This window comes from Rattus norvegicus, chromosome 7 (assembly GCF_021556685.1).
Source record: "Rattus norvegicus strain SHRSP/BbbUtx chromosome 7, alternate assembly SHRSP_T2T, whole genome shotgun sequence".
Taxonomy (NCBI): domain Eukaryota; kingdom Metazoa; phylum Chordata; class Mammalia; order Rodentia; family Muridae; genus Rattus; species Rattus norvegicus.
In genome coordinates this window covers 105,109,084-105,352,876 of record NC_141540.1, presented here as the reverse complement: position 1 = coordinate 105,352,876, position 243,793 = coordinate 105,109,084, and the positions used below count along the sequence as shown (strand labels likewise).

The following is a 243,793-nucleotide window of genomic DNA, read 5'->3' as shown; positions in this document are numbered from 1 at the left end:
TAAGCTGCAGAACAAAGATGCAAAGGGCGTATTGTCTGAGAGTGCAAGCTTAGCTCCTGCTCAGCGGGAACCACTTAAGCCTCAACTGGGACAGTGACATAGGCCTGGCAGCCCAGCCATCAGGGAGGCTCAGACAGGAAGATCTTGAGTTCAAGGCTAGCCTGTGTGTGCGGACACACACACACACACACACACACACACACAAATACTTCAGCCACAAGGACTCTACCTTCAGTTATCAGTCAACTGCTCCTCTGAAACTCTCTTCATGGCTATGCCAGCCTAAGGAAAGACCAGTGGATGTGCCGGGGCTAGCTCTTCCCAATCTGTCCCTGTGGCCTCAACTTTGCCTCTCTACCCAAGCCTAGAAAGCCCACCCTTGTCTGCACCACAGTAGAAGATGCCACTATCTGTAGGATGTGTTCAGTAATGAGAATGAACAGACTAGAATGGGGTCCCTCTGAGTAAACCACCTGTCACAGCAGCCTGACCACACAGGATCCATGTGAAAGCTGGACGCAGAGAGGCATGTCTGCAATTCCAGCGTGTCCCTACAGGAAGGCAGGAGTGAAAACCTGGGGAACCAGAAGCTCATGGGCCAGCTAGACTGCTGCAGAAAGCTATAAACAAGAGGTCCTGTGTCAAGATGGGAAGTTTGGATTGATAGTGAAAGATCCCACGCAGAGAGACCCTTACTCAAGTCTTGGGAAATCGCGGACCCGAGACACAGAGAGACCATTTTGGATGTAATAAGCAAAGGCGAGGTTTATTACGGAGACCTATTACAGAGATCTCCGGGCCGACACGTATCCCACTCGGGAGACAGAGGTGTCCCAAGAGGCTGGGAGAAAGAGCATTTAAAGGCAGAGGCTGTGAGCCCAGGGGATGGGGGATGTCAAAGGTGAAGTCACCACAAGTTACAGGATTGTTTTATGGCTCCAGGAGATAAGGGGACGGGAAGCCAGAAGGTTTTATGGCCCCCTGGTTCCTGGAACAGAGCTACTAAATCAGGAGAAGGGTAGGGTCTTCAGGTCCTCATTATTTTTAAAAGTTTGTCAAAATTGATGAAGCATCTGTATTTGAAACACCTCTGGTTAGGCTTGGGCCACCGGTTTCTTGGAGTGCTCTCTGTAGGACGCAATGGCTGGAAAGCCCAAGTAGGGGCTTAAATAAACATCACAGGGGCAGAACAAAGAACAGTTACTCACACCGGGTGATAAGCAAAGTAGTTCTCTTGTATTTCTTTTCTTTATCTTTATGGCCTGCTGCTCCTGAGTTTGTGGCTTTTGGGGCTTACTCTTTTAATTTTATATTTTTAAACCTTAAATTCGTATAATTTCCTTTCAATAGGTCCTTTGGCCTCCATATGTGCACTGTGCCACACACGCATGGCCACACTCACACACACACACAAACATGCACATGTACACACAAAAGAAAAGAGTGAACAGTCGGTCTACAACCATGTGTTAACCATATGCCAAATCTCACAAATGGCACCATGTCCAAGAAGCCAGATCAAAAGAAATAGATTTTAAGGTGTTTAATGTATCCAAATGACGATCTGTGAATTACATGGTTATGTGGGAGAATAGAGTAACTACCACAAGGGTCAAGGCTCGGGGTACAGACACTGATCTATTTGTGTAGGTGCCAGTCATGGAGGCTTGTTCTGTTTGAAAAATCAAGCTTCTGAAGGGTTGTGCAACCCCATAGGAAGAACAACAATATCAACCAACCAAACTCCCCAGAGCTCCCAGGGACTAAGCCACCATCCAAAGAGTACACACGGAAGAACCCATGGCTCCAGCCACATATGTAGCAGAGGATGGCCTTGTCAAGAATCGTTGCGAGGAGAGGACCTTGGTCCTGTCAAATCTTGTTGCCCCAGTGTAAGGGAATGTCAGGGTGTTGAGGTGGGGATGGGTGGGGGTGAAGGGGAGCAGGGGGAGGGGAGATGGGAGAGGAGAGAACCAGGAAAGAGGATAGATAACATTTGAAATGCAAATGCATAAACTACCCACTAAAAATATTAAAAAAGAAAGAAAATCAAGCTTCTTGCCCTTTCTTGTCTGGCCTATGCTATTCTCTAGGATATGCTGGTAACTGTCTGACTATCTCTTGCAGGTTACATTCGTATATTTATTCATTTATATATACAATTTATTTTATGTAAACATACATGAATAAATAATAAGAATTAAAAGATGCTGGGACTCTGAGGGGAAGCAGGGGAACGTGGAAGAGGGAAGGAGCAAAGGGAAGAGAAAATGATGCAAATACAGCATGTATCTATGAAGTTCTACAAAATAAACTTCATTTCAAGGCAGTTTTTGTTGTTTTTTTTTTTTTTTTTTTTTTTTGTTCTTTTTTTTCGGAGCTGGGGACCGAACCCAGGGCCTTGTGCTTCCTAGGCAAGCGCTCTACCACTGAGCTAAATCCCCAACCCTCAAGGCAGTTTTTAAGCCAGGTTTGGTGGCACCCAGGTGATCCTGGAACTTGGGAGACTAAGGCAAAAGGATCCCAAGTTCAAGGGCAAGAACAGCTATATAATAAGACTCTATCTAAAAAGGCAAAATGATGTTTAAAAGATACCCTTATTTGTAGCAATGCCCGTTCCTGTGACAGCTCCATTACTACCATAGATGTGACAAGTTACTAGGGCATGCCTCTGAACGCTAGGCTAAGAAGAGAGGAGATTTGAAGACCAGAAAGAGAACTGGAGGTATGGTAGGGAAAGAGGGGAAAAGAAAAGACTGTTGGAAGTATGCATATATGTAAACATCATCACGAAACTATTATTTTTTGTACAATTAACATATAGGAATATTGGTAAATAGCTAATAGAACATAAAAATAATGTCCTTTGTCAAAAGTTGCCTTGTGCCAGCTTCCATAAGCTAGACCTCAATATCTTACCTGTCTGCGGCTAGCAAATGACTCCATGTCAAGAGCACTTGCTGCTCTTGGAAGAGGGTCTGCGTTCAATTCCTCACAACCGTATATAATTCCAGTTCCAGGGGCTCCAATGGCTTCTTCTGATCCCCAACGGTGCCTACCAGGCATGTACATGTTACATAGACATACATGCAAGCAAAATAAACACATATTAAATAAAAATGAATGAATGAATGAATGAATGAATGAATGAATGAATGAATGAATGAAGAATGAATAGACAAATAATAAATCTGAATCATAAGACCACTGAGATGAGCTTGGTCTTTCTCTCTCTCTCTCTCTCTCTCTCTCTCTCTCTCTCTCTCTCTCTCTCTCTCTCTCTCTCTCTCTGCCTCTCTCTGCCTCTCTCTGCCTCTCTCTGCCTCCCCCCCTCCCCCCGATTTTGTTGTTGTTGTTTTGAGTCAGGGTTTCTGTGTTTTAGTTCTGGCTGTCTTGAAACTCACTGTGTAGACCAAACTTGGCCTTGAAGTTACTCAAACTGACCTCAAATCTGCCTCTGCCTGCCTCTCCCTCCCACGTGCTGGAATTAAAGGTGTGTGCCACCACCACTTAGTGAGTTGAGTCTGTTCTTGCCCAGTTCCTGGCTACCAAGCGTATGCCTAAAACGTACACAATTGTTCATTTTAGACTACCGTGTTTGGCTCAGGCTGGCCCCAAACTGCCTATGGAGCCAAGCATGACCTTGGGCTTCGGACTCTGGGATTACAAATGTTGACCATACATGTTTTATGCAGTGCTGAGATTCAAATCCAAAGCTTTGTTGCTGGAACTGAGCGTCTCCCTGCTCTGTCCAAGCCTATACATTTTAATAATTTATAGCAGCTTCTCTGCAATATAATTAATAGACGGTTTATTCAGTGTGCCTTTAAGTGGGTTTAGTATTTTCACAGAGTTGGGCAGCCATCACCACCATTGAATGAAGAACGTTTTTATCATCCAAGAAAGATACCTTAGGCCCATAAGCAGCCAGTCATTCCTGTTTCCTCCAGTCACAGACACATAGCTGATCTCTTCAGGGAATGTCATATCTTACAGTACATACACTTCTGTGACTGGCTCCCTTGGTATACACCATCCCTTAGGTTGATCCATGGCATTCCAATTATTTTTTCTTTTTTAAACAGAGTCTTGTTATACATTTCAGGCTAACTTTAAACTCAACTATCCTCTTGCTCCTTCCTCCCAGCTCTGGGATTACCGAAGCACACAGTCATATTCAGCTTTCTCTTTTCTTTGCCAAATAATCTTCCACCATGTCTGTGGCTACGCTCTGTCGGGCTTTTTTTGCTGGTGGTGGTTTGCTTGTTTCTTTGTCTGTTTTTCTGAGCCCTGTTTTGGGGTCTGATGAACTATGCTGCTTAGAATACGTGTATGATGTTTTGCATGGACTCTCTCTCTTTATTATGTGTGTTTATCTATGGTGCCTTGAAATAGAGTTCGGGGTGTGGGGTAGTTGTATGTGTGGCCTTCTGAGGACCTGTCAGGATGTTTTCCAAAGCAGCCACCCTGATTTCCACTCCAGCAGCAATGCAGGAGGCTTCCCATTTCTCGGTGTCCTCACCCACACTGGGTTTCTATTTTTATAGCACCATCCTAAAAAGGGTACAGTGATCTCTCACGGTGGTTTTGATTTGCATTTCCCAGAAGACTTATGATGCTGGGCACATTTGCAGATCTTTGAAGGAAGAGGTTTTCAGATCCTTTACCCATGTTAAAATTTTTCAGCTGAATTATTAATTGACTTGTTGCTTTTCTTCTGGCTTGGTGGTGTGGGGTTCTTGTTTGATTTGGGGTGTTGGTTGATTGGTTGGTTGGTTGGTTTTTTGGCTTTTTGAGATGGGACTGTATAACGTAGCCTGGCCTCAAAATCATGGAGCTTCTCCTGCCTTAGCCTTCAAAGTGCTGTGACTACAATCACGGCCAGCTTTTTTCTCTTTTTCTATTCTAGACATTAAGTCCTAATCAGTTTGAAGACTGACAAATTATTTTTCTGCCATTTTTTGTAGACTGCATTTCTCTTGTTCTCTTCAGACCACTGATTCCCTCTCCAGAAAGATGAACTTTCTGAGCCATAAACTCCACAGCCTTGAGAGGCTGGGCAGGCCATCTAGGACCTGTGCAGGGGTCCTTGGTTCCACTCCTGGAATGAGTACTGTGTTGGAGTAGCTTAAGATGTGGGCTTTGGATTCCCATGAACTTCGCAATGGTTCTTTTTCTGTAGCTGTCACAGAATGCCTGAAGTCAGGCAATTTATAAAGAAAAGGCATTTGTCTGTTCTTAGAAGTCCAATTACATGACGCCAGATCTGCTTAGCATGAGATGGGGCTGCTTCCTGCCTTATAACAGCATGGAGGGGCCACATGTTGAGCTACCCTGAAGTGCTAGAGAGAGTAATTAGAAAGCTACTTTCCCAGTAACTCGTTGATGTTTTCTTGTCAAAGAAATGTAGTAGCCACAAACCAACAGAAGATTGGGAGGCAGAGGCAGGTGCATCTCTGAGTTCCAGGTCAGCCTGGTCTACGGAGTGAGTTCTGAGTCAAGTGAGGGCTGTGACACAGAGAAACCCTGTCTAGAAAACAAACGAATGGGGGTTGGGGATTTAGCTCAGTGGTAGAGCGCTTGCCTAGCAAGCGCAAGGTCCTGGGTTCGGTCCCCAGCTCCGAAAAAAAGAAAAAGAAAAGAAAAGAAAACAAACGAATGAACATGGTAGCTACCACTGACCTCCTAGGATGGACATGGAACTTAAAGTGTTCCGTGGGAAGGATAACCTCTCTAAACTGGGTGGTAGGAGGCAGGAGGATTGTCAAAAGTCAAGACTAGTCTGGTTTACATAGTAAGTTCCAGGCCAGCTATAGCTACATAGCAAGACCTTGGTGGTGGTGGGGGGAACGAAAGAAAAAAGTGGGAGCATTTTAGCTATGTACACATTTCATCAACATGTGTGTGCACATGTGCATGTCTACCTATGTGCATGTGTGTGTTTGAGGGTGGGAGAACAAGGGTTAACAAGTATCTCTATTGCTCTCTACTGAGCTTTTCTCTCTTCTCCCCCCCCCCCGTGTGTGTGTGTGTGTGTGTGTGTGTTTGTATGTGTCTGTGTGTGTTCCTTCCTTCCTTCTTTCCTTCCTCCCTCTCTTTCTTTCTTTCTTCCTTCCTTTCTTTCTTTCTTTCTTTCTTTCTTTCTTTCTTTCTTTCTTTCTTCCTTTCTTTCTTAAACAAGGTCTCACTATGCAGCTGAAGCTGGCCTCTAACTCACTGTGTGGGCTGAGTCGGCCTCAAATTCATGGAGATCAACTTGCTTCTGCCTTCTGAGTGCTGGGATTAAAGGCATGCACCATGCCCACTTTCCAGCTCAGCCAGTGTCCCTGAACCTGACATTCACTGATTAACTAGATGAACTGCTCAGCAAGCTCTAAGAACTCACCTGCCATCACCTGTAAGTACTAGGGTTATAGCTACCTGTGACCATGCCTAGCTTTTTCCCTGGGTGTTGGGGACCTGGGCTCAGTTACTACCTAAACCATCTCCTTAGCCCCTTTACCAACACTTTTTAAAATTATTTTTATTTTTTTACAATCCAGTTGTTGCCTCCTCCTTGTGCACCCTCCCACATTTCCTCATCCCATTCCTCCTCCCCCTGTCTCCAAGAGGATGTCTCCCACCCCTGCCAGGTCTCCCTACTCCCTGCGGCCTCAAAGGTTAGGCGCATCTTCTCCCACTGAGGCCTGACCAGGCTGTCCACTACTGTATATGCGTCAGGAGCCTTGGACCAGCTCGTGTATGCTGCCTGGTTCTTTACCAACACTTTCAAAATAAAATATAGCCATCTAATCTGGAGTGAAGTTGAGGCCCAGTAAGAATCTGCTCTCTCTTGCCCGGGTACCTATGTCAAGCAGCCTGTCACAGCCGCCTCAGTCCTACACCCTATCCCTGCAGGACATGCTTGGTTTCTCCCAGCCTTTAGGGAATAAACTTGAACCTGATCTCCCAAAACTATGAGGAGGGAAAATGGGGAGATACCGTACTTTCTCGTGTATTATTAAGTTACAGACAGTGTTTTCCACCTGTGTGGAATGCCTATGAGATTTCCTGTCCACTGAAACCAAAGGTAAGTCACGAATTTGCCTTTCATAGTCAGGGGAAATGACCTTTTGACCCCAGGAAGGGTTTCTTAGTCTCCGGTGAAGTCTCAGCCACCACACTTTTTTTTTTTTTTTTGGTTCTTTTTTTTTTTTCGGAGCTGGGGACCGAACCCAGGGCCTTGCGCTTCCTAGGCAAGCGCTCTACCACTGAGCTAAATCCCCAGCCCTCAGCCACCACACTTTTAAGGTGACAGATAGACTGGCTATCCTATGCCTCCGGTGCCCTCCGGGGCTGGTAATGCATGATGTGCTGTTCCCTACGTCAGGCCTCAGAGCGATCTGGGTAGAGGAGACATGGGGGTAGGACTCCAGACCTAGAGAAAAGAAAGGGTCTGGAGGTTCAGGACCTGACTTCCCGTAATAAGTTGGTTTGTCCGCCACAGGCAGGCTCTTGTAAGAATGAGTGAGCTGTGGGTTTAAGAGTAAAAATGAAACTGTTCAAGTTCCTCTTCTTTGGTCCTCAGGTCCTGGTGGTAAACCCCCTCCCCACTCTGAGTCAGTTTCAGAGTCATGGTCTTGAGGCAGAAGTACTGGTGTCTGGGCAGCTCATCGTCTCTGCTCAGAGAAAGCTCAGGGCAGGCAGGATGCCCCTGCTCACACACCTCCAGCAGGGTAGAGCCCCAGCGATGCCACAGAGGAGCCAGGCTCAGAGCCAAGAGGCCATTCTTGCCCCGCTAAACAGTAAACTCAAGTGTTCACTTGATGGTGTTGGTCCCAGTACCTAACCCAGCATGGCCATCCAGGAGATGCAAACCCTATACAGGTAAACAGAACTTCTGCATCTGCAGGTGTAGAGGACGCCTGCTGAGTCAGTGAGGGCTCCTACTTCCTACACCAACTCCCAGGGGCTGAGTAGATACTCACAATTGTTCTTTGTAAGGTGACATTCACACTTTTTCTTTTTTTTTTTTTTAACTTACCGGAAACAGCATGAGCATGTGAATGAGAAGAGAGAAGAAGTTGAGACGGAAGTGGCTGGTGCCTAAGCACTGACCTCTCCAGATTCTCCTGGCTGTGGCAGGTCGCTCACAGCCCTCCGCAGCCTCTTTCCCACCATGTGGTGTCTGTAAGCCCTGCCTCTGCCTTTCCCGCTTAGTGCTCTGTCAATGCTGCCTCACCTCAGTCAGCAAGCTCCTAATGGGTGTCAAGTACGCTGGCCTGACCCAGCACAGGGTGAGACCTCAAGAGATATCTTCAGGTAGGCGGGGCCACTGAACCCTGTCCTCCTCCTACCCTAACCAAATAGAAAAGCCCAGGAGAAGCAGATTCTTCCTGGTGGCCCTGGTATAAATAAACTGTAAGCCTAGCAGTGAGGAGGCAGAGGCAGGAGGATTTCCTAGAGTTTGGTAGTGAGTTTGAAGCTGGCCTAGGTTAGAGTATAAGTCTCCATCTCAACAAAACAACATAAATTGAAAAAAAACTTAATTCTATTTGTTGCAGTCTGGTAGGGAGGAAAGAACATTGGGAAGGAGCTTCTGAAGCAGTCACAGAAAAGGGGCCCAGGTGTGGGGATCACCAACCCAGAGTAGTGGGATGACAGAGAGTGGAGCCCAGCTCTACCCCTTCCTGAGGACCAGCCTGGACCTTGAACAAGCCTTTCCATCTCCCAGCCAACTTCCTTCACTGGACACAGGGATTGCATGCTCTGTCCGGGCCTTGGTACCGCAGGGAGCGAGCACCTCTGTGAGCCCAAGGATAAGCTGTTGTTCTTCCAACACTGAAGAGCCCACCTTCCACCCTGCCTTGCAGAAGGAGCGGGAGAAGGGGCTCTCTATTTTTGCCTGGATGCTCATTTGAACTTAATCAAAGCAGCAAAGTTGGGAGCTAGGACTCCTTCCTCTGAAGAACAGCTCACCACCACCACCACCACCCCCACCACCCCTCCACCACCCACCCCACCCACCCCGCCTCCAGTCAGCTCCCTGCCCTTCCTTGTGCCCTAGGGAAGCAAAGTTGTAGGCTGTTGTCTATGCCAGTCTGACCTGGAAACTCTAAGGTATGACTGAGGGAGAGAGAAAGACCCAGGGGGCCAGGAAGACCCTGGCACGTGAACCCCCTGAAAAGAGTTGGACCCTAGGTGCGGCCCTGCCTGTGCCTGCAAGTGTCTGGGTTCAGGGAGGCTGAGGGACGTGGTAGGTGCATTCTGTGTGCAAGGCGGTGTTCTAACCTTCCTGAGAGCACCCCAGCAGCTGCACAGTGAAGGTTGGGTTACAGATCAGACCCATGGCTCGGGGGTGGTTTCCTACGGCCCCTGGAACAAAGTAAGCAGATGCGGTTTAAATCAACACATTTCTTATGACTGTGGAGGTTAGAAGCCTAAAATCAAGGTGCGGGGGAGGGGGGCAGCTCTTGGAGGTTTTCAAGAATTCATCTAGCTCGTTCTTCTATCTTCTCGAAGCTGTTCCCATTCCTTGGCTTGGGACCAATTTTTCTAACTTGGAGACATGACACTAACTTCTAGTATCATGGTCAGCTCTGTTCTTGATGTCACCATGCCCCTTTATCACTGTTTGATAAGCTCTCCTCTGATTACAATGTGGCCATGCCAAGACTCTTTTCTTTCCCTAGGTCACACAGCTGGAGAATAGACATTCTTGGTCAGGGGTGGCTTGGGTGCCTGGCCTCCTCCAGGGTTGGGGATTGTAGTCTTCCTGTCCCAATATCAGCAGTTGTCACTGGTGGCTTTGCCCATAGCAGTCTCTCTCTCTCTCTCTCTCTCTCTCTCTCTCTCTCTCTCTCTCTCTCTAACACACACGCGCACACACACACACACACACACACACACACACACACACACACACACTCCCCAACCAGGGCAAGGGCCAGCCCAGCAGCTGCCTGCCTGTAGTCAGGACTGACAGAAGAGCAGGCTCTCAGGTAGCTTCTGGTGACAAGTAGGAACTATAATATTGCTTTCCACCCCTCTGTGGCTCTTACCAGTTCTCAGTCTCAGACCACTCTTCCTAGTGCCCCGAGGCTCCTAGACTGGTGCCTTCTTTCTTTCTTTTTTTTTTTATTAACTTGAGTGTTTCTTATTTACATTTCGAGTGTTATTCCCTTTCCCGGTTTCCGGGCAAACATCCCCCTAATCCCTCCCCCTCCCCTTCTTTATGGGTGTTCCCCTCCCAACCCTCCCCCCATTGCCGCCCTCCCCCCAACAATCTAGTTCACTGGGGGTTCGGTCTTAGCAGGACCCAGGGCTTCCCCTTCCACTGGTGCTCTTACTAGGATATTCATTGCTACCTATGAGGTCAGAGTCCAGGGTCAGTCCATGTATAGTCTTTAGGTAGTGGCTTAGTCCCTGGAAGCTCTGGTTGCTTGGCATTGTTGTTCATAAGGGGTCTCGAGCTCCTTCAAGCTCTTCCAGTTCTTTCTCTGATTCCTTCAACGGGGGTCCTATTCTCAGTTCAGTGGTTTGCTGCTGGCATTCGCCTCTGTATTTGCTGTATTCTGGCTGTGTCTCTCAGGAGCGATCTACATCCGGCTCCTGTCGGCCTGCACTTCTTTGCTTCATCCATCTTGTCTAATTGGGTGGCTGTATATGCCTTCTTTGTTTTGATGCGCATTTGCTGTGTAGCTACTATATCCCAGGTTCCAGGGATATGGGACAGAACCACACAGACCTTCCCTGTGACTCTGAGAGCCCATTCAGCAAAACACATGCCTACACCAGATTGACAGCATGTCCCAGGAAGGGACCGTGCACAGTACTCAGTCCTCTCATACACGTAGGAGGTTCCAGGAATACCAACACTGACGAGCATGCCAAGTCTTGGAAATGCGCAGTCCATCAGGACAATACAACGTTGTGCTCAGCTAAATTCTTTCTTCAGATATGGTCTAACTAAGTAATCCTGGCTGGCCTGGAACTCAATATGCAGACCAGGTTGGCCTCAAATGACACCGAGATCTACCCGCTTCTGCCTCCTGTATACTGTCTAAAGGTGTGGGCCACTATGCACAGCAGACTAAACTGAACTAAATAATAAGTAACAGGTAAAAACATGTTAGCTCTTTGTAATGTCACATACATATAGTCCTAGCTGTTCAAGAGGCTGAGGCAGGAAGACTACAAGTTTTGAGCTAACCTGGGGTTACACTGTACACGTGGGAACCCTTTTAAAGGGATGTGTAGTTCGAAGGTGAGAGTTTACTCACTCTAGATCTAACCCTTCCTGAAAGTGGGTCATAGTTAACAAGTTTGAAGCTGCTCACCTCTGTGCCTTAGCCAGCTGTCCCACACTTGGTCGGCAGACATTCTGGCCTCCATGCTGACAGGGAAGATAAGGAGGACACCCTGCAGAGGCACTGTTGATGGGCCAAGTAGCCCACAATAAAGCTGTCCACCGGAAGACTGAGGAAGGCAGCTGGGTTGAATTGGCTGGGGAGGATTCTTACTAGAAAAGATACTATTTATGGATACCAGGGAGTGACTGAATCCCCAACTTAGGGACATGAGCATCTTGGAGGAGGAAGGGACAACAGAGTATCAGACGAGGCTGTAGGGCTTCTCCTACCCACTGAAGTGGGGTGGATGGAAAGGGGGTAGGGGAGAAAGTTGGCTGCAAATGTAGCAGAAGGTACAATAAGCAGGGAAAGGAAGTTGGAGCTGGCCAGAGGGGAAAGAATCTTGCAGGACACCAACTTTCTGTCACCCATCTTTCTGTCAGCATGCCGACACTCTCAGAGCTTAGTAAATGAGAGACTCAGCCGGTTGTGTTTCCCAGGCCTAAGCTAAAGGCAGGAAGTTCTTCTTGCTGTTCCCTTCCATGTCATCCCCACCCAGCCTCTTGGGTTCTGTGCTCAGCTTGGCCTCTCCTGCCCTCTTTCTTATGGACACTTTAGCTGGGTGGGTAAGATCTGTGGTCTGGGCTACTCCCTCAGGTAGAGCCATCATCCTGGAGTAGCCCAGACTTCACGGGGCCTGTGATGGGGCCAAGCCCTATTCTGGGAGTTGAAGATTCCACAGAGGCTATGCACCTGTGATAGCAAGGTTGATTCTCAGGTGACAGAATCTAGACCCACCATGGACAAGCCAGAAGCTGTACCTGTGATTGATGATCTTGACTGACGACATCAGGTGATGTGGGGAGAGGCTGACTCTGGAAGACGCACCACTCTCTGGGGCCCTGGGTTGCATTAAAAGGAGAGAGTGAGGAGAGCACTGGTTCTCATCTCTCTCTGCTTCTTGACTGTGGATGTCATGTGACCAGCTGGGTTAAGTGCCTGCTACCATGCCGTCCACTGCATTATGACCAAAATAAACTCTTCCCTCCATAAGTTCCCTCTGTCAGGGTATTTTATTGTGGCAAGGGGAGAAGTAGCCGTACACCGCCTGTTTCCTCGGAGCTTACAGTCCATGGGGGGTGGGTGGGGAACAGAAAGTACCTCAGTACTGCAATTTCTGGTATGATGGTGGCTTCTGTTACTTGATGTCACCAGAAGAGTAACTTAGAAGGGTTCACTTCTTTTTTTTCCCTCTTGGAACATTAAACTTAACTTTACTAAATAAAACATAATAATGTTTTTAAAATATTTGTTTTGCCATTATTGATTTTCCTTCCTTCCTTCCTTCCTTCCTTCCTTCCTTCCTTCCTTCCTTCCTTCGTTGCATAAACAGGGTTTCTCTGTGTAGCCCTGGCTATCCTAGAACTTGTTCTATAGACCAGGCTGGTCTTGAACTCAGAGATCCACCTACCTGCTTCTGACTCCCCAGTGTTGGAATTAAAGGTGTGCACCACCATGCCTAGCTCAAATGCTTTTCTTGAAAGCAGAGGTGAGGAAGGAGTGGCCTTGAAAATTTCCCAGTGGAAAGACTCCCTTTGCCCCTCTTGTCACTCAGGAGTACTTTTGATGCTGCAGGGTTATATCTTTCCAGACTTAATGAGGACAGTGGTGATGTCTGTCCTCTTCCTGCACCTGCTATGATACTTTGTGATGCCCATTGCAAGGAGTCACCAACCCTTCCTCTCCCCAGGCAGAGAGCCTTGTCCAAAATGTCACCCATTCTGACTGCTCAGGGTCAAGAGCCTTGGTGGTTATAGGACATTCTCTTCCAAAGGGACTTCCTTTAATTATAAACAAATGGAAAGTGTCACTGGATCTTCCTTCCTGGGATGTCGCAGAAGCTGCTCTGCAGACCAGTGCTGCACAGAGTTGTGCAAAGGTGGGTGTGACTTCCTGACTGTCCAGGTCCCAGAGGAGCAGACACGGCTGAGGATAATCAGAGCCACCACTGTGCTTGACCTAAGGACATCAGGCAGAGCACGGAAAGGATCACCTCCCACAAGAAGTTGGGGACACAGGCTGGAGCTCGTCACTAAAGCATAGAAGTTGCTTTATAAATAAATCAAATGCAGTTGACGCTGGGTAACCTCTGTACTCACAGTTCACCTTCTGAAAGGATATTTTCACACACACACACACACACACACACACACACACACCTGCTCATATATATGTTTGTATGTTTGGCTGGGGGTTGTGTTTGTTATTTGTTGGTTTGGGTTTTTAGAGACAGTCTCATTGTATGACAACTCACTGAGTAAATAAGGTTAGCCTTAAACCTGGCACTGATCCTCCTGCCTATGTCTAGAGTTAGGATTTACAAGTTGTACCTCCCTGACGCCTGGTTCATGAGAGTTTTTCCCCAGTTGCTTAGGGCTAAAGGATAAATCTACTTGTTGCTTAGCCTATCTTGGACAGAAATGACACCCGAATCTGCTTCTGTTGACTCACTACTGTTGTGATCCTGGTTAGTAAGTAATGTGGTTTGATCATGACGCCCCCAAGAATCAGGTTGAAAGTGTAAGTCCCCCAATGGAACTGTGTTGGTTGGGTCAGGTCAGGGGACTCTTCCATTGTTACAGTATGATTAGCTTTAAAGTAACTGTCATGTATACCCAAGTGTGAGGAACATGGGCAAGCCCTGGCTTCCTTCTGGCCAGCAGCTCCCACATAGCTGGGTGAGGTTACTTACCAAAGCTGTCAACTCTGAGGTAGGCACATCACTGTGTAAACCACAGGGCAGAGCATATATGCTGACCTTAGCAGTGAATATAAGTTACTCTGCCAGACACATTAACTTGCAGATTCCTGGTAGGCACGGTAGTATGCCTACAATCCCAGCACTCAGAAGGAAGAGGCAAGAAGATTGGCCGTTCAGTGCTAACCTAGACTACACAGCAATGCACTGTCTCCAAATAGCCAGGGGGATATAACTCAGTGATAGCATTTGTGCCTGGCATGTCAAGACTGAGAGCTTAATACCCTGGACTGTGGAGACAAAGATTCCGGCGCCCACTTAGATCCAGAGGTCGAGAGTATGGATGGACAGACCCTGAGGACCTGTGTCTTTAGCAAGCTCTCCAGCGTTTTGATGTAAGCAGCTCTGAAATCATGTCATAGTCAAACTTAGTTTCCTTATCTTCATAGTGGAGATAATAATGAGACCCCTGGGTGGTGGATAGGCATCTGAAGAGCCAAAATGTATTTCTCCCTCATTCAGTGCCTCTAAATCGTTCTCTGATTCCTTTTGCTTATTATAGGCAAGCGCTAGTGACATGCCCTGCTGTGTCTCCACCTTGGCCTGCTGAGTGGGGTCACTAGAGACACTGGCTATGAAACCTACGGATGCCTAAAAGTGCTTACCTTGTGAGATACGATCCTGTGGAAAATGAGTGTAGAGTAGGCAAGGAAAGTGAGCGTAGACAGCCAGGTGTGGGGAGCAGACACTCTGGGATTTATGTTGACACCATGAGGGAAGCATCCTTGAGACGTCAGAGTGGAAACTATGAGCATCACAAGTGGGGATGGTGAAGACAGGCCTGAATGAGGGACAGCCTTCCACAGGCTGCAGATGTCAGGCAGAGGAGACTGGAGCAGAGAAAATCCACAGCCCTTAAGTGCAGTGAGCAGAAGTCATTGAGCTGGGATGTAGGTCAATGGGCACAGGACCTATCTAACATGCACAAAGTCCTGGTCACCATCCTCAGTGCCACATAAACAGGATGGAAGCAGGAGGATGGGAAGCTCAAGGTCACCCTCAGTTACACGCTGAGTTTAAGGCCAGCCTAGGTTACATGATTCTCTGTTTCAAAGAGAAAGGCAGCCAGGCAGGCAGGCAGACACAGCACCATAGATATCTCAGAAGTGTCACTGAAGTGAGCAACCCCAGGGTTGCAGTTGGAGATCTTGGAAAACTTCTGAAGCAGGGCTCTACCCACAGCCACTGACTCAGGCCCTTGGACTGTGACAGCATCCCAGATACACTTGCACCAGGACACAATAGTTTGTGTGTGTGTGTGTGTGTGTACATGTATATACCTCACAGAGATGTGTGCTCCCGCCTCCAAGTGCTGGGATATATATATATATACATATATATATATACATATATATATGTGTGTGTGTGTGTGTGTGTGTGTGTATGTGTGTGTATACATGTACACACACATATGTAACTGTACATATAATTGTAGTTGTCTCTTGGTGTTGGCTCTAGGACCCTTGTGGGTACCCAAATTCAAGAATTCTTATTAAGTCTACACAGTGGTATAGTACACAATACTAACTATGGACAGCTTCTGTATAAGTGGAATCACGTTGAGATCACTCACATTATCTAGGTAATACAAGGACAAAGATGAAGAAAATCTTAGACTTGGTATCATCAGATGTGCTGCATTTCTGACTCCAGGGAACTGAGGTGTATCTCAGTGGCATAGGGTTTATGCTCTTCATATGAGGCTCCGAAATTATCTGCATACACGCACACACACACACCATACATATCACACACATACATATACACACATCACACACACACACACACACACACACACACACACACACACACACTCAGAGGGAAGGGTTACCAGTGGAAGAAACCTGTTCCTTATCACATAGAACCATTTAATATCTCGCAAGATCCCTCACATCACCTGAGGCAAGACTGAGCTCCATCCTCAAAAGTGAGTTTTTCTGAACAGCAGAAATTCTCCATTTGGGCAAATCTTCCATACCTAACAAAAAATCACAGCAAACTCCTTGAGAACAATCGTGCTTCTCACTTTCCTTAGGGAGTGAGGTCTTAGGGACACCTATGGGACATGCTCAGGACTTCTACTTCGTTTGTTTGAAACAAAGTCTCACTAGGTAGATCAGGCTAACCTTGACCTCACAGAGATGTGTGCTCCTGCCTCCAAGTGCTGGGATTAGAGGCATGTGCCACCACACCAGGCTCAGTTTCTTCATTGCCCTTTTTGATAGTTGGCATTTTCTGAAGTGCCAGCAACATACCCTGAAAAATGTTCTTTTTCCCACCTCATGTCTTCAGAGTTTAGTGAGGAGAGAGAGGGAGAGGAGATGGTCATGTCTACTCCAACATCACAGCTCTTGACACGGACACTTCTAAGATCTCCTTTGCAATCGATGGAATCTTGACGTGGCCCTCCAAACCCATACATTAAAGTCCTAACTGCAAATGCCATGCAACACAAGGAGGTGGGATCTTTGGGAGGTTATTTGGGCACAAGGTAGAGCCCTCATGTAAAGGCATTTGTACCCTTAGGAGAAAGGCCTAGGCAGTGCCCTTTGCCCTTTGAAGACACATGAAGTCAGGAGTCTGCAACCTGGAATAAAGCTCTCTCCTGAACCTGATGTCCATCCCGACCTCAGACTCCGGTTGAGAACAAGAGAGAAAGAAACCTCAGGTGTTTAGATTTGTCACTGTTTCTCATCGCTGTGGGCAAATACAGGGCAGAGTCAACATGGTGGAAGGAAGAGTTTTGGCCATGGTTTTATAGATTTCAAGTCATGGGCCTGAAGTAAGGTATCGTAGTGCCAGTCAGAGAGAGGATAAGATCCACCCAAAGACACTGCCAGCCACCCTCCCACTGCCTGAAACTGGCCTCTTAGCACTTTCAGCTGTGGGCCGGTCCGTCAATGGAGTCACTGACCACAACTTTAGTGGCCTCTCTCTCTCTCTCTAGTTTCAGTTTCTGGAGCCAAACCTGCTCTGCAGTGCCTTTGGGGAACTACTGCATGTCCACCATAGCGTGACACAGGCTTCTGTCTGTCACCCTTGTCACAGCAGCCCAGGTCACCAATGTACTCTACAAACTTCTTCCGTTTGTTCCCCTTATGGACCCACACTTTGAAAGACTTCATCTACCTTACAGTGACAACAGCCACACTACCATCATGAGGCATCTTCCAAGTGAAATTTTACCTTCCTCACCCCACAGTCCCCCACAATACCTTGCTGTAGGTCTCAGCTTCAGCCCATTTCACACGAAGACACCTTAGGTAGAGCATGACTAAATACTTCCCTTGCAGCTAGGAGGATCAGAAGTTCGATGCTATCCTTGGCTAGCTGATGAATTTAAGGACAGACTGGGCTACAAAAGCACTTGTTTCAAAACAAATTGATAGTCAATATTTGGCTTAAAATCTCTCTTAAGTATCTGAATGGTATTTCATACTTACTTTCCTAAAAACACAAACTCCGTTACATAATAATGCCATACATTCTGAGTTCATAAGTTTTGTTTTAGTTTCCACTGCTATGGAGCTATTTGTAAAAGGCAGTGACTCCTCCCAAGGACTCACCACACCTAACTTGCCTGGATTCCCACACTCGTCCATTTCTGTAGTCTGGTTGCAGATAAACGGGATATTGTAATATAACAAAGTTCATGTAACATCTACAGAGCCCAGATTTGAAAGCCATTCAGAGACAATTTGTGTGACCTTTGTGTCTATCCATCACTGGGATTTGATTAAAGAATTATTTTATCACCTCAAAGGAAACCTTCTACACGTTACACAATCACGTTCCCACTTTCCAACCCCTAGTCTAGCAGCCCCCAGCAGCTCTTACAGGGACACATTTTGTTTGGTTATTTCGTTGGGTTTTTCTTGAGACAGGGTCTCACCGTGTGGCTCTGGCTGACCTGGAACTCACTATGTAGAACAGGTTGTCAAACTAACAGAGACTAAAGGCATGTGCCACCACATCCCACAGATTTTGTGGTTTTGAGGCAAGACCTCACTCCGCGGCCCCGTTGGCCTCACATCTCGGATTCCTGAGCTTTGAAAGGCTCCGGTTCCTCGTGTTTTCCATGAGAACCACTGTTTCAGCTTTAGCTTCATGCTACAGCAGAGCTTTCTACTTCACTGAGGAGGACGTCCGGCCTGAGGGGCTGATGAGCCATCTGCAGGCATCTTCCATGTACAGTGTCCCCCGGACTCCCAGCATCTGTCCAGCGTCCATCTAGTTTAGCAGCTTCTATGTTGTCTCTGGGATCTGAATGGCCAGAAGGGTGGGAAGCCAGGCAAACAGGTAAGAGGCTTTCCCTGAGTTTGCTTTGGGATACAGAATGTCTTTAACTGCAAACCACTAACCCAGAAAGACAAATGCTGATTTTTTTTCTTTTTTTCTTTTTTCTTTTTTTTTTTCGGAGCTGGGGACCGAACCCAGGGCCTTGCGCTTGCTAGGCTCTACCACTGAGCTAAATCCCCAACCCCTACAAATGCTGATTTTTACACAGGGCAGCATCCGCTCCTGCAAATGCTTACACAAAGGAAATACAAGTTTTTGCTCGAAAGATGCCATGAGATCCAGATTTTAATATTAAGATAAAAAGATGGCACTGCAGTTGGCAAATCGTGTAAAATTCATTATCCCAGGGAGTCAGTCTGTCCTTTACCGGAAGGTGACATTATCATACCGTTTACAGATGGAGGAATTACAGTCAGGGGCTGCAGGACTCGCCTGTGCCCACATCGCTGGGAACAGCAGGCAGTGTTCCTTACAAGATGTTGGAGTTCACTATTTATTGTCAGGGTTGATATCTCAGGCCACCACAGACTTGCCAAAAGCCCCCAAAACACTATTTCCAGCTCTCCATTTGCTTGAACCTGAATATCAGGGTCGGGTTGAACAAGCAAGACTCAGTCTCCCTGAGGCCAGAGACTTCTGAGACACACCGGTTGAACTCCATCCTGGCAAGCTTTGAACTCAGTGGAACACCGGCTAGGCATGGTCCCCTGACCATGCTCTTCTCTTCCCCTCTTCTTCCCTGTCAACTGTCCACACCCAGGCTTGCACTCCAACTGCCCTAAGCTGTTTGAAGACACCTCACCCCCTGGCTTCCTAGAAAACTTTAGTCCTTGAGTCTTTAACCCTTATTCCAATAGTAGTAGCTGAAATGGTGACAGCCCTTCTAGGTTCTGTACAGGGACTCATTACTGTCTGTTCCATTTCATATGGCTCAGATTGGGCAAGTCCTTGGGTTTCAGTGACACAACCTGGGTTCTTGCCTGGCTCCTCTGGTATGTGGTAGGTATGACCTCAGGCTGATGCCATCTGTCCCTGCTTCAGCCTCTTCGTGCATAACTCTGGGCAGGCTACTTGGTGGATTGTGGCGAGAGCTAAGTGAGGTGGGCCTCCCCTCGGGCACCTGGTTCATTCTGCACATCCAGACTGAAGCCCACCCGTTTCACATGCTCTCTGCTGTGCCGGGTTTGAACCTTCTTCCTCTGTCTCCTCAGGTTTATAACTGACCATTGATTCAATATTCAGATCACCTCTCACCCTGTTAAGATGGCATCCGCTCCCTCCTTCAGAGCCAAGGGCACGGAAAACTCTGGCAGGCTTTGATGTTGGCCCAGGGCCATGAAGTACAGTGGTAAGGGAGGACTTGAACTCAGGCCCTTGGCCTCCCAGGCAATTCTCCCGAAACTTCTAGAAAGGACTTCTGCCCTCCCTTCCATCTGCTGTGCCAATTGGGCGGTACATCCTTTCTTGCTTGTTCCAGGGCAAGCAAGCCATCATCAGAAGAGTAGCCTTTACAGGGCACCACGAGGTTCCCTCACAACCAAAAAAATTGGATTCGGCCTCAGCACCCCAAGCTCCCAGAACTGGCCCAGGTTAAGGAAAAATCTGGACACACACCTTTGTTAAAGATGAAATAGACCAAGGTAAATGAGTCCCCAATATTGTACCTCCAAACCCCAAGCACAGCTGGAGGGGTGATAAGAATGAGAGGAAGGAGGGATGAAAGCTGCGGGCGGAACCCTTTTGGTACCATGTTAGAGGTCAGGGAAACGATATTTCACGGAACACTAAATATTCCTGAAAAATCTGATCGAAAAGCAAGATAACGATGACCTGAACTTGACAGCAGAAGAGTAAAGGAGGTGTGTGTGGGGTGCCCCTTAATTATGTCCTAGCCAACGGGAAGGACAGAGGTTCCCGCACCAACCAAAATGGAAATCACAAGGAGGTGGCAATTGGGGAGTTTTCTCCTCACTAAATTAGAAGTCCTGGGACGACCATGTGGGTAGCCCAAATCCCCATCTTGCACCGCCTCTGCTCTATTGGTCCCCGTGGGCTTGCACCACTGGACCCTGTGGGTGTTTTTGCCTGGCTCCCGCGGTCCAGGAGCAGCCAGGCAGGTGGCGCCCGAGCCGAGCGCATCTCGACCCCTCATCCCAGGTGAGGGAGGGTCCGCGGGGCCCCGGCGCCCTGGGGGTCGGGCCTAAGCGCCCGGGACTCGCCCAAGGTCACCGGGCGGGCTGGGGCGGGGGCGGCGCGGGGCGGTCCCGGGCGCAGTGACGCGGGGCCCGTGCTGCGGCGGGGCCCGGGCGCGGGGGGCGGCGCGTCGCCGCGTCCTCCTTTTGTGCGGCGCCGGGCTGGGCTGTGAAGGTAAACAGCGCTTCCTCTTCCTCCTCGCCGCCTCTTCCTTTTATAGCGATTTCTGGTCGCGCCGGGGCCGGGCCGCTGCTGCCGCCGTTTGCTGCTGCTGCTTGCCGCTGCGGCGGGGCCGCTCGCGAACCTGCGGCGGGGACGCGCGAGCCGCCGACCCGGAAGCGGCGTGTGTGCACCGCAGGCTCCCGCCGCCAGCTCGCCCGCTCGCCCGCCCGTCGGACAGCCAGGTACGTGCAGGGCGGACCGGGAGCCCGCTGCGGCGCCGCCTTGGTCCACTCGACTGCAGGGAGGGAGGAGGGAGCGCCTGAGGCGCCGAGCACTCCGAGGCTGGGGTGCGGGGTCCGAGTGGCCGTCCCCGGGCACACCCCTCTTGCAGGCTAGGTGAGCGTTGCAGGGCCTGACCCGGGCGCGGAGCTGCCCTCCGCTAACTTCATTTGAGGGGTGGGGGTGTTCCAGGCCAGGCGACTGAATTGAGGAACCAAAAGGGCGAATAGACTTGCACCAGCCTGACTTCCTCCTGCTCCGACCCCCGCCGGCGTTTAAACAGCACTTCCTCTTTGCCCGTTATGTTTTCATCATCATCGTCATCATCATTATCATTTTTATTTTTTTGTAATGGAAGTTTAGTGTTCAGAGATGGAGGCATTTGCAGCCTGCAGGGCTTTCCGGGGGGTCGTGCACACACAGTAGGTCTGGAAGGAACCCGTGTGTCCTCTGAATGTGGGTCTTGTGTCTGGGGTGGGAGGAAAGAGGAACCCGGACTTCCTTTGCAGGCAAGAGCCCTAGGGGGTTGTCTCTGATCCCCACCCTGCCGCTAGAAATGGAGGGGTGGGGGAGGGCTTGAGTGTGAAGGTGGCGCAGCAGGGAGAGTCACGTGGATGTGCACCTCTGTCTAATTCCAGGTCCTGCTACTCACTAGCTTTGTGACCTTGGGCAAGTTGTCTACCTTCTCTGGGTCTTCGGCTCCTTGTGTCTGTAAAATGGGCTGCTTTGAGTTCCAACCTGCAGTAAATGGGACTAGGTTTCCTGGCCTTGAGGTACATGATGGGAATGTCACCTCCCCTTTTATGCCTTCATCCCCTAAGACACGTGCAGGGAGTGCAGGGAGGCTTCCTATAGATAGTTGTGAAATGAATTGGTGGCTGGTAAATTTTGAGAAGTGAGCCCATAGGCTTCCTCATTTTTGCCTTCTTTGCCCTTAACTTCCATCCCATAATCACCAGAGCCATATTTTGTTACCTCAACCTCCAGAAATCCACGGATCCCTGGAGGAAATAGTAACTCCCTCTGAAGAAGCTTCCACTCTGATTTTGATTGAGGCTCTCCCTATTCTTGGAGGGTTGTATTCAGTGTGGATAAAAAGGAAGCTTTTTTTTTTTTTTTTTTTTTTTTTTTGGCTATGGCCAGATGACAGTGGAGGTGGCTGGCAGGGTCGCCAGCTGGAATGATTTCCCAGGCTCCATGTAACTGTGAAGGAGGCTGGGGAGAGGTGGCTTTTCTCCTGTGGTGGAGCCTGCAGAGCAGGTCAACTAGCTAGGCTTTCTTCCTGGGAGGCACTTTGTAATAAGTACACTGTAGATTATGAGTGTGTATGTGTGTGTGTGTGTGTGTGTGTGTGTGTGTGTGTGTGTGTGTGTGTGTGTGTGAGAGAGAGAGAGAGAGAGAGAGAGAGAGAGAGAGAGAGAGAGAGAGAGAGATGTTTGTGCACTTTGGGAAAATTTGAGGAAATGTTGTTTTGTCTGACAGCCATTCCTCCCTCTCCCTTTTCACATCCAAAGCCTTGTGTGCTTGTCTCTGAAGACCTTGGAGGAGGCGATGATATCCCACCTCAGGCCAGCCATAAGCCTGAGAGCAACTGCTACTTGTTTTGTTTATTTCTTGACGTTTTGAGACGGACTCGTACGTGTATCACAGGCTGGCCCAGAACTTGTGGCCAATGTTCCAGGTTCTACTACCTGAGTTCTGAGACCACAGGTGTGTGTCACCGTGTTCAGCTCACTTCCATTCCTATAGAGAGGCAAGCTCCTCCACACAGAGACACCGTTACACATCTCTTGTTAATGCACATGGTGGCTGCAGTCACCTGTGTGGCAAGAGAGAATCTTTCCATTTCCGCCAGACTTGGAGGGATGCCAGGACTCTCAGCCAGGGGAGTGGGTGCAGGATCATGGGCTAAGCCTTGGGGCTGCAAAACTAGCCTGGGCTTCTGGTGGTCCTCTGCATTCTGAATGCCTTTGTGTCTCCTTGACATCTGTGCCTGGTGTATACTGGGAAAGATGTACCTGTTTTTCTGACAGAATGAATAAGAAAGTGATGGCTCCCCCTCTGTGCTCTGTCCTCTGTGCTCTGCCTACATCTCAAGGTCAACATCTGGCCTCAAAGTGACCTTGATGTTCTCTGGTTCTCCCTGAAGTAAAAAGTCAAGGCTCCTAGTCCCTGGCAGGCCTTGCATAATAATCTCTCTTTTTTTTTGCATAATAATCTCTTGCGCAGAAAGGGCTGCCAAGAGACACTGATGACAGGAGATTGTGGCCACATGGTCATCATCTCTGCCATCTCTTTGATTGGAGAGACCACCATTCTTGTGGCTTTGGTGGTATGGGCACTTGGCTATCTTTAACAAATCCACCAGAGGCTGTGCTGTGTAGATTTAAAATGGTTGCATGAACTGGGTGTGGTGGTGCCTACCTATATTGTAACACTGGGGATGTTGAGGCAAGAAGATCACTGGTTCAGGACCAGCCTGCGCTATGTGGTGAGCCGCTGTCTGACACAGCAAACACCTGTAACATCAGTTCATCTGTGTGGTCAGCAGGTAGGCTTACGTCCGTATCACCCTGAAGCCCCCTTTTCCTGCCTGCAAACTGGTGAGCTATTTCCAGCTCATGCCCATAGCTCTGGGTACCCAAAAGCGTAGGATCCGCATTTAAGCCCATTTTTCTCTTGCTCGCACATGCACATCGAAGGTTCTGTGCAGTGTTCTTATCTGTACAATGGGCAGATGAGTTGTGCTCTTGAGTCTGCCTCAGTTATGTGACGGAAGCCCCGAGAACAGGACAATAATGACGATAGCAGTGGCAGACTTACCTAGAGAAACGATTACCGGAGCCCCTCTCTGTTTTAACTGCAGTGAAACTTCCAGAGACAAAGCGGGAGGAGACCAGGGAGGGAGGACTACTAACTTCCCTAACAGGGGGATGTTTTTCATAGGTTGCCAAAGACAGTGTGTGAGCTCTGTGTATCCATAGCCCCGGATACAAGAGGCTCCCCAGTGCATGTTACTCCCACCTCTCTCTCTGGTTCTCTCTCAACCCATCCATCCTCTATGTGCTTGTGACACCCCTCCACCCCTCCCTTATCTTCTAGAACCCGAGTATCTTCTTCCTGTTTTTAGCCAAGACTTGACTTCCCCTGTGTCTCAAGTGGACTCAGTTTAAATTGTTGTTAGTAGAACTTTAGAATTTAGACTTCAGATAGACCAGAAGGCTAGATGGCCTCTGGTTAAAAGATGACTTTTACCTATACCTGACCACCCTATCCCCTACCATCTTTTTCTAAAACCAGAGGCACTGAGGGTGTGGGTTTGGGGGCCAGATTGCCCACATGTACTGCCTATAGGCTGTGTTATCTTGGACAAGGTCCTCTCTCTCTCTGAGGACCCCCTTCATCTGTAGCGTAGAGAGTTATGTGGGCCATCTGGAGGTGGCATTGGGATCAACACAGAGGTTGATGTAACAGTACTGCACACAGTAGGTGCTCAGTAAATGTTTTTGCTTCCTCTCTGTGAGGCTCTTTCTGTCCTCACCTGATGTCACCATCCTGCCTCCCTCTAGTTCTGCTTGGGAAGCAGCTCTGGACTGGCAGGCTATTCCTAGAAAGATCTGGAGTCTGCAAGCACTTGGAAGTCCAAGAGTGTTATTTTAATCCAATTGTTGACCGGCTGGTGTGCGGGCTTCCACTGAATGGGAGATGGTTTTATCAGAGCTTGTCGGGAAGACTAAACGGACGAGTCATCCAGCTTGCATTCTGTCCCATTCATTTCCCCCTCCACTTGTCGAAGGCTTACTAACTGCCATCTGCTCCGTGAATATTGTTCGTAAATATATAAATAATCGAACTCCATGAAGTCTGCTGGAAGAAATGTGGCCGAGAGTGGGTTTTATACTATTTAAGATAATCTGAAACTATTAAAGGAGTTGCAGGGCTAATTTTAAAATAACTGGAAGTGTGTTCAGAAAGGCTCTGTTTGGTGGCAAGAGCTATGTGTTTTTGGAATGTGGGTGAAGAACCTGTGAGTATCACCCTGTTTGTGGGGTGACAGGGTGAGGACAGCTCCATCCGAGGGACAAGGACCAGTGCCGGGATTTAAAGCTAGTGTGTGAGCACTGACTGGGCATCCTTGAGACTCAGAAGGGCTGTGAAGGAACCCAGGCCTTGATACCCTTTAGAGTATATGCATTTGAGGTCCCAGTTTGTCTTCCATGGAAGGTTCCAGAAGGTTACTAGACCAATCTCTTTTTTAAAAAAATTATGGGGGCTGGGGATTTAGCTCAGTGGTAGAGCGCTTACCTAGGAAGCGCAAGGCCCTGGGTTCGGTCCCCAGCTCCGAAAAAAAGAACCAAAAAAAAAAATTATGTATTAATTACACATGGTAATGGGTTTCATTATGAAATTTCCATATGTGTGTCTGTATATGTGTACGTACACACACACACACACACACACACACACACACACACACACACACACACAGATACACACTTAAAGGTCTTTTTGTTCATTTTAGTGACCCGGTCAGTTTAATTAGGATTGTATACTGGAGAACCAGCACGCCTCCCTCCTCCCACAATCTTAAACTGCCTGTAGTTTCGGCCCATTCAGTGAGAGGTGGGGCTGTGTGAGCTTCTCCCCTTTCATGGCAGGATGTTGATGGCCCACTCTTATCCAGGTCTAGGCCACATCATGTCCAGAAGTCAGTGTTCCCCAGCACTCTACCCGATCCACTTGCTCTTCCGTACCTTCTGCCCTCTTTCCTATGCTATTCCCTAAGGCTAGACTCTTTAGGGAATGGCTGTAGTGAGTCCTATTAATGCCTGCAGTTTGAGAGAACTCATCTGAGAGGAGTGGTTTCCAGGCTTGAGTGTGGCCAAGTCACTTGGGGCTTAGCCTACAACCCTTGAGAAAACTGGGCTGCCTGAGAGGTTATGATGCCTCTGGTCTGTGAGCCACACAGACTTGGCATCCCTCCCACCTCACTGTCCAGGCCACAGGGATGCAAACCTGAATCGTGACCCTGTAGGTTCCCAAGGCAGCTAGTAGCAGAGGCAGGCGTGTTGAAAACACATCGTTAAATGCTGAGACCCAGGATAGACCTCGGTCTAGTACAGTACACTAGAGTGGGAGCGACTGATGGAGAAGGAAGATTACCTGTCAGCGAGGGTCTTCTCAGCTCAGGAGAAACCAGAAGGTCTAGCAATGATTGATACAGGGAGTGGGGTGGAGAGAGTGTAAACAGATTGTAGATCTCATAGAGTCTGAGTAGGACCTCTTTGAATTTCTAGAGTTACAACTCAACCCTGTCCTCTCATTTAAACTGACAAGGCAGTGAGGACCTAGAGGCAGAAGACATTCTCAAGAGGCACAGTCAGGGCCATGAGTCAAGGCCTTCTGGCTGCAAAGCTCAGCTTCTCCTCTGGCCCACTGTCCTAGCTGTCCCCTGCCCCTGATGTTCCCAAGATGGAAAGAGCAATAGCTTTGAAATCATCCTGTGGTATATGATTAGGGTAAGGGGGACACAGTGGAGGGAGGGCTCCATATTTACTCATTTGCTAGGAGTCTTATGCCATTGACCTTGTATGACCACTTTGAATTTCTAGGATTTAAACTGGACCCTGGCTCTGCCACTGTACTGTGTGGGCAGGTCACATCATGGCACTGAACACAATGGTGCCTGAGAAAGCTGCGCTGATGTCCCTGATTCCTTGGGATACCTATACCTAGTAAAGCATCTGCTCTAGCAATGCCCCCTTCTGGGGGACAGACAGAAAGCCAGGTTCTTGTAGATCAGAGATGGCTGTGAATTAATGTTCTTATCTGATGGGTGACTTTACGGACCACCAGATGCTCGGCAGAAGAGGTTAGCATCTTCGAGGGGGGCCGGTGGTGGAGTGAGAAACGAGTCAGTGCAGCCGGGATGCCTGGGTTAGACCTGACTCTGACTGAATGCTATCTTCTTGCAAGTTGTGTGACCTTGCTTGGCACCTCAGTCCCCATTTCTCAGCCTGTTGTAGCTCTTTGAAAAACGTTTCCATGAGCTAGGCTGGGGGTTGCTCATCCAGGTGCTGCTATCATTTGAGTCCCTGGTTCGTACAGTGCCCCCAGGGCTAGGATTCAGAGCCTGGGAACCTGGGAGGAGGAAGGTCTGCACTGCTGACATCTTCCCCAGCCCCAGCTGTGTTCAAAACCAGAGTGAAGTAGGACGTAGAAGACAGCGTGGAAGTGAAACTTGGGTGGTCCCATCCCGCAGTGTCCGCCCTGCTTTCCTGAACCAGGCTCCTCTGTACTGTTCTGTAACTTTGGGCACCAAAGCCCAGCAGGAATACAGGCAGATCTAAGAGGCTTTCGAAGGGAGTGACTCATCGGACGGCGATCCTGTGTGCTCTGAAATGTGTTTTCCAGCCGTTCCTGAACACGTGTCCACAGCTCACCTGTTTATGACGGAGGCCTGAGATCTCTCCTGCCATTCAACAAACTAATAAAGCCAGTAGCTGCTGTGCCTGCTCCATGCCCGCGATGCTCTCCCGTGGGGGAACAGACAGTGTCTGGTGGCCACTCACACAAGTCCCTATGGGGCTTGAGGAGGGAGTTTGGGTTTGTTTCTTCTGGCTGACCCAAGCCCAGCCTAGTTATCTTCATTCAGGTGCCAGGGACCAGGAAGGCGGCTCTGGTGAAAGCTCTCGGATAGCAGATAGCGTGTAGCGCATGTGTATTATGCCTTTTGAGTTTGGGTAGCCTGTCTCCTAGTCACTTGGTGAGGCAGATTGGATTTAAAAATCGAGACAGCATAGAGCCTAATAAGGAGGGCAGGAGCTCAGACATTCCACGTCATCGTTGGTGCCCACTTCTTTCTCACCTCCTTCCAGAGACCTGTAAATGTAATTCAGGAAGTATGGATACCCCACCAGGAGCAGCGGCTTTCCTGGGAGGGTTTCTCCCCAGCCTCCTGGAGAATAGTTAGTCAGAGAGTACCCCACTCCTAGGTTGGCTATGACTGTGAGTGGCTCACCAATCCTGGGTTCCTTATGGCTGGGCTAATTGATGTGCAGAAGGTTTTGGTAAAGGTGGGGAACTGACCATGGGAATAAGACTGCTGGAGTAGTGGCAGTGCTTGCGCGTGCGTGAGTGCGTGTGAGTGCGTGTGTGTGTGTGTGTGTGTGTGTGTGTGCCTGTGCCTGTGCCTGTGCCTGTGCCTGTGCCTGTGCCTGTACAGGTATGAATCACAGGAGGTGTAATTTCACAATTATCCCTAATTTGGCTAGGCTGGCTGGCCACTGAGCCTCAAAGATCTGCCTGTCTCTGCCTCCTGGCATTTTTCCCCATATTCTAACTCTTTATTGATTATTGTTTTACTTACATGTCAAATTTGTCCCTTTCCTAGTTTCCCCTCTGTAAACTCCCCATCCCGTCCCCCTCTCCTTTGCCTTTAAGAGGGTACTCCCCCACCCACCCACACACACACACATGCCTCACTTCTCATCCTCTTCTTTGTGGCATCAAGCCTCCACAGGACCAAGTGCCTCCCCTCCCAATGATGCCAGCTAAGGCAGGTCTCTGCTACATATGTAGTGGGAGCCATGGACTGGCTCTTTGGTTGGTGGTTTAGTCCCTGGGAGCTCTGGGTGGTCCAGTTACTTGATACAGTTGTTCTTCCTATGGGGTTTCAGTTCCTTCAGTTCCCTCAGCCTTTCCCCTAACTCTTCCATTGGGGTCTCCAGGCTCAGTCCAGTGGTTGGCTGTGTGTGCATCTGTCTTAGTCAGACGCTGGTGGAGCCTCTCAGAGGACAGCCATACTAGGCTCCTGTACGCAAGCGATTCCTGGCACCAGCAACAGTGCCGACACTTGGTGTCTGCTATGTTTTAAATGTGGGTTCCAGGGATCAAACAAAGGTTCTTTACCTGCTGAGCTAACTCGATAGCCTCTAGGATTCCTCTTGACACTTTGTTGATTTGGTGGGATTTGTAACTGCAGTGTGGTCACATACTGGTGTCTCTGCAGCCTGTGACAATCACCCCTCACAGGTGAGAAGGGCAGAGAAAGAAGGGCTCACGGTTCTGGTGGGAGTGTGTGAATCTGAGTGGTGGATAGTGGGGTTTGTACACAGGTCCATGTGTGTCTGCGCTCAGAAGGCAGGTCTGGGATTCATACACACTCCTTTATACTCCACCTACTAGTGCTCCACCTACTCGCCACTAGAACTTGCCGGAATTGTCTGTGTATGTGTTCTTTCGGCAGCATTTCATCCCTTTGCTCACGTCCGGGGTGTGTCAAACCTGCCTGGAGGGAGGCCAGGATATTTCAAAAGATGATTTTTAAATGAACTTATTTTGGGATATATATCTATATCTATACATACACACACATATATACATGTACATATATATGTATATATGTGTGTGTATGTGATGTATATATGTGTTTGTGTGGTATATGTGCATGTGTTTGTGTGTGTGTGTGTGTGTGTGTGTAAACCTGTGGTTGACATCAGGTGTTTTTCTTGTCCCCCCCCCCCCTTATGTTTTAGACTGTCTCTCAGTGGACCTGGAGCTCACTAAATGGCTAGACTTGCTGGCCAGTGAGCTGAGGCTCTGTCTGTGCCTGCTCACCAGTGTTGAGGTTACAGAAGTAGCACTGGTGGGGTTCTGGAAGTCCATGCATGCATACGTGTCAGGGAGTTTACTGTTTGAGCCATCTTCCCACACCCACTTAAAATATTGTTTTAAAGATAGCCTCATGTATCTCAGGATGACTGCAAATTCTGTAGTTGAGATAACTTTAATCCCCTGATCCTCCTGTCTCCACCCCCACCCCCAACTATAGGGATGTCAGACATGTGCTGCTCAGCTCACTCTGTAGGTTTTACTTTATGGGGTGCTAGAGATCGGAACCCAGGGCGTTGTGCATGCTAGACAAGCACTCTGCCAACTGATCTACACCCCCCAAACCCAGAAGCCCAACTTAATTTTTTTGTTTTGTTTTGTGTTTGTTTTTTGTTTTTGAGACAGTGTCTCAGTGTGTAGCCCTGTCTGTCCTGGAACTGACTATGTAGAAAAGGCTGGCCTCAAACTGCTTCCCAAGTGCTTGGATTAGAAGCACAGGCCACTAATTCAGGGATAGTATCCTTATTTTTAAAGGTCACTCTCAAGAGGTGCTGAAGCCTGGTCCTTGATGCCCAACAGTGGTTTGACAGTTTGGACTGATCCATTACCCTTTACAGACGTCTCAGAGTCTGCATTGCTGGGATTGGTCCATCGGCCTGAGATAGGAAAAACCCTAAAGGTCACCAGGTATCTTCCCCAGCCTTTATCAGGCCATTGCCCACACAGGAAATAGGATGACTAAGTCCTGAGCCTTGGGCCAGACAGTGAAAGAGGAAGTGCTTCCCCTTGGGAGGGGACTGACCCTGGGGGCTACTGTCCCAGTGTTGAGAGGAGAGTGTCCCCACACAGTGTGACCCCATCCCTCTTGGTGGGCCTCACTCTGATTCTCTTCCAGAGTGGTACCTGTTCAGACATGTGACCATGGTCCAGGGAGGTGATGCAAGTTTCCCAGTATCATACAGGAGTTTGAAAATCATAAATGAGTTCCCAGGCTAAGCCCTGTGGAGGGTCATGCGGCCAGTGCATGGCTACAGGAAAAGCCAGTTCCCTTGACTAGACTGTCCTGGGGAAGTGGCGTATGAAGCTAGCAGTCTTATGTGTGACCATCGGCCTGGAGTACTATTGTCTGCTGTTATTTGAGACAGGCTGGTTTTCTAATAGCCTCCAACGGACAGCCCTCGCTTAAGACCCAGCACACTAAAGAAGAGGAGTCCTGACTAACGAGAGTCACGTCCTCACCGTGGAAGAGTGGAAGTCGGCCCAGCAGGCAAAACTTGACAGAGACAATGATTTCTTACCTAGTCCTCCCCACACATGGTTTGCACACAGCGCTGAGACCAGAGACTGCGGAGTGAGCTCCACACTTGAATGTATGGATTGAGCTGCAGGAGACAGGACACACTTGGGGACAGCACCTGGGAACCAAGGAAATGGGTCAGTGAGGAAGAAAGGGTGCTGCTGAGTTTGAATCCCAGCACCTGTGTGAAAAACCGGGTGTGTCCTGGTACACACCGTGGGCAGCACGAGGGGTCACTGGGGCCTGCTGGCAGCTAGCTGAGTTCAAAGTTCACTGAGGGACTCTGATTTAGAAATAAGGCAGAAAGAGGACAGTAGAATCCTTGGTATCCTCTGTGCACATAGACACATACACAGAGATAGATACATACATAAACACACGCAGACAGATACGTGAACACACACCAGCAGCAGCACCAAGTATGAAAAAAAAAGCAAGTACAGATGAATACATGTCACATATGAACAAGAATACATGTATGTGCTGTTTGCAGTTTCCATTGTATTTGTTCATATTTCTTTATTTTGAGGTGCTAGGCATAGAATCTGGGGCTGTAGGATGTTATTATGTCAATTACCTATCACTGTTCCAAATTTACTCTTCCTCCCTCCCTCCCTCCCTCCCTCCCTCCCTCCCTCCCTCCCTCCCTTCCTTCCTTCCTTCCTTCCTTCCTTCCTTCCTTCCTTCCTTCCTTCCTTCCTGATGTTGGGGATTGAACTCAGGTAAGAATTGCTCTACCACTGAGCTAAGTCAATAGCACCCCCCCTTTTTTTCTCTGTTGCAGGGTCTCATGTAGCCCGGGCTGGTCTGCAGCTCACACTGTGTAGTGAGGATGGCCTTGAAGAGCTGATCCCTCTGCCTGCACCCCTGAGTACTAGAATTATAACCCATGTTCAACCATACTCAGTTTCTTGGGTGGTAGAACTCAGGGCTTCAGGTGTTTTAGGTCTGTAGTCGACCAGCTGAGTCACAGCACAATCCCCACCCACTAAGGTTTCTTAATGAATAGAAAGAATTAAACAAACAAACAAACAAACAACTAGTCCGAGTGCATTTGAACTGGCTTAAGCGAGCAAGGTTTGCCCGTTGCGACACACTGAGGACATGTGCCGTGTGTGCTGAGTTCTGCGGGAACCCAGGGTGGGTTGTGTTGGTTTGTTCTGCCTGTCCTTTGTTACCCCAGGGCTGGAGTCTGATGGTCTTTCAGGAAGGTTTTAGGGGTTCTGGCTATCTGGTGCGGGACATAGGGGACAAGAGGAGTGACCTCTCTGGACTAGGCAAGACTTGACTTCATGTTTTTGAATGAAGAAGTCTGTGTCACACAGTGAGTATGTGGTTATTCTCTCCCCGTCTTGGAGTTGATCTGAAAGCAGTGGCATAGGGGGCACTTGCGCTTGGTCCCCAAGGTCCCGGTCCAGTAGGACTACGCTTTGTTCCAGCAACTTCTTAGAGACGCAGTTTGGAGTTTCAGAAGTGGGGAGACCATGTGTATGCTCCTGGCTTGCCTTCTGACCTCCCCTCCGAAGGGCTGAATGAATGTTCCCTGGCCTCTCTTCACCATGGGGAGTGTGGCCTGAACGCTTCTCTCTCCCAGTGTAAGCTCCTCTTTAGCTTAACACTTTCCACAAAACAAGGAGCCTGGTCTTTTGTATCCCCCTTTCCCACCTTACGTGGCTTTGAGGAAGGGCATCTTCTTAAGTCCATCTTCTGGAGTTGTCACCAATGTCTTGTGGGTCTCCAGGCAGGAAGGAGAGCTGGGGAGCACCAAGGATCACCTGAGTTGGTTGGTAGAGAAAGACCTGGTGCTGTGAATAGTGTCGGTGTATGGAGGCTCTCTTGCTGGTCTCTGGCAGTGTCTTGGAATGACACTTCTGCATACTGCAGGGACTGATATCAGGAGCTAACCATTGTTAGAACCTTTGGTCTGCTGACTCACTTTTGGGAATGTCTCCTAAGGACATAGTAGCAAATACAGGAAGAATGTTGTCTGGAAACCTTGGGCTCAGCTGTTACCTGTACATCTTGAATAGTGATGACAGTGTCTGACAGGGCCAGAGTCTTGTCACCTGTGGCCACAAGGTTGGAATGGACATGGGGCTTCTGGGAGTCAGGACCACAGAGGATATGGAAAAGTTGTCAGTGTTTGGTAGGAAAAGGCCTGAGGGAAATACACACAAATGGTGTCAGAAGGTCTGACGGGGCTGAGAATCCAAATGAATTTCTGGTTTTTGCATATTCTCAGTCATGTGATTGCATCCTGTTCTCTTTTTCCCTTCCCCTTTTCTTCCATCCCCTGGCCTCTCCTCTCCTTTTCCATGAATCCCAGCACTTTACCATTTCCAGGGTAAAAACCCGTCAGTCAAAAATTACTGCATTTATTTATTTTTACTTATTTTATGTGATTGTGTGTCAACGTGTGTGTGTGTGTGTGTCCTGGATTGTCAGACTTGGTGGCAAGCACCGTTTCTCTCTGGCCCAGCATTCCAATTAATATGAAACTTAGTCTCGTTGAGGTCTGGTGACACTATGAGCAGACAGCTGGTCTGTTTTGAATGATTGCCACCCTGGGTCAGCCTCCCCTAGGTCTACGCAGACGTTTCCATTTCATGGGGGACTTTTCTAGAATCACTTTGCTTCTTCCCAGTGAGCAGCTGGTAGGATTGATGGAATCTAGAGGTACCCGGTTCAGTAACGGTCTTAAAATCATGTAGAAACTGTTTTTTGACAAAAAGGAGTGACAGCCACTGACAAAACAGTAGCAGAGGGTTTTCTGTCTGTAAGAGCCAAGGTGAAAGGAAGTTGGCTGGGTGGCAGGCAAGATCGGTGACCTCGGCCTTCAGGTGTCTCTCCAGCACCAGGACTCTGCGCTCTGGGATGTTTGGGGATGTGTATGTATGCCTTTCCGAGCAGACCAGAAGGAGGAGACAGCTGAAGGTGCCCCCACAGGGGCCATTCCGTGCTGTGTGGAATTGCAAATTCCCAGACATTCCATGGTATTTTAAATGGCATCTTCTCAGACTTCTGTGTCTGTCATGCGGCCCACTTGTCATCTCTGCCTGTGTCTCAGAGGGAATAATCGGATTTAAAAATGCCTCAGACATTTTAAATTTCCGTTTTCCAGTATTGAAGGTTGTCTTCGGGGCCTTGTGTTTGTTGGGTGGGACCTTTTTATTTAAAGGAATGGAACAGAGCAGCCGAGGTTCTGGGTGCCTACTTTATGTCTGGTGAACAAGTGTACACACATGGTGAACAAGTGTACACATTCCATTTCTGCTTTGGTTGGACAGTTCAAATTAGTGCCTTTTAAATATCTATCTCAGCCTCCTCTGAGATTGTCCCTCCTTCCTCCTTTTATTTCCTCTTTCTTTCTATTCATTTTGAGTTTCACTATGTCTTCCAGGCTGGTCTGGAATTCACTGTGCAGCTGACCTTGGATTCCATCCTGAGTCTCCTCAGTGCTGGGGTCACAGAGTAGGACACCACACACACGTTGTTGTCATTGTCGTTTTCCCTGTAGGATAGATAGGGCCGTGCTCATGGTAGACGTGCTCTACACCGAGCTACGTCTCTGCCATAGACTTACTGTTTTCACGTGTATGTGTTTTTGTGGTAGAGCTCCTGTGTTAGGACCCTGAGGAGGTATTGAGTTATCCCATATCCAGAAAAACCCCTGTTTTGCCCTTGGGTGGTTAGTATTGTCAACTTGATTACACTTGAAATGGCCTAGGAAACAGGTCTCTGGGCATGTCCTTGAAGTCACCTCCACAGAAGAGGGAAGACCTCTTCCGAATGTGGATGGCACTGTGCTATAGGCTGAGATAGCACCAGCATTGACATCCATTCATGACTCTGGGAGCTGCCTGCTGTGAGGCAGAACACCCCCGCCCCTCCCCCACCCCCTCCTACCCCTCCCCCACCCCTCCCCCACCTCCACCCTCACCCCCACTGCCTTCCTTAAATTGCTTTTCCCAGGTGTTTTGTCACATCAAGAAGGAAAGTAGTAGTTATACTCACTGTTTGCTGGTCTCTCCTGGCCTTGTGCTCTGTCCTCAGCACCTTTGAGAGGAAGTGAGATGACCCTGGCTGTGCTGAAACGAATGGTGAAATGCTTGCCATGCCTGAGCTGAGTCGGGCAAGCTCCCCTCTCTTCAAGGAAGAAGATGGAAGGTGGAAAGAAAACTCAGACGGTGGAGAGTAGAGCAGCACTCAGCAGCTCACTGCATCCCTACCCAAACTGCAGAATTCCATGAGCTCAGCAAACCCCTGCTGGCTGCCCATCTGCTGGGAAGCATTTGCAACGTGGCTTGGTCATGGGGAGCCTCGGAAGCCAAGGCAGGACCAAGATGGGCTTAATGACTGAGTCTGTCCATCTCTGAGGGTGCTGGGCACATCCGAGCCTCAGCTCTGCCTGTGCCACACGCACTATCGCACTATCGTTAGCTGGGTTATTGGTTCTGAATGTTGTTTCTTGACGGGGATGAGGTGGAGTGTGTGTTCCTCACAGGAGGCCCTTAATTACTGTCCCCGCCCGCCTCCAACTATATGCAAGGGTGCTGTTATGTTGCCCACCATAGGGTGTGGCTGCTGTGTCTGTCACAGGGGAGTCTTTCTGTTCTTTCTTCCAGTGTCCTCAGTGCCACATGGGTCTCACACATGGGATGAGTCCTCTGTAGTGTGAATAATTGAGAGTTCGCTCTAGGAACAGGCATCTATGAATAGACGTGCCTGAAGAATGCGGTGTGCCAGGTTTGAGTTGAGCCGAGTGTTGTCAGCACTGAATTGAAAATGAGCTTCTTGGCCTGTGTTCTCGGTGGTGACCAAGCACTAAGTCCCCAATCTTAAGAACAGAAAGAAGGAAGCCAAGAGTCCAAAAGGGGCTTAGAAGCAAGCATCACAGAGCAGCTCATATCCACAGTGTGTGCTTGTGTTTTGGCGCCACTCTAGTAAACACCACTGAGGTCAGGCTTACAGGGGGCCACGGTTCACGAGTACTTGAGGAAGCATTTTAGAAAATTGAAAGTTGAAAGATTTGTTGGAAGCCGCATGGCTGGTCTGTGCCAGAGTGGGGACGTATTTCCTTAGGCCTGGCTCTTGTCGAGGTCCCCATGTGAATTACAGGCAGGGATGGGGGGAGATTTGAAGAGTAATGGCAAAGCCACAGTTTAGTGGGAAGAACATTTTAAGGAGATAGGAATATTTTCCTCTTTACTCTGAAGTCCTGTGGACTGCCTGGTACTCAAAATTAGCCTGTCCACAAGGTGGCTGTCGACCCTCTCCTAACTCCTCCCTGTCCCTTGCCTATTTGAGCATTTTCTCCTTTGTGTGACACTAGGTTTCCTCCTAAGATCCTAGAAGCCACATGGAGCTGAGCTGTGTTGTTCAGGGAACTGAAAGTCAAGGTGGGATGGGGCAGAAGTAGACGTGTCTCCTTGCTGAATGAGGACTCTTCTGCCTTCTGATGGCTGGTCCTCCTCCCCATCCATAACCCCCATGCAGAAGGAACTCTGCTAAGTTCTCTAAGTGCTGGTCCTTGAGGTAGATTCTGAGTGGTGTTGTTCTTGGGACCTAGAAATTCTCAGGCTTCTAGGATAGTGTGAGATATTCAGAAGGAAGTAGATATTATGGTGGAAGTCCCCATGTTCCCTTCTCCTTTCTTAGATCTTAGGAGTGATATATGGCCTGGGGTCATGGGTGGAGCAAACCCATGCTGTGGAGACGAGTCTGCACTCCATGTTCTGTTTTTTCCATGTTTATAATCAAGTATGAAGATATGCCCAAGCTTGGGTTAGCAGCAAGGATAACAGTTATTAAGCAGAGGAGACAGATGCTAACTTCAGATGGTCCCAGACTCAGGGACATATTGCTGTGGACACATATAAACTGCTAAAATGGTGAGTAATTTATAACAAAGCAATGACCTTTGCAGTCTTTGTCGTCATTGTCATCCTCCTCAGATCCTATGTAGTCCAGGTTGGCTTTATAAATTCACTATGTAACTAAGGGTAGCCTCGAACTTCTGACTCTCTGAGACAACAGATGTGCTACTATACCTGCTGTAATGTTTGAGTTGACTATAAACTCGACAGAAATTGACATCACCTAGGAAACAAGCCTTGTCTAAGAGATTATCTTGGTTAGGTTAATTGAAGTGGGAAGCCCTACCCTGAATGTAGGCGGCATCATCCTCTAGGCTTGGGTCCTGGACAGCACAGAAAAGAGCGAGCCAGCTATTGTGAGCCATTCATCATAGGACCATACTCATCCTTGAATAAGTAACTAGCATTCATGTTTTGTAGGGTGTTAAGGATTGGACCTGGGGATTTGTGCAAGCACTCTGCCAACAGAGCTTCATCCCAATCGTGTGCACAACTAAAACATCAAGAAGTGCAGGGACATGGTAGATGGAGGGTATGTGGTGGAGGGTAGAGAAGAGAGAGGTGGGTGGGGAGAGAGAGAGGGCTATGACTTGGCTACCTGGGAACTATCCTTTGTTGTTTTGGTTTTTTTTTTTTTTTAACTTAAGTTGGCGGTGGATGTAAGAGATGATATTTTTACACATGGTTTTTGTATGTCTTAGATATTTTACAGTAAAAAAAAATTAAAATAGAGCTGTGAACAGGAACTCATCTGGAAACTGCTCATGAAGGGTATATATGTAGCCAGACACAGATGAACCTCCCTGTGTACTTCTGGCCATGCTCAGGGCTTGCCAAAGTCACTCAGGAACGGTGGAACCAAACTACCTGGAGGATTGGGGAGGAGATCATAAAGAAAGGAACTGACTTTGAAGGTCCGTGCTGGGAACTGCAGTTCATAGAGAACAGCTGGTGTGACCACAGATGGCATTTGATGAGTTACAGGTGGATCTTGTCAGAGACATAGTAGCAGTCCTTCCGTAGTTCCTTGACTGGAAGCCAGAGAGGCTTTGATGAACAGGGAGCTACTTCACTATAGAATTAAATCCCAGACAATTGCCAGAAAGTCCCTTGAAGTGTTTGGGGGCCCCAGCAGAGCTGGGCTGGTGGTGGGCAGGCTGAGAAAAATGGGCTTGTATAGAAACGAGGCAACATGGCTCGCTGAGCATCTTGGGGTGGCTATTGTCTGGCGTGAGAGGCCATCTGGGACACTGCTGCCTGGCCTGGGGCTGGGAGGCATCAGCAGAGCCAAACCCTGTGTTCAGTGGCTTGGGGAGTAATGTATATTCAAGATGGTTTGCTCTGAATACATCACAGAGCCAAGGAAAGCCCTCGGGAGCGGGATGAAAGCAGTGATGGGGAATTTCATCAGTGCTTAATCAAAGGCATTGATTGTTTTCTGGGCCTTGTGCTTGCCCTCTCATTGTTGTCTTTATTTGTGGAAACTTGTTCATTATGGTTTCATTAAGGCCGGCCCTGGGCGCCACCCCTCTGAAGCTCCCTTTGATGTCTGGGAAGCCATCCCTGTCCTTGGGGAATCCTTCAGCCTCCTGGCTCCTGGACTTCTTGGCCATTCATTGCAATCTAGGCCACAGCCACATGTTTCAGAAGAGTAGTGCTCCATGCTGCCCCAGAGTGGAATGAAGAAGAACCAATGTTGTGGGAGGCAGTCTCTGTGAAGGACCCTCGCTGTTACCTAGGACAGGGTCCTGTCAGGAGCCTGAGGTCCCTAGATATAAGGTGGCCTCAGCTTTTGGACTCTTTCGTGGCTTCATCTTTGGGGGTCCTAACATGAGTTCTTCCTCCGTAGGCAGTTCTATAGGAGTTTGAAATGCTGTCTTGGCATGCCAGGGGACCACCTGGTGGCAGGCCGGCGAAGGAAGCCACATTGGCTGCATCCTCCTCCTGGCCCAGAACAGAGAAACTTTGTACACATCTCCTGCCAGGGAGCAATTAATTTGCAGGAAGTGATGGTTTGCATTTACCCTGGCAACATAGCACCGAGTTCACTCCTGGGCCTCAGCCTCTTGCAAGTTATGCTGTCAGGATTGAAAATTCACAGCATCTCCTGATTTTATTAGCTAGTTCTGCCCTACATTTCATCTGCTTTCTCTTAAACACTTTTTTTTTTTGTGGGTCTGTGTTTATCGACCCTGAATAAACACACATCCCAAACTTTAATTAGGAAGCTGCAGCAGCCAAAAGGGAAGTTGGCACTGTTTCTCTTCTTGGGTGACTCTTGACAGCAGGGGAGACGAGAGCCCCGCCCCGCTGTGGGAATTCTGGCGGACCGAAGGATGTGCCCTCTGCCTTCTCCACAGGCTGTGTGCCTGTGTCAGCTGAAGCCACATCTTGAGTAATTAATTCACTTGGCAGGTTCCGGGCTCTGTCCATTTGTTCAGTATTCATTTTTAAAAGTTTATTTATTATTTTTTTTTAAAAACAGGGTTTCTCTGAGTAGCCCTGGATGTCCTGGAACTCATTCTGTAGACCAGACTGGCCTCCTCTCAGAGATCTGCCTGCCTCTGCTTCTTGAGTGCTGGGATCAAAGGTGTGTGCCACCACTTTCCAGCAAGCTTAGTTTTTTTTTTCTTTTACTATAGTATATGTATGTGTGTGTATATATGTATATATATGGCACATGGGGGGCACACATGCCATGTAATGTACATGAAAGACAGAACAATTCTTTTGGAGTCAGTTCTTTCCTTCTACCTTCCAGCACCTTGGTTCTGGGATGGAACTTGAGTGCCAGGATTGTACAAGTGCCTTTACCTGCTGGGCATCTCAGGGGCCCAATTTACCATACAGACATATACTGCCTGTCAATCACTCTGACCCCTTCCCCTTCATCTCCCCTACACAGGTAATAAATCTTAAAACATTTCATGGCATGTATGAGTGTGTCGTGTGTGCATGCTCATGCCTGTGGAGGTGGGAGAACAGCCCATGGGAGTTGGCTCTCTCTATCATGTGGGTTCCAGGGTCAAACTCATGATCCTTCTGCCTCAGCTTCCCAATGCTAGGATACACACATGCCACTGATCCCAGCACCATTTTTTTTTAATTTGCAGAACATCATTAAAAAGTACTCAGGGGAGGGTTACGGATGCGTTTTGTCCCCAACAGTAAATTGATCACAGGAGGTGGATGGCTTTGATCCCTGGGGGAAGGGACCCTCAGTGCTGGCTGGAAGGAGAGTTGGTCTGGAGTCTGATATTAGCACCTCAGCCATTTTGCTAACAAAACCATCTTGGGCAAGTCTTCTAAGCTGAGACACATTTCCTGTTCTGTAAACTCAGGGAGGGAGGGAACAAGCATACAAGGGCTATACCTTCAGAGTCTTCCTGTTCTTTCCTGCTGGTTTCTGTTTCTCATGATCTCCCATGTTACTGCATGAGGGCCTGGGATTACAGCAGTGTCTGGTCCAGGTGAGTGAGTGATCCCCTCAAATCAGGATGCTTCAGTGGAAAACTGGAGGGCAGTGGTAGGGGTCTTCCAGCCTTGGGAGGACTGGAGGGCACTAGGTCTAGGGTAAAGGGGAAGACCTATTAAGGAGGACTTCAAACAAATGGTGTCAGTGGCATCAGGGCTGTGTCATGTATTCCCAGCTTTACACAGTCTTAGCAAAGTACATCAGAAATGGAGGCAAAAGTGTTTTATAAACAGGAAGATGTGGTGCCTTAGCAGTGTGGCTATGAGAGCTGTGGAAGCACCTAACAAATGCTGTCCCAGAGCCTCCAGTACACTGGGCTTTGGGACACCCTCTACCTCAGGACCCCCTAACCCCAATCTTTGGCACACAGACTGCCCAGGACTTGCCATTTATAGCCTACCCAGTCATCAACCTTTCCTATGAGGGTCTTCTGTATAGCCACGTAGCCTTGTCCTCGGGACCATGGTTCTAGGGCTGCTGACTGAGTAGGTGGTAACTCACTGGGATGTGAAGGCAGAGAAGTGGGGTAACCCTCCATTGCAATCAGCATCCCTGCAAAGGAAACCTCCTTTTAGTCCTTCTGCCACCACTAAGAGGCTGGAGGTTGGGCATGGCGCCCAGTTCTGTGAAACCCTAGTCTCCAGCATGGCAGCCCAATACTCCTGCATCATTTTCAGAATGAAAGAAAGGAAGAATGGCTACGTGAACTGTGTGTAGGTAACAGCAGTTAAGTTCTCCAGAAAGTAGCTGCCCTGGAGGTCAGAGGAGAGGCTCTTTCTGGAAGTGATCTTTTCATACCACTGGAGGTGTTTTGAAATAGCCAGAACTTCAAATTCTGCTTCATGCTTGGTCTCTGTGGTGAGTGATGGAGAAATACTTCCTCTGTCAACACTGGGCTCTGGGTGGTGTAGACACACAGAGGCTTTGCTCTTACTCCCTTCCCTGTCAGCAGTGACTTGGGGCTCATGGGTCTGTGTCTATCAACTTTAAGTTTGGAGGATTGGGGTGTCTCTTGGATGTGTTCTATATTTAGGGGCATAGAGTGTCTATGTGTGAATCTTGCTGCTTCCCAGCAGGCAACTGAGGTAGACCAGAACACATTTTCCCCAGCAGACTCTAGGCTATGAGGCCCTAAAGCAGGACCACCTGAGGGTGATCTTGGCAAGAGCCCACAGAGGTGGTTCTGTTCTAGGTGGATACATGGTGGCCTGGGCTGAAGCCAAGCTCTCCTCTGCTCTCTCTTGCTCAGTTTTCAAGTGTGTTTCTCCAGCTGGCCTCTGGGTTTGGGGGATTTCTCATTGTCTACACAGCAAACTCACATCCAGGGCTGTCCATACAGCGGTCCTGGTTGGTTTCTGCTGTCTGCCATTGTGTTATTGTTAGGGCAGGCAAGCATGTGGGGCCACAGTGGATCGTATTTGGGGTGATAGGGTTGCTCTCAGGACTGCTGGCCTAGACAGGGTCTGTCTCCTGAGCCGGTGGTGGGCAGGCGGATGAATAACAAGAAGGTTCTTCATGCAGGAAGCTTGTGAACCAGAGAGGGAGCGGCAGAGTCAGAAAGGGAAGGCAGAAGCTGCGTCAGGGGCTGTAGACTCTTCTCTCAGTAAAGACGGACTCTGTTTGGGGGCTGTGCTGGACACTGGTCTCTGTGGTGCTGACACTGCCCGTGTGGTGCCCTAGTGTCCGTAGTCAGTGTGCACTGGAGTGGTTGTGGCTCCTTCTCAGATGCTGGCTCTGACTTGGTCTGTGAGCTTTGGCTGACCCTCGCTCACCCTCACACCCTTGCCGAGTGGCTTTTATTCCTTTGACAGTATGTGCGTCTGCTAGAACTCAGGCTAGGCACGGAACATACTCCATACGTACGTGGCTAGCGTACGAGAGGCTTCAGTTGGTTTGATGTGAGTCTGGTCTACTTCTCTGATGTTTTCTCAGCAATCACCTCTTGTGTGAGCTTCATCTTCAGGCTGCCTACCTCAGAGTCATAAAATGGCCACAGCAGTTCCGGGCCTCAGATCTGTTTCTTTTCCTCATTCTCCTTGGACTGGCTTAGGTCAATTGTACACCTGAGCCTGGTGAGTGAGAATACTTCATGCTGACTGACTTTGGCCTGGGTTCTCTCTTCCTTAAACTACTCGTCAGCAGATCAGGACCAGATAGCTTGTCAGGGGCAGAGGCTAAGGGAGATAACTCCAGTCTCTCGTGATCCTGCATGTGGCACCTGCCGGCGGGAGGAGGTGGGACAAGATGGCTCCAGAGAGCACGGAACAGTGATGTAGTCAGGTTCACAAATTCTAGAAAAATACTACCTCTGCAGTGATGTGAACGCTGGGTTAGAGGGAGGCACCCACGCCCTGTGGCCTGTAGTAAGACAGCAAAGTTCATTCACTTGAACTACAGTGGGGGCCTGCAGTCAGCGGAGCTGTGGCCCTTTACTGGTGTGAAGAAGGGACGCCCACGACTCAACACTGATGTCTTTGTGCTGCCCAGTACTGGAGTCAGGTGCAGGCACCTGGGCAAGAAAGAGACTGTGTTCTCAGTGTGTGGAGTGACCGAGGGGCCTATCTGTCCGTATGCGTGAGCACTGCGGCCATGCCCGCCCAGAGCAGATTCAGCTCCATCCTTCATGACCGCCAGGGGATGCCCAGGTCATGGAGGAGAACTTGCTCTTTCTTCTCACCCCTCATCTCTTTTCACTTTGGCTTTCAGGAAGCTCAGGGCCTCGTTGGGACTCGGTCACAGCAGCGGTTGGCAGCTCTCAGGTTTCATCTGCTTTCTTCCCCTTTGCCTCGCCGACGCCCCCTTCTTCACTTTATACTGCTCAGGAGTGCCTTCCTATAAACTGCCTTGAATTTGTTTGGAGAGAAGATATAAACAGTGTGAAAGAGAGGTGGATGTGGGACTGGCTAGGGGGCCACTCGGGGCTCCAGGGCGCTGCCTCCTTTGCAGGGGATGCTGGGACTCCATACTTTTTGTCTGGGCTGAGCTGGCCGGGGACATGGGGATTTCCTGCTTTAGAAGGCCAGGCCTGGTGTCTCTGTTGCTTGCATTTCTCACACTATGGGTGAGAAATTGCATATTGCTCTCATGACGTAGCTTTGACAGATGAGTGAATGACACCCAGTCTTGGTGGCTTTCTGCTTCTACACACAAGGGGATGGGAAGGTGGGTCTAATTCAGACACCCGAGGGACATTTCCTACAGTTAGCTTGTTCTTCAGATCCCATCAGATCTTTTGTTTGTTATTGGTTCTGTTTATTTTGGACACAGGATTTCACACTGTAATCCTTACTGTCCTGGACTTACTATTTAGGTGAGATTAGCCTTGACCTCAGAAATCTGCCTGCCTCTGCCTCCCAGGTAGGATTAAAGGCATGCGCCTTCATACCCCATGCCCTTTTCTTCCTGTGTATGTTCTGCCTGCATATATTCACTATGTAGGAATGCACCATATGCATTCCTGGTGCTGTCAGAGGCCAGAAGAGGACGTCAGATCCCCTGGAACTGGAGCTATACATGGTTGTGAGCCTCCATATAGGTTCTGGGAATTGAACCCAGAGCACTGTGAAGAGCAGCCAGTCCTCTAACCACTGAGCTGTCTCTCCTGTCTCTCATCAGATCTTTTCAAAGGACCAGTCAGCTCTTGCTTTCCCTGGACCTAAAACTCTCTGTAGCTCCCTGTTATCACTAAAACACCAGGCAGACTCCAGGATCCTGCAGCCCAGCCTGCCTTCCACGGTGCCCATTGCTTCTCTCTTCCTCACAGTCTGTAGCCACCCCATTCCCCACTCCTTTCCTTCTGGGTCAGCCCATCAGCCTCTGCCTGGCATTGTGTGCACCTCGTTCTGCTTCTGTCTCCATTTCCTTCTTCTACTTCTCATAGGCCTCCTTGCAGGTCAGATCTTTTAATTTACTTTTGTAAGACAGGTTCTCGTGTATGCCTGGCTGGCTTTGAACTCCCTATGTTGCTGAGAGAGATCTCCTGAGTGACAGCTGTTTATGGAGGTGGACACTGGGCTAAGCTTAGGCACTTCCCTAGCTTGTTGTTATAGGACCTCTCTACATAGTCCTGGCTGTCCAGACTTACCGTGTAGACCAGGTTGGCCCCGAGCTCACAGAGCTCCACCCGCCTCTTCCCCCAGAATGCTGAGAATGAAGGCATGTACCACCGTATCCCAGCACTATATCTGCTCATGTATGTATGCATGTCTCTATGTACTACATGTAGTGTATGTATATAGGTAGGCATGGTGCCCATACACCTTTAATTCCAGCACCGGAGAGGCAGAGGCAGGCAGAGACTCTATGCATAGAAAGTCACCCTGGTCTATATCGTGAGTTCAGGCCAGCTAGGACCACAGTGAGACCCTGTCTTTTTGTTTGTTTGTTTACTGACATTATTTTATTATTTTATCTTCATCAGTGTTTTGCTTGTGTGTATGTCTGCGAAGGTGTCAGAAGCCCTGGGACTGGAGTTACAGACAGGTATGAGCTGCCAAGTGGGTGCTGGGAACTGAACCTGGGTCCTCTGGAAGAGCAGCCAGTGCTCTTAACCACAGAGTGATCTCTCTAGCCCAGGAGACCTAATCTTTAAAACAAAAAAACAAAAAGAACCCCATTTATCTTTTTGAAATGTTCATGACCAATCTTTGAACATACGTACAGTCTTGGGACAAGCATTGGTGGGTCTCCTCCTTGGCACTTGCTTTGTGTTGGGCATTCGTAGGGTATAGCGTACAGAACCAAGTGCTTGGAGAGGCAGCAGCCCCCAGAAGGTGCCACAAAGACAGGGAGTAAGTTGTGCTTTTGTTTTGTGTTTTCCCTCCTGCCTTGATGAAGCAGCTGGTCCAGGACCTGCTGTCTTCTGAAAGTCCTTGCTGAGAAAGCATGGAGTGGTAGGGTGTTTGCAAAAATTCTATGTCTCTGGATTCCCTTCGTGTGGGTTCTTTAAAGTAACAGATGAAATGGGATTTCAAATCACTGAGAGATTTAGATCTGTGTAAGCCTAAAACTTCTCTTGGTTTTTAGACCTGACTGTATGTGAATGTGCGTGTGAGAGGGGATTTAAATCAGTATGGACTCCAACCCCTTCCTCTCCCCGCATCTTCTGAGCTGACCACACAGCAGCAGTTCCTCAGGTCCTCCTGGCCAGAGTCATCCCCCTCTCCCCAATCTTCCCTAGACTTAGAAGGTCATCCTTGGGTCATTCATATCCCACCCGCACCCCTACCCCGGGCAGCCCCGCTCCACCGTAGGCATCCTTGGTGGTGGGATCAACTCAGGTGTGCTGTACCCGAACTCTGTCTGTGGCTTTGCTTTTGGTATTATGACAGCTTTATTGTGGTGAATGTTAGACAGAATAGTGGCCTAACGATTGCCCTTGTCTTCATCCTCAAAACCAGAGAGTTTGGTTATTTACATGGCCACTGGGGCTTCACAGATGTGACTTGAGTGAGGGGCATTTGGGTAGGAAGCTGGTCTTATTATCCTCTGGACCTCGGAAATCATGAGAGTCCTAAGAAGACATCCAGGAGTCAGGGTCAGAGAACGTGTGCAGATGTAGCCAAAGGCCAGGGAGGATGTCTCCGGGAGTTGTTCTGTCAGAAGCTAGAAAAGGCAAGGGGGTGGTTACTCCCAGTACTCAGCCTCTAGAGACTGTGGTCTGTTGACACTTAGAGTTCAGCTCTGTGAAACAATAATCTGCAATAATTGCCTACAGCGGCTTTAGGGAGACGCATAGTAGAGCCTGCCCACTCTAAGACATTTTGTCACCTTACGATTGATGCGACAGACCCATTATACCATTTCACAGCATCCTCCTCAATCCATTGCCATTTATGCCCATTTGTGCTTAGTTCCTCTCCCATCTTCTCCCTCACCCTGAGGTAACCAGGCAACCAGCACTGGAGCTGTCAACCCAGAGTTCACATGCATTAAATGATAGTGGGTGGTCTTTGTTGACATAGAGCCTCGGGCAGCCTAGGCTGGTCTTCTAATTTGCTATTAGCTAAGGATGGTTCAGATCCTAATCTTCCTGCCTTTGTCTCCCAAATACTGGGATTACAAGTGGGAGCCACCATGCCCAGCTATTAGGCTTCCTTTTAATTGAGCGTGTGTTAAGGGTCTCCCCACATTTTTGTCTGTATCCTGTCGGTGAGACATGTCTGTTGTGTGGAAGTCACTACCCTGTGGTGCACAGGGTTGTCCTCAGTCTTTTCACGCCTGCTGTGAGTGTGTAGTGAGTAAAGGAACAGGGGATATTCAGACTCCTTGCTGTGTCTAGAGCCTCCACGACCTTGCTCTTTGGTTGACTGGTGAGATACTAAGAAGACATAGTGACCCAGAGTGTGGCAACTTGCAGGGTCTGGGAAATGCTAGACAGTTTTCCAAAACACCCCCACAGCTGCCCACGATGGGCCGTTTGCCCATAAGGCAGAGAGTGTGAAACCACATGAGGCCCAAGACAAGAAGGGTTACCGTCATCTCCAGTAAACAGACGCCATGTTTCAGAGCCCCATGAGATGCCATCCAGAGAGGAGACACATAGCAGACTTCTGTGTGCCTTACAGTTCTAAATGGGTGTTTGTTATTTGAGTTTAAATACATAGAAATGAAGATACGGTCATTTCTAGGTGTTAGAAGGAAAGACAGACTGGGGCCTCTGTCTGTGGAGGTGACGTCACTGCTTGGCATTTCAGCCTTGACATCTGTAAATGGGAAAGTTTGAGGCTGAGCATGTGGAAGGCTCGGTACAATGCTTGCCTAGCGTGCATAAAGCCCTGGGTCCTGTCTCACTGACCTGGGTAAACTCGGTGTGTACCTGGCAACACCGCACTTAGAGATGGAGGCAGGGGTGGGGTGGGGTCAGAAGTACAAGGGTGTCCTTAGCAATGACAGAATTTGAAGCCGGACTTGGATACATGAAGCCCAGGGATAGTTGCGCCACGTTACCAAGGGTCTTTGGATTAACTGCTCAGGGTCAAGAGTTTTAGTCGTTGGCTCTTTTTTTTTTTGAACTTTTTTATTGACTCTATCAATTTCACATCATGTACCCAATCCCATTCATGTCTTGTCCCTTACAACCCTCCCCTCAAAATAAAATAAGATAAGATAAAATAAAAAAGTCTTGTCCTGGAAGCTGCAGTGTGTCATATGTGTCACACATCTGTCTGTTCTTGCAAACACACATTGCACCGAGTCACTGGTCTGGTCCTGGGTCTCCGCTCCATATCTATATGGGTCCTCGCATGCACTCCTCTCAGATATCCTGTTGTCCTGTATCATGGAGATCGCAGCTTTGTATCTGCAGGATAGGCATGTGGTAGATGCCTGTAGATGGGGTAGATATTGGGGTGGACCACCTCAAAGCCCTGGGTCTGGGCCTGGGAGGTAGCTGAGTTGGTTGGTCAGCCTAAGCTCTCCTATGTCTGCATCACCAGGGCAGGTTCTCCAGGACCACTCCAGCCAATCACCAAATTCAGCTGCCGCCAAGGGGCATGGTCTGCTCTCCAACACGCACATACTACCCCCCTTTCACCTCAGGGCTGCTCTATTGTGCTAAGTGGGTGCAGGGCCCACTTTCCCAAGCACTGTATCATAGGCTCTTTCTTAAGGGCTCCAACTGTAACAGTGCACAGTTTTTTTTTTCCAGTTACAATAGTAAAAACCATTGTTGCTGTTTGCTTTGATTTACATAACAAAGATTATTGAACTCAGGACCTTTGGGTGAGCTAGGTGTTGGAAAGCTCTGGTGGCCCTGAGGCACTTGGAGGGAGAGAGTGGGTGTAGAAGGTCCTTATAAAGTGGAGAGCCCTGGGAGAACCTAGTGCTTTAACCGGAGAAAAGAGAGGTAGATCCTGAGTGGGTCACCTTTGTCCTCAAAGGATTTGCTCCATAAATGAAAATCTTGAAAACCGGTTCCTTCCAGGTGTCATGCCTGGAGGTAGAAGGACCTCCCAGCGCTAGGAAAATGTTTGGTTTGTGGGCCTGAGCTGTGGGGCTGAGCGAGAGGAGTACTCCATGATGGTTTTTCAGGCTGCATTCCAGGGCCTTGAGCATGTCCAGGTGTAAGCGGCACCAGCCACTTCAGGATTTACATCATGAGACAGGTGACAGAAGAGACACCGAGGAAAAGATAAAAGTCAGGTCCTTAATGAAAGACGGATGTTTAGGGCCCCACCTTCCGGGCAAGCCACGTGTCAGACCTGACTCGGGGCCAGGACAGGAAGTGGGGAATGTGTGGCAGCGGCAGCCCGTCACCCACTGAACACTGAACCATCCTTTCTTTTTCCTTTCTCTCTCTTATCACTGTTCCTCAGACCTCTGCAGTCTCTTCTTCCCTCTTCCTGCCAGTTCCCCAATTTGTGCCCTGGAGTGCCGACCAGGAAGGCTGACAAGTTCTCTTGTCTACACATCCATGCTGCGTGCACTACCTGCTGCATGGCAGCTGAGAGAGGGAGGGAGGGGGAGAAGGAGGGAGGGGGAGGGGAGGCAGAGGAGGAGGAGGAAAGAGAAGAGAAGAAACGAGATAGGGAGAAACCAAAGTGCTGCCCCAGCCTGTGGCTTTTCCTTGCTGGATGCTGGGAAGTGTGAGGGCATGTGGGTAAGTGGGGAGGGCTCCGCAGGCAGTGTTCCCTCCCCAGCTGGTCTGGAAGCAGGCCAGTGTGGGTGAGCAGCTGAGGGCAGTGCTTCCTGCTAGTTGGAAAGCACCACGTGGCTGGGAAGAAAATGTTTTTCCCTTCGCTATACCTCACAATGAACCCTCAAGGACTTCTGAGGGCCCTCTGCAGAATGGACCTTCTGTAGGTCTGGTGGGTTGGGGAGATCCTTGAGGATGTCAGGAGCTGATTGCTCTGGTAATGGGCTGCTTCCTCAAGCCCTAAGTGGGTATTTGCCTTGTTCAGGATCTCCTGTCCTCCCCTCCCAGATGACACCAGGGCCACCTTGGCCAGCCATGCTTTTTTTTTGTTTCTTTTTTTTGGAGCTGGGGACCGAACCCAGGGCCTTGCGCTTCCTAGGTAAGCGCTCTACCACTGAGCTAAATCCCCAGCCCCGGCCAGCCATGCTTTATTCGCATCCATTTATTTTGTGGGTTCCCCCACCCTTTGCCCTGCCCAGTTCAGTTTTATGGGCTTTGGACAATGAACAAATATTTGACATTCATTATGAAAGTCTTGAATGGAGAATGAAAATGGTTTCTCCTCATTAGTTCTGGGCACTGGGGGGAATATGAGGTGCCTCTGGCCATATGGTTGGTCATCAGTGCCAGTGGAGGGACTAGGCACCCGAGAGAAAAGCTGGGAGAGTGGCAAGGGTCAACTTGCCTGGAGTATGGGGCTAGGGGCAACGAGAAGGATAAGGCAAGGGAGAAAATAGGCCTTCGTGTGGCCAGACTCCAGATCAGAAAACAGGCAAGGAGTACAGTTTCACATAGCCACAGATGAGAGCCACCCCTCAGTTACTGTGTCTGAAGATAGCAACAGAGCACTGGAGGAGCGAACAGTTTGTGAGTTTTAAGTGACAAGGTGTTCTGAGGAGTGTGATGGACGTGTTCAGCTCCCCTGTGCCCTACCCAGGATGCACATCATCCCTGCATCCTCTTCACATGACTTCTAGTAGTTTATCATTCCCAGCTCTTAGCTGTGCCTGATTTCTACATTAGACTTTGTCATGGGCGGGTTTTAGTTGTCTTTTGGGGTTGAGGAGAATGGGCCTTGTCGTATTTACCAGCAGTTAGTACTTGCTCCCACTGGCTGCAGTCTAAGCCCCGTCCCTTTGAATGACATCAGTTAATCGTCTTTATCGAATCTTTATTTGCATCACCATTTCATGGCAGGGGAAACTGAGCCCAGAGAGGTTAAGAATCTTTTCCTGTGTAACCCAGTTACTAAATGGTACCCCTGGGTTGTGGGGTTCTGCATCTATGTCAAAACCTCTACATGTGGTGCATTTTGAACATGAGTGGATCGTAATAAATTAGACTCCTGGAATGTGTAATGAGGTTTCTATACTGACTTGTTGTAAAAGGGAGATAAACAGGTATTGAGAGAGAGGTGAGTGGGCAGCAGTGGCTTTGTGTGGAGCGGAGCAGGCTTCCTTCTCACAGAAGCAAGGGTAGCATCACAATACTGACTTACTGCGATTTCCCAAGTGGCAGGACATGGGCCTACTTTGGATGCTTAGGGCTTGGTGGGAAAGAAGCACTTTCCCTACTAGCTCAGCACAAGCTTCTGAGGCCTGGGGAGGTGGGAGGGAGGGAAGCAGATTGCCCCAAGGCAGCCATCTGACTGTTGTCCCTGAAGTCACTGGGAAAGAGAGGTAATGCTTCTCTTCATTGGAGGTCTTCCCCAGCTTGGTTGCTGAGCTGAATGGCTGCTGTGGCATTGGCATTCAGAGGGAGAGGCTCTGGCTGTGTGGCACCATCCCCCAGGAATCCCTGATCCCCAGGTCTGCAGTATAGTGTTTCATAAATGGTCCCTGGGTGATTCAGGCCAGCTGCTGTTTTCTCCTGAGCCCCACCAGCCATTTCTGCCAAGGCACCATATTCAGTGCTGGCCCAAGAGAGATTCCCAGCATGCAGCTGCTCCTGAGGGCCACTACCCTGCCGGGCACAGAGTGGGGTCAGGGTAGCACCCTCTGCAGGCCGATGGACCTGTTCAGCAAGCACTGTCCCCTGCCAGCCCCAGGCCTCATGGCCCACTGAGGAGCACACTTCTGGATAACCCTGCCCCTGTCCCATCTGGAGTCCTGCTCAGTTTTATTCAGTAGGGTATGTTTATGGTTTCATTACGGTGTGTATATGCCTGGTGTGCACAGATTGCCCATATTTAACTTCCCCATCTTGGTGAGTCATGTTTATTATATACATGATGACGATGACTAGGTGTCTTCTGACGAAACTCAGTGGCAGTAAGATGAAGGCCGGGGATTAAAAAAAAACAAAACAAAACAAAACAAAAAAAAAAAAAAAAAAAAAAAAAACAAGGTGTGGTGAGCTCCAGAAGTCAGCCCTGGCCGTGGAGACTCATTTAAAATGGACAGGGATTTGGAATTTTGATCCAACTGATGCTCGAATGATAGCTTTTTGTAGTATGACTTTTTTTTTTCATGAATTTTGTTCAGCTACATGTCAAGAAGTCCTATTTTTAGAAGTTCCTCTATGGACCAGCTGGTTTCTGAATATTGTTCAGTGCACTTAAAAGAATGGCAGGCGAAGGAACAAGTTTGTTTGAGACAGCGCGTGCTGCCAGGATCTACACGATCCCAGGCTGGACCCAGGTGTGCCTGACTCCAGAGCTCCTCGCCCTGTACCCTGATTGGATGTTCATGTGCACACACCGTGAGTGTCATGGGATGGAATTTAAGTTTCTGTTCTTTGACTGGGCGGTGTTCCAGTGTCTGTAACCACACAGGCAGGTCAGCTGAAGGCAGTCTTCATCATAGGGTCAAGTGCTGCTGGGTACCGCTGACCCCGGGAGCTGTGTGTCAGGCCAGACTCAGGTCTGTGTGTGGGAGTGTGTTTAGAGATGCTGAAAGGCCTGAGCAGGCTGGGGGATCCAGTTGCCATCCATTGTACAAGGGACCTGCCAGCCAGATTGGACTTGCTTTGCCAAAGCCGGGAGAGTCTGTAATAGCTTGGTCTCTTGCTCCACGACACACAGTGTGCGTGTGGAGGCCACTGCTTACTGTCTGTCCTCAGAGCTCCAGGCACAAGAAGGACTGTGCTCACCGCCTGCTCTAGGCCCAGTGCAGTGCATGACCGAACCCTGGGTGTTCACCCATCTGGGGGCATCGAGACCCCAAACCCGGGAGATTCACCAGGTGGAAGGGCTTGGAAGTGAGAGCTGCTGAGCCAGGAAACACGTCAGCTGGACCTAACCCTCAGAGCCCCTCATCTATAAACCAGGTCCCCAAAGGCACATTCTCTATCTCCCAGGTTAGCAGTGATTTACCTTTAAAGGCATCCGGTCTGTATACTGAGAAGACGTCTGATAGGTGGCTCTCCACTAATTCAGAAACACTGTCGCTCTTTGTTCATTGGCTAGGTATTTGCCCTTGTCCCCACCATAGTTCATCTCACAGGATTTGGGTTGGACTGGGATGGTTCTGGGATTCTCCGTGTCTATTCAGTGTGTACTAATACACTGCCATCTTTAACTGCCTCCTCCGCACCCTAGAGTGTTCATTAAACCAAGGAAGGTTGAATTGGTTTGGTTTTTTTTTTTTTTTAAAATAAGACCTTGTATAAGATCTGAGGGATGTTGGTAGAACACTTGGATAGCATGCATGGTCCCTGGAGTCAATTCCCAGTACCACAAACAAAACCTCATTGAAGTACAGTTACTATTGACATTATTAGGTTAAACAGATTGTTGAGTTAAGGCTCCCAAATGCATATTTTTAACATTTGCCAATGTGTTAAGTATCTGCAGTTTAGTTGCTGTCCTCTTCTTAGGACCACTGGTCTTTCAGGGTTAAAGGCAGATTGGTTACTGTGCTGAAGCCTCGTTAGAAACACTTGTATATGCCTGTGATCTTGAAATTATGGGAAATGTATTTATTTTATTTTGTTTTGAAACAGGGTCTCACTGTGTAGTCCTAGCTGGCCTGGATCTTGCTTATGTAGATCAAGTTGGCCTCAAACTCACAGAGCTCTTCCTGCCTTAACTTCTACCTCCTACATGAGAGGAGGCCATGTACCACCATGCCTGACTCAGGGAAAAGTATGAATGCAAGACTGCACTCTCTAAGTGCTTGGAAGAAAGGGGAAAAGATCATTTAGGAATCCTGTTGCTGTGTTTTGTGTTTGAACAAGGTCTTTCTAGTGTCCTCCACCATCTGAGAGATGTATGCTGGGGCCTTTTTTTTTTTTCTTTAGCCTTACAAATGAGGCTCTTGTCTAAATGTCCTCAAATTACAGAGTCAGAGGATATCAAATGCGAGGAGACCTCAGATTGTGTGTGTGTGTGTGTGTGTGTGTGTGTGTGTTCATTTGTGGGCATGTGTGCGCAAGAATAGAAAGTCATATGAAGTGTCTTCTTCAATAGCTCTCTACCTTATCTTTTGAGACAGCGTCTTTCATTGAACTTGGAGCCAGTCTGGCCAGCATTCCTCTGAGGTCCACCTCTCTCCCATCCACCCCAGCTGGAGGTACACATTTCTATGCTCAGCTTTTAATGTGAGTGTGGAGATTGAACTCAAATCCTCATGCTCCCATGGCAAGCCCTTTTCTGGCTGAGCCATCTCCCTAGCCTTCGATTGCAGCTTTTCTGTCCAAAACTTCAAAGCAGCCAAGACAAATTTGAATCCCTTGTGTGAGCTTCTCCTCAGGCAGGCCATACTAGCAATTTAGTGCTTAGCTGGTCAGAATAGAAAATGAAATGTGAGTTAGAACATGTCTAGCTATATAACATACTGATATTATCAAAATTAAGATTAGTACTTCCGTGACTACCCGAACAAGATGTCTGCCCTGAGGGCACTTTTGATCTAATTAAAAGTGTCAGGATGGGTACTAGGGGCTAATAGAAAATGGCAATAAGATTAGGGGTGAAGTGTTTGACAGGAGCTGAGACAACCTTTAAAAGCTACCACTGTCTACAGCTGTTCTCTTCACTGGCTTTGAGGACGAGTGTTCAGGCTGCCACTGTCATCCTATCTGTGGGTGTTCTCATTTGAGCCTATTCACTGTGTGGTACTGTAACCAATGTGTAAACTTCCCTGGGCACCAGACCCCTGTAGCCATCCATGACCTCACCTCATCCTCAGAAGTCACTGTTGGCCACTCCCTTCTTCCAGAGAGATTGTGACATCATTTTATACGACCCCTAATGTTTGGGTGGGGTTTTTGAGTCTTGTTAATTTAAGACATGGAGTGACGATTTTGTGGGAGAGGAGGCACAGGGAAGGGAAGTGATGCCTAGCTCAGACGACTTGTAGGAAGGTCCCCTCTGCTTGGCACATAGGGCGGGAGTAATTCAACCCAGCAGGGCAGCCAGACATGGAGATGTTCTGTTTATAGTGAAACCTCCTTCAGACTCAGAAATCGCTTCTGTTTTTTGTTTGTTGTTTTGTTTTTATTCAGGACAGACTTTTCTAGACTTCTCAAACCCAAAGGCTAGAAGCCATTCAGACTCCCAGAGGCTACAAGGAGAAGAATGAAAGGCAGTAGTTAATTGTGATGTTGCTTCCAGGTAACTCAGCAACTCTGTGTTAAGTGCACACCCCTCGAATGGATGGACGCCTGTACATCCATGGCTTTGAGATTTTCTTCCTGGGTTAGGGATTTAGCTCAGTGGTAGAGCGCTTGTTCGGTAGAGGCCCTGGGTTCGGTCCCCAGCTCTGAAAAAAAAAAAAGAAAAAAAGAAAAAAGTGATTTTCTTCCCCCAAAATTTCGAACACAGCTAACTTTCATGAGTGTCTTTTAGGCTTTTAAAAGGCTCTTTTATTGTGCGTTCTTGCTACTTTATTACTTCATCCTCTTAATCCTGTGGAGCGCGTTTCAGCCTCATTTAGAAAAATGATGGTGAATTCCAAGTGAAAATAAATCTGAAGGCTTCGTTCTAAGTCGTGAATGTTTATCGCACAGTTACTATTTATTAGCCCTGATCCTGGGGAAAGTTTTACAGCTGAAAGAAGTGAGCCAGGGTTGCCGGGTTTGCCAGGACTCCTTGACAGGGTTCTTGGAATGGAGCAGGACTATGGGTGTTAGTTTATAATTTTATTATCAGGAATAGAATGAATCATGGTCACCAGAAAAAAAAATCTCAAGTGATAAACAAGCCAATAAAGTTGCAGGATGAATTCTCGGAGGGGGGGGAAAGGAGTAATTATTTGAATTATATTTGCCTGTTTAATTAACATTTATTGTCTTTTGGGTAACAGGCACTGCTGGGTACTTTTACATCTGCTATTTTATTTAATTACAAAGAGTTCTTCACTTGCAGATAAGATTTCCCAGGGGCTTCCCTGGGCTAATGAGTTAGCCTGCCTGGTGTTTCTCAGGCCCAGCTGCTCATGGGGATCACCTAGGGAGCTGCAGGGCCATCTGGTTGCTGGGGCTTCCTCCTCTGGGATCCTATTTACCTGCGTAGGGTTGGCACCCAGCAGCAGCATATCAAAACTCTGGACAAGCCAGCTAAGTTACTTCACTCGCAGAAGAGAGTTCCACCCGAAACTTCTCAGCAGTAAGCAACTGTTGTGAAGTTCGGCAGCTGAGTTTGTGGTGCCATGTGGAATACACCCAACACCTGTTTTCTTTCTTTCTTTTTTTTTCTTCCCTTTGTCTGTTTCCCATTGAGTGGGGTGTGGGGAGTGTCGGGATAATTATGGAACGAGAAACAGCCTGGCAAAACGTTTCCTGAAATGTCTCAGCTCCAGAATTTGCCGGGTTAATTTATAGTCTGACTTTCCTCTGCTGTGTTGATCAGAGACATCCTGTAGGTGACTCACCTGCTAAGAGGCTGTCTGTGTCTGTGTGTGGTGGGGTGGCACGTGTGTAGGGGTCAGAGAATAATTTGTAGACGTCAGTTCTCTCCCTCCACCGTGGGTGGACCTCAGGTTGTCAGGCTGGGTGGCAAGCATCTTAACCCACTGAACCCTCTCATTGGCTCTCTTTCTTATGAGCAAAACAGAGAGACAGAGACAGACAGACATGCAGACAGACAGAACCAACAAGCACCTTGGTGCAAGAATGGAAATCATAGGATAACTCTGTTGAGTCAGGTCTCCTACCTTATGTGTGTTCTTTAGGTTTGTGTAGCAAATGCCTTTGTGCCCACACTTTGATTTTTAAAAATATTCATTTATGCTCTGATATGTGTGTGGAGACACGTATGTGGCGGTCAGAGGACAGTCTGTGGGAGTTAGTTCTCTCTCTCCTACCATGTGAGTCCTGGAGATCAAACTGAAATCATATTTGGCAGCACGCATCGTGTTCAGCCATCTTGACACCACCACCCCCTTGTGTTTTGAGACAAGGTCTTTCACTGTCTCAGGCCTCAGCTTACCAAGTAAGCCAGACTGGATGACTAGTGAGATCCAGGGCTGGCCGTTCCTGATGTGGGCTAGGTGGGCTTCACTGGTAAGTGACCCCCTAATGTCCAGTCTCTGCCCTCTGATTGACTCCCTCTTGCAAATGGCCTAGCAACAAGTCTAACTAGAGTCAACAATAAGGGCTGTTGGCTCTGCTTAGATACTCTCCTGCCTCTGGACAGCTGGGGCTTGCTTGTAGCTGTCATTGTGGATAGAATCCCCTTGGGGAAGCTCTGCTCAGGTCCTCAACACTTATCAGGCTGAGTTAATGGAATACCCTTGCCTGCCCACGTCTGTCCTTGTACCTACCCTCTGGCCATTTTAACTGGACTTGCTCTTGATATGAGAGCCCTGGGTGGCTGTAAGTTTCAGTGTGTGGCCTCTGAAGCCACAGTTCTGGCACCGTGAGTGCTTAGGGACCTTCTGTATCTTCACTGTAGCAAAGTCTGTTAGATCTCAAAGAGGGCAGGGGACTTGGCCCAAGTTAGGTGACTCTGGAAACTGTGGTGAGTCTGTGGTATACCCCAGTTTCTGTTTGCAGGAAACTTGGGAGTGAGAGATTGTCAGTCACCTGTCTTCAGATACCACCCTCCTTCTGCCATGGCATTGTGTCCGGGGTTTGCTCCTAAGATATACGGTGGTCAGCTTCCTTACTGTTTTTAGAAACAAAGCAAGCCAAGACGCAGTGAGAGTTCCCATGTCTTTTCTCATTTCTAGGATTTTGTGCAAGGCTTTAAAAAGTTTCCCAAGTAAAGAGCTTCTCCCTGTATTCTGTTCTAAAAATTCTTGTCCAAGAATCAGAACAAGAGGGATAGGAGAAGTGACAGTTATGTGTCTATGTGTGTAGTATGTATCTACATGTGTAATTTGCATATGGTATATATGTATGTATATTATGTATGTACCTATGACATGGGTGAGTATATGTGGGGTATATGTATGCATGTGTGGCATATTTGTAGTGTGTATTTTCTGTCTTATATACATATATGGGGTATATAAGTTGTATATGTGATGCATGTATGTAGTATGATGCATGTATGTGGTATGTGTATGTATGGTATACATGTGTATGCATGTATACTTTCATATTGTGATAGGTTATGTTTAAGTGAACTATGTATGATGTATATTCATTGTATGTGTGGTGTGTTCCATATATGTATATATGTGGTTTATAGTTGTGTGGTGTATGTTTCATTTGTACATGTATGTGGTATGTTTTGTGTACATGAATGTGTACATGTGTATGGCATGTAATGTGTTATGTGGATATTGTGCTTGTATGTGTGCAGCGTGCATGTAGTGTGGTATACAGGTATGCTTGTAGAATGTGAGGTGTATAGGGTGTGTGTATATGGTGTCCATCTGTGTGTGATATGGTTTATGTACATGTGTGCATACACATTGGAAGATATGTCTGTGAGCATGGCTTAGACAGCCTTTCAGATGAGTCTTCTCTTTCTTTAAGCCATTTGTGATGAGTTTAAAAGAGAATGTTAAAGCATACAACCAGAACAGGGGGAAAGCACTTGCCCCTGTGAACAGAAGCAGAGCTGGCTAAGCACACAGGGTGACAGCAGCAGACAGTAGTCTCCAGAGACAATGAGGCCTGGCCCCACACCTTTTGTGAGTAAAATGAAGCGGGTTAAGTGGCTTCCGCTATTTTCAGAACTCAATGGAAAGCTAAGTGAAAACTCCCAGGCAGCTGAAGATTTGATCCTAGAAAAGGGCACTCATTCTGCTCACCTCCATCTGGCAGTGAGTGTGTCTAGACACCTCTGCCTCCATTTCAAGCTGAATGCTGGTCACGTGTTAAGAGGGATGTTGTTGAACCCTGGTTTTCTGAAAACTCTCTTTGATTTATAAGCTTCTGATCTAAGAGATTCATTTCCGAGAGTGAGAAGTCTGAGGGCACTGTGCATGTTTTCGTCTTCTCTGTGCAGAACAGAAACCCCAAACAGGAAATGGTTCAGGGACAGAATGACTGAGATCAGTTCTGAGTCAAGTTGAACTGAACATTTTTTTTTTTTTCTGGAACCAGGGCTTCTGTAGCCACTCAGAATTCTAGGACCTTCTCTCCTAGAACTTGGAATCTCAGAGGACAGCATGGCCCCACCCCACACTCTTCTGAGTCTATGGAGTCCAGCCTAAATGGTCCTTAGTTACAGATGTTTTCAGCTTTGCCCTTTCTATGCAACTGTCTGCAAATTACTTCTCAGAGTCAGCTCCTCCTTCCGCATCTCCATTTCTCCTATCCCTCCCTTTCCTTCCCCATCTCTTCTCTCCTGTCCCCCTCTTTCCCTCCCCATCTCCCTTCTCCCCACCACCTCCTCCTCCTGTTGATGACTAGATTATTTTCAGCACTAAGTGAGAGAAGTATTTGAGAAACACCACAGCTATGTGTGTCTAACCTTGACCCATGGGCTACATACTGCAAAGGGTAGTTTTGAATGTAGCCCAATACAAAATTGTAAACTTAACTTAAAATGTGACATTTAAGGAGTCTTATTTCATTTGCTTTTCTTTCTGAGACAGGGTCTCACTCTAATTCTTGATGGTCTGGGACTCACTGTGTAGACCTGGGTGTCCTTGAACTCACAGAGATCCACTTGCTTCTGCCTTTTGAGCACTGAGATTAAAGGAGTATGCCTTCATGAGTTTCTGTGTATCAGATATGTGCAGGTACCTGTTGAGACCAAAAGGGTGTCAGGTCCCCTAGAACTGGGGTAATAGTTGCTTGTAAATTGCCTGATGTGGGTGATGGGAACTGAACCTGGGTCCTCTGCAAGAGCAGTAAGCACTCTTAACCACTGAATGATCTCTCCAGTCCAAACATGACGTATCTGTGTGATGTTCATTTTTGTAACTTGATTGCAGAAGTTTGTTTTATTTTCCTTGTTTAGTTTTTTTGAGGCAGGGCCCAAAATCAGATGAACAAAAACAAAACCCCAAAATTATGGCTTTCCTGGAACTCACTGTGGAGACCAGATTGGCTCTGAACTCACAAGAAATCCTCCTGCCTCTGTCTCCCAAGTAGTGGGATCCAGGGCACCATGCCCAGCACTTGCATAGTTCTTGGGCATTGTCTTTGTAGATGACAGTCCTCTGATGGTACCATGCCAAGAGACGGGATGCTTCGGTATGATATGTCCACTTACAAGTCGTCTTCTCAGACCATGTTACTAGTAGTGAAAGGGAAGCATTAACAGTCAAGGCCAGGATTTACTAGTGGCTTTCATCGTGATGCTGGAGCTCCTTTAATCACTGCTGTCACTCTTCCTACAGGAGAAGGCACCGAGGCCCGGAATCTGGGTAATCCTTTCAAGGCTGCCGCATTGGTAAGTAACAGAGCTGGTATGGGAGCCTAGCCACTTGGCTCTAGACCCTGTGCTGCTCACTCTCACTTGGAAGAAACAACAGAGGGGACTTTCACTTCAGTAGAAGTGTCCCTGCCCCATGGAAGTGACAGCACATAATGCATCGTCTCCTTCGGCCTATGAACACTGAGAATCTGAAGGCTGTTGAGTCAGATTAGTAATTTAAATAACTAATTTTGGAGGCGAGGTGATACTTCTACACTTCCTGTCATAGGTAACAATAGCAGCTAAGATTTCTGGGACATAGACTGTGTGTAGACATTACCCAGGTCAGCTCTCACAGCAGCTCTACAAAGCTCAAGCTCATGGGAAGGAAGGACCTTGCCCGGTCACTCTGTCATTGAAGGCAGAGTCAGTATTCACACCTGACTTGCAAGCTAGTGCTGTCAACCAGTGTAATTTGTGTCGCCACCCTCTGAGGGCGCTTGTGGGAAAACCATTCTCCTGGAGCTCAAGTGCCCCCTGGCTGGCAGGGTACCTGTGTATTTTCTGACTTCTCCCCTCCACCCCCCTTAGTTTCCTCAGCAAATTCCACATGGCTGGCCAGCTTTGTGTTGTATGGAGCCCTCAGCACAGTGGCCCATGGCAGTCTCTACTCAGGCATCCTTTAATGTTTTTTTCATGGAGCTATGCGAGCCACTATACAGAAATCTTACTCTTTACAGCCGAATACATGTTTAAGGTAATACCTACGTTAGCTGCCCCACATCAGGAGACAGTATTTCTATCATGCTAGGAAACTCCCTAGAATTGCCTGATTGATCAGCACCGTGCTGATCTTTATCATGTCCGTGTTTTTAACTTAGACAGATGCAAGTATATTTTTCAATAAAACAAACTGAAGGCAAAAACACCTTAAGTAGCATAGGTGGCCATGCTGGCTGGCCTCTGAGTGTAGTGGGATGGATAGGAGGCCTGAGTCTGCTATTCTTTCTCTTAGTCTTGCTTCTCGGTGCCTTTTAAGATTTGAGCATCTTGGGCCATCAAGTGTCTCCTGTATTTAAAGATTGTAATTACCACACAGCATGCCCCCTAAATTCAAACCACCTCTTCCATATGGTGCTTCGCTTAAGACATTCAGTCCAGTGCTAAAAGAAAGACATATGTTGTATGTCATAAAAGATAGTCAGCTAGTCTTCAAGTGTGAGGCCATATGGGATTTTCGAACCACTTCGAAGTTTTCAGCTTGTCTATTACACTCTGATGTTAGCTGCTAAACCTAAATCTTACATTTATTGTTCAGTGGGGAGGGGACATTATCATGTGAACAACTTTTGGAGCCTGTTCTCTCCATTCTCTTCAATGTGGGTTCTAGGGATTGAACTCAAGTAACAAGGCTGGTGTGGAAAGTGCTAACACTTACTAAGCTCTATGAACAGCCTGTAAACCAGAATTTCAGTGCCAATCGGACTGACACATGAATGAGTGGGTTTAGTGACCTGGACGTTTGTGCTGAGATGATCCACCAGGCTGATTTATTTGCACAAATACTTCCCAGTACAAATGTAGAGTTGATGGAAATAAAAGCATTGGGTCTTGGGGAGTCTATTAACAAAACATTCTAAAATCAACCGGAAATTCAGAGGAACATGTATGCCAGTGGTTATGTGTGAGCAAAAGCTGTGACACATATGGGACTTCTGTAGTCAAAGATTCCAGTGACTGGGGTTTTAGTTCTACAGTGAGTCTAGAAGTAAGGCCTGATAGAAGGTGGAATTGAGCATCCTGGAGCCTTAAAGGAAATGTTTATTTCTTTATGAAAATGGGGCTAGAAAACTTCACTACCTGGAAGTTTACCATGAGTTGAAAGAATGTTACCTACAAATAAAAACTAAAGCAAGGGGGAAACAGTAAAATGAGCAAACCAGTCAAAATGAAATGAAATGAAGAGAGTCATTCTATTTAAAATCTAACAGAAGGGTTTAAGGAATGACTAGCTATAGGGAGGAAGTGAACTATCATACAATATTAACCACTACTAAGTGTGCCAGACACCGTTCTGAGTTCTTGGCTCAACTCACTCAATCCTCAGAACAAATTGTGAGGGGGCATTATCATGGCCATCTGTATTTTTATTTGTTTATTTTACATTTCTAATTAAAATATAATGACATCATTTCCTCCTTTCATCCCTTCTAATACCCTCTCCAGTCCCAACTTAATAGCCTCTTTTTGTTTATTATTGTTACAAACATATAGACAAATACATAGAACCCGCTGGGTCTGTTTTTATTCATCCTATGTATATGGTCAGGGCTGACCACTTGTATTGGATAACAAGTCAGGGGCTCAAACCTGGGAGGGCTAATTCTCCCTCTCAGCAGACATTAGAGCCCTGTAGTTCTCTGTCTAGGGGTTGGGTCGTCACGAGGTTTTCCCCCTTCCATGTTAACATGTCTTTTGGTATTGTTGTTGTTCGGGTCTTATTCAGCAGTCCTTTCTAAGAGTCACACAGCAGACTTTCTGGTACTCTGACTTTCAAGCATGACACCTCCTTGCCTCTCCTCTGCAGTGTCACCTGAGCCAATGACGTAGATGTGTCTATTGGAGCTGGGCTTCCCACAGCCCATTGGCCTTTCCATTGTGTCCAGTTGTCACCTCTATTTTATAGATGACAAGGAGTGTAGTGAAATCCTGTTATTCATGGTTGTACACTTGCACCGGTAAGGATGGAGCTGGGATTTGGCCCCAGCAAGAATTAAGAATAATCACCAAGTGGGAAAGGGATCTAGATATGGAAGAATAGTGAAGAGACATAGAGGGCAGTACTTTTCACCACATAGTGGGACTTAAGGAAAAACCACTCTAGGAAACATAAGAATTAAATGTCTTTTGAGATTTCCTGTAATCTTTGAGATCTAAGAATTTGGGAGCAGGTGAGCATCATGGGTAAAACATGCAGGGAAGGGTGGCAGAGAGAGCCTCGGTTTGCACCATAGTATATATTGATGTGTTCACCAATGTTTACAGCAGTCTCCCTAAGAAAAGGGGAAAAGACTGATTTGTAGCATTTGATGATTTCTTTTTTAAAGATTTGTCTTTACTTTTAAATTTTACTTTTTATGTGTATGGATGTTTTGCCTGTATGTCTGTCTGCATACCATGTAACACCCACAGAGGCCAGAGAGTGTGTCAAATCCTCTGGAATTTACAGACAGTTGTTAGCCAACCATGTGGGTGCTGGCAAGTCAAACCCGGATCCTCTGAAGGAATAGCCAGAAAGCCACTGACTAGTCCTGTATTTGCTGCTTTCTATAGTGTAAATATTCCCACGGTGACCAGTTCCAGGCTAGCAATGTAATGTCTCTACACTTGGAGTTGAGAAGCTGTGGCCATGGTTGGGTCTCTTGAAACAGCGTGAGCTGGCTTCAGCATGTCATTGGCTCACATGTCCATGCTATTTTAAGTTCTGATTCTGAGTTGTGCACCTAGGAGTGGAATTTCCAGGAAGTAGTAATGTCACGGGTGATTCATAGGGGCAAGAAGAGACAATGGGACGGGAGCAGAGCTCTGCCCTTCTTTCTTCCCCTGCACTTAAAAACATAACAGGAAAACAGCCTTTTGTGAATGTGGGCAGAGGTATGGCATAGTCCTCACAGTGTGACACCATATGCATTTAGCTAAACACTAGGTTGAAGTCCTCATCCTCCCAGGGTTTACGGCCTCCCTAGCCATGGGTTTTTGATGGGATTGGCAGTATCAGCTATGAGCTCCATCTTGTGCAGTGGGTCTCAAATCTAGTCATGGAACAGTTGGGTGCCCCATGACACTTGTGCCACCATTGCATATCTTGCCTGACAGGTTAATGTAATTGGTAGGGTTCACAGCAGAACAGGGCCAATGGTTCCCTTTCTTTTCCAGTGGCCTGTACAGCACCCTCCATCATCATAAAGCTAGAGAGTAGGAAGGGAGCTTGCTCTTAGTTCCAGCTTGATTTCTCTGTCTTGCAACCAAGGGGTGGGGTGTGTGTGTGTGTGTGTGTGTGTGTGTGTGTGTGTGTGTGTGTGTGTGGTGTCTTCGGGAATAAGGTCTTAGATCTAGTTCCAGTAAGCATGCAAGAGTCTATATTCTTTGGGGCTTTGCTAACCAACAACTTATAAGGTAGTCAGGATTTAATTTTGAGTTGTAAGAAAAGCAATATTCAGAAAAGTAGGCATTCATATCTATGGAAAAGAGAGGAGCACGAATATATTTCCATAGCTGTCGCCATACACAACATGGATACTTTCTTGGCTCTGCTTAGAGTACAACTGGAAATCTGCTGTAGGTAGGTGACACCTGACGCCATGTCCTTTTATATGCATTTGAAGTTTTTTAAATTACTGTTATTTATAGACAGTTTTATACCTCAGGCTAATTTATAACTTGTTGTGTATCCGAGAACAATCCAGAACCAGTGATCCTCCTGCATCAGACAAGTCATGATACCACCATGTCTGGTCACATATTGCTGTTTGATGAAGAATCAATTGTACCTAAAAGTGTACTTGGGACTAAGCATGGAGGTACATGCTGATAATCCAAACCCTTGGAGAGGTAGGCAGATTGAAAGTGAAAGAACAGGCTGGGCTCCACAGAGGACAAGACAGAACTGCTTAGGGAGCCTTGCACACGAGAGCCCTTCCCAATTTTAGAGGGAGTCAGCAAGTCTCCAGTGGGAATCCAGCACTAAGTGCTAGGCACTTTTCTGTGCCATCAGTCTAGCCAGTACATATGCCACTGTAGTTCTCCTCAGTGTCTGACTCTGCCTGGATTTCCAAGGGATCTGTAAGTAGGTGATAAGTATCTGTGAATCCCATTTTCAAAATGACTGTGTGTGTGTGTGTGTGTGTGTGTGTGTGTGTGTGTGTGTGTGTGTGTGTGTGAGTGTAAGAGAGAGAGAGAGAGAGAGAGAGAGAGAGAGAGAAAGAGAAAGAGAAAGAGAGAGATAGACTGACTTGTGTCAAGTCCTGGCATGCAGTAGATGAAGTTTGGTGGCATTATTTAGTGGGGTTTTATGAACAGGCACTGCTTAGCCATCCAAGGGGTTCAGAAGGTATCTCGTTTCCATGCCACCTGCCGCTAATCCCTGGCGCCCTCCACCCCCTGGGTTACTCGGAGGTATTTTGTCATTAATTGTCTCAACTTGTAGTCTATTTGCTCTGGAAAGCCAAAACTCTTGTTTCTGGAACAAATGAATCCCCAATGTATTTAGCAAGCAAGAGGGGTGAGAATTTGTCCCACTGTGTCATCCTTTTTTAGACTTATTTGATCCACCCACCGCCTGTCCAGGATGTATCATCAAAGGCCCCAAAGACACTGACTTCTGCTCACTGACAAAGAACATTCATGACCTTTCTTAGCAAAATAAATGTTCCCAGAGGGGCTTTCATTGCTGTCGCTGTTGCTGCGGTTGGCCACATGTCGAACTCATGAGCTGTTTTATAGAACCAGAGGTTTCTCTTCTTGGTGCTCCCTGGTTACGGTTTGGAAAGAAGTTCCCCAAGTGGGTTATACATCTTTATGACGCTGTCTGTGATCTGGTGAACAGTAACCCAAATAGGTGAGGAGACAGGGATGGCGGCCGGCTTATAGAGTCGGGAGATGGGGGTGGCAACGTCAGCTGACGGTGGAGATGCAGCTAAGAGTGTCACATCCCCTGCCTGCAGGTTCCCAGTGGTGGTTCACTTGGCTATGTGGTTTCCAGTTCTTGGTTCCATTAAGCTCTTGGTGGATCATTGCCTACGCGGCAGGCTGGGAGGCAGGGTATTAGTTTACTGGAAGATGGGTGTGAATCAGCAGTGATATCTGACTCCCTCAGACAGTCATGCTGTCCTCATTGCCTCAGTGGAGACAGGGAGTGGGCTTAAGTAGCGTTGCCCTGGGAGATCCTTCCCTGACGCCCCCTCCAGGCTCCAGTTGCCCTGTGGAGAATAACTTGACTGTATTCTTACTGGCTTTGCCCAGCTGTAGGAAAGAAAGGGTGGCCACCTCCTTGTTAGACTGTGAGCCAAGAAAGGTGCTGGGGGTCCACCTGCTTCCTGTGCTCACGGGAACTCAGACCTCCCTTCTTGAGATTCTTTCCATCTCCAGACAACTCCAGCTTGAGCTGGCTTCTGGGGAAAGGAGGCTTGATTGTCTCTCTACTTGAAAAGTTTAAAGACAGAATTTGAGGCATAAAAAATCTGCAGCCTAAAGTCTTGCCAAGTCTGGACATAGTTTTTCATCTCTGGACGAAACTCATTTCCTTTCCAGATCACTTAGTGCTTAGCGGTTCAAACAGGTTTAGAAAGGTCACCTTCCTTATAATCCAGCTGGAAGTCACAGAATTGAGTTTACTGTCCCTCTGGCTAACATGCACGTGCCCCAAACAGTCCCTGTTGCTAAGTGTACTCTGTAATCTGATTCGCCATTCTAGGACAAACACTCGGCCACTGGAGAAGGTAGGCTGGTCTCTGAATGTCTCCTGGGGCACGGGGACAGAGAATAAGTCCAGGGGCTCATTCCCCGAGGCAGTCTGTGGACTGTTTTTTGAATGATGGGTAGGCAGGAGCAAAGGAAGTCCAAGGAGACAGGTTTTAATTAGTGTTTACTGGATGAGTGAATGGACAGAGGAATGAGCAGAGGAGAGCTGGAGTGAGGGCTGGTTGTTCGGTCCGTGCTGTGGGCTTAACAGATGGAGCTTTGTAAAGAAGAGGGAGACTGCTTTGAAATCTAGCCATTAAATTAACTGAAATATTTACCAGGAGACGTGAGGAAGACAGACATGCGATAGCTGTTTCTGGGTGTATATAGGGCATTGACAGGGCAGGAGTGACAGTTGGGTCCCTACTCTGTGTCCTGAGTGCTGGAGAGACACTTTGTTCTCACCTCACTTTAATTTTTATTAGAAAAATCATGTTTTTTTTTGCTGGTCAGTTGGGTGGCTTAGTGGTTAAAGGAACTTGGTGCCAAGCCTGATTGACCTGAGTTCAGTCCCTGGGACACACATGTAGAAGGAGAAAACCAAGTTCTGCAAGTTGTTCTCTGACCTCCACATGTATGTGCGCACGTGCACGCACACGTGTGCACGCACACGTGTGCACGCACACACATGCACACGTATGCACAGATGCGTGCACTGAAAGTCTTTTTAGCTTTCTATCTAGGACTAATTGTAATTAATATCTTGATATGCCTTTATGCCTTTCAGTCTTTTTCCCAAGTTACATGGCCTTTGGAAATTTAGGTGTTTATATGCTTGTTTATTTTGAGATTGGCTGTGTGGCCTTTGCACTCTCTGAAGTCCTCCTGCCTTATCCCCTTGAGTGCTGGGATTCCAGGTGTACACCACTGTACCCAGGTCTTATTTCATCCTGATAATTTGTTTTTGTCAGAGAAAGAGGCTATGTCTAGAGGTGTGGGTACCCTGGGGGTCAGGGTTCTTCTGTCTTCTGCCAGGCTTACAAACTCCCTTTGATTTCTAGGTCTTTGGCTTGGCTGCTGTCTGCCTGGCAGGCTGCACCATATCTGTCAGGGTTTCTTCAGGATCTAATCCTAGAATCTTGATCTCCTTGCCTTCTGTATTGTCCACTCATTTAGCTACTTGGTCAAATACTCAGGAAAGATTTCCTTGGTGCTTTGGCGGGGGGTGGGAGGGAGTGAATGAGGGAAACCCTCATTTCCCTGGAGTTTCAGTTTACCTGAGTTCCACATCCTTTCTGGTTGTTAGTCAACCCTCTAGCAATGTGGGGCTGTGATGGTGACAGCCACACTAACCAGCCCAGGACTCCTGGTCAGACAGTACATCTGGAAAGCTGGGAGATCTTGTTTAATGTATGCACATAATCTTGTGGGTTGCTGCTCCTAACAGGAATGGGTGTGTATGGTGGAATGGGGAGCTTGAAGCACACTTTCCCTCTTCCCAGTTTCCTGGAGCTGTGAAGCCCACCATTGTACACATATGATGACCCTGGTTTCTGAGTCTCAGAGCAGAGACATGGTCAGGAACAAGGTCAGCTGCAGAAAGGGAGGGTAATACACTCTGTGGGTCTGGCCTCTCCTGTTCCATGACATGGCTCCTTCAACCCCAGGGAGACCAGAATAGTTACCCCACTGTGCAGAATAGGGAGCTGGGGCCTTGGCTGGACTTACAGCTTGGTCCCGGGTCTCTATGGTTCTCTACACCTGGGACTTCTTTTAAAAGATCCCAGGCCAGGGCCTGAGGCCTTAAATGCTTCTGAAACTCCAGGTGGTTTGATTCTTTCTCCCATTCATTTACTGGAAAAAAAATTACTTGTTTGAAGGCCTCTGTACAGAAAAGCTGTTAAGCCCAAGTTCCAGGGTGACCAAGACCTGTTGGTGTCCTCCTCTGAGAGAACCTGAATTTCAGTTAAATCAACAGAAGTACGCTTACATGTCTGCCCATCCTTTTAGTGAGTCAGTCAGGATGGATCATCAGGTGTGGTGTGCTGAGCTGCAACTGACTGAAGTCCCAGTTCAAACAGGGTAATCACAGTGAAGTGATTGACAGGAGCGGGAAATGGCATGGGCTCCAGGCACGTTTTGATCAGGCTTGCTTCCTTGGCGATGCTTAGGGCTCTGCACATCTGACTCCTAGCTTCATTCTCAGCCTCCTGTCCTTTACAGCAGCTCGGGTTGAAAGAGGTACCATTGCTCTGCAGAGTTCTTGAGCAGGATTTCCACTCTTCTCTCAGGCTGGGTCCTCTCAGGACTTGTGTCCGCTTCTCAGACTAATCAGAGGGGACAGCATTGTCTTAGATGGTTCAGCACCCACCTTTGGAATTGAAGACAAGACTGTGTGGAAGAGATGTGACCAAGAGGCAGTGACAGTCTCCAAGCGGTTTCCGTGCAAGAATGGAAACAGAAACTGTGCCAGGGAGGTCCCCTGTTTCTCAGGGCAGATTCTGCTAACAAGTGCACATTGGTGCTTTGTTTTGTTTGTTTTGAAAGCTCAGTGTTTTGCACTTTCACAGTGACTCGAAGCACACCTCTTTCCATTGGTCAGTTATTTCCACCTCACAGATGAGGAAACCAGCGTAGGGAATCTTAGGGTACAGCTGGCCTTCAGGCACTAGGAAGCCAGCAGGATGTGTCTGGACTGTGGATTCCACTCTATTTCCCTTTTGGGATAGTTTGCAGAGAAAATAGAATCTTAATAGAGGCCCTAAAAAGGGGTTTCTAATGACTCTTCACAATAAGCAGGGCCTTGGGTGCAGTTAAGGCTTTGCATCTCCAGCTTTTATTAGGAGAATCCTGCCTTTTTTTTTTTTTTTTTGGTTAGGCAACTGTGGATGGAAGGAAACCTCATTTCCCAGGTTCCGGGAAGTAACAGATAATTGGGTGAGCCCCCAAGAAAAGCAGAGCCATTTGAACTCACAGTGATTCAGAAGATATAGCCTCAGATGCTTTTACCCAAATGGGTTTTTCTCTTTTTTTTTTTTAAACTTCTCTGCCGGAGGCTGCCATTTGTTTTCTTAAGCAATAGAGTAACCATTATGTAATCTATACAATGCCTCCTTCCCCCGGGCCCAAGTAAACTGTGCCTCCAACAATGCAGACTGCCTTTTCATGTTGGCAAAGAGTTTACATAAAGCTAGTGGGAGTCCTGAATTAAACTGCCAAAGCAAAGGCAAACAGCAGGGTTTTCTGCTTTTCTCCAGATACTGCAGAGACAACATCCCACAGCGCAGGAAGCTGACTTGTTGAAATCACTTTGTGCTGGTGCAGGATACAAGCGTGCTGTGTGCTCTGTGCTGTGTGCTCTGTGTGGAGCGTGCCTGCCCTGAACATAGTGGACAGGTGAAAGGGCACCTGCTTGTTCAGAGGCCCCTTACTTACCTCTCTGTACCCCAGGAAACACACTTATCTCAAGAGAAATGAAAGAAAAGTGGAGACCCAAATGGTTGGTGGTGACTACCTGAGGAATGAGGTTTTGTAAATGTCCCAGTTTTCTTTCTCTTGTGATGAGCAGAAAGCAAGCTGGGGGAGGAAAGGGTTTGTTTGGCTGGCTTACTGGTTGCCATCTCTAAGCAAGGAAAGCCAAGGCAGGGACAGGTAGGAGCTGAAGAAGCGACCATGGAAGAATCCTGCTTACTGGCTTGCTCAGGTACCTTTCTTAATGCAGCCCAGGTCCTCCTGCCCATGGATGGTATAGCTCTTTGTGGCCTGGGCCTTCCTACACTAACCATTAAGGGAATACTTCATAGACATACCCATAGGCCAGTGGTTCTCAACCTTCCTAATGCTGCAACCCTTCAATCCAGTTCCTCAGGTTGTGATGGACCCCCCAACCATAAAACTGTTTTTGTTGCTACTTCATAACTGTGATTTTGCTGCTGATATGAATTGTAAGGTGAATATCTGATAAATATGTGACCCCTGTGAAAAGCTCATTAGACCCCCCCAGAAGGGTCACGATGCATAGGTTGAGAACCTCTGGCATAGGCCCGTCTGAATGAGGCAATTTCTTAGTTGAGATTCCTTCTTGTCAGGCATGTTGGAGTTGGTGCTAAGTTGACAAAGATTCCAACAGTAACTTAGGTGCTGTCTCCTATTTTTTTTTTTTTTGAGTTCTTGTGTCCGTTTTCCCTCTTCAAGATTTTTACTGAATGGTGCTTTACCTACCTGTGTTTCCCTTACGTTCTTTGCTTACTGTTCTGGGTCATGGACAAAGAGGAGTTCAAAGCTCAGCAACCCCTGTTCCTAATAAACAGCCATTGGTGGGCCTCCTCTCCCTGGGTTCCCTTCCCTCCGTTCTCATCCTTGTAATTTTGGAATTCCGATGACCTTGAACACGGTGGAATGGTTCAGCGGGACCTAGAAAAGGTGTCAAGTAACACAGGGTGTGAGAAATGCCTGTGGGTGGGCTTAGGGTTAAATGTCAGGTAGACATTTTATCTTTCAAAAAGGTTGTTGAAACTTGTTGACCCTAGCTAGAGACTGACTGTAATGGCTGTCATTAGGTGTGGGATTCATATTGACCCAGGACAGCAGAACCTGTCTTTACTTTGTTGTAACCACAGCTCCTAGAGACCGGGGGTTGATGTCCCCCACCTACCCACCTACCCGCCTGAGACGTCAATTTGTATGTGTGTGTATGTATGTGAAGAGAAGTCTTGCTGCTTCTGTAACCTTGGTTTCCAGACTTGTCTGCAGGCTAGAATCAACCACAGAGCTTTTTAAATTCAAAGATGGAGACAACATATTAGCAGGCTTAATTTATAGACTTTGGGAATAAGCATTCTCTCTCTCTCTCTCTCTCTCTCTCTCTCTCTCTCTCTCTCTCTCCTCTCTCTCTCTCTCTCCCTCTCTCTCTCTCTCTCTCTCTCTCTCTCTCTCTCTCTCTCTCTCTGTGTGTGTGTGTGTGTGTGTGTGTGTGTGTGTATGTGTGTGTGGTGTGTATACCTGTGGAGATCATCCTTGGGCGTTATCCTTCTTTAGATACTGTGCTCCTTGGTTTTTAAGGCAGAGTCTCTTACCTGACTCAGAACTTGCCAATTAAGCCAGGCTGGCAGGTTGAGCCATAGGGATCTACCTGTCTCTGTCTCTTTGTTGCTGAGATTACAAGCACATACACCACACCAGCTAGCTCTTTAATGTTGGTGCTGAGGATCGAACTCTGGTCCTCCCGCTTGTAGGCCAAGCACTTTACTGAGTGAGCCATCTCACCAGCCAAAGTCATTAGTTTTTAGGCTCTTCAGCTCATTCCAGTTGCAGACAGAGTCTGCAACAGTGCTGTGTGATGACTATACCATGATTATGGTCTGGGGATTATTCTCTATGGAATGGGGATCATGACAGTGACAATGGTAATGGCTGACGTCTCTAGGCCAGGCCATCTGCTGAGTTTTTATAGATGTTCCCACTAGTCCTAGTTCTCTGTGGGAGGCTGGAGAAGAAAGGAGGGCCAATGTACCTTCAGTCTGATGTCTGAGGAGCTGACTGATTGGCAGGTAAAGGGCACTTGTCTTTATTCCCTGCCCCCGAGAGACCACTGCGGTCATCTTGAGTCCGAGATTAAGGTTTCCGTTGTTACCACAGAATAATCTGTTCACATCCTGGTGGATACAGCCATCCTTTTAATAACCACAGTGGATGGAGGCGTCAATGTTCAAGACCATATTCTGCAAAGTTGTGCACTGAGGGCGAGTTTATTTTGACTTGTGGCTTGGGAGGAGGAAAGAGCACAGTAAACCAGGCTATTAATCTTAGTCCGGTTGATTTTTCTGTGAAAACCACTGTGCACGTCTTAAGAAACCAGGTTAAATCAATTAGTAAAACACTGCCTCGTGTTTTTGCAGCACTTTTCTCAGTGCATGTCTTGGTGCTCTGTGAAGCTCATATAGTCGCTACCAGAAGGATGGGGAGGCATAGATAGGTCCGTGGGTTACTGTCGAGTGTAAAAAAGAGCCGTGGTTATCCAAGGTGTGTAGAGTTCTGACTGGAGCTTTGATGTAAGAGTTCTGTGGGGTGGTGGGAGAGCCCTAGGGAAGGTGCTCCTGGGAGAGCAGGAGAGCTGGGCAAAAGCACAGCAGCAGGAAATGGTATAGACAGGTGCGCTGTAGCTCGCTCAGAGTTACCTCAGGGACAGCATTATTTCCTACCTCCGTGGAGACTGGGAAAGTCCATCAAATGGGCATTTCCCCTTGTGTGTTTTATCAAGCAACAGACACATCTCCTAACTTTTTTTTTTTTCAGTGAAAGACATTCGTGTGACGAAGGGCTAGATAAAGATGATTTCATGGACCCCCCCACATCCCAAATTTGTCCCCAAAAATAATACCAGATACCAAACCAAGAGTTGCACATTGCTTATTAGTAATTATTTTAAAAAAGAGAGAGAGAAAGAACAAAACAGGACTCTTGTTCATGCCTCAGGGAGTTTTGATCATAAACTCTGTTGTTCTCTGGCAGTGTAGACATGAGCATCTGTGAGCTACATGGCCTAGATCCCAGGTCTAGTGGGATGGGTGGTTTGGATTGTGCTCCTCATAACCAGCAGACAAGTTTCTTGACACCTTGGGCCCTCAGTTTTTTTAAAATGTAAAACATTAAAGATGACTTTCCTTGCCTTCAAAAATTAGGGAGTTCAATGGAAACCCAGTAGGCTACGGTGGTTAGTTTTGTCAGCTTGAAAAAGTCACCTGGTAAAAGAGTCTCAGTGAAGAGTTGTTGTCTGGATTGTTTAGGTCAAGTTGGCTTGTGGGCACATATGAAGATGGTTATCTAAGGAGGGAAAACCCACCCACTGTGGGTGGCACCATTCCCTAGGCATGGGTCCTGAAGTTTGTTACAGTGGAAAAGCAAGCTTAGCACAGGCATGCATGCACAAGTGCATGCTCTGCTCTTGCCTGCGGATGTAAGGTGACCATTCCTCTCAAGTTCCTGCCGTCTCGGCTTCCCTACTTGATGGAGGGTGACCTGGAGCTGTGAGCTGAAATAAACCCTTTAACCCCTAAGTTTGTTTTGTCAGCACATATTTTCACAGCAACAGGAAAGGAAACTAAGATATTGGCACACACAAAACAAGTGACCTGTTACACAAAAATCTTAAGCATAGAAATGGATAGAATTTTCTCTGAATTCATGGGTCAAGGCAGGCCTAGGGCTTAGGCTAAAGGTTTTGTTCTTCTCCTTTGCAGCTGAGGAAGGGATGCAGTCTTTTGGTGTCTGTGCTCTAACATGAAACCTGTACCAGGGTTTTAGAGAGGGAGCTAGCTAAACAAGTTGAGCTTCTTTGTGACATAGACCATATTGATATCCTCCCCTCCTTATGCAGTATCTCTAACTTGAAAAAGTAACTGTGAGAAGCTAAGTTCGCCTATATTTTTAGCTTGTCTATGAGTTATCCTGATATGCTGTTCAAAGTTATGAATTTCACATACCAGTGTCTAGAGCTGATGACTAATCCTTTAGGTTACTTGTGAGTGCTATTCAACTCATTTCTCTGTGGTGCTTAAATGAGCTCTTGGTTTTAGGACTGGAGTGACATTAGCTCCCAGACTGGAGTAAGTCAGCACTGCTGACCACATATGCCCCTGACTATGGCTGCAGCTTTGTGCCGGGAACATGCTTTGTGTCGGGGTTTATACCAGAGTCAGTGCTGATTCAGGAGTACTGGGTTAGCAAGATGGAATGGCCTTTGCATACAGGAAGCTCCTAGTGTTCAAGAAACATCACACCATCACAGTAGTAGAAGGCTGTCAACAAGCACCGAGGCTTTTGAGAGCATGCACAGTAAGGGATCTGACCTGGTTTTCTCAACATAATTGCTGGACTTGGCAAAGGGTTCAGGCAGGTGGGGGCTGGAGGTGTCGAAGGCAGCAAGCATGTCGTCCCAAGTGTAAGGGGGCACTAGAGAAGCATCAAGATCCAGCTGACAAACAGCATGACTGTGTCTTAAGGAAACGTAGGATGAGGCCTTTGTGGGTCTTCTCCTTCCTCCCGACTTCTTGAAGCTGGGGGAACAGTTCCCACTTTTTAAGTTTACAGGGTGTTTTATCTTTAGTATTTGTGGTTGCAAAGCACTGCACTGGAGTGAATAGTGTATCTTTCATCCCTGGAAGGGAAGGCTACTTCTCGTAATTCTGGGTGACCCCCAGCAGTGTGTGACACAGGCTGGAATGTGCTGGCTACATGTTTAAAGAAATAGCTGCAGCTCATCAGTGAGCTTCTGTCTGTGAGACGCCAATCAATGGCAACTGCGGCAGTAGGTCACAAAGCACGTAGGGACTCAGAACAGTTACCATGTGACAGCCCCAAGTGCATGTTTGTGCATAGAGTCACTGAAGCGTCCATTGACCAAGGCAATTAATGGGGAGAAATGGTGTGCACCTGGGAATGGTTTAATAGATATTAACTTGTAATTAAAACCTTCAGGTAAATTGGCTTTTCTTCACTGGTGTCATATTACCTACTTTTCTCTCTTCCCCTGTGATCCTGTTTCCATTAATAGATTACCAGCCAGGAGTCTTCTCTGGGCTGCTGGCTCTCTGCACTGCCGTGTGCTTCCTTCCAGCTCTTTCCGTATCCCTTGGCCATGTCTGTGTTTGTCCTGCCTACAGCCTTCCCATTTCAGTTGCCATCCTTTGAACAACAACAGACCTTTCAAGAAATTAAAGGATTCATCCCTACTCCCACCCTGTTATCACAGGATTTTAACTTCTCTGGTCCTTCCCCACAGATCGGGACAGAGATCGTGTATAGAAATAGCATCCTGTGGTCTAGACAATTTTGCCCTTTATTCTTTTCACTTCATAGTCATACATTTTTTTGTTTTGAGTTAAGGTGTCAGATAGTTCAGGTTGGCCTTGATCTCAGTTTATTATAGCAAGGCATGGCCTTGAACTTCTTATACTCCCGTCTACCTCCTGAGTGCTAGGATTAGATTAGCATTCATCACCATGCCCAGTTTATGTGGTATTAGGGTTGGAAACCAAGGCTTCATTAATGCTAGGCAAGCACTTTTGTAAGGAAGCTACTTTCCCACCTCCCAATAACCATAAAACTTTTTTAAAAATTGAAAATTTTATGTGTGTGAAATGTTTTGCCTGCATGTATTTATATGTACTGCATATGTGCTGTAGAGGTCAGGAGGTGGTGGTGGATCCCTGGGAACTGAAACTCTGGACAGTTGAAATCCTCTATGTGGGTGATGCGAACTTAACTGGGGTCTTCTGCAAGAGCAGCGGGATGTCCTTAACCACTGAGCTGTCTCTCCAGCCCCAATACTCAGAAATTTTAAATCAGCAAATGAACTCCTACTATGTGTCAGGCATTGTTTTAGGGGACAAACCAGACCACAGCAGGTGTTACACATGTAGGTCGAGTTCATGGAGAGAGACAGTAGATACTCGGTGTGCTTTCTCAGGAGGTATCAACATGTGGAGAAAACAGTATGTCTATGAAGAATTACAAAGTATCTTCTGTTCCTGTGTACTTAGTAACCATATATGATCCTTGCTGTCAGCGCGCTATAGTGTATTTGGAATGTCAGGACTATATGCACAGAGAATGTGTGAGTCACCGAGGACAAACCCTTTACTCAGAGATGAACAAACAGATTCAAGGAAAAGAAATGCCTTGCTCGAGACCTGGTAGTTAAGATAGTTTTCATTCGTTCTAAAGCTCTGCTTAGAGTGCTACAGTGCCATTTCCTGCAGCTTATTCTTATTTCTGTGAATAGTGCTGCAAAGAGCACTTTACACCAGCACACCTGAGTGAAATTAGTAAGCCCACAGTTAATGAGACAAGAAGGAGAGGCCACCATTGACTGAGTTCTTCCGTGTGCCAGGGACTGTGCTGTGTCTCTGGCAGCAAGTGTCTGCACGTCCCTCTCTTTTCAGGTGAGCAAAACATTCAGGCCTGGCTGAGCCCAGACTGACTCGCAGCCTGTGTCGACAGCCTTCCAAGTCTGAACACGAACCTGGGAATGTCAGAAACCGTCATTTTTAGTTACTTTTTGCCTTTGACAAAATATCTAGCTGAGAAGGAAGGCTCACAGGCTGAAGACACGGTCCACTGTGGTGAGGATCTCACAGTAGCCAGAGCCTGAGACGGCCAGTTTCATCCACAGTCGGGGAGCGGAGGTGATCGCTGCTGCCCAACTTGCAGCTTCTCCTTTGTATTCAGTATGAGACCCCAACCCATGAGCTGGTACCACCCGCCTGAGTGTGGATCGTTCCTCTTCTATTGAGTTTTTACTGTGTTTAACTGCTGTTCTCTTCCCTAAGGCCGAAGACAGTTTGAATATTGACACTCCCGTTTGGTCCCAATCATCAGAATGGCAGAGTGGCTATTGGTAGGGTGAAGGTTAGGTTACAAATGGAGCCTGGACACTGAGGGATTTGGTTAAATTCGAGCCGAAAGAAAAGGAGAAAGTGAGCACAGTGAAGCTTCCTGCAGATAGATGAACTCTTTGTTCCTGAGTTTCTTGGTGGAGCCCAAGTCGAATCCTCATGATGGTGCTGGAAGGCTGGAATGTGAAATGGGTGTCAGTTGTTGTTTGTACAGCAGCAGGATTGGGTGGCAGTAGTCCTGTCACCATGTGTCAAACCACATGATTCTCCCTTATTTATTTATTTATTTATTTATTTATTTATGTGTAAGCATTGATATTTCTTTTTTTTTTTTTTTTTTCGGAGCTGGGGACTGAACCCAGGGCCTTGCGCTTGCTAGGTAAGCGCTCTATTACTGAGCTAAATCCCCAACTCCAGCATTGATATTTCTTAAAATGCATTTAAAATGTTTTAAAATGTCATTGATAAATAGGTGGCCCTGGCTACAGTTAGGGATTTCCTTCGTTTATAGGAAAAGCTATGTCTTGTTTTTATAGTGTGTGTGTGTGTGTGTGTGTGTGTGTGTGTGTGTGTGTGTGTGTAACGTAAGTGCGGCATAGTATGCGTGGAGGTCAGAAGACAACCTGGGAGGAGTCAGTACTTTGCACTCTGTCAGTACCTGGAATTGAACTCAGGTTGCCAAGCGTGTTGCTCTTTTCCACTGAGCCGTCTCCACAGCTCAGAGTTCTTGCTTATGGCTACAAAGGTGGATGGATATATATCAGAGCAGAGATTAGGGTTTGGGATGACAGCGGAGTGAGGCTTGGAACTGAACGGCCCACCCAGACGCCTTTCTTTTCTGTTACTTTGCTGCTGTCCCAGATCTCATGTCATCACATCCCTTCCTAAAGGTGACCGCCCCAAGCCTATGTCCTTGCTGGTGGAGGGCCTGTGATTGTCAGGGTTGAAAGGCCCAGTGAGCAGTCCTTTGTGCTGCTGAATCGCACCCTGGGTGGAAAGGCGTGTTTGTGGCAAAGGGAGGCACATTCTGAGCGTGCCTCTTGAATTTTCCGACAGCCACTTAGTCTGTAGGTAGAGCAGTGGGCTTGGGACTTCACTGTGCCCTATCAGCAGCTCCCATGCCAGCCCACCCCTCACAGGAAAAGCTTTGCCTTGGCTTAGAAGATTTAGAAGGGGAAAGGACAGTGTGTACAGAGATCTTTCCATCTTTTTCCAATTAAAATCTTGGCACAAAAAATGTGCTTACCATTGCTGTCGCCTGTCCCAGCAGCAGATTCCCATGCTGAACTCTGAGCCATCGTCCCCTCGAATTTCAGCTTTCCCAGTTCCAGTCTGCTCCTTGGGGTGCTAATAGCTCCAGGTGGTGAATGGGCGGTAGGGAGCACAGCTGTGTGGAAATACAGCGCTGAAGCAATACAAACAAGGGGAGAAGGTGGGAAGCCTGTCAGGAGATAGGTGCGGTGATGCTTTCCTTTCTGTGACACTGAAGAAAGCCCTTGTTTACCTTACCTCAGACTCAGCTGGTTACATATTCCATTGCCGTGTCTATATGGTGAGCTATTATATAGCCCCTAACAGTGGTGTAACTGTAGTACAGTCATTGAGGAGGGGTAGCTAAGATATGCTGTGAGGTAGAACACAGCAGATCAGTATTCAGATATGAGACATTCTTACAAAAATACACTTTCATTATATAGATATGTAATAGCATTTGGAAGGGTATCCATATGTTGTGGGTGGTTGGATCGTGAATATTTATATATTTTTCTTTTTGCTCATATGTATTTTCAAATTTTTCTTTCCATCAACATATTACTCATTGGAGTGGGAAAAAACGGTAAAGAGGTCCACAGCATCTCAGTTACTGCCCGGCCCTCTGGTGAATCATGCCTTATATTTGTGGGGAGTCTTCTAGCAGTTGGGCATTGTAGCAGGGACTGCAGTGCTCCTGGTAGTACCAGTGTGGCAGAGCCTGCTTCCTCTTCCTGTTCCTCCTCCTCCTCTTCTTCCTCCTCCTCCTACTCCTCCTCTTCTTCCTCCTCTCCTTTTTAAGCTGAGAAACATTAAAAATGACAGTTTATGAAAGTTAAGTGCTCTGAGGGTGAATGAGGGAAAGTAGGGGTTCATCTTTAGGAAGGGGTCTGGCAAGAATCTTTGCAGCCAAGAACTGAGACACAGCCATGGGGAGAGAAAGCGGATGTGCGGTTCTGAGATGTCAGGGCTGATGCAGGCTGATGGGGTCCTTTTTCCTTGATGTAGTTCACTAAGAGGGCTGGAAAAAGAGCCTTCGACACCTCCTCTGTGAGAATGTGTTCCATTTGGAAATGTGACCGGGACTCATACTTTTAACTTAAGGGGAGCTTGGCCATGAGGACTTCAGGGGCTTCAGGGGACTGGCTAATGTTTTGCTAAATAGCGAAAAGGTCTTGAGTTTGATTGGGTGGCTTCGTCTTCGGTTCTTTTGAAATGGCAGTTGCGATATCTTCCTCCAGTGTGAAATGAGCTTCCAGCTGTATCCCGGGCCTCACTGTTCTCATCAAATATTGATTGGCTCCTCATCCACTAGAGGATCATGGAGTCTCTGCTTGGAAGCCCTGGCTGTGGAGGAGATGGTTGGAAGGACCTCTGACCTTGAAAGTTCCCTGTTTGCTTATCCTGGGAAGAGGAAGGGAGAGATTATAGAGCACGGTTTGAATCTCACCTGGCTGCAACCGGAATTGTGAGGTGGCTTTGGCTCTGCTGTGAGCCAGTGCTGCACAAGAGTGCCTTGTGGGATAATGAGCCCAGTCCCTGAATGTCAGAGAATGGGAAGCTGAGCAAAGCTGGTCTCAGAATGTGGGTTTACACATTCTGAGTGTGCATGCCTTGTGGGTTGTAAGGAAACTGGGTGATGTAGCTTAAAGACAATAAGTGTGTTTAGACTCTGACCCAGCATTTATAATCCAGGGAATTATGTGGTCACAATTCATCCTCAAAAAAAAAGAAGCCGAGATGGCTGCCTTAGCAGCCATAAGGACAAACTCTTTGGGGTCAGAAAGTGTCTCCCTGTACAGTATTTCTGAGAGCTCATGCCATTCCTGGAAAGTAGCTAAGTTCCTATCCCCAGGCCAGGTAGGAAGTGAGAGGTTGGAGATATGAACGAATGGCCCTTGTTCACTGGTACTCGGGCTCTGAACTTTGATATGTGCCTCCTCCCCGCCATGGGCTTGCCTGGAAATGCTGGGTGCAGTGGCAAGAATCAGGAAGTTGTCAGGAAGGAAGGGAGACTGTTTGACATTGTTGGAGAAACTGACACTGGAAGAGGTTGAATTTGTGTAAGTCCTGGAGCAGGTATTGAACCTGACGCACATCTAGAGCTGCACAATCCAGAGTTCTGAAGTGGCTTTGGCTCTGTTATTACCCTGTGCTTCCCAAGAATGCACATGGGGGGAATGAATGAATGAAAGGAAAGAATAACTCGATGGGATGAGGACATTTTACAACGGCTTCTGTGGGGAACTATCTGTCAGTATGTCCCCTGCACCCCCAGAGTTGTTCAACGTCTGCTGGCCCTGAGGCCACACTTTCCCAAAACCCTTTACCTAAAGACTCTTTCTCTTGGCTTTATACTGCCCTTGCAAAAATCCCCATTGTGAGCGGGTCTAGGGTCAGCTGGCTGTTGGATGCGGACACAGCAATGGAAGGGAACTGGGCTATTGCAGTGTGATGAAATGCTCTATAGCTGGTAAGTGCTAAGTGCATCTGTGGGGAAGGGAGAAGGGCTTGGGAAATAGTTATGTTCATCTCAAGATAACAGTTAAAGCAGTGTGTGTCTGCATGGATAAAGGTTGGAGAAGAGGCATGAAAACTGGGTAAAGGTAATTGGGACCTGATGGTGACACCATCCACTGATGTCCTCAGCTAAGAACCCTTTGCTCAGTGTCCCTACAGTTCCTGTTTCCTATGACCCCAGTTTCAGTCAGTCATATAAACTCAGGGAAATACATGACTGCATATCTTAATTTTAGCATTTTTTCTTTCCTTGGTTGAGAACGATATCTACAGGACCTTGAACATGCCAGCCAAGTGTTCTACGACTAAGCCCCTCCAGAGTCTCTCAGCTGGCCTCCTGGCCTCTATTGTCTCCCATAGTGAGCCCATTTGGACATCGTGTTCCAAGTGGTCTTGATAGGAAATATATCAGATTCTGTTTCTCCCTTGGTTACAAGTATCTCTTTTCCTGTCACTGTGTTAAGATTTGCCATGACTTTGGCTTCTTATTGTCCTTCTCTCCTACCCCATTTGTCTCCCAGACTGCTCTTGCTCCCTTGCTGCACCCTTTTCTTGTCCTTTCCTCAATTCTTTTATTTATTTTTAAGATTTTATTTCTTCTTTCCTCAATTCTTAAGGACCAACTCCAAAGGCCCCAGCTTTGGCAAGACCTTCAGAGCTGTTCCAAGTAGAGTTGGCTTGTTCTTACGACATACCTTGCAACATTCTCTGTTACCATTGCGAAGCTCTTGCTCTCTCATAGAAACCTCCAGAGACCTCAAAGAGGGACAATGTATTCTCTACCTCAGACCCTCCCTCAGACCCTCCCGTGATTCCAGGGATATGAGAGAGGGGATAGGTCAAAATGTTGATGGAACAGAATAGTTTATCTTAACAGTACAAAGATTTATTCCTTTTCATGTGTGTGCGTGCATGTGTACATATACATATGCATGTGTAACCCTGTGTGTATACATGTGCTTGTGAAGGCCTAAGAGCATCAGATTCCCTAGAAGTGTAAAATGACAGACAGTTGTGAGTGGCCTGATGTGGGTAATAGAAAGTGATACATGCACTTGCACACATACACATGCACACACGCACGCGTGCGCGCACACACACACATCCTCTGTAAGAATAGTTAAGTGTTCTTAACTGCTGAGCATCTCTCTAGCTCTATCATCATCATGCTTTAAAATGGATCTAATCATAAAAATGTAAAAGAAAACAGCATTTAAAGCAAGCAGTGGGATCTTCTGAAATTTGAGAACGTAGACGGAGTGTAGTATATGTGGCGAAGCAGACAGATCTCGGAGCTGACAGATTGCGTTCGAATCCTGGAACTGTCACATACTGAACCCCACATTCCTCATTTACAAAGCGGACATGAAAACAGTACCAGATGGGATGTCTATGAAAAGCAAAGGAGGAAATGCAAGTCAAAGGCTGAGTACAATGCTTGGCGCTGTGTAAGTAGTGTTAGGATTCCAGAGATCTGAGGTAGCTGCCATGACTGCAACGTCTCTAACTGGCCATCCCTCTTTCGCAAACATCTTCTTGGTGTCCTTCTGCTTGCTTTTGTAACCTAAAACTTCTAAACCTTTGGCCTCAGCTGAATGAAATGTGATCGTGGTTAGGCAGAAGGACAGAGAAAGAGCTGTGGAAGAATAAATTTAGCCTTTCTTGTAGGGGGAGGGGGCTTGTTTCCTGAGCCAGTTTTCTGCACATGGGCTATGGTGGAGCCTGCTTATGTTCTCACTATGTCCAGAAATGGGTCCTGGGCCGATGAAGGGGAAGCTGCTCTGAAAGGAGCATTCCGTGCTCTCAGCAGGACTTGACCTATTGTTCTTAGTAATTAGCCAACTCTTCTCGGAGTATAAGCACCTCAGGTCAATGTCCACTTTTGATTCCCACAGATAGCATTAAGGCCAGTGGATGAAGATAGCAGTGTGAAGTCTGAGGTTCCTCAGACAAGAAGCTGACAACTGCTGTGATGCGCTCCTTTTGGTTGGAGATGTTCTAGCTAAACTGGATGTTCATGGGAGAGATTTCTGCAGTTGCTGTGTGGTTGCCCTGAACTGATGTCTGAGGGATCAGTCAGATACATGGTGTTATATGGGCTAATGAATGCCAGTGTGTGTCAGATAAATGGGCCAAGCCTTATTGGATGGTGAGGATAGTTCTATCATTCAGTTTAATAAAAAGTTAAAAAACCCCCAATATATTGTCTAATCCAAAGCCTCCTTAAGTATAAGATCGGAGATGTAGGATTCTTGCCCTTAATGTATGCTACCCCACCCCCCAGGCTCTCCTGACTCTATTGCATACTATATTGTCTTCATGAAATTGAAGAGGCAGACGGACTGACCAAGACAAAGGCTTACTACAGTAGAAGACACCAGATTAACTGGCTACATTTATTAAGGCCGGTGGTTCTCAAATGATCTCTGTTCCGGAGTAAAGGGTTTATGATTAGGGTTTCCAACTGTCCCTAAGTTCATGAGTCGGAAATCATCGTATAAAGATTTGTGTTTTCATATGCATCCTCCTAGGGAGAAAAAAAGAGAGTCCATACTTCCATGGGATTTTCAGTTGGGGTCTTAACCCCAAAATGCCCAAAACTCTTCTCTTTAGTTCTATCTTAGTGCTGTGCTCAGCAAACTAAATATAGTCATGGGAGAGGTAACTATGTTAATCATTTATATTTCAGTGCTAATGCTGATGAGACCTTTTTGTGTGTGTGTACAGAAGGGGAAGGAGCATTTATTTTTCCAAGAGTGACAGTGGGATTAGAGAAGTAATTAAGTGTCGTAGCCCTACATCACATCAGAATCGGAGCCCACTCGACGTTTCTGTCGAATCGACCCCAGAACAAGGGTCTGAGTTATTTCAAAGATTGTGCGTGGAAAGCCACGTTATCAAGTGGAGTCTCATTTCTGTTCCCAGACTGATCATTTAACACCTCCCAAGGGCGTCTCTGCGATAGCATCTCAGGCGATAACGGTGTTTCTCCCTAGGCCCTGGGGATCCTGCCTAGTGCCAGAGCTGCCTCTGGAAGCGCGAGAGGCGCTCAGTACCAGGCCCGAGGGGAAAGGCTTGCTGCCAGGAGCCAGGCCTCTTCAGGTGCGGGATGCTGGAATGCGGCGTCTCCCTGGGTTTAGCTCAGAGCCTTGGTCTCTTTCTGAGCCTGTTGACCTGTAAATTGTTCACCGCCACAGTTAAGACCCTCGCAACCGCCGACATTCCCTCCCGCGAAGGTGCTGCCCCTTTAAGGGAGGGCGTGGTCTTGTGCGGCCTGGCCGCGCCCCCCAGCTTTCCTTGGGGCGCGCCGGACCACCTGTCTCCGGCCGCGTCCCGCCCCTTTCTCGAGGGGTGGGAGAAGAGGGCGGAGAGGACGGTCGAGGCTTTACCTTGCGCAGCGGTCGCGCGGCGCATGCGCATGGCCGGACAGGTCCGCGGCGCCCTCACTTCCTGGCACTCCCCCCTCCCCCTTCGCCGTTACCCTGTACATCCGGGTCTCTTGCCCTCCCCACTCCAAGCCGCCGTCGCCGCCGTCGCTTAGCTCTTCGCCGCTCCGCCAGAGGGGCAGGTGCGGAGGGGCTCCCGGTCCGGCCGCCGCCGCCCGCTCCGGGCCCGGGGCTCCCTCTAGCGCCGTGAGGAGCCTCCGGCGGCTGAAAGAAGCGCGGCCGAGTGCTTGAGTTCGCGGCGGGTGAGTGACCGGCCGGTCGTCTCCTCACGCCCCTTGCGCCGCGGCGGGCCGCGCGGCCGCCTTGCGCGCTCCCGGCCCTCCCTGGGCCCGGCCTCCGCCCATTCATTCTCGGGGTCCTCTCTTCCGCCCGGGTCGCGGCGCGTGCGGGAGCCAGCGGCCCGGTGCCGGGCGCTTTTCGGCTCCCCTGCTTCTTTGCCTTCCTTTCTGCCCCGGTGCTCCGCTATGGCCCGGCTCCCAGGCTCCTCCGTACCCCGGCGCCCCTTCTCTCTGGGCCAGCTCTCCCGGGGCCCTCACCGGGTCCTCGGACCACGCTACGCTTTGCCCGGACACCCTGCGCCAGTGGAGGGTTTGCGTGTCTTTGCTACCATCGCTGCATCTTTCACCTATGAGACCAGACCTTTTAACTTTTAATTCCCGGCGTTTAAAGTCCAGATACTCAATCCTAGGGTGTGGTCTTAGTGTGTTTCCAACACACACACTTACCCAAATCTATGTCTGTCAGAGTCTCGTGAGATTGGCCATCGGGGTGTGTGTGTAACCTCGTGGCTTCTTTGGGCCACACCGCCTCCCTCGTATTTGGTACATTAATTTTTCTCTTGAGCATAAAATGAGTCAAAAAGTGTTCTTTTCTGTGATTCCATGCCTGCTTTGCAGCATTACCTGTTTGTACTGTTAGTGGGACTTTTTCTTGTCTCTGACAACACTTACTTACACTCCTGTATCTTCTCTTCCAAATACTGCTGGAATGCCTGAACCCTTGAACCACAGAATGCCATTCTGGATAAAGCCAAGTGTTCTGACTCGTTGACACTTTCTCCCTTTTCCTGAAGTGTACTGACTTTGACACCTTTGAGCCCTGCTGCAGAAAAATGTGCCAATCAATCTTGAGTTCTTTGAGTCTTGCAGTTTGATATACTGATGTTCTATAAGAGTGCTTTCCCATAACCAAAGCAACTTTTGTCACTTGTGTTTGGCACCTTATTGCACATAGTTTTAGATTAGTATATCCCAAGAAAAAAACACACAGATCCTTTTAATTCTTTAGTTGTGTTTAATAATGGAAACAGAAGCTTAGTGATGAGAATGACTGTAGTTGGAGCGTATTTGATAGTCTGTTGTAAAGTTTAACTGAAACTGCCAAGTCGGCATCTATAAAATGAACTAACAGCACTTTTTGCACTGTGACTTTCATAGTCCATTATGGTGAACTCCAGTTCATTTCCGAGCACACATGCCACATATAACTGCAGCCATGCCACCCTGTAATGGCAACAGCAGCATTTTCTAATACTTTGCCCTTTCTTAGCAACTAGGGTTTTTGTTTGTTTTGTTTTTGGTTTTTGGTTTGTTTGTTTTTGTTGTTGTTGTTGTTGTTGTTCTTGGGCTTGGAGGTCCCCCCCCCCCACTTTAGGCTGTGAATAGCCACTTTACAGATTTCTCTTAAAAAAAAAAAAAGGAAAGAATTGATGTGTTTGTGTGTGAAAGTGCAGGAGTTTGACTGTGATTCTGTGGAGTTGATTTTCTTTTTTCCTTAGCCATGGGATTCAGGGATTGAACTAAAGTAGCCGGGCTTGAGCGATCTCATTTGTCCCAGCAATCAGATTTCTAACTCTTTTTTTTTTTTCAGAGTGGTTTTACTAGATGATTTAGAAAATCCCTTATAGCATCAGTAGTGATGGTGGCTGCCTGGGAGGAAAGCCTTGCTTTGTAAAATGCTGATGGTTCTGTAGTGTTACACATAATTGAGCTGAGTATACTTTTTTCTTTACTAAGAAAGAGACCATTTGATCAAGGACAGCTAGGTTAATAAGTTGCTTTTGGTTGTCCCAGCAAAGAGTGAAGGCAGTTGATTTCTAATATAGTATAAGTGATATTTAATGGAGTTTAAAAATTAATTTCTCTGAGCTCTCTGAAAATAGGTTAAACATAATGTGTGTGGAATGGTACCATGTTCAAGATTGTTTGACTCGCAGTTGAAATAACCATTTATCTCTACTTAGTAAACAGTAATTGATGGAGAAGTGCAGAGTGATGTTTTTTCACATTACTCCTAGTCTCCTTAGGGAAATGCCGGGATTATCAGTCTTACTAAGTATGGATGCTTCAGTTGTTAGAGCCTATAATTTTCTCTTTCCCTGTTAAAGGAGAGCAAAGGACTGTATTATTTGAAAACACTTGTGTTGGTGTTTATATTTTGTCTATTATTTTTGGTTATCCTTTTCTTTTATAGCACATCTTAGCAGTTTCTGCTGGGTATATAGTGTACGAATTGTTAATATTTTGGGCATCCTATACTGTAACAGCACTTTGAAACTATTGTAACTATTTGACAAAGTTTTAGAGAAAGATGTTGATTGCTCTGAGTTGCAGATTCTCAAGGGTACTGAATATTTTGAATTTGCAATATTGGGTTATTTTGAGATCTTTAGGGGACAAAGAAGAGTGTTATTTGTGTTCTAATTTATAGACTGGATTTGTTTATTTCAAATGGGTATTTGAGGGGTTGGGGATTTAGCTCAGTGGTAGAGCGCTTGCCTAGGAAGCGCAAGGCCCTGGGTTCGGTCCCCAGCTCCGAAAAAAAAAAAAAAAAAAAAAAGAATCAAATGGGTATTTGATACATATATCTTGCTAGCATTCATGAACAGTAGTCAAAGGTTTTTTTTCACATAGCAAAGATGGCATAATCCAACAGTGCAGTGGTAACTCAGTTTTGGAGTAGTCGTGCCGATATGTTACCAGTAGCTAACACTTTGTTTTAGGCTTCTTTAGGCCAAGGCAGTACTCTAAGACATGGTTTAATTATAAAACAGTCTTGTTAGATAAATACTGATATGGTTGGCTGACAGATGAGGAGTCAGGTGCTAGGCTGCTATGTTGAGCAGCTGCCTTATACCCACTAAGTTAGCTTGGTGACAACCCTGGAAGACAAGGGTTAACTTGTAATTCATTCTTGATCAACATCAGGAAACTAAGGCTCAAAGAGCTTTGACTATTTGTTCAGATGGCTTCTAGGTAGAATACCGTTTTGACTCAGTCTTTAAATACATTTTTTTTTTTTTTTGTTCTTTTTTTCGGAGCTGGGGACCGAACCCAGGGCCTTTCGCTTCCTAGGCAAGCGCTCTACCACTGAGCTAAATCCCCAACCCCTAAATACATTTTTAAGGTATTAGTTTGAAGTCGTATTTACATTAAATATTTAGAGAGTATTCTTCAGACAAGAAATCTCAACTTTTCAGCCAGATGGATAATGTTTGCTTGTTCTATCTTCTCCTTGGAGTGTATACATTCTTGTTTACCAGTAACAACTTCCTCCCCTTTCCACTCAAGCAAATAAATAGAATGCAAATCAGTGCCATTTGTAAAAACTTCGAACAAGGAAACCATTCTTAAAGTTTTCATACTCTATAAATACACATACAAACATACAGAATAGATGTACCTACACTTTTTATGTCTTCACATATGAATAATACAGTCATGGGTGAGAATGGCCGGTTTGTAAAAATACACTCTTGGGGTCTTTTCTTTAGCTAGAAAACATGATGCAAAACCATTTTTGTAGCTGTTTTGATCAGGTACATATTCCTCAGGGGAAAGATTCAGTAGTATGTATTGTGTAGAATACTGAAGCTCTGAACATTGGCATTCTTTCTCCCCTGCAGTAATTTCTACTTAGTGTACTTTACCTAGTGCACCGTGTGGCATATGTTAAATCTTGGAATGATAACTGTCTGGAACACTTCTTCTAGTCATCAGTTGGCATGCTTTCTGGTGATTCAAATGATACCTAATTGTAGGTTAGAATAAGCATTTTTGGATATCATTTGCTAAGAAAAAGAATTATGACATACTACATGTTACTAGTTGGGATTACTTGTGCCACCTCTGTCTTCTTAGTAAGGGTAATAGAGAATTGAATGCACTCATATAAATGAATCTGAGATTTAACTAGGTCTTGAGTGATCATATGCCACTCTTTTTCCTTTCTCTGATTGAGATTAAAACCAGTGCCTTACACAAGTTTCTGCCTATGCTCTACTACTGACCTTTGTGCTTTAGTCCCTTGAAGTACACATCTGTAGTTTTTTTTTTTTAACTTAGAGATTCTTTCCATTGTAAAATTGTACAATGGATTTACAAAACAGTGTATGTGGACATAAACCATGACATTTAAGTTTTAGTTTGAAATAGGAAGATCCTGAGATTATAAAAATGGGAGTACCAAATCACCCATAATCCTAGCATTTGAGAGGTGGAGGTAGGATTACAAGTTCAAGGCCAGCTTTGGTTACATGACACTATCTCTGAACAAACTTCTAAAACAGTAAAATGGAAATGCCTGTCTTCCTTATAACCCTGTGACATTATTGTTGTAGGTTACTCTCTTTGTCTCTCGACACCCCCCATCCCCCCACCCCACCCCCGCTTTAAAGTCAGGGTCTAATTGTGTAGTTTAGGTTGGTCTTCAATTTGAAATCTTGTCTCAGCCCCCCTAGTGTTGGTATTATAGGTTGGCAACATGGTTGTTGGTGTGTTTTATATATCTTCGCACAACAGAGGAAGCTGAATATTAATTCTTTTCTTTGACATATGGCATAATTCTTGGTATATAAATGGCCATTAATTTACCCAAATAGTACAAATCAATATAACAGTTAAAAAAAAATCAATTGTGGTCCCTTCTTATAGAAAATAGAAAAAGTAGAAAATATGAGTGTTCTGGTTTTCTTTCTATTCCCCTGATAAAATACTGACCAAAACTAGCTTGGAGTATAAACAAATTTATATGGCTTACAAGTTATTGTCCTTCCATGGAAGCCAAAGCAGGGACTTAGAATTAGAGAACAGCTCTGCTATGAGTTGCTTACTATATCTTGTTTAGTTTTTCTTTTTATATAACTCAGGACCACCTTCTCCTGGATAGCACTACTCACAGTGGGCTTGCTACAAATTGACCCATAGACATGCCCATGGGCCAGTTTTGTCTAATGGAAGCAATTCCTCTGTTGAGGTCCCTTTTCACACCTGTCTCTAGTTTTTGTCAACTTCAGCACAGTGACTTATGTGCTAATACATTATGTGGGTTTCCAGTCTTAGAATCAAGGTGAACCGTCCTGTGTGTATCGCTTTCCAAGGTAGGACCTGGGAAATGGGCCAGGCAGATAAATGGCCAGTGCATGGGAATATGATATGACAAGAGATCATATTAGAATCTTAATATTTGTTCTGTGTGGCAGTAATGTGCAAGGTTAAAGACTGTTCACTGAAGGATTCCCTCTTCCTTATCCTTACTTTAGCTTAGGAGGTCCATTGGCCCTACAAAACCCAGCTCTGACCTGACCCATTTTTATTATGTATCATTTCATTGTTTGTATTATTTCATTATGTATCCTTTCCATCAGTGAAGATGGGAGAAAGTTGCCAAGTTACAATTTGTATCACATTTCTAGTTCACTTCTTTTTATATGGTTACAAAACATTGATTCAGCTAACAGGTAGGACAGTGGTATGGGTAGGCGGATAGAGAAGTGTTTAATCATCTCCCTACCAACTACTAGGGTCACTCTTGGATTTTGGGATGCTGTTTTATTCCCCAGAACTTTTATTCTTTCTCTTAGAAAGTCCTGGCTCTTGGCAGCATTGTAATCTCAATGCCAAAATTTAATATTAAAAGTCATTAGTCTGAGATTAAACCTTATTTCAAGTTTCTAAATTTCCATTCACATTTTTATGAATGCTGGTGGAAGCTGCAAAAGTCTTGCGTCCTTCTCTAGCATATCCTCTGTAGTAAGCAGTAGTAGTAACTAGATTATCAGTAGTGATGATAATTTATGAGCTTTATTGTGCAGAGTAAAAAGTGCTAGGTAATACTTGAAAACGTTGGGTTAATACTTTAGTTAAGTTTTGCCTTTAGGAAACCTAGATCTTTCATAGGGGGCTTGTTTTGTTCTGGAGGGATACGTTATCAAATATACAAAGGACTGAAAGCAGTCCTGTCCTATAGAAGGGGACAGGATTTTTATTTTCATAGCTGTTGACTGTATAGAAATCTTAGAAAGATGGTATAGTAAAGGACAGCTGGTACCTCCTCAAAATATGCAAAAGTTAGCTACATAGTGTAATTTTCTTACATATATATGTAAATTGTCTTGGTAAATCTGCTTTTTAAAAAAGGTTCCTGCATATAAGAACAGTACACATTGTCATTGGAGTTCATTTTCTTTTGAGGCTTATTTATTTTTACTTTAATGTGTGTTTTGCCTCATCTATATTTTGCCTTTATTTGTATGTGTACCACATTCTTGCCTCATATATGTGGAAGCCAGAAGAGGGCACCAGATCTCCTGGAACCAAACCTGGGTCTTCTGAAGGAGTAGCAAATGCGTTTAGCAACTGAGCCATCTGTTCAGCCCTGATTATTCATTTTCTTGATATATATCAACCTGTAAGTATGACCTTGATACAGGTTTAATTAATTTTCTGTAGCCCAGGTTGGCTTGAAACTCAGTGTGTAGCTTAGGCTGTTCTCAGACTTTACAGTCGTCCTCTTCTTTTCAGCTTCCCAAAGTATTGGGATTGCACATGTGAACTAGCTACCATTCCTGGTTCTAAACAAGTTAACTTTAGTCAATGAAGATTTTTAATTACCTTCAAAGTTTGTGTTGTCTTACATAGTTAATGTCTTACAACACATCATACATTATTTCCAAAAGTAAAATACTTAACTTCATTTACTTCATTTAAATCAAAGTGTTCATGAATTTAGATACTTGAAATTGTCAGTCTAGTTATGTCAGAGATGGCTGTAAGTTGCTAGTGGGAAATGTAGGTACGTCAAAATCAAGGATTAAAGTATTTTGGTAATCATGTCTTTGATAATTAGGATTTCCATGTTAAAATGTGGATATAGTTAATTTTTTCCCTTTGTATCTATAGAGTAGTATGTAGAAACAAGTACAAATAACCTGGGTTGGCATCCTTTGAAGTAAATGTGCCTATTCCATTATGGTATATAAGTGGTGTTGGCAACTGGCCACTGTTGTCTTTGGTATGTAGTATGAACTCGTAGGGGTCTGTTTGCATTGATAGATATGTATTTATTAAGAATTGTAGTGGGTGACCAGCCTCTGTCTTTGAAAAAGAATAAAAAAGCTTTAAAATTGTTTTATTTACCCAACCTCAGCAATGATCTTAAAGAATATATTTCACTAAATTACTCTTTAAAAAGCAGTTTCATTGAAATATACTTTGTACATGAACTATTTGTATTTCAGTTGAATTTTAATGGTCCTTACATTATGGACCCAAGTCTTTTATCAGTTACATTATTTCTTAAGTATTTTCTCTCAGTTTGTGGCTTTTAAAATTTTTTTAGTGGTCTCTTTTGAGTTATTTGGTAGTTAGAATGAGAATGGCATCTGTGGGCTCATAGGTTTGAATTCATGGTTTCCAGTTGGTGAAACCATTTTAGAAGGATTAGCAGATGTGACTTTGTTGGAGGAGGTGTGTGTGTCACTAGGGATGAGCTTTGAGGTTTCAAAAGATTCTTTCTAGTGTGTCCCTGCCTCTTAGTTGTGGATTCAGATATGAGCTCTCAGCTGTTCATGCTACCATTACTCCCCCCCCCCCTTTTTTTTTAAACCATTGTGGCCTCTTAACAGCGAAGCTATGAGCCAAATTAAATGCTTTCTTTTAAAAGTTGCCTTGGTCTTGGTGTTTTGTCAGAGCAACAGAAATGGTGATGTTTATACAGTTAATAGTTAGTGGAGAAGGAGAGACATTTTGCTTAGTGTAGCACCTGATAAGGTGCCATTAGATCACCAAAATAAAAAGATAAATAAAAGCAGGGTGACCATTTAGGAAGAAGAAGGGACCAGAGAGTATATAGGGAGGACGACAAAAGGGTAGCAGGGGTGAACATGATTGAAATATATGTGTACTTGTAGGGAAATGTTCTGAAAAAACCCCATTTATTATGTAATTAACATGTGCTAGTAAAACATTTTCACAAGAATTGTTTTCGTTGATCTCTATCTTTGTTAGTACCATATGACTGCTACTATTGTTTATATATATATATATTTTTTTTCATCTCTATGTTTAAGCTAGAGGTTGCAGAGGTTGCAGCTCAATATCTTCTATCACTCTCTACCTTACCTTTGAGAATCTTTCATTGTCCTGGAACTTGTCAGACTGGCTGACCATCAAATTTTAGGGATCTGTCTCTCTAGGATTGGTATTATGGGCACATATTACAAAGGTTAATTTTATATGTGGGTGTTGGGGCTCTAAACTCAGGTCCTCAGACTTAAATAGCAAGCACTTCAGTAACTGAGCCATCTGGATGCCCTTTTCCTGATAATGATAATTTTTCCTACCATATTTTAATAGTCAGTAACAATAGTCTCCTCTTGTCTACCTTTTTTTAGGACTGAAGATTGAATCTAGGAACCCACACTGCTACCAACCAGTCCACCACTAAGCTGTGTTCCTAGCTCCCTTTTGTTTTTTTGTTTTTGTTTTTTGTTTTTTCTTTTTTTACTTTTTATTTTGAAAGAGATGCCTAGATAGTACTTGAACTCATGATCTTCCTGCTATAGGCTCACAAGTAGCTGGGAATATAAACTTGACACCATGCCAGGCAATAACTTTCTTCTTGTCAAACCGTGTGATCATGTTTATTAAAACAATATAGAAAACTAAAACCACCATGTTGATAGTCACCGGGTGAACATCTTCCCAATCATCTGTACAGACATACTCAAGACATGTGAATACACACATTCTTCACATTCCACACAGGGCACATTTGCCCACACTTGATCTTCTGGGGTTTTGACTTTTTCTTTTTTGTGAATACACTTACTGACCGCTTTAAAAGAGATCTGGTTGTTTTTCTTAGACACCCTTGTAATTCTTTGAGATATTGACTTATGAGATTAATTACTGGGTGTATCTTTTGTTGGTAGTGAAAGTAGGTTTTCTTATTTTACTTTTGGGAAGATGACTTTAAAACAAATGTTCAAATGTGTATTGTATGAATAAAATGAATAACATCCTGTGTGAAGCTTGAACAAAACAAATCCCCAAGTCCAGTTTCAAACATAGGTTTTTAAACATCTGCTCTGAGTTTAGTACTGTATCATCTTTTTTAATGCATTTGGTGACAAGAAGTATCGATAGGGCCAAAGGGTCTATAAATGTTTGTTATCATGAGAACAACTTCAATTTGCTCAGTTTAACATGTGAATAAAGGAAAAAAAGCCTTCGCTGTTTGGCCTTTTATGAGTTAATCCCATAGCCCTGATATAGCTTAAGATAAGGTCAGAAACAGGGACTTTGGATAGTCAGGGGAGGTCAAATCCTGCTATCAGAAACTCTCCTGCTGTTTGAATTTTTCTTACATAGTATTTCGTATGATGAATATGTAACTTAAAAATCATATTCAGTGCTGTAAACATTATTAAAAGGATGTAGAAACAGTACTTACTATCATAAAAGGTAATTTACTCTCGTAAATGGAAGCTTTTAGAAGTTTTGGGACCTGAAGAATGACAAGACTGGGTAGGTTAAAAACTACAATAACATTGACTTGCTAGAAATTTGAATTTTGAAAAGATATATTTAAATTAATTAGGAAACTTGTATAATAAAATTATGTAAGTGAAATATTTTTGTACTTAATTAATTTTTGTTGCAGCTCAAACCCACCCAAAGCCTTATCCACAATGGACAAGAGTTATATACCCAGCTTTGTATGTTGTTTTAAAGTTGAAACTAAGTTTTTCCATGACAAACTTGTACAAAGCAAAGTCTTAACAGTAGCTACTTTTGTGGGATTACTTTCCTTTTTTTTGGTGGCAGGGTCTGTGTGGCCTGAAACGCACTGTTTAGACCAGGCTGCTTCACATGCAGAAAGATCCACTGCTCTCTTGTGTGAGTGCTGGGGTCAAAAGTGTGGGCTCCACATCTAGTTCCAGATTACACATGAAACGTGTTGCATAAGAAGATATGAAAGTGAAATTCTTGTTTTGGATTTAGCCAACAGATGACCCTTACTCAGGTGAATTGTAAAACACCTTGCAAGCCTTGGCTTAGTTGGTTTAGTGGCAGCAATGTGAAGAATGAGGCCTGAGTTTAACACACATGTCAACACCTTGATGTCGAGCATCTCTAACTCTAGTGCTGGTGAGGCAAAGACAGGCCAGTCTCAGGAGCTGATTGGCCAGCCAACCTACCTGATTTAATGAACTGCGGATTCACTGAGAAATTCTATCTCAAGAAATAAAGTGTAGACATGTTAAGATGGCTCAGAGGCTAAAGGCTCTTGGCCTCCAAATTTTGACCATCTGAATTTAATCTCCAGAACCCAGTTCCAGATAATGAAAAGAGAGAACTGACTCCCCCCCCCCCCCCAAGATGTCCTCCACCTCCACACATACTCTGTGGAGTGGGTACACACGTACCATAAATATAATATATAATAACATTAAAAAAAAAGACTTAAAAATGTGGTGAGGTGTTAAGGGAGCTAATATATATATGCATGCATCCATCCATATAATTTTTAAAGAGAACCAGAAATGGATTTTAGGACTTATGATACTTGTCCTACTTGTTGATAGGAAATATATCCTGAATGTTGGAGATTAGGAATACTTTTGAAGAATAAAAATAATTTCATTAATGCATATGAGAAAGCATATAAATTAAATTAGGGGATTAAAGAAATGAACCGAGATGGAAAGTCTTTCATTATTGTCTTCTGGGTAAGTTGGAATTGTGGAATAAAAGGAACAATTTTATTATAGAGAGAGCACTTTGTAAAAAAAAAAATAATAATAATAACAACAACAACCACCACCACCACCAACAACAACAACACTGGCAGGCTGATCTTTGAGATCCAGGCCAGATTGGTCTATATAGCAAGTTCCAGGGCCAGCCAGGGCAACATAGTGAAACCCTGTCTCAAAAGAAGAAAACAAACAGGAAAAACTTACCAGCTGTTCTTAGGTTCTGACTTTGTTAAAATATGTGTCTGTTTTCTCTGTACCTGGAAAGTTTTAAACTTTTTTTTTTTTTGATATTTTAAAAATGTTGTGTTGGGGGGCTGGGGATTTAGCTCAGTGGTAGAGCGCCTACCTAGGAAGCGCAAGGCCCTGGGTTCGGTCCCCAGCTCCGGAAAAAAAAGAACCAAAAAAAAAAAAAAAATGTTGTGTTGGGGGCATGTGTTCCTCCAGTGTTGTGGTTATTTAATTTTCAAATAGTTGCAGGTCATGAGGAGCGGGCTTGTTTGTTACAGCTCTTACTTAAAAATGTATCTTCTTCAGTCTGTCTCTCCTCAAAAGTCTTTCTCTCTGATAATACTTTCAGAGCCTGTGAATATTTGTTTACTAAAAACTTGGACCCAGATGCTTAGCCATAGGAGAGGGCAGGTGGCACTCTAAAAATGACTGTTAATGTTTATCTGAATAGAAGCTATTGATTATCATTAAATTATGTAACTCACATTTTAACACTAGTTTCAGGTTTTAGTACAAAAAAAAATAAGTAAATAATCCATTAGTCAACATTGGCAATTATTTCCTAATTAGCATTGACTGTATATAGTTGACTGTGGGCTTGAAAATACTTTGTCTGAAAAAAGATTAGGAAGTGGTTGGTTAACTTAATAATAAATGGATAATTTATAATACTGTATAGATATTGATGGATTAAGGGTAAGAGAGACGCTTAGCACTTAATGAGCACAGGCTGCTCATCTAGAGGACCCAAGCTTTGTTCCCAGCACCCACATAGTACACAACTGTTACTAACTTTGGTTCCAGAGGACCCAATGTCTTCTACAAGCTTCTCTCTGTACCAGGCACACACTTGGTGCACAAATGTATGTGTAGGAAAAACACTTCTACATATACAATAAAATAATTTTTAAAAAATTTAAAAATGATGGAATGTTAATAATTGATCTTTACTTTGTCCACTTAGCATAATCACCACTTTCCTCCATATTTCCCTTCTTACTATATGAATTTTTGAGATACAGTTTCATCGTGAATGCTTGGCTTTGAACTGAATCATCCTGCCTCAGCCTCCTTCCAGTTAGTATTACAGGCTATACTCCTGGCCTGATATAGTGCATAGCTATATTTGAATGTGTCTCCTGCCTTGATTTACAATTTCAGCTTAGTCAAAATATGAAATCAGGATGCTTACTTCTTAGCAAGTAAAAACAAAAGAGGGCAAATAGAAGACTCAGGCACAGAAAATGAGATGATAGAGTTGGAGAAGTTGGAGGAATTAGTGTGGTTTTGTGTTTTTCAGTGATATTGAGAAACCTCCGTTGTTTTTTGAATTCTTTGTTGCCCTAGATTAGCATACCTGTTTCTTTACGAATTAAGTTTCATTTCATCAAGTACCCCTTTGTTATAATCAAATGAATGGTGTTTAAAATGCCTGTTTTAGCAGGGAATATTTTTCTTTTTCTTTTTTTATTGTTCTTTTCCAATACAAAACTTTTTTTAAAAAGTTATTTTACTAAATTTGAAGCATATGAAAATGTCTAGAAGTTGTTAGTGCCTATGTTTTGTTTTTTTTTTTTTTAACACAAGGCAAACTCAGAAATCTTTGCTTCTTAGCTTTCTCTGACACTCTTTAGACACGATTAAATTACTTCTCATCTCTCTCCCCATACAGTTTAAACCACAGAGCTCTATCGTGGCATTTTATTTAATTACAGTGTTTTGTAGCAATCTTTTTACATGTCATTTCATAGACCATGAACATCTTGAGGGCAGGCTTTCTTTAACTCAGCAATTTTTGACTCTGCCTTGCATCTGGTGTATTGGAGAACCCATATTGACTTTGTTGAATTTTGAGCACTTTGTGTTTTAGATTATGTGACAAGGCATTTTATTTTGTTGCTATTTATATATATATATATACCTGAGTCCATTTTGTCTGTTCTTATCCTAGATTACCTGTAGACTAATTTTAAATCATCTGTAAAATATCTGTTGAGACATGACATTTTAAACATTAAAAAAAAAACCATTACTTCGATTGCTATCAAGACCTGCAGTAATAAATTATGTATTTCTGCAAAGTGATTGTGGCAATTGAGTTATTTTGGCAGTTTGGGAAAACCAGCACCTATACAGCCATTGTGGACACTTGGACTATTTCAATTTAAGGTTTTTTTTATTACATTAATTTATAATAGAAATTGCATGTTTGTCCAAATTTTGTCAGTTATCTTTTACGTATATGTTATCTCATTTTTCTACACAAATCTTTTTAGCAGAACGATCAGTCTTTGTGGCCTTAAGCATAGATAAGCCACACTTCTTCATCTTTTCTATCATGTTTGCTTAGTCACTCATTCAGCATATATGTATACATACTGGAGTCTGCAGAGTATCAGACATTGTGCTTTAGGAAATGCAGTAACAATAAATGGATTCTGATTTCAACATCATCAGAAAGAACAGAACATTTTCATGAGTGATGTAACAAACTCAGTCTATATTTGGAATATGTTCTTGACTTTAATACTGTCTTGTTTTCTAACTTTGTTATAACTGTAGTCTGTTCCATTAGTCTAGTTGTCTTAGTCATAAATTCTATTCCTGTGAAGAGACACCATGACCACAGCAATTCTTAAAAAGGAAAACATTTAATTGGGGCTTGATTGCAGTTTAGAGGTGTTTAGTTCATTGTCATCATGGTGGGAAGCACAACCTAATGCAGGCATACATGGTGATGGAGTTGAAAGTTCTATATTTGGATCTGCAGTCAGTAGGAAGAGATAGAGATGGGAAGGAAAAATATATTTAAAAAACAAAAACAAAAACAAAAATTGGGCCTGACTTGAGCACTTGAAGCCCCAAAGTCTATCCCTGGTGACACACTTTCTCTAGCACATCTATTCCAACAAGGCCATACTCTCTAATCCCTATCAAGTAATGCCACTTTCTAATGACCAAGCATTCAAATCTGAACCTATGGGGGCCGTTCCTATCCAAACTACCGAACAAGTGTTGGTAGATTATTATGAACATATACATACATACATGTGTGTGTGTGTGTGTGTGTGTGTGTGTGTGTGTGTGTGTGTGTGTGTATTTCAACAGTAACTCTTTTGGGGTAAAAATTTTTTTTGGAGGGAGCATTTTTGACCTGTGTATTTCTGGAACTTCCAGCATCTGCAAAAAAGTAAATGTTTAATCAGTATTGTTATTCATAGCACTAATTCATTTAATTCTTGCATAGTGCTACAAGAAAGCTATTAATTCCATTTTCCATATTAGAAAACCTATGTTTCAGAACTGTGTGGTCCTGTGTTGCAGGTAGCAGTTGTCAGAACTAAAATTTAGATTGCATTAGGGCTGGGGTTCATGGGTGTAGGGCTTGCCTGGCATTTTTGAGTCCTAGAGTTTTAACCCCAGTACTATAAAGAATTCAGACTGGGATCTAGGTGATTTCAAAGTTTAGGTCAAACATTTTTCACCTTTATATCAATGCTGTTACCCTTTGTTATAAGTATATATTGAATAGAGTACAAAAATATTGAAGATAAAAAGGCTCTTCTGTCATTTGAGGCCTATGAATTCCTGCTGGCAACAGGACTTCTGAAGGCAACTATGTCTAGAAGGTTGTAGTATAAAGCCAGTATTGCTTAAATAAGGGGTGTCTGAAGCGGTACACACAGCTTTTTCCAACGAAACAAGAATAATCCTGGGACCTGTAGCTCATGGAGACAGGGGCATAAATGGTGCCCAGTTCTCAAGCATCCTTTCTCTTTCCATGGGACACAATCCATGTGATGCTGTACCCTGCAAGAATTTAAATTAATAGAGAGTAAACCAATTAAAGTAGATTTGTGCTCTTTTGAAAAACAAATTTAGATAATTTTCATGAATTTGTCTTTCTTCAATAATGTGACTGTTGTGCTTTGAATGTAAAATGCCTTCCACAGACTGAACACTGATCCCAGGCTAGTGGTGTTCTTTGAAGAGGTTATGGAATTTCCAGGAGGTGGGGCCAGATTGGTGGAGGTGGGTCACTGCGGGGTTGAGAATTGAGGGTCATCAACTCAGGCTTGTCATCCGAGTTCTGGCTACCGTGAACTCCAATGCCGAAGACAAGCCACGTCTGCCACCATGCACTTCCTGCCATTCAGTGTTTCACCATTTAAAACTGAGGGACAATAAAAAAATTCCTATGTTTAGTTGCTTCTGTCAGGTATTGTGTCATGATGAAGAGTCAGTGTGTTTTCACTTAGTACTTGGGGTTTGCCTACTCAAGTAAAGAGCACTGACAAGAAAAATAGATGCAAGAATAACCATACAGCTGGGTGAGGCTGCTTGGGAATTGCAGAGATTTCAGTTCTCTGGTGGTTGGAGTTCAAGGGCAAGGCCTACTGAAAATGGAAGTAGCTTTAGGTTGAACTTTTAAGGACAAAAAAGGAAGGTGCTGCTTTCCATGAGGAGGAGATGAATTTTCAGACTTGCAGTAGCTTCAACTATTAGAGATAGATGGTCATATCAGTCTCTAGAATGAGGTCTTCTAGAACCAGAGGTTCTTAGCCTCCCTAATACTGGAACCCTTTAATATAGTTCCTCATGTTGTAGTGGCCCCCACCATAAAATTACTTTTGTTGCTATTCATAACTATAATTTTGCTACTCTAATGAATTGTAACATAAATATTGGTGTTTTCCAATGAACTTAGGCAACCTCTGTGGAAGGGTGACAGACTATAAGCACTAGTATACATTATAATCACTTTAGCTTGAAAAGTGGGAATTCTTAGAAACAACTCAGAATTTAATTGTTTGTGGCAAGACTAAGAATTGTTATTTTATGCAGATTTAGATGTATTTAGTTCCTGAATCACTTGTTTAATTAACGAACATTAGGCAGCATATGAAACACAGAATTTACTGAGCTCTTCTATCAGTAACCACTCCATGATACTGTCACTGCAGTCAAACTAATGGGGCAGATCTATTACCCATTAAAAATTGATCCTGCCTCTTCAAAATCCATCTGCCCTGTCAAGGCTCTACAACCACTCTATTTAACTTTTGTTGCTGTGATAAAATAATACAACCAAAACCAACTTGTAGAAGAAAGAGTCCATAATAGTCGCAGCAGATGACCGGAGCAGGAAGCTGGTGACCACATTTTGTCTGCATACCAGGAAAACAGGGAGTTTAACTACAAATGGGGTGAGGCTATAAACACTCGAAGCTGAGCATAAAATTGTCAAAAGATGTGCAGTGTTTTTAGTTAATACAATGACACAGTTTATATGATTGATGACAGTTTACAATCACAGTTGGATGCTATTTGATATTGTCATGTGTGTCTGTATTATGCTACATGAGTGCAGGAGCCTAAAGAGGATAGAGGAGAATGTTGAGTTTTCTGGAACTGCTCTTACAGGCAGCCTGATGTGGGTGCTTGGAACTAAACTCCTATGGAAGAGCAATTAAGTTCTCTTAACCATGGAACTGTCTAATGTCAGATTTCTTTATTCATTTTAACGGTTGTAAATATGTCAAAAACCAAAGATACTGTTTCTATTTGTATTATGCATATCTAGAACTTTTTAAAAACTGGTTCATTTTGAAAATCAACTTTATTCTACCAAAATTTAGCAGGGATTTTCATATACTAGATAGTAATCCTTCCGTGGGTATGTGTGTTGTATTTTATAGCTCAGTGATTTACTATTTGGTTTCTTTAAAATGTTAAACAGTTCTTGTTTGTTTGTTTTGAGACAGTCTCACTTTGTATTCCAGACTGTTTTAAACTCAATCTTTTTGCTGTGGGCTCTAGCTGTGGGCCACTACATTAGTTCTTGATAATTAGTTTGATCAAATTTGTTAGTGTTTTCACTGATAGGGTGAGCACTTTGCTTGTATCTACTTTGGGACCATAAAGAAGTATTCTGAATTTCATTCCAAAAGTTGAGATTTCCCCGTGGGATTAAATCTCATGGAAATTTATTTTTATTTATGATATAGTATAGGCACTTTTTTTCTTACGTGAATAACCAAAAAAAAAAAAAATCTGTTCAGCAGTCTCCTTTCTTCAGGGATCTACATGTGTGAGCACCATGCTTCCAGCCTATTTTATGTGTGAGTGTGTGCTTGTTCCTAGGGTGTATATTCTGTTTTTCAATATTGTATTTTCTTTGTGTTGCTAGTTTGTCTTCATACCAGTACCATGATGTCTACTATAGATTATTTTGTATCCTGAAACTATTTGGTCAAGCTGACATACTTGATTTGTTGGATGTTTTGATTGCTCTTGAATTTTTTGATATAAATTTCAGAATTTAAGTTCAAAAAAATCATTTTGCAATTTTGGTTAAAAATGTCTTTAGGCTGGGCAGTGGTGGCACAAACCTAATTCCATCCAGCACTCAGGAGGCAGAAGCAGAGGCAGGCATGGATCTATGAGTTCAAGGCCAGCCTAGTCTACAGAGTTCCAGCACAGCCAGGGCTGCCCAACCCTGTCTCAAAAAACAAAATCAACCAAACAAAAGTCTTTAGTATTTATGTGAATTTGGGAGACTCTATTAATATATGTCATTTGCTATCATGATTGCCTCTTTAGGTTATAGACATGGCCTCATTGTCTATGACCTTTTCCATGATGTTTTATCTCTGTGCAGATAACTGCTCTCAGCTTTTGTTACATCGATTTCTTGTTCCAATTTTAATACAAATTTGTGGGATTTGGTTCTCTATCACTTGGGTCCCAGAGATTAAATCCAAGTAGTCTCTTAAGGTACCATTTTTATCTTTCCCCTTTCCATTCCACATAGAGAAAATGTGTTCTTTGTCTGAGTCTAGCTTATTTTGCTTAACATTCCAAATTGATTTTCATGCAAATATCATACTTTTATTTTTCTCTATTCCATTCTAGTACTAAATGCATGTTCCTTTCTCCCTTCATCCTTACCTGGGATGTTGTGTTTGTTGTCTTTTTATTTTTTAATTAACCAGTCTATGGGGAATGGGTGGGGTAGTTTAAATTTAAATTTGCATTTCCCTGATGGCCAAGGATATTCAACACTTTAAAAACTTCAACACTTCCTAATTCTCAAAATAGTTTTAGTTTGCATTTTCTGACAGCTAAGAGCATTGAACATTTTTTCCAAACATATATTAGTCATTTGTGTTTCTTTTTAGAGCTATACTAGTTCATTAGCCATTTATTGATGGAATTGTTCCTCCCTCCCCCTTTTTGAGACAAGATCTCCTGTAACCCAGGCCCCCCTCAAACGCTATATGAAGTCTAGAGTTTGTGGTTATCCTGCCTCCACCTTCTGAGAGTGCCGAGATTACAGATTTGCACCACTACACTGGGTTTATTCAGTAGTGGGGATTCAACTCATGGCCTTGCATATGTGCCAGGTGTGCTGGCTAGTTTATGTCAACTCAACAGCTAGGGTCATTGGAGAAGAGAGAACCTTAATTGAGAAAAAGCCTGTAGTCAAGCCCGAGGGGCATTTTCTTAATCTGTGATTGATGGGGGAGGGTCCAGCCTTTTTAGTAGCCCTGGGTTCTGTAAGGAAGCGTGCTGAACACGCCTGAGGAGCAAGCCAATGAGCAACAACTCTCCATGGCCTCTCTATCAGCTTCTTTCTCTAAGTGTCTGACTTGTTTGAGTTTCTAACCTGACTTCCTCCACCGATGAACTACAATGTAGAAATCAAGCCAAATAAACCCTTTCTTTCCCCAACTTGAAATTGATCATGGTGTTTCACTGCAGTAATAGAAAACCCTAAGACACCAGACAAGCACTCATGGAACTTAGATTAGCTACATGCCCAGCTTTCCATGAGATTATTCTAATACTGCTTATGAAAGAAATCTTTCATTGTATTATAAATCACAATACCTTCCTCCTCTAGAATATTCTTGAACTTCTATTTCCTTTTCCAACTTTTCTAATACCTATCAGTTCTTCAAAGTTCACCTTAGACAAGGCATCAGAAAGTCTCTCTACAACCTCCTAATTCCCATGCCTTACCTCTAGCTATAAATCTACACTCTTATCTTAATTTTGCCAGAGCACTGTTTAGAGCAATTTCTCAGAATACATTTTTACCTTATATTTTAACTTTCATAGTAAATTATGTTCTGATTCTAGGGAGCACAATCTTCATCACTGTGTTTCTTGTCTCTGTTTTGGTTTAAGCACATTATAAACTTTGATTGTTTTTAGTGGCTATATATTAAAATATATAGAATCTTTTCTACTTTCCCCCTTTCTCCAACATTACAACCTATAGGAGTCCTCATCTATTTTGTATAAAAATTTTTTATAGGTTAGTATCTTAGTTACTTTTCTATTGCTGTGTTGAAACACCATGACTAAGGCAACTTATAAAGGAAGACATTTAATTTGGGGCTCAAAGTTCTAGAAGGTAGTACAGTCCAGGACTTTCATGGTGGGGAGTAAGGTGGCAGGCAGACTTAGCTTTGTAGCCATATCTAAGAGTTTACATCTGATCCACAAGCATGAGTGAAGGAGAGCAGGAAGGAAAGAGGACCACACTGAGAATGGTGTGAGCTTTTGAAACCTCAAAACCCACCCTCAGTGACACACCTTCAACAAGGCCACACCTCCTATTCCAAGTAGTTTTACCAACTAGGGTTGTTCTCATTCAAACCACTCCAGTTAATTTGACTCTTCTCTCTGTAGAAGTATAGAATATTTTATAGTATTTATTGTCAGACTTTTTGAACCTCGTCAGTAGCCCATTAATCAATCTTGAATGCTCCTTTCTGATTGTAAGATGATTTTGAAAGTTATTTCCCTATATGCCAAGGGAACCATGAACAAACTCAGTTCAGTTAGGTATTATCTTGTACCTAGGTTATGTAGCTATTTATTGAATACTAACTGCATAGCTCTAATACAGTGACCAAATGCTCTCAAGTCACAACTCTATATCTTAACTTTTGCTGGAGGCAACAGAAATGATTTTTAATACTTGGTTTGTAGATACTAAGTGGTACTTGGATTGCTCAAGTATTGCCTAGCATTATTTATGACTTGATGTTTTGTTCCAAAAGTAAATATAATTGCTGGTGGTTTATCGGGTATTGGTTTATTAAGAGCTTGACAGTATGACTTTAAATTTCCTCATGGTTTTATGCATGTGGTTCTGGTTTGTCTCTGTGGTTTATTAAAGTGGCTAGCCAAGAAGCCACTTATTTCTGGGTAGCTGCAATAGTTGTTAGGGAAAGTAGCATGTTTTTGCAAGAAAAATTAAAAAGCTGTTCATTCCATTAGTATTAATAACATTGATCCAAGAAGCTTTCTTGTGGATAACCACAGTGATGTTAGACTTTGATCACCAATGGCTCACATATGCAGCTGGTAGTGAGTGATTTAGAATTAATACTGTAATACATTTTAGATAGTGGGAAGTTCTAAGACAGGTTTCAAATCAATGGATTAATAGCTAAAGATAGTTTGCAGAGTATTTTGTTTGTCTTACTATTGGATAAAACATAAAAATGTGTGCTTGCCCTAGTTAGCACTTCTACTTAAAGTAGTCACAGCTCTGTATTTGCTGACTTTTGTGACTTATGTAGAATCTCAGAAGTTTGTAGATTTAATACAACTAATGGGATAAGGCTTTTAGAGTAGGACATGGAGTGCAGAGAAAGAAGTGGAAAGGAACCCATGACTTTAGTTGTCACTTGAGATAGAGGTTGCTTCAAATAGATCAAATGTGAGTAGTAAAAATAGAGAGTTCAGTTTGGGACATGTAAAGTGTGACTGTCCCTTGGAGCCCCTTCTCTTTCCCACCCCAGCCCTTTAAAACAAAAAACAAAAAACTGATCTGGAAGACTTGGATGAATGGACTTTCTTTGCTATTTTTGCTTCCATCTGTTGACTCATTTTTAAAAAAATCAGACATATCAGCATGTAGGGGACAATGTTAAGCATAATATCATTTGCCATCTGGGAATACAATGCCACATGTCTTCAAGATGCTACTATCCAGCAATACTACATGGAAATTGTGTTTCTTAAATCCAGGGCTCCCAAGTTATAAAACAAACTATCAGGGAAAGAATTTTTCACACAAAAGTCAGCAGCTATATTAGTCAGATAATTTTATACATGAACTAAGCAGTTACAATGATTATCTAACAGGTGTTCTTAGTTGCAAAAGTATAATACAGTCATTTTGAAGTGGTAAAACCTACTTGAAAGCACCTTATGGCTTACTTTGGTTTTGCCAAATCTGCCAGTAGCAAATGATGGGCTGTTAGCTTGGAATGTGTGTTTTAACACCTCAAATAAGACTGGCATTGAAGACTTTCTCACCCAGGTGAGCTTCAACTATGGTAAGAAGTACAAATAGGTCCCTTTGGCCCCTGTGATAAAGATACAGAGAAATTTCCAATGGTCTCTCTCTTGTTAACCTTTTTCATACTCTGATGAGAATTGAGTTATGTTCTTGGAATACTGAATGTCTTGAATGCTAAACCCTTACTGTTGGATTGTTTATTTATGTTCATATAGTCGGCCCTTCATATACAGTGGTTGGATTCATCTAAGGAAATAGACGTGTTGCAACATTTCATGAATGTATGGTGTGGCGTGTATATGTAATATATGTACTTTTTTTTGTGTAGGTGGTTGTGTGTGTGCGTGTGTAGAGGCTAGAAATCAAAGTTAGGTATTTTTCGCAATCACTCTTCACCAGAGGTGGGGGGTGGTGCTAGGGAGAGAGAGGAAGGGAGGGAGGGAGGGAGACAGAGAGAGAGAGAGAGAGAGAGAGAGAGAGAGAGAGAGAGAGAGAGAGAATATGAATGAGAATGGTGTGTGTGTGTGTGTGTGTGTGTGTGTGTGTGTGTGTGTGATGTGTGATGTGTGATGTGTGATGTGTGTCTGTCTTTAACTGTTAACTGAACCTGAAGCAGTTTGGGTAGGCTGGCAGGCCAGTGAGGTAGGAGGAATCTTGTTCCTTTCTCCTGATTCGGGGATGATAAGTCATAAACCACTATGCTGGGCTCTATATGTGGTACCGAGGAACTTGGGTACTTACAGTTGTAATGACTTATTGAAAGTATAATGATGTTTTAGACTCTTCTTCCCTTTCTTTTCTTTAAACAGATAGAAGGACAAGGACAGAATCACCAGCACTGGCTGAAGGTAAATATGTCTTTGGGGGTAATGATTGTTGAGACACAAGTGAAATATAAACCTACATTATTATTAAGAAAATGTCATTTAGGGAAAAGATCTTTTTATATACTGAAGTCAATAGAAAACTTACTAAAAGTATATTTAGATAATGTATAATTTCTATCTTAGAACTTTTACGGACAGCTCTTCAAATAGGAGAGGTATATGTCTTCTTTTGGATTCCTTTCTCTGTTTTTTCTCTATAACCAGTAGAATTGATCAATAAAACTTCAAGATATAAGTTTAGTAGTATAAAAAGTGAGAGGGTGACAATTGGTTATCCATCCATTGGGAATAAGATAGATATTTTTATACATTATCTTAAAGAAGAATTCTATCTTGTTACTAGTTTTAGTCCTTTAAGGAAAATATCTGAAGGTTTCAGTGAGCTGGCACAGGAGGTGAAAGCACTTGCCCTGAGTCTGAAGCTGAGTCGGAGTTCCAGAACCTAAATGGGAGAAGCAGGGGACTAGTTTTGACAAGGTGTCCTCTGACCTCCAGGTACACACTCAAACATGCATATGTGCAGGTACCTATACATATTAAATAGCAAACCTTAGAAGTAATGAATACTAAGCAAACATTTGGCATTAAAGGGTCTTGAGTACATAAATATTTGTAGTCCTTTGATTATTTTGCCAATATTTTATTTTCAAAAATTTATAGATATTTTAAAAATTCTAGTTTTATAGATGTACTTTGTGGTTTTCAAGTTAAAAATCTGTTGTAAAAAATCTTATTTTTATCTTAAGAATTTAAGGTATTTTAAAATCTCTAATATTTAAATGTTTAATATTTACAATATTTAAGATAAATATTTTATCTTAAAATTTTGTCCTCTTCTAAGTTAGAAAGGAAAACATTTATAGAGTGGATATGACAGTCCTCATGATGACCCCTCAGAATTGTCATTATTTTCCCCATCTCTGTCACCAGGTTGGCATATTAAAGGCATCTTTGGTAATCTCTACAAGCCTCTGACCTCTGTCCAACAGGACTGGTTCTTAACCATGATCGTGTTAGGAACCCAGCTAAATTGAAATACTGTCACAAATATGTAGATTGATGGTAGGCTAATCTGTCTGTCCTTTCTCCAGAGTATAAGCTTTAGAACAGCAGTTTTCAACCTACGGGTTGCGTGTGACCCCTTTCACAGGGTTGCCTAAATCCATTGAAAAACACGTATTTACAGTTGGATACGTAACAGCATAATTACAGTTATGAAGTAACAATGAAAATAATTTTATGATTGGGGTCACTACAATAGGAGGAAGTAAATTCAAGGGTTACAGCATTAGGAAGGTTGAGAACCACTGCTTTAGAATAACTGCTAACTATTGTTAACTATTGAATGCATATAATTGTAATGAAAATATTTGTAATTTTAATTAGTAACAAGTTCATGGAAACTACTTTTGCTATAACTTGTGGACTATAATCTTCATTAAAAGACTTGTTTATTTTTCATGTAGAACTTGGTAAAATGTTTCCTGTTCAGTTTCATAGATATTGCACTCTCTGGATTCCAGAACAATGAGAAACCACATCCTCCTTCCTTTCTCATCCTCCTTCAGTGAGTGTAGTTTTCCTGGTCCTATATAACTGATCTTAAAAAAGAAGAGATGCCTGGTATGGTTGTAAAGACTGTAAACCCAGCATTCTGGAGGCTGAGACAAAAGAGGAGCATTGCAAGTTTATGGCTAGCCTAAGTTACAGATAGAGAGACCTTGTCTTCCTAAAGAGATGGGGTATATGGCCATTCCTTTGACATATCCTATTAGTATAGATTAGAAGTGTGTGAAAAGGCTTTGAAGGCAATTCTATTTGCAGGTTAATAACAACAGAAACAATATGTTTTAGAAAAGAGCACTTGATAGGCATTTGCAGGTTCAGGGAATGGAGATCTAATGGCGGTTTGGTTGATTGCAAAAGCACCACCAACATTGATTTTGAAGGGGCTGCTTGTATGATGGTGATGAGTTCTTTCTGTAAGTGTGACCTGGCCTCAGTACTCCATTTAGAGATGTTCTTACAAACTGCAGTTCCAGGTTTCTTAAAGGAAACACTACTGTTCCACCAGTTGCTGGTTTGGCCTAAATCACTGAATTTCTCTAGTTCTCAGGTTCCTTTCACAAGATTGAGGAGTTGAGTTTTCCCCAGCATTTCACCCTTTATTTGGTATGCATGCTTCTCTCCTCTTTTATTTATGTATTTTTGTCTTTTATCCCTCCCAGCAACTTTGGACATATGGTAGGAATATTAAAGCAATAAATGAGTTAGACTTTGTCTTTATAAGTATGTCTAACTTACATGCTATATAAGATGTATTAAGATATATGTGTGTTATTACAACTTTAAAAGCTGTAATACTCAATGACATCGTTAAATTCATATGCTATATGCATAATACATTTGGTCTTACAGTGGTTTTAAACGATTTAAAATTCTATGTCATTAAGAAAATACTTTTTAAATGTTTGTCTATAAATTTGCCTTTAAAAAAAATAAAAACACCAAAATTTACATCGTTACTTTAAATGCCTTGGAATTTGAGGCTTACTTGGGCTACATAGTGAATCCTATCTCAAATAAAATGAAATTTACCCAGGGAGTTTGTTTGTACTCTTCAAATGAAGTAAGGCAGTATTGTTTAAACTGGTATAATGAAAAAAACAATGAATTTATTTGTAGTTACCACCTACTTGACAACATAACCTTGTAATGATGGCCATTGCCAGAGTCCAGTTAGCATTGTAAGAGAAATGATTCATAAGTATAGAGGAAGATTATTTAAGTACCCTCTTAGTTAGGGTTTCCATTACTGTGAAGAGACACCATAACCAAGGACACTATTACAAAGGACAACATTTAATCGGGGCTGGCTTACAGGCTGAGTCCATTATCATCAAGGTAGGAAGCATGGCAGAATCCAAGCAGGCATGGTGCTAGAGGAGCCAAGAGTTCTACGTCTTGTTTTGAAGGCAAACAGGAGAAGACTACTGACTTTCAGGCAGCTGTGAGGAGGGTCACAAAGCCCGCCCCTACAGTGACATTCCTTCAACAAGGCCACACCTACTCCAACAAGGCCACACCTCCTAATAGTTCCACTCCCTTGGCCAAGCATATTCAAACCAACATAAGTACAAATTTTAAAAATTACCAAGCAGAGAAAAATATGTGGAGTTTTTGATTTTGTATTTTGTTCGATTATGAGCCTGGAAGAGATATATTTAGGAGAATGGTTTTTAAGCTTTAAGCATAAGAATATGGAAACCAATTTTCCTGTGCTAACTTGCTTCATTATGCCAGACCCAGGAAAGACCACTAAGTACTATTTAAAAACTTTTTAAGCACCTGTATCCTCTAATAATTATTTTTGCAAAATATCTTCATGCCAAATTTTACAAATTTACAAATTTTAGTACTAGTAATTTCAGAAATGTGAGATTTTTCTCAATTTTACCCATTACACCATTGTTTAGTAGTATGACACTGGATAAGACAATTAATAACTAAAACCCCATGGAAAGGTCCACTTCCATTGTTCCTTTAGTCTTCAGTGCTAAAGAAACTCCTTATGTTAAGTATCTCCTAAACATACAAGCTTTGCTCGTTAGAAGCCAACCCTCATAATTACTAGTTAGGATAAATACATTTTACCTCTGTGAGTATAGTGTAATAATCTAATGGGGGTAACAATCTTTCAGCTTCCTTTTCACGTAATTGAAGATATCTCAAGTTCTATTAAATAGTTAGAAGGCTGTTTTTAAAGATTTGGTTATTGATGGCCACTTAGAATTAGAACAAATGAAGAAAAATTAGCACAGGAGTGATTTCAGCCTAGTATACAGATTTCATATTTGTGAGGCCCGAATTTCTGTCATATTGTATATTCAGTGACTAGTTAATTTCTTTTTCCCCCCACTAAAAATTGGCTGAAATCTAAAATTTAGGTCTACAAAGAACATTTAAACAGTGGCTGGATACCTACTTGGATGTTATAGGGGAAATTCAAACTACGGTAAAAATGGCTGTAATTGAGACTCCCATTCTCTGGTGTAAGATTTTCATGATTATTGGTAACCAAATGTAAAAACCATTTGATGTGTCTTAGTCCTTACAGGGATATGAACTTAAGGTTTTAGCCCTGGATCCAAATAGAAAATAAGGGACACATGACTTAGTAGAATACTCTCTTAATAGAAATTATGAGTAGAAGAAGAACGTGTAAACAATTTAAAGATCACTGTTTCACTGGACTTTTATTCCTACTTGGGAAATGCTGGCAGATTTCTGAGCTCCTCCCTCTTTTATTCCTAAGAAGTCTAAGAGAGTGGCAGGGAATGTTAGTGTGGAGTGGACAGTAATGTTTCTATAGCCCCTATTCTCCATGCAAAAACTAAAAAGAATGTTATTATTCATAATGTTGGTGTTACTTATTTTGGGCCTTTGCTGTAATGTTTACAAACATGCGAACCACTATTTTTTTTTTTTTTTTTTGGTTCTTTTTTTCGGAGCCGGGGACCGAACTCAGGGCCTTGCGCTTCCTAGGTAAGCGCTCTACCACTGAGCTAAATCCCCAGCCCCGCGAACCACTATTGAAGATGATGAGTTTGGGTGATAGGAAAGAGCTTTATGGAAAAGTCTTTCAGTCTCTGCCAGTTTAGTATCTTAGCAATAAACACATGCTATCCAGCCTTGCTCTTGGTTGCCGTACGTAATCTTTGTGGAGCTTGTATTTGAGTTATAATTTCATAGGTAACACAGGTAAATTTATACTGCTTAATGGGGTAATCCTCATTTATGTATTTGCATTTTTGGTAAATAAGTTTTTTGATCAAAAAGTTCATGAATTCAATAAAGATTTGTTGAATTAGTTGAGAGTATGTCTGCTATAGAATAGTTTGAAACATGAAAAAGATGAATACTTCCTACAGTTTTGGCTAACTTCGTTGTCATTGAGGAACTAACACGTTTTGTAGTTTATAAACCACTCTAAAGGATACAAAGAGCTTATGTATAAAATAGCCCTGGTAAAAATGCCATTCAAGTGTAGAGAGAAATTACAGACCAATCTTACTTATAATCTAAAGGAGAATGCTAGGAAGCCAAATTGAGAGCCATGCATGATAATGTAGGAGTCTAAGGGAAGAGGATCCTGAGTTAGAGGCCAGGTTAGGCGATCTAGTGAGACCCTGTCTCAGTAAACAGATTAGAACAAAGAACCAAAAATATGAACTGAATCTAAAAGTATATAAAGATCCAGAGATCTAAGAGAATCTAACCATAGACACTTCAGAAATGGTTTGATCCTAGAGAATTAAAAAATGGTTTAGCAATAGAAAAGGAACTCAAATAATTTACTGTATTCTTAGATTAGTGACAGTGTAGGTGATACTGTAAAGTAACATAGTTCTGCCCAAATAAAGTATATAGTAAATGTAAATAAACATCTCTTTAGGATTCTGTAGGAGTGGGAATCAAAGGGGTGCGTGTTAATCAGTATGTGCTGGTACATGTTCATATGAGTACACAAAGGCCAGAGTTCAACCACAGATGGTGCTCTTCAGATGTCATCCACTCCGAATCTTAGAATAGGCACACATTTGCCTGGAGCTTGGTAGGTAGGGTGTACTATGTTAGTCCCACAGATCTACCTGTTTTGTGCCCAGCTTTTGTATGTGGGTTCTGGGACCTGACTTGGCCAATGTCCTGTTACTGTAAAGAGATACCAGACCAAAGCAACTCTTAAAAAAGAAAATCATTTAATTGGGGCTTGCTTACATTTAGAAGTTTCCATTGTTTGTCATTGTTGAAGCATGAAAGCATGCAGCCAAATATGATGCTGGATAATGTAGTTGAGAGTTCTGCATCTGGATCAACAGGCAGCAGGAAGAGAGACACTGCACCTGGGTTGAGCATTTTGAAATCTCAAAACCACCTCTTGTGATACACTTTCTCTAGCAAGGCCACACCTGCTAATGCTACTCTGTAATCATTCAAATATATGAGTCTATAGGAGCCATTCTTATTCAGAGAACTACAGGTTCAAACTGAGGCCCTCATGCTTGTTTGGCAACCACTTTAGTGACTGATATCTCCCCAACCCACCTGATGATTTTTGTAGAATTTGATAACCACACAGAATTAAAGACTAATTCTGAAGAGTTACTACTTAGCACTGAGCACAAAGAAAAGGTGACAAATTGAGCTGTTACTATAAACAACACATGAGCAAAGTTGAGAAATGTTAGGGACTAAATGAGGAAGCAGTTGCCTATTATATAGGCATCAAAACTATTATTACAGAACTTCTTATTTAGAAAGACTCAGGAAGGGGTTGGGGATTTAGCTCAGTGGTAGAGCGCCTGCCTAGCAAGCGCAAGGCCCTGGGTTCGGTCCTCAGCTCCGGGGGGGGGGGGGGGTGGTGGGGAGGCACTTTAGAAAAACTCAGGAAGAAAAATAGTGGTAGACCAGTTAGCATTGAGTTAAGAAAACATCAGCCTGGGAATTTTTTTAGAACAGAATATGATACAGAGAACTATATAATTATATAATAATTATTGTATACAATAATATAATCATTGAATATTATACATTATAATTATTATACATTATATTGTATTCAAAGATATTAGAAAGACTGGAACAACCAAAGACAGACAAGATGAAATAGAGCAGTGAAAAGGAAAGAAAGCCAAGATAGCCCTATAATTTCAGCTACTATTCAGGAAGCTGAGGCAGGAGAATCACAAATTCAAGACTAGCCTGGATAAATTAGTGAGACCCTTTCTCAGAAAATAACAAGAGCACTGAGGTTATGATAAGTCAGTGGTAGGGTTTTTGTCTAGCACACCCAAAGCTGTAGGGTCAGTCTTCATTATTGACTCCATCTACAGAAAAAGGGAAATTAAAGACAGGATGCTGCCATCACCCTGTTCCCACTATTTAGCAACTGCTAACCTGTCCTGTCTGGCTACTTCTGTTTTCCTTCTGCCTTCTCATTACTTTCCAGAGCCTTCCATTGGCATAACTAGCAGAAACTACTGGGCTGTGTAGAAGTGTCTTATATAGGTTGTGTAAACACAGAAAGAAGGCATATATTTTGTGTGTGTGTATTTTCAGTTATTTCTCAGCTTAAAGAATTAAGACTCAGTTCTCTTGGGTAGTCTCAACCAACCGTACTGAGACTGGATTAGATACTCCTCTTTGTTCATGGTTTCCTTTGCTCATTTCACACTGTCAGTCTGGTATCTCCATTTGTCTCTGAATCCCTCAATTTTAGATTTTCATTAACTATCAGCAGTACCAGATAATATATAATACATATAGAACCATTTGAGCCTTTATGTATTGCTAAATCAAATAAGTCATCTATGATTTGTAGCATATGTATTAGGAGTAGGGAGGGTTAGGCATATTTGATTGAAACTCAGGTGCTCTGTAGTGACGGACCATATTTTTAAATGCTTTTACTTATTAGTAAATACAAAAGAAACATATACCTTATTTGCGTAATCTAAAAATAAGAGAATTCCTTGAGTATACCAATAATTGAACTAGAACATTAATGGAACCTTTGAGTTACCCAGTGTTTTGGTTATTCCCCTCCAAATAGGTACTATATGTAATATGTCTTTTAATGTCATCACATGGAGTTTCCTGGCTTAATTCCCATACTCTGTGTTGTTTCTCATTTAAGGAGTTTGTAGCTAGCGTTAGTTTATGTGTCCTGGATTGTAATTGTTTGGATGCACATAGCACATGTACTTTGTACTGAGCACCAAACTCTCTCCAAGTGGCCAGACGCCTTTATACTTCGTCAGCAGCACTCCTGTTGTTCCTTCCCTTATGTCAGAACAGCACAACTTTGGAATACATACTAGAATAAAGTCATTGTAAAAGGCTGCGTTTCGGATGAATCCTCAAAACTATTAGCATATATTTATTTTGGAACATAACATACAAAGAAAGCCATAATTCTAAGCAAAATGCTACTTCAAATACATTAAGGATGATATTTTGGTATTAAAATAAGACTGCTATTAACATTGAATATTCATGACATGAATAGTAATAATTGGCCATGCTTTAAGTTCTTGAAATGAAGTATAATTATGTAATTATTTCATTTATGATTTTAAAAAGTGTTAAGTTTAAGAAAGTGAATTTTGGGGTGGAAAGATGGCTCAGAGATTGAGAACTCTTCCAGAGGTCCTGAATTCAGTTCCCAGCAACCACATGGTGGGCCCTGTTCTAGCATGCAGGCATAAATGCAGATAGAACACTGTGTACATGATAGATAGATAGATAGATAGATAGATAGATAGATAGATAGATAGATAGATAGATAGATAGATAGATATGGAAAGAAAGTGAATTTGGAAAACTATAGTTTAATGATATTTTTAAAGAACAATATGAGCATTTCCCTCACAGCAATCTGAATACTCTTATATTGCTTGTCTGCATTCTCTCTGTTAGCTGTGATGACTGAGGGCCATTCTAGTTAAGCTCAGATGCTATGAAAGTCTGATATAGTACCATGGTTGTGGTTCACTTCTACTTCCATATACTAATCTCTTGATTTCTTTTCTTTTCTTTTCTTTTCCTTTCTTTTCTTTTCTTTTCTTTTCTTTTCCTTTCTCTCTCTCTCTCTCTCTCTCTCTCTCTTCTCTCTCTTTCTTTCTTTCTCTTTCTCTCTCTTTCTCTTTCTTTCTTTCTTTCTTTCTTTCTTTCTTTCTTTCTTTCTTTCTTTCTTTCTTTCTTTCTTTCTTTCTTTCTTCTTTCTTTCTTTCTTTCTTTCTTTCTTTCTTTCTTTCTTTCTTTCTTTCTTTCTTTCTTTCTTTCTTTCTTTCTTTCTTTCTTTCTTTCTTTCTTTCTTCGGAGCTGGGGACCGAACCCAGGGCCTTGCTCTTGCTGGGCAAGCGCTCTACCACTGAGCTAAATCCCCAACCCCTCTTTCTTATTTTTTAAGCTGCACTGTAGCTGTCCTCAGACACACCAGAAGAGGGCATCAGATCTCGTTACAGATGGTTGTGAGTCACGATGTGGTTGCTGGGATTTGAACTCAGGGCCTCTGGAAGAGCAGTCAGTGCTCTTAACCACTGATCCATCTCTCTAGTCCAATTTCTCATATCTCTTATACACGGTTTCATAGCTTTATAAGTAAATTTTATAGTTGAATTAAGGTTCTTCATTTTAAAGTTGAGTTAAAATAAAAATCAAAAGTGTACCCACTAGATATCACCATAGGAAAGATGTCACTCATGTATCTGAAGCAGTTCAAGGGTGCAGTTTTACAAATAAACTCATTTTACATGAGCCACACATTATGAGATACATGAAACAAAAAGTCAGCTTTCTCAATTTTAATTATTTTTACCATACTGAAATTAAAATATTTTGATCTTGGCTTGTACCTTTAATAAATCATGGTGAGTATTATCTACTATAGCGAACACTTAGTACTTTGTTGTGAGCTGTGGTTTGTCTTATAATAAGAGATTGTCAGGGACAAAAAGGGTAGAAACAGGGTGACCACGTAGGGTCATTGAAATAATCTTAGCAAGAAGCAGTGCTGTCAAGGGCCAGGATGGTGGAGCAGTAAGCAGTAAGCTGTACATCTGTTAAGCTAGTGACAAAAAGTGTATTGATAATGTCAGTATATTAGCTGCTTCTGACGGTGATAAGTAAGGTGGGACTTGAAAACTGGGAGCATAGCGGTTATTTGGTGACTTTGTCACAACAGTTTAGTAATGTGGAGTTGGCACAGAGTTTGGTGGATTAGGTTTAACAGAATGGAAATTGGTGAGGAAGCAAAGCTGATGAGCACAGAAAACTGCTTTTAAGGAATTTTCCTGCAAAGGAGAAACAAGGAAGTAATGTGAAAGGAAAGAGAATAATAATAAATTTTGTTTTTTTTTTAAGATAGGCTAAATAAATAAGTGTATCCGAATGGTACATGTATCTTAATGGGAGAATACACAGAAAGAAAAACCATAAAATAGCAAGGAAGCTTGGGGGAATGTATAATATGAAAGCACGGGGCTGGAGCAATGGCTCGGAGGTTAAAAGCACTGGCTGCTCTTTTCCAGAGATCCTGAGTTCAATTCCCATCAACCACATGGTGGCTCACAACCATCTGTAATGGGATCTGGTGCCCGCCCTCTTCTGGCACATGGGGTGTACATGCAGATTGAGCACTCATACATTCAATAAATAAATCTTAAAAAAAAAACATGAGTATAAACTTAGTCAAATACTTTGGAGGTTGAAATATGAGAATTGCCTTTTAAATTTTCTCAAGAATCGAGTTTCAGTGGCCTTGATGGGGAAAGCTTCACTGTAATGATAGATGTTAAGAGGCAGATAGGAATGGATTAGAAGATTGGGAGTTGAAAAAATGGGGAAGACTGATGGCAGACAGTATTATTTATACTTAGCAGCTGAGTTGTAAAGAAGATAGGAAACATGGTGCTTTGTTGTAGTGGAGCAGACAGGAGGTTCTGAGCTATGCAGAGCCAATGTTTGGAAGGAGACTTGGCTTAGGAATAGGTGCAAAGAGAGGACCCTGAGGTTACTAGTAAAGCAAGTGGACATGGACTTCTTTGCCCCATTTTAGAAGTTCTCACCTTAAAGCATAGCCGTACATGGAAAGAAGGGCTAGAAAATTGAGCTAAGGACACTCAATCCAATATTAAGATTTGCGACATCACAAAGTGTATATATTTGGGTATTGGTGCTAGGTATGAATACTTATGTACACGGGGAGTCAGGGAGATAGTGAGTATCTTCCATTATCCCTCTCCTTAGTTTTGACAGTCTCTCACACGAATCATGTAAGCCCTGTTAGGTCAGCAAGCTCCTGGGGTCCACTGGCTCCATCCCTTCAATAATAGGTTATAGACTGGAAACATCTGCATTTTGCATGTGAATGATGGAATAAGGTAATTTCTTGCATGGGAGAATGGTGGGAGGTCTGAGGAGAATTTTTTTTTCATTTATGGAGTCACCCTTTGGGATAGCTATTCAGAGCATGTTTTGGTATTTATGGTCATGTATTTGAAAGCTGCAGCTGTCAACCAGGAGTACTTGTGCCTCCTGAGAAACACTTGTCACTCTTTGGAGACACCCTTAGCTGTCATTGAATATAGACATTGGGCAACAGTTGTCATTTTCTCCCAGAGATAATTTTGCCCTAAGGGGACATTTGTGGGACATTTTTTGATTACCACATTGTGGTTTTATGGGCATGCACAGTTTTACTGATTTCTAATGGGTTGAGGCCCAGAATGCTGTTAGATATGCCACTGTGTGAGGTAGCCCTCAGTAACAAAAGAATTACCTAGCCAGTAGTGCCAAGATTGAGCTATACCAGATAAGCAGTCATTTTCAAAGTAAGCATTTTGGGGGGGGGGGGTAAAAGACAAGAAATCCTACATTATCACAGTGTGGAATGAGGAAGTCAAGACCAGGTATATTGCAGTGTTGAGGAGTGTAGGCCCACATTAAGGTGTGATCGCTGGAAACCAGCAGATTTGTAGAAGGAGACATGGGAAAACAAACTTAGCTAGCTCCAACATTTTCCCTGAAGGTGGCATGGTGTACATATTGCTCCCTTCTTTCTCCCTCCTGATGATGGTGGTGTGACAGGAAGACTGCTCTGAAAATGCCGTCAGGTAACGTTCTTGACACAAATGGGCTAGAAATGGGCCTTATTCTACTTAGAGCTTTGAAATCTATTGATAAGTTGGAGGCCTTTGTATTAGTTACCTCCCTGATGCTGTGATAAAACATTAAGGCCAAGGCAGCTTATGAGGGGTTCATTTGGGCTTTTGGTTCTAGAGGGTTAAGAGTTCATCATGGCAGGGGAAGCATGTTAGCACAAACTGGAGCAAGATGCTGACGGTTCACATCTTGGACTGAAAGTAAAAGGCAGAGAAAGCAAACTGGGAATGTTATGTGGCTTTCAGACCTCACAGCCTACCCTCAGTGACATACTTTCTCTTGTAAGAGGATACCTCTTAAGCCTATCCAAACAGCACTGCCAACTGCAGAACATGTATTCAAATATCTAAACCTGCTGGGGACATTCTCATTCAAACTACCACTACTATTTTGTGTCAAAAAGGAATAGAGCCACTTTACTCCCCTTTGCTCTTCCTCCTGACCAGTTTGAGGTAATTTGGATTTGATGATTGAAGGAAAATGATTAACTTTTCTTTGGGTGTGAAATCTTGGTATAAGGCTATCTCAGTCTACATAGTTAATTCCTGGTAGCCAAGGCTATAGTGAACCTCATCTAATAATAGTTCACTGTAATTATCTTATACATTGTAAAAAGTGTAATTACAGTGAACTATTAGATGTTTTCTTCTAACTCACTGAATCCACTTTCATGAAACATTGTACAAAACAGAATGTTGAGCATTTTATTGAACATGATGTTCAGTGTGATAAAAATAGTATAGGTTAAAAGGTAAAGCTGAGGATATAGTTCTGTTGGTAAAATGCTTGCCTTTAAGGGTGAGTTTGACTCCCTACATTCACATAAAAGCTTGTTATAAAAGTATGCACCTGTTATTTGTGCACTGAGGAAGAAGAGAGATGTAGGTCCCTGGAGTTCAGTGACCAGCCAGCCTTGCTGAATCATAAGCTCTGGTTTCAGTGGGTTCCCTGTCTCAAACAAACAAACAACAAAAACCAGTTTGGAAAACTGTTAAGAGAAAATGCTTGACACTAATCTTCAGCCTCCACAAATACACACATATGTACATATGTATACACTACTGAAGAAAAGGAGGGGGTGATTTGGAAGGAATATTATTTGAAAGAAATAGAACCAATTTAGTACTTAGTATAGTTCAACATTTTATACAAAATATTTTTGTCTTACTGACTTTGGCCTTTAATAAAAATCTGCAATAAACACTGTATACTTGTATCCTCCATGGGAAGCTGACAGGGACACAAGCCAGTGTTGAGAATAGGCAGGAGTCAGGATAGGCACTAAAGTTCTAGTTCTGTTCAGGGTTTTAGAATGGGAGTAAGCAATAAGGTATCTTCCATGGTGGAAATACTAGTTTCAATTTTTGTGTCATGTAAATATTGTCTGTGCAGTTTAGCAGAGGAAAAGGAATATTATAGTTGGAGGGGAAGGGGGTTTTGACCGGTTCTGACAGTATCTTTGTTTGAGGTCTCTGTTTATTCTAGCTTCTAGGTTTGATCCTGGTTTCAACACCACCTTTTTCCTTCACAGAGCCATGGCAAATCCTTGGGCAAGATGTAGGCTAGTGTTTTTTCATTGTTTTTTGTTTGTGAATTTACTAAGTTGGACAAGTAGCTGGTTTTGTATGTGGTGTTTGCTGGGCTAACTTTTCAGTCACATGACATGCATACAGCTGAACACTCTATTAAGAGATGACAGTGACTCTTAGAGGAGAAAAATATTGTGATTTGTATAGTAATTTTCTTAAGTGGTCAATTTATTGATAACCTTCAGTCTAATAGTTAAAAGTGGTTTAAATATTGTCTTCTTTGTGTATCTAATAGGATTTGATTCAACTTGAAGGACAAAACCTTCATTAATTTAAAAATAATGGTCTGGATATTTACATATTTAAAAAACACTGCTATTAATTTAAGTTTAGAATATGTACCTCAGAAGTCTTTAAAAAGAACATTAGCTTAGCTTTTAATCAAGTGTAATTATTGGAACTTATATGTAAAATATCTTTTCCCCATTTGCTTATATAACTTTTAATATGTAAAACCAGGGGGACAGGAGCTATAAACTCACTGAGTGAACCTTTGTGTCCCAAGTTACCAATGTGAGAGCCATGAGAACCTGCACCTGTTGGCATCTCTGAGCAAACCAGCCTTGCTGAACCCCAGGCCTCTTCCTCAGCCCTTTACTGGAACTAAATGATGTTGCCATTTTTATTTTTAGGTTTGCTGGCATGGGTAATCTCATTAAGGTGCTAACCAGGGACATAGACCACAATGCAGCACATTTTTTCTTGGACTTTGAAAGTAAGTCTCCTTAGCCCTTCACAGCTGGTGCATAATGGTAAAGGTGGAAGATTAATTATACTCACACCACAGTGAAGGCCAGCCAGAATATTTGTTAATTAAACATGGAGAATCAAGCAAAGGTTGCATGATTTTTTTCCCTTAATTGTAGGCAAACATCACCATCATATGTATAATTCTTTAGTTTCTCATTTGCTAAAATCATGTTGAGTCTGTAGCCAGTGGTGTCCTTTCATTAGTCCATGAAGCAAGTAGCCTTATGATGAATATTCTAATAGTATGCTTTAGTGACTATGCCAAAGTCTGTTCACTCATCATCCTATAGTAATTTGCTTTAAGAAATGAAATCTGTGCTGCATATCTAAAATGAATTCTTTAAATAGCCTCCACAAATTTCACAAATCAGATTTGCTGAGAAATACCTGCTTTATTCATTGGCATAAAAGGAAGTAATTTTTACATTTTAAAATGAGATGTGAAGGTGAGCTTTGGCCAAACCTTAATATTTGGCTCTTAAATAAATTACTGTTTCAATGCTATACTTAGAAAGTTTCATGTGAATAATTCTTGATCAAAGTTTTTTTTTTTTCAGAATACTAGCACTATTGGAATACTTAAAGAATTTTTCATTATAAGGCCATTAATGAAACTTGTCTTGGGAGAATTTTGAGAAGAATTAGAGCAACAGTTGTACCATTATGTACAGGAAAAACCATATTTCACCTCTAGGTCCTACACATCAACACCTTGAGAACCCGTTTGCTGTCTGCCAGAGCACAGTCTGGGTAACCTGAAGGATGAATTCATGGCCTAATGAACATTTTCCCTGTTACGATTTTTTCTTTAAGTCAATTTCAGATGTTCTTTTTATAAAGGGATATTTTCTCTTTCTCATTCTTGTCTTGACAGGTACCTTAACATGGGGAATCTTCTTAAAGTTTTGACATGCACAGACCTTGAGCAGGGGCCAAATTTTTTCCTTGATTTTGAAAGTGAGAAGATGATTTTATATCTATTTCTCCTTGCCTGCAGTAGACTGCGTTTGTCTTGCACTAATGAATGTTTCCACTTTGCCACCTTTTTAACTGCTTTGCATGACTGAGCTATGAATTGTTTGATTTAAAACTTCTGGTGCCTTCTAGAACTGAATCATCTTATAAAAAATTATAGTAATAAGGTATCTCTTTCAATTTCCAGTAGATTGTGTCTCTTAATTGGTAATTATTTTATTATTTAAGCCCTATAATAATGAAAACACTTATGAAAAAAATTAAGGAAAAAACCTACTACTTCTATATCTGCTAGTAAAAGCAGTATTTGAGGGAAAATTGTATTACAGTTGAGGGGAAAAAATGGAGCAGGTTTCATTTTCCTTATGTGATATAAAGTATTTTTAACTTGGGTCAGTTCATGAAGGCTATTCAGAGCTCAGTAATTTGGGCATACTATTAAAAGGTAAGTGTGAACCTAAATTATGTAATTTTTACAGATAATTTAAGAAATTAAAATGATTTTGTACATTTCAGAAATTCATTTTATTCTGACTCTGAATAAAAAGAAAAATAATAGGTTCACAGACCTTTAAGTAATTTGCCTTGTATCTGTTCTGTGTTGCATGACTTATTGTACTGTGCTCTGCGAGTGGCAGGTAAGTGCCATTGAGCTCTGTGCATGCTCTGCTTTGGCTTTGGCTGTCAAGATTGCTTCAGCTTGTCTGATTGTTAAATTGAGAAAAATGATTTTAAATTGATGTTATAGTGTGAATGTTGCTATTTTAATGGATAATTAGAAAATTGTTAGGAAAGGGTGAAGAGATGTTTGTAAGTTGTGTGTTTTGTTATATATGAACAGATTTAAAAGTACTTAAAATTTCAGACTTTCTGATTTTGAAAAGCAAATATCTTGAAAAGAGAGTTGTTTGTTTTTCACGTTCAATTTAGTTTTTATATAGTTCATTCTATTTTATGACCCACCCATTTCCACAGTTTATCCTTTAAGCCAGGGTAATAATTAATGCATACGTATGTACATACATACATACATACATACATACATACACATATATGTACATACATGCATATTTTCATTTTGTAGAATACTTTGTAGTCTCTGATATATTCCTACTTCTATTACATTTGTACAAAAATCTGTTACAGTTTGGGTACTGTGCGTAGGCTAATAAAGACGGAAGGCCAAAATCAAGACCATTAAAATTGTTGGGATTTTAGGGAAAGTGAATCAGATGGACATTAGTTTTCTTGACCCTTCTCAACAATTGGACGGTGCTGTTCTAAGTGCATGTTCAGCATGGATTTTAATCAGCTTGAGGATGTTAAGCAGACTGCTGACTTAAAGAATGTTCTTCCAGATGAGGCAACTTACATTAAAGCTGTATTAGTTTATTTGCTCTGTTTGAAACTTGGTCCTCTATATTTTTCTGCTCTTCTGTCTTTTCTTTGTCCCAAATGTCTTACATTTGCAGAATCTTGGCTTTTATATAGTCAAGATCTTGTTCAAGACTTGGCACTTGATCTTTTTATAAAGCTAACATTCTGTTTTGTTAAAGTATGAACCATAATTTAAATGTAGAACTTGAAAAGATTACTAGATCTTGGGTCGCAGGGCTGGGGTGGGACATTTGTATCATTATCTTCACATTTTTAATACTTATTATAGTGGTAGGAAAGGTTCAAATCACAACAACAAAAACAATAGTGTAAAACTGTGTATAAACCTTTAAAAGTAAACTTTGAAGGAGCGCTAATATTTAAAAAGAAGTGTGTTTTTTGCCTTCCTCTGTGCACACGTGTGTGGTGCTGGTATATACTGAAGTATCAGCTCCTCCTGGAACTGAAGTTTACAGATAGCACTGAGCTGCCATGTGGATGCTGGGAACTGAATTGGGTCCTCTAGAAGAGCAGTTAGTGCTCTTAACCACCGAGTCAACTCTCCAGCACAAGTCATTTTAAATGATATTTGTTGCTTTTATCATCCAATATAGAACTTTGGCTTTGCTACTTGCTAATACCGTAAAAGAGGCCTTAGTGTACCAGGCTAGAGTTTGTTCCTCTATTAGAATTTAGATGCTGAGGTACATTTTCTTTGGCTTCTGATATTTGTAGAATCTTAATTTTATCTTATACATTTTTAAACATATTTTTTCTCTTTTTAAAGAAATACCCAATTTTGAATTTGGGAACTTTATCATCAAGCTACTATAAAGACCATTAGATAACTCCTCTTTAACTGGTAACTACTATGTACCAGATCTGCCAAGCCTTTTTTGCTGTTTTAATACAACCACATTATATGATTCAAGTAGTTAGAGCTATCCTATTTTTCTAGGTGTGGAATAATATTCAGGTCACCAAAATAATTTAGATCTATTATTCCAGTCATCCTTATTGGTTGGACCCAGCTTCTCAAACTTTCAGAGTTGGACTACACAAACATAATTTTGTATATAATCTCTGAGGACACTGGAAAGAAACATGCACAGTGGTGTTAAGACAGATGCCATTCTGTGTTTAGCTTTTGGGCATCAGAATATATCAAATTATATAATCCCATGCATTTTTAAACATAATTTTGTGGTACTTAATAATTTATTATATAAATGAAAACTGTGTCAAAGTCATTATTTCCTTAACCCATACGCCCTTTACAGGTTTACACTTGAGTCCATGTACACTTAGAGCTCGCTTCTTGTATACCAAACAGTAGGCTAGATATGAAAGGCTATTGTTTCACTGCTGCCATGGGAACCTTAGTCTGTCTAGTAGAATAGAGAGAAGTGAAGAATCAGAATCTCAATTACATATTCACATTTAGGGCGTAGATCAGAAGGTAAGAGTTGAGTAAGATGAAGTTGAAATTGGGTATTGGAGGAGGTTGCAAATAATTACAGCTCAGTGAGGAAGGTTACTGTGGAAGGAAGCAACAGCTTGCACAGTGGTTTTAAGTTAGATACCATTCTGTGCTCAGCAAAACATATTCATTAAATACAGGAATTCCTCTTACGGTCTATTAAGATAATAAGTTCAGAATTGTTCCTTACTATTTGGCAGCAGATATGCTAATGACAGCATATTTTTAAAATAACATATCAAAATGTCAGCACTGTATAGCTTCTAATCCTTAGAGTTACCTGATGTTAAGATTGTTAACTAATAGCTTATTCTAGGAAGTCTGTAGCAACTTTTATGTCACACAACACACAATACAATGCTGGTTCATAGAACAGAAGGACTTGGTTTTGTGCCCCTTCTCAGCTTAGAAGATTAGTATTTGTTAAGCTACTATATTTATGTATATTGTAACAAGTCAAAATAGAGATTTTTTTTTATAAGCAGGAAATAGAATCTCCTTTTGCTGCTTGTCTAGAGTGCCTTTCCATTAAGTCATACATTTCTTCTTCTCAAATCTTTTGTGTTACCTGTTCTTCCCTCTTTAAAAAATAAAATTAGTACGCACTTTTAAGGCTAGTGTTATTTTTTTCCAGTTAATCTCTTGCATATTTTCAATATCTTTTGCCTTATTCTATGAAAAGTCTGCTAGGTACTGAGCTTATTTTAAGTACTGGGCCAGTGAGGTACAGTATGCATTTTGGTTCCTTACTTGAGGAACTTAGGTAGATAGGCTTTAAGTACTTAATGAGTAAATGATCATAAGGTTGGAGCTGAAAGCTCATATTATCATAATTGTAATTTTTATGTTGATCCCTTTTATTTCTCCTTTCATATTAAAAAAAAATCCCTATCTCCTATTTTAGTGATTACTTTCAGTGATTCTTTGCTAGAATTTTCTAGGGAATTCTTTTACCTGGTAGGAAATTGGTATGATATGACTAAAATATTTAATTTTGCCTTCAAATAATAAGAGCAATTGGAACATGTCTTAGTTTCTATTTAATAAAACATACATTTAAGCCTGATGAGCAATGACTATGTCTTCCCTCAGTCGATACATTGTTTACATTCAAGTGATGTATCATTTTGTTAACAGGCTATGTAGTGTGTTTTCCTTGGAAAAGTAAAGCTATGAAAAATCAAAGTGACAAGTCTTGGTTGCATTATATAGAAAATGCCTTTAAAAAAAAAGAAATGCTTTATTTTATAGTCTTTTCTTCCTCCCTAGTATTTTACCCTTTGCATGACTTGCTTTCAGTAAGCAGTGCTTACTTGTCTGCTCTGTCTGTCTGTCTGTCTTCATTTCTACAGCAGTCTTCAGCAGCTTTCAAAATTATGAGTGTGACTTCCCTGTGACAGTCTCAAAGGTGTTTGATCAGTGTGGCGCTGGGTGTTTTCCCTCTTGGGGAAACTTGACTCTTCTCCTTTATTTTAAATTTCTTGGTACTCATTAAACCATTACTACTTATTAACTACTTACAAGGTCTATTTAAATCTCCTGGATAATGTTTCGTTTGTATGTAAACTCAGTGTCACATTTTTATGTCACTAGCCTAGTGACCACACCAAAAATATATATTTTAGCCTTCAATTGATACAGATGCCTTCGATGTGTGATAGATAAAATACTGTCCTTTGTCATGAAATCCCATCTCATAACTTCAAACTGTGTGTCTATTGATGTTGTGTCTGTAGTTCCACAATCCATATGAGAAAGAACTGAATTTTCATTTTTGCATGTACAAAGTATTTCTCTATGCTGCATCTGGTGTAAGTATAAAAGTGATGGGTGTGCTTTTTTTTTTTAAGTGGTGTGCCTAATTATTGCTTTGAAAGTATGGTCTGGCTATATATGGAAACAGTACTGCTTAAATGACATCCTGATATTTATAAACCTACACATTTATCTATAATTCAGTATTTGCTCTTAATAGAATGTTTGTAACTTTGAACACCATCTTTTAATATATCTATTGGCTCCTCTTTTAATTGTTATATTTTTATTTTTAAAGAGTAATTAAGGGAACACATATCTAAATACATTTTTAAGTTGGCTTTCCACACTGTTTTCTTACTGTTTCTGTAGTGCTGTCATATGTATGTTAAATTTAAACTTGGGTACTGTAATTGTTCATTTTAATCGTGTTGTGTATTATTGACTAGTTGGCAGATAATAGGGGGAACTGAATCATTATTTACTCCAAACATAAAATAAAGATAGAATTTAAGGTGTTTTTACATTTATTCTCATGTATGAAATAAAACTTTCTTTTTAAATTTTCTAAGTAAGGGGACCAATAGACATAAAGCCTAGCAGGCAGTTTTATATTAATTGATAAACAGCGAGTCTGCTGAGAAATACCTGAATTCATCTTTTAAATTTGGACTAGCTCTCTTTCTCCAAAAAATAACATGTTAGCATGGAGGGAATCCTGCCAGCATAGTCCTTCTTAAGGCATTATTTTACATACTCAATATCTCACTTGTAGTATTGAGTATGCTCTAGTTAGACTTATGAAAGAAAACCTCTTTGCTTGAGCAGTCCACTCTTTTTGTCTCAAAATAGAAAGGAGTATATTAAAAAGAATTACCCTTAGAGGAAACATGTTATTAAAAATGAGATTTCTGTTACCTTTTGTCTGGTAGAGAGAAACCCAGATTTTGTCATCTTTTAACATATGTTTTCTAGTTAACATCACTAGTGGTAAAGATGCTTGTATGTTTGAACCCCTGATTATAATATCTATAATTGTGATTACTCCTTTGTTTTCTTGCTTCTCCATCCTAGATATGTAGAAAGTCAGTTTTTGCTTTATCATTTCAGAATTTCAGCAGTGCTCATGTAGCTTAAAGTTCCCCCACGTCAACAACCCACCCCTTCAGCTGCCCAGGAGTTCTCTAGTAGTTTTGTAGTTTGAACTCCTGCACAGGAACCTTGGCCCTCATACACACCAATAGAGAAGCTCAGCAATACTGCCATAGGCTTGATCTTAATCATATTATCCTCTCGCATAACCTCATATGATCCCAGTTGATCAGACATTTTAAAGTGACCCCTAGCAAACCTCAGTTGTTAACACTGAAATGAACAGTATAGATGACAAAGATGCTTTAATAGTTAGACTTCATTTCTATTGCATTAAAATAAAATATCAACGCTTCATTTGTTTCTTTAGTGACGTGAGGCATGCAGTACAAGAATGTGATTATTAAGCATATCAAACACAGTGGGCTTTTTTGTAATCCCATCATTCAGACTGAGGCAGAAGATTTACAGGTTTAAGGGCAGCCTGGGGTACATAATATGTTATAGGCCAGTCTGTGCTGTGTAGTCAGACTATCTAAAAAACCAAAACTATAAGTAGTACCAGTCTAAATTTTAATTAGAATTCTCAAGTTGGTTCAATATAACACCATAATTTTTAAATTAAACATTTTAAAAATGTAGACAGTATAAAAAAAATAACATTTACTTTTCTCTTGCTTCTTTAATAGTTTGTATCAATTTGAAATTAGTTTAAATGTGTCTTCTAAAAAGTATAAAATTTATATTGAATAAAGTCTAACTCATCCCTTGGAAATCGGGTTGTTAATTGCTTTTTTAGTTAATACATGTATTAAAATATTTATGCCACTGTAAATTTTCTTGTGCTTTCATGCTATTTAGATGCCCAGCCTACAGAGTCTGAGAAGGAAATATATAATCAGGTGAATGTAGTGTTAAAAGATGCAGAAGGCATCTTGGAGGACTTGCAGTCATACAGAGGAGCTGGCCACGAAATACGAGAGGTAAAGTTTGTAATTTATATAGGCACTTGTCAGTGAAGACCAATCGGCTACTTGTTACCTTTGCTTAATTTCTACTGTTTTCTCGACTTGTCCTGGGAAGTGTTATATTTCAAAGACCACTTGGCATTATTTCAAAAGTGGTTACAGTGCTACAAAGGGGAAGTGCTACCTACTCGTATGTGATTTAATAACATTTCTGTTTGTTATAGTCACACATGAAAATTGGGTTCTTTGGGAACTATTTATTTATGATTTCCTCTTGTGGAGAAAGAATATTACTTTTTGGCTTCCCTCTCCAGCACCCTTCCACCTCCCACTCTATTCTTCCAATTCCTAAGTTTCTAAGGGAGAATATAAAACCACCCAAGATGGTTCACCTCCAACACCCTCCCCAACTGCCTCTTCTTTAATAGTCTTATGCTACAAGGAAGGTGTTAACTGAGGTGTCTCTCTACCCTCTGTTCTCTTCTCTGAATTGGTCTCCCTTTTGTATTTCTATTTTTCAGAAACTGAAACTCCCCTGCTTCTTTCCAGGACCAACTCTCCCTTTATTCTCAAGTTCCAGCCTAGAACTTTAACTTTTTAACGATTCTCTTAATTACACCTTTATTTGCTTTTCTCCCCTCTGGATGTATTTACTCTACTCCATACAGTGTTCAAACTCTCTTGCCTCTAGACTTGAATTTCTCATCACATAGGACAATGCTTATGTCTTGTTCCTGCCCTTGCTTCTGTATTCTCAGTATCAAGTAGTACAGAGGTCATCAAAGACCAGTCTTTTGGACTCCCAATTGATTGTCCTCTGACATCTGGAGTAGTAGCACCTCAGAGTAAAATGTGGTTACTTGCTGGCTCTTTAGTGTTTAGGGAGGAGGGACACTGAAATGACTCACAGTCTTTTCCTGTTTGTGACCAACCTGTCTTGCAGCACGATCTCACCTTTGGTGTGGAGTGCCCTTCCTTTTTCCTTTACACGTCAGTAACCTATTTCCCGTTCTCTTTGTTCCTAGTACTTTACACATTTGCCTTTTATGGTGCTCAGGAACCTCAAAACATAATGACTTGGTGTTTATGTCTATACCACTCACCTGTCAGCTCTAGTGTCAAATCCCAGGTACTTATATATTCGGTGCCTAGCAAGGTGTAAGCTTTTGAGGAAATAAATACTGGAGCTGTGGACGAAACATACTGCTATCCTTCTAAATCTTAACATTTTTGTGAATGAAAGACTGACTATTACTATGAAATCAGATGCTGAAAACATTTAAATATAATTTGAAAACTCAGACATAGAAGGAAAACAAAATAGCTTCACTAACTACTCTGTAAATTGTTCTTTTCTTATAAGTCACAAGGATTCACATATTATTTTAAAATGAGTTTGATATTATCTTAATGTTGATTAAATATAGATAAAATCTTATCATGTCATAGTTACCCCCCCCCCCAGTTACTTCTTACAGTAAATGAAGTAAAAATAAATCTCATTCACTACAAAGACACTTGTTTTGTATTTTTCTCCCTATAGGGAGAACTCTGAAGATTGAAAAAAGTTTAGTAATTTTCCATCAGAAGGGATGCTCTGTTTGTGTGGGAAAGGCTTGTTCCCTAGTCTCATGTACACTTCATTGACTTCTTGCTTAGATGGAGTTAATTTCTGAAAGAGAGGATGATATAGTAGGGAAGTTTATGTAGGTCATTTCAGAAAGGCTGCATGAGGCTATGATGCCAGAAACTCTAAATACCATGGCCAAAGATGGGAGTTCTCCACAACATGTCCTAGGTAGGCAGCAGAGATGATTTCCCAGGACTATAGCTACATATAATTCACATTATCCCGTAATTTTTGGTGTGGAAAAGTAAACAAATGCTTTAGTGTGTGTGTGTGTGTGTGTGTGTGTGTGTGTGTGTGTGTGTGTGTATTTAAAGACTTGTGTAGGGAAGCAAAAACATAACCATATAACAGTTAAGAACATAAAAGTATGAGGGGGAAGATATAAAGCCATGTAAGAGACTGACCTTTTCAGGCTTTGAGACTTAATGTAACTTATTGTGCCATCACTATCTATGTGGTGAAGGACTTAAGGACAAAGAAGTTATGTGTGGTAGCTCATACCTAAAATCTGAGCACTTGTGAGGCTAAGGCAGGAGAGCGCCCTCAGCTTTCAGGCCAGCCTGGGCTACTGAGTAAGACCTTATCTTCGATTAAAGCAAATAACAAAAGGAAATTAAATACAGGAGTATATAAGTAAAATAGTAATAAAATATGTGATCTGGAAAACTAGGAGCATATTACCTGTAGGTTGGACAGCTGTAGGCAGTGTTGGGGCAGTTGAAGTTTTAAGAAATGTGTGTATGCATAGGTGTAATTAGGTTTCTGAATAGTAGGAAAGCAGTTCACATGAAAGGACAGTGCTGAGTACATGCTAGGTTGCAAAGAACTGATAACTATTTGAACTGTAATTGGTGGCCTATGAAAAACAGACAACAGAAAATTTTTGTTTTGTGACAAGAACAGCCTATTAAGTCAGTGGAAATTGACACTGTAAAATGCTTATCAAGAGGTCTTTTCATAATAGAGGTTACTGTATCAAAAACAAAACCTAAAATTATTTGTACTTTTAAATGAGGTACTTGTATCTGTATGTTTCAAAAAAGAAAAAAATGTAAATAATGGCTCCTTAACTCACCATAATAAAATGGAAACAACTAGCAACATCTCTGTGGTAATAAAATTATAAAACTCCATGTAAACAGTGTAGCATTGTACTGACAAACTGCTTCCTGGTAGCTTGTTAAGGATATGGACTTGAATATGCATTAAATAACATTTATAAAATGTGACTTTAAAATGGAATAAATATGATGAGAGATAGCTCAGCAATTAGGAGGCCTGGGTTGTGGGTTGATTCCCAGCACACACATGGTGGTTCATATCCATTTGTAACTCTAGTTCTACGAGGTCCAACACCTCCTTCTGGCCTCTAGGCACCAGCCATGCATGTGGTTCACAGACATACATGCAGACAAAACATACATATAAGTAAATCAGTACGTTAAACATACAACCTTAAAAGGAGTAATGTGAATAAAGACATGTTCTCTAGTATAAACCTCTTGTGAGAGAATAAGGACCTCCACTAGTGTTGAATTCTGCCCTAAGTTTTAACAGATTTGTGAATGAGTTGTAGTACTTACTTTAAGATAGTGTTGCCATTGACATTACTGAGTGTCAGCTTGTATGTTGAGCTGTTATAAATACTGGCCCAAAACCTTACAAACAGCAGTGCATATGAAATGCCAGGTGAAAGAAGCAGACACTTAGGTTCATAGGATGTTAGCCATGAAGAAACATGTATTCTTCAGTTCCATACGGCAAAATGGATCCTAGGAAACAGTCCACTCAATGGAGACAGTGGACAGCATCTACAGGCACATTTGTGTATTGTGGGCATGCATTAGTACCTAGACCTTCATAAAAGAAGTTGGGATGCTTAAGAGGAAATCAGTGAAAGTGTAGTTTTATCTGTTTGTTTCCTGAATAAAAAACAAATTTACATTACTTGTTATAAGATGAACTGAGTCTGGGCTTCCCCCTAGATATATTAGCATATTATCAAAGATTGTTGGAAATTTTATGTTTATATGAAATTAGGATTATTTATTACATGTTGCAATAAATGATATTTCAATAGATGGTAGAAATACCATAGATGGCATACCAACAGAAATACCAATAGATGGTATTTCTAACACGAATAATATTGGCTTTAGGCTCCTTCTGTATCTAAGAGTTATTCAGAAAATTGTAAAAACACTCAAATTTTGAAAATATCAGCTAGATGTTATAGCACATACCTATTATTTCAGAACTTGGGAGGCTGAGGCAGGGGGATAATGAGTTTAAGGACAGACTGGGCTACATAGTAGGACCATGATTTTGAAAATGTTTAAGTACATATAGTAAATTATTCACACAGCCCATTTATTTACTTATTTGCACCTACATTATTCATAAAAATTTTAAATCTGAGTTTAATTTCATTTTGCCTTCTCGAGTTTTGTTTTTGTATAGATAGATTCAGTACTAGTGCCCTGTGGGGACCTAAACATGTCGTGCCTGGTGATTCTTACAAGTGGCTTCTGACATAGCTACAGAGTTTGTCTCTCAGATATAGTAACTTTGGGTTATTTAAAATGTTAGAGAAAGCAGAGCAAGTTGTTAGAGGAAAAACTAGTTTAAGAAAGCATCTGTAGGCAAAAGGAAGGTAAAAGTAAGAGAATTTTCACCTAGGAGTAACTCCATACCCAGAAGAGATGGCATAATGGCTTCTAGTACTGACAGAGGTCTGTGTATAGTCATGAGCCCCAGCTTTGTCTTGCTTTCTTCCCTTCAGATCTGAAGCTGGTTTGTTTTGTTTTTGTTTTTGTTTTTTTTCCCATTTATTTATTTTTTTTCCTATTATCTTACTCAGGAAAGCCTGAAAAAGATTTGGAATCCAGAAAAGCATTTAATTCTAAACAATGAGTATCTGCAATATTTCTAAATTGCATTTTTCAGGTTTATTTAGGTTCCTGTTGGCCAGATCTCTTAGAGCTAGTATGGACCATGCAAGTTGAATTACAGCTTGGCCCTTTCTCAGAGTTGGTATTTTTATTACTTTGTTTCTTCCTGAAGATGTACCAAGAGTGTCTCTACAATAGAAGAAACAGTATAGAACATTTTCCTGTTGTGGCTCTAAATGATACCAAGTTGTAATATAGCTAATAAACAATGTTGATTTTATTGTCTGTTGTCTATTGGGAGGAAAAAAAATTGTAAATTTAAGAGAGTCCAAACTTGGAATTTCTGTGTCAGTCGTTCTATATCTCCTCACTAGCTAAAACTTTTGCCTTAATGAAAAAAAAAAAAAAGACTTGTAACTTTATAAATCTTAACTTTTTGTTTCTTGGATTTTTAAGGCAATCCAGCATCCAGCCGATGAGAAGTTGCAAGAGAAGGCATGGGGTGCAGTCGTGCCACTAGTAGGCAAATTAAAGAAATTTTACGAATTTTCTCAGAGATTAGGTAAGCTTAAAACTTTGTCATTTTTACTTTCCTGGTAAGAAAACATGCTTATTAACATCTAGAATTATTTAGATGATTTTGTTTATAGTACTGAAGTTGGCTGTGTATCAATTGTGCTGGTACAACAGACTATATGAGCACATGATACTGTACTCATAATTTTTGATTGTTTAGACTATTTTCCTCAGCAAGTTGTGATTTAGAGATCTGACTTCTTTTCATGCTTAAGGAGCTCAGTATAAGAAACTACATTAGCCTGATGACAGGCTGTTTTGAGTCCCCATGGGCTAGAATCCGGGACCTTGTGTTTGGTAGGCAAGTAAGTGCTTGTCACTGAGTGGCATCCTAACCCTTAGGACTAGATATTATCAGACATTTCAAATCTGAGTTTATGACAGAATTAGCTCTTTTAAAGTTTTTCATTAAACTAAATATTACTGCGGTAGTAGTTTGTGTGTGTGTGTAGCATTGATAGTGGTAAAGTGTAGATTTGTCTTGGTTACGGAGGGAGAGTATATGAATGTGGGTTGATATGAAGTTCCTGACAACTTTTTCATCTTCTTTTCATTAGAAGCAGCATTAAGAGGCCTTCTGGGAGCCTTGACAAGCACACCATACTCCCCCACCCAGCATCTAGAGCGAGAGCAGGCTCTGGCTAAACAGTTTGCAGAGATTCTTCACTTCACACTCCGGTTTGATGAACTCAAGGTAGAGTTTGCTGATAAACTTTTTATGAAATTCTTGTTTTTTCACTAAATAGTATGAGGAGGAACCTTTTAAAACCTATATTTAAATGATTTCTGCCCAACTGGATAGCTCGTTTGGAAATGGCAGCTCTTTTGAAGGGGCAGCTAGGAGTTGGTGTTCACTGTAGTCCAGTGAATTTGTAAGCAGAAAGTAAATCCTGAGCTGCCTTTCTGGTTTTTTTTTAAATTTCTGTTTGTCTAATTATTTCAACTTTTTATACAAAACATTTTTTCTCTCCCTTCCCCACCACTTACTTTTATTTTCCCCATTCATCTCATCATCTAGTCTTTTATTATATTTAGACCTATACATCCCATGTTGCAATATGGGACAAGTCAAAATAAACCCATTTTTTTCTTTCAAGACAAGGTTTCTCTGTCCTGAAACAGCCTTGGCTGTTCTAGAACTTGCTCTGTAGACCAGGTTGGCCTTGAACTCATAGAGATCCACCTTCCTCTGCCTTCTGAGTGGTAGAATTAAAGGTGTGCACTTCCGCCACCTGGCATGCACTGTTTTGTGTTGTTTTGTTTTGTTTTTAATCAAAGTCCTGAGTTCAAATTATGAGACTTGATTTTTCAAGATCTTGAGTGCCTCTTCTAGAAAATGGAAGAGTTATGTTTCTAACTGTGTTACTTCATAAGTATTATAAACAAGTGTTTATTAATACTTTTGGGCACAAAAGTAAAAAATATAAAGAACATGCATATTTGTATATAAATACATTGTGGGCCGTATATGCATTCTTTTATTCAAAACAAGTACCCTTACATTTATTTTTTGTTTGGTTTTATAATATCAGTGTTTTGATAAGCAAGCTCTCAAGGTATTACCTAAAGTTATTGAAAAGGAGGAATTCATAATGCCCACAATTGGAAAACAGTCTATGGTTTTATGGTTATGTGAATGCAGCCAGAAGGCAGAGGCCCAACAGTCTCTGAATTCAAGGTCAGTGTGGAAGATATAGTGAGACCTTGTCTCCAAGGTAAAAAGTGCACTGAAAAGTACTAATGGCTTATATGAGTATATATGAGTTGCTAAAGTGACACGAGAACGTTAGGTCACCAGTTCAAACTAAACTAGACTGTTACCTCGCTTACATTAGCATTTGATAACATAGCAGTCATCTGTCATACATTACAGCGTTCTTTCCTACATGTCCTCCCTCTTTAGATGACAAATCCTGCCATACAAAATGATTTCAGCTACTATAGAAGAACATTGAGTCGTATGAGAATTAATAACGTCCCGGTAAGATTTTGCTATGAATTAGGTTTAGTGGTGGTAAGAATAACTTGATATTATTCTTCCCTTTGTTCATTCATTTACACTCCCACTCATTAGATGAGTTGTATGTGTTTGTTTGTTTTGTTTGTTGAGACAAGAGCTCTACATAGCAGTGACTGTCCTAGAACTTACTATGTAGACCAGGCTAGCCTGGAATTCCCTGAAATCCATCAGCCTCTGCCTCCATCTTATTCAGAAGTTAAAGCTTGTAATTATCAGTAACCATATATGAAAGGAAAGCTCAAACTATTGCAAACCATACAGAATATATTATTTTTTTCTACTGCCTTTAATTTCTACAACCAATTCAATAAAATTGCATATTTGCCTTTATATCAGTGATACTTTAAATCTCTTTGTATATTATTATTTTAATTGAACAGAAAATTTTGCATGAATAGTTTTTGTTACAGTGGTGAATCCTGAAGAAAATTGACCCAGAATGAGAAAATTAACTGCCTCATACTGATGAGAAAGTCATTTCTGGGCTTGTGCCTTGGTATCATAGCTTCTTTCCTAGTTCCTTAGGGCTGCTAATCTCTTCTATCCTCCCAAAGTGTTTAGTATGCTTTTTCTACTTTCTTGGAATTACAGATGAAGATACTTGTGTTTAGGGGGCCCATCATATGGTAATTGGTGTCAAATTAGGAAAAATCACAGCACAACTCTATGCTCATATTGTTAGTTTCATATAAATGTACTAGAGCTGTGTAAAGAGTGATAAAGGGTCAGTGAGAACTTTTTAAGTTTCAAAGGCAGTATTTAATTATGTATTTATTGATACTGAAAAATCTCTGAAATTGTTTTAAAATGGGCCAGGTTGGAGGTAAAGGATTTCTCTGTTCTTTACAACAGTTTGGGTTTATACAGACCACCTTGTATAAAACTGATTATAATGTCTGTTTTGTTTGTGTTTTTAATTCCCACTTGATAAATAAGAATAATACTCAGTCTTTTGCCTTCTTTGCCATCTGCCTCTACACAAGAGGCCAGGGACTTTAAAGAGTTCTCAAACTGTCTTACTCTCTTGATAGCTATATACAAAGTCAGAAGTTCTCAGTGAGATCGCTTAGATTCACATTCCTGCCTGCCTTGCCTTGTGTCTCATCTTTTTTTCTGTTCACCTCAGAGCCTGTTTTCCTCTCTCTTTCAGTTAATTTGTAGCAAACATCTTCTTTTCTGACCTTTTGTAACTGTCTGCCTACTATTATGTCTTGGTTTTCTTTTCTTTTTTTTTTTTAAACATATACTTGATACTCCATTTAATACCCTAAATGGATCACTATATGTAAGGAAAATGCTAAACTTAAAAGTAGCATTTAAGACTCTCTACAGTCTCACTTCTATGTTTATTTTCACTTCTTGCTGTACTTATTACACTGAATGGGTCAAAATGTGCTCTGTTAAGTCATTTTAAAAATGTATTTTCCTTCTGCCAATAGAAATATCTTGTTCATTTATATTTACATCATCACTTGTAAAAGGCCAAGTCTTCATCAATCCTCCTCATTTTCTAGTCTGAGATCCCCTTCTGCTGTTTCCTGTATTTTATCACGGTACTGGGTAGATCCTTTTGTTCGTACTGGAAGACAGGAGTATAACTTCGTAATCATCCTCACGTCTTCCAGAGCCTTCTAAACAGTCTTGTGTAGTAAGATGTCCCTTCAATGTATTACAATTCCATAATAGTATTTAATATGTTTGACTAGATAGTTTTTCTTTTTAAACAATTGCTTAATATTATTTTCAGTCTCTTTATTTATTTATTTATTTATTTATTTATTTATTTATTTATTTATTTATTTTTTGGTTCTTTTTTTTTCGGAGCTGGGGACCGAACCCAGGGCCTTGCGCTTCCTAGGTAAGCGCTCTACCACTGAGCTAAATCCCCAGCCCCTTCAGTCTCTTTATTTTTAAAGAGTAGCTGAGTGGTATTTGTATACAAAGGTCTGAACTTAATTTTAAAGGTATTTACTAAGTTGGTTTAATAATGCGTGAATTAATGTCAAGTGATTTCTACACAGGCAGAAGGAGAAAATGAAGTAAATAATGAATTGGCAAATCGGATGTCTTTGTTTTATGCTGAGGCCACCCCAATGCTGAAAACCTTAAGTGACGCAACAACAAAATTTGTATCAGAGGTGAGTTGCTGGGGCTCCTTCTCCGCATGGATGCTGTCTCACTCACTGCGGAGGGGATGACTTCAGCAGTCCTGTGTTCCAAGTGCTACCCTTAGCCTGCACCCCTAAATGGGACCTGCACAGGTCTACAGCTGCCCATTTGCTTGGCAGTCACTCCGGAGGTACTTTGAGGACTGCTGTGATCACGTAGCCTAAGTGTGCTCTGATTGCCTTTTATAACCCCCCTTCTTGTTTTCTTCACTAATAATGAGCAGAAATCTCAGAGATGATCACTTTAATCTCAGAGATGATAACTTTAAGTTCCTTTCTGCATTGCTTTCGTCTGATCCACAGATCATTCTGCTGGATCCTCTAGAGTATATGATGATAAGGAAGACCTACGCCCTGCTCTTGCTACATCCAAATCAGACGGCTGCCCTCTTACCGATTTTTATTTCTACTCTTATTTCACTAAATGTTTTCCATGGCTTGCCATTAAGCCTGATAATTTCAGTCTGATTTCTAGGACTCATAAAGTAGGAAAGAACAGACTACCACAAGTTCTCCACTGTACACAAGAGATACCCATATACCATAAGTAAGAGGTAATGAAATAAAATAAAATTTCCCTTCAGGTTAATCTTTACCTCTGAGCCCCTCATCTCTTGTATTTGAAAGGTTATGCTTATTCTTACCCACCCAACAGAAATCTCTTCTAAAGTCAACAAGGTCTTGGCTGTTTTGTACATGGCTCTATCACCGATCATCAAACAGTGATTAGAATCATGGTCATTGTTTAGGAAGTTAGAAATAGGAGCCAGATCATTTGCTGGTTTCTGGGATTCTATAAAGTTTTAAATTATTTTTAAGTGTCACATTTTTCTCCTTTTACTTGCTCTTTTTGTTCTCTTTGTACACTTACAGAATAAAAATTTGCCAATAGAAAATACCACAGACTGCTTAAGCACCATGGCAAGTGTATGCAGAGTCATGCTGGAGACGCCGTGAGTATGAGCTGTGTTTCACCTCAGCAGCACTGCTGCAGTGACTGATATTCTAAAGCATATCCAAACCCAAATATGTCTCTATGCAAAAAGAAGTGAAGCTTATCCTGACCATCAAATGTTGAGTGTATAAACAAAGCCAAAATAATTTGGCAGCTTATTGTCTTTATTTTTGAAACATAGAGTTGGACTATGGGCACTTCAATTGCTTTCCCATCGGAACAGGAGTTTCATGATTTTGAGGGTCCAGGGAAGATTCCTTTCAGAAGGCTTTAATATTTCATTCGCCACATTCTCTCACACTTTAGTTTTGTCCTTGTTTTTGCACAGACCTGATTTATCTGAAGGCATTTGTGGTACATGTGATTGCTTTTGCTGTCAGCACCAGATAGTTTTTATTAAGACCTTTTGTTTTTGCATCACTCATTTCCCAAAGTGCTCTCCTGTGCACTATGTTTGTCACTGATGAACTCAAGGGGCGGGAGGACAAGCACCTCCTCCCACTCTTTCCTCTTATGTAAGAAAATGGGATGCAGAGACGTAAAGGGATACATATTGCTAGCCCACCGCCTGCTGGATCAGTGTTCTCATTTTGAGTCTGCTCTGCTGCTTTGCTACATTGTAGTCTGTGTAGATCAGAGTCCCATTTTCTTTTTTCTAAGTGAAACAATGTGATCGAATCCTGTAATATAATAGAGATACATAAATAGCAAACCTGCCTGCTCCATTGAGCAAGTAGCTTTTCTCATGGTGCTAAGTATCCATTCCCAAACTCTTATTTCAGGATGATTTTTGCTTTCTCTGAAATTGTAGAAGAGGTAATATAATACCATGGTGGGTACAAATGTGAAGACCACAATATGTGGGTCATAAGACTTCACCATGTCCATTTCCTCTCCCTAAGGGCCTTGTACAGAAGAGATAATGTTGACATTCTTTTCAGAGATCCAAGTAGTATCAAGTGTGGGTGTAGTCAGTTCATCATAGAGTTTGCGATGTGCCTCACCCACCCAAATCTTTTGCCCTCCAGGGAATATAGAAGCAGATTTACCAATGAAGAAACAGTATCATTCTGCTTGAGGGTAATGGTGGGTGTCATAATACTCTATGACCACGTCCATCCAGTGGGAGCATTTGCCAAAACTTCTAAAATTGATGTAAGTTACCTGTTGCTTTATGTGATTGCAAATTGTTCTCATGCATGGAAATCAATAGGTTTTATTTAAAGAATAACAGGCTGGACTCAAGGGTTGGTGATATGGTTGGAATTCCTTTTTCTCCACTGTCCTGTGTTTCTGGTTGCTGGCTAGTATGTGGGTATGTTAGATGATTGAATGATGTTACTGATAGTGAATGGTAATGGTGAGTATTTCTTTGTAGTATCTCTAATGATTACATAAAATTTCATATCCTTTGCCTAATAAGCAAAGATAAGATTTTTTCCATATATTAAAAGTCAACATTGGTGCTTATTTAAGAAAGTGTTTTTTGTTTTGTTGTTAATATTGCTTCCTTTTCCTATTCATAATAGTTTACTTTCTACTTTCATTATCTGCTGAGAATGGAAGTTCCTATTAGAATAGAAGTGATTTTTCTCATTTCTCTGCTTATTCTTGAACATTCTACCTAGTACTTGGTGGGTAATTATTACTTCAGGCTCTTAGCATTTTAGATCTCAATTATGGATTGGTAACTTTCATATGTCTCTGTTTTATATAAAGAAAAATGAGTTAGCATTAGCTTATTTGTGTGGTAAGCATGTCCCAGAATTTTTACCTTGTTCCCATGTGCCTGTAAACATGGTCCTAGAGTTTTCTGTTCACTACAGCAGCTTCACTTTAGGAGATTAAGTAATATAGTTGCTAGGAAGTGGTAGAGTATGAGGCTAAACCCACACCTCTTTCAAATTTATGGTGTGTTTTTTCAACAACCAGGCTGATCTTGAAATAAGCTCTTCATTGAGTTTTTCTCCCCCTGGGTACCCTGTAGAAGTGCCTGTTGCCTCCCCGTCAGTCAGTTTTACCTCCTTCATCTGGACTTCAGGATTCTTTAACTCCCTCTCAGCTCTACAGGATTCCCATCTGTCCTCTGCTTGTCACAGGCTACCTGGGAAACTCCTCTTTCCTGCAGCAGAGCCATTCTATCCTTGCAACTGGTGTATAGTATCTTTTCCTCTTAGTTCATTAGTGGAAGTGGGATTTCATTTTGACTGGTTGCATTTCCAGAAAGTTTTGCCTCACTGAGAGACTGAAAATACTAACATTTGCCAGCTCCACCCCAAAGAATGAGTAAGTTAGCATTTCTAGTATATGGTCTCTTCAGTTCTATAGTTAAGGTTCCAATTTTAGTTTTGCCTCTTTTAAATGAATGTTATTTTTAAAAAGTGATACTTTTTCTCTTTTCTCCTCAGATGAAAGGTTGTATCAAAGTTCTTAAGGATCAACCTCCTAATAGTGTAGAAGGTCTTCTCAATGCTCTCAGGTATGTATATGAACCTAAGCATGGCAGAACAATATTTGTTCAGTGTTTGAATAACACCTAAGAGATACTTCAGTAGTATTCAAGCTGGAGATTGTGCTTATTGGTAATGTTGCTTCAAAGCAGTGATCTATATAGTATTGTATATTGAAGACTATGTGTAGACAGATGACAATACCAGCTTTGTTTCTTGGCTCAACATTTTGCTCTACTGTTTGTCTCTTTGAAGCAGGATTGCTTCTTTTAACTTTAATGCATGTTGATTCACAAACATTGGAAATTTTAAAGAAAAACCATGTGGTCTGACCATGTCTAGCTTCCTAGTGGGTTTTTCCTTACACATGTAGAGAGTCATAGCTCAATCTAATTGCTGGTCTGATGATAGAACAATACAGCGTTCTATAGTAGTTCCTTTTCTCTTGAGTAACCTGGTGACATTTCTGTATTCATGATCCCATGTCTGCATTATCTGTGTTTTGAGGAATCTTTGTTGATTTAGTTACTGAAGCTTCTGTGCTTCATGACATCTTTTAAGTGAATACCTTCTTGCTTTATAACATACTGGCACAGAATCAACTTAAAAGGACTTCACAACCTAGAAGCTAATTTTCTATACTTTATTATTTGAGGTTTAAGCAAGAAATAATATGAACATAGAAATATTTATGTCGTGATATTTATATCATAAAGCAAAATGTCAATTAATTTCAGCTTCACACAACTCTTATGCTGCGTAGGCGGTCTCAGCCTGAATAAAGAAGAGCTACTTTAAATGAACATTAGAATGACAAAAACTTAGTTTAATTAAATCCATGTACTATCAAGGTATTGCAGCCACACACCCAGTGTTTAGAAATTTTTTTCTTTTGCATTGCAAACTACATTTTAAATTTAGCTTTGTAGGGCATGGGCCTCTTTATATCCTTTCTGGATATCATTTGTGTCTGTGTGCCTGTTTTTGTTTTTGTAATATTCTAACCTTTTTATTTTTGTTTCCTGAAGGGTCAATCTCTGCAGTCAGTGGGTATCAGAAAATCTATTATGAAATGTATTGTTAAAAGTTAGGCATAAATAGCCTGGTATGGTGGAATATACCTCCCCCCCCCCCCCCCCCCCCCACCGAGCTGGGGACCAAACCCAGGGCCTTGCGCTTGCTAGGCAAGCGCTCTACCACTGAGCTAAATCCCCAACCCTGGAATATACCTTTTAAACCCAAGAGGGCAACCTAGTTTCCTTAGTGAGAGAGAGCCTATCTCAGCAATCCAAAACAGCTTAGAGGTAAAGGAGGCTCTGCAGGCTTTTAGTATTTCTTACATTACCTTCAAGGAAGCACGCTAAAGAGCAGTGAACCCCCCGAAGTACAGTGCTGCTTTTAGAACTGATGTGTGGGGTTAGTTCAGTCTCAACACTCTTTTAGTGTTGAGTACAGGACTGATGTGAAGTGTTTCTACAGGAGGCAGTGCTGGAGAAAGCAAAAGTATCCTGTTAATTTTAAGGAAAATTTTTGAACTTGTTTGTTCATAGTAAGCATATTCTGCATCTGGCTCTCACTTTTTCTCTGGGGCTTTATAATGCTAGTGGTCATGCTTATGGAAGTCATGAGTACCATTTCTTATCACCGTGGATTTCCAGTATAGTCTTGAATGTGAGACCTCTGTTTACCTGAGTTGTGGATGGTACGGGTAGTTGTGGGCACTGTTTGCATCTCCATTCTTATCACATGAACCCAGAAGTAGTGCAGATTCTGAGGAACCAGAGTTGATGTAGGGTTTCATTCCTGAAATTGATATCCTTTTGATATCCCAGTCTGATTTATTGCGTATTGATCTTGGGTGTGTTTCAGAATAGGTTGTAAACATGTAGAGTTCCAGGCCATTACCTCTATAGTCTGTTTTCTTATATCTGAGTTGCGACTCAGGCTCTCTCATTTTAAATAAATACCCTGACTAGTACTTTGTAAAACACTGCTGAAACTAAAACATCACAGCCATACGCTTTCTCATAACAACCAAAGCCAAACAGACTTCTTACAAAATTAAAAATTAAAAGATTTTTGAATGGAATTATATCTGTATATGTGTTTTGAATTATTTATGCACTACCCTCTACTTTTAGTATGCTAAAAGGGGGAAGCAATGAGTCATGAATTTTTTTTTTTATAGAGATCTGGGATGAACTCTTTATTAATGAGAGGGAGAAGGAGTTGTGAACTCAGGTGTAGTGCTCCAGTACTTGCTTCTTTGCTGAACTTCAGAGAAAGGCAGCAATTGTTTTCCAGTAGAGAAGTCAGCCGCATGCACTTGAATGGGGACTTGGGTTTTGTACTCAAAGGATAGTAGTAAACCCTGTGTGCTTCACTCATTCAAAGTCAGTGCTGTTGCCTTTGCTAAGTGGTGATGCAGTAACTCTGGCATGGTCTTGCATGGTAGGAATGCCAAAACTACCAGGAGCACAGCACACACAGATAGTCCCAGGGAGTGTAAGTATTGCTGACTGTTCTGAGGTAGAGACCTAAATATTCATCTTCCTTAGTTATTTTCAGTAAAGGAAAGGGGAAAGAAGCCATAGAAATAGGTGACATCTATTTCCTGATATCAAGTAGGGCCAATATGTGGCCATATATGCTTTGTGAATCTACATAAAACAGAACAGTTGCCCCATCACTACCATTTCATTAAATATTCCTCTTTAGCAGTGGTTCTCAACCTGTGAGTTGGAATCTCTTCGGCAAACCTCTCATTCACAAAAATACTTACATTATGATTCCTAACAGTAGCAAAATTACAGTTATGAAGTATCAGTGAAAATAATGTTATGGTTGGGGGTTACCAACACAAGGAACTGTATGAAAGGGTCGCAGCTTTAGGAAGGAACCACTGACTTTTCCTCTCCAGTGTCACACCTAACTTCCCTCTATTTATTGAACACTCATTATGTACCAGACACTACAGGATCTCTTCAATGAGAACAGTTTGGAAGTGACTGCTGAGAAACACATAGTTTATGCTAGGTGTGTGATAAACATATCTGTCTCTTCACCATTACAAAGACTGCAGATAGGATTTTTACTTTTAAACTTTATTTGGAATAAACTGAGCAGCTGTTTAAATTTCTTTAATATATATTCTTAAAATGATTTAGTCTTTGAAAATTATGTATGAAATGTTTATAAGCCAAATCAACCTATTTGAATTATCTTCTGAATACATTCCACATCCAAGCCTTGCAAACCTCTCTGTCTGTTGCTGCTGATCAGATCCAGTTTTAGGCATCTCATTTACTCCTCAGCTGAAAGTCCTGTAGCTTCCCCCAGCTCTTACTCAGCATCCTGTCACTCCTTTTTCATTGTTTTTGCCTTCCAGAGCCCAACCCTGGGCTAGTTAGTTAGCCTCTTTCTTACACTTTGCTCCTCCTAGGCCTTCTGTAAAGATAGCACCCAGTTTTCCTTCTCCTTTTGGGTAGTAACTCCTGGAAGACATTGGAGACTAGCTTGCTGCTGTAGTATTATTTAAAGTGTCAGGGTTTAATTGTAAACTCGAATATTTCATCTTGTTGAATTCATTTTGAGTTTGGACTTACACGCTTATTCAAAATGCACTTACCTGGAAATAAGGTACCTAAAGAATGTAAGTATTTCAGGGCACTGTTTTTATACAACATAGAATGAAACTGTAAGGGATGTGAGTAAAATTTTAGACTTCGAAGGCTGTTTTCTAGAATAGCTACCATTATGTCAAGAAGGAATCCTCAGATCATGAACCAACTTAGTATTTTTTGATGCATCTTTTTAAAATATGTTTTTATTCTTTGTGAATTTCATACATGCATCCAATGGCTATTTTCACTCCCCACTCTTTTCCCCTTCTAATACTACTTTTATGTGAACATTAAAATTTGAATTTCATACACTAAAACTGAATATTGTGTCTATCATTTTGTTTTTCTCCCTTAGTGATCAAAAAACCTAAAAAGAGTGTATATACTTAATTCACATACTGTGCAAAAGTAGTCTGTATCTGGGTCAGGAGCCATAATTTGCTAATATGTGGGATAGATCTGTCATTTTATCTGTCATTGTCCTATCAATGAGAGGTAGCTAATTGTTTCAGATTTTTGGCTAATCATTTCAACGAGGTACTTATAACCAGGTGACCAGCAACCGGCTGCTCCTGTTGGATGCGGGAGAGTCGAGGTGTGAGCCTGATCAGGATTAAAACTGCCATCCTAAGGCATGAGTTTGTGAGATTGATTGACCAGTTACTCATCTGGGCATATTACACAGCCCATGCAGACTTTTTACTTCCTAACATTGTTCACTCTATTTTGTATAGGTACACAACAAAACATTTGAACGATGAGACTACCTCCAAGCAAATTAGGTCCATGCTGCAGTAAGAGCTGTGGTGCAAGCCCCTGCCGCGGATGGAGCACACAGTGTTCTTAGTGACCGAGAATGCACAGTCCTAGTGAATGCCATTAAATTTCCTTATTCTTGCTTTGGTTTCTTTCCTCTGTTCCTCTTCCCACTTTTTTAATCATGTTCTTGTTCTTAAGACTTCTTTTCTGTGCCAAAATCAGTAAAGTTATACTTTGAAAGGGATTTTGTCCTTTCAAAACAGGCCATCTAAGGCAGCTAATTACGCATTGCATTGAGGTCTCTACTGAGAAAAGTTCTGTGACTTGAACTAAATATTTTTAAATGTGGATTTTTTTTGAAAACTAATATTTAATATTGCTTCTCCTGCATGGCAAAACTGCCTATTCTGCTATTTAAAACCCTCATAAATTTATTTTCTACTGCCGCTTTTTCATGTGCAGCCAAAATGAAAATGTTTAAATTAACTGTGTTGTACAAATGGTACCCAACACAAACTTTTTTTAAATTAGTAAGACTTTTGTTTAAAGTTTTAAGTTTGCATTTTGACTTTTTTTTGTAAGTTTGTATGTTGTGTGTTTAACCTTTATTAACTAACGTTAAAAACTGTGATGTGTGCGTAGATTATTACGTATGCATGTTCATGTTTAAGAATGGCTGTTGATAAAATAAAATTCAGCTTTCCTTTTTCTAAGTGTGGCTTGGTTTACTGAGGTTTCTGGAAGTTTTCCCTGTATATATTTCTGTGGAATGCATATACACATTACATAATTTTTCTTTCTCTTAGGCAATAGCTTTGTCTTTTTCGGTTGTTTCTCTTTACCTTTGTCTATGTACATAAGTTGAACTGTTTTTAAAGCTGTTGTGTATAAGATGACCAGTGATTGTGTCATTAACTTGACTTCTGTTCTGATTTAATCTCTGTGAGCATAGTCATAGAGGGGAAACCATACTTTCTCAGCTCTCAGTTTCAGGAGTAAAAGGGTGGCAGCAGGAAGCACAGGGTGTCTCAAAAGCAAGAGGAACCCTTGACGTTGGAGGACAGTGAGCACTAAGAATACTTCCAGAGGAAATAAATGAAAGACTGTGATCTCACTAGTGGTAGGAAGTGACCGTGTGTTTCAACTTAATATCATAAAGCCCAAGCCAGTGAAATTTATCTTGATTGAGAGAAGCTGCTTGAAAGTTGTCTAATTCAGCCTTGTCAGTGGTTTAATCACAAGGTGATCTGAGGTGATACAGTTAAAGTGGTTAACCATGGAAGATGATCACAAGCTGCCCTCTGGATCTTCTCCATCAGAGCGCCCGCCTGGTGATAAAGTCCTGTTGACTTCTGTGGCCTCCTGCTTACTCATGTCCCATTTCACACCCTGTGCTCCAGCTCAATTACTTGCTGTTTACAGATTGTTCATGTGGTGTTGCTTCCTAACTGATTTGCCGACAAACTGAACCTGGTCTTCTTTCTCTCCTTCATGTCTGTCTGACCAACACCAGCTTTCATCTTTCAAAAATCAGTTTCTTTTACTTCCTCCAAAAACCATTTACATGACATTGGCCATGTCTTCTAGGAGTCTTCTAACAGTATTATAATGGGTTTAATAGTGCACTCCACAAAAGGTAATGTCTGTATGGAACCTGTACATACATATGGCTTCATTTCGAAGAAGGACATTTTCGGGTGAATGTAAGGACCTATGGATGACATCGTCCTGGATTAGAGTGGGCCATAACCCCACTGACAAGTTCTTTTAAGAGAAAAGAAGGGGAAACAGATGCAGAGGAGGTCTTGGGAGGATAGAGGCAAAGGTAAACACCATGTCTTGAAATTCCCTGGACCACAAAAGCTAGAAGAGGGTCATGGAACACTTTCTATCAGAGCCTCTGGAAGGAACCGACCCTGCTGCTCTTTTTATTTCAGACTTCTATTATGATGACAAAATAAGTTTCTATTCTAAGCCACCTAGTTTGTGGTAAATTGTTACAGTCAACCTAAGCATTGAATACAACTGTCTCACAAAACAGCCTGATATATCACTACACTTTTCTATCTTCTCTGATACTCATGAGAAGTCACAATGTCTAGATGCTGCAGAGACTGAGAACTTGAGAGAAGAGCCATGTCATATTTCTTCAGTGTCCCCAAGCAAGGATCTTGCATAGTTCCTAAATATGGAGATCTGCCAAGTGAGTAATTGGATGGAGTGCGTGAATCCTGATAAATGAGATAGATGGAGTAATCCTGCTGTGGCCTTTTCAGGTAACATGGTTCACACTCTGCATGTTGAAGATTAAGTGGGCAAAAAAATCTTTAACTCTAGCCTAGGGGTCAGTAGCCCAGTTGGTGGGCCAATTCACCTCCCTCTGTACTTACACAATCTGTGAATTAAGAATGATTTTTAAAACGTTGGGGGAATAAAGGATAACATGTTTTTCTAAAAGTTGAAAAATATTTTGTAGCATGAGAAAAGTATATGAAATTCAAACTCCAGTGTTCATAAATAAAAGTTTATTGAACATAGTCTCCTCATTTGTGTGTATATATATTATTTATGGCTATTAGTTCATTGTAGCAGCATTGAATTGAATCGTGACAGAGATTGTGTGGCCATCAGAAGCTAAGTATGTACTGGCTCTGAACAGGATTTACCAGGCCCTTTCCTTGAGAGAAGAGCAGACTTATTTGACAGCCTGGAGTAATAGGGGCACACTGCAGTGATGGAGGAGCTGCTTCTGGGGAATGGGCTCAACCTCAGAGCTGATATTTTCCATTCACATAATCCAAGGGGCATGTTGGTATGTTCTGCATTTTGTCTCTGCTTACGAAACTGCCTTCAGAGTGAACGATTCTGTGACTGGACACGGCACACCAGCCTCAGCAAAGGCTAAGCAAAGGGTCTGTTTGTCCACTGAACAGAAGTTGACACTGCTCTGCTAGGGGCAGATAATACTCTGAAGCTTGCCTCCTTTTTCCTCTATGGTTTTCTTAAAGGATGTTTCTAACAGCATATATCCCAGCCTATTTTTAGACCGTGTGGTTCAAACCGGTATAGTAAGCTGTCATATCTTCTGCCAAAGCACACTCATGATTGCCTTCATCCTTCCCTTCAATCCCTGTCATGGGTGCATGGTGCTTTCAACTTCCATTTCCTCACTTCACAAAGATTTAGATTAGCTTTCTGAGCCACCAAGATGACTGCAAGTATGTTAGGCTTATGAAAGATAGTTGGCATCTGTATGCTCAAATCTCAAGTTTCTGAATTGAAGTACTTTTTTGTTTGAAATGCCATTCTGGTTCTATTTGAGATTTCAGTAACTGGCATGCCAGAAATTCAATAGACCTCAACTGAGTGTGTAAGCACAGTCAACAGTGGAAAGACCTATGGATTCATAACCTTGAGAACCAAGGTAGCCCTGCACAGGAAGAATTGACTGATCCCAGGCCACAAGGAAGTCTGAAAGATCCTGTCAGTAAGGTAGTAACCTGGTGAAGTTACAAGGTTTATTCAATGAGCTAGAGTGCATTCAGCTTTTGCCTTTTACCTGGTGTGCCTTCAGTTAAGTATCTTGTCCCCAAACAGGAAACAAATATGTCTTTAGAGGGGCCACAAAAGGTCATCTAGTCAAAGCGTGGGATGTTTGCAGGCAAGGGTGCTCAGTGTTATTGACCATCGTAGCTTTACCTTACCTCCTGGTATCCTGTCTAGGAGCATAGGTTTTTCATTCTAGAGTACACTACTGGTTCTCACTACTTAGTGGCTAGACCAATACAATCTGAAAGAACTCATACTAAAACCTGTAACTGATGAATAAAATGTTCTGCATGATAGTTTTCCCAAAGCAGGTAATTAGCTATTGGGACTAAACCAACTTTTTAAGATTTTTAATTTGTGTATATGTATGTACACACACACACACACACACACACACACACACACACACACACTCATATATATGAATGAATGAGTGTTGGTACCTGGGAAAGTCAAAAGAAAGCATTGGGTCCCCTAGAACTGGAGAACTAGAGATGTAGTTAGGAACTGCCCAGCTGGGTCCTCTGCAAAAGCAGTATGTGCTCTTAGTGACCTATCTCACCAGATCTTTAAAACACAGTTTTCAAAAATTTAACATTTTGTTGGTGAGGTGGAACCCAGGATCTTGCATGCTAAGCAAGTACTCTGCCACTGAGCTACTTGCCCAGTTCCTGCAGCATTCCAAGTGGCAAGTTCCAGGAAGTGAGATGTGGCTTCATGGAACATGTTAACAAACCATCTTTAGGTGAGTAAGGTGTACCCTTCCATAGCCACAGTCTGTGCCCTAGGATGACAAAGGGGAGTTTCTTATAAGGAGATCATTTTCTGAGAAGTCCTAAGGCTTATCCATAATGTAGGAAAAAATAATATAGCTTTTGTAAGTCAGGTGGGCCTGGGATCCTTGTGTATCCCTAGAGCCACTTTAATGTCACTGAGACTGTCATTTCTTTGATAAGTAGTGTGAGCATCTTGAGAGTTGGTGCTGCTTTGGTGCTACTATAGAGTTAGTATTTCTGGCACGCACCATACCAAGGTACAGGTGTTTACATTTGAAAGTCGAGTCTCTAAAGAAGGGTGAGTCCACTTGTTTGGCGTGTTTGGAATTTTAAGGTATCAGGTTCTTTCCTATCTGACTCAACTCTGTTTTTAAAAAGGATTTTATGTGTATAAGTGTTTTTGCCTGCATTAAGTGTACCATGTACATTGATACTCAAGCCAGATGAGAACATGAGCTTCCTTGAAATTGGGGTTATGAATGGTTGGGACCTCTGCTATTGAGGATAGTTGGGCTTTAAATAGGCCGTTTCTGATATTTGTGGTTTGCTTGATAGGTGCTGTCCCGGGCGCTATTCATCTCGTAGAATGATGTTTGTTCCTATTACCACCCTCTGGCATCTATTACCCAACAGATTTAAGGAAGTGATCACGTGAGTCTTGCTCAATCTCTGCTTTTCCAGTGGTCAGTTTCTCCATTCCTAGGAATTGGTCTGGTACTGCTATATTCCCAGTGCTTTGACATTAACACACTAGAGTATATGGTACCATGGAAGATGCCAAAGGCATCTTGAGATAGCTTGAGACAATTGAAAAGACAGTTTGCAACTTAGGGCTCTTTAAAGAGTTATTTTGTGGCAGCCTTCTGTGGAGACGGACCCTGGGGAAGGCAGCCAACAGCTGCAACAGGAGGCCAGTAGGTTTGAAGCTGAAGCTAAGGGGAAGAAGGGAGGTACAGCCAAGAGGAATGGAGCAGAACAGAGAGTCTTTGAGGCCATTTGAAACAGGTTGTGCATCTAAGGCATCAGAGGAAAGAAATGATATGATCTGTTTGAAAGGCTTCATTCCAGCTATCCCAAGAAGAGACAGGAAACAGAAGCAGGGGCCAGTTAAGCAGTTGGTATCATTGAGGCAAAAACTGATTTTGAGTTTGCTGGCAATCTATGTGAGAAACAACCAAGATTAGGATGTGATTTGAATGTTGGGGTAGTGAGGGCCTAAGTGGAGAATAAACTTGGCTTGGGTGCCTGGAAGGATGGGTAGAAATGGGAAGTGGGTTGAGGTTATTAGATTGAGTAGGACAACCCACAAGGGCATGAGAGGGCCTGTGGAAAAAACAAGAAGTACATAGGAAGACAGCTGGATAGCCCAGATAGAGGATGAACCATAGCGCAAGTTCTAGCCACTTTTCTATTCTGATCCGTGACTTCCATCTCTGTAAAAGTCAGACACACACGGTGCGGGGCACCCTTGTTGGAGGATGTAGGTGTTACCAGAAATAGTATCACAGAAGAAACTTGTTGGGAGAAGCCGGACTCAGTGAGTGACTCAGCTACTGCACAATTAACAAGGAAGACTGGGAAGAGCCTGGTCTTATTTATTCAACTGACTCGATCCCATGCTCTGACATTGTATAGTCATTGGTACAATGGGCTGGAACCTGAGCAGCTTGTTCTGTTTTGTCATGTGACAGATGGAACGAAGGAGGCCAATGCAGGAAACGCAAGGCAGGACAGCTTGTCCTGTGTTACCCTGAAGAGCTACTTCTCCCTGTGGTCTCACCTTGCCACCATACAATAACAGCACTCTTGTAAGCATGTCACATATACTTTTACAAAGTTCTTGTGCCTGGGGAATGACCACAAATCTCATTTTACAATGGCTGATTTTACCTGAGTACAGAGGGGACTATGCTACCTAAGATACACAGCCAAACTGTTCTGCAGCCAGCCTGCACTGCTCAGACAGAATCCTGATTCAGGATACTTGTTCTGAATAGGTGTTTCCGATGTCTGGAACCAGTCTTAAGTGTAGTGTGGGGCCTTTCCTGGTGAAACCCTGTCATCAGCTGTGACCACTAGAGAGGGTTAGTGACATCCCAGGCTGCCAGGAGTCAGGTTGGATGAGACCTTAGGGACAGATAAGTGTTTCCTCTTCAGGCACTGTCCTAGAAAGCCCAGGGCTTGGGTCAGCCAGTAGCTGCAGCCCTGTGAGGCATGCATAGAGTGCAGAAAGCTGAGGTACCACTGTAGGGTCCCAGGGGAGCTGGCAGCCAGACTTCTCTAGCTCTAGCCCACAGCCCTGCACCAGGTTTAGGATGAGGACCTCATCCTCACTCTTCAGGGCACAGAGTACTCCTGTTGGGAGGGGAGAGGTTGTTTCCTCCGTCTGATTACAGTTGTGCTCCAAGATGCTTGCCACCTGCAAGAAACCACTCAGAAGGACAGCAGGGACTGCCTAGGCCTTGGGTGGTGGCATCTACCCTCAAGCAGCAGCCAGGGGCTGTGCTTCCTGTCCACAGCCAAGTTGTGGTTTGGGGGTTTATGCTTATGCATTCTTGCCCTTGATCCTGGGGGTTATACAGCCCCATTTCTACTCCCATGCACACTGCCCTTGACTGCTGCTGGCTGCAGTGAAGCATCCGTAGCAGTCCCCAGGGCCTTCCAGCCTTTGCTGACCTGCCAGGCTGCCTACCACACTAGCTGTCAACTTCAAGAGTTGCCTCCACAGGCAATGTGTGAGCTCATTCCAATACTGTCCATCATCCATGGAGGAGTCAGTTGGATGGGACATACTCTTATCCTTCTCATTCTCAGGCTCGGCAGAGAACATGGGTGAAATGAGCGTGTAAAGTACTTCAGGATGCCGGACAAAGTGGGATCCCCAGGAAGACTGCTTAGAGCTACAGGCTGCAAGGCCAGACCCAGAGACTGCCCACTCTGAGTAGGGGCTGCACAAATGAGTTGTGGGAATGTCAATCAGATCTTTCTACAAAGCTTCTCCGACCTGTTCCTCCCTGCACTCCACCCCCCCCCTCCTTTGTTTGTGAATCTCACCAGCTCCAGTTCCTCAGATAGGATTTGTCTCTCTATGGACTGGGCCAGCAGGCAATGCTGGGGTTCACTCAGTGCTGTGAGATATAAGAGGGGGGGGGGTTACCATGTAGAGGAGGTCCCAGGTAGCTCTGTATTGTGTCCTTCTTTGTGGACTATGGTGGAGAGAGGGCTGTACCTCAGGAGTCCTTTGGTGAGGAGAAACTGCTAGTTCTGGTACCTCTGGAACTATCTTTCCCAAAAGATTCTAAAAGGTCGAAACTACATCTCCCTGGAGCAGTCTACCTAGGGCTGGCAATGAATGTCAGGCACAGAGGGTTTTCACATGTACAAGCTGTTCCACTGATAGTGGTCTTGAGCAGCAGTGATTAACCAGCATCTGGGAAGACTTGATTAAGGCCACTCACACTGTTAGTGCAGACCCAAGGCACCATGCTCTAGCAGCCCAAGCTTTAGCATGGGGTCCTCCCTCATGTTCTCCCTTCAGGATCTGCTTTCAGTCATTGACGCCTACTCTTACCTGCTAAGGCTCCAAGAATATAGAGGATAGCCCTGCCTTTCGAGCATGACAAGTTGCTTGTAGAGTCTTGGAGGATGCATAAGACACAGCCTCCAGGGCCCTCCAGCTGTGCCAGCAGCCCTGTGTCCAGAGCCTGTTCCAGCTGCAGGAAAAGGGTATTAGGAAGAGGCCCCTGTTCTTGTATTCAAAGCAAGCCTCTGTCCGTTCAAAGAGTCGCTCCTGCCTCTGGGAAGCCACTAGTATGCAAAGAGGCTGGATTTGGGCTAGAACTTGGCTGAACCAGCTTCCTCCTAGCTGGGTGGGCTGATGGGAGTCTGGACTTGGTGTCTGACACAGAGCAGACTCTAAGGCATGCCAGTCCATACAGCGCCCTGCCTTACATTCTCAGAAGAGTGTGTGAGAGCCTCAGTGAAGCCCTGTCAGCTGTGAACATGCCACCATGCTCTGTCCCTGCCCACTTTGCCCTGTCCCTGTCTGTCTAGATCTGGAATCTTTCCCAAGTCTGACAAGTAGGTCCATCACCGTATCCTCTAGCTCCTGGAGTGCCTGCTGATCCCGTAGTAGCTCCTGGAGGGCACCAAGCAATGTGGCCCGTCGCTCTGAGGATAATGTGACCAGGTCCTGCAACTGGCTATCTGCTTGGTCCCGCAAGCTGTAGAAGTTAGACTCTTCTCCTGATTCCTGGCTGAAGGCTATAGCTGTAGAGACCAGATGGGCAGCCACTTAGCTTTATGCCAGTCACCTTCTCAGGGGTCCTTTGTGTTCCCAGCTTCCCCAGGAAATCCAGTGGCACAGGAACGACCATGTGCAGCTTTCTCACAGGAAATGTGCCATATACACTTATCCCATTCCCTTCTCTGCACCTTCACGAGACATTTACACGCTGTCTTGTCCAAATCAGCCAATCACACACCTCAGTCAGCCTTCCTACCTGTCACTTCACTGCCTTCCTATTTTCCCTTCCCCCTTTTACAGTGCTCCTACAGAAGGAGCAGAGTCTGTCCCAGCTTTCTCTTCCAGGGCTGCTAGACTGCTCTGGGTCTGAGGCTCCTAAGCAGCACTCCTGTATTCAGGAGAGGGGACCAGGGCTTAGAACATCGTGAGTCTCCAATGGGCATTTCTGCCACACATTCCTCTCGGCAGTTCTGACTCACTTTACCATTCCAGGTAGAGTCCTCCACAGTGACCTGGGGACACCACATAGCATTTGGAGACCACAGAACCATGTCATGGCAGTCACCAACCTTGGTAGTTGCTCACCTACTCTGGCATTCCTGCAGAGCTTTCTTTCAGGGAAGTAAAGGACAGCTGCATGTGGCCGAGCCAGGGCAATACAAACAAACCCAAAGAAGAAAGAAGCAGGACATCTGGTCAGAGAGGTTGCATCTCCCATGCTGCATAGCGGGGGTGGGACTCTGCAGGGTTACCTTACAGAGCACCCTAAAGCAGCCGAAGCCCTGCCACAAAGAGTGCCATGGCCAGGGCAACAGGTGACAATGGTTGGCCCCTGAACCCATGCTTTCCCCTCCCATGGGGACAAAGACTCGGCCTCCATTTGCCCTCTTCTCCCACTCCAAGGCCAAGCCAAGAGATCCAGTGGCCAGAGTGAGTGCCAAGAGCTGGTGCCGTCCAGGCAGTTTCCAGATGTGTCTCTGTTTTGGGACATGGATGGAGCAGCAAGGTGCACTGTGTCTCTGCTTATTTTCTGACAGCAAATATGCAGAGAGACTTTGTTTCAATGGGGTAACAAGGGCCCTTTTCGTAAAATTCAGCCCTACATCAGGGCAGGCAGGGACTAGCTGGGTTTAGGCCTCCCCAGCATGACCTCAGCAGCATTCCTTAAAAGTCAAGTCTTTAGGTGGCCTGACCAGCATACTGCCCAGCCAGTGGGACTTCTTTCTGCTCCTCACTGCTTGATAGTCTCTGCCAGATGGTAGGGGATGGGGAGGTGGGGTACAGGGCTGAATAGGCTTACCCCAGCCATCTTCTTCCACCACTAGCTGCAGAACCCTGTAGGCCAGAACACTGCCCTGTGGGATGCTCACCATCTTCTCTGTGTCCACATGGCTCTGTCCCTGGACCTGTGACGGGGAGCAGGGAGAAAAGACAGCAGGCCTCCAGCCTCCAGAAGCTTCAGGAATTGGTTTTGGAGGCAGATAGGAAAACTACCAGGGTCTTGATGACAAGATTCCTGGAAGGCTAGCTTCACAGGTAGGTGGAGGTGAGGCCAGACAGCAAGAACCCTATGTGCAGCAAGAACGCAAACTGCTTGCGTAAACGGTGTTTCCTCTGTCCTATTAAATATGTTACGCTGATTCAGGGACACTCAGAAAATGCTGAAGTGTGGGCATTGGGGCATGGCTGGTCTATTCCACATGGCCACAAAGTCCCTCTCTCCCATTTTCCACATGGCAGCCAAGGCTTAAAGAAGTAAAGGTATGGGAGGAAGTTGGCCCTAGAAGCTAGGCTTTCATGATCTTTGTCCATTGTCACAGCCTTTCTGCCTACTCCCTCAGGAAAGAACCCCTTACAGCACCAGTAATAAAACTACATTTTCATCAGGTGTCATGGTTGTCCTGGATACAGGCCACCACTTGCAGCAAGATGTGGCCACATAGCCTGACAGGATACACACAGAGTTGTGTAAGTTTGGGGGGGGTGCTGCTCCCACTTTCCTGTTCTGTTGTGTGGAATGTATATAAGTAGATACTATAGCCATGTTGACACATGAGGTGTGTTTGAATATGCTTAGCCCAGGGAATGGCACTATTTGGAGGTGTGGCCTTGTTGGAGTAGGTGTGTTACTGTAGATGTGGCTCTAAACCCTTGTCCCAGTTGTCTGAAAGTCAATATTCTGTTAGCAGCCTTCAGATGAAGATGTAGAACTCTCAGCTTCCCCTGCGCCATGCCTGCCTGGTTGCTACCATGTTCCTGCCTTGATGATACTGGACTGAACCTCTGAACCTGTAAGCCAGTCCAATTAAATGTTGTCATTTATAAAACTTGCCTTGGTCCTGGTGTCTGTTCACAGCAGTAAAACCCTAACCAAGACAAGGCGAAAGGCACACATTGGATAACAGAATGGAAAAACAGAAAGAACCAATCCCTAAAAACTGTCATCTACCATTGGAAATCTTTGGCTCCTGTGTGGACTTTTGTGTAAGGGGAAAATGCTTTTCTTCTATTGGGTCAATATTACTTTTTAATTTCCCTTCACTTGCCAGCAAAGAATTGGAAGTCTTGGTCTTCTGGGGTTCTGGGTTGTAGCAGAAAGTGCCGTGTGCTGGGAAAAAACCTACTTTCATCAATCTGGGAAGGCTGTTTACCTTATCCTAGAACCCAGTCTTAGGACACTCAGTATCTTCATGTATTAGGATACTATAAGAAGGAAGGACCAAACTGAAGCCATTCTGAATACAACTTCCATTTTGAATAGGAGTCAAGTAAAGTTTAAGTTCCCAAGACCTTCTTGGGTAACTGACATCGGACTTGGCAGAAAGAGATGTGTGTCCGGGTAACTAGCATCCTGGTAGACAAGTTGAGACATAAAAGGTAGGCAAGTTACCCTGCCACAGTTGAATAAACCAACCAATGGTAACAGGATACATTTTCCACAAATAAATGTTTCTAAGAAACTTCAATATCCCTGATCCCGATTGTTGGAAAATGTAACTGACTTGGCACAGATCTTTGTGATTTTGAAGCCTAAAAGCTCTGTAACATTCTGGCTCTGCATCCCTGATCCATCAGTTGTGGCTTTATTAAATAAACCTTTCTTTTCTGCATTGACCTAGTGTTTGAGCTGGGTTGGGTCTAACTTGGACCCCATAACAATATCAGCAATAAATGTTTAATTGCAAGATACTGTCCTTGTCCTAGTTGTCTGCCCCACTGCATAAGCTGCGTCAGAAGACTGTCACTCTGCTTCAGGAACATGTGATTAGAAGACAGGTGATTGAAGCACGTGCTTAGAACGAATGTATTTGATTAGAATTAGCATTTGCAGGTTATGCTTCTGTTCACTGACTCAACCAAACATATGCATTGAAAACACATATCAGACTTGAACTTGAACCCCACTTCTTACTGCCAGTGTGGTTCTCAGCAAGGAACTTCTTTGTGTTCTGGTTTCCTCAGGTAAGGAAACAGACTTGACAGATGCCACTCCTGAATCATCCGAATGAATGGATGAGGTCTGTTGAGTGCTTACAGGCAGAAAGTGGTACCTACCTGTTCGTGGGGATGCTCAGGGGATCAGCCACCTGGGCCTGCAGCTAATATGTGGAAGGCAGTGAGCCCCAGAACCTAGGATGTTCCTGTGAAGCCAGCCTTTCTGTGTGAGAGGCTGAAGTAAACGACCTAAGAATGGATGTTTGTAACCAGGTGTGCAAATCTACGCATGCTGTGCTTTTGATTTCTGTGCTATTCCAGACCAGTGATATAGGAGTAGGGGATTACACTGTGTTGCATCTGTAGCACCAGGTACCTGGGAGGTAGAGATAGGAGGTCATTTGGGTCCAGACTGGGCAATATACTAAGACTCTGCTTTAAAACAGAGGGAAAGAGGGGACACTGGGGTGTGAACGTGAGAAACCTCAATAGAATATGTGGGGGCAGAGCTGAGACTGTTTCATTTTCCAAGGACTGCATTCCCCTTCAGGATAGGGAGACTTCTAGGTAGAGCATCTTCATGAGGTTGATTCCTCATTATTCCGACCTCACTGCCCACCATGTGCCCACTCTGACATCCTGCACACCTGAACATGGCCCAGCTGTAGGAGGGACAGCTGTCCGGCTCCTCGCATTTGGTCGTGGCTCTGAAGTATGGTATCTTGCAGGGTCTCCACAGCCTCGGTCACCACATATAGGCTCTCCCTCTCCTTCCGGCTCTGTAGTTCCTGGAGGAACGAGGGCCTAGGCGACCTCAGTTTCCTGGAGGGTGCAGAGAAGCAGAGATCAGAGCTGGGAGGGGCATCTGTCCAGCTGGGCAGTCTTTCCTGGCTCAGTGCTCCTTGTACTATGTCAGTAGCTAGGGGAGAAACAATGTATTGGCCTGTGTGGGTGGGGGTGAGAGAGGCCGGCTTGCTTAAAGTGAGTGGTGGTCACCTGAAAAAGGAGGAAACTGAGGAAAGCCAGGCACAGTCTTCTTCAAGGTTTCAGATATCCAAACATGGGCTCGAATGAGATTTAAAATTTGGAAGATAATATTAAAATGGATGAAAAGGACCCAGATTGCTAACCTGGGAGACCTAGCAGCAACTGAGGATCAATCAGCTTCAGGTAGGTGTCTCTGATTTGCTGCAGTTACCGCCACTCCCTGTTGCCCAGGGCTCACTCCCATAGGTCTACTGTCTCATGTGCCTTGTCAGGCTGTGGGCTGGTGGCACCCTTGGCTTTTCCCTAATACTCGGAGTACTGGGAGTCCAGCTGCCCACAAAGCTTCCCTGGCTCTCACCTTTTCTCAAGAAGCATCTCCCAGGTAAACGGGGAGACCCAGAGTGTCTGCACCGCCAAGGCAGAGAGGCAGGTGGTCGTGCCGCTTCCAGTCACCTGGCTCTGCAGCCCAGCACTCACGCTCACAGCTCCTGTCAATCCCCCTGCCTCCTTCTCCCAGGAATAGATGGGCTTGCTGTGGTTCACCTCTGCAGAGAGAAAAGCACAAGCTGCAGGTGTCTGGCAAGGGAAGGAGGCAGGTGGCAGGATGGTTCATGGTGCAGTTTGGGCCTCAGTCAGGTCTCAAAATGGCTGCCACCACCGATACATTGTGTGAGTGCCGTGCGCCAAAGTCACTGAGCTCTCAAAGTCTCAATACCCTCATCTACATGCAGGGAAGAACCAGCATTGGGGCTTTCTTTGAGGGGGAATTTGAGGATGAAAGGCCAATTTGGCAATGTGGTCTCTGGCACAGGAGGCCTGGAATCCATAGTAGCGGTTATAGTGGATTAAATTATAATTTGCTGTTGGTGAGAGAGATTTCTCAGTCATGAGAGTGCTTGCCTCCAGAACACCTTATTCGGTTCCCAGCACCCATGTTGGCCTGCTTACAACTGCTTGCTACTCCAGGTGCATCTATACTCTTTTCTGGCCTCTGAAGGCACCTGCACTCACGTGATATGCACACAGATGAACATTCGTGTACGCGCGCATACACACACACACACACACACACACACACACACACAGAATAAGTCTTAAAATAATTGCCTAAGTGTGCATATATTGTGTGTGTATGTATGTATGTATGTATGTATGTATGTATGTATGTATGTATATGCCATGAAAGTAGGAAGAGGAAGAAATCTAAAGGGAGAAGGGGAGAGCAGGAGTACGGGCATCTTTGTGACCTGAAAGTGGAAGGAGCACTGTCTGGGGGGGGAAGGGGACCAGCAAGAGGAGGAGGAGGGCTGGGGGAAGGTACAGAAATATGAACAAATTAATATGTGTGTGTGAAATGGCAGGAAGAACCACTCTGCGGACCAGAGTTTGATCCTTGGGACACCCATGGTGGAAGGAGAGAACTGGCTCCTGAAAGTTGTCCTCTGACTTGCACATCAGTGCTGCGGCACACATATGCCCACCACACAACACCCACAAAGAACAAGTAAGTGTAAAGCGAAGAATCTGTTAAAAAAGAAATGCCATAATGAAACCCACTGCTTTGCACTCATAGGAAATTAATAAAAATCAATAATAATTTGCTTAAATTACAAGAGGGAACACAGGAACAAAAGAGCCTTTCTCTGGTACATACAGCCACGTGACATGACTATGGGAGCCATGCTCCTGCTAGCCTCACCCAGGGGTTTCTGGGTACCAGGGCAGAGGCCTGTTCAGTGTCTCAGTACGTTCATCTGCCTCCCTTGGGAATCCCACTTCACTCTGCAGCAGCCTCTCGGAAGATACCTGGGTCAGGGCAGCCAGGCTCCAGCACATCCAGCAGGGAGAAGTCTGTGGGGATGAGGGGTGTGTCCCAAGGCCAGAGGGAATGCTTGTGCTTCTTCCTCACCAGGCAGAAGGGGCGCAGGCGCTGTGAACTGTTCAGGCTGTCTACCGGCACCAGCTCACCCTTCCTGCCCAGCTCTCTCACCAGGCTTTTGGTGCTCCTCAAGAACAGAGATGACATGCTCCTTGAGAGGCAAGGGACAATATCATCCCGGGCTGGATATGGGATCCCTTCGTGATAGCTGCAAGCTGGCCTGATCTGGAAACAGAGATGTGAAGACTGGGAGGCCAGGCTGACTGCCTGAGTCACACCAGATCCAGCTAGGTTCCAAACTTCGTCTTAGAGTGGAAGCCACAGCTAGCCCAAAACATCATTCAGGTTACCCAACCATACAATGCTGAACTCTGAGAAGTTCAGGACCACAGACATACTTCTCTGGGTTTCAGGGCTGTTCTTTTGGAAACACGACTGAATCCCTCTGTGCTGTGTAATGTGGTGGTTTAGCCATATTTAGAAAATGCCTCCTCCATGCATCTCTATGAGGACGCAGTTAATAACTGTGAAGACCTTCGGTGGCAGGCCTAGGTCCATACACTACAGCTCTGCATTCTCGCCCCTCTTTCTTTCCCAAAGACATTGGGGACCCAGGCATGCTGTACAGAGGGAGGAGTTGGGTTGAGAGGGGAGCAGGAATCCTACTTGCTTTCCCTGTGGTTGTACAAATTCCTGTGCGGAAGGACCTAAGGTGGACTCCAGTTTCCTCTTATCTCCAGTTGCGTTGTATCATGGTTTTCTTGACATTGAAGCCAGGACCTCCCTGAGGTGGGCTCTGGGATTCACCTGTCTGTGCAGGGCGTTGATTTTAGGATGAGCCTTGGGCTGCAGCGAGGAAAAGAAAAAACAAAACAAAACAAAACAAAACAAAAAACCCCAAAAAACTAGGGCAGGTGGGAGCTGGTCTAGGGGTGACTGGGAGGCTGGAGAAGAGAGCCTGACACCCAGCCCTGGTGACTGCTGGAGGTGCTGGCCCCACCCCTCTTTTCTGGGGCAGTTCCTAGGTCCCACTGTCACTTCGAGGGATTTAGAAAAATGTCTGATTTGTTTTAAAACAGAAAGAAGGGAAATAAAAGCTTTTAAGTATGTCACAATACAAAAAAGGATGCTATATTCTATATTCTTTATCCCAACAGTATTAAATGATAATTTCTGTGGTAGCAGGGTTTCAGTAAAGAGAAAGCACCTGGGTCCTCAAGCATCGCCCTCCTGGGACCTAGAAGAGACAGGAGGAGAGGAATCTGGGTCCTAGTGCAGGGCAATGGCGACACTCCCTGGGCAGCGCAAGGGTCACACTAAGGGTTGCAGGTCAGCCCAAGTCAGGGAGGCCGCAGAGGGAGGAGGCAAGCTGAATTGGTGTTCAGAGAACCCAGGGCAGCAGGGCAAGGAGGAACCTGAAGCCTTGGGACACGTCCCTCAGCTTCGTACCTCGGGGTGGCTGCTGGTGGGTGCCACCCAGCTGACCTACCGGATGCCAAGGCCACTGCGCCTGCGCAAGACCGCTCTGTTCACGTGGGACTCTTGACTTTCATTCTGGACTGCAGGATTCCAGCTCTGCCCCTGGTGTATCCATAAAGCCCTTTGCCAGATAACTGTAGACTTCAGCTCCTCCTGAGTGAGATAAAGCCGCTTTCGGCTTTCTTCCCAGTCATACCTCCTCCCCCACCCCCCCATCCCCAGTTCTCTCTTCTACAGGATGGCAACACCCAGCTTCTCAATCTATGTTTTTCTTCCCTTCTGATACCTATGGAGGCTCAGGGACGCTGCAAAACTCTCAGCTTCTTTCTGCTTTCCCCATCCGATTAGGGGTTGAGGGGAGACATTAACACCACCATCCTTACTTAGCCTTTATGTTTCTATGGGCACCCACTCCACTCCTGCCTCTAGGCCTGCAAACCTTTGGAACCAGCTATTGCTTCTATCCTGCAGCCCAACTCCCCAACACACACTCCCCCTCCCAACGCCCCCTGACTGCTTTCACCTACAGTCAGTTCTTGACACACTAGTTCAACCAATGCAAAATACCGAGCTCTCAGCCCTTCTAAAACATGGAGTCTGTCTCCGTCCACTCCAGATCTTACTGACTTATCATTATTCCTTACGGGACCCTCATACCTGGCTCATTCCAGGCTTACGATTTTTAAAATACTAACCTATGTTCACAAAATTACCAACTGCTTCTCTAGTCTGTCAAAGACCACAGGCTGTTTTCATTTTCTGTGCTCACTGGGTCTGGGAACCACACCGGAGACACAAAGTTTCACCCCCGACCCCTTATCTTTCTCCACCCAACTGCAAAGCAGTTTTCAGCCAAGCTATAAAAGAGAAGATATTCATTCATCCAGAAGGGATAGGGAAGATAAACTGAGCAAACTACACCTCCCCTTTATAAGAAAACTCTTACCGAAGGCCCACACTGTTTGCAGAGATAAGAGTGTCTTTATTTTGCCTCTCTCGATGGTTAGATGTACTCATGTGATTGCAGTGTGTGATCATTTTGTATGTGTATATGCAGCTGCTGCTTATTTGTGCTCATGAGAAAACATTTTTATCCAAAGTAGCGAGGCCACCAAAGCTTGTTTTCTATAACCATCCCACCTTCTTAAACCTTATGAAACAGAATGACAATATCATCATCTTCCTCATCTTGTAAAACTTCTGATGGAAGAGGAGTTTATTGTAGATATGAGGGAGAGCATAGCCAAATGCAACAACATCTGGGAGAGGCCAGAGTGGACATTACCCTGAACCATGTGAGGAGGGGGCAGGGAAGAGAGAGAGCAGAAGCCAGGTGAAGCAGCCAAGAGGGCAAAAGGTAGAAAAAGGGTGGGTAGACAAGATGGCTGGATAGTACAGGGAAGTTCCTCTGGGGAAGTGGGGGTGGTATGCCAGGTGAGGACTAAAGGATGCTGGGAACCCTGACAGCCAGGTCTGCGTTGATGTGTTAAACAGGCATTTAAGACTTACAACTTCTATCCACATCTTTAGTGTCCTCTACCTGGTGAAACTTTTCTTTATGTAGAAGTCCTGTTACATCCTCTGAACTTGACCCCTTCTGCCTTCCCTTTCTAGGATTCTTTTTCTTTCTTTTTTTTAATTTTATTTCTTTTTTAAATTTTATTTATTTATTTATTTTTATTAACTTGAGTATTTCTTATATACATTTCGATTGTTGAGTGTTATTCCCTTTCCCGGTTTCCGGGCAAACATCCCCCTAATCCCTCCCCCTCCCCTTCGTTATGGGTGTTCCCCTCCCCATCCTCCCCTCATTGCCGCCCTCCCCCCAACAATCATGTTCACTGGGGGTCCAGTCTTGGCAGGACCCAGGGCTTCCCCTTCCACTGGTGCTCTTACTAGGATATTCATTGCTACCTATGAGGTCAGAGTCCAGGGTCAGTCCATGTATAGTCTTTAGGTAGTGGCTTAGTCCCTGGAAGCTCTGGTTGCTTGGCATTGTTGTACATATGGGGTCTCGAGCCCCTTCAAGCTCTTCCAGTTCTTTCTCTGATTCCTTCAACGGGGGTCCTATTCTCAGTTCAGTGGTTTGCTGCTGGCATTCGCCTCTGTATTTGCTGTATTCTGGCTGTGTCTCTCAGGAGCGATCTACATCCGGCTCCTGTCGGCCTGCACTTCTTTTCTTCATCCATCTTGTCTAATTGGATGGCTGTATATGCATGGGCCACATGTGGGGCAGGCTCTGAATGGGTGTTCCTTCTGTGTCTGTTTTAATCTTTGCCTCTCTATTCCCTGCCAAGGGTATTCTTGTTCCCCTTTTAAAGAAGGAGTGAAGCATTCACATTTTGATCATCCGTCTTGAGTTTCATGTGTTCTAGGCATCAAGGGTAATTCAAGCATTTGGGCTAATAGCCACTTATCAATGAGTGCATACCATGTGTGTTTTTCTGTGATTGGGTTAGCTCACTCAGGATATTTTCCAGTTCCAACCATTTGCCTACGAATTTCATAAACTCGTTGTTTTTGATAGCTGAGTAATATTCCATTGTGTAGATGTACCACATTTTCTGTATCCATTCCTCTGTTGAAGGGCATCTGGGTTCTTTCCAGCTTCTGGCTATTATAAATAAGGCTGCGATGAACATAGTGGAGCACGTGTCTTTGTTATATGTTGGGGCATCTTTTGGGTATATGCCCAAGAGAGGTATAGCTGGATCCTCAGGCAGTTCAATGTCCAATTTTCTGAGGAACCTCCAGACTGATTTCCAGAATGGTTGTACCAGTCTGCAATCCCACCAACAATGGAGGAGTGTTCCTCTTTCTCCGCATAGGATTCTTTTTCTTATTTCTCTGTGTAGCCCTTGCCATTTTATTCTGTAGACCAAGCTGATCTCGAACTCTGGAATCTGCCTGCCTCTGTCTCCTGAGTACTGGTATTAAAGGAGTCATAAGCACTCATTTTCTTTACAGTCAGGCGTGAGATAAGCCCAAACACCACCATCCCAGTTGTGATGGCTATTCCCAGTTGTCAACTTGACTACATTTGGAAAGAGCTGCAAACCAGAAATGGAGGGCACACCTGTGCTCCAGATTTTGAGGCCGAAAGACACAGGCTTTTGATCCAGATGGAGAGGCATAGTGACTATGACAAGCTTGGGCCCAGGCAAGGTGGTATATGTCTTTAACTCCAGGAGACAGAGGCAAGTAGATTTATGAGTTTAAGGCCAGCCTGCCACAGAGCAAGTTCCAAGAATAGTTTAAGTCTAGGCGTGGTAGATACACACTTTTAATCTGGTGCACACCTTTGCAACATAAGGGCAATGGAAGAAGGAAGGTTTCTTGTTTGCCTACTGGCACTTACTTGCTAGCACATCTGTTCTTCTTCAGAATTCTAGCTCATACCGATGACCAGCTGGAATGCCCAGCCTTGTAGGACTGAGCAACTGCTAGAGTCTTGTACTTCCCACTCACAGCTACTCTTTGTTGGGTTAGTTGGACTCCAGACTGTAATAATTTCCCTTACTGTATAGAGACATTCCATAAGTCCTGTGACTCTACGAACCCTGACTAATGAACCACTGATGGGCACCTTTAAAGTTGGTTCTCTGGATCTTCTTCGTGAAAATGGGTTATATCTATTATCTCAATAGCTGCTCTAATCTTGGGCCTTGTGTGTTAAACTGATGTCTCTGTATATATGTCTTGGTAGGTGTGTATACATGAGGGGCTGAGGGGGTGGGTAGACAGCATCCAACTTCTTGGAGCTGGCGTTACAGGTGGTTGTAAACCACCTAGTGAAAGTGCTGGGATCTGAACGCTGGTTCTCTGCAAAAGCATCGAATGCTCTTAATCACTGAACGTCTCTTCAGCCCCCAGCTGCCTTAATTCGTATCTGTTTGCATTTTCTATTGCATAGCTGGCCCTGCCACAGTTTAACTTCATCTGCTTCAGCATCCTGGTTAGCTGCAGCTGTCATCTTGAGTTATCTGAGGCAATCTCAGTTGGGGGATGGCAAGATCAGATTGGCCTGTGACCACCTCAGTGACCAATTCTGTTGACTGATTACGTGGAAGGGCTCAGACCATGGTGGGCGGCACCATACCTATGTAGGTGGACCATGAGGAAGTGAGTGAGCCACTGAGTGGCATTTCTCTATGGTTCTCGCATCCAAGTTCTTGTGTGAGTCTCTGCCTGACTTCCCTCAAAAGCAGATTATAACCTAGATGTATAAGATGAAATAAATCCTTCCCTCCCCAAGTTTCTTGTGGTGATGGTGCTTCTCACACAACAGAAAGCAAACTAGGATACCTCAGTTACCTTCAATACCTGAAAGCAAGCAACAATAGATACCCAAACCCTTCATTTTAAAAAATTATATTTAAATGTTTTTGAGAATTTCACATGTGATACTTTGTATTATCTTCAACTCCCTCTCTCCTTGCTCCAACCCCTCCAGGGTTAGCACTCCCTATAAAGTTCATGAGCTCTCCTGTAATTATTGTTGTACACCTGGCCACATATTTATATGTGAATACATTCTGCTGAGTCCATTTCGTGTTGCTTGTATGTGTATGTGCTTGGGGTTGACCACTTGGGACTGGATGACCTATCAGTGGTTTGACCCAGTAGAAGACCCACTCTCCTTTCAGCAGACATTAGTTGTTTCTAATTCTCCATGTACTCGTAGGGGCTTGTGAGAGTTTTCTGCTGCACCCACACTGCAGTGCCAGCTTGTGTTGCCAGTGTGTAGGTATGGCTTAGGTGATTCTAATTTTGAGATATTTTTTAAAATAAATATAGCTTCCCTCTCATTTCCTGAAGACAAAAATCTCACAGCAGACTTCCTGATCTTCTGGCTTTTACAGTCTTTCCATTCTTTCTTCCATGATGTTCCCTGAGCCTTTGGGTGTTGGGGTTGTTTTATAGGTGTGCCAACTGTGGATGAGCATGGCATGGTTGATTAGTCTCTGCATTTTGACGAGCTTCACATTTCCGTAATGGTGCCTGTCGTAGTCATTGTCCTATTGTGTGAAGAGACGCCATGATCGAGGCAATTTTTATGAAACTATTTAACTGGGGCTTGCCTATGAGACAGTGAGGTGGATTTCAGATACAGCTGAACAGAAACAGGTATGAACTTCACTGATATTGGACCTACTCCTGGATATCTGTTTCCTTTCTTAAATTTAACTTATTTTAGAAAGTGGGTTATATAGGGATAGTATTAAAGCCAACTTAACTTCAAAGTTAAGTTGCGTTCATAGTTTAGGTCTTTCCGCTTTGTGTGTGTGTGTGTGTGTGTGTGTGTGTGTGTGTGTGTATGTGTGTGTGTGTGTGTATTTTTCTATTTCTGTCAATTTAATACTTAGCTGGAAACTAACTTAGACAAACATTTAATTGTTTCATAGGTCATATAAAAGCTGCACATCACTATATACATATATTTAAATGTTCTTTGCTGTTAAACTGCTCAATAAAATGTAATTTCTATTGATATTACCTTACATTATTATTTATTCTATAATTATATATTCTATAATTATATATTCTAATAGTATATATTATTAGAATTATGTAGTCATTAGTTTTTATTGGATTTTTAAATTTACATTTCAAATGTTATCCCCTTTCCTGGTTTCCCATCCATAACCCCTCATTCTCTTCCCCCTCCCCCTTCTTCTGTAATGGTGTTCCCCTTCCCAACCACCCACCCCTTCCTGCCTCCCTGTCCTGACATTCTCCTACACCTGGGGGTCCAGCTTTGGCAGGACCAAGGACTTCTCCCATTGGTGCCCAACAAGGCCATCCTCTGCTACATATGCAGCTGGAGCCATGGGTCTGTTCATGTGTACTCTTTGGGTGGTAGTTTAGTCCCTAGGAACTCTGGTTGGTTGGTATCATTCTTATGGGGTTGCAAGCCCCTTCAGCTCCTTCAGTCCTTTCTCTTAACTCCTCCGATGGGGACCCTGTTCTCAGTGCAATGGGTGGCTGCTAGCATTTGCCTCCGTATTTGTCATGCTTTGGCAGAGCCTCTTAGGAGATAGCTATATCAGGCTCCTGTCAACATGCACTTCTTGGCATCACCAATATTGCCTGGGTTTGATGGCTGTACATACGTACACACACACACACACACACACACACACACACACACACACACACACACACACATATGGACTGGGTAGATATGCATTTGAGACCACGTTTCACTATGTAACCATGGCTAGTCTGGAAGTCACCATGTAGAACCACACTGACCTTAACCTTATAGAGCTCTTCCTGAGTCTACCTTTGTCTTTAATTGCTAGGATTAAAGGTGTGTGTTATTACATTAACTTAAAATAAGTTAAATTTAAGAAAGAAAACAGATATCCAGGAGTAGGTCCAATATCAGTGAAGTTCATACCTGCTTCTGTTCAACTGTATCTGAAATCCACCTCACTGTCTCATAAGCCCCAGTTAAATAGTTTCATAAAAATTTCCTCGATCATGGTGTCTCTTCACACAATAGGACAATGACTATGACAGGCACCATTACAGAAATGTGTAACTAGTCAAAATCCAGTTACAAAATGAAAATTTTTAGTATTTTGAATTATGCCCTAATGAATATTATACCTAAATATTTGTTAATATTTTGATTCTTTTCTTTTTTTTTTTTTTTTGGTTCTTTTTTTCGGAGCTGGGGACCGAACCCAGGGCCTTGCGCTTCCTAGGCAAGCGCTCTACCACTGAGCTAAATCCCCAACCCCTTGATTATTTTCTTAAGGCATGCTTGTATATGAGGAATTTAAAGCTTACGATATTAACTCTCTAGGTAATTTTGGTACTAACAAGGCTGCTATGAACAAAGTGGAGCATGTGTCCTTGTAATATATTGGAGCATCTTTTGGGTATATGCCCAGGAGTAGTATACTGGGTCCTCAGGTAGTACTACGTCCACTTTTGTGAGGAACCTCCAGACTGATTTTCAGAGAGGTTGTACCAGCTTGCAATCCCACCAACAATGGAGGAGTGTTCCTCTTTCTCCACGTTCTCTCCAGCATCTGCTGTCACCTGAGTGTTTGATCTTAGCCATTCTTACTGGTTCGAGGTGGAATCTCAGAGTTGTTTTGATTTGCATTTCACTGACGACTAAGGATGTTGAACATTTCTTTAGGTGCTTCTCGGCCATTCAACATTCCTCAGTTGAGAATCCTTTGTTAAGCTTTGTACCCCACATTTTAAAAGCTGGAAACAACATAGATGTCCTTCAGCAGAGGAATGGATATAGAAAATGTGGTACATTTAAACATTGGAGTACCAAGATACAATTCACAGACCACATGAGGCTTAAGAAGGACAACCAAAGTGTGGATGCTTCAGTCCTTCTTAGAAGGGGGAACAAAATACTCACGGGAAGAAATGTGGAGACAAAGTGTAGAGCAGAGACTGAAGGAAAGGTCATCCAGAGACTGCCCCACCTGGGGATCCATCCCACATACAGACACCAAATCAAGACAATATTGTGGATGCCAAGAAGTGCATGCTGACAGGAGCCTGATATAGCTGTTTCCTGAGCCACTCTGCCAGAGCATGACAAATACAGAGGCAGATGCTTGCAGCTAATCATTGAACTGAGAACAGGGTTACCAATGGATGAGTTGGAGAAGGGACTGAAGGAACTGAAGGGATTTGCAACCGTATAAGAACAACAATATCAACTAACCAGACCCTCCAGAGCTCCTAGGAACTAAACCACAATCCCAAGAGTATAGAGGTATGGACCTATGGCTCCAGCCACATACATAGCAGAGGATGGCCTTGTCAGGCATCAATGGGAGGAGAGACCCTTGGTCCTGTCAAGACTATATGCCCCAGTGTAGGGGAATGTCAAGGTGGGGAGGTGGAAGGGAGTGGGTGAGTGTGTCAGGGAGCCCCCTCATAAAAGTAGGGGGAGATAACAGGTTTCTGTAGGGGAAACTGGGAAAGGGGATAACATTTGAAATGTAAATAAAAAAATATCCAAAAGAGAGAGAGAGAAAAAAAAGATATTCTCATGGTTTGTTTCTATCAATAGTTGTATGAGAGTCATTGTCATTGCATCATTGGTGGCAAAAAAAAGTTACTTCTCTTAAAAAAAAACAAAAACAAAAACAAAACTTTTGGGACTAGAGAGATGGCTCAGTGGTTAAGAGCACTGACTGTTCTTCCAGAGGTTCTGAGTTCAATTCCCAGCAACCACATGGTGGCTCACAGCCACTTATAATGGGATCCAATACCCTCTTACATCTGAAGATGGCAGCACTGTACTCATATACATAAAACAAATAAATCTAAAAAAAAAACTTTTCTCAGTCAAAATATAAATAGATTCTCACAATGATTTCTTGAGATTTCTAGTGAGTTTCAAGCTTTTTAAATGTAAACCTGATTTTGTTTTTCTCAAGTGAATTAATATTTTGGTGCTCAACTTGTTTGCGAAGTTAAGTTCTGTACTTAAAATGAGCTGAAGCGAGCCTTTCCTTTCTGGAGTTGCTTTCTGACAGGCATTGGTTATAGCAATGAATGAAGTAACTTTTGGAGTGCCAGCACATCCGTGAATTCTCCCATTGCAGACATGTCACACCCAGCACGTTCACCAGAAGGTGAGTCCTTCCAAACCCATTTCCTGACAATCATAAATCAGACTTGTTCAACTGGTTTTCTTTATAAAGAGAGAGGTGCACTGTTTCCTAAGAATCCTCCCTCTTCTGAGCCAGGAGAGCCTTCCAGGCTCACCTGCAAATGCTCTCTGATGCAGATCCATACTCTTTTGGATGGTGGATTTGAACACAAGTTCTGAGCCCAGAGCTAAGTTCCTGGAGAAAAGAGTGCATCCCTGTGCTTACCTGGTCAGAACACTGCATTGAAAATTGTCTTGGACCTGCTGAAAGGAGAGAAACATAGTGAAGAGAATCACGTTGATTTGGTCCTGGAGTTCGTACAAGTTATATTAGATTAAAAGGTCCAAGGACTAAGGAGTCACATTCAATTGTACTTTCTCTAGAGAGAAAAACCGGCTTCCACCTGGTAAGTGCTGATGGGGATGAGGGAGTAGGTAAGGAAAGAAGGCTGTGTGGTGAGACAGAGTTCTTCAGGCTGGTTTGTGAAATGAGTTGATGGGTTTTCCTAAGTAATGTTACCTGCAGGGAAGGAAGCGTTTTTTAAGTTCTCCATAAGAGAAATAGTGGAGTGCTCCCGGGAGTATGGAAGAGCAAAGACCAGTCTCTGACACATCTCTGTTCAGGTTTGGTGTTGGAGACATAGTTGAAAATGGTCCCCTGAAGCCTTTTTTATGATTGTTGACAGTTCTTATTATAGTTGTATTGTTCAAAGCTCAGTTCCTTGTCATTGGAAATCTTATTCTTTACTGTAAAGAGAATGATTTAAGCCAGTTAATCTTACTTAGACTTTCCTGCAAAGTATTGTTAACATATGCAAGTTCATGAATATCTACAACCAAAGTTTCGATTTCCACCCACACATTTTATCTCCATGACAGTTTCTACAACTCCTGTGCGTGTATGTATGATTAATCTTTCTCTGGCTTTCAAAGTCAATGTGCTGAGATAGAAATTCAATTTCTCTCTCTTCTTGGAAATGGTGTCAGGGCAAAGGCACCACCTCTGTCATGTTGCTCAATCTAGGGACCCTGAAGTCCTCTGCACTCCTCCCCTTTCCCATGGTCTGCATAAAACCAATCACTACGTTTGTAAAAAATTCCGTAGCAATCTTGGGTCTTCACCCTAGTGTATAAGCTGCAGATATGTCTTATTTGAACATTGCCATGAATAGCCTCAGAAGTAATTGCATTCTTTGCTGTTGGGATTTTGTTTTCAGGAAAGAGTTTTTCTGTGTAGCAGAGCCATGTTGCTCATTGGTAGTGCAACTGGCCTTATGGATTCATGGATCCCATAGCTTTGGAATAAACTGACCATTGAATGAACATATTCAGACAAGGGCTTGGAAAGATGGTTCAGCAGGTATAACACCCACTGTACATATATGAGGATCAGACTTTTTCTTTGTATAGTTTTGCCTGTCTTGAACTCACTCTGTAGACCAGGCTGGGCTCCAATTTGAACATCCACCTGCCTCTGCCTCCCAAGTACTGGGATTGAAGGTCTTAGATTCTACTGCCCCAGTAAGGATTAGACTTCTAATCCTAGGGACCCATGTAAAACCCAGTAGGCAAGGTGTCAGCCTGTAATCTCACCATGCAGGAGGTATAGATAGGACACCTCTGGGGCAAGCTGATTAACCAGAATAGCCATGGTGGGGATCTTTGCCTCAATATAGAACGTAAGGAGTGATTGAACAAGTCATTAAATACCAACCACAGACCTTCACATGCACACATGTGGGTGAACATGTTGCAGTAAAATTATAATAGAAAATGTTGTCTTTTATCCCTCACTAGGTCCGGCATCATAGTGACCCAAGATATCTGGTAGATATCTTCATCTCAGTCAGCAAAGCATCTCACCTGCTTTGCTCCATCCCATATCACACTGTTGATGGTTACTCTTTGAGCCTGGCAACAATTTCTCTACCCATCTGGTTCCCAAGACAGGTTGCCACCAGGCCAGACATACCCCAATTTTGTGGTAGGCTAGCGTGTCTAACCACCACACACTCTCTTAAACTTAAATTGTCACATGAAAGAACACACAACACAATAATATCTGATCCAATTGATAATATATAATTTGCTCATCTAGACATACAAAGCACTGTACACATCCATCCCTTAAGAATATTCATAACAACTTATAAATGTGCAGAGACAGGAATCTTAACATCCACCTCCATGTTCTCTCCGCTGCTCCTCTCCTCTTGTTCCAGTCTCCTCCCCTCTCTAAAACTTTTGTCCTGCCCATCCTTCCTTCTCATCCAATGACAGCCCTAGTTCTATCTTGTACCTGCCTTCACCTGTATAATGACACCATCCTACATGAACATTCATAGAAATATGTGTCCCTGCACACCCAAACATGCATGCATGCATGCATACATACATACATACATACATGCATACATACACACATATCACACATACACATATGTATAAAAAAGGAAAATATTTAGGGGATGGAGAAATGGCTCAGCAGCTAAGAGTACTTGATGCTTGTCTTAGGGTTTTACTGCTGTGAACAGACACCATAACCAAGGCAACTCTTATAAGGACAACATTTAACTGGGGCTGGCTTACAGGTTCAGAGGTTCAGTCCTCTATCATCAAGGCTGGAACATGGTACATCCATGCAGGCATGGTGCAGGAGGAGCTGAGAGTTCTACATTTTCATCTGGAGGCTGCTAGCAGAATACTGGCTTCTAGGCAGCTAGGAAGAGGGTCTTAAAGCCCACACCCACAGTGACACCTACTCCAATAAGGCCACATCTTTTAAAAATGCTACTCCCTGGGCCGAGCATATACAAACCATCACAATGCTCTTCCAAAGGATCCTAGTTCAGTTCCCAGCACAGATGATGTTCTGTCAAAATGCACAGAGCTCAAGTGACTGCCCTTCTGAAATCCTGTGTCAATATTAGTCTCTCCTCCATTAAGTCATTTATGTTTAGGCATTTTTTCATAGCAACTTAAAAAATTACTAATACAATAACTTTTTAAGCATTCTATGGACAACCTAAGATGTTACTGGAAGTGTGTGGCTATTTGAAGATTTTGATATCTATTCAGAACCTAGAACACCTAGTTATACAGAGTTATGACTGTTGTGTGGAAATTTTTATCTGTAATATTTAATATATTGTGGTAATACATAGTATGAGCTCTGCCTTCAACAGAGTACAGATCCAACCCTTCTTAACAGATCTGTAGTTTCTTCATCTGTGCAAAGGAAACACTAAGCTGATTGACTACTAACATCTTTCTCCTTCTTTACAGAGCTCTCTCTGGTAGACAGCATTGTTGTACTCTCTGGGTCTTGGAAAGATTGAGATAATTCAGGTAAGTAGAATCATGTGTGACTGACATATAGTTTGACATCCCATCAGAGGAGTTAGAGAAAAGATTGAAGGAGCTGAAGGGGCTTGCAACCCCATAAGAACAACAATACCAACCAACCAGGACTCTCAGGGACTAAACCACCACCCAAAGAGTACACATGGACGGACCCATGGCTCCAGCTGCATATGTAGCAGAGGATGGTCTTGTTGGGCACCAATGGGAGGAGAAGCCCTTGGTCCTGCCAAGGCTGGACCCCCAGTGTAGGGGAATGTCAGGGCAGGGAGGCAGGAAGGGGTGGGTAGTTGGGAGGGGGAATGCTGTTATAGAAGGAGGGGGAGGGAGGAGAACATGGGGGTTTATGGATGGGAAACCGGGAAAAGGGATAACATTTGAAATATAAATGAAAATCCAATAAAAATAGATTTATCAAATTACTGCATTTTGTAGAATTTCTTTAAGGCTGATTATAGTCCACAGTAAGTTTCACATTTCCCTCATTCTGTTGACAGACATTTAGACTGTTTAGCCTTCATGCATAGTCTGCAATGATCATGAGTATGCTACCACTGTGGTGTTGAGATACTGTCTTCAATTCTAGTCTTTTTTTTTTAAAAAAAGATTATTTTTAAGATTTGTTTTTATTTTATGTGTGTGAGTACATGGTCGCTGTCCTCAGACACACCAGAGGAGGGCATCAGACCAATTACCATATGGTTGCTGGGAATTGAACTCAGGACCTCTGGAAGAGCAGGCAGTGAGTGTTCTTAACCGCTGAGCCATTTCTCCAGCCCTCAATTCTAATCTTAAGGTTTTTTTTTGAGAAACCTAGTTGATTTCTGTAGAAGAAATAAAATTTTAAATTCTCATAGTGTACCTGGTTCCAATTTTTACATTAATCCCAACAGTCACTGCCTTTATATCTTTTTGCAATAGCATCTTGGGAAATGTAATACCTCATTGTGATTTTGACTAACTTTTTTTATGATTAGTGGTGACGTTTTCTGTATACTTATTGATTATTTGTGTTTCTTGTTGGTAGCACAGGGTCTTGAACCCAGGTCCTTATGCGTGCTAGGGAAGGGCGTGAACCCACTGATTGTATTTATTATTTAGATAAATGCCTATCCACGTCATTAGTCCTTTTATTTCTTCTTTTTGTATTTATTATTTTAAATTAGCATAAAATAATGGATTTTATTATGGCATTCTCATACAGCATATTATATAATTCGTCAGGTCTGCCCATCACCATTTCTTGTTCTCTTGACCCACCCCAAAGCCCCTATCTTTCTGAAAAGTAGTCATTTCTATTTTATAAGTTATATATACATATTTTATATACATATATATATATATACATCATAAGATATAGAATATGTGTATAAGAAAGGCATGGAATATCTGTGTCTCTGAATTTAGTCTATTTCACTTGGCACGATGATCCTGAATTCCATACATTTTCCTGTATGTGATGTAATTTCACACTTTATGGATGAATAAAATGTAATTATGCATATATACCACATTTTCTTTCTCTATTCATCTTTAAAAATACTATTTATTTTTATGTGTATGGATGTCTTGCCTGTAAGTATGTCTGAATAGTGCCTGGTGTCTGATGAAGCCAGAAGAGGTTGTAGGATCCCCTGGAAATGGAGTGACAGATGGTTGTGGGCCACCATGTAAGAGCTGGGAATTGAACGTGAGTCCTATGGAAGAGCGGTCAGTACTTTAGCCTATGAGCCACATTTCCAGCCTCTTTCCCATTCATCTTTTGGCGGGCATCTAGGTCAAGTCTGTAGTCTGGCCCTTGGGAGTAGTTCCAGGATAACTTGGATGTGTATATTTCTGCTGTGTGCTGACCTGGGGGTTCTCGCACACATCGGTGGTTTATGAAAGACATCACGAGTTACTGAGAGTCGGTTACGCTCTTTCTTTTCTCAACTAAACTTTGTGCTTCCTTCTGTCCAATCCTAGCAACATGCTCTACACATTTGACCAGGTTAGCAAGGATGTGGTCAAAAAGCTTCAAGGAAAAGATCTGAGGCCAGTCAGATGCCTGTCAGATGCAACCAAATTCCGCCAGTTTGACATACTTCAGAAGACTCCGCAGTCATTGTTCTTTAAATCTGAAGATACTCCGGTCGGATATTCCCTTCTGCAGATCTTGGAGCCCAATTTTCCCGTCCCAGGTATTGTCAGTCAGGGGGCAGAAAAATGTGAAAATCAGCATTTTTCAGTGCTGCAGCTTCCCAGAGTCTACGAGGTGCCCAGACAGGTAGCTCATGAGCCATTCTGCCTAAGGGCAAAGGACAAGGAAGGGACTTTAGGAATCCTGGGCCCATCTGTGCATTTGATCTTACAATATTTCCAAGAGCCTCTTTTAATAGAGCTATGATACCCATCTTACAAAAAAGTAATTGAGGTTCTTAAAAGTTGTTCGAAGTTACATAGTTCAAACTGGTAAAATCAGGATCCAGACTGAGGTCAGTCTACTCTCAAATTCCAGGTGTTTTTCTATTCCAGCAAGGTACCCTGGGGCTGGATTCTCTGCTTGCAAAGATGCTCTCCAGACACTTCTAGATACTGCGCAGATGATATTTTTCTTTCTTGGGATGAATACCATGCTTTCATGGGTTCCAGAATTTGCCCTCTGTGGTAGTTTACATTTCAGATATTGATTATTAGCTAGCTTCTTGACAAAGATTTGAAGGAGGAGGGGAGCTACGCTTATTTTTCCCATTCTCCAGAGCAGCTATTCCACAGTGGATTCTGAGCTAAACCTGTTTGGCCTTTCCTCTTCAGAGACTGAAGTGTCAGCTCCCATGCCCCTCAAACACATCACGTCCCAGAAATGGAAGGCTGATGTGGACGTCAAAGCCACCATTGCAGACGGAGGTGCATCGGCAGAGTTTGTTCAGTCCTGTGGATATGACATCGAGGTTCAGAGTAGGAGCATCCCGGATTCGAAACTGGAAAGTCTCCAAAACAGGCAAGGCCCCTGGGGGTGAAAGGGTAGCTCAGCCAGGTGTCAGGACGTGCTCCTACAGGCAAAGAGGCAGCAAGCAGGTTCTGTTGCTCGGGTGGATGACAACTCAGCTTATTCTCCTTAAAAAAAAAAAAAAGAAATAATGATGTATAGTCCACGACTCATTAGGGTAGTTACCCATGACGGCTCTATTAGTGTGATGGGGGCAGGAAAACAAGACAGACAGACAAAGGTTCTGATATGATAGAACTTTCTGTTTGTTGTACAGAGGATGGGCATGTAACAAGGAACAAATCAGTAGACATGACTGTTAGAATATTGATTAAACTATGACAAAGACGGTAACAGTCCCTTTAAGCAATCAGCATTCCAGTGCTTATGGATTTAGATTGAAAATTATACTTATTTATTTATTTATTTATTATAAAACATCATAGCTGTCTTCAGACACACCAGAAGAGGGCATCAGATCCCATTACAGATGGTTGTGAGCCACCATGTGGTCGCTGGGATTTGAACTCACGACCTCTGGAAGAGTATTCAGTGCTCTTAACCACTTTGCCCTAGATTGAATTTTTTATCCCATCTCTCTTGACATATAATTTAGAAGTAGAAATGTATGTTTCATGTGCAGCATTTTGGTGTGATATATGCATATAAGTCAGTAACATATTATCACTCCCTCAGGTAACCATTCTTTAAAAATTTTATTACATTTGTTTACTCTCTCTCTCTCTCTCTCTCTCTCTCTCTCTCTCTCTCTCTGTGTGCATGTGTGCGCGCGCGCGCGCGTGTGTGTGTGTGTGTGTGTGTGTGTGTGTGTACATGCACATGCATGCATGCCATGGCTCACATGTAGAAGTCAGAGGACAACTTGCAGGTGTCAGATTTCTTCTTTTGCTGTGTGTGTCTGAGAATCAAACTCAGATCCTCAGAGTCTGCAGCATCAACCAGCCAGCAGCCAGCTCAACCATCTTGCTAGCTCAGTAACTGCTATTTTTCTGGCAAGAACATTTACTGCCTACTGTCTTAGCAGATTTCAAGCACACGTACCATATTATTAACAATAACCACATGCTATCTGGGGACCCCATTTCATGTCCTCACACTCCATGGCCAGCACACATCCCCAGCCTAAAGCGGACTCAATCTCTTTGTTTTTAAAGGTTGTCTCACGTTTTCTGTTTGTTTGTTCATGATTTGGTCTCTGTTTCTGTGAAATTAGCCACTTGGATCTTTCTATTCTGGTTTACATCTTCAGGAAACTCTTGGATAAGAAGCTGTCATTTGTGACAGATTGCCAGATGGGAAGGAACAACTTGTATGTGGTGACAGAGGTCTTTGAAGTGACCAAGGATACCGTGGTGCAAGGCAGCAGCAGTATTGACCTTTCAGGCAAAGCGCTCGTCTCCCAGTTGGTCAAGGTATGGGATGAGGACATGATAGCTAGTCCAGCTAGTGTACTCTTGCTTTTCGAGGGATTCTGGGGACCAGCTTCTAGGAGTCAGAAGGATGGGGTCATTATTTTCCACTGCTTATATGTAGTATATGCTAACTCCTGATCTTACATTGTATTCTAATGTCCTTGATTATAATGCTTTAATACATAGGGCCAGTAAATTCCAAAATAGATATTATTATTTGGTACCATGTTTTGTTTTGAGTAAGCAGCAGATGCTGTAGAAACGGAAATGTAAGGATTCTGTATTATTTACACACACAAATTTCATTGCTGGAAAAACACAGGGACACCTTTACTAAATCATACCCGTTAATCCATGTTCCATGATCATCTGATAACAGATATTTTTTTTTGAGATGCGGTCTTATGTAGCCTAGATTGCATTCAATTGAGTCTGGAGCTTATGCTGGCCTTGAACCCCTGGTCCTTCTGCTTCCACTTTCCAAATGCTGGGATTGCAGGTCTATCTCACCATGCCTGGCTGTGATAATAAACATCTGAAGGGGCAAGATTTCAATACCTTCAAGCACATGTGATTCACATGATCCAGGACCAAGTCCCATATAAAGGCAGACTCATCAAAATAATAGTTGATTTCTCTATGGTGACTTGAAAACCAAGAAGAGCCCAGATGAAAATACTTCAAGCCCTAAAAGAATACGAATGCCAGCCTGGATAATTATACCGAGTGGAACTGTCAGTTATAATCAAAGGAGAAAGAAAACCTTCCCATAATAAAGCTTATGAAAGAAATTTATGACTCCCAGACTAGCCCTAGAGAGGAGACTAAGAAGAATATTTCTGCATGGAGAAAGGGGTAAGAATATACAAGTAGTGATGTCAAAAACTAACATTCAGTCAGTGATTAAACAAACATCATAAAAGTAAACAAAATGACAGAAATCAATAAACTTTGAACATTAGTGGTTTAAACTCTTTAATTAAAAGACACACATTAGCAGTCTAGATTAAAAAACAGGACCAGGGCTAGGGATTTAGCTCAGTGGTAGAGCGCTTACCTAGGAAGCGCAAGGCCCTGGGTTCGGTCCCCAGCTCCGAAAAAAAAAGAACCAAAAAAAAAAAAAAACAAACAAACAAAAAACAAAACAAAACAAAAAAAAAACAGGACCAATTTTCTGTCTCCAAGGAGCATACCTCAACCACTAAAGATAGAAACTGTCTTAGGGTGAAAGTCAGGCAAAGATATTCAAAGCAAAAGAGAAGTAGACTGACAGGAATTGCCACAGTAAAATCTCATGAAATAGACTTTAATCCAAAAATAGTCAGAAGAAAGAATGTCAGTTCACACAGATCAAGAGAACAGTCCAACACAAAGACATTATAATCCTAAATATATGTGGTAGTTTGAATATGCTTGTCCCAGGCAGTGGGACTATTAGGGGGTGTGGCCTTGTTGGAGTAGGTGTGGCCTTGTTGGAGGAATGTGTCACTGTGTGGGTGGGTTTTGAGATCCTCCTAGCTGCCTGGTAGACAGTCTTCTCTTGGCTGCTTTCGGATCAACCTGTAGAACTTTCGCCTCCTTCAACTTCATGTCTGCCTGGTTGCTGCCGTGCTTCCTGCTATGATGATAGTGGATTAAACCTTTGACTCTGTAAGCCAGCACTAATTAAGTATTTACCTTAGTAAGAGTTGCCTTGGGCATAGTGTATCTTCACAGCAATGGAAACTCTAAGACATCATATTTTTACCAAGGGTGGGTACACTCAGCTCCATAAAGCATTGTAAAGGAACATAGAGGTAATTCATGAATGGACAGTGAAAATGTGGCAATAAACACAATGGAATTTTATTCACCTGCAAAGATGTGTAAAATTATGAAACTTTCAGGAAATGGATGTAGCTGGAAATAATAATCCTGAATGAGGTAGCCCAGACTCAGAAGGACAAATGCTTCATGTCCTCTCTCAGACCCTGCAGGGCTGCTGTGTTCAGTAGTTGGTACCTTTAGAATCCCCAGACGATAATGAGTAACAGGACAGAAGACACAGAAGACATCATGGACTCCATCATGGACTGATGGAGACAAGAGCTGGAATGAGGAGAAACAGCCTCCCCCAACCGCTAGCAGAGAATACAGACCTACATAGAAATGCAGCTATGAAACAAAGAATTCACAGCTGAGGAATGCCGAATGGCTGAGAAACACCTAAAGAAATGTTCAACATCTTTACTCATAAGGGAAATGCAAATCAAAACAACCCTGAGATTTCACCTCACACCAGTGAGAATGGCTAAGATCAAAAACTCAGGTGACAGCAGATGCTGGCGAGGATGTGGAGAAAGAGGAACACTCCTTCATTGTTGGTGGGATTGCAGACTGGTACAACCATTCTGGAAATCAGTCTGGAGGTTCCTCAGAAAATTGGACATTGAACTGCCTAAGGATCCAGCTATACCTCTCTTGGGCATATACCCACAAGATGCCCCAACATATAAAAAAGACACGTGCTCCACTATGTTCATTTCATTGCCGCCCTCCCCCCAACAATCTAGTTCACTGGGGGTTCAGTCTTAGCAGGACCCAGGGCTTCCCCTTCCACTGGTGCTCTTACTAGGATATTCATTGCTACCTATGAGGTCAGAGTCCAGGGTCAGTCCATGTATATATAGTCTTTAGGTAGTGGCTTAGTCCCTGGAAGCTCTGGTTGCTTGGCATTGTTGTACATATGGGGTCTCGAGCCCCTTCAAGCTCTTCCAGTTCTTTCTCTGATTCCTTCAACGGGGGTCTCATTCTCAGTTCAGTGGTTTGCTGCTGGCATACGCCTCTGTATTTGCTGTATACTGGCTGTGTCTCTCAGGAGCGATCTACATCCGGCTCCTGTCGGTCTGCACTTCTTTTCTTCATCTATCTTGTCTAATTGGATGGCTGTATATGTATGGGCCACATGTGGGGCAGGCTCTGAATGGGTGTTCCTTCAGTCTCTGTTTTAATCTTTGCCTCTCTCTTCCCTGCCAAGGGTATTCTTGTTCCCCTTTTAAAGAAGGAGTGAAGCATTCACATTTTGATCATCCGTCTTGAGTTTCATGTGTTCTAGGCATCTAGGGTAATTCAAGCATTTAATGGTGTTTTGAGACTATAAATCCCTAAGGTTGTTTTGTCTCCCCAGGGTGAAGCCCAGGGACAGTGGCAAAGGGAAACAACAGATTTAGTACCTATCCCAAAGGGTGCAGTGTTGGCCTACAAGAAGAAGCAATTGGTCATTGAGAATAACACTTGTGGTGAGCAGTGGTGGGGGCCTGGTCGGGTATCCAAAGACACGGACCTCCTCTTCTCTTCAGTCTCCTCACTGTCCCAGGCACCTGTCCCATCATCCTCAGTCACCTCTAAGCATTTCCAACCTCAAACACTGAAGCTGAAGTTGCAGAGGTAAAGAAGGGAGCTGATTGGAGTATTCAAATGGAGGTACTTTTTAGCTGGGTGAAGTCCAGGCTAATCCCAGCCATCTCTAGGCATTCATCTCTAGCCATTCAAGGTCCTGTCACTCTTAGAAGCCCAGTAGGGAGTCACCAGGTTGACCAGATGACCCATAAACCCACATTACAGCTCCTTAAAATAACAGAAGTACAACACAACTGAAGCTATAGACAGAATGCCTGAACATGGCATAGAATTTTTTCCAAGACTCTCAACTTGAGGTGTACCATACCCCAACACACACATACACACCACACTACACACACACACACACACACACACACACACACACACACACACATTCAATTCAGACTCTGCCATGGGGTATAAGTGTCTGTGTTAGGCATGTACCTGTGTGTGATGTGAGTGCCACAACATGAGTAGGTCTCAGAGCTCCAAGTTACTCCTCAGTGTGGAGGGCAGATCCTCGGACAGGAGGCAATGCCCTATAGGCACACACTCACATGTACACACTCATGCGCCTATGCTTTGCACACATATGTACATGACACACACGTGTGTGCCCCCACACACTCCTGCAGTATCTACCTTGTAAATTCTAGTCAAGGCAAAGACCTGGAGTCAATCCTCTAGTCATCTGTAATAGACAAGGAAGCTGGGCTCTCCCATATAGTAAGTACAATTAGTGGCTGATTGCTTCTACAGAAATTGTCAACATTCTTATGGCACCCCTGATTGAATCACAGGGTGGGAAAGGGGAACAAGATTGGAGATGCCTTTAAAATGTCTGGGGGAGGAGGCTGGGGGGGTGGCCTTATGGTTACAGATCATGGTAAATGAAAAGTGATTTCATTTACAGAGGGGAAAGACAACGAACCCTTTACTCAAAATATTAACAGCAAAATAAAACAAATAAACGATGTGATTAGATCAGATGTTGTACCTAGAGAACCAAGGCCATACTTGTGGAGGCTGAATCCGAGGGAAGGGGTGCGGTGCTTCCTGGAGGATAAACTCTAAAGGTTGATGTGTGCACGGGAGGACAGGAAATGTAGAGGACACTAGGGGAGCTGACTAGGTGGGTGAGAGGAAGCAATAATTGGAGGGGGCTCTGGGATAAGGGGCTCTAAAGGTGCAGAGCCCAGTTACTGACAGGTCAGGCAAAGTGCTTGGTGAACCTAAGCGGTGAAGACAGATTGGAGCCGGATGTATTGCTGGTCACTTCCTCTACCTCTTCAGCTTCGGAAAGAAACAACACTGTCGTTTCTCCCTTACACACGAGAAGGCCAGTTTTCTCTGAAGCTGCTTGGCAGCGATATGGCAGCTATTAAGTCCTTTTTGGTCTGTTATGAGGACTAAATTTGTGCTCATTAGTCAGCACATTGACCCTGTTGGTTCCCTTCTGTGCCTGATTGTATAAACAAGATGCCGTGCTCGCCCCCTAGTGCTCAGAATGTGACTTGCAGACACTCTTCGAAGTTTGCTTTTTGTCTTAACTTCCTTTAGTTCACACATTAAATGCTGTCATCTTTGTTTTTTCCAAAGGCTCATTTCAGGGGTCAAATGCTTGAAATTTGTTGTTAGGCAAAAGTTTTAGACCTCAGCATAACTCCATGAACGTGAATGCAAAACAATGCGAGATCACCAGATTGAGAGTGGATAAAGAAGGGTCAGCTAGTAACTGAAGGCTAACAAGAGGCCTGTATGACAGGGCAGGAGGAAAACAGTCTGCTTTACCTAATGGAGTACTTATTTGCGTATTTTTATTTTGTGTGTATTTGTGTTTTGCCTGCATGTAAGCATACGAAGTGCATGCAGTGTCCAGGGAGGCCAGAAGAGGGCGTTGCCATGTGGGTTCTAGAACTGAATTTTGGTTCTTGGCAAGAGCTGCAAAGCACTTGACAGTTGATCTCTCTCCAGCCCTCATGGAGTAATTCTTGAATGTCAGAGGATGTAATGGTCACGTAAAGTGTTTATTTAAGATCTAAGTGTCAGGCTAGTGAGATGAATTAGCTGGTAAAAGCGCTTGTTGCCCGGCTTCATGATTTGAGTTCTATCTCCGTGCCCCTCATGTTGGAAGGAGGTAAGTGACTTCCAAAGGTGTCCCTGGCTTCTGTGTGTGCTCTAAGGGATGCATGCACGTGCACACAATATATAAACAAACATAATAAAGTGCAAGTTTCAGGGCACCTGTGAAAACATTCAAGGATACACAGGCTGATGTTCCGCTTGACCCCATTCCTGGTGTTTGGCCTGGGAGTCCTTAAATGCAGTGTGGGAAGAACTCTAGCAAGTGTAACCTCACCTCTCTTAACTTGAGTTTCTTTTCCGTTCAGCCATTCTCCTTTCTGCTAATGCTAAGAAGAAGACCTTTCCAGGAATATTTAATTTCGGAATGTCGTCACGTAGTCAAACCATGGAGATAGGTATGTTGTTGTTGAACAGGATCTACCTGGGGGTGGGTTTATCTTAGGAAGTTCCTCAAAAGAGCATAACTGCAAGGTGAAAAGCAAGGACGGATAGAGGAGTTGGAAAGGTCAGAGGTCAGGGTAAGAATGGAGAGAGTAAGCTTTGGAGAGTAAACCTGCACTTTCTCTTTCCAGTGCCATATTCAGCAAACGGACTAGGTGAGTGAATAGTTCCAGGACTGTGAAAGTCCAACCTGCATCCTCATGCAGACAGCCGAATAGCAAAATCCCACCTGATTGTCTTCACCTAAGGTCTTGAGACATAAGGGGTTCATCTGGTCTTCAGCACAAGGGGTTGGGTAGGGGGAGGGATATGTGGAACATAAGGACAAACACTAGTTCTTGGGTGGGCTAATATATTATCTCTTTCTAGGCTCGTGGATAGATTACATCCCTCCAATTGGTGAGTGTGTCTGGTGGGGTTGGGAATGGAGAGCTGGGTGATGCTACAAGCCCTCGCTCTGGTTCCTATGGGATGGGAAAGTTTATGGAAGGCCAATGTGGTGAAGGCATAGACTGGAGCAGGAAGGAGGGGATGGTAGGAGAGAATCTCCAACGTGTGTCTCAAGAGCAAATGGAAGATGAAGAAAGGTAACAGCTTGTGTTTCTCTTTCTAGGACGTATAGAGGAGCCCGTCCATCTAGGTGAGTGTGTGTGTGTGTGTGTGTGTGTGTGTGTGTGTGTAGTATGTATGTGGTATGTATGTGTATGTGGTGTGTGTGTGTGTGTGCTGTGTGTTGTGTGGTGTATGTGTGTATGTGTGGTGTGTGTGTGTGGTGTGCATGTGGTCTGTGTAGTGTATGTGTGTATGTGTGGGGTGTGTGTGTGTGTGTGTGTGTGTGTGTGTGTGTGTGTGTGTGTTTTAAAAGAGAAAACCTGGGCTTTTAGTGGGAAACCATAGGCTTGGAACTCAAATGAGAGCTTACTTTTGAATAAAAAAAAATGGAGGTCTACTTCCACATTTTTCTTTTAGTTAGTTGAATCCACACATGTGCAATTGTGTGCACCGATGTTCACTGAGGACAAACTGGGACCATGCTCCAGCATGGGCAATATGTGAAAGACTTACACAGATGTGCCTCACTGTGGCACCCGCCCACTGTCATGGATCGCGAGTAGGAGATGTAGCAGATGTTGTATCCTCAAATGCAGTGCTTGACTGAGTCTTTATGGGCCTCAGAGACACTTACCAATCAGCGTAGCTCTTATGTGCCAGGTGCCCAAGAACCACAAACGCATTGACTTCTCACCACATACTTCTTTATCACAATTGGAAACTGATCTATGAACACCGAGGATTGCTGCCACGAGAGCCCAGCAGTACATTTCATTCCTGATAGATCTCAGAAACGAATACTTGGTCATTTCTCTCCCATTTGCAATAGCCAGTGTTCAGATTTCCATCTCTACCTCCACCCCCGTGCTGTGTCCCCTCCTTTCAGAGTGCCAATGCTGCCTGGTTTCTAGCTTTGTGATAGTCGCCTCCTGGGGTGCTCAAGCAGGCTGTCACTGGTGACATTTTTAGCTGCTGGACATGGTACAGAAGGACTTATCATCCTAGGGATATTTAATTGAAGAATTGCCCTCACTTTCTGATTGGTGTTGCTGTCTGTGAGCAGATTTCAAGTACCTAGAAAAGGAAGTTTTCCTACGCAAAGAGCAGCTGGCTATGCTCTCAAAGGATGTTCAAGATGTTGTGTTCTCCAATCTCCTGCCCATGCTCAGTGACAGTGATGTTCTGTTTGACTTGATAAACATGGTGAGAGATCAATAGCTTCCTAGAAATGTTTGGGACACAGGGATGCCAAGACACAAGGGAGGAGGGATGTATGTGATGCCCAGGAGACTGAGAAAGACATCAAAGGTTAGGGACTCTGGCCCCATGCACATGGTGGAGGGTTAGAGAGTGTGGCCCCCTAGTTCTGCTCAGCATCCCCATGGGGAGGTACTTAACTCCTCCAGAAATAGGCACATTACACAAGAATAGTTTTGAGCCAGATATGGGAAGCTAAAGCTACTTGAAGGAGGGTTGAAAGTTCAAGGTCTTTCTCATAGTGAGTTCAAAGCTGGCTTGGGTAACAGCCCAAGACCCTGTCACAGGAATGAGGAAAATGAAGGGTAAAAGGAGCCCAGGGTGTAGCTTTGTGGAAAAGTACTTGTTCAGCATGTATACAGCCATGCAGTCCCCAGCACTGAGAATGATGTTACTAACAGAACACCTGTCTCCTGCAGCTGGAGTTGGATCAGTTGGGGCACATGGATGGCCCAGCTGGCTTAATCCTAGATGAGCTGAGAAAGAACTCAAGCACCCCATGGATTGACCTAAAGGGACTCATTCTTTATCTCCTTCAAGCCCTAATGGGTAAGAATGATTTGAGGGGAGTGTGGGGAGAGTCCTCATGTTGGTCCTCAGAGGGCTGCCATCTCCCCAAAGCCTTTGAACTTTCGTGACCATTCTCAAATCACCCTTCTCTCTAAAGCCAGCAACGCTCAGAGTGATAACAGCGAATGGACCACAGATAGAGTCTGAGGTCTAGAAAGTGAGCAGTCGCCAATCGCCTAACACATCCTTGGTGGAAGGTGGTTCCTGCCTCAGCCCTTAGACTTTCAGGCTCTGGGTCATGTCACTTACGGGCCTAGAGCTCATCTCCAGGGTAGGAGACCTTTCTTGAGTAGTGCGTTTGACCTTCAAGTCTAATGGGACATATTGCTGTGTCTGAGTTTTCCTCTCATTGGATTTCCTAGTTCATGGTAAGAAGAAAATCCGTTTTCTTCATGTTTCCTTCCCCCCAGTGCTGAGTGATACCCAACTCGATCTGCTGGCCCAGTCTATGGAGATGCGGATCCTCCTGCAGCAAAGAGAGCTGGTGAGAAACTCCCAGGGGCTGACAGTCCAGGGAGAGGGAAGAGGAAAGCAGGGACAGAAAGAACATTCTAGAACAAAGCAATGAGGTTTCTACAAGGAGGGGAGTCAGGAACCCTCTGGGGAGCAGGCAGGTTGGTTCTGCATTATCAGGTGCATCTCTGCATTTATGGAAGCAAGACCCATTAGGTCTATGTTAGCTGACTAGGAAGGCATGTTTGTGGGAAGTAAGGGGATACAAGTCAGTTACACCTTTTGTTTACGGTTACCATTTGTAAATTGCCTCTTCTCTCCCTGTATATTTCCCTCTAAATACAAAAGTGTGTATACATATGCATACATGTGCACATACACATGCAGATGACAGTCTTGTGCAGCGTAGGCTGTATGATTACCATGTTATAGGTAAGGAACCCATGCACAGTGCTTCAGGTCTTGCTTATTAGTTCTTTATCCTGGGTGTTGTGACAGAAGATTTCCCACTCTGGGGTCAGAGCCTGGTTTGCTCAATCTGATACTTTTTGTTCTAGGTAAGGAGCATCCTAGAGCCAAACTTCAAGTATCCCTGGAACATTCCCTTCACACTCCAGCCTCAGCTTCTCGCCCCACTCCAGGGTGAGGGCTTGGCCATTACTTACGAATTGCTGAAGGGGTGTGGTCTGAAGATGGAGCCGAATAGTCCCAGGTCAACTTGGGATTTGGAAGCCAAGATGCCCCTGTCGGCTCTTTACGGGATCCTGTCATGTTTACAGCAACTGGTGGAAGCCTAAATCTTCCTCCGAGCCCGGCCTCAGTCCTAGATACATTGGAGATACTGCACTATCAGCATTCACAAGAGTGGTGATTTCAGTGCATGCTTTAGGCTGGTGGGAATAAAGATGCAATGTTTTTTTTTCTTTTTTAAAGTACTATTCATTCACAATTATATAAATAATATACTCAAGTCAGATTCCACCTTCCCCCAATGTCCCTTTTTTTTTTTTTTTTTTTTTTGGTTCTTTTTTTTCGGAGCTGGGGACCGAACCCAGGGCCTTGCGCTTCCTAGGTAAGCGCTCTACCACTGAGCTAAATCCCCAGCCCCCCCAATGTCCCTTTTAATCCAACCCTTCAAATCCCTTCTTCCCAACAATTTCTCATTCAACATTTTTGTTTGATGCTTTGCTGCATTTAATTAGGGTTGTTTGCATGAGTGTGGGATTATTAACCTTCCAGAGGCTACCTCCCCCCACCCCAGCAGCATTAACAGGCTATGGTGTTTTAGGGAGGGTAGGGCCTTACAGGCCCCTTCTTCATCCATGTGGAATGTTGGTGGGCTCAGGCTTGCTTGGTCTTGTGCCACTTTGAGTTTATGGGTTTAATAACTGTGCTATATCCGTGTCTACGAAAAAGAATGAAGTTATCTGTCAAAACTTCTCAAATAGTATGCTAAAGATTTAGACATTTTCCTATATATAAAAGAATACAAATGTTACATTTACTTAATTGTGTGCGTTTTGAGTTGTTCTGGGTGTCAATAACTTTAAAAGGCATCAGAAATAAATTGGGGGATATTTTAAGTAGATAGTGAGTAGTATAATTTCTTTTTTCTCTCATTGGTTATTTTATTTATTTACATTTCAAATGTTATCCCCCTTCCTGGTTTCCCCTCCATAAACCCCTTATCCTATCCCTCCTCCCCCTGCTTCCATGAAGATGCTCCCCTCCCAACCACCTACTCCCACCTCACCACCCTGGCATTCCTGTACACTGGGGAAACAAACCTTCACAGGACCAAGGGCCTCTTCTCCTATTGGTGCCAGACAATGCCATCCTCTGCTACATATGCAGCTGGAGCCATGGGTCCGTCCATGCCCTCTTTGGTTGGTGATTTACTTTTTGGAAGTTCGGGCGGGGGCGGGGATGGGGGATCTGGTTGGTTGATATCGTTGTTCTTCCTGTGGGGTTGCAAACCCCTTCAGCTCCTTCAGTCCTTCCCCTACCTCCACTGGGGTCCCTGTGGTCAGTATGATTTCTTAGTACCTTTTTAGGCATCCTTATTTTATCCTCCCTTCTTCTGTGTTTATTTCCCTTCCCCTTTCTAATTAGAGCTGCTCCATTTTCTCCATTTCCCAGATCACTCATACCCTGCTGTCTCCCTCTGTATTACTCTCCACTGCACGCCCCCTCACCCCCATCCGGGGGTCCCTTTTACTCTCCTGGTTTCTGTACTTGCTCTGGGACATGCAGTCTCATCTGAAGATTTGGCTCACGTGAGAGAGAGCATCCCGTGTTCCCGTCTTTGTCTTGCTGGGCCTGGCTTATCTCACTCAATATGATTTTTTTTCTAGTTCTATCCATTTGCCTTCAGATTTCATGAGTTTATTTTTCTTTACACTTGAATAGCCTCTCATACTATGTGTGTCCCACATTTTCATTATCCATCCATCAGTTGAAGGACATTTAATTTAAATTGATTATTTAGGAATCTTATATCATGCACCCGAGTTGCGCTAAACCCCCAGTCTTCCCATGTCTACCCCTTCCTCCGTAAACCCCTCCCCTAAAGAAAAAAACAAATCCATTTCATGTTGTCTGGTTACTCACTGGAGCATGGTCAAATTGTTAGTGGCCAGCGACCCCTCTTCCCCCACCCCAGAAAGTGGAGTCTTCTCTACTTGCATCCGCACCAGAAGCCTTCACCTGAGCAGAACCCTATGGCTGCCAGCCAGGGGCAGGGCTAGATATGCCCACATCCATGCCACTGCTTGCCTCAGTGTGCTGTGGACCAGGGAGTGGTGGGGCCAGCCCTCCTGTGTCAATGCTACTGCCTGTATCCTCATCATGATGTGGACCAAAAGGTGGGGGGGGGATTCTCCTGTGTGGGGTCCTCCACCAGTACCCCCCCCCCCCAATGTGTTGGCCACCAGCTCTCCAGGGGTGGTGGGGTGGAGGTGGGGACATACACAGCTCTCCTAGGGGCAGCAGGGTTGGCTCTCCAACATCCATAGATATTAACATGACTTCAGGGGGCAAAACTTCTGCATCCTCTTTAATGATAACAAGGGCCACAGATATCAACACAGCCCTTGGCTGTATCAGGACCACCACCTCACTCACGGCCCTGAGCAGCTTCAGGCGCCATGAACTTCAACATGGCCTCAGGTGGCGACATTTATCACTCACATCAGGATGGCCCCTGAGAGAGCAAAGCCTCAGGGCATCAGCAGCTTCTCAGACTACATACGTTCGCATGGATCTCAGGCTTGATGGAATCCTGGGGCAGCAGCACGGACCACAGTCACCAACACAGTCTCTTCAAGAACCACAATGGCTTTTTGAGGAGGTCCAATTCAGCAAGTAAACCTTTCTTCATCTCGGGCTTCCATCCTTGCCAGAGCCAGGGGGATCCTGCAGCCAGGCAGCAGGTTCAGGGGCTGAGTCTGCATCCACATAATCTCCAGGCTGCAGCACTGCCCCGCGCCCCCGTCTGGGCAACGACAGCGCATCCACCTCAGCCCTCTCACCTGTCCAGTTCCATCACATCTCCAGTTCCACCTCCTTCCATACTGGACACCCTGCTCTGTTTTTCTACCTTTCCCACCTCTACATCACGTATTTGTTTATTATAGCGGCATCAGCCTGTGCCGGGGCCCTGGGGCACTGGGCAGCGCTTGTCTGGGGCTGATTCTATTCTTGTGACTAGAACAGCAATAAGCATGGTTGAGCAAGTATCCGTTGAGTAGGGTGTTGAGTCCTTTGGGCATCTCTAAGGATTAGAACTGATGGGCCATAGGTAGATTTCCTTTAGCTTTTTGAGGCGTCTCTACACTGATTTCCAGATTGGCTACACCACTTTGCTGTCCCACCAAATTACTACAAACCCAGTGGCCTAAAACAAAGATATATTCCTTTGTAGCTCTGGGTCCCAGAAGTCAGGGTGCCACCTTGCACTTTTCAGGGAGAACAGCCACTGTCTCTTCCTAATTTCTGGTGATTACTGGCCATCCTGGCATGCCTCAACTTGTGGCTACATCATTATAATTTTTGCCTGTATCTTTGCATGTCCTTCATTTTAGAGTCTTGACTTCCTTCTGTCCTTCCTTCCCCAGGACACTGGTTTGGGGATTTAGGCCTCTTTCTAATCCAGGACAACTATCTAATGGAACATGTCCACAAAAATTGCATTTCCGAATGTCAAGTTCTGAGGCTCAATGTGGTGTGGCTTTGCTGACTGCAAGGGCTGTGTGAGAAAGTCAGTATCTGAAGAGGTTGCACATGTGAGTTTGGTGTGGGTGGGGCTCTGGCTAGTAAGTGTTATATGGCTGTGAAGAGACACCACGACCTTGGCAACCTTTATAAAAAATCATTTAATTGCTGCCCTTTAACGGTCTCAAAGACTTAGTCTGTTATCATTATGGCATGGCGGAACACAGGCACACATGACAGATGATCTACATCCAGATCTGAAGGAAAAAGGAAGAGAAAATGAGAGATACTGGGTCTGGCTTGAACTTTTAAAATCCTAAAGCCCACCTCCAATGACATACTTCCTCCAACAAGGCCACACCCACTTCAAGGCCACACCTCCCAATCCCTCTCAAGTAGTGCCACTCCCGAATAACCAACCATTCAAATCTATGAGCCTATGGGAGTCATTCCAGTTCAAATCAGCACAGGCTTCCAGCAGACAGGACATGGGGTATGTTTTACTGATAGCCAATTAGAAAGTAGCTCTGGAAAGCACATGGGTAAAGGAAATGCCTCCATGAGACCCAGCTGTAAGGCATTTTCTCAATTAGTGATCAAGGGTGGGAGGGCCCATTGTGGGTGGTGCTGTCCCTGGGCTGGCAGTCCTGGGTCTATAAGAAAGCAATTTGAGCAAGCCAGGGGGGAAGCAAGCCAGTAAGTACCATCCCTTCCTGGCCTCTGCATCAGCTCCTGTTTCCTGACCTGCTTGAGGTCCAGTTCTGACTTCCTTTGGTGATGAACAGCAACTTGGAAGTGTAAGCTGAGTAAACCCTTTCCTCCCCAACTTGCTTCTTGGTCATGATGTTTGTGCAGGAATAGAAGCCTTGGCTAAGACAGTACAGAAACACCGGAAGGGAGCAGACACTAAGTAGAAATTGGAGCTTTCTCCTTGCCCAGGCCCTGTAGAGTGTCATTTTTAAAAGCAAACACTTGGAAAGCAGCATACTGGTTAGTCTTGCTTGCCAACTTGACACTCCTGGAAAGAGGCAACTTCTACTGACAACCTGCTTCCATCAGATTGGCCTGTAGGCACGTGTCAAACATTTCTCGATTGCTAATTGAGGTAGGAGGGCCTACCCCACTGTGGGCAGGGCCACTTCTGAGCACGTAATGCTTGGTTGTCTGAAAGCTAGGTGAGCAAGCCAGGGGATGGAAGCCAGCGAGCATCGCTCCTCCGTGGTCTCTGCTTCGGTTTTTGCCTTCAGGCTCTTGCCCGGAGTTCCTGCTTTGGCTTTCCCGATGATGGGCTGTAACCAGTAAGCTAAATAAACCCTCACTTCAGGGTCCCAAAAGCAGACTTGGGGGCTCTGCTTGGGTTTTTTTTTTTTTTTTTTTGTTCCTCTTCTCGGTGTTGAGTAAATATCCTTTTTCTGATTTCTACTATTAATTTGCCTCTTTCAATTGGTTTATTGAAGATAGTTCCCAGATCTGATGTGGAGCACCAGTTGTGACCCTCAAGTCTGATGACACTAGACTGGCCTGGAGGCGATTTAAAGGCAATTTATGGGTACTTAAGATTGATTATATCATTGTGGTTGATCATTGGAAAGACTGGCACGATCGTGTGGTGAAATTCCAATTTCCGCCAGCAGATGGCAGCATTGTCCAGCAGCAAGCTGCTTGTTGCCACCCTCCCCTCCCCCAATCTTCTCTTAAACCTCTTTCCTTCCCCTCCCTGTCGGGTTAAGGTGGAATGGGACTGGAGAAACTGGGCAAAACAGAGGAGTTGTTAACACTGGTCTCTTTTTCCATCTTCAAGTAGGCTCTCCCTCTTAAACACTGCATTGCTTGTGTTAGCTCCTTCGAACCTTTCTGAAGGGAAAACCTGAGTTATGGGGAAACTGGAACTATTTTCAATATTTTAGAAAATATGACTTGGTGCAATGTCAGCTGCTTATGCTGGAACTATTCTGGGGTTATGTGATAAATCAGATTGTCTCATGCTGGGCAAAGATTGCAGCTAGAAGTCTTAACTGCCTTGCAGTAAGTTGGAAAATACTTCTCAATGAGTTTAGCCAGCCATGACAGCCTTCTAAAACCCTTAGAACCATGGTTGATACCTAAGAAAGCACGAATGGCAAAAATGCCAAGATTAAATATCTTGGTGGGAACACGAAGGCTGGTCAAACATTGAAGAACTGCCTTTTAGGAGCAGGCTGGGAAGGACCTGGGTCTGGGAATGGGTGATGGCTTGCTTTGAGACAGGTTTTAAGTGAGTCAAATTTTCTGAGTTTCATAATCACTCTTCCTCTGTCTCTGTCTCTGTCTCTCTCTCTCCCTCTCTTGAACATGCTAGGCCAGTGTTCTACCACTGAACTAACTACATTGTAGCCCATTTTTCTACTAGGTTAAATAAGATAAGTAGTAAGCATAGAGAACCCAGCACAGCACCCAGGAGAGCCCAGCACAGCACCCAGGAGAACCCAGCACAGCACCCAGTGCTGCTGAGGCTCACTAAGCATGGATGAACATGAGGCTTGTTATGAACCTAATATTGAGGTCAACAGGGAGCTGCAGAAGCAATGGGTAGAAGACAGAATTGCTTAATTTCTGGGGCACTGAATTTAGTTTTGTGTATGTGTGTGTGTGTGTGTGTGTGTGTGTGTGTGTGTGTGTTGAAAGTTAATTTTTTAAAGGTATCCTCGGGCAATTGAACATACTTTAAAGAAATGTCCTTCCCTCAGGAGGAGCGATGAGTGACTGACATCCTAGCTAGGTCCCACTTTCCCTGGATGCTTCACAGCATGCAGCAGACACACGCTATCTGCTGGAAGGTGAGTGGACTTTGCAATGGCTTGCGATTCAGCTCACTGTTTGGTATGTGAGGATGCGCATGCAGCCAGTCCTGAAGCAGATAATCTTGTCTGACAAGGGCTGGAGAGAGACTGTGGGGATATGAGTGTTGAAAGAGGGATTCGCACCCCTCACACGTGAAGACATGAAGCATAAAGACTTGTTCAAGAAGTGCGGATCAGAAAGGTACTGAGGCTGTCTGGTCAGCCTTTGTGAAACTGAGCTGGGTTGACGGTGTTGCCACAGTGACGACTTCTAAGTGATCCCAAGTAGGATTGGCATGCCATACCATTTTGTGATTCCTAGTCCTCTGAGAAGCAGGGCCTTTGCCAGCTGCCCTGAGCTTGCACAGGTCAAGCCTTGAGTTCCTTTAGCTGTAGCTCTAAGAAGCTAAACGTAGTCTCCTTGGTAGGCAGGAAGATTGGGAGAAGGGCCATGGCTAGGTAAGAAAGATGGCAACCTTCTAAGATGGACAGCTTCTTCCTTACCCTCTCCCGATCTGTCTGCCTACCAGGGAACCTGTCTAACTCCTAGATGCTCCAGTAAGGAGGAGGCTTGTGGGGTGGTAATAGGAATTCTCCAGCATGTCTAATAAGATGGCCATGCTACCCAATGAGCTTCACTTCCTTTGTGTGAGAAGTACTTACATACAGATCTCCATAATGATTTAAGCTAGTTGTTCCCAGGGTAAGTTGAACACACCAGGTCAGGTGAACAAGAAAACAGAACCTTTGTCCTCAAGGGTTCGCTCGTGACCTAACTCGTCTCCACAAGGAAGCAGGACGTCTTTACTGTCTTAATTGCTGTGTGACGAGGCACAGAGAGCACAGTGGCTTAAGGTTACAGGCATTTGTCTTATATCTCTTTTTGTCGATGGGTCAGGAATTTGAGGGTGGTTCTGCTGGGTGGTTCTAGCTTGCGGCTTTCCAGGTAAGTGTAGTCAGACACTCACGGAGCCTAAAGCCAGCTGAAGGCTTCACTGAGGCAGAAATGGTGTTCTGGAGATGACTCTCCAGGATGAGGGCAATCGATCCTTTATGATTCAGCCACATTTATTGATGGTTTAGGAGCAGGGCATGGAGGCAGCTTCCACAAAAGCTTCATCTCTTGAAAGGATGGAGGTACCAAGGAATCTGTGAACATTCCTTAAAATCACCATCTAGGTCTACGCGCACATTTTCATATACGTCGAAAAGCCATGTGCCCACATATTCATTCATTCAGTCAATATTTGTTGAGTACCTAATATTTGCTAAGAGGCGCAACATTGTCAAAATGCCCCCCTCTGTTTTCTTTCCTGGGACTCTGGAAGTCACGAACAATGAGGATCAAAGAGACTGGGAGTTTATGTAGAAATCAACAGACCTGGGTAGTGATGTTTTCTCAAGTAAGCAATAGACCATCCAACCGAGTAAAGCTGCAACTCAACCAGTTGCAAATTAACAGTGCAATTGTGCTGGTTTCAAGTGTGTTCTCCGTCTCTATTTTGGAGATCCTTCCGTGGTTGTAATGGTTGCCTAGCTACCGGAGCTGTGCTCCCCCTCACTCTGGGAGTATTTGAGCAGAGTGGTTCAATAGCATTAACATTCCTGGGGTTTCCCAAGCAGCAGACAAACTGCTGGGTGCTGAGCTCTGATGCCCACCTAGCAGCGCCGAGGATGGATATCAAGGTGGGGAGGCTGTAGGAGACACAGAATCCACTTAGACTGTGGGAACAGATGTGCGCAGAAGCAAGCCTTTCTCCCCACGAGAGCAAAGAATGCCACACTCCCCTTCTGAGAAAGGATAGCAGCTTCTCAAAATGTCCTTGGTGTTTGCCTCAGCGAGCCTGGTGCTCACATCAGAGTAGCACGGAAAGATAATGCTTGGGAACATTCACAGGTTCAGATTAGGAGCGTTTTAAGACATGGACACAGGCAGCGCTCAGTTCACAGTGCTCTCTAACATCCATGGGCTCAGAAAAAGAAAATACGATTAATTTTTTTTCTAAAATTTTTATTAGATATTTTATTTATTTACATTTTAAATGTTATCCCCTTTCCCAGCTTCCCCTCCACAAACCCTCTGTCACCTCCTACGCCCCCCGCACCCATCCATTCCTACCTCACTGCCCTGGGATTCCCTACACTGGGGCATCAAGCCTTCACAGGACCAAGGGCCTCTCTTCCTATTGATGCCAGATAAGGCTACATATGCAGCTGGAGCCATGGGTCCCTCCATGTTTACTCTTTGGTTGGTGATTTAGTCTCCAGGAGCTCTGGGAGGTCTGGTTGGTTGATGTTGTTGTTCTTCCTATGGGGTTGCAAACCCCTTCAACTACTTCAGTCCTTTCTCCAACTCCTCCATTGGGGACCCCGTTCTCAGTCCAATGGTTGACTGTGTGCATCTGCCTCTGTATTTGTCATGCTCTGACAGAGCCTCTGAGGAGACAGCTATATCAGGTTCCTGTCAGCAAGCATTTCTTGGCATCAGCAATAGTGTCTGGGTTTAGTGTCTGCATATGGGATGGATCCCCAGGAAGGGCAGTCTGTGGCCTTTTCTTTCTTTCTTTTTTTTTCTTTTCTTTTTTTTTTTTTTTGGAGCTGGGGACCGAACCCAGGGCCTTGTGCTCCCTAGGCAAGGGCTTTACCGCTGAGCTAAATCCCCAACCCCATGTGGCCTTTTCTTTAGTCTCTGCTCTACACTTTGTTCCAGTATTTCCTTTAGACAGGAGCAATTCTGGGCTAACATTTTGGAGATGAGTGGGTGACCCCATCCTCCAACTAGGTAGGGTCCTTGCCTAACTTCTAGGTATAGTCTCTATAGGTTCTCCCTCCCCTTTATTGGGCATTTCAACTGGTCTCATCCCTGGTGGGTCCTGGGATACTCTTGCTTTCCTGGCATCTGGGATTTTCTGGTGGCTACATACCTCCATTTAATTTCCTGACACTCTGCATATCATCCCTGTCTCCTCCCATACCTGATCTTCCCCCCCTCTCCCCTCCCCTTCCTTTCTTCCTCCCAAGTCCCTCCCACCCTCTACCTCCTGTGGGTATTTTGTTCCCTTTTCTAGGAAGGACTGAAACTTCCACACTTTGGTCTTCCTTCTTCTTGAGCTTCATATGGTCTGTGAGTTATATTGTGGGTGTTCCGAGCTTTTTGCCTAATGTCCACTTATCAGTGAGTATATACCATGTGTGTTCTTTTGTGACTGTGTTATCTCACTCAGGATGATATTTTCTAGTTCCATTCATCTGCCTTTGAATTTCATGAAGTTATTGTTTTTAATAGCTGAGTAGTACTCCATTGTGTAAATGAACCATATTTTATGTATCTATTTCTCTGTTAAGGGAAATCTGGAATCTTTCTAGCTTCTGGCTATTATAAATAAGGCTGCTATGAACATATTGGAGCATGTGTCCTTATTACAGGTTGGAGCATCTTTGAGTATATGCTCAGGAGTAGTATAGCTGGGTCATCAGTTAGCACTATGTCCAATATCCTGAGTAAACTCCAGACTGATTTCCAGAGTGGTTGTACCAGCTTGCAATCCCCCCAACAATGGCAGAGTGTTCCTCTTTCTCTACATCCTTGCCAGCATCTGCTGTCACCTGAGTTTTTGATTGTAGCCATTCTGACTGGTGTGAGGTGGATCTCAGGGTCATTTTGATTTGTATTTCCCTGATGACTAAGGATGCTGAGTATTTCTTTAGGTGTCTCTAGCCCATTCGATATTCCTCAGTTGAGAATTCTTTGTCTAGCTCTGTATCCAATTTGTTAATAGGGTTATTTGGTTTTCTGGAGTCTAACTTCTTGAGTTCTTTGTATATATTGGATATTAGCCCTCTATCAGATATAGGATTGGTAAAGATCTTTTCCCAATCTGTTGGTTGCTGTTTTGTCCTATTGACAGTGTCCTTTGCCTTATAGTAGCTTGATAAATATCATTTTAAAAATGATTTTTTGAATAAATTAAATCTGAAAAGTCTCTTAAGCATGTGCACTATGCAAGACTCCAGACTAAGCCCCATTGAAATGAAAAAAAAAAAAAAAGCTAATGTTTGACATCTGTCCCTTGCTCAGTAATAAATATGAAAGGGACGATTTGTCAAGCTAGGCCCTGGGAACACAGACATAAATAAAAGAGATGCATTTCAGGTCTCCAGGTATAACAGCCTAGAAAGCTCCTGACAAGAAGGGTGACAAATTCACATAGCTGCCAGACTCTAATTGGTGAGGTGGTGATCTCGATAGCTACCTGGGAACCTTGGAACTGCTCAAAGCCATCTTTCTGGAAACTTTGTTGGGCATCTCCATACTGGGTGGTACCTATATAGTAGACTTGCTACATCATACCAACCCAGGGTGTCCCCTGAGAGAAACCAAAACTGTAACTCTTCCTCTGGCCGTTCTGATTATTCCACAAAACTCAGTCTCTTTCTGTTTCCCTCTTACTCCTGTTGCAAAAACAGTGTTTACCTGAGTGGGAAACTCATAGTTTCCTGAGAAGGGAATAAAATGGCCAAAGGTGCTGACGGGACATACAGCAGAGTAATATTGCAAATAATAAGTTCAGCAGAAGTGTTGGCCTGTGTGCTGGAGGCTTTCCACAGAGATCTCTGATCTGGCTAGGTGCGTGGGTTCAGACGAGGTGAGAGAACTCAGGCAGGGAGAGGGAAATGCTTCCACTGCCTCGGCTGCTGGTGCTGCTCCACCACCATTTCTACCACTGCTGTTGAAGAATGTTGGCCGGGCTGAGCCAGCAGGAGACTGACTAGCTTCTGGCTGTGATTTTGGGAGAGCAGATCTCTTCCTCAAGTGGCGGTGTTAGAGCTCTTATAACAGAAGGAAGCTCCCAGACTATGAAGTAATTTCTACACACCTTTAATCCTTCTGAATAGGAGTCTTAAATACAGTTTCAGGATGGATTAGGGTCTGACAGCAGGTTTGGCCTATTCGTTTGGCCTGAGAGCTTGGGAACACCTCATCTACATATACGGGGGTGTGGTCCTGCTTCTACTTGACTGATCTGTCTTGGGCATATGGGACCTGTGGAGGAGGGGCTCGGGGGCATTGCCCTATGTGACTGATCTGTCTCAGACCTCTCTACAAGGGGCTGTAGGAGGCTGTAGGAGGCTGTGGCTACAAGAGAGGGGCCTGGTCTCCTAGGAGACTGGGAATGCTCCTGTCATCCCTTAGGGTCCCCGGGGATTCGACCTATCTCCACCAGGAATCAGCGTACATTTCTCAGGCCCCTGTCCCACACAGAAGCATGCTGGATAGATAGACCATTTTATTTCGTTTCCTTTTTGCCTATCAGGTTCCCTTCTCAGTTTGGAGTGGCAGCACTTCAGTTTTAGTCATTGTGATTTGGATGGGTGGGGGGGTCTTTTCTAACCCCCAGCAAGGGTGGGATCAATGAACTAGATATGACCAATAGGAGAACTCAGCATATGTTGTTCTGAAACCATAATTGTCATTCATGGAATGTTTGCTGGAATTATGGAACCACATCCATGGCACCTTCTTAACAGTGAGGTTACAAGTTGGTAATGTATAACCCCAAATTCTATTGGCCATTGCATAGGAAAATTATGATCGACAGGGTTTGCAACCCTATAGGAAGAACAAAAATATCAACCAACCAGACCCCCCCAGAGATCCCAGGGACTAAACTACCAACCAAACAATACACATGGAGGAACCCATGGTTCCAGTTGCATATGTAGCTGCATATGTGGCCTTATATGGCATCAATGAAAAGAGAGGCCCTTGGTCCTGTGAAGACTTGATGCCCCAGTGTAGAGGAATCCCAGGGCAGGAGACAGGTAGGAGTGGATAAGAGGGTGGGGGAGCACACTCATGGAGGCAGGGGGTAAGAGAATGGGGTAGGCGGTTTTCAGAGGGGAAACCAGAAAGGTGATAATATTTGAAATGTAGATAAAATATCCAATAAAAAAAGAAAAAAGAAAGAAAGAAAAAAGAGAGTAGGGGTTGGGGATTTAGCTCAGTGGTAGAGCGCTTGCCTAGCAAGCACAAGGCCCTGGGTTCGGTCCCCAGCTCCAAACAAACAAACAAACAAACAAACAAACAAACAAACAAACACCAAAAAACATAGGAGAAGTGACATTCTAAAGTAGCAATTAAAATGTAGTGGAGTGAGTGGCATTGCTGAGGGGGTACGCAGTATGTCATTAAGGAAATGGCTCGTGGGTTGACGAAAGGGATTCTAGAGGAAGCAATGGCATTAATGGAAGAAGTTTCCCATAATACTATTGTTTGTGTGTGGACACGTGTGGTCCTGATCCCCTGGGAGCTGGGGCCTCTGTGTCAGTCCATACTAGGCTTGCTTGAGTTTGTTTTCTTTATATCTATGACTCAGCTTGTACAGTGGACCAGGCTAGGATTGAAATCAAATCTTCCTGACTATGGAAGACACTTGGCTCTTTCTGTACATTCACTGTAGGCGGAGAAGCTGAACAGATATATATGAAATTGCTTTCAAAGGTATAAGCTAAAATTGTGTGAACTGGCATTACTATCCTAAGTCTGTTATTGATGACCTGTGCTTATTGTAGCATTTTGCATGTGTGCATATGGTATTTGTGAATATGTGCATTCTAGATAATAAAGCACATGTGGAAGTAAGATAACATTCACATTGTCTGCATAATTATTCTTATAAATGTATTTATACATGATATATTTGAAAAGGTGATAAAGTACATTTAGTAGTAAGGAAACTAGTTATTAGCATTTAATATATAATCTAAATAAGAATTTATTCTAATAAAAAGAAATTTAGGTGCTATGTACTAGTATCAGAACACTGCAAACACTTCCTATAGTCTTGGGTGTTGGTAAACATGACTATTACCCAGGGGCAACTTTGTTCTCACCACAGCCTTGCTGTGAAGGATTGGATTTGAGTATTGTAAGGAGCCAAAAGCTCTATTTGGCACCACTGAGTTTCTGTTTTGACTCTTATCAACTTACTATCATCTACAGAAATTTGACTTGAATCCTTTAAAGTGTATTGTGTTATTTTGCAGCTCAGAGCACAGTGTTTATGCCTGCTTGGAAAAAGTGTGTGCTATGCTGAAGCTTGAGTGGTACTTTCTGTAAATGTCAATTAGGTCAAGTTGGTTGATAGTGTCCTTCAAGTCTTCTACATCCATCCTGATTCTTCTGTCAATTATTCTATTGTTCTATCAATTATTGAGTCTTAGTTATTGAAATCACGAGTCATAATTGCTGATTTTAAAACTTGTCTTTCAGTTTAAATGATCTTTTGCTTCCCATACTTTAAAGGGCTATATTATTAGGTAGGTCAACATTTGGGATTGCTCTATTCTAAAGTATCTTATTTCTATGAAATGACCTTTACAGTCTTTGCTCTGAAGGGTATTTTGTTTGGGTATAATAAGCCACTCCATTATTGAAGGATTAGCATTAACATGTTGTAGATTTACACGATTTTTTATTGCATTTGTCTTTGTGTCTAAGTGTTTCTCCTATGGGCAGCATACAATTGGATTTTTTTTCTTCACATTCTGAAAACCTCTGCCTTTTAATTGGGAAGATTAGTCCACTTATACTTAATGGGAGTGGTGGGATGATATGTTTAAGTTTGTTATTTTGCTGCTGTTTTTTAAAAAAAACTTGGAACATTATATTATTTACTCCACTTTCCTTGACTTCTTTGGGGATAAATTTTAAAATTATTATTTTTTTCAGTTTAAAAACCAAAGTTTTGTGTAACTTTCATTATTTTTCTTTTTTTCCCCATCTTTATTAAATTGAGTATTTCTTATTCACATTTCAAATGTTATTCCCTTTCCTGGTTTCCATGCCAACATCCCCCAACCACTCCCCATCCCATTCTATATGGGTGTTCCCCCCACCCTCCCCCCATTACCACCCTCCCCACAAGAATCCCTTACACTGGGAGTCCAGCCTTGGCAGGACCAAGGTCTTCCCCTTCCACTGGTGCCTCTACTAGGCTATTCATTGCTACCTATGAATTTGGAGCCCAGGGTCAGTCCATGGTCTCCAAATAGTCTTTGGGTAGTGGCTTAGTCCCTGGAAGCTCTGGTTGGTTGGCATTGTTGTTCACATGGGGTCTCAAGCCCCTTCAGCTCTTTCAGTCCTTTCTCTGATTCCTTCAACAGGGGTCCCGTTCTCAGTTCAGTGGTTTGCTGCTGGCATTCACCTATATATTTGCTGTATTCTGGCTGTGTCTCTCAGGAGAGAGCTACAAACAGTCCCTGTCAGCCTGCACCTCTTAGCTTCATCCATCTTATCTAGTTTGGTGACTGATTATGTATGGGCCACATGTGGGGCAGGCTCTGAATGGGTGTTCCTTCAGCCTCTGTTCTAAACTTTGCCTCCCTATGCCCTCCCAAGGGTATTCTTGTTCCCCTTTGAAAGAAGGAGTGAAGCATCTGCATTTTGGCCATCCTTCTTGAGTTTCATGTGTTCTGTGCGTTTAGGGTAATTCTAGCATTTGGGCTAATATCCACTTATCAATGAGTGTGTACCATGTGTGTTTTTCTGTGATTGGGTTACCTCACTCAGGATGATATTATCCAGTTCCATCCATTTGTCATTGTTTTTGATAGCTGAGTAGTATTCCATTGTGTAGATGTACCATATTTTCTGGATCCATTCCTCTGTTGAAGGGCATCTGGGTTCTTTCCAGCTTCTGGCTATTATAAATAAGGCTGCTATGAACATAGTGGAGCATGTGTCTTTGTTATATGTTGGGGCATCTTTTGGGTATATGCCTAAGAGAGGTACAGGTGTGTCCTCAGGTAGTGCAATGTCCAATTTTCTGAGGAACCTCCAGACTGATTTCCAGAATGGTTGTACCAGTCTTCAATCCCACCAACAATGAAAGAATGTCCTTCTTTCTCCACATCCTCCCCAGCATCTGCTGTCACCTGAGTTTTTGATCATAGCTATTCTGACTGGTGTGAGGTGGAATCTCAGGCTTGTTTTGATTTGCATTTCCCTTATGACTAAAGATGTTGAACATTTCTTTAGGCGCTTCTCAGCCATTCGGCATTCCTCAGTTGTGAATTCTTTGTTTAGCTCTGAACCCCATTTTTTTTTATTAACTTGAGTATTTCTTATATACATTTCAAGTGTTATTCCCTTTCCCGGTTTCCGGGCAAACATCCCCTTCCCCCCTCCCCTTCCTTATGGGTGTTCCCCTCCCAACCCTCCCCCCATTGCCGCCCTCCCCCCATAGTCTACTGAACCCCATTTTTTAATAGGGTTATTTGCCTCCCTGCAGTCTAACTTCATGAGTTCTTTGTATACTTTGGATATAAGCCCTCTATCTGTTGTAGGATTGGTAAAGATCTTTTCCCAATCTGTTGGTTGCCGTTTTGTCCTAACAACAGTGTCCTTTGCCTTACAGAAGCTTTGCAGTTTTATGAAATCTGATTTGTTGATTCTTGATTTTAGAGCATAAGCCATTGGTGTTTTGTTCAGGAAACTTTCTCCAGTGCCCATGTGTGGAGAAAGAAGGACACTCTTTCATTGTTCCCCACTTTTTCTTCTATTAGTTTGAGTGTATCTGGTTTGATGTGGAGGTCCTTGATCCACTTGGACTTAAGCTTTGTACATGGTGATAAGAATGGATCGATCTGCATGCTTCTACATGCTGACCTCCAGTCAAACCAGCATGATTGCTGAAAATGCTATCTTTTTTCCATTTGATAGTTTTGGCTCCTTTGTCAAGAATCAAGTGACCATAGGTGTGTGGGTTCATTTCTGGGTCTTCAATTCTATTCCACTGGTCTATCTGCCTGTCTCTGTACAAATACCATACAGTTTTTATCACTATTGCTCTGTAATACTGCTTGAGTTCAGGGGTAGTGATTCCCCCAGAAGTCCTTTTATTGTTGAGGATAGTTTTAGCTATCCTGGGTTTTTTGTTATTCCAGATGAATTTGCAAATTGTTCTGTCTAACTCTTTGAAGAATTGGATTGGTATTTTGATGGGAATTGCATTGAATCTGTAGATCGCTTTTGGTAAAATGGCCATTTTTACTAAATTAATCCTGCCAATCCATGAGCATGGGAGATCTTTCTCATTGTGTCCTGGATTTCCTATATGTTTTGGACCAGTAGCTTTTTCCGTTTTACATTATCTTTGACAGTTGTGTCGATGATTTCTATGGAATCTTCTGCTCCTGAGATTCTCTCTTCTATCTCCTGTATTCTGTTGGTGATGCTTGTATCTACGGCTCCTTGTCTGTTCCTTTGGTTTTCTATATGCAGGGTTATCTCCCTTTGTGCTTTCTTTATTGTTTCTATTTCCATTTTCAGTTCCTTCACCGTTTGATTGTGTTTTCCTGGATTTTTTTTCAGGGATTTTTGTGTTTCCTCTCTAAGGGCTTCTACTTGTTTACTTGTGTTTTCCTGCATTTCTCTAAAGGAGTTCTTTATGTCTTTCTTAAAGTCCTCCATCATCATGATCAAATGTGATTTTAAATCTAGATCTTGCTTTTCTGGTGTGTTTGGATATTCAGTGTTTGCTTTGGTGGGAGAATTGGGCTCCGATGATGCCATGTAGTCTTGGTTTCTGTTGCTTGGATTCCTGTGCTTGCCTCTCGCCATCAGGTTGTCTCTGGTGTTACCTTGTTCTGCTGTTTCTAGCAGTGGCTTGACTGTCCTATAGGCGTGTGTGTCAGGAGTGCTGTAGACCTGTTTTCCTGTTTTCTTTCAGCCAGTTATGGGAACAGAGTGTCCTGCTTTCAGTTGTTCTTGTCCACTGGCTTTCAGCTATTCCTGTGGGCGTGTGTCCTGGGTCCACCAGGTAGGTCACTTGGAGCAGAAAAGTTGATCTTACCTCTGGTCTCGGGCCGAAGTCCCTCCTCAGGTCTGGGTTTCAGCTTTCTGTGAGTGCAGCAACCAGAAGGTCCTGCCTCCCCTTCTCCAGGGTCTCTGTGCACAGGGGACCCAGATGGCACTAGACGTTTTCCTCTCTGGTCTCGGACCTGAATTTGCTCCTTGGGGCTGGGGTTCAGCTCTCTGTGAGGGCAGCAACCAGAAGGGCCTGCCCCTCCTTCTCCAGGGTCCCTGTGCACAGGGAGCCCAGATGTTGCTAGGCATTTTCCTCTAGAGTAAGAAATGTGGGCAGAGAGTAGTCTGCTCTGGTTTCCCAGGCGTGTCTGCCCCTCTGAACATCTAGCTCTCCCTCCCTCGGGATTTAGGTGCAGGGCACTGTTTGACCAGGTCTTTTCAGATCTGGGTGCAGTCTGGATTGCAGGGCTCCTGCAGCTTGACTTCCCCTATCTTCCTGTTCCCAGAGGCTCTATACGTTTCCTCTTGGGCCAGGGATGTGGGCAAAGGTGGGCAGAAGTGGTGGTCTCTCCTGCCCTGCAGTCTCAGGAGCGCCCACACATCTGGGTGATGAGCTCTCTCTCCCGGGGGGTTTGGGAGCAGGGAGCTGTGGGCCAGGATCAGCGAGGTTTGGGGGCCAGCTAGAAACCGTTAAAATTATTATTAATGCTATTTTCTCAATTGGTGTATATCACACACGGTAGTGAATTTCAAAAGGATGTTTTTCATGTAAGAATAACATACTTTGGGTATATCTTACTTACCTCCTGTACCCTCCTTTTTATCCCTCCATCTCCTTCTTACTGCCTGTTGTTTACTTCTACTGTCGTGTTACACAAATCCCAGCAATTTTATGTAACTATATAGAAATGTATAGAATGACATTTTTATCTTTCCTGTTGATTGAATGTAAATTTTTTGATGTAGTCCTGTTCATGATGGTTTTATTTAGCTCTTATGCGTTTGGGAAAGTCTTTATTTTAAAACCGTTTACTGGTTGCAGAATTTTTGGCTGGTAGTATTTTGTTAGTATTTGTACTTTGCACAATGAAGATTTTGCACCTGGGCTGATAAAGCTCATCAAATGTAAGCATCTTGAGGTGAGCAGGATGACCCAGTGAGTAAGAGAATTAGCCACCATGCCTGGTGCCCTGAGTCCCATCTGCAGCTGTGCTCTGAGTGCAGCTTCTTGGAAGCAGGATCTCTGACTGCTTGCTTGCCTTTGATACTTCTTATGCTGCACTAGAACAGAGCTCAGCTTAGGGCTCACTGTTCCCACCACTGAGGCACCAAAAGACCATGTACATACTGTGCCGATCTCTCAGAAAACCCAACCTGGAGTGAAGATTGAGCCCTCTCTCCTATAAACATTTTTATACCCTACTCCCACCTCCCTGGCTTTGGATAGATTCCTCAGAAAATGCTAATTAGTTAGATACTTGAGGAAGAGCTTTTGAAAACCTCTAAAAATAGGTTCTCTATCTTTAACTTTCTCTTTTCTGATAGGTTTTTTTTTCCTTCAAACTCAAATGGCCTTGGTTTCCCTAGAATCTCAGATCGTTTTTTAATAGAAATAAACTAATTAATCCTATTACTTTCCAGTTAGATGACAAGTTGATTTATTTATTGCTTTACTGGTTATCACCCTGTGGGTTTTTTTTAGTGTTTTTCTCTCTAGACTTTAAAATATTCATGCCTGATATTTCAATTCTATTTGGAGCTGCTTTTTTTTTTCTGACTTCATATAAAACATGGGTGTCATCCTACAGCCCAGATGATGTCACCCTCAAGTCATGCAAACCTTGGGAGACTGCCAGTCAATGCTATGGTTTTGGATGCTATGTATTTGTATAATATATTTGCTCTTTTGTAACAACCTCCTCATAAGAATGAATCGATTTCTGTAAGACAACATACTCTGTGAGACCAGCATTCATTGTCTGTGAGAGACATGCAATTATTTAAAATACAAGTTAGCGAAGACCTTGATATGCTGTGATGAGTTCATTTTCTAAGCAGAGGGTGAACACATGAACCACTGACATGGCTGACATAGTACAAGACTGCTTGAATTTTAAGTCATTTTTTTAAATAGGGAGGAGCTTTAAGGTTCCACACACAGAATTTATTGAAACAGATATTGCCATGTGTCTATATTGATTATAAAATAGAGATTCTATAGGAAAACACCCGTGGTTATAAATGTGTCTCATGAACTAATTTTTAGGCTAGAGAGTCATGGGCAAAAGTAGCTAATTAAAGTTCATCATGTCCTGTCCACATGCTCATCATGTGTCCCCAGTTGTAGGTACCAGCCAGTCCTTGGCTGAAGTGTGTTTACAAGACACATGTTTCAAGGTAGTGACTGTGTCAGTGTGTCAGAGCTACCATAGCAAGAGCCCAGTGTCTAAGACCAAAGCATTAACAGATGTCACCTCCCTGAGTCCTCTCTGTCTTCATGTGTCTCTTCTCAATGTGTGCTCATCTCTGGTGTCTCTGTATACCTAAATTTCATTTTCGTTTTTTACACCTTTTTCATGAATGATGTATTTGGGGTGGGGTGCGTGTGCCATATGCTTATTTGGAGGTCAGAGAATTTGTAGTAACTAGTCCTCTCCTTCTCAGATGAATTCCAAGGACTGATATCGGGTCATCAGGCTTGGCGGCAAGCACCTTTACTCACGGAGCCATCTTGTTAGCCCCCCTTCTTTTTGAGTTAGGGTCTTTCTATGTAGCCCATCTTGGCTTTGAACTCCCAATTCTCTTACTTCTACCATGCTGAGTAGATTTCTCCTGAGGAAGGCACAATGACATGAGATTAGGGGCTACCTTCTGGCTTCATTTTTGTTCACTTACCCCTTTCAAGAGTTTATTTATTTATCTTTTACTATAGATGTGCTCTTAACCAGTGGCTCTTAACCTTCCTAATGCTGTGACCCTTTAATACAGTTTCATATGTTGTGGGGACCTCTAAGCATAAAATTATTTTTGTTGCCACTTCATAACTGTAATTTTGCTACTGTTATGAATTGTAATGTAAAATCTGATATGCAGGTTATCTGATATGTGATCCCCAAAGGGATTGTGATCCACAGGTTCTTAAACACCAGTCTAAAATAGCAAGGATTAGAGTTCCAGGTATGAATTATTAAGGAAGGGCATGTCAGATCAGGATAGATATACAACCTATAATCATGTCTAATTACAAAATAAAAAAATTATATTGTATCTGTCACCAGTACAAAAAACGAAGAGAGGAACAGAAAGAAATTTTTTAGATGTTTGGGAAAATATAATTTAACTTATGAAGGCCTTTGCTTTGAACCTTATCCTGTAGAATTGTTGCCAATCAGTAAGTCTTTGTTTAATGGGATTATTTTCAAAGTGTCATTATTTTCAATCCTGCTTAAATATTTAGAAATTAAAATTTAAAAATTTTCTGTGTGTGGGTGCTTTCCCACATGGACATCTGTAGATCACATGCATGCCTGGGGCTGTGGAGGCCAGAGGAGGGTATCGGATGTCTTGGAGTTGCAGATTCCCTTGAGCTGTTGTGAAGATGCTAGGAAGCGAACCTTGTCCTATGGTCCCAAGGGCTCTTAATTTCCGAGCTTTTCTCCAGCCCCAAACATGAATAGTTTTCCCACATTCTTCTAAGACCTACGGTCTACATGGAAAGGGCACAGAGAACTTATACATTTGTACAATGAAATGCATTTGTGATGACGACGACAGAGCCTCTGTTCTATTTACTGTTTTATGTAATCTGACTTCCTAGGCGTTTTTTTTTTTTTTTTTTTTTTGGTGTGGAAATTTAAACAAAAATAAAAATGTCTATGACCACAATAGAAAAGCCAGTATTGTTTATCACATACAGGTAACAACAAAATTCATACACAGAGAAAGGAAAACAATCTTAAGTTCTTTCCTTGCCAAGCACTGGGCATCAGATAGTTTTTCTCTGTGACCGGTTCCCTTCAAGAAGCATAGTTAAGACAGGTAGATGAATGAATGAATGAATGAATGAATGGGCATAGACTGCTCCTTTCCATTCACTGAACATAGCTTTCTGCAGCTTCTATTCACAGCGGTCTTGGGACAATATTCCAGCGACATCCTGGTAGGATGGATATGCCTTCCTTTGAAAGCAGGTTTGGATGGGACTGAAACAGAGTGAAAAGTCAGTGCACACCTGGAATCGTGGGGAATTTGGGGAGATGGAGGTTGTCTTTTTTTGGTTCCAGCATGCGGCCATTCTTCCCTTTCTCTGTGTCCTTGGTGGGGCTGTGGAACACGTGCTAGTTTCTGTGACGTTTGGAATCGCCTCTTACTCTGACTGTCTATTGCAAACATCTTTACTTAGTGTTCAGTGAAAATGCGACCTTTCCCCACCCAGGGCCTGTCGTTATATCAGTGGGCCCTGTGTGTGCTCTTGGTTGGAATAAATCTCCGACTCAGGGGCAATAGATCACAGCCCCCATCATTTATGGCCTATAAATTAGAGGGTGGCTGGGAAATCTGGCTTTGGTGCCTGGCTGATCCCTCCTTAGATACAGTGTCACTCTTTTCTCAGGGGATAGTGGGGGTAGGCTGTTTGGTCTCCTTCCGAACCCCCTGAAAGACAGTATTTACAGGCTATGGAAATACCTTAGCCACATGTTTATTTCTTTGAGACAGTCTGCCCCGCGCTCATTGGCTCCTTGTTCATGTGTCTGTCCGAGCTGTCTGGGCCTTTAGTAGCCTTGGGTGGTATGTACTCCACATTTCAAGGCTCCTCAGTGGGAGCGGAGCACGCTTTAAAAAGCCCCACCACACCCTGAGTGTTTGGGGTTTCATAATGGCAGAGTGGCTCACTTCGGCACTCTGGAGGGTGCATTCCTGAGGCAGGGTGTTCCCCTCTTTCCACCCAAGCTACAAGGCCCCATTGATGGCTGAGATTGTTCCATCCGTGATCCTCGAGAGACTTGGCAGTGCTCTGGGGGTTCCCGCCTCCTGTAGCCTGTCACATCACCATCAAAAGCAGACGTATGACTGCAGAATGCTGGATTTCAGGATATGTTTTGCTGCTGTACGGGAGTTATGGCCAGAGACATCTCTGGCAAGCTCAGATTCCAGAGGATCATGCAGTCTCCATATTTGGAAGTAAAGCGTTATCACCTAAGCAGTCCTGGGGTACCTCTGTTTAACCCATAGACGCCTTGTGATGATCCCAGAGGGGACAGAAGAGCGTGAGAGCCCGATGCGGTGGGATTGCAGAGCTGAAGGTGCACAGAAGGTCATCTGGCCCAGCTCTCCACCAGATGCAGGAATCCTCACCCTGATGTCCCTGACAGGAGCCCATCAGCTTCAGTGTGTGGAGGTCGGGGCCCTGCCTGGACTCTAGCCTTGGTTACTCCTTCACTGCCAGCTGGACGTTCTCAGCCTCATCCATGTCACCTCTCCTTCCCTATGCCAGGCTCTTGGGTCTACAGTTGTGTCCTGGCAGGATAATTTAGAAGAAAATTCTAGAAGGGTCTGGAGGAACTGGACTTCAGGTTTTACTTAGGCTGTCCTTTTCCTAGTTACCAGGAAAACTGGAAGTGACTGAAGTAGCGAAAGGCTCTGCTTCCCAGTCATCCTTGTCCTCAGTGACCTTCTTCAGGACAGAGAATCTTGGGTTGGAGCCACAGCCCAGGGACTCAAGCTCAGACACTTAGACTTTGCCTTTCAGGTTTTGTGCTCATAAAACAGGACTACTGCTGTCCATTTCACATGGTTGCTGTGGTGACTAAGTTGGGTGAGGCATTTAAAGCTTTAGCAATGCCAACTCATTATGACCAGGGCTATGTAATAACCCATCCAGAAACACTTAGTTAATGATGAAGCTCAAACTTGTAGCAAGACCCCTCTAGGTGAAAGATGTGTTTCTTCTTCTACATCTTGTAGCCTCCCCTTTAAGTTTTTAAACTTGTTCTCCTGGTTTTGAACTCATCACCTTTTAACCATAAAGTCCATATAATTAATGTGCCAGTCAAAGAGCAAATGGTAGAGAATGAGGACGGCTGAACTTGGGACCAGGATCTGTCACTACCAAGCTGGGTAATCTTGAATTGGACAGTAAATCTCCATAGTCAGTTTTTTTTTTCATCTGTAAAAGAGGGAGCATAAACTCCACCTCACAGAGTGACCGCATGCCCAAGGCACAGATAGGAGGAAGGGTGTGACACGATCTGGTTAACTCGAAGCTCCAGGGTTCTCATTTATAAAGTAGATGGTTACTCCTGCATGTGGACATTATGTGAGGAAAATCTTTGCAAAGATTTCAGAACAGAGGAAGCACTCAGCAAGCCCTGGGTACTGTCATGTCCTCACATCAACAGCGACATCCAGTGAAGGTAGACTGAGTAGTTCATACTTGGATGAGGTATTCGAGCTAAGGCATCCACACTAGAGTTTCCTATGCTGAACAAACCTGGTTTTGCAAGACGGTTGCCTAGCATTAGGGCATGCAATATGGCTGTGAAGCAGATTTTTCCTCTGCCCATAGATAACTGGTCTCCAGGGGGGCCTCAATCCTGTGACCCTGTCTTCATTAGCCATGTGAACCTTCTGGCCTGGTCTGCCCTTGGTAATAATTCCTGCCAGGTCACAAAGAATATCTTACCCCATGAGCCTTGGGTTAATGCCAACCTTTGACCCTATTCACTTAAAAGGTAATCAACAGCAGAGGCATTCATTCATGTACCCAGGGCACATTTATCAAGAGACATTCTTGAGTTTCTTAGTTCATCGTGACTCTGTGTGCCTGGATGCTGCCTTCTTCCCGAGATAAGAACAAAGGCAAGTATCTGAGTTTCCTTGTGTCTGGGCCATTCATCACCTCTTCTCTTCTCTCCACACCCAATCGAGTCAGGAACTCCCATTAGAGGGGCTTTGAGCTGATGACTCCGACAAAGCCCAGGACCCTGACTCCCCTTCCTTTATGATCCCATTATCAGACTGATGGGTGACAACCATGTGGGGGGACTGAGCAAGCGGCCATCACTGACAAACGCAGAACACATGTTTGCTGTCGTGAGGATATGGTACTTCCTTTACGTTCAAAGGCGACTTTTCAGTCCAGCAAGTTTCGGATACGTGCCCAATCGCTCATCCATTCAATTATTTACTGTTCATCAAACAGCTTTTTGAGTATTATATACAAGCACTGCACTTTATGGCTTAGTGGGTTGGGGAAAAAAGAAATCTGTAACTCTTATTCTGCCTGTGTCCTTATAGGAGATGCTGTTTGCCTTGGCAAGACACTCAGAAAACAGCAACATGCAGAAGAGGGAAAAGTTATTTATTTCATGTATGTTTCATGTTTTTATTCATTTGATTTATCAACCACCAGCTGGGAATTATGCATGATGCTACTGTCTGGAGATGAGCAAGGAAGATATAACTTCTTCTGTCATGGAAACTTGGGACCAAGTGGTTAAGCATCAGCACAGTTAAACTGAGATCTCTATTGTAAGGGAGATTTAGGCTTGCCCAGAAGTTAGGAAATGAACTCCAGAGAGAAGGAGGAACACATGCAGAGCCCTATCATGGGAAAGAGATCAGCATTAGACAAATTCTTTTTGTATTTATTTATTTATTTGACAATGGCAGTGCACATGCCACTGTGTGTGTGTGTGTATGTGTGTGTGAGTGTGTGTATGTGAGTGTGTGTGTCTGTGTGTGTGAGTGTGTGTGTGTCTCTGTATGTGTGTGTCTGTGTGTGTGAGTGTGTGTGTCTCTGTATGTGTGTGTCTGTGTGTGTGAGTGTGTGTGTCTGTGTGTGTGAGTGTGTGTGAATGTGTGTGAGTGTGTGTGAGTGTGTGTGTCTGTGTGTGTGAATGTGTGTGTGTGAGTGTGTGTGTGTATGTGTGTGTGTGTCTGTGTGTGTGAGTGTGTGTGAGTGTGTAGCAAAGCTACAGAAGTTGGCTTTGCTCTTCCACCATGTGGGCTCTGGGGATTGAGCTCAGGCCATCAGGCTTGGCAACAAGCTCCTTTATCCACTTAGCTATCTTGATGGCCCGAGATGCATATTTTTCTGAAAAGAAACTTGTAAAACAGGTGTGTGGAGTTGGGAGTTAAAGATGGGTGGGAGAGGAGATGAGGCCGTGAGGCTGTAGATTTAGAAAAAGGTTGTAGAGCAGGCTGCGACAGGAGTTTGTGGACTCTCCTAAGAAGACAAATACCTACGAGTTTAGAAACTTGTCTTGGGTTATTTATTGCTGTTTTCTATAGCATTCAGCCAACCAAATGGGACCAATTGCTTCAATGTGTGGGACAGAAACAAGCCCTACATTATTGTTGACCATTAGGAGACATTATTAAGAACTGGAACTAGAAGCCCTATAGATGGGTAAGAGTTGTAATGATTATTGGATTCAGAGCACAGGGAATGCATTCTGGATAGGAAGACAGGACATGCAGAGCAAGGGGAAAGTACAAGGAGGGGAAAAGGCAGCCCTTCTTTCCTCTGTGGGTACCTCTTTCAATGGGAAAAACACCTCTATGAAGCAGGCATTAAGACATTGTACTTCTAATTTCAGATGTGGAAACTGAGGCGCATAAGGTAACTAGACAAGGGCATTTGGCCAGTAGGTTTGGAGTTGGGAAACTTTCCACATCCAGAAGGGCAAATGGAGATTAAACCAGTGGTTCATCACAGCTGAAGAAGGCGCTGTGCTCTAGAAGGGATTTCTCTGTTTCCTCTGCTTTGAGGATGGTGTATTAGCCAGCTTTCCATCTCGGTGACAAGGGCCACAAGAAACACAGCTTAAAGGAGGAGTTACCTCGGTTCATGGTCTTAGCGGCCTCATTTCCTGGGCATTCCATTGCTTTTCTGTTAGTAGGAAAGCAGTTGTCCTGACGGGAGGTATCATGGTGCAGAGCTATTCATTTTCTGCAGTCCAGGAACTGAAGGGAGCAAAGGGGAAGGAGAGAGGGAGAGACAGTGAGTGTGGGAGTGATTGCACACACTGGAGACAAAACATGCCCCTCATAGGCACAGCCTCAGTGACCTTGTTCCTCCAACAGGTCCCACTTTACCTAAAGTCTCCATCGCCTCCCAGGAGTCCATTCAGCTGTGGATCTGCAATTGCGTAAGCTGTGGATGAGTTCTGAGCCCTCCTGATCCAAGACCATCATTGTACTAGACTAAGCCTTCAGTGCAAGAGACTTTGGGGGGGGGGGTTTAAGATCCAAACCACAGCCTATGGCATTTCAAATTTACATCCCTCCTTGACTAAGGTCAGGCCCAGGCCATACCATGTAATGTGTTGCTAGTGCTGACTGACGTTTGTCAGCCCCAGTGGCTCTCTATTTTGGTTTCTTTGGCAATCCTCATCAATGACAGAAGAGGTTCTTCTTTGTCTCTCACTGTGGCATCTTGGACCTCTGAATTCTGGTAATCGTGAGGATGCAGCCTCGGCTGTTTCCCCTCTCTTAGTCCTAGAAGGTTGCTCAGGCTTTGGAGGGCGTGTTTCTTCCTCCTGCCTCTTTCCCCAAACTCATTTCAAAGTTACCGGGTAGACAGAATGTCTCTTACTTTTCTTCCTGCAGGGACAGGAATTCTTCCTCCTTGCTACAGAGGCTCCCACAAGCAGCCAATATCCACTCTTCAACTGGACATAGCTGTCTAACTTTGCATGGAGTGGTGAGCTCTACTTCAAGGACCACTCCCTGGGCTGTGCCCCTCATCAACCAGCATGTTTGGCATAAATGGCATAGAGATGGACGTAACTCTGTGAACATGTGACCTATGTATCACACAGACAGTCTTCACATCTGGCTCAAAGCACTGTGGCCACAGTCTGGAAATTATTAGTCTTTTTATCTTTGAGATCCTTTCCTAGGTGTGTTCTATGGAACAGTGGAGCATGCATGCAAGAAAGGAGAGATGTGGAGTATGTCTTTTACACTGAGCATTCATAATGCTTGTGGGCATTAGGGTGTGGATCTATGGGTTGTGCACAAGGTAGGCATTGGGATTAAATTTCACTTTGGAGGTCCAATGAAGGTAATACCCTTCCAGGGAGCACAAACTACCAAGCTATCCCATTCCATCACAGCAACTTATTTGTGCTACTTCCTATATTAATCAAACATTTATGCCAAAAATGATGGTTGATGAGGGACATAGATATATGCTGAGCATCTACTAAAGGCTTACCTCCAGTTTTAGAGTGGGAGCTATACATGTCTACCAGACATATGCAACCTGTAACCCATAAGTCATGTACACTGTATAAAAGCACAGCTATGAATATGGCCCAATACAAAATCATAAACTTAAAATATTGTGACTTTTGTTTTCCTATTCCTACTCCTCCCCATCTCTCCCTTCTCTCCTCTCCTCTCAGTCCTCCGTTTTCCTCTTCTTCCTCCTTCTCTTTCCCACTCTGTGCCTGATTCTTTTTTTCCCCGCCCCCCCTCTGTGCCTGATTCTTGAATGTGAACTCTTTAGATGATAATGTCCTGTTGCAATATCAAAAGATTAGATAGACCTGTAGTCAGAAGAAGGACCATGGAGGAACATCACTGAAGCAGAAAGTGTAAGAGCCCGAGGAACAGGAAGTCTGCAGTAAGACTGCATCTCCTATAAATGTGAGAGCAGCTACACCCATCAAATCTCATGAACATGGCTACCTAACATGATTTGAGGAAGGTTGACACCAATACGTATGCTAGCATGGAGTCAGAGGAGCAAAACCTATGAAGTCTTACCAACGTGGCTTCTTAACATGACGTGAGCAAGGGTGACACCAATAGGCATGCTAACATGGGTGGGGAACCATCAAGGGCCTCAGTTAGACAGGAAATTACAGGTAACTAAAGAATTCTGAGAGCAGGAGAAGTAGTCTTACCAGTAAAAAGCCCCCATTGGTTGTCTACTACAAAGTAATCATCCCCGACATCATATATATACACAACTAACATTATAGAGATGAAACAGGTTGTCTGTGTGTCCATTGGAATGTATGCATTGGTTTGTTTCCATTCTATATTACTCTGATTTCTACTATCATATATCTGTCTGTCCATACGAATGTATGTTTGCTGATTACAGTTATTTGTTGGGCATTAGGTGACATTTCTAAGCACAAGCCAAATGCCAAACATCCAACCAGGACCTGGACACACACACACACACACACACACACACACACACACACACACACACTGAAAAAATCACCTCTTGTATATTTGAGGGCAACTCTTGTTTCCCCTCTTTTCTACTCCTCCAGGTTCAGGGTTAGCTATCTTGCCTTCGGTCTCCTTTCATCTGAGAGGGGATAACTTATTCAATCTGTCTCTTCTGAACAACTTTCAGTTTACTCAAAGATTTCTTAGCCCTGAAATTGCATTGTAGGCTGAGCAGTGGGGTAACATAAGGACTCTTCTATCCACTATCATTGTAATTATATTCTAATTAATGCAGACCAAAGAACCATTTTTTTGGCAGCTGTAGCATTCCATCAATACCATTAATTGCTTACATTGTGTCTTCAGTATGGCATTCAATGTATGTACTAATTTATTTGATCCTTTTGATAATCTTGTAAATAAAGCTCTATCATTCTATAAAGGAGAAAACTGAGGCAGAGGGGGGACAATTGGTGTGAGTCTGGCCCTTAGGAGAGGAGTGTGACGGGTCTTGTTATAGCTTGTTTTGCTATGTTTGGTTGATGTCCCTGGAAGGCCTGTTCTCTTCTGAGGGGAGGCAGAGGTGAGGTGGATATGAGGGAGAGGAAAGGTGAGACTTGGGAAGGGAAGGTAGAGCGGGGAAAAGAAAAACAAAACAAAGTTGTATGAAGTCCTGAAAGTACTCAGCTTAGACACCATGAAGAGGATGGGGCCCTCCACAGATGGGGAGAGGAACTCCTGAGACTCAAGAGCAGTGATGAAGACCCAGGCAGCACAGTGCAGAGGGAGAAGACCAGGATCAAGACAGACGGGACCTAAGGATGCCAAAAGACTTCCATGGTTGAAGCTTGGCCCAGAAGCAGCCAAGAACTATCCAAGCTACAGAAAGCTGGGGAAACGAGCAGCTTCCACAGAAGACAAGGGCCAAAGATGACACCCACTTTCTAGTGTCACAACGTGTGACATGGAAGGGACAAGGGGAGGAAGAAGGAGCAGAGGGAAAAAAGAAAGAGCTACAAGAAAGGGAGTGTGGAAGGGCCAGCAATAGAAGCACAGCCTACCCCTTTTCAGCTCATTTTTTTTCCCTGGTTTCCACCCCCTCCTTCAAGGAGGACAGCAGCTTCAGCTGTTTTATTGCCCAAGTGAGCAAGCACAGGGCTGCCTGCAGATGGTCGTGAGGAGTTTGGAGATCATTAGATGGGTGATTTATTGCAGGTCGAAGCAGAGCAATTTCGTGCCTCTCACAGAAGCCCTTGAAGCCTTGTGATGAATGAGAAGCCAGGTACTGTAAAGGAAATGTGTAATGCTGGGAACAGCATGGCCAGGAGACAGAGCCCCGGGTGGGCCACAGGATGGACTTGTTTTCATGGCTCTACACTATCAGCCAGGCCCTTGTATCTGGGCAGGCTGCTTCTGTTTGAGCCTCAGTTTTCAATCCATGACATGAAGAAGTCCAGGCAAGATTTTCCTTGGGGGATTGTTACTAGTTCCTATGTGTATACCATTCCACCTTCCTGATCATAAGCATCCACCAATGTCCTGTGTGCTGTACAGTGCGTGCACCATCTCAGCAGGAATAGTCACAGCAGGGCTTGACTATGTTCCGAATCCTTCATGGAGTCACTGGACCCCTGGTACTCCTCTCTAACCAAATTTCCCTGGTCCCTTCCTCCTTAGTCTTACTGAGAAAAAATGATTCATAGTCTTCAAAGCATCATCAGTAGTAAAACCTGACTTCTACAGTTGAAGCATACAAGAGACAAGGACCTAGCTGGGCTACAGGGTGAAAGCTTTCATTTGTCCCCTCTCATCCCAGTGAAATTCAAGCATTCACATGTTTAAACAAAGGGAGGATGTAGCAGAATGCACAATTCTCAAACTTAAAAAAAAGTTTCTGTATATTGATACAGGGTCTCTCTAGCTCAGGCTGACTTAGAGCTCACTGTGTTGCCTGTGCTAGCCGCAAACTTGGAGATCTTTCTTCCTCCACTTCTTGAGTACAGTGATTCAGGTATAAGTCACCACACTTATCTGCAACTTACGCAAACTCTTCATCTAAGATTTGGTATTTCAAAGCCATGGCATCCTTCTAGAAGCCAACTTTCTGCCCTCCTTCCTTTGTAAACCTTGAAATGCCCTGATTCCATTTCTTCTTTTAGCCAAGCCATATACATGGCTCCTGAGAACTTCCGAACGCCTTAAGAATCCTCTCTCTGGCTGTGGACCTTCAGCAGACAAGGGACAAATGAAGTTCTTTGGGTTCAATGTGGATCAGGATGGTGCAGGGTAGAGGAGGGAAAAGGTACCAAAGCTGGAAAAGATAAGAGTTGAGCCAAGAGAGGGATGAGAGAGAGGCTGGGATCTAAGCATCTAAAATAATCCTTTGACAAGACATTTTTTTTTTATGCATCAGACATGCCAGTATGCACAGTTCCACTAGGAGGCTACAGGATAGACCTCATCGTCAGGTGTTTTGTGAGGTGCTAAACTTGGTTCTGATACCAAATGTGGTGTTGAAATGGAGATGCTGGGAGCTGGCCTAGATGCCTGATGGAAGAAGGGTCATGTGCTATTGTTGCCCTCACAGAAGGGGGCTGGAATAGTAGCTCGGTTTATATAGCGCTTGCCTTCTAAGTATCAGGAATCTGTAGGAAAGTCTGGGCATGGTGGCTAGGGAGGTGGAGACAGGTGGATTTCTGAAGCTTGCTGGTCAGTTAGCCTAGCCTAATTGGGAAGTTTCTTAAGTCAATGAGAGAGATCTTACCTCCAAAAATCCAGAAGTGAGTGATAGCTGAATAAGACTGGCCAAGGTTGTTGTCCTCTGACTTCTTCATGTGCCTGCGCATGCAACACACACAACACACGTGATATGGCTTTAGTGCTTTTCAGCCCAAGGACTCTAGACTAAGGGATCAAGGGCTACCATGCTCACTAAAGGATTCCAGTCTGAACCTGGAAGGAGCAGGACAAGCTAGGACACTTTAGGAAAAGGTGGTGCAGCCTAGTTCAAAGCACACCACAGAACTGGACTTTGGTTCATACCCACACTGTGCTGAGCAATGTTGCAGGTGTTCTGTTGGCTAGGAGTAAAGAGACTTTGACCTTGAAGAGCCTCTGGTGCTTCAGATGCGTTGGTTCAAGCTCACAGTCTGAGGCTTGCAATTCACAGTAGATGCTCTGGGAACATCTGTTTCTCCCACCCGCTTCTATGTGCAGCGAAGATTTTGCATGCTTATATCTTAGCCTTAGTTCCATCTCAGAGCCCCCAAAACATCCCATAGGTCTCGAATTCTATGTGGCCTCCCCCAGCAGCTGCCCAGCATCCTTCATCTATCCTTCTCACACCCGTGCCCACTTTCAGCACACCCCTCTGGCCTCCTTCCAAGAATTTGTGATAGTGGGGCCTTCTGTCAAAGAAAGACCTTCCTCAAGAGGGGATTGTTTTTTCCTGCTCCTCAGCTGGGACCAGCTGTTTCCAGCTTGCAAAAGGAACCTTTACTTCCAGTTCTCCATTTGTTCCAGGATAAAACTAAGTATTCCTGGACCACCCAAAGCTCAAGCTGTGTTGGAAGAGACCCTGGAAATGTTCTTGGCTCTGGCTGCCACTTTATGGGGAGGGGAAGCTGGCAGCAGCTACCACAGTGGGCAATGCCTGGGAAGAGCACAAGCTTTGGGGCCAGGCCAATACGATTGGGATCCAAGATTCGACTAGGATTGGACACATGTATCCCTGGGCATCTACCACCATCTACATTATGAGAGTGATGCATTCATCTTAACAGGTTCTTCAGCGAGCTTGAATGATGCGTGTACATACAGCATCTTAGCGGTTTCGAACCTTTGGAAAATGCACAGGTGAAGTTCATTATGAACGATTCGGTGGCTATGTATAGAGTCCAAAACAGGAGCAAGAGGGACAGCTTTCCTTTTGGGTCTGATTTGGCTGTCCCCTGGCTGTCCTCCTTGACTTTTCTCCTTCAGTTTCTACTATACCACACTCCCTTTGCTTTGCTGTGCACCGTGAGAGTTCATATTCTGGCCTCATTAACTCTGTCTTGTCTTTCCTTGAAGCATAGAGTTTGAATAAGGCTTGTGCTGCTCCCTTTTGTAGCCGGAGCAGAGGCAGAGGTGGAGCAGGGAGGAGACTTACCATTGTTGATGACTGAAATGTCTCTGGAACAAAGAATAAAAGAATTATCTTTTATTCTCTTTATTATTTATTTCTATGCATGAAGAAGTCAGAGGACAACCTTGGCCAGTCTTATTCAGATGTCATCTGCTTCTGGCTTTTTGGAGATAGGATCTCTCAGTTTCACACGTACTCCTACAATTTCATAGCATGCATTTTAGTCGTTTTCTCATTCCTGTATCCTATCCCAGCCTCCTTCCCTGTCCATTGGAATACGTCTCCCCAACAAACCCTTCCTACTCTCATGTCTGTCTTGTGTAGTTATGTGACCCAGGGAGTTCAATTAGGGTTGTCTGCATGAGCATGGGTCAGAGGTTATTTTCTGAAGCATTGAAGAAAGTGACTATTAACTGCCTATTGTGCCTCCTCATAAGGGGTTGGGCCTTATGAGACTTTCTCCTTCCACAATGGAATAGTGATTGGCTGAATCTCTTATTGCATAATTCCAGTATGTCAACTTTGGAAAGCACCATCCCAGAAAAAAAATGAGAAGAATGAAAAAGAAACCCTAGTCCCCATCTACAGTCCCAAGGACAGCACTCAGTAGCCAGCATTTACCTGCTATCATTGCTGTTGGTAGCAACTATGATGGCAATGTTATTCCCAGTGGGTAAAGGAAAGGTTCTGGGCATCTATAGCACTTGAGTAGAGCAAGGGAGTGGTGAGCTGGTGTACTCCTGGCAAAGTGGCTTTAAGCTAATAGCATCATCAGTAGGGACCTCTGACTCATGAATGAGGATGGGAGGAGAGTGATGAGGTGAGTTGTATCTATTAGGGATGACAATGGAAACTAAAGCATTACTTCTTGGGGGTCATAGCAGACCTTATCTTTCAGACAGACCTTGAAAAGCAGCTAGAAGTCATGTCTTAGAAATGGAGAGTGCTCTGTGCACACTAACCAAAGCTCAGGAACTGGGTCTGTAATGACTAGCTTTATGGAGGAAAGACATAGAAAGCCACCCTTGCGTCCTTCATGGAAAGAATTCTACAGCTCTTGAGTATCTTCTGTGTGCTTTTGCAGTGGATGCCTGAAGTGATCATGTTTAGTTCCATTTCACAGATGGATCACTTAGAGACTCTGAGAAGTCTGGCCACGTATGCAAAGGAAGAAATAATATAAACAGGTATTTCTTACAGCAGGTCCATTGCTCGCTCCGTTCTGTCAGGCTGCCTTTCAAAAGAGATGTGTACAAAAGAGACACATTTATGTTCTTAGGCAACTTTGGGATTGTTTCCTAATTGTGGCTTTGAAAAGCTGTCACTAACTTTGTGGATTATAACAACTTAAACATTCTCATATAGTTGGAGGCCAAAATGACTTCTTAATAGCTGAGGTCAAGGTGTTTGTAGGACCACATCCATCTAAAGACACCCGTTCCCTATCCCCATTTCCTTAGATGTGCATCCATTCTGTGACTCTTAGCCTCACATCATGGGTGGGTCCTTCTCTCACTCAACCTCTATGATCACATTGCCTTCTTCTGTCTTTGACTATGATCCAGTGTTTTCCCATTACATGAACTCTTGTGTTTATATTGGATTTATCCAAGTAACCCAGCGTACCTACCCAGGTCTTAATCTCACCTGAGGTATTTTTTTTCCTGCTATAAAACATCATCCACAAATTGTAGGAATCAGGACCCAGGCATCTTTAAGAAGGCATTCTTCAGCTTATCACCATCGCTAAGCAATGTTTTGAGTCAGTGCATTCTCCTCCCTGTTAAATCTGTAGTCTGTGCCGTTCAGCATAGCTATTGCTTTAGAACAAAGAGGACCCCTTGGACCTGCAGCCTGATTATTATGCACATTTATTAAGCACTGCCATGCATCTGGCTCAGCTGTAAGTTAGTTGCTGGGACCTCACATAGCATTCACTTCTCTTGTGAGGGCAGTGCTATTGGAATCTGCATCTTTTGGATGAAGGACCACAACATAGATGAAGTAACCTGTCCTCAAGGATTAAGGTGGAAGAGGCAGGTAGGGACCCTGGTTGTCTGGTCCCTAAGCTTTCACTAAGAAGTCACTACCATGGCTGTGAACACCGGGAGGGTAGAGCATGAGTCTGTTGCACTGAGCCAGCTGTCTGCTGTGGTGACTATCCAGGCCTGACTTCACTGGTTTTAAATAGACCCTCTGTGCTAATGAAAGCATAGCACACCAACCATCATTGACTTGACAGTCTTTACTGATGAGAGAAAGGGACTTAAGAATGTTAGAGATAAGTGTTATTACTTAGTGGTATACTAGCTGGCATTTTTGCGTGCCTCTTTACTAGCAGCAAATTATTCTTTTTCTCTTTTACAGAAACCCCAACCCCTTTCTGTTCACTTGGTTAGTGGAATGTCTAGCTAGGGAGAAGGGTGATGTCATGGCTGTGGCTGGTTTTGGAAGCTGACTCCTGGCCTCTGGTCCTACAATATAGAGGGCAGTGAGGACCCCCTCTTCTCTTTTCTCTCATCCTTGTTTATGCCATCTTCTTGCTTGGTAATATCCCTCCTCCCCTGGCCTCTGCTAGAGGCAGCTGTTAGGCCAGCATCTGTTTGCTTAGCTGCCATTTGTCCCCAATTATTAGCCTTGGTGCTTATATGAAACCAGTCCTATGGCTTAGGGACTCTTACCTTCTTTTCTGCTTGGTAATCTTGTAGTCTCATTGGTTTCTGGGGCTATCTGTTGGCAGTCCACGTGAATAAAGAAAGAGAATGAAATATGTCTCGCCTAGAACTACAGCTAAAGGTCCAAGTGAGGAAATGGTACAAGGCTTTAGCTGCTCATGAGCACATTGGTGGTCTCATATGTGAGGAAGGGATGAAGACAAGCCTCTCACTTGAAATAGCCTCTCAGAGGGGCTCTGAAAAGTCCCCTAGCATCCTATGACAGTATTAACTGGCCTTTGTTAGATAGATACCCTTTTCCAGGGAATAAAGCTTGAAGATGCTGGTTAATTACACTTCCTCCATTACTCAAAGTCTACAATCTATTAAGAAATTGGGAGAAGAGGCAGGTAGTTAGAAAATCAACTCAATTACTGTTAAGATTGCATGCTAGGTTGATAAAGTCTCTTAGCAAAGTGGTATGTTACAAAGTTAGCATAGAAAAACCAGTAGCCTTCCTGTATAGCAAAGATTGAAAAATAAGCCAGGAAAACAGTTCCGTTTGCAGTAGCCTACATTTTTTCTCGGAATAAAGACCTATGCAACAAAAAACTGCAAAACACCAAAGAAACCAAAATAGGAACTAGAAAATAGTGAGGCCATCTCAGGAATTGGTAGGATTAATATTGTAAAAATGACTGCCCTTCCAAAAGCAAATCTACAGATTTAATGCAATGCCCCAATACAATTCTTTATGGAAATTGAAAAAATAAAACTTAAAATTTCATGTGGAAACAGAAAAGACACAGACTAGGCAAAACAACTTTGAACAATAAAAACACTACGGGAGGTATCACCACCCCAGTTTTCAAGTTCTACACAGAGCTGTCATAATTAGATCATTGTAGTGACATAAAAACAGACACATTGATCAATGGGATAGAACTGGGGACCCCATGCACAAGCCCACTCTCATACAGCCACTTGATTTGGACAAAGAGGCCAAAAATGCACATTGGGGAAAAGACATTATCTTCAACATATGGTGCTGGTCAAATGGAAAGCTATACGTAGAAGAATGGAACTGGGTCTCTAGTTTTTAACCTGCACACAAATCAGTTCCAAATGGATAAAAGATCTCAATGGTAGACCAGAAATTCTGAAAGTTCTAGAAGAAAGGGTATGGAGTTCAGTTCAGGAGATAGGCTCAGGTAAGAACTTTCTCTTTTTTCTTTCTTTCTTTCTTTCTTTCTTTCTTTCTTTCTTTCTTTCTTTCTCTCTCTCTTTCTTTCTTTTTTTTTTTTTGGTTCTTTTTTTTTTTTCGGAGCTGGGGACCGAACCCAGGGCCTTGAGGTAAGAACTTTCTCAACAGAACTCTGATTACCCAGGAAATAGGACCAACAATCAACAGGTGAAACCTGTGGAATTAAAATTTGAATTGCAAAGGAAAGTATTAATTGGCTAAGGGGCAAAAGGGGAACCTAGAGAATTAATAACTTCTTTTTGCCAGCTATATCTCTTACAGAGGATTAGCATCTAGACTATACAAATAACTCAAGAGCTGAACACCAAGAAAGAAAAAAATGAAGCAATTAACTGTGGGCTATGAAAAATAACAGAGTTTTCAGGAGAAATACAATGGCTAAGAAATATTTTAAAAAGCATTTACCATCCTTAGCCATTAGGGAAATGAACATTTAAAGTGCTTTGAGATGTCATCTTTCCAGAACCAGAATAAATAAGATGGAGAAGTCAGAGGCCAACAGATGCTTGTGAGGGAGGAGGAAGAGGGTGGGGTGGGGTGGGAATGCTCATGCACTGTTGGTGCAGTCCTGGGACTCAACCCAAACCCTCCTGTGTATCTTCAAAGGACTCTTATTTCTTGTGTCAGAGAACATCTATGTTGATAGCTATGAGAACATTGAAACAGCCTAGATATTCATAAACTGATAACTGGGTAATGAAAATGTAGTATTTATGGGAAATGAGATTTTATTTAGCTGTAAAGAAAAATGAAATTATGAAATTTGCAGGTAAATGGATGGAACTGGAAAACAGTGAGTTGAGTGAGGTAACAGATCCAGAAAGATCCTGAGATCCACAGGCTCTCAGTCATATGTGGAGAGCTTGGTAAGGACATAAAGGAGTGCTACAAATGCCAGGAAATTAGAAATCGACCATTGATGAGAAGACAGACTTTAGTGGGAGAATAGTAGAAAGCAGGTGATATGAGGGACTGGGGTTCAAGGGGAGAGAGGGATGGGAGGCCAGGGCAGTGGAGGACATTGGTTCCTAATTGATATTACTCTACAGAGGGACTAATTCTCTTCCCCAAAGTCATAGGTTATCAAATAAAAATCTCAGTGCCTGGTGTGAGACAGTTCCCTTTCAATGTTAGTCAGAAGTGTCCTGGAGATGCCCTGCTCCTGGAATGATAGTCTATTGTCATCATTCTTGTTTGTCCACCAGAACTTGCTGGTGACTCCATTTCTGACATCACCTCACACTTCAGATGCAGGGTATGTAGAGATCAAGATGGTTCTGATCAGGAACCTTCCTCTATGCTGGCTAGCTCTCTTAGTATTGGAAGGTACAATTTGGGCTGCTGGGACACAAAAGTCATCAATGGTTTCCCACACATGGGAACTACAATAATGACTAGCACAGCAGGATGTGCCCATGGGTGCAATAGTGGTATGAACATTATGGGGGTAACCAACCACTTTCTCATTGGCTTTAAAGCCTACTGCACAGGAAAAAACACATGTCTAGTACTGTAAATCTGGCTAAGAACCCATGGTTGGGGATCTTAAAGGCTCCAGGGGCAAACCTACAGATATTATTTTTCTAAGTAGATATAATATCAAACAGTCCTCTAAACTTGTATGTCTGTACCCATAGTCAGTGTGGTTCTCAGACCCCATCAGGGAAGTTTCTTTGTGTAGTGAATGGAAGTTAATGCGGAAACTCACAACAGGTTAAAAGGTAGAGAACAAGTGTCTGAAGAGTGCTTAGCCATGAACAGGCTCTATATCATACCCCCTCTCCAGGATTGATAGATCATCACTAAAGATTATAAGAGTCAAAAAATATCCATAGGAGGGGATATGGAAGCAAAGTTTAGAGCAGCGACTCAAGGAATGGCCATTCAGAGCCTGCCCCACATGTGGCCCATATATATATACAGTCACCAAAACTAGACAAGATTGATGAAGCTAAAAAATGCATGCTGAAAGGGACCGGATATAGATCTCTCTTGAGAGACACATCCAGAGCACGTCCAATACAGAGGTCAATGCTAGCAGCAAACCACTGAACTGAGAACAGGACCCCCTTGGGGGGAATTAGAGGAAGTATTGAAAGAGCTGAAGGAGCTTGCAACCCCATAAGAACAACAATGCCAACCAGCCAGAGCTTCCAGGGACTAAACCACTACCGACAGACTATACATGGACTGACCCAGGGCTCCAACTGCATAGGTAGCAAAGAATAGCCTTGTTGGGGCACCAGTGGAAAGGGAAGCCCTTGGTCCTGTCAAGGTTGGACCCCCAGTGCAGGGGAATGGGGGGCAGTAAGGGGGATGAACTGGGGGAACACCCGTATGGGGGAGAGGGAGGGGATGGGAGCTTATGGACAGGAAACCAGGAAAGGGAATAACATTTGAAATGCAAGTAAAGAAATATAATAATAATAATAATAATAATAATAATAATAATAATAATAGAGTCAGAGGTTGGGGGATTGGAGTGAAACTATTTTTTGGACATTCCAGGACCACTGCACTCGGGAACTCACAGCAGTTTGGTTGCCTGCACAAGATCTGCACGGAATCAAGCCAGTCAACATTTCTATCGCAGACTGGGGAGGCGTTCATGAGACCCACAGGTGCATAGCTTTTATCAGGTAATAGCTTCACAGAGAGTCAAGAGTGGTCTCTCTTAGGTTGACTATGCCTAATGGCCTCACACTCACGAGCATACAGACCGCACAGATTTGCCTGAGTGTATTATAAAAAACAAAACAAAGCACACAAATAAACAGGAAAGAAAATGAAGACATGGAATTTTGAAGGATGAGGTAGCATCTAGGAGAAGCGGGGGGGGATATGTTCAAAATGCATTGTAAACATGTATGAATTAATAAACTATTATATTAAAAACTGCATAGTTGGATATAGGTGCTGGACACACAACATGCTGTGAGCATGTTGTGGGCTGTCTGAACCTACCACATTGGTGTGGAGATGAATTTGTCTCATGTCAATTTGCAGTTTTGCTACAAAATAGTTTGAGTCCCATTTGTACCACCTGGCATTCAGTGGGGGCCAAGGCCTCTCTATTTCTTGGGAATGTTCAATACTCAGTTCTTGGTGCACATGAGGTGATGAAGTAGCCACTGAAGAAAGAGCGGGGGTGAAGGTACATCTGGATGAGGTCTTCATATGGGGCTGAGCTGAGGCCCACAGACTTTCACATCTTTGGGATCCTGGGTTTGCCAACCTGCCTTGCCTTGTAGTCTGTAATGATACCATTCATGTCCAGCAGGTGGAGCTGTTGCTACGTCAAGGACAGTTTTGGAAAGTCTTGAACTGGAAAAAACAAGCTCGCTCTTTTTTTCTGTTCTTAAAAAAAAAAAAATTGGCAAAAGGCTTTGTGTACTTCCAAGCTTTAGGTAATATTTAAAACAAATTTGAACGAAACCAGAGCCTTCTCAGACTTGTCCTATTCTCAGGCCTCTGTTAGCTTCGTTGAGGTCTGATGCCCCCTCCCAGCCTTTTCCCTTTCCCTTTGTTCTTTCCCTCCTCCCTCCTTTCCTCCCTCCCTCCTCTCCTGTGTGAACCTCACTTATTTGGTTAACTTATGGATTTTTAAAATAGTGAGACCACACTTGGGCTTGTTAATTGCACAATCCTGGTTCAAAAAAAAAAAAAAAAAAGGGAAACTTAAAAAGTAAGTGTGTCCTCAATAGCAGTGTTTGCTACTTTGGTGGATAGGATCATAAACGACATTTTCTTTTTGATTTGCTTTATTCACAAATTATTCTATATCAATATTTTATGATATTTAACTTAGGTTTAAATTTGTATGAACCCATGATTCTTTTTCTGACCTCAGTAATTCATGTTTTTTTTAAATGGTTCATATTTATATGTCTGTGTGTCTGTGTGTGTATGCATATCTTTCTCTCTCTTTCTTTTCCTCTCCCCCTGCCTGTTTCTGTGTGTGTAGTTGGGTGTTGAAGCAGCATCTCATTCTTTATCCCAGGCTGGCCCTGGAACTCGAGGCTACCTTTCCCTGCTTTGACTTCCTTGGAGCGTAGGGTACACAGATAACCCTGGCATTAGTAAAAAAGAAATCATTCCTGTCTAGCATCTACCAAATATGCTCATGCCAAATGGCTGCAAACCACAGTGCTGATGTGGACACCTCGATTCCTCCCTAGGTCTATTTGCTCTGTGTACCTTTTAGACACTTCCTGGGTGTCACATGGGTCACTTCACATCATGTGAAGTGTGGTGAAGCTGGTGTGGGGAGCTGGGCAGCATTGCTTCGGAAGTGGAGGCTGCTTCATTTCCCAGGACCACTGTGCAAGCACCAAGCAACACCCGTGAATGCCTTCCTCTGTGTGTGTGTGTGTGTGTGTGTGTGTGTGTGTGTGTGTGTGTGTGTGTGTACACATATGTGTGCCTGCCTGGGGCATCTCAATCCCATGCTGACATGGGAAACATGGGTAGAGGAGAAAGCAGCTTAAGTCACTGTCTCTTCCTGCCATGGTGTGTTGCTCCTGTTTTCCGAATCTCTGTGACCTGTGATACTCAAGCCCAACCGTCAGAACTGGAAGCCTCAGAGATGGTTTTGGGCTCTTTCTGGTGCCTCTGGTTTAAATTCATTGCCTAGCATTGGATGTCATGTTTCAGGTATGTCTCTCTCTCAGTGTTGGATGTCATGTTTCAGGTATGTCTCTCTCTCAGTGTTGGATGTCATGTTTCAGGTATGTCTCTCTCTCAGTGTTGGATGTCATGTTTCAGGTATGTCTGTCTCTCAGTATTGGATGTCATGTTTCAGGTATGTCTCTCTCTCTCAGTGTTGGATGTCATGTTTCAGGTATGTCTCTCTCTCTCAGTATTGGATGTCATGTTTCAGGTGTGTCTCTCTCTCAGTGTTGGATGTCATGTTTCAGGTATGTCTCTCAGTGTTGGATGCCATGTTTCAGGTGTGTCTCTCTCTCAGTGTTGGATGTCATGTTTCAGGTATGTCTCTCAGTGTTGGATGCCATGTTTCAGGTGTGTCTCTCTCTCAGTGTTGGATGTCATGTTTCAGGTATGTCTCTCAGCCGATTCCTCCAGCAATGACTTCCCTGTCTATTGTCTTGATCAGAGCCCATCCCATCTCTTCCACAGAATCACATCAGAGACTTCCTGGCCACTGTCTAGTCTCCGGTTTTTCTTCATTAACTCTGCCAGAACATGGGGTACACTTCCTTTTGGGCCCTGCTATATGCCGAGCACAAGGAGTTTGGAGTTGGTATCTAAGGTAGTCAGAGTCTAGAAGACCTTGATAGAGAGAAAATGGCCAGAAATGGTAGAAGGAGATAAAGATCAGGAAAGATGGTATGTCTGGGTATAGGAGTTACAATCCTGGAGACTCAGAAAGCTGAGGCAGGAGGATTGCACATTCAAAGCCAGCTTGATGTGCAGCTCTTCAAGGCTCTAAGTGCAATTCTTGGTACTCCTGAGAGGGGTGTTTGTGTGGGGGTGGATGGAAGGGGAGGGGAAGAGAGAGAGGAGAACAGGAAGAAGGGGAGAGAGAGAACAAGAAATAGGGGAGGAAAATGAAAGTTCAAAGCCAGGGAACCAAAAGGTAGTTATAAGAGCTGCCATGGAGGTAACAATGGTGATGGTGCTTGATGACTTGTCCTATTTGGCCTTTACATCAGCTATAAGGATCCACCTTTGAGATTAAGAAAGTGAGCGTCAATTTGAGTAACTCATGCTGATGTGGTTTTGTGAATGCAAAGTTTGGGCTTCGTAGCTCAGGGAGCTTCGGTTCACTAGGGTTGTATCCACTAAGTCAAAGCTTCTCTTTCCTTTGGGGGAATAGATACTACCCAGCAGGGCAGACCTGCTGTGATAGTACGAATGGAATACACTCTCCCCTGGCATGGTTTAAAGAAGTCCTCTGCAGCACAAACCTTAAAATTCCTGAAGCAGGAAAAAAGTGAAGACGGTTCAGCCAGGCTATCATGAACCCTGCAGCTGTCACCCAACTTTCTTCTCAGGACCCTTAATGTGGACGAGTGAACAGGTTTCTGAAGTACTTCATGTCCCTGGCAGAGGCTCTCCTGCAAGGTGTGGAGTTCCAGAGCTCTGCATTCACCTGCTGCCAGATGCAAGAATCCCAAGCCATCCACACTGTGAAGGGCAGGAGGAAGCCTACTAGAAAACCTTTGTTGAGAGAGTCAGAAGATCTGGATCCGAGCTCTGCTGCCTTCCAGATCCGTAGTTTGAACAGAGACCTTAGTGCTTCTGTACCTCAGAGTCCCTGCCACTCAGTGTACACCCTCATGTTCTTTCTGCATTTGAGCTTTCCTTGAGGATGCTGTGTGGGCAATTCCGATGGCCTTAACTGTTTCCCCCAGTGTCCTGTCATCTTCTTGAGAGCAAACATCTCTCTTCTCCAGTCTGCATTTATTTTACATAAGAGCTAAGGCTCACTGGATTACATGCTTACCTGGCAACCATTCTCTTACAGAGAAAGTTGGGAATAGGGTGCCGGGTTATGATCTCAGCAGTGGCAAGGTGGGTTACAGACCAGAGGCAGAGACAGATGAACCCCTAAGTTCCTTGGCTGACTAGTGTTATTAAGACGGAAAGTTCTTGGCCAAAGAGTGGCCCTGACTCAAAAGTTGGTAGGTAATTGAAGAATGATGCCCTGGGTTATCCTCTGATTTACACACACACACACACACACACACACACACACACACACACACACACACACAGAGAGAGAGAGAGAGAGAGAGAGAGAGAGAGAGGAGAAGAAAAGAAACAATTGAGATACCATGCACTAAGGACTTCATAGTGTTTATAAATATAAACGTTTTCTCTTCTAGTGTTCTGAAGATTAAGTCATTTTTGAATCTATGCATTCTTTCCCACAACTATTCCTTGATCCCTGACTGTGTACCAGGTACTATGTGAACCATCATGAGGCTAAAGTCCCAGTGGGGGCATGCCCTCTGTGCAAACACACACGTGCGCAAATGTCAGCTGTGTGTGATGGGGTCCACAAAGGAAGAGCAGAATCAATGAATATATATATTTTAGAAGGAAGGGCGTATGTTGGTTGCTAAAGATGGACAGGTAAGGCATTTCTGAGTTGGGGACTTAAAAGCTGAGCCCTAGATGATGAATAGAAAGCGGTCCAGCAGTCTGACACGGTGGAAGGGAGGTGACATATGGTGGGCTGTGCAACAAAGAAGGTAGACAGGAAGCATGGCAAGTGACTCTTGTTCTAAGAGTCTTTGCTTACAGCTCAACAGTGCCCTGATGAAGAACTGCCTTTGATAAGAAAGTTCTGTAGCATGTGCCCCAGGAGAAACTGCAGAGCAAAGGTACAGACCCTCTTTGAGCTTTCAGGGGAGACTTAAAGTCATTATATAAGACTAGCCATAGCAGTCTAACTGTTGTCAAGGTCCCCAAGAGATCCAGGAAGAGGGAGGCCTCTGTCAAGGTTTTGTGCAGGAGCTGACAGCAACAAAGGGGCTGTTGTTTCTCCATGGCCTGTCCTGTGCTCTGACCCAGAGGCAGAGGCATCCTTCTGATGAAATTTGTGCAAAGACCCCCACTCTAAACTGGGTGAACGGCAGGAGGCAGCGGGGAACAGCTGTGAACTGTTGTTAGCTTCTGGCAACGTCCTGGAATTTCTTCCTGTGCCCCTAAGCTGCTGGGGGCCCCTGACTTGACCTGGAGTTGAACCTAGCTGAAGGGTCCAGGGCTAGGAGTGGTCTTCTTGTCAGTCCTGATAGCAGCATGGAATTGCACAATCGTTTTGAGAGAGCAGAGGCTGTCTTTTTAGCCTTTAAGAGGCCCAAGTGTTCACAGTCCATTCGTGCTTCCCAAGGACAGGCTGTGTCAGGGGAGAGTGACCAGATGTGACAGTCACTTTTGTTCGCCAACACCCAAAGGAGGTCTATCTTGAGACAGTGGTGTTTCTGGTGCAGATGAGGTGGAGAGGGGTCTGTAGCTGATGATAAAAGTTGGGTGAGGCTAATTGTTTTCAGGCAGGGACACAAAACATCCGTTAATGTGGTTTGTCCAAGGACATCTTTCATTCACAGAATTGAACAGGGTGTTGTGACGATTCAAGTCTGAGCCCTTCTTTTAAGAAAAACACATTAGCTTCTTTAAAAAAATTAGCATACAAATAATAGGCTTTATTATGGCCTTGCCTTTGTGGGTCCATCTCTCCCCCTCCCCCACCTATCTCTGCGCCCCTCCTGCTGCTCGCCTTGCTCCTACCAGTTACCCCCTATTGTGTTCATGTCCCCCACATCCTATTGCTACTTTTCATCCTCCTTAAGATTTCTTTCCTCTCTCATGGTCTCCTTTCTAGTTTCATAACCTATACTCACACATTATATATGCATATATTATATTGCATAGAAGTACATTGAAGTCTAGCATTTGTATATATGATAAAATGCCCAATATGGCTTTCTGAGCCTAGTTTGTTTTATGTAATGATGACTTTCAGTTACATCCCTTTACCTGGAAATGCTATGATCTTATTTACTGTCATGGTGGAATTTCATGGCACGTATATCCCACGTTTTCTTTATCTCCTCATCTGTCGGTAGATATCTAGGTTGGTTCCACTTCTTAGCTATTGTGAATAGTGCAGCTATAAACATGAGTGTGTGTATATCTCTGTGGTGGGATGTAGGGATCCTTGGGTATCTTTGTGTGCCCAGGAGTGAGTGGATAGAAAGCCATGAGAAGAGAAACAACTTCATCAAGATCACACAAAACTCAGGGCTGAAGCTCTGGTTAGAATTTGGAGCCTCTTAACCCCTGTGTTCCCACATGTCACCTCCATGTCATTTGATCTCTGTATTTATTTATTCATTGACTGAGTTGGCTATTCTTCACTCATGTATTCTTTAAATGTTTGCTCGCCAGCATTTATTAGAGATATAAAGGTGCCTGAGAGGTTCTCAAGGAAAGCATAACGCTGTGGAGGAGACACCATAAGTGGGAGGGGCTGAGGGGTGTGGGGAAGCAGGCCCAGGGGAGCATCACGAGTTGAATACAAAATACTTCCCTGGAAGATGGCATTTGAGACAAGCTTTAAAAGAGGCAAAGGATTAAATTTGTTATTGGAACTGGTGACGATCTGCCATGTAGGCTTAATACTCTACTTCTGTAGTAGGATCAAGGAAGGACAGTAGTGAAGTGCTGAAGTCAAAGACAGACATGGCTTCTTACAAGTGGCTCTTCCAACAAAGAAGCCAGCCACACTGAATGTCTCCAGGGGCCACCCTTGAAGTGGTCTCAGTAGAGATGTCAGAAGGGACGCTGGACCCATTTCTGCAAGGGACTTGCCATCTACTGAGGGGAAAGCCTGCATGCACTCAAATGGTCCAGTAGGAGGCAACATGCTGAGGTGGGGGTCTGAGATCTGCATTATTGTCTTGCTCTATCATTTTCTTGCCCGAAGTCTCAGGGCCTTGACTGTTTTTCATCCGTGAAATTGGGAAGCTAGACCCACTTTCTTGTCTCAGGAAAAAGGAAAAGGCAGTCTCCAGACTTGAGTCTTTCTTTCTTGGTTGTGTGACATGAAAACAATTTCTCTCATCTGCCACTGGGCGCTTGTGTGTTATTTACAAGGGTGTCAGGCACCTGTAGGGACAGACTCATATGTCATATACCATCAAAGTGTCCTTTTCTTTTCATTTTCAGCTAAAATTGTATAGTTCGTCTTGAGCAAGCCCAAGGGCATGTTGTCTCTGCCTACCACCTTTATGACTCAGACTCAGCATGCTTAGAGATGTTCACTGTTTTTGTGAGGAATGCTGAATTTGCTACTGTCCACAATCGTTAGAACATATACTGAGAATGCTCCAAAATGCTCCTGCCATTTAAACCTTTAAACATGTGCTCTGTGACTTTGAGCTAAGCATGTTCAAAATGTATCTGCCATTTTTCCTTCTTGAACTCTAATCTTAAACTGAGCGTGCTTGGGAATGAACATGTCTCCAAAGTGCTTTTTAATATGAATATCTATAAAATTTCCAAATAAAATTCCTAAATGTCCTTTTTGGGAGGAGGAAACCATTCACTTCAATTTGGAAATGACATCTATGTTTTCTTTGCCCGTTGTCTTTCTCTACTTTTGTGTCTTAGCCAGTCTTATTTTGGCTTTGTCCTCCCAAGATGCATTGCATCTTATTACCCAAGAGAGCTGCTCGAGACTTGACAAACTCATACTCTTTGCCACACATCCACATAGCTCTGCTCTTGGTTTTTGAGTGGGGTGGGTGGAGTTAAGAGAGTTGACACAATAAGTCTCATTTTGATAGGTAGGTGCTACCTTCCAGCAATCCAGAGAACTTCTTGAAGATTTCCAAATAGAGTTTGGAAACTCCTAAGTTGGATTCCTGTGAGAAGGGGCTCCTTGTGTCCTACCTTCTCCTCAGGAACACCTGGGGCTAGGAATTCCTCTGCTGTGAGTATGCAGAAGGTGATGAACAAACAGGAGACAGACTGACCTTGACTTCCAAGGGTAGAGTCTGCTCCTCTAGCATCCAGTCTTCCTATGATTTCTCTCCCACTGGCCAGCTGCGAGCCTATCTGTGGATATCACACCTCTTTCCAAATGCCACTGTTCTCCTATCAGCCATCCCCTTCTTTCCACAGTTCCACAAAGAACCTTTTCCCTTTCTTTCTTCCTTCCTTCCTTCCTTCCTTCCTTCCTCCCTCTCTTCCTTCTTTCTTTCCTGCCTGCCTGCTTTCCTTCCTTCCTTTCGAGTATATATGTGTGTGTGTGGTATGCATGTGTGTATATGTGGATGCATGTTATGTGGATGCATGCATGTACATCCATGTATAGGCTAGATTTTGATGGCAGTTGTCTTCCTCAATCACTTTCTACTTGAGTTATTGAGGCAGAATCTCTCAGAACACAGAGCTTGTGATTTAGGGATCTGAGTCTTGATAGCAGCCTGCCCCAGGAGCCCCCCCACCCCCACCCCATAATATCCCCCTGAAAGCTGGGATTATAGGCAGACAAGCCTGACCAACTTATCTAAGTCCCGGGGATATAAACGCTGGTCTCCCTGCTTGGGGAACAAGCACTGTATCTAGTAAGCCAGCTCCTAGCCCAAGACCCTCTACTACGATCACATGCTGGCCGTGACCATGAAGCATACAGAAAACTCAGAGGGGTGAGCAGGATGTTGTGGCTGACATAGCTGGGCTTTTTCTGGTGGACAACTTCTCTGCTCGCTGTTTTGATTTTTCCTTAGTCACTGGTTTATTTCGAATCTTTAACTAGTGGATAGTAATTTCACACTTCTGGGGTAAGAGAGTGACATTTTGCGGCATGTACACGATGTGCAATGCTCAGAACGAGGTGAATCCATCCCTGTAGACATTTGTCGGCTGTTTGTGTTGAGAACACTTGAAACCTGCCTGCCAGGTATTTCTTTCCTCAAGAACAGTTACTTTGCCATAATTCCATTTTCCTTTCTGCGGAGGGATTAAATGCAGATACCTGGCCATCTGAAGGGATGCTCTGGGCGACCAGCTCTTCCACTCTGATCATGACAAGCCTCCTTAAGCACAACATGACTAAGAACGTAGACTTCCAGTCTCCCTCTATGACTAATTATGTATCTTGGGTGGCTTCATTAACTTCTCTTTGCCTCAAATATTTTATCTGTTCTCTGGAAGGGTGCTGCGTGGAACTTCACAGCATTATTCTTAGGGCACGAGGAGATGATCTATGTGAGGCTCTCAGAACGGCGCTGGAATAGTAAGCATTCAGTATATACCACACATTCCAGAAACTTCCATCTCTGTTACTGGTCCTGAATTTGCCTTTTCTTTTTGCCTGTGATTTCAGATGCTCTTGTCTGCCAAAATCCCCATTTTCCCTTGAGTTTTCTCATGATCTCCTTCCTTGTGCTGCATGGCTGGAGATGGTCAAAAAACACCAGGACTTAGAGTCAAACAGAGTTTCCCTGGCCCATGCTGTCCCAGAGCCGAAGTCCTCCGGGAGAGGACACTTAGTCTTCCTTTGTTTCAGCTCAAGTTTTTATTTATTGTTCCATGAAGTGGAGCTATTATTTACTCAGGCCTTGAGGCAAAAGGAATTTTTGGAAAAAGGAATCCCTGAATCAGGTGGTGGGGACTCAGTAGATAGTGGGCACAGTTAAGCCTAATGTTGCTAATTGTCTTGCTGACCCCCTACTTTTGGGGATTACTTATCTACTATTTGTCTGGTCATCCTCACCCTGTAGTACTTACTTCATATCCTCTTTTTACCTTTCTTACTTTTCTTTTCTGTCTCCTCAACCTTCCCTTCCCTATTCCTTCCTTCTCCCCTGCTTTCTTCCTTTGCAACTCTTCCCTCTTTCCTTTCCCCCTGTAGGATGTTTATTGGGATCTTGTATCCACTTCATTTGTAAGCAATGCAAAGCACCCTGTTTATAGAATTAGATTTCCCTCAGGGAAGACTCCATACAGACATTCGACTTTGAGTAAGTTCAGTGAACCCTCCATAATAGGGTTTTGGTAAGACACGTTTGATTTCCAGCAATTTATTGTATATTTACATTTACATATATATAAATATATTGATTGTATATTGTATATTTATTTTTAAAAAGATTTATTTGTTTTAAGTTATGCATATGTGTCTATATTCATGAGTGCTTGTGTATCTAGAGTCCAGAAGAGGGCAATGGTTCCCCTAGAGCTGGGGTTTCAGGCTCTTGTAAGCTGCCCCATGTGGGCAACTGAATTGTGTGTGGCATTCTGCAGAGAACCAACTCCTCTTAACTGCTAAGCCATCTCTCCAGCTTGAGACAGGATCTGGCCATCTTGTTTAAGCCAGATTCAAACTTTTGATCCTCCTGAATTCCTATCCCAGGTCCTGGCAATCCAGATGTGTGTCACCAAGCCTGCTCTTCACTGGTAGATCATTGTGGTGGTTGACAGATGAATCTCTTATTGGTGTTTCTATTTGTGCATTCTTACCTCTGGATCACTTTTGACTTTACACAAATACTCGATCAACCAGTAGTGACACCAGTCCAAGCGTCTGGAGCTGGGTCGGAGTAGATAAAGGCTCATTCTTAGAAGCATCTTGGTAGTCAACATGTTCTTTCGCCTCCTTCCTATCTTCTCTGTGAAAACATGTGCCTTACTATTGTGTTCTGAGAACTATCTCAACGGCCGGCCCTATGCTCTAGACATTTTCTCAGTCAGATAAAGCCTGGCTGTTAGTGCTTGGGAAGGGAAAGGGACAGTGGGAAGGAAGATCTGATTAGCACAAGATTTCCTAGCAAGGACACCACAGCAACATCCTGGAAGCTAGGCTAACCGGGCCTGGTGAAGACCACACCTCCTGCAGGGGCTCTGACCACCCTGTCTGACATCCTCTGCTGTCTTAGGTGTGGAACTTCTTTGGAATATGATGCTGTTGTACCTGAATAGGAGTTCTGGGGACCAACGTACTATCACTGTAAGATCAAGGCAGTGAGGCTAGACTACTGAGGCTGTGTCTGCCGAAGCAACAGATAAACACACAGAGTCTGAGGTTCTGGTCATGGCTGTCAGTCAGTTGAATATCACTGACAGGGTAATTTTGTTTATGTCGCTAAATTACTGTGGACCTCAATTTTCATCCTATAAACTTTTACTTTACAAGTTTGTTAAGATTGTTTTAAAAGTATAATTATAGGGCTTTCATTTTCCCTTCTCTCCAAAGAAGCACATACCCAGGCGGATGAATGGAGCCGTTCTGGGTGAAGGAATCTAGACCAAAAGGGTGCTGTGCTGTGACTTTTCCCTGCCATCCCTGCTTTCATTCATGTTTCTTATGTTGCAACATGTGCACAAGACCTCCCCTCCAACCCCAACAGAGTGTGAGCATTCTGCATTGCTTACCCTCAACATCGAACATTTCTCTGCATGCCTCTGTTCAGGGATGACAGTGACAATATTGAACCATATGATTCCATCACAGAACATGTCAGATGGACATTTCTCAGTATGTCCTGGTTGAATATCAGCCTTGTTTCGTACCAGAATCAGTTGTAAGGTGCTTTAAGCTTTTGGGTTCAATATAGCTTTGGAGTAACACTTGGGGCTATCATCTTGAAAAATGTTCACCGGTCATATGTATAAGCGTGTTCTTCAGCAGATCGTTGCAAACCCAAACATCCTTCAGAGGAAGAGGGACAATGAGGAGGGGCTTATGTTTGCTTTCAGCACAGTAAAGGTGAAAACAGCCAACGATGAAAGATGAGCTCAGGGGTGGGTTCTGTGCTTGACACCACATGACATCGGAGACATTGTTTCCTAAGGATATGAAACCAATGGTCAGGAGCTCAGAGGCTTTAAACAAACAAAAACAACACTGATAAAAAACTAAAGAAAACAAAAACCCCAGAAGAAATGTATTCTTTCACAGTACAGGGCGTCAGAATCTGTATCAAGCTGTGGGCAGGGCCACAGCAATTCTGAAGGCCCCAAAGGAGAGAATTAATCTTCACTTCTCCTGTTTAGATATTCCTGGACTTGTAGCAGAATCACATCTTTACCCTATCCACATGGTAAATTTTCCTCCTCTTTCTGTGTCTCTGCCAAGAGTGGCTTGTATAATGGATTTAGGGCCATTTAAAACACCCAGAGTAACCTAATGTCAAGATCTTTAACACAATTAAATCTGCAAACAGGACAATATCCACAAAGACCCTGTTTACAAGAAGGGAAAGTCCCATTCCCTGGTTCAGAGAGTTAGGCTGTAGACCTACCTTTGGGAAAGCATCATTAAATCCAGGGCAGGGGTCAGGAAAACATGGAGGGAACCTGCCAATGGCATATGGTTGGTAGATGGCTAAGCTATGCCAATGCTCCCCCCTTTGCTTGCCTGTTGCAAAGACCTAGGGGAACGCCTAGAGAGCTTATGGAACAGGCAGTAATCATCAGGGAACCTGTGTGTGAAGTGCATCTCGCCTGTAGAGGGTTGTTCTGGTCTGTCTGTCTGAGGTAGTTATTAACTCCCACCACCACACTTGTAGGGACTGGGAGCTAGTTTGTATTCCTTGATATTTATGTAACAGTGAAGTCAGTGTCAGAAAAGTGGGGTGGGGTGTCTATAAGACAATAGTCTCATGTCCCTGTCCCTTTATAATGTTAATAAATTATAGTCTCACTGTGGGTCTCACAGGTTGCTTCTGTGCTTTGCTGATTTAGAGTGGCCCTGTCTGAAGGAAGGATGAAATAAATTAAAACTTCTCTGAGCCCCTTGAAGCCCTAGGGTTTTAGGAAAAAGTTGAATCACATTGGACGTCCACAGTATCTAAGCATGTATTGTAACTGCCAGGGTAACATGAAATAGAGGACAATCATGCTTTTTTTTTTTTTTTTGTTGGGTTAGAGCAAGAAACAGTTTACTTAAACTCCAATTAGAAGAACTGAAATCAGACAAAGATCCCTTTGTGAGGACAGAGGATGTCTCTCACGGGAACAAGGTCTGAGACAGGCTTCTCAGAGGAGGGTGTGGGAAGCCAATGGATAGGAATTAGGGTAATAGGATATTCTGAGCTAAGGAAGACTTTTCCAGTCATTGCAACCATAAAACCTTGCAACAGACAACATAGCCATGAACAATTTCACATTCGTGGTTTTATTTACCTATGGTCTGTAACAGCTTGAAAGGTTTAACTGCAAGATTCCAGAAATAATTTCTAAGTTTTAAAGTACATTCATTTTGAGTTGTATACTCTTTTTGGTGTGTGTGTGTGTGCGCGTGCGTGGTGTGTGTGTGTGTGTGTGTGTGTGTGTGTGTGTATCTGTATGTATGTGTTACTCACAGAACATCTCTGAGTATTGGTCCTCAGATGCATTCTGAGTTTTATTACAGACAAGGTTTCTCATTGGCCTGGATCTTCACCATATAGGCCAGGAGAACTGGCCTGCATTTCTCCATTGCTCGATTGTAGGCATGAAGCATCACATGAGTTCTCTGGGGCTAAATTCAGGTTCTTATTCTTGGGAGGCAAGAACTTTACCAACTGAATGATCTCTCAGCCTGGAGTATGGTGGTCCCTGTTCCACCCATCCTGGAATTTGAATGCTTTTAGCATAGCCATACTACCCACTCATTCGTGCAATATGCAACCAAACAATTATTCGCTCATTTGTTATCTGAGTCTTTGGGTTGGTTATTGAGAGCTCACACTATTTGTTAGCATATGAGGCTCAGGGCTGTCTTCAGTCTCAGATATCCTGGAAGTCTTGGGGTATATCATGAATGGATAAGGAAATATTCTTGTGTGACAGGGCCTTGGACTCGATAAAACAGGCCAGACCATTAAGCCTAACTCATTATTTTATAGTCACTTTGCTTTCATTTACCCAACTTGTTTAGAGCCTGGGATGTAGAGTCATTCAGTGCTGGGTTAAGTTGGTTTCCTCTTCTACTAGTTTTTGACCTTGAACACCTTCTTCAACTTCCGAACACAGTTTCTGTGGCTGTCACAGAAACAGTACCTCTCCTTTGACACTGTATATACATGGATCAGATGAGTCAAGTGGAGGCCGGCAAAACTTTCTAAGGTCCTCAGCATTCAACAGGCTTATATACAAGGAACCCACCCACCATCATGTACACCGTGTGTGTAGTTTAAAAAAGTGCTAGGATGGAGCTCCAGACTCCCTGTGCTGTTAAGTCAGTATTTCCACTGAGGACAAATTGAACTTGAGAGTTTTGTTGTCAGGCAAGGGCTGGTGAAGTGTTAGATTAGACTCCCCACCTCCTTTTGTGTGATTGTGGGTCTTGGGCAGGGTGTTGGAAGGTCCCTTCCTCCTGACTTCCTTCTGTTTTGGTGACTGCCCACAGGCATCTGAAACACCATTCAGAAGGCAGGAATTTGAGATCAGTTCCAAGCTGGAAGTGACTCTCATGTGACAGGCAACACATGTCACTCTGTGACTCTGTAACTGATTTTCCCAGCCTAGGCAGCTCTCCAAATTCCTGGGATGTGATCAATTCTCCAGACCACTTTAGATCAGGGGCGGGGGAGTGCAGGAGGGAAAGCTGCATGCAACTCAACCAGCATATGCAAACACTGAGCTCAAATTCACGTTTCCTTACTCTTTCAAGAAGCCCTTGTTCTTGTAAGAGACAAAGAGAAGCATTCAAAGTCGAAAGAAGTTTACAGCAAATGTTAGAGTTGGAATGGTAAGTGGTAAGCATCTAGTTTATCTCTCTTGAACGGATATTAATGGGAAGGAACTGGACTGTCTTTAACCTGCTTACGAGGACACGTTTGAGCTATCGTGCTAAGAGGGTATTATATCAGGGATGTCGGGTGAATCTGAACACTGACTTCTAGCTTTCGCTGGATTCCCAATTCATGGTGAAAACTTTTAGTAAGCTGTCTAACTTCTCAGGAAGCCAGTTTCTCTATTTCTAAAATTAGCTGGGTTCAGCATTCCCTTCCCTATTTATAATTATTTGAGGAATTTCAAAGTGTTAAGACTCACCATTGGTGGATCTTCAACAGCATTCATGATGCTCTCCCAAGATTGTACAAAGCACAATTATTTCCTTTGTTGTTTCAATTCTGATTTGGCAAGGCAGGCTGCAATAATCACAGTGTACAGATTAGGAAACTGAGGCTCAGATAAAATGTGTCGTGTAGCCAGGACTCTTTGGCTGGTGAATTGAGTAGGTGTGAATACAGCCCAGATCTCTTGACATCAGCTCAGTGTTCGTTTTTATTTTTCCAAGCTTGGCACTTAAGATTGTTGACAGGAGAGGCAGGAGAGAAGTCTAGAGGGTCAGTAGAATGAATAGAAATATGTAGCAGTGGAAGGTAGGGCACAGAGATGGGGAGGACCCACTAAAAAGTCCCTGAGGCCAGGGAAACAAGAGGTTCCCAGGTTCCAATGGGGATGACATTAGCTGAAATACCCAACAGAGGGGGAGATAGAACCTGAAGAGACCACCTTCAGTAGATAGGCATGGTCCCCAGTTGAGGGATGGGGCCACCCACACATTTCATAATTTTTAACCCAGAATTGTTCCTGTCTAAAGGAAACGCAGGGACAAAAATGGACCACCCCACCTTGGGAGCCAACCCATCCACAGACACCAAACCCTGACACTATTGCTGATGCCAAGAAGTGCTCGTAGACAGGAGCCTAGTATGGCTGCCCTCTGAGAGGCTCCACCAGCATCTTACTAAGACAGATGCAGACTTTCACAGCCAACCATTGGCCTGAGCCCGAGGAACCCAGTAGTAGAGTTAGGGGAAGGACTGAAGGAGCTGAAGGCGATTGATTATAACCCCATGGGAAGAACAACAGTGCCAACTAATTGGACTCCTCAGAGCTCCTAGGGACTAAACCACCAACCAAAGAATATACATGGATGGGTCCATGACTCCAGCTGCATATGTAGCAGAGGATGGCCTTATCTGGCATCAATGGGAGGGGAGGCCCTTGGTCCTGTGGAGGCTTGTTGCCCCAGTGTAGAGGGATGCTAGAGAGATAAGGTAGGAGTGGGTAGGTGGGTGGGGAAGCACCCTCTTAGAGAAAAGGGGAGGGATGGGACAGGAGGTTTATGGAGGGGAGACCAGGAAGAGGGACAATGTTTGAAAATGTAAATAAAATAGCCAATGAATAATAATAATCCCCCCCCCCCCATAAAAAGATTGTTGACAGGGCAAGAAGCCATATCTGACCAAGTTTGACATTGTTGGTAGGGATGTAAATTAATACAGCTATTATGAAGAACAGTATGGACTTTCTTATGAAACTAAAAATAGATCTACCATGTGATCTGGCCACTCCAGCTACTGGGAATATTCAGTAGACACGGCACAACTGCATGTTCAGGCTTACCATGGCACTGCTCAAAATTGCGAAGACAGGGAACTGAGCGCAGTGCAGAGTAATGGATGGATAGATAAAGAATGTTCGCAGTATGTGTACAGCAGAGCACCATTAGCCTAAGGAAAGAGCGACATCCTGTTATTTCAGCAACTGTATGGAACTCAGGCAAGCCAGTCACAGGAAGACAAGTAGAGTATGTCCTCTCTCATGTGTGAAAGCCACAAAAGTCAATCTGAAGGTAGACCATCAGTTGGCCCAGACCTGAATGGGTGGGGGCTGGATTGGAAAGGGGGCTGCATTTGATCAGTGTATGCCACAGCATGTATGGCGAGATCGCATGGAGTCCCAGGACTAGGTTCAATTAACATATACTAATAAGTTGATGCTGGAGAAACAACTCAGGTAGTAAAGTGCTTGCCACTCAAGCCCAAAGATCTGCATTTGATCTCTATATCTATGGTGGTTCATAATTGTCATCCCAGCACTAGCGGAACAGAGATAGGAAGATTCCAGTGGCTTTTTGACCAGCCTATCTAGCTAAATGTGCAAGATCTAGGTCTCAGTGAGAAAGCTGGTGTCAGAACATACAGGGACCAATACCTGTGGAAGACCTTTGGCCTACACATGCATGTGTGCATGCATGCATGCATATACACACACTTGCAGGAACATGCAAATGAATGGCTAACATTCAGAACACTGAGCACATGATCCTGTTGGTGTCTCCAGACTTCCTTGAACTTATTTTATACTCAAGGTAGCCTTGAACTCTAGATTCTTATTCCTCTGTGTCTCCTGTGCTGTGATTACAGGCATGTGCCTCCACACCCAGTTTCTTCAAATGGCTTCCACTTTTTGTAAATGGCATGTTGTATATTTAGTGCAAATGTCACATAGGAGCTCAGAAGGATAGAAAGGTGTTTGTGATTTATTGCTACCTTAAACAAATATTGATCAGTGGGATGGTTCGTATAGAACAGTTTTTGTATAAAATTGAAAAACCAGAGCAATGAATGGGGGAAGACATTCAGACAGGGCTTAACAGTAGCTGTTGAGATGGCTCAGTGGTTTGGAACAGTAGCTGTTCTAGAGGACCTGGGTTCAATTCCCAGCATCCACATGGCAGCTTAACTGTCTAACTCCAGTTCTAGGGGATCTGACACCCTCACACAGAAACACGTGCAGACAAAACACCAATGCACATAAACTTAAAATAAATCATTAAAAATAGACAAAGAAATGAAATCCAGAATTTAAAGAAAAAAAATGAAAGAACAAAAATAGACCCATTTTCTATTTTTCACTTCTTCTTTTGCTTCTATTTTGATTAAAATGTTTTAATTGA

The 243,793-nt window shown here is 43.7% G+C and overlaps 4 protein-coding genes across 36 annotated transcripts; 2 read left to right on the top strand and 2 right to left on the bottom strand.

The window, feature by feature from the left end:
• Window positions 1–20,751: 20,751 nt before the first annotated feature.
• On the top strand, window positions 20,752–145,721 carry Cyrib (CYFIP related Rac1 interactor B). 9 transcript variants are annotated; one of them, XM_087556460.1, is made up of 13 exons: window positions 20,752–20,814; window positions 59,660–59,712; window positions 106,149–106,187; window positions 121,164–121,246; window positions 127,830–127,951; window positions 132,914–133,019; window positions 133,591–133,727; window positions 134,937–135,014; window positions 137,075–137,191; window positions 138,095–138,174; window positions 139,205–139,331; window positions 140,585–140,655; window positions 144,984–145,721. In XM_087556460.1, exons 4-13 carry the CDS (start codon window positions 121,174–121,176, stop codon window positions 145,045–145,047), a joined length of 975 nt encoding a protein of 324 aa, XP_087412586.1. In that variant the 5' UTR covers window positions 20,752–20,814; window positions 59,660–59,712; window positions 106,149–106,187; window positions 121,164–121,173; the 3' UTR covers window positions 145,048–145,721.
• Window positions 82,664–84,450, bottom strand: LOC120093676 (uncharacterized). Of its 2 annotated transcripts, none has more exons than XR_015625631.1 (3): window positions 83,690–84,051; window positions 83,357–83,474; window positions 82,664–82,827 (listed from the first exon to the last, which is right to left on the bottom strand). XR_015625631.1 is itself a non-coding variant. In XM_087559813.1 (3 exons), the coding sequence occupies exons 1-2, from the start codon at window positions 84,092–84,094 to the stop codon at window positions 83,437–83,439; spliced, it is 351 nt and encodes a 116-aa protein (XP_087415939.1). In that variant the 5' UTR covers window positions 84,095–84,450; the 3' UTR covers window positions 82,664–82,827; window positions 83,357–83,436. The 2 variants fall into 2 exon arrangements, 1 of the variants encoding a protein (XP_087415939.1); XM_087559813.1 differs by having other exon boundaries at window positions 83,782–84,450.
• Window positions 145,722–150,894: 5,173 nt separating the features above from the next.
• On the bottom strand, window positions 150,895–161,512 carry Gsdmdl1 (gasdermin D like 1). 22 transcript variants are annotated; one of them, NM_001437981.1, is given in 12 exon segments: window positions 150,895–151,752; window positions 152,388–152,461; window positions 152,905–153,046; window positions 153,427–153,602; window positions 154,165–154,212; window positions 154,880–154,985; window positions 157,662–157,836; window positions 158,360–158,546; window positions 159,808–160,105; window positions 160,547–160,726; window positions 161,088–161,117; window positions 161,330–161,374. In NM_001437981.1, coding segments are annotated over 9 exon segments (1,419 nt in total). In that variant the 5' UTR covers window positions 160,028–160,105; window positions 160,547–160,726; window positions 161,088–161,117; window positions 161,330–161,374; the 3' UTR covers window positions 150,895–151,461.
• Window positions 161,513–170,028: 8,516 nt separating this feature from the next.
• On the top strand, window positions 170,029–188,085 carry Gsdmc (gasdermin C). Of its 3 annotated transcripts, NM_001430301.1 has the most exon segments (15): window positions 170,074–170,407; window positions 173,286–173,348; window positions 175,326–175,540; window positions 176,154–176,340; window positions 177,599–177,761; window positions 180,928–181,039; window positions 183,533–183,622; window positions 183,800–183,823; window positions 184,038–184,067; window positions 184,282–184,308; window positions 185,284–185,423; window positions 185,897–186,026; window positions 186,458–186,531; window positions 187,058–187,493; window positions 187,615–188,085. In NM_001430301.1, coding segments are annotated over 12 exon segments (1,428 nt in total). In that variant the 5' UTR covers window positions 170,074–170,407; window positions 173,286–173,348; window positions 175,326–175,329; the 3' UTR covers window positions 187,298–187,493; window positions 187,615–188,085.
• The last annotated feature ends 55,708 nt before the right edge of the window (window positions 188,086–243,793 follow it).

Excerpts from the sequence above, each read along its gene's own strand:
- LOC120093676 (XM_087559813.1), bottom strand. The coding sequence starts at position 84,094 with ATGAATGGGCGGAGGCCGGGCCCAGGGAGGGCCGGGAGCGCGCAAGGC. Across the intron at positions 83,475-83,781 it reads AAGAGACCCGGATGTACAGG|GTCAACAGGCTCAGAAAGAG; the intron begins GTAACGGCGAAG and ends AACAATTTACAG.
- Cyrib (XM_087556460.1), top strand. The coding sequence starts at position 121,174 with ATGGGGAATCTTCTTAAAGTTTTGACATGCACAGACCTTGAGCAGGGG. Across the intron at positions 121,247-127,829 it reads TTTTTTCCTTGATTTTGAAA|ATGCCCAGCCTACAGAGTCT; the intron begins GTGAGAAGATGA and ends CATGCTATTTAG. Across the intron at positions 127,952-132,913 it reads CTGGCCACGAAATACGAGAG|GCAATCCAGCATCCAGCCGA; the intron begins GTAAAGTTTGTA and ends TGGATTTTTAAG.
- Gsdmdl1 (XM_087557318.1), bottom strand. The coding sequence starts at position 160,027 with ATGTCATCTCTGTTCTTGAGGAGCACCAAAAGCCTGGTGAGAGAGCTG. Across the intron at positions 153,603-154,164 it reads CTGCAGGAATGCCAGAGTAG|CTATAGCCTTCAGCCAGGAA; the intron begins GTGAGCAACTAC and ends TGGTCTCTACAG. Across the intron at positions 153,047-153,426 it reads TCCAGGAGCTAGAGGATACG|CTGGAACAGGCTCTGGACAC; the intron begins GTGATGGACCTA and ends CTTTTCCTGCAG.
- Gsdmc (XM_087556458.1), top strand. The coding sequence starts at position 175,330 with ATGCTCTACACATTTGACCAGGTTAGCAAGGATGTGGTCAAAAAGCTT. Across the intron at positions 175,541-176,153 it reads GCCCAATTTTCCCGTCCCAG|AGACTGAAGTGTCAGCTCCC; the intron begins GTATTGTCAGTC and ends TTTCCTCTTCAG. Across the intron at positions 185,424-185,896 it reads TGTTTGACTTGATAAACATG|CTGGAGTTGGATCAGTTGGG; the intron begins GTGAGAGATCAA and ends TGTCTCCTGCAG.